Genomic DNA, 232,371 nt, shown 5'->3' with positions numbered 1-232,371 from the left:
CATGCTGTTTAACTCACTGAGCTAACGCCATGCAAGGAGCGGCCTTGTGTTGCTCAAAGGCTGTCAGATGTTCAGCCTTCAGTGACCTTCAGGAGGGTCATTCCTTCACACCAAAACCCATCCCTACGAAGTGCACCTACACCTGCTGCAAGAACAGTGTGGAGTCTGTGTCTTGTCACATGAAGGAGCACCTTCCTGAGGGAGCATCAGGCAGAGGTCATTCAGAGCTGAAGCCTGACCAGGGTGTGGGAGAGGGCTCTAACAGGAGCCATCAGGTGAAGAGGTGGACATGCATATGCATCTCTTTGATCACTCCACCCTCTTCCAAAATAACTTATCCAGTACATGACATTTCTGTAGATTTTTGAAAGAGATTTTTTTTTGTTTCTAAGCTCTTCTTTGACCTGTAGACTTTCTGCAGTGTTTTAAATGCAGAAATGTGGGAGTAGGGAATGAGCTGGATTTTCCCTTTCTAAGTACTCAGGAGCCATCAAAAGGCCTTGCTGCACCAGTCAAATTAAATAGGTATGCAATGCTCACTAATATCTTATTAACAGCCATTGTATTTTTGAAATGTAAAAGAATCAGACTAGTGAAACATACTTTCTATCCCTTTCAAAAATTTACTTAATCCTGCTTAAATTTAATTAATCTTGTTTAAATGCTGACGTAAAAGCCACAAAAGGAGCCCCCAATTGCATTTTTATATCATAGCAATTATTTGGAGCAAAATTATAATAATCCTTATTCCTTTTATCATCATGATAGCAATTCATTATTGCTTTGCTCAAAAGGATTTTAATACAACATATAGAAAGGGCCCTTCACTTCTACTGAAATCATATTTACTAAATCCACCAGTTACTTTCTCAATTTTATTTAATAGGTTGCATTTTTTTCTCCCTGTTTCAGAGTCCTATTTGCACATGTACTGCACATTGACATAAAACAGGAAAATAACAACTGACAGGCACTGTAGGATTGCAGTAATTATTTTAAAATAAGGCTGATTTGTTCTACTGCTTCTTTCCCTGAGGCCAATAACTGGAGGCTAGTTATACTGAAATTCAACAAGCCAGAGGAAAAACACCTGTTGCATATGATTATTTGCTATTAAGATACAATGAATAATTCAACATGGATATTTTAAAAGTAGCATCCTTATCTGTTCTTCAGAAGGTGTCTGTGGCAGAAGAGAGAGGGGTCAGGTTAACCCAAAATACTGGCTGTGTACCATCAGATATATTAGTCCACCCACCTTCTTATGCTTACCAAACACACAATTGGGCTTTTCCTGATCACTGAGACAGCAGTGATACAGCTTCATTAGAATCATAGAATGGTTTGGGTTGAAGACACCTTTAAAGGTCATCAAGTCCCACCCCTCTGTAAAGAGCAGACAAATCTTCAGTTAGCTCAGGCTGCTCAGAACCCCATCCAAGCTTGAATGCTCTCCAGGATAGCATTCTGCTGATTTTCTACATTGTATTATTACATGCATAGATGTAAGCGAGCTGAAAATACCCAGCTGAGCATGGTGATGGGTTTGTGCAGTGATCATTCCAAATAAGCAATTCCAGAGCCAAGGCAGAGTAATTAAGGTGAATTTAATAGTTATATGATTAGTGTTTCATCTGAAATAATTTCCCATTTTGCAAACGTCAACAGGTGAGTTCCTGTTGGGTGCAGTGGAATCTGGATAGATATTATTTAGCAGGTCAGTGATTCAGCATGTCTTACAATAATTCCTGTATTGTTAAAATTTCATTAAAGACAATATAGGTCTTGTGCATTGACACCCCTTTGGGATTGACAAAGCTCAAAAGATTTCAAAGAACTCAAATATGCCATCTGACTAATAAAAAATTATGAGCATACACCTTAAAAGTATGTCAAGACTGCTTAGCAGGTTGCACACTGGGCTTGTATGAAATAAGAGAAAATTTCTTACCAGTAAATATACATATTTATTTCTTCTCAAACAGCATATGAGGCAAGTTGCATGTTTTCAGTCTCAAGGATCTACAAAAAGAGAGAAACAGAAGCTCTATTCATTATTAGCAGCAACCATAATAATAATTGTTTTACATCCTGTGATTCCTGGAGCACAAGCTAAGCCATCCAGACTCTGTGCTCATTCAATTTTACCAAGCATCCTCCTGAAATTCAAACTCAGCTGCTGTAAATATAAATCACCAGAACTTCCATTTCTAAAAGCTCATTCACTCAGAATATGACTTACAGGGACAAGTTATAATATTCTTTCTATGGCTCTACATATTTACTGGAAAGGCAATCAATAGTGCTCATGGTTCTCAAGGGGAAATAATGCTTTTGTTTAGATCCTGCCTACTGGCAGATCAGGCAATGAACTCAAATACTTTCAATGATTTTTAATATCCTTTCACAAACCAATCATTAAAGTCATAGCCTCAGAGGATGGTCTAATCCTGATTAGACCTGTACAAAAATGCTCATATTCCAGGGAAACAGACACATTGCAGCACTAGGAGTAGTATTTCCAATGGTTTCTATGTTTCACAGTATTTATAAAAAATACTGTAAGGAACTAATTTATTTCTGTGAATCAACATTTCTTCTCAATACTGTACAAAAAACTTTCCTCCTTTACAACTGGGTAGAAAAGATGCTATCAAAATTCTCACTGTGGAACGGTAAGGAAGCTCCTCTCCCCACACCTTCTTTATTCTTTTTCTACAAAATGCTCACAGCTACTTAGTTTGCAGGCTGTGTCACAGCACTCTTAAAGTATTGTAGCAGGCTTTACAATCATAAGTAACTTTAAACCAGCTACAGATAGCATCTCTGAAAACTGAGAGTTTTGCTTTTTTTTAGATTTAGGACTTAAAAAGTTTTCACACATTTCAATTGGGCTGGTGAGAAAGATTGTGGATGGTCTCTATTTTAATTTTCACAGCTTTCTCTAAGACATTTAAAGCAATACTTTATGTTCATAAACATTGTTAGCATGGTTCTTCTAGCAACTACAGTTTTCATGTTACCAGCCCTCTCTCCACCTGAGAAATCCATATCAGGTCAGAGTAAAGTCAAGTTGAATGAATTTTTCCTTGGTCAGGAGTAAAAGGCATTACTAAGATAAATGTTGGATTTACATAATCAAGTTAAGATTCCTTATTTTTCATACATTATTCCAATCTTTTTCTGGATTAGACACCACCTTCAGTTCTACAGCTGAACTTGCATAATTGCATAAACTCCTCTGGTTTGTTTTAAAATCTTATTTCATCAGGATCCCCTTTATGCTAACACACTAAGTGTTTCCCATTTTCTTTTCCCATATCATTTATGAAATTGTAGGCAGCTATCATCTCCCAGAAGTTGTTCTACTCTAGCCTCACCTAGAATTTATGCAAAATATATGATTTTATGGTCCAGTTCAGGTCTTCTTTTCTAATTCTTCTGTATTCATTTAGAGATGAAATCACCAAACTGAAAGCAATAATCAAGATGTGGGAATATTACATGTCCAAAGCTGCTGTAATAATACTTATGTTTTGTTCTCAACCTCTTTCCTAAGTTTAATTAAATTCTCTTTGCAGTGTTGTGTTGTTTTCCCAGAGAACCCAACAAATGTTTCAAAGTATTCTCCTGTGGCACTGCAATTCTCTCCCTTAGACGTCTCTTAGCAGTCTCCTTTGTCATGCAGCATCCAAGTCCTCATCATCACCACAGCATCTGCACTTCTGGTGAAGAAAAGCCACACAACGTAATTTTGCTTCCCAATTGTGGTATCTTCCCCTGTAGTGACCTCCTCCATGTCTGATGAGTTGTTTCCCTGCATGAGTTGATAGGAATATCACCATTAATTGCACATGGCACTGTTACCAACCCAGGTAACACGGCTGTCTCAGAGTGCCCACCCAGAGCTTCTAGTGACACAGCCGGGCTGCCAGCGACATCTGTTAGGATGACTCCACTTACAGGAAATTATTACTCACCAAGAATCCTAAATATTGATGTTTTAAACAATAAGAAATCCTACTCTAAGTTTATACCTAAAAAATGATATCCCTAGAAGTTCAATGTGTTTAACTGCTAATTCATAATAAGGATAGTGGGTTTCAGCTATCACCTGAATCACAAATTATTTCCATGTCATACAGATGAGATCATCATATTTCTAGCACCATTACTTTTCCTAAAGAGCTTGACTGGCAAAATACTGCTGCAAGCTGCGAGCTACAAACATGTGAGAAATAAGAAATACACCACACCATACTGTACTCATTTTACCCCTCCTATATTGGTTTGTATTTTTATTGCACCCTTTGCCATTAACTTATTTAAAAAGCAAGCAAAAGAACAACATTCTATTAGAAGACAGCATCATTGTACGATAATACAAATTTAAAAACCATTTTGCCTTTAATCAGTTTATTTGGAAAAAAACACGGGATAATATAAAATAGTGCTTTACATTGAATATTGAAAAATATATGTGGAAGCAGGATTTACCTCCCTAGCACCTGTGAGGTTTACCTTAACTTCCTAGTCCACAAAATTCTACCATCTTCAGTGTTCTTCCTCCTTAGCTCAGTGAAATATTTAATCTCTTTTCTGCTCCTCTTTGGTTCTCCCCATTCAGAATAGGCCATACTTTGAGAACACGATCCGATTTCATCACACAGTCAAAAGGAAGGGACAAATCCAGGTTCTCTTAGGGCATCTCAGTGCCCCACGCTAGAAGAAATGGCATATGCTACTTTTTATGCCTTACAAGAAGACAATGGCTACCACACATTTATTTTTAGAGGGGTCAGTAATATTAAATGCATTCCAGAAATACCTGCAGCCTCAAGCCCTTGAGAAGGAAAGTGTCTGCTGTCCAGTTTGTGATTTTGATTACATCTGATCCCAGAACAGAGACACTTTGGAGCTTGTCCAAAAAAAAAAAAAAAAAAAAAAAAAACAAAAACACAAAAACCCCACCAAAACCTGGAAAGCTTTAGCTTAAAAGATAAGAATTCTGGTATCTTCAGGATCAGCTGGCAAATCAAGCAAAGGTTTTAAGCACTAAAATGTTGGATATAGGCATCTGAATTCCACCTAAAGTGCCTAGAAGTCCTTTCTTGGGTCTGGCTCCAAATTTTTTTTTAATTATATGAACAGGAAGGAAGAAAATCAAAACTTCAGGTGCAAATGTGTCTGGAAATAGAGTTAATCCATCACATTCACATTTTGTCATGCTGAAACAATATAAGAAGCCTTCTCTTACTTTGAAGAAATCCCAGCTGCAATATTTTAGCTCTACTTTGCAGGCTTTTATCACAGTTTTAATGAAGTATAGTTGGTTCTGAAGTAAAAGTCTGTCGGTTTTAATTAAAAGAATTAGATTCTTGATTCCTGATCAGGCACTGCCTGATCAGCTTTAAAATAGGACTTAGTTCTCATTATCCTCTGAACAATATATTTTACGGAAATTAATTGTAGTGATACATTTTAACCTGATGTCACGACAGGCTCATTATCAAGAGCAGTATGCTAGCAGGCAAAGATGGATTATCTAAAAAACAGGCTCATGGGAAGGAAGTTTAAAAGATTAGGCTGTCTCCTGGGTAAAGGGTCTTTTCACCAAAGTCAAGAGCCTTTGGAAATGCTCTGCATTCACTTTTTAATAGAAAAGACATCTTTAAGCTCTACAGAAGAGGCCGTAAATACCACAAGTGTAACTCCTTAGACCATTATTCATTGTTAGGAGGTAAGCAAACATCCAAATAGAAGGCAACCCAGAAGGTAACTGCCTGCCTTCTGTGGCCCCTGCACACTAGCAAGCACCATGCTCTCAGAGTGAGAAGAGGTCAATATTTCCCTTGAAAATTTCCTATTTTGAGGAGATACGTGGAACACATTAGGAGAAGATAAAGAAATTATAGTTTGCTGCCCCTGGTTAGAGCTCTACCACCTCCAGATGTCAGCCTACTGAATTCCTAACCATTCAATTTGCACCAAATCCCACCCTGCTGCATTTGGCAATTGTGTTGTTGGCTATTGCATCCTGCTTCTTGCCTTTGGCACTTTGTGGCAGAGTTCTTACATGGGACTTCTCCTGCAATGGAGATGATCCTTGGCAATTCTGACCCCATCCCTCAAGCAGGAGAATGCCTGCCCACCCTGTGCCCGTCTGCCAAAGTGGTAGAGAGCGCCCACGAAAGACTTGAGAAGGTCGTTCCTTAGAGAGAAAAACTACACTCCCCACTGCCATCGGTGTCTGTGCACGGAGACACAGGTTTTGCACAGGTCCACCACCCTCAGCCAACCTTCATCGGACAACTCATAATCAGATTGAAGGCTGTGAATGGGGTTACTCATGGCTGTGAGGGAAAAATTGATACCTCACAATGCTGTGCAACCAGCCCTGCAGTCTCCGGTAGCAGTGCTTCTCTAGAGGGAAATAGGGAGATACTTTAATAGGAAAATATGGTATTTGCTTTAAACAATCTTAACTGAGGAAGAATTACTGATGCAGCCTAGTGGCTTCACTAAATTGGAAATGAAACAGGCTTGAGAAAAATCTGTCTCAGGCAGTGCTTCAGAGAGAGAAAAGAGCATGTCAATATTTTTGCAAACTCTCCAGCACTGTGAACCACTAGGAACCACTAGGAACAGGAGACTGTTCTTATAAAGATGAAACTGCATGAAAATCTAAGAATTAAACCTTAATAACACAGAGATTGTAAAAATAAAATAAAATAAAATAAAAAGACTTGAAGGAGACAAAAAACCCTAAGAAAGAATGTTTAAAACTTTTTAAAGTATTGTTGAATATGTATAGTTTCCATAGGGAAAAAACAAAACAAAACAAAACAAAACAAAACAAAAATTTAAAAAGCAGGCCACAGGAGAAGAAAGAGACTTTTCAGGAAGAATCTGGAGAATCCAAAATGTCTTATGACAGAGAGACATGAAATGTCTTCTCTACAGAAGATTTATATAACAGGGGAAACTCCCAGCAGGAGACCACCTCTATGATTAAAACCAGAAAAAACAGTATCAACGAATTCCACTAGTTGCCAAATGTTTTTCATTACTTCCGCAGTGGAGGCTTCTGCCTTGAACTACAAAAAATGCTTTGACAAATAGCTTCCAAAAACTCAGCTTGAGGAAGCTACAAAGTTATTTCCTTTATAAGCAGAGACTACAAATTACTGGCGAAAAATGTGGCTTCCCAGCTGCAAGACAAAACGCCCCAAAATAGCGCACTCAATTAGGTGGGATTTTTGAAGGAGTGGTTGCTGCCTAGCAAAAATGAGGGAGTTGATTAACATAATATATCAGGCACAGCGCTCTGAAGAGCCAGCTGCAGATTTTGTAACAGAAAGAAGCAACAAATTTGAAAGGATCTCACTCTTTGAGATTATAAACCATTGAAATATTTTATTGATGGTGGTGGTTAAACCTCTCTACAAGCTCAATGAACACTAGTGACTTCTGTAGAAAATATTTTATCAGCAATCAAAGCAGAGATTTCTCAACTTTCTGTCTCCCATTTCTCTTTCTCTTTTCTTTTGCCTTTCCCTGTATACACATGAAGTGGAAAAAGGAATAAAAAATTTGGATATGTAGGTAAATGCCCAAGCATGCATGTAAATAGCTTGTATTAAACTTTGAAGAACACTGCCCAAAAATAAACAGTTTTATGGAGATTTAGATTTTCTGAATGGATAATTTTCCATTGGAATTGGTAATCAAACCTTGATTAAAAATGAAAATGCATTAGGGTAAATGTTGAATTGTAACTTTTAGCTTCTTTCAGAAAGAGTAATAAAAAGAACTAAAATTCTCACGGATGTTGAAATAAAATTACAATGAACATAAATCCTTGTGTTGTACAGTTAATATACTCAGTTACCTTTTAATATGATGAAGTTCATTTAAGCAGAACGACTGGCAATCCACTGTCTTTTCTAAAACTTAACCACAAACTGTGTGTGAATTTAGGCCAAAAGATATCTTGAATAGAGTGACAAAATGTGAAATACTTATTCTATATGAATATGCAAGGAGAATTTCTGTGTTTGTGCTTTGAATTTTCTCAAATTTTGCTTCCAGGCATCAATTTTGCACCCTTTCAGCAGAAATTTTGAGAATACAAAATAAATAAAGAAATAGCAAACCAAATTCCATAAATAAAGCATGACTTGCTCAATATAATAATTTTTAAATCAGATTTTCATTGAAGGGATGTCTGTAGAGAGTGCATAGATACAAGAATGTGGTTTATTCTGTGACCTTGAGAGAATTCTCCCTGGCTTTCTTTGTTATACTTCAACTCTGAAACATCAAGAGCACGTCCCTGAAATGCCTCTTTACTACAACTCAATAACAATTACTCCTCACTTGCCTGCAGATGCTGCTACAGCCAGTATCTCTGCCAAATACACAGAAAAGGGCTGCAAAGACTTGTTGCCAGTTAGGAGGAAACAAAAGGAAATTTGCTCATTAGGGTCAGGGTTGATGCTACACAAAGATAATGGTAGGATTCCAAACTGCAGCAGAAAGTCCATCAAAGAAATTGCCATCTATTGTTTTCTTCGGATCTGGAACAAGTGATGCAACTTCTACCACAGGAGAAATGAAGATATTTAAGAGCAAACATATCCAATTATTCACGGTAGAAAAAAACAGCAGCCAAAACAGGGACTACTGCTAAGGAACAAGTGACGAAATCAGATCTAGTCAAAACCACGTTTCCTCTGACCAAGAATTATTTAGAGGAAATACTGAGTACATAAAGAGAAATTTGTGGCTTTGGAAGGAGACAAATTGTAAGTGACATTAGCTTTCCAAGCAAAAAGGTTGAGGGGAATGCCACTAATAATTCAGAGGCTTGCTATTCCCCAGTACAATAAACAATTGATATTTTTACCAAATAACTGTTAAAGCAACTGGACAGAATTCTATTTTAAGCTTGGTTTTGTTATTAGTGAAGACATTCATAAAAGAATTTGGTCACAGGAACCCATGAATTTAATGGTGTGAAGCTGATGCCATTTAAATGGAAAAGAACAAACAACAAGCATTGGCTGTAACTCGGTAAACTGGGGCATAAGCAGAGGTTTAAGTAATAAACTGGAGAGTTAGCAGAGGTTGAATTAAAGCACCCTGGAGCTCAGGGTGGGGTGCAAAACCTACCTAAGAAATTGAGTAAGTTAGTCTAAGCAAAACTAACTGCTGCAGTTAGAGCAATGCCAGAGCAACCTAAATCAAAGCTGCCACAGATGTTTACACAACACTATTGTTGCTGCAAGAGTTGCAATCCTCATAATATTGAAAGCTCCAGGCTCAGAAGAACAAACTTTAAGGAAGTGAGGGGACTAGTGAAGTCAGCCAGGCAAAACAACTCACCTCTATCTTCAGGAAGGTGGGAGTGTCATTAAGTCAAAGGTGCCAATCTTATCCGGAATTTATACACTAAGGCAGAGGCTTGTAGGAAAAGTCTCAAAAACATTACTGAAGATAAGCAAATTACCAAACCCCCCCCCCAAAAAAAAAAACAACAAAAAACAGCAAGAAACAAATATTTTGCTGGTCAGGAGGTGTAAGAATAAAGTAAAGATATTCAATATTCAAAGGAAATTAAAACAATGCCCTTTAGTCATAAAATTGAAAAACAAGGAAAGAGAAAATTAAGCTGATTATACATGAAGAGAGAGTTATTAAAGGACACATGCATACTAGGACATGCATGTGACATAAAGAACACTAAAATTAAGCAAGGACAGGTCAGAAAAAGGATATGAAATTTGTCTTGGAAGTCAATGTCCCCATATGAAGAGCTCAGTCATGTGTTTAACTGAATTTCAAAAGGAGGGACACAAAAAATTCCAGATCTGATACCAAACATTAGGAATAAATGTATTCAGTTGAATGCTACTGATTAACCAGAAAATCTTGTATGTGATAGGTGTATGTGAAGTAGCATGGAAGGAGAAAAAGGAGTGGTTGGGACCATGGCAGCCCATTAGACTGATCCAAACAAAATGCAAATCTGTAGAAAGAGTTTTGAAGGAGAAAACAGTAAGACCTGAAGGTGCAATGAAAATGGAATGGAATATAACATGAGCTTGATCAATAGTTAAATACTAATAAAACCTTATCTTCCTTTTCCAAGGCAGCCAACTCTAGCCAAAGGTAATGCAGTACACCTATGCTGATTAGAGGTCAGTAAAGCATTTGATTCAAAAAATCAAATGAGAAATGGCTAGTGGTGCTAGAGAAAATGTTTTTTTTAATGAAACTTCTTCTCTTGATAATAATGTGTAGAAATGTCATGTATGCCATAGCTATTACCCTGGTAAGAACTAAGGAAAGACTGAGAGTTTATTTTCTCTACCCAATAATAACAAAAATTTCATTGATATTGTTTAATGTTTTCAATATGCTTACCAATCCTGGAGCAATGTTTTGTCCATTAAATGAGAAAGATACAGAGAAAATGGAAGATAAGCTCATAATTCATGGCAAAGTAGAAAATTATTTTGAAAGCAATGCTCAGCCTGAATTTTCACCATCTTGCTACCTGAATTCCCAGACAGAGAACAGTTGCCTTTAGTGTGGCAGTATTTGTTGCTGTTTGCATACTTGTATATGACCACATAAGACACAAGAGGAGAAATCAGACTATTGTGCCAATTATAACAGAGGTATTGTTTATTTGGCTTCTCCTTCCTCTTCCCATTGTTAGAAGAATGCTATTGAGGAAGCTAGAATTTACTGCAGGTTGCTCCAGCTGTTTATTTTCTGTCAAACACTTCAGGGGAAATACTTAGCCTTTGTCAACACACTTTTTTGATGCTCTACCCAGATGTACATGATGGCACAGCCTGGCAAAGGTGGCTAACACTGCCCAGGATTTCTCGAGCTGAGGAAGCTGGCTCTTTGCCCTGCCTTTTAGCTCACCTGGGGCTACCAGTCAATGAGAGGAGCTAAGGGTAACTCGAGCTGTCATCCACACTTAGCAGAACACAGGCCTGTCTCTCATTGAGCTCCCGTTCTAAATGCCATTTATTTTTTACCGTTTTGGAGGACTAATGAAGTGAACTGTGAGAAAACCCTTCTAGGGACTGGCAAAATATCTCGCTCACCCTTGTATATGTCTCTGTTTGACTTAACTTCTGTGTGAGAGCCACACGTAGCGACCAACCCCCCAGACTGGGCACCTTAACAGATTACCAGGCAGAGGACTTGATGTGCATCCAGCTGCACATCAAGCTGTCCCTTCCACAGAGCTTTCTGACATCACATGACTCACTGGCATTTTTAATACGGAAAATCAGCTAGGACTTTTTCCTAAGAGAGAAGAAAATAGCCATTCTGCAAAGAAAATAATGTATAAATGCTTTGCTAGGTTTTACTTACAGAGTTTAGCCTTTGTTGTACTATGGGTCTTACCAAGTACATACTTTTACAGTTACACATAAGTTACAATAGCATTCACAAGGGGGCCGTGTATACTGATGTTGAGGTAATGCAGCCATTGCTGGCATGAATAAACCAAGTAAAAGAAATTGCAGATACTAACAAAAATGTCTTTTTTTCCCCCCCAAAGAAAATGAGAACATAAAATAATACTGGGATAATCTGGAAGCACAACATCTCTAATATAGGAAAATCCTCCTGAAAACCAGCTTCCCATGCAAGGTAACCCTAAATTCAGAAATAAACCCCCAAAAGCAGGGGAGTTTAAAATAAAACCAGTATAAGATAGAAAGCCTCTGGGATATGTTGTCAAAGTGACTCATGAGGTTTAAAGTCAATAGAAGTTGACGAGTGAGACCGAAATTCTGTGTAGTACTTTAAAAATATACCCTAAGGTACTAAGCAAAGAAATCAAGAGCTAATCCCTGCACACAAATACCATGCTGCAAACATTATTTCTGCTTTTTTTAAGAAAAGGTCACAAGGATTAGATTTTTCTGCCTGTCCTGGAGGGCAGAAAATATTTGGAAAGAAGCCTGCCCTGCAGAGAGAGGCAGCCCAAGTCTAATGGTTTAAGTGAAGTTTTGGTGGTGTCCAGCTCTCCTTTTATTCCTCTTCACTTCAGATTATGACAACCATTACCACTGATATGGTTATCTGTAAAGCACATGCACACCTGCTGTGAGTGCACTTTCAACCTCTGAATCCATGTACAAATCTAAGATGGCTTTTCTTCTCACTTCCCTTTCTATCTTAAAGCAGGGGCATGTAATAAAATGATCCGCAGCTGAAATCTTTCTGAAATCAGGACACTTGATTGTTAAACATATGCAAAAATAATTTTGTTTACAAATGATTTTTTTAAGTATTTAGGTTTTAGATTGTGGTAAAATCAGGGAAGCAAATGAAATTTCAAGTAGTAAAAACCCCAGAATGCATGTAAGCATCTAACAAAACCTATTGAATTGTTTGTTCTTCTGAGTCATGCTGCAATTGGGAATGAGGCAGAGACAGAAAGATGACCTTTCTATTTACTGAACTCAGTGCTGCTGGTGCTTAGTGGAATTTGTATCCTTTTAGTAACCATTTTACTTCAGTATCATTTTCTATGCCTAATTTCTCACACTTTTTATTTAACGTGGACACCAGTATGAAAATGGGACACTTCCTTGTGGAGAACTTCACCTATCTCAGTTGAAGTTTCTCATGTGGCCTGGGAGGACGCTGACTTTTGGCACAGGGATGGCTTTCTGGGCTGTGCTCAGCTCAGGCTAAGATCCCCCGTGCGATAGCTGAGCCCAGCCCCGAACAATGGCTGGCTGCCTCTGCTGGGTGGGACACACAAGTGGGCTCCCTCTTCCCTGCTGAGAGATCCTGACTTGTTTCTCTCCAAGAATGTAGTGTGTGTTTATAGAGCAATTGTTGCAGTGGATAAATAAATAACCACATGCTCTAGAGACTTTTGGGCAGCAACGGCATAAATGGTCACTTCCTCAGTTACTTCCTATGAGCATGGCCATGTTATCCTCATCATAAGGACTACAGGCAATAATAAACTATACTGCTATTCCAAAAAGCAAGAAAACTTTGTTCATCTTCCTAAAATTCATGTCTTTAAATTTTGCCTGGTTATTTTAGCTGCAAATTATTGCTTAAGAAATTATTCCAGCATGAGGAATCTCTAGGAGGCTGCTGCAGTGATAGTCTGGTTTTGAAAAGCAAGATTTGAAGGACAAAGCCAACCAAATTACAGCAGGATAGCGCTCCTCTAATGGCAACATTTCCATCTCTCTACCTGCAAAGGCACTTCTTGAACAGGCCAGGCACTGAGATTTTCTAAAGGAGGATTTCTAGACAATATTTCTAGCAGTGCTTTAGGATAATATTTTCTCATAAGGAAAAGTTTCAGTTATTGTCCTTATCCAAATTGCACTCAGATGAGCTGCAGATGAAGCTATTAAGACAATGTCCTTGATTAAGGCTTATAAGACAGTGGCATTAGAGTCACAAAGGAGCTTCTCTTACATCTACACTGGCATAAAAGCCATTAGAAGTGGCAAATCAGTGAAGAGTAACAGAGTATGCAGTTCTGCCCCAGCTCCTGTTGGATGTACTGGTGTATGCACACCCAGCCTCTCTGCTCTGTCATAGCCCAGGGGTCCCTGGCACAGGTGCTGCCTCCACGGAGGGAATAGCTCCTGCCATTTGGCTCCTAACACTTTGAACACAGTCCATCCATTTGGTCCCTCTGGAGAGCCACTAAGAGCTGGAGTGGGCAGCCTGTGCAGCATCGAGCACTTTCATCGAGTCATGAGGAGCAGCCATGGGAATAAGCACGTGCCAGCCAGGGCAGAATTGTGCAGCTCAGTACCCAGGGGATGGGCTAATTGAGGACTAGCAGATGGCAAGTGACACCAAGCAGGAGTTGCTGCAGTTAATGGAGTCCAAGCAGGCTTTAACAAACAAGTACTCTTAAAACCATTTTTATGCATGGCTCTCTTACAGGCATGAGTTGGTTTTATCCATGCCTAATGCTAAGTGTTGCACAAGAAATTCTCCATAATGCCTCCAAAAATAGGTAAGTTAAAACATTTTTCTACTACTAATCCAATTCACAAAATACCCATCATCCCAGAAATAAAAGGTGTCTGTAAATTGATTTCACCATATACATTGCTCCTACTTCAACCTCGCTGAAGCTGATCTGCTCTTCCTAACAAGCCCTGTGTCGAGTCTCACTGGAAAAGGGGAATCAGAGGTTGTTACCTGGACACTAAAAGCTCTGCCCAGGCTGACAGACCAATGCCATGGAGTTCAGGCCTGGATGTGAGCCCTGCAAGGCTCTGAGGCAGCGGGTTCACAGAGCCAAGGTCCCAGACACACTGTTAGACTGGAGTGCAGAGGCTGTTCCCTGCATAAAGCAAAGCCTAGCCTTTAACATCTAGAAAGTATTTTTGTTGCATCACTGATTAAATGGTGATTGCTGCAGACATGAACTTACAGGAAACCTGGAACTGACACAGTGAATATTGTTGCCTGGAATTAATGCTGAGGCTCCTGATAGGAAAAAAATCTTTTTTAATCCATTTTCTAATCCATTATTTCATTTCAAGTACTTTATCTTTCTACTTCATTGCTGATTATTAGTGACTCTTTTTCTTTCTGCTCCATTCAAAATGAAAAAATGTTTACACTGATTAAATTCTGCCAATAAAAAGTTTGCATACAGGGAGTACTTGAGGCCAGCTTTCACTTATCACTTCAGCAGAGCTGTTTCTCCTACATTTAGGTGGATGTTTAGCCTGTCCATACTACCATTATGAACACTGCAATCATAAATATATATGTCTACATACACATACATAACTTGTTTTACATGTAAAGTGACTGAATGGAATTTTATATTTAAACAGCAATGTCAGCTTTCATTTGCAGTGAGGCCTTCTACCACACCTGATAACATCTGAAAGGGAAAGAAAAGGAGATATAGAACAATCTGCAATACCTGAAAAGCTACAATAGATGACTCTATGTTAATGGATGTGCTGTGTATATAGAGCTATATATATTTATATGCTCATATAATGTATATGTATTAGAATATATAAATAGAATAAATAAGTTTATGAATGCTAAATAGTCTCCAAGTTTTTACTTAGATATGCATGATTATGATTAGAATCTTTAAATAACATTTATGACAATTAACTTCCTAATTATATAATGTCTCTCTTTTCTCATCTATAAGTGAATAGCAGCTATCTTACGCTTAAATTGCACATTTCAAAAGTAGTTTTGTAAGCCTTTGTACTTATTTACTTAATGCATTTAAGAGTAGACTATAGCTCCCCCCCTGCATTTGAAACGCAAATACTTTAGTGGCAGTCAAATATTATTGTGATTTTGTGATTAAAAATTGACATCAATTTCCCCACAGACCATTCACCTCTAGGAAAAAAGTTCCTACAGTCGTTTTTTTTTTCTTCCCTGCACAGTAATGCTCTTATTTTATCTGACATTCGCTAAAAATAAACGTGACTGAATGAAGGATTTAGGTCACCTAGTGACATTACCGGCGCAAAAGAATATTCAAGAAAAAAAGTTTGCGCTGGTGCACAGCGAGTGGTGCAGTTTGGCGCGGTGGAATGGCAGGATGAGCGCAGTAACTGCTGCGGGGCCGGAGCAGAGCAGGGTGCCCGGGTCCCTGCGCGGTGGAACGGCAGGATGAGCGCAGTAACTGGCTGCGGGGCCGGAGCAGAGCAGGGTGCCCGGGTCCCTGCGCGGTGGAATGGCAGGATGAGCGCAGTAACTGGCTGCGGGGCCGGAGCAGAGCAGGGTGCCCGGGTCCCTGCGCGGTCCCCGCTCCGCCCGGCTGCAGCCCGGGGGTTTTGCTGCCCCGGGGCTGCCGCGGCCCGGCCCGCTCAGCGAGCGCCCCTCGGCCCCCGCCGCTCTCTGCCGCCAGCGGCCCAGCTCCCCGCTGGGGACACGCAGCCTTCCCTTACGGCTTTGGGACCTGAGTTCGGAAACCCCTTCGTACTGCCCCAGGTGCTTTACGTGGTGAGAGGAACGAGCCAAACTGCGAGCCGGCATTGAGACAGCAATAGCGGTGCACTCGCTGCTGTCACGTCACTTCACCCCCCAGGTTTGCAGCCAGCTCCATTCTCAGTTTTAGAGCTTCCTGCAGAGTCAGGAGCTGTGCAAACCTGCACATCTCTTTTTTACATACAAGCCTGATATGGACAGTTTTATATATTTGGGGAAGCAAAGACTTCATCATAAAGAACAGCAAACTGTTAGCTACGACACTGAGTCCAGATGGGGGAATACTGAGCCTTGACCTTTGTTTCTATGATGACTGAGCAGCGTGGAAAGAAGAGGAGGCCTGCTCCCTGAGTGCAATGTATTCTTTTTAATAACCCTTGCCTCCTTACTCAACTGGTCTTTTATCACGACACCATACCCTGTGTTTGAGAAGAATCGTCGTTTGGTGTTCCTTGTTTTGCACCTCTGACTCCAAAAGCACAGTGTTCTTGCTAAAAGACCAATACAGTCTGTGTAAAACTAATGCAAGCTCTTCTGAGTTAAAGTTCAGGATCCAAATCTAGTTTCCTGTACATACACCCTTGCCAGTGCTTTGGGGAAAACCCTTCCCCAATTGTAATGCTTGCAACGCTTTTATAGACATCTCAGGATTTACACCACCACATTCATCAAATCTGCTGCACACTGAGTTTGTAGGTGGGGTGGTAAAACAGCATTCACTAATATCTCACATTGCTAGAGCTGTCACGCCAGCCACGATTGGCCCAGCTCATATGAAGCATTATACTGCCACAAAACAATCAGAGTGACCCAGAAAAGCTGCACGTACAGAAATCTTTATATAGCCATTACACCGGATCTGAATTAAGCCCCGTGCCTGTTTGATAAATGATGAGCTTTATATTACAGTGCTTGATTCACTGGGATGAGAGTCATGTGCTGAAAAACTCTGTGAGTCAAGAATCTTCCAGTACAGTGAGGAAACGCATCAATAATGAGAGAGCAAGGACAGGTCACTTGTGACAGCAATGTGGGACTTCACAAATGCAGTCAGGATGCAGTGCTCTTGCCATGGTATAGAAGGGGCAGGGAATATGTGTGTGCTGTTCCCTACAGCTTCAGCAGTGTGAGACCATATTTTCTTTAGGTATGGAACAAAAATGACTTGTGAAAAACTAGGAAGGGCAGACATTCCGCAAGGAGTTTTCTGTTTTCTACCTTCACACTGTAGAAATCCAAGAAGGAATTAAATCCACTCACCAAGGTGAAGAAGCCTCCTCATATCAGGGCTTTCCAGGACCCTTCCTCTTGAAAGCAACAAATTTCACTGAATGTACACCAACAGGGTTGGTCTTCCAACACCCTTCTCAGGAATTTTATCAATGGAATGCAAAAGCAACTCCAGAGAGTGCCTCAAGGACAACTTAAATCCACCTAAGTCTTTCCCTCTTGTTCCTTTGTGTGTGTTCCTAGCCTTGATCAGCTTGACCAGAAAATTGATCTAACCGTGAACTAATGACTTTTCCTGTAGGATAGGTTTTCATCACTTCTCTGTTACAATTTGATCTGCAAGCACACAAGCACCAGGGCAAACACAGGGTTGGAAGTGAGGACAGGGTCTCAGCAAGTTCAGTCTATGGCCCGAGATGTTCTGGATGGGCTTATTCAGTATCTTCAGTTTCCTAACACTTTGTAAGGCAAAGTCATAACCCATCTCAAAGACATTTTTCTCAGTTGTTTCAATACACAGTTCACCAGATAACTGATCAGTGCTCATACACATTAATTGTTCTGAGACTGTTCTCAAAAAGTGAGTGTATTTATGAGCTGGTTGTCTAATGAAGCTCACATGAAATTAATAAAAACGCAAAACATATACTCATCACATAGTTGACTTACTTTTGCAGAAGAATCTAATCCCTTTGGCCATAGCAAACTTCACATGTCTCCTGGCCAGCTTTATTTGTGTCTGAGCTCTATGCACAGTGATCTTTTCACAGCACAGCAGCTGCCATGCTGACACGTGCAATACCCTGACCACCAAAATGACTGTCTGTCCTGCTGAAGCGCTCTCACTGCCCGAGAACGCTTCATTGAATTTTGATGACACACGATTTTATTGTGATCCTGATGGACTGTGTTGATTGTTTTGTTCTTCACAGAGGTGAAATCTAAAACAGAAGTTCTATTCTGAACCTCAGATGATAATAGCACAAGATCTGCATTAAGATGTTATATTTCACAAAACTGAAGGCTGTAAAAATGAGGCTTTAGAATCCTCCTCTCAGGCATACAAATTCCTGCTTGCAGTTTTCTTTTCATTTTAGTAATCCAAACAGTTTCCAAAATAAGGACAAAGCTGAAAACAGAGTGCTTCTGTTTAATATTGCAGAACTTTTTTTAGGCAGCTGCTAAAACAATGGCAAATATGTACATGAACATAAAGTTTCTGGATGTAACACTGCTTTATCTATCAATACTTTAACCATGAAAGTATGTGGTATGAGTGGGGAAAAGAGGAGAGACAGAGGGCATGAGGCCTTTCAGAGAAGAGGCATTATGCATTTTAATGCAACCAGGCTAAGGAGAGGGAAAGCTTCCCTGAGTGACAAAAATTTTTACGAAGTTCAACCTTTTGGAAATGCATTGCTACTGAGCTTCACTTTAAATGACTGTATAAAGTTTACAAGGATGTTTTAAGGTACCTTGTTCTTTATTTCCCGTGGCTGTAAATGCCACTTCAAGAACCAGAAAGTTAAAAAAAATTCTTGGTAATTTTGCCTAAGGAAACACTGTTTTTTATCCAGCACACCACTAGAGAAGAATTTGGTCTTTTCTACTGTGTTTTAATAGTGCATAGGCGGGAATAAATCTGTGAGGGTTTTTCAAACCAGTTTATACAATTAGAACTGGATTTGCTAAAAGTCTTCAAATGCAGATATGTAAGTGAAAACACCCAATGTCACATGGACATGCAGATCCTTGACAGGCCCAGCTAAAAGGACATAGCCTTCTCACTGTGCAGCAGTGCTCTGCAAAACAAAGCCAAAACCCCAGGGCCTAACAAAGCACCTACCTTGTGGCTCAGAAACCACAGCACTGATCCCCACAGCCCCTCAGCGGGTGTGTAGCACAAGCTGCTGCTCACTTCCATATTCAGTGCATTTCTGAAACTCCCCTATTAAAACAGCACCCATTTCTCTGTCCAGGGTAAGAATTTGTGTTGTATGTAACCCATTTAACTCTCTTCTTCTGTGTATGTGTCTGAAGCAAGGTCAGGCAAGTGGAAAGAAATTCATGCTTTTCCTTACAGAATCCATTCACAGCACTGGACGAAGCAGAAAGCAGTTTAGCATCTAAGCTGTTTTCCACACCCTGAAAAAGGATTTCTGTGGTGGAGGCCCTGTTTGCTTTCTTTCTGTTCTTAGACTGCCAAAGCTACAACAGCAGCATTACTACAGCAGAGCAGATACATTGTGTACAACATAAACATAGCACACACATAGAACAACTAACTGCAGCGAAAGGAGGCAGTCTGAGAGGTATCCATTAGGTCTAGATACCTCCCAATAATATTAAATATATTCAATAACAATATTCATACAGTTCTTCAAGGCCTGTGCAGAAAAGCATTTCTAGAAACTCAGAAACCTGAATGTCTAAAATCAGGTGTGTGTGGTCACATTTATTTACAGGTTTCTTTGATTTCTTGCAAGTTTGGAGGGCCTGCAAGGACAAAGTGCAGCCTTGCCCCAGTGTGTGAGCAGCCTGCAGAGCAGAGGAGGGAAGAGGCCTTCCCATGCAGACCACAAAGCCACAAGACAGCTCCTACACCCTGCCCTGACCTGCCTTTCCTCCCTCTTCAGCAGGGGAGGAGCTCTGCTGCTGTGCACAGGGAAGGAGCTGCTTCCCAGAAGCAGAGGGTCTTGGCAGCATGGCAGCCCCTGCCATGAGGGGCCAGAGGGCACAAGGGGAGTTTGTGACACTGCTCAGGCGCAGAGTGCCGTGTCTGAGTTGCTCCAGTTCTCAGATACACATGCATGGCTTTCACATCTTTCATCTGATTTGTCTTTTATGAGATGGGCTGAATACAGCTGAAAAATGTGTGGTTTGGGGTTTGCATTAAGGCTAATATAGATTTCAGCTTCTGAGAAGTCAAGATGGGGAGATTTAATCTGTACCTGCACAATTCATACACAAGCACACACAGATATGATATAGCATGCTGACACCAAATGTCAACATTTAGCTATTCCACTCATAAAGAAAACCTCTTTCAAACACACAAAAGATCTTCTTTACAAGCTTTTATTTTTTCTTTTTTTATGATTCAGTTAAAGAAATGATCAAATATATTTTCTTTCCTTACTCTCTTCCTTCTCAAGTACTGTTCTTATTACCAGTGTTCCTCATTATCAGAGCAGCTATGAAGGAAGCACTGTGAATAAACAGAAGGGAATTTGGACTTCAGGACACACTTTACTGCAGGCTTTTATCATCCAATATAGTTTGCTAGAACGCATCTTTTATGCGACTGTTCCTTCCCCAAAGACATTCCTCATTACTGAATGCTACATGTTGCCCTGTTGGTCTGGAAGAAACATTTCATTAGCTACAATATCACTATAGATTGCATCTAGTTGCCATAGAAACTTTAGAGAAGAAGCTTGGGTTTAACCCTTGGAATAGACTGGATTTTTCATCCTTACAGAATTATAACTTTAAAAGATACCATGTCTTTTATTGACCTATATTTTCCGTATAAAAGCTGACAGCTGCTGATAATTCATATAGGGTTGATGAGTGTGAAATATTTTTATTACAATATCCACTATTTAACTGGGACAATATGTTGAGGGACGAAATTGCTGTTGACTTCTCTGCAACTATGATTTCAACCTCAACCACTCAAGGTCGAAGGCAGCTGTAAAAGTCACATAGAAAACTCCTTTTACTGCTATGTTTTGGGGTCAGAGAGAGCCATGCCAGCACATGTGGGTGCCAGGCATGGCTTTACCACAACTTCTGTTGGTTGCAATTTGTTTTTCAAATGGGTGAAAGAATACTGCCTATTTCTGAGGTGCTTAGAGATCCTCAGGTGACTGTTTATGGACACTAGTTTGTTTTCTTCATAAGGATAGAGGGTGCTTAAAGAGATTTTTTTTCCTCTGCAAGTAAAAACAGCCCTTTAGCCCAAAGCTACAGATTAATCCATACATCAGGCTTTGCAGCTTGCTAAGCAGCAGCACTGCTACTAAAATGGGGCTTTTTTTAACCAAGACTCCTTCCCAGTGTGCATAGAGACACTAAACTTCATAGTATTTTCACACTGGAGCAATGCACTGCTGTGCTCCAGATCACACCACTTGATCTGATAGCTAAATAGCTTGCTCAGTGGAGAAACATCAGCTCTCTCTAAAGCTGGAGCCACAATCCCATATCTGTCTGCACTTCAGACCTGAGCAACAAAGCATTTTTTCTTTACTGGTTTCACTCCCGTAAAACCAAAAGCCTGAAGATTATGGCACTATCCCACTCACATAAGCGTACGGGTAAATTGTGCAGTGGATGCTATTATCACTCAATAAAGAGTTTCTTCTGCCCTACATAAAAATATGAAAAGCCTAGTCTCCAAAAGGTCTCAAGTTCTCCATCTCCCTTTCTCTTGTGTTCTCGTTTCCTCTCTTATTAGAAATACACCAACATCAACAAATGATAGTTTAAGGTTACAGCAGTGGAAGGGCCAGGCTTCCTCTCCTGCCAACATTCTTTGCAGGGTGGCTTCTGCACACTAGCACTTTTGTTCTTTTTGCTACAAGCTCCTTTCAATTTGCAAAACTCAGACTCTAGTTACAGCTGGTTTTGTTCCGAAAGAAAAACTGGAGGGGGATGTGTGTGTATGTGTGGGAATGGGGGAGCTTGTGCCCAGGCAGTTCTGTGACTTTTCTATGGCAGGGCTGTGGTGGGGGTTATATTTAGCTTGATAACAGAGGTTTTGTTATTAAGATCCTTTTAACTACATCGCACAGCCCTTACTCATGTTGGTGGACCAAGTAGTATCACTGAAGTCAATGGGCCTGTGGGGCTTTATTATTTCAAATCACATAAAGATCACTGAAATAGGAATGATCATAATGAAACACTTTCATCATGAAGTCAATGGGTCTATTTGTACAAATGTTCACAAGCATGAATGAGAATTGCACAATTTAGGCCAATACATACTATTTTCTGACAAGTTCAGTATCTTTTCTTGATAAAGACTCCATGAATAGCACTGTCTCACATGTGCAAACTACACAATGAACCTGGTTCTGCTTGGAATATCTAATTTGTCTCAGTAGCATTTCTCCAGAGGAATGCATTTAACTCTTTGGAGACTCTATTGGATTAGGACAAATCTGATGCTTTTAGCTGATTGACTAGGGATGGTTCAAGATAAAGGATCTTCTGTCCTTGAGAAACACTGGCTTTAAATAGTACTATGTCATTTGCAATGACTTGCAGCTGAAGTAGTGCCTTAAAATGGTGCACCTATGGAAATTCACATGAAGGAAACAAGATCCACTATGAGAATTCCTATTAGAGGACAATTATATAGCTTGAAATAATGAGGTACCACAGTGAAAGCCAGCCAATAAATACAGAACCCATTTGCAAGTAGCTTTGTGTGTAATTAGCATTCAGTGCTTTGAGGTAGGAAGACAGCTTTCTACCCAGTTGTACATTCAAATTCAGTATTACAAACACCAGCAAACCCAGCAAGCACAGGAATTCTGTAGGAGCCATCCCATTGAAGGTAGTCCCAGCATCATGAATAGGTAATTTGGCTGTGACAGCAGAACTGTAAACAGAGAGCTGCTTATCGAACATCCTACATCCTAAGATGAGGCAGATTCTTAGGTGGTGACAGACATGCACCTTATTTTTCCAACAGCATTTCCCATTACACACTGGATAATTCAATATACTTCCTTTCTCCTTTTCTACTGGCAGCTAGATTTATTCCATCTCATCTACTTTTTCCTAAAATGAAAAAGCTATACAGCTTGAATAGAAACTCGTAGTTGCAAAAAGGAAGGGCAAATGATTGCAAAAGGCTTCATGTTTTAAGCAAATAACCATCTGAAAGGGACTGAGGCAGCCTCACACCTGGAATGGGAGTGCATGACCCAAAGGACTGAGACAACAGAGGAGCAAGGCCTTCCACAATAGTTAAGGAGATTCCTTCTGCTGGAATGTGGGATACAGCAGCCTCGTTTGCTTTGGAAGGGTAGCAACATCAGTCCATGCAGAAAAACCTGGCATTATTTCTCATCTCTGACTGCAGGAAGTCCATCTAAAGAGGTCCAAAAAGCATGAGGAAACCACATTGTTTCTTTCACGAGTGAGCCACGGTCTAATTCTTTGCCTGGCTGCAGTATGTCTGAGGTACTCTGGACATGTTTGGATGTAAGAGGACGACTTCGGCTATTTTTCTGGATATCTGGTATCCTGGTTGAAGCAGATAAGAACTAAACATGATCAGGTTGACTCTAAATGACTCTAACATCTAAATGTATGCACAGTAAATCTGATATATCCAGAAGCTGGATTTATGGCACATGAATGACATAGTGTACACACACAAATGTTTTCCTTGTTGAAATCGTGGACAGAAATAAAAAAGCCCCACATTTTGGAGAGAGACATATTCTGCAGGGTGAAACTTGTAATATCTGCAAAAGTGAAAATACTCCAATGGTCTGCAGATTCCAAAGATAACCAGATCAGTATTTGTGATACTCTCTAATTCAAACACAAAATCATTCTCTGAACCAATAGGAGTTCATCCCATTATCTCACTGTGTCATCCTAGTATGACAGAGCAGTGAGGACAAGCATTTTTATGACCTTTCCCATGCTCATCCATCCCTACAAAATCACCAACAACCCTGGAGTGAGTAGTCTCATAGCCAGGCAATTGTAAGTACCTCTAATACTTCTCCCTCTGGCTCAGCAGTTCTCTGTTTTGTCTTTGACTTGAGTCCCCTAGAAAACTGTTCAGATCCTCAAGAAGTAAATGTTATATTAATGGTTAGGCTAATCTGTCCTTGTACTTTCAAGATGGAGCAGAAACATCTAAGAGAAAAATCTGACCTGAAAAGTCCCTAAATTCTCACACTCAGCAGGATGTACATTTAATACCAGGCAGGATTTGTGAGTTTCTAAATCTGTTGTCTGCCACAAGTCTAAAATGTAGTGTACCTAAATTATCTAGCAGATGCATTTCTACAGCAATTCTACCTGCAGACACCCTGCCACAGAGAGACCAGATGTCAGTTCAACATCAGAAGGAACATCTCTGAGCCCCAGAAGTGCAAATAGCTCTTACACAAAAAAGGAAGAACATCTGTCTAAACAATCTTATAAAAACACTACAGCATTCTTGAAAAAATAGCCCAAAAGCATGTAGCAATTACAGAATTCTACTACAGAATACTATAGGCTATTACTTTCAAGTTACTACTGGTTGTTTTTTCTAAAACCTGCCCCTTTTAAAATATACTGAAGCATCTTTTCACAGTTCATGCTCATATCCATTAAAGCCTGGTACCCCAAACTGGTATCAACCAAAATCAAGCCATTTGTGAAAATCAATTGCTTCTGGAATTTATTTTTCTTCAGGATAAAATTATTTTTACATACATTTGGGTTTAAACCAATTTTAATGACAAATTGGTAGTTACCTCTAAGATACGACCAGAAGAGCTTGTATATGGATGATGTTTGCATTGAATTTCAGTTAAGAACAAGATATACACCAGTAACACTAAGCAGTGTAGTCCAGTATCAATTAGATGGTCAGGTCCTGACTTTGCATAGATTTGCAGGTGTGCCTGCTGTACAGCAGAAGGCACTCAGATCTGTGCTCACATTTCCCATGCAAAATAAGGTGAGGTTTAACTAGGCAAGCTCACTAAAGTGCATGAATGAGAGTGTACAGCTGAAAACCTTCCATAGAAATGAAGTGCTTTAGAACTAGAATTGTATTACTGGTGCTAAATTGAATTAATGAAGTTTTTTCACTCAAGATATCCCCAGGTATGGAACAGGTATTTTTGTCTCACCCCACCTTTAGACTTGGACTTTGACAGCTACACAGAGCAAGTATCACAAAAAGGAGAATTAAGAACTTGGTAATAAATTCTAAGGTATGTAAATTCCACAAAAATTGGTATCTATGTGTATTTTCTTAGAAACTGAAAAACAAGTAGTTAAAATTGAATCCTCTTTCATTTGCCTTTTAAAAAATTCTCCTCCTATTGACTAATTTGCACAGCATAGATACCCAACTGTTGTTTGTAAATAAATGGTTAAGGGATTAGAAACATACAGCAGTCACCCTGCCAGATTTATTGATGAGTCCTCAAACACGCAAGCCCTTGTAGAAGGATTTCAGTAAACAGAAAGCATTATGTATCTATAGAGACTGAGACAAGAGCTAATTGCACTCGCCAGATTGCAAACAGTACCGTGCAGAGGAAATAGATACGTGTTTAATTTCCAAAGGTGAATTGGGTTCAACATCTTAACCATCCTGTTGCCTAGTGACTCCTGGTCCTAAGCCCACTGCTGCATGTTTCATAGAGAGAAATAGGAGCTAAAGAAAAGGGTTCACAGACATCAGCTGACAGTCCAAGCAACAACCTCAGCTTTCCAGCAAGAAACACTGCAAAGGCTGGAGCTTGAGTGCTCATGAGCTTTCTAAGCTGCCATAAAGGCTCACATTTAGATCCTCATCTAGACATCCGCATCCATGTCACATTACTCTGTCTTGCACATCATTAAAACACATCATAAAACTGGTCAGGCCTTCTGATATTTCACAACCTGGCTGAGCTCAGGTGAACAGTCAGCAATCCAGAAGGAGCAACCATGGAAAGGGCAAGGGCCCTTGCTTTTCACTCTTCCCTCCAGCACACACTATTCATATCGAGCTCTACCCAAACAGTAGTCTGAGAAGGGAATAAAGGGGACATGGAAAAAAAAATAATAAAGCAGGAGTAGCTTCCACTTACTTTTTGCTATCTACCACCTACACTAACTACCTTCTTCCTTCTCAAAGCTTTCTCTGGCTGTTTAGCAAAACTATTTCCTGCTGCTAGAGGAGATTGAATGAAATAGTCTGAATAAAGCACTTAAATGTTCAGTGGGACAAAGAGCTTAAAAAACCAGTCTAATAGCCTTAGTAAAGACACATCCTGGGAAAAAATACGCTTCAGTTTCTCTTCCACTAGGGATATTTGTGTGTAGAAAAGCAATGTTCAAAGCAAAGTTCAACAGGTCTGTCTTGGACTGCAGATGTACAGACAAGTTACATTCACTCTGTGCCTCTTCACAAGCCAAAAGAAACCACAAAAATTAATGAATAGATTAAGCAACATCTTCAAGTTTTCTACATGGTGAAAGATTGCACTGAAACACTGTCAGAGATGTACAACAGCCATTAGCAATCCCCTTGGAGCTTTTCCCTGCAGTGAGAACAGCTCATCCTGACTGCACCCGCAGGCTGTCATGTCGTGACAGAGGCTCTCTTCCAAGGACATCCTTGTTGTCCCACAGCCCTTGCTCTAAGCAGCACAGAGCCTTGCTTGAACAGCTAGCAGGGGACTGTCATGCCCTGAGTGCTGGCGAGCAGCATCCTGCAGGAGAGTCAGTGAGAGCCCACAGTGCTCATCAGATAAGCAGACATTTCTTGGATGGGGGTGGAGGGGGGAGAGGACAAAAAAGGCTTCTTTGTTCCTCTTTTTTTATGACTGGGTTGAAATTATCCATTCAAATACTTACAAAGGTGAATCTTGATTCACCAGAGGGGCGAAGATTTATTCACAGTGGTAGATTTTGTTCCATGCTTCTCCCTTTGTTGTAGGGCAAAGAACCACTACCACTCTTGCTAAGTGATGGAATTTCCTGTTCTGGTTAGTACTACAGTTAAGGTTTTAAATTAACCCTCAACTGAATGTTTTCCTGGTTTAATTGCCAGGCTTTGGAAAGAGGCCTAGCACCCAGGCCCTGACAGGAGTGCAGCTATGCAACATCCAGCTGGCTGCAGTCCCAAAGCAGTTAGAGCAGCCTCTGAGGAGAGAGATTTACACTCCTGTGGGATGAAACACTTGCAACTTCTCTCGCAGAGCTCTGCCATCCCCTGCTACTGTAATCCGCACTTTCCAAGTGACCGGGTTTTTTTGGAAGTCTTGCCAAGCCTTGGGAGAGCTGGCTGCTGTGGCAGTCTGCAAATGCTGCTTGAGGGCTGGATAATGCAGGGATCTGCCCTACATGCAGCCTTGCCTCATGCTGGCTGAAAAATCTTCACAGATGAGTTTCTTCATTAGGAAAGAAGAAACTACCCCTTCCTCAACAGAAACAACAGTTTCTGATTTTCTATGGTTTAGACAAAGTATTTCCACTACTACTAATGCATAGAGTTCACTTGTTAATCTACATCCAGAAAAAAAGAATTCACTTTTTGTTAACATCAATGTGATGGCTAATGTGCATTCATTCAACTTGATTATGATGATGGTATAAAGCCCCTGTTACTCTTTTCAGACTGTTGCTTTTTAGGCACAGTGCTTAATTCTGTCCCCAGCTCATTTGATTACTGTTATTTTACTCCTAAGCTGAGACTGAGGTAATTATTGGCCACCATCTTTTCTTTTTGAAAATGCTCAGTAATATTAGTCTCCTTTGGCTTTTTTTGCTTCTCCTGGGTCAGAAGGGGTGAGAGAGAGAATCAATTATTCCCACGGAAAGGCTGTAGCAGACTCAGTTATTCCTCTGTGGTGCATCCAGGGCTGTTGTGCCAATGTCACCCATGTCCTCCTGGCCACCATTGTACCACCCTATTTCCTGAGCACTCTCCTGAGGAGTTTTCAGGGAGCTACTGGCAAAAATCTCCTGTGCAAACTGTGCTGAGTACAGACCCCCGGTATAAAACTCAGCTCCTAGTGATGTACACCCACTCCCAACCACCCCATTGGTTTATGAGCCGACCCCTAGAAGGTTATGGCTGCAAACCATTGGGTACAGTGACAGCCACAGTTGTTCTGGGGGCCAGTTCCATCATTTTCCTGGTGCTTGCACAGAGTGTGACTATTTCCCAGAGCTGGTTTTTACCAAAGAAGCTGCTTGGATTTTATCATAGTGATAGGGCAAGAAGAGTCAACACCAAGTGGCTTAAGCCAGAAGCAACTCTGGTCTGCACATCAGTACTTAGGACCTGGGACTGAGACCAGATCCTCAAAATACTACACCTGTTGTTCAGCCACGCAGCTAAGCCAGGATGCCTTTTCTCCAATAGGCAAAAAGGAAGTCTCTCAGCCCTCAGAGGGCTAGAGGCCCTTATTAAGAGAATCTGACCTTCTCATCAAAGGCAATATGAATGGAAAAGTACAGGGGTGTCAGTGCCAAGCTCCTCAGTTTGCTTGGGAAACAGCTGTAGCTATTCAAGAAGAAAATATGTCACAGCTGCTCCAGACAGTAAATTCCTAGAGTTTCAAAGTGATGAGAAGCAGAAGATGAATGCAGGAAAACACTTTAATGCATTTCACTACCAAGTTTAACCATTACCAAAATGACTTAGCCTAATCTCTCTGACTTGGCATTGGAGGAGGCCAGGAGGACTAATCCAGTCAATCCCAAATGCTCCTCAGTTGAAGGCCAGGAGCCAGTAGCTGAGAGTTCAAGGACCCAGCTACAAGGCAACTGCAGTCCATACAATATGCCCTGAAGATTTTGAAACAGAAGCACGGCCGTGCCTTGGATTGTTCTTTTAACCGTATGTTGCTCAGATTGTGTTTCAAAGGATGATGGGAATGGATGCAGGGCATTCAAAAGCTCACTTTGCCACAGCCCTAATCCCAGACCTATGGACATACTAATGTCTTTAGGTGTTGCAGATTTATGTATTTTAAAGGCTCTTATCCAAGTGATTAATTAGCCTACAAGGTCAAAATATATTACAACTGAAGGTTCGGCTTTTAAAAGAAACATTGTGGGTTTAGGCATTTAAATTGCATCAAAGTTAACATCTTGGGCTTTATTAAACCGATTATCTGACATCCAGGCAAAATATGGATGTGACTGAAGTAGGCTTATGGCTATCTGCTGTTTGCTGCATTTGTCTTTTCTTATGAAAAGAGACAACCAGAGATTTCTTCAAAGAACATGGGGTGTGAACAAAATAGAGGAAGTCTTGTTCACCTCAAGTTGCCTTAATTGCTGAAGACACTTCTAGTGAATGTTGCCAAAGAAAATGGCACAGAAGATTACACTGAGACACAAGATGTCCCAGAGAAAATACTGACAGATGGGAACTCAAAGTTTTAGACACGGAGCAGAAGCAAGACAGAGGAGCGTGACTTGCTATTTGTGCATTACTGATTTTGAAAAGCAACTTACTGACTTTTTTTTTTGCAGGCCACATTGTTGCAGGCTGTAACCCTGACCCTCGGAAAGCCGGGTAACTCAATGAAATGCCACTGCAAATTATATTTTTGTCAGCTCTCAAGAACATTGCATTCTTAAAAGAGGAACTGGCAGAGTTCAAGATGCAGTTAGTGTGGGGGAGGGCAGAAGCAGTGACCAGAAGGGAAGCATCTTGAGGCACTGGTTCCAGGGAAGAGTCTGAAAGCAAAACAAAGTGCACCAGAAGAGTAAAGCTCTAGGCAGTGCCTGCCAGGAGACAGACCTCTATTGCTGAAATACAGACTTTTTGCACCACTGAAGGAAGATGCTCTTCATTTTACCCCCTGGCTGCTTCCTCAGAGAAATAGCAATATATAGAACAACATACATGCATAGGAAGGAAAAACTTGGATTCCACCTTGAAATATTTCTTTCAGCTTTGATGCAAAGTCTTATGTTTGGCAGCAACATAACTGTGGTGCAGTATTTAAATCCCTTGAGATGAGGAAAGCCTCTGGACAAAGTAACAATTTCAGAGAAATTTTACCCCTGTTGACTGAGTTTACTGTTCCTCATCAGCACATTAGAGGAACAAACAATCTTCTACATTTTGCTTAGGTGGATTTAAAATGTGCATAGAGTGAATATACCCTATATGTTCATTCCTGCTTCAGTTTTACCACAGTGTGCAACGTGTGGGTCAAATAATTATTAGCTGAATTACTTAGGCTGCATCAGGAAAACAAGGGAAGGACAGAAGGTGAAGCTTAGAAAGAGAGAAGTCTGTACCTGATGAAGCAGTGACCAAAACCCAACTGCATAAAGAAAACACACTGAGAAAAATTTAAAGATCTACAGCTTTGGGAAAGGATGGGACAGGAGAAATGGGATAGTATGGGGAGTGGGGATCCTTTTCTGATAGTGTTTGGCTTTCATGGGGAACAGTTATCAAAGATGTATAGTCAGGGAACCCTGCATTTCTCCCAGCTAAACAAGGTGATTAAGTATAATTATTACACCCATTAAGAACAAATACAGCTGAGAAGTTATGAAAAGTAGGAGTGAATCAGGCAGCAACTAGAAGGCCGTTAATCTCATCCTTGCACAAGCCAAAATACATGACAAATGAGCCTCCATGAAAGGGAAGCAGCTGAGCAATATGTAGTGCAATATAGACTCTAATGTTCAGTGATAAGAAAGCACAAGCATGCAGGATATACACAACTCGTGGGGAATGTCTGTGATATGATAATGAGCTTGGCAGCTCTGCACATTGCTGAAAAAAGAAGTTTCTCTTGTTTCTGTTAGAGCTTGTGCAGTTAACACATTCCAGGACTGACAGTGGGCAATTCATTAGGGAAATGGATATTATTTGCATGCCGCCTTTGCGCCTCATCACTTTTGTTATTTATTTGACTCTGATCACTTCTGAAGTAGATGGCCAAAATTCCCCAGAAAGGCAGTTCCCAGCGACCCTACTGATGTGTGTGCTCACATACTCCTTCCCTTATACTGACAAACGTTTCTTACTGTGACTTTTTGCTCTCCCTGTTAGATCTAATCCAAATGAGGTCCAGAAGCTTGTACTATTAATGCAGCTCATCAAATCAGATCAATCAAGTTAACATAACCTTGCTGTCACGTGTAGAGTCAATGCTTTGGCACCAAGACCATTGCATCCCTCTTATTATTGAAATATGACCAGACACGGACCATGTGCACACATTTACCAGGCACAGGCTGTCATGTTTCACATTGTTCTTTCCCTTGCCTGCTATAAGCAGTACAAGCATGCAAAAAGAAAAAGGGGCATGTAAAACATTGTTCCAGAGGCAATCTGGATTAGAGGTTGGGCTTTGACTACTGCCCTTAACTTGAAGACAAGGTTTCATTCAGGAAATGGTTCTCAAGAAGATTAAGGAAAGTTTCTGTTAGCTCTGTGACTACTTCATTATTGTATACCATTCTCCCATTGCATATTATTATAAAACATAAATTTTAAACCAGAACGTAAATATTTGTATGTCTGCAAAGAAAAACCATTTGAGTCTTTTCTATTCCATGGTGCCTACAATCACTGTCTGTAGGAAAACAATCTTGTGCTTATTTCACAAATCATTTCACATTTATACAGGTTACACCTGCTTCAAGTTAGAAAAACAATTATGAGAATACATATTGGGCAAATGTATTGACCTTTAAAAAAGTATTCATACTATGTATTTCTAATCTTCCATCAAAATTTATCTGTGCGAGTTTCTCCTGAATTAAAAGGTTTTAATATTTTTTATCCAAAGTCTATGAAAAAAATTTTTTATTACTTTTTATTATGTATAACAATAGAGAAAATTCTCTGCTCAGCTTTCTCAGATATCAAATGGTTGACAATTATGTTCTTGCAATGAACATAAAGTCTGCCAGTTTTGATGCTGCCATCACTGTGGGCAGGATAACATGTCTGAGCCTGCTTCCATGAGAGACAGTAAAGAAAACTTCCATGAATTTTCATGGTAAAGAATGAAGACTTCCGAGGATGATCCACATTGTGTCGGTGTTAGATCTTTATTCAGAAGTCTCCAAGAGTTTGAAATGGACTGATTTGGTTGGCTTGAATCAATTCATTAGCACGTTTTCCAGTCAGAAGTACATACCCATAAGGTATTTTAGGATAGGATATCCACTAGGATAATGTGACATCTTGAAGGATGCCACCTTTTCCCAGTGACCAACTAATGGTTAACACTGCAAAAACAACTATTTAAAAATCGCATGATCAGACATCTCATTAAGAGCACAGTGTGTGTAGCAGCTTTCTCATTTAGATCTTCTAATAGCAGCACATTACGGGGTTGTTTCCTTTGGGTTTTGTGTTTGTTTTCTGATTGCTGATGCAGGTACTAGGTCCTGCTATTGGGCCAGTGTTTGAAGAATTGGTATATCCAAGGGGAGAGAAATTGCAGATGAGAGAATAACAGATAAGGGCACATGGATTCATGCTGCATTATTTTAGAGAATTCCAGTCTTAAAACACAGGTGACATTGCCTAATGATTGAAGGTGGAAAGAAGATAGGGAGTTTAAGTGCAATTACTACAGGCAACACTTGTAAAAGTACAAACATTAACATCACTAGTGGAATTTAACCCATGCTCTATTTATCTGTTATAGCACTCATTCCTGTTGATATGAGAAAGGAAAATCTCTTATTAAAATAATGGAAGCAAAAGTGAAAGCTTGGCATTGCCCGCATCCAGTAATACCATCTGTGGCTCAGAAAGGGATTTTTCTGGTTATCTGGCAAAGAAACAATCAAAAGGATTTTTATTGATAAAAGCAAAGATGGTGGTAAAATGGAAGTAGTGTAACTGCTAGAGAAACAACCCCTGTTGCATACTAGTTCCTGCATTATGCAAAAACCAAGAATAAGTGAAATTTACTTACAGGCACCTTAAAACATCTGCTCATAGACAGCTACTTAAAAGCAGATAGTTTAGGTAATCACAGCAACCAGCCTAAAGAAATACAAGATACAAAGGAAGCTGTAAGAACATACAAGAGTTGTGAGCCTTGGCAAACTTGGTAAAATCAGCTATTGACACTAATTCATGATAAGGTAAAGAAAGCATTGATTCCAATGAGGAAGAAAATCTCTGTATTCCCTGCTGGCTCTCAGCGTGCTGGTTATGGGCTGGCAGATCCTTACAGAGAGGCCAAGAGAAGCAAGTACAGATGACAACTTTCAATTGGTTATTGTATGTCTCTCTAAATGCAGTCCAGTGGGGTTTTTTTCATCAAGTTAACTTCTCACTATCATCTCAACAGATTTATAACTTGTCTAGTATATAAAAAGTGCTGTCATAAATAATCACAGTAAAGCAATTTTTATCCATATTCATTCCTAGAATCTCAGCTTGTGCAAATTTTCACCGAATTTAATAGGACTTTTTTCTAGGTAAAGGTGAAGGCACAAAGAGATCATATATCTGCTTAATACCAAGCCATTTTTCTTCTGACTTTAATTGAATGCCCCGACACCTGCAGGAGCTGGATAAAGAGATGTGCTTGACACCCCACAGACACCACAGACACAAAACTCCTGAACTGTTCCTTGGGGTTCAGGTGCCTGCAGCTGAGAGCCTGCCAACACACACTTCACAACACCTCGGGGTGCAGCTGGGCCCAGGGGCAGAGGCTGCAGGGCTACTGTGGAACTGGGCCATTGTCTTCTGCTGTATTGTGGTACCTTCTGAGCTTCTCTGGCTGCAGCTGCACAAACAGATCCCCAGCAGTGACAGGGAGGACCATGCCCTGACTCTAGTGAAAAAACTTCTTCTCCTTGCAAACATTTTTGTCCGCCCTCTCTACAGAGGGGAAACCAAGGTGACTTCCTGCACAGAACTGCCATCTTCTTCAGGTGACAAGACTTTGAGTGGGAACATGGTATTTCAATGTAACTTCTAGCCAGGGTGGTAGCACTCCTATTCTACCTGGAGGAAAAAAGAAGAAAGCTTTCTTTCTGGCTCCTGCCAGAAGTCATGTTTGAAGCAGTAATTATATCAGCATTGTACTTTTCTCTATTGCTCCTCATTGACTTCCAAGGTGGTTCTTTTTTCCCCCATTCCTGGCATTACTGAAAGTTTGTAGTATTCAAATAGGGTTCACAAGGGTCTTTTTTCCCTCTGTGCACTCAATAATTTTCTGTTTGGGAACCCTGCTTAACTTTTCAGAAGTCCTAGAGGTTCTCCTGAGTTTCCACATCTCTGATGTCAACTCTCAGCCCTGTGTCCTGGCCTCTTGTGGCAGAACAAAATATGTTGATGGTTCCTTAGGAGACTGAGAACTGAGCATCAGTCACTGAGAACAGCCACTCCTGAGCAGAGAAGGGCTCCACAGAAGAGCAACATTGGGTTTTCAAGGTTGTTGCAAACCTCCCAGGCTGGTGATACTGCATAACATCATGCACTACATTTCCATTTACTGATGGCCAGGGGCAGCTTTGGGTGAACCAAGGGGGGCTGCACTATTCCTTCTGTACTGGGAATGGCTGGAAATCATCTCCTGCTCTCGTCCTGGATCCTTTATGTTTTCACCTTACAAGGACATCAGAATGAAGTCTCCAGACACGATAGAGGCAACAGAAACTGGGAAAAACAATAGTAGTTAAGAGAAAACTATCCAAACAGGGGGTTTGCACATATTAGCTTTAATGCAGAAGCCTAGAGCCATGAGAACACATTGCATTGCCTCCTTCCTCTCTCAGTTTGTTCTTGGTTTGTTATTTTTTCCTGACTGTTGCTGCATCAAAGCACTCACAGTGAAAAGGGCCTGGCATGACATGTCAGGAGCAAGATTATGCTTAGGCATGAGGCTTTGATCTTGAAGATTCTTCAGCTGTGTACAGTGCACAAAGGTGCAGCCTTGGTGCACACTAGCAATAAAAAAAATTCCAGTGGAGAGTTTTGTGTGGTGAGTGAAGAGTTAGTGCAGGTCAGTAGTAAAGGCTGTGTGTGCAGTTTTTTTGTTGCTGATGCAATTTTAAAACACTGAGCATATGCAGAGGAAGTCCTCACATGGTGGTAAGTTGCTGCATGCTGACTTTTTTCTTATCTTTATATGTATTTTTAGATATGTACAAGAAATTAAATCTTCAACCAGTAGGATGTGTGAAAAGAACTTTCATTGTAATATGTGTTTGTAAACCAAATATGCAGAGAAAAATAAATAGATAAGAGGTAAAGAAAAATGTTCATATTTTTTGCAGACTCTTCCACATGTATTAATATCCAACTCACACTGAGGAAATTTTCTCTACTCACTGTTTCAGTATGCTGAGCTTTCAATACTTCTTTGATCTCCTGATTTACAGCCATGGGGATGAAAACCAAACAAATACTTTTCCTTTGTTTTCTAGAACTCCTTGTTTTGTTCCATTATAAAAACTAACCTGACAGACTTTTATATCACAGAGATAAAAAAGGAGATACAGAACGTACTGTGTGAACTGTGAACTTCTCTAAGGATAGGTGATACCTTTGTGAAGTAAACAAGCACATATCCCCCAGGGAGGTGCTGTATACTTAGGAAAGGCTGGAACCTCACAGAGAATTTTTCAATAGCATGAGTGTGATGCTATCTGTGAGCAAAATCTGGCATATATAATCCTTTTTTATTTCTGCTTTTTATCTTGTGGTCAAGAATGGACAAAACCTCAACAGGTGTTTTTAGACCATCACCAAGAAACCAAACTAAAACAATAGCTACAAATGCCACTGTGCGCATCACTTCAGTGTTTTTGTCAAAAGCAGATGTGTACAAAGAACAATAGAAGTTAAGCTTACAGGATGAGAAATTTGGTCCTGTACACTTAACTTCATAAAGGCCACTACATGTATCTTAAGACTCAGAATAAGATTTTAAAAGGTAAGGCATCACTCTACTTTTGCATTGGACAACTTCCACCTTTACAGTTACAGCTATACGGTGACATTTTTTCTAGATTAGAAAACATTTTACAAGTTTAAAAAAAAAGAGAGCATAGCTGCTAGAAATGACAGTGTGTTAATGTCGACATCTGATGAATACAAAACGCAGGGGGAATAGTTTGTTGCTGAAATACATTAGATCACAGCAGCAGCAAAATGTAGCAGTGAGACACCACCATCGTCATTTCAATGTCTGTTCCATATAATTGCAGAGTGACTGCGAGCTAGCAGGGAAAGCTATCTGTCTTTGGGAGTCTTGTAAATGGCATGCTATTTAAAACAAAACATCAAGACTCTGAAAAAAACATTCAGAGGCTCTTCAACATCTATTGAATTGTGTACAGCCTTCATGGAACATCACAAATGCAGTTCTCAGAGGAAGTAAATGATTGTCTGAAGACACATTGCTACCAATGCCATTAGCACAACTCATCAGCTAACAAGAGCATACACGTCTGTCTAGACACAAATGATATTAGAAGAGTAATCACTATAGATCATATTCATGTCCCAGTCCTGAAGGAGCTTTGTGTGGCTTCCTTCTGTCCCTGCCCTGGCCCACAGTCTGAACATCCTCGCTCACAGGTAGTGTCAGCTACACAAGCTCTGCATGAGCAGCAGAGCTCCTGCTGTCCAGACCTGATGAAGTATCTGTCTGGTGCAGATAGAGAGCTCATTGCCAAACCAAAGCTTTAAAATGTTAAGGAAATAGCTCCTTGTCTCTTCTTCTCCCATGACACTACACACAATGTTTAAAAGATTAGCTTAGATTAAACACACAGCTTCTTGAGAGGTAAATAAAAAGGACACAATTTTCATTCAAGCTGTTAAAACTCTGGTCAAATACAGGAGCACAAATACTTGGTTTTATATATAATGTTTTGTTACCATAATGCTCCATCAGTCAACATCATCAAGCAATGTATTCTGCTTGAAATTCATGTATATGTTTAATCCCCTTCCTAATTTTTTTTGGCCTAATTCTGCACTTTTCATTAAGAGTCCCAAAATCATATGGCACCTTGGTGAAAATGTGTTTATTTCATCTGTTATTTTGCCACATTTTTGCCTTTCATCTGTGCTCTATTGTGAATGTGATCTCTATTTAGTGATCATGAATATAATTTTGGCCAGTTTTCTTAATTTTGTTATGCAAGGGATATCATCCATACAGAGTACATTTGTCCTGCCTTGCCACATAATGTAGCAGATTCAGAAATGGAAGTAGTCCAAGTCTCCTCTTGAAACTGAACCTATGGGTTCAAATATGGGCACTACCTCTTTTTCTATCAAATGCACATTATAGAAGCAGCAAAGATTCAGAAAAATTCAAATTTATTGAGGACCAGATTCATTGCCAATTTTTTATGACTGCGAGCTTAGCCTGTGGACAGGACCCTTGGAAGATTTGAAAGCAAAAACCTAGAGACAGAAATTATGGTACTTAAGCAACTTTACATAACCAGCAAGTTGAATGAAGATTTAAATTTCTTTTGCTCAAAAAAGAGAAACAGTCATTTGTCTCAGTATCTGAGACACTGTAATGGTTTTGGGATACTCAGTCTGTGAAATGTCTGTGACAAAGGCTGGTAAGACACATGTTCATCCCACTACAGCTTAGAAAAATACATTATATCCATTATATCATGTCTATACACCTTCAAACATTGTGCCAAATATGTTAAAATGTAATAATGGTTCTAGTGATTATTTCTTTGAGCATATGACAGCAGACTGAGGTAATGCCATGTGAATATGAAATGAGAACTGTGCACAAGTAGTGCCTTTTCCATTGCCAAGTCTTACGCTGTCCATGAACAGCTAGGGTCAGAGTGCATTTCAAAATAGTCTCCTGTCAGTTTTGGTTTGAAAAGCACAAACACCATCTTATATATATATATGGAATTCATTTAGCCTTTCTCTTTTTTTTGTATTCACCTTTTTTTTTCCCCCCAGAAGTCTTTTCAGTAGTATTTTGAGAAGTAAAATATTTACAGTTGAAAGACTTATTTTCACTTAAATCATATACCTTTGTAAATAAGTATGACACAATTTAGTAACATTTCCATAACAGGGATGGAGCACAAGCAGATGATTTTGATATCTACCTTTTTAACATCCACAGGGTGAATATTTCAAGTGAGTTACAATAGAGAACAATAGAGGGTAATAGAAATTTCTAAACAAATTATGCTTGTTTATTCCAGCTGTGGAAAGATAACCCTACAGTTCAAACACACCACAGTGCTTGGGGTGATTTTGTGTCTACTGAATCACTGCAACAGAAAAAAAATAAGAACGTGTTTGGAAAACAGACTGGTTCCTCAGAAAACTTCTTCATGCACAGCTGCTGATGGGTAACTGTATTTTGCTCTCAACTGAGACTCACAAAGACGGATGGAAAAAATGTGCTCTTAAAATCTACATTTTATAAAAGAGAGGAGTAAAAGGTTACTATAGGTGACTAAACAAATCCAAATTAAATTGAAATGTGTTAAATAACTTTTTCTTTGGGATAATTCAAGAACAGTTTTCAAAACGCACCATCACTGTGTTGTCCATATCGCAGCACCCCGTTCAGAAGGAGACAAGCCAAGGTCTCCAGTCCCATATAGAAGTCTGAGATCTGGGAGCAGAACTCATAAAAGCTGGGAGTACAGAGTCTACCCTCAGTGTATCTGCCATCACAGAAACCAGTCTGTGATGTCACATGGCCAAATGACTCTGCCTTTAGGTAGGAAAGGAGAACCAAGAGCCAGGACAGCCCTTCAGCTCAGCACCAGTGCAGGGTCAACAGGACATTGCAGAGCTCTAGTTCAGAACTCAGTGAAGTACCAGTGCTATGACTCAGACAGGATGTTCTCTCCAGCTCCATTCAGAACAGGTAAAAGCAACAGAGTTCTTGTGAGGGCAGGAAGTTTAAAGAAGTCAAACTTTGACTGCCACCAATACACTTCATACACTTCCAAAATGTGAACTCCAGCTGTTCAAACTGTCAGCTGCTAAACTTCTGTCATTTTAGGATATTATTCTTTTAATATCCTCAGAAAAAGACTGCACCTGTTCCCAGACCTGAACTTAACATATCCCACAGATTTCTCCCTCTCCCGCATTTAAGAGTCTAGACAACTATGTATATACTCACCACCCAGAACAGTATCCTCTTAAACCACCAGGATTTTTCCATAACAGGAGAGAAATTAACAATTAAAAAAATAAAAAAGGTTCCAGGCAGCCAGACTTTGAGTACTGCAGTAATCTTTTATTGGCAGACAGCACAAAACATCATGCACTAAACTTGAGAGTGAGCGTTGAGTCTGCCCCCAATGGCATTGATCTCATTATCAAACACACAAAGCTGCTTCTGGTTCAGAGCCAGCACAAGCTGCACAACATGTTCCCAAAGTTATTTAGTACATCACAGACCAGAGAGTAGACAAAGATGGACAATGCTGTACTCGCCTTCACATCAAATACAGATTTCAGACACCCCAGGTGAAAACAGCTTCATTACAGATCATTTATTTCAAAGTAGCATATCTACAGGTAAAGAAACTGATTCTTTTTCCAGTGTTGGTAAAGAGCTCACAGGTTTGTCACCTTCAGAGACTTCATGTAAACAAGCAACTGAGCTGCCAAAGCTCCTCTCCTCATTTGTGTCCCTAAAATTAGTACAGGCATACAAGATTCTGGTGCTACATAATAGTCCTGCTGTTCTCCTGATATCACACAAAATGCCAAGGAGGACTTCACAGCAGACCTCATCACTAGTGCAGCTTCCAGCCTTCTGGTAATTAGAATCCCAGCTCCACAAACAACTCCAGTGCCACCACAATAACCTCAAAGGCAGTGGCTCACTCTCAGCCTACTAACAGACACCACAGCTGAGGGCACCTGCTGACATCCTGACACTTTCTAACTTTGACTGAATATGCTGGGCTTTCCCTGTTTCCACGTGGATTTTCACAGGTTTCTGACATCTCAAGATAGACAAGAAAAGTGAAATGTGAGAATAATGACAGAAAAATGAAGACTGATACAAACAATCTGGAAGATAAAAGATGCCTCCAAGTTTATCCTGCAGCTTTTCTGCACAGTGAGAGAGTCTTCTGTTCTGTAGTGTTGCTGCCTGATCTCAGTTCCTAGAAATCTCCTTTAAATGATAAATCACATCATCAGTCCCAAGTCACAACATGCAGCAAAGCTGGACCTTACCCACTGCACACAGAAGACCACTCCACTGCAGAGATCACACATAGCTCAGCAACTCTGAATTCTGGTTCAGAGCTGTAACTCTGGTTCTGCCAAACCTGTGTCCACTTGTGCATTTCAATTCCTGTGTAGTCTTATATTTACACATCTCACACACCTGTGATCTCATGTATTTATTCAGAATATTTCAATTAAAAGTGGTGCTTATCTCCTCATCTCTCTGTATCATAAGCTCTTCACTGTTCTCAAGACAAGAAGGAAACATACTCGAAAGTGTAAAGTTAGGGCACAGAAGAATGGATCTAAAATAAAGGTGGAGCAAAATCAGAGAAGGGCTGGATGAGATACAATTAGGAAGAAACATCCCAGGCAAGAAGAGTGTATTTCTATAAATAGGTTATTAGCAAAAAGAAGACCAAGGTAAGAGTTGGTTTGCTGGTCACAGGGGAGAAAGCTGCCAGTAGATGCATAAGAGAACAAAGTATTGAATTCATATAATCAGTTTGCTAACACTAGTAGTACCAACCACGGATGGGTTAATAGAGCTGCCTGGAAGAGCAAAAAAGACAGCAGAGAGTAGCTGGATGTTTTCAATTCAGCTGGTCAGGCTAATTTCATCATGAGATACTCTAAGGGATAGGTGAAACAGTGTCACGAGCATTAGCTGTTCTCTCCCAGAGCTCATGATATCAAATGATGAGGTCTAGGAAAAGGGAAAAACAGTGATATCATGCTCTTCTTTAAAAGAGGTGAAGGGAGGGGCTAGGGAATTTCAGACCAATCCGTGTAAGTACTGTAGCAGCAGCAGAGTTTTGTATCTTAGACACTGTAGAGATACACACCAGAAAGGGTTGATAGGGAGGCACAATGAATTTTATAAAGATAAAGGATGTAATATATAAAAAAATCTCAGAGATGGTTTCAGGAGGAAAACCTTTTTAAAGCAGTCAGGAAAAGCAGCAAATAAACAAACTACTTCAAAGATCTTAGAAGAAGAGGGAGCAGGAGAGAGAGAGAGAGAGAGATGAGTAAAAGCCAATAATGGATTTGTGAAGAACAAGTCATGCCAAGGTATTGTAATTTCCTTCTTTGTCAAAGAAGCAGGCATGGCAATAGAAAAGAATAAGAGCACATCATCTTGACTTGTTAAGGCTTTTGACACTCTCTCATGGTATTCCCTAGCACAAATAGGCTAGGGAAATACAGTCTAGATGATGCTATTGAAAGATGGGTACAGAACTAGTTGGGAAAAAACCTATACATTCAAACCCAGCAGAATGTCACTGCCAGAGTGAAGGACACAAAGACTGGCTAGTGAGATCTGCAACTATCTGGTTTCACCTCGGGTCTCCGCCTGCTGAATAATTTTCTGGGCAGCCTGAACATGGGAATGTGAATTTATTGCACCCACAGGTGACAGAACTCTAACAGGACACAAACTGTTTGGGCAACAGAATTAATCAGGCCCAAAACACAACCAGCCCACCTGGGCAGCATGTCTTAGCCATCACTGCAAACACCAGCACCTTCCAGGTGCTCCTTGAAGGGCTCAGCAAGGCCCTCTGAGCAAAAAGTGGGGAGGAATGGGGGGGACACAGAGCTGATTTATGTGTTTGAGGTTCCTCTAGGTTCAAGGAAAACTGTAAAACATATGGAATGCTTTCAGAAAGGTAGATATTGAGAAAAGAGATAGGAAAAGAAAATTAAAATGGAAAAGTCAAACAAACTACTGAAATGGCCACTATTAATAGCAGTCATTTTTCCTGTCCTATCTCAGCCAAGAAGTATGATGGAGCTCTTCATTAGAAACTGAATAGCAAAGAATAGACTGCAGATTAACACAGTTTATTTGTTCTTATCTATGCAAAATCATAGAGACTTTATTTAAAAGTATCTTTATTTATCTGGTAAAAGATAAAACCTAGCCTCTGTTTATTAAGAAGCGAGCTTTGTTCACCAGTAGTTCAGCTAAATTTTAAAAGTGAAACAACACAGAATGAATTTACTTCCAATTAAACTTGGGCAGGGATGCTTCTCTTTAAAGTCCACATTATTTTATTATGATTATTGAACTGGTGCTTTACCTGCAGCATTCACTACCCAGAAGCCACTGCCTCCCACAAACGAACAGTAAACATCAGTAACACAGACACGTGCATTTTGCACTGGATTTGGTGAAGCAAATGAAGGAAGCTAATCAAGTCTCCTGCCTCAAGATTGCTTTTACTGTTCACATCCAGCTGAGTTTACAGCACAGCAGCAAGCAAAGGGTATAACAAAAGACTTTCACATAGGCAATTTGAAAATGTAATTGGTTGAAGTCATTGTCAGTGCCAACAGGGGCACAAGTTATGGGACAATTGGTAACAGAACACAAATACTACTTGTGTGAAAACTACTGTGCCTTTAACTACATGGAAATTAGTGTGTAGTGGCAGGCTGACAACACAGTGAGCACCATATCATTACAAGATTATAGCCTTCTGAACCACAAGGCAAGAATACAGGTTATATGCTAATTAGTTTTGGATCCTCTAAAGGTAATTACATGGTAATCTCCACGTAGTTACATGGTATTTAATAGGAAACCCTATTAACTAATCATATAATTAAAGAGTAATTGCAAGATACTCCTTCCTTGTGACATCCATGGTAGCCAGATAAATTAAAAGTGATAGAAGTTCTCAGCATAACTTGTTCCTGTTACCAGACTTGAGAGCAATATCATGCCTCTCAGGACACTGAAATAGATGGGGAAATGTACCAAAAGTCAGGGTGCTTATCAATACAGAGAAAATAGCACCCAGAACCACTGTGTGTTTCCACAAAATTACTAGGAAGGGAACCTCAGCATGTTCTTGGTTTTTTCCTCACGTGATTTTCTTCTTTCCTTTTTCTCCCCATTTTTATCAATAATTTCAGCTTCTGTAGCTTCTCACAGTCACACCCTGTCTTTTCTCTCAGCATCTTTGACACATGGAGTCAACTCTTTGCTCCATTACCTTCACTTTTTTTTCCCCTTTTCTTCCTCTAACAAAGTTTTCAGCACTTCTGCAATTTTTTTTTCTAATGTGAAAACTCCATCAACTTTTTACTTCTTTTTTCTTTCCCCTCTTCTGCTTTCTTTTCCTAGGACTCTCATTGTTTCCACTCTTTTTTTGCAGAGGACATTGCCATGCAAATGATAAATAAAGTTATTGAAACTCTCCCCTCAGACTGCAGCCAGCGAGGCTCCTCCATCTCTGTTCCATTATCCAGGCATCTTTTCTGCCTGGCTTCAGCAGAAGGTGCTCACTTCTGCCACAGTCTTTTCCCCAGACTGATATTTAGACAACCTTTCTGGTGCTTCCTGACAGGTCACACCACTGGCCACAGCAAAAGCTGCACAGCACAGCCAGCTGGAAAGAGGTGGACAAGCAGTGCAGACCAGCACACAGGGCTGGCCAATTTCAAAACGCCTCTCACGTGAACTATTTCAAAGCAAAATGAAGCAAAAAATGGCTTCATTCCAAAGTGGACTGAAAAATTGGAATTTCCCACAAGAGAGCATTAAAAATCCAGTAAATCAAAATATTTCATTCTTGTTTTCACCCTTTTTTTTTTTATTTTGCCTTTTATCTTGTACCAACTAAAATTAGACTTATATAATAGCATAATCGACAGCAGTGGATGCTGTTCCATCCTCACAGCAGGGAACAAAATAAAGATGGGTATGAATTCCAAAGGGAAGAGAAGGAAAGCTCCTGTAAGCTTCACAATGGTAGAACCCCACACTAAGGTAAGAAAACTATGGGTGAGTACAATGTTACAGGAACAGAGACACAGGATGAAAATTCTGTCCACAAAATCAGAGTAGGCAAAAGAGAGCAAAATTGATCATCAGTAGTGTGAGTCACTGCAACAAATGCTCTACGCTCACGTTTCATTTTTTTATGTCACAGTTGTTCACTGCTTTTTATACAGGTTTAGAGCTGGATTTATGCAACAATAACCAAGGAGCCTGGGGGGTTCGCTGTTATCCTAGAACTGCCCACTGCAGCCGTAAGAGTGAGCTGTGCTGAGAGGGAAGAGAGACCAGGCAAGTGCATAGAAAATACATCAATTTGGTCTTTTAACTATGCTGAGCTTCTCTGACACCTTGGTGGGAAGGCACATCTGCTTCTGTCCTCCCACCTGAGGGGGTTTGAAGAAACATGACAGACTGGATCAAGTCCATTGTGCCAGTCAACCAGTGATGCTAGGAAGTGCCATTCCTTTCAGTAAACTTGGCCCACAACCTCTAACTGTGTAGCTCCTTGCAAGGAAAACGCAGTGCCTGAAAAGTTTGAAGGTAGAGGTAACATCTCTAGTTAGACCAACTGGTAGAGCTCGAAAGGCTGGACAAGCTTTCAGGTTTCCTCAGCTCTTCAGCAACATCAGAATGGTGACTTTATACTTATGCTTCTGTTTCTTGAATGGCTGTTCCTTGATCAGTTTTTCCCAGCTCTCCCAGCTGACACCCTGAGACACTCCCTCCACCTGCAAACTTCACATTGCTTATATTGCTGGTCTACCACAAGTGCAACAGTCTCAAGCAGAGGCAGCCTCACGTTGCACTGCCAGCACATGCAGTCTGAGACAGCTCTGTGTGCGGGCTGGTACCCAGGGACGTGCAGTCAGGCCCAGTGAAACCCCCTGGGTACACCCTGCTGTGAATTACAGGCACAGGGCAAGGGGCTGGATTTTGTGTGAGGGTATCTCACTCAGGGCATTGCACTGTTAGCATGACTAATCATACCATCTGCCCTAACTAAAGAACCTGGGGGGCTTGCGTTTCTTTTTCAGCTAAGTTTATCTATATTTCAGTCCTATAGCTCCTAGTAAAATCCTTCAAAATACAGGTTTAGAGGGCACTATGAAGCTAAGGAGAAGGGGAGGAAAGTGGAAAACTAACTGCTTTCATGGCCACTGCTACCTTGGCATGGGAGGGGAAGGGAGACAGTGGCAAACCACACAGAGCCCTCCCAAGTCTCGGCAGGTTTTACTTCCCAAGCTCTGAGCACCTCGTGGTTGTTCAGAAGGAAGAAAACAAAAGCCTGTGTCAGGAGAGTTCCCTGAAAGGGAACGTGACACTGAAAAATTATGTCTGATTGTGAGGCCTTTTGGCAGTGAAACAAATCTGCTGGGCCAGCACATCCCCAGCACAGCCGTTCCCTCGAGCTCAGCATTGCACGGGCAGCTTGCTAACTATCGGTCCCCCAGAGCAGGGAGCCTATTAGCACCTGGACTTGGCTTCCAGGATAGTCACTGCTGACTCAAATGTCTGCACAATTAGGTAAAGCTAAGCAGGAAGCACGAGTAGCTCACAGTATTACTTCAATTTGGAGATAACAAAAACTTATTAATTAAGAACAGCAATTACTCGAGCAAAAGAGGTTATGAACTCCTTTTTTCACTATAAAAGTCTGTGCACAAGTCTGCGTGCTGTGCTGACATTGACACTTTCCAGAAAGGCAATTCCATTTTATTAGCATACAGAAATAAGCTTCCAAAGGAGATTATGGCTCAGTAAAAGACATTGGAGTGCAGAGATTATTCTCTCCATCACTGCTTCTCTTTCCATGAGCATTGGGAGCATTATGACCCAGTCTCACAACACTCACTTCAGCCCCACAGTAGTGACATTGGTGCCTTCTTTCTCCTCACCCTGTGTAGCTCTGGGTCACTGCTTTAGCAGCTGTGGAGCTGTTGGAAAGCACCTCAGGCTATTATTCCAGATGCAACTTGGGAGGGAGCAGAAGAGAGGAGCAGCACTGCTCCTCGCAGGCACAGAGCATGTCATTCTCTGAGCTCCCAAAACAACTTTTACTCACTGATCTGATTCATTTAAAATACCCGTTATCTCATAATTTATTAGATAAATAAAATCTCCAGAAACCCTGGGGATACTGTGACTAAGGAGCAGCCAGCAGCTGGTGAAATGTAACAAGTAAGGTCAGAACCAGGTGCACGAATGTCAAATGAAACGTGCTGGAGATTTGGAAAACTGATGCTTTTTGAGTCTGTGTGAACACTCAGTCACCCTGGGATCTCAGGCTGGAAGGGACATACATATGAAGGGTACAAGAACCTGAGGATGAACTTTAAGAACTGTACTGAACTTAAGATCACTTTGAGTCAATATTAGCTCTTGATTTTTTGCTTTGGCCTTCATTTTCATTTGCCAAGAGAGGTAGCCACATTAAGAAATACGTGGTTAAAAATATTCACCTTTTTGAGACATGTATCTGCTGCATTTTAGCCACTGTGACCTTTTTCCCCCCTAGCAAAAAAAAGCCAGAAAAGGCCAGTGATGACTGAATTCTCTCTTTATAGCATCAGCTGGTGCCAGCTGAAGTCTGTGAGAGCTGTTTGAAAGGTGTCACAGGAGAGCAACCTTATGGTGTCTGAAGTCATCTGTTTTGAAGCTGTATAAAAGTGTTTTTCTCTTCACAGTCGTTTCTCAATTCTTGCTTAGCTTTAACGATCCCAAATTGTGCAAATACACCAAGAACTAACATGGTCAGTTCCTTTGTCACCCACTCAGATCCCGGTTTTGATAATGCTCCCTCTGCAATGCTGTGTAAATCAGCAGGTTAGAGAAGATACTTCAGGATTTAAAACTTTCCATTAATTCACACTGTGCAGAAGAATCAACACTCAGCAAATGTCCAGGTGCCCTGACAGGCCATACGCAGACTGTGCCAACTTGGTAACTCTAATTTCTTTAGTAGATATGCCATGCATATAAGGAGGTATATCATGCAAGAAAGCATATTGGAAACAAAGAGGCTGTAACTTCCCCATCAAAGTTCCAAGTCACAAGGAAGTAACCTTGAAACACAAATCCAGGAAGTGAAAATGTAAACTCTATGAAATGTAACAAACCACATCTCAGCATGCCAAAGAAAAAAGTATTGCTAACAGACATCAGAAAAATCTGGATGACAGGACTGCAGGCTAAGGCCATCATTCTAATGCAAAATCATAAAACAAATCTAGGTACTGGTTTTGACTCTTTAAATTATTCACAGGATTGGGTTCCCTGTTCAGCATTTCACTGTCTCATTGTATTGAAGAGATATTTTCCCTGACCTTTGCAAAGTTTTGTCCACTACCTGGTTTCTTGACAGAAAATATAGGTATCTACAGCAGATACAAAGGGGGGAAAAAATCAAACTCAAAGGTATGATCTCACTTCTCTGAAAAAAGTATGTGCTTATTAATAAGTTACAAGGCAAACAGATGCAGAAGTCACTTTCAATGTGTTGTTGAAGGTGTTTATGTCAATGAGACAAGCAGAAGAATTTTTAGATTACTGTTTGCATGAGATAAATACTAAAATAAGGGCATACCAAGCAAATTCAGAATAGAAGTGATGAATTGTTCCCTATTGCTCTGAAAGAACATCTGGCAGTATTTGTTCATACACACTTAAGGTGACCTTTCCTCACTAGAAGTGATTTCCACTCCCAGTTTCCAAACCAACTGCCTGACAGCCCATTATTCTGTAAAAATTACATGAGTCACACCTAGACAGCTGAATTGATATAAACAACATTTTAACAGAAGGAGTATCCTAATTGTTCTATGAAAACAACATGAAATCACAAACTTATTTCTTCTTTTACTATCTCTTGCATATGAGGAAGAGTTACTGAGCTTTCAACCCACAGTGTGGTAATGGTCGTGAGAAGAAAAGAATCCGAAGGAATAGAAAAACACAACTCTTCAAATGTGGTGAGTTTTGGCCTTGATTTACTTATTTCAGGTGAAGAAGGTATCTCTGATCTTACAGCTCTTTTGGAAGTACATTTTGTTCCCCAAGACAAACTCAGGGCTGCCAAGGGGGAGCATGAGGGACAGCAGAAACTTGTGCCACACACGGGGCAGGCAGTGACACCAGCGATGCCCAAGTGCTGGCAGGTAGCAGGGACGCACAGTCAGGCCTGTATGCAAAATAGGTATGACAGCACAGAGGCTTCAGGTGGAGCATTCCTAGGCACATACATAAATAGATGTACCAAGTACTGTGTCCTTATACAAAAGCAGCTCCACAAACGCCTTGCTGCTGCGTGTATGCTGGAATTACAGGCACAGAGCGATCAGGGCTGAAAAATCTTCCCATTTTGGTAGCATGGTTTGCATTCCTTCTTACAGACAGCTTTCCATCCCTTCACAGGCATTCAGTTAGTTCAGACCTGTTCATTCCCTGGAGCAGAGATCCTTTTGTATGCCAAATTTGAGTACGTGGGTATTTTCGGTAGAAACATTATACTTCACGATATGCAGGCACCAAGCATTCAGGATGCAAATGAAGATTACATCTTTGTACAAACTGTATTCAAGGCAATCATACTGGAGAGCAAGATAATTCCAGCCCTTTTGTGTATTTTTTTTAACATTATAAAGTTGGGCTTTAGCCAATTTTCCTCCTCTGAATGCCAATTACCTGAGCCAAGCCGTGATCTGTGCCATCTCCTTGTATTTCATTTTAGCACTATAACAGAGAGGATTTCTCAGCCAGAAGTTTCCTTGCCTCTGCTGCTAACTTTTGTGACAAACCTATTTGTTTTGTAGATCTCAGAGGAAGACCCCAAGGGCATCTGATCAAGCCACCTCCCAACTGGACAAAAAGAACAGAGGTTGCAAGGCAGATCTCTTATTCAGTGCCTTACCATGCCACACCAGGTGTGCTTTACAAAGGGGGTAAAGGATTACTCTCTTCTCTTTTCCTTTTCAAAATCACACTATTAATATAAACTGGGTCAAAATAATGTTACAAATGTACATTGTAGTGTTTCATGAAATGTAAATTGCAAGCTTGTAGAAGAGAATGTTACATAAATATAGTCATAACCAATTAGTTGGATTTAGAAGCAGCTATACATGGTATTTATCCTATTTCTATACACTTAGAAAAAGATCTGAGGTAACTGCACATCTATTTATTTTTGTCATAGGATTTTAAATTAATGCACATAATTTTAACAATGGCCTGGTAGACAATGTACCAAAATTTAGAATAAAAATCATTAAGAAATAAGATGCAATTCATTCCAGTTTGAAAATCAAAGCCTTCATATTACCAAACCTGTTTTGATAATGTAAAGAAAATGTATATATATTTTAAAGAACACAAATGTCTTGAAAAAAGCTTATTTTAACATATTGTATGCTAGGCATATAAATATGAAATTACCAAGGAACATAAGTTTCTTGGCATCTGTCATGCAGATAAAGCCAAGACAAATAAGGGTATTTTCTGGTAAAGAACTAAATTAATGGAATTGACCTCAAATGACTATACTGCTTGGGTTGGTACATTTTGAAAGTCTTCACCCAAATGCTGCCAGCTCCAAAACCTCCTGCTATTTAGAACTTAAGATCAATGCCCTCTGTTGAATAACTGAGGCATTTAAAGAAAACAGAAAAAGTAAGAACCAGGGAGGTTTGGTTGGTTGTTTTTGTTTTGTTTGGGTTTTTCTTTTTTTAATGAAAGGTAGAAGTCAATGAAAAGGAAGTAATTGGCCTTTCATGGGAAAATTTTTTTCTGAACAAAAGTGTTCATGTCTCATATACCTGCCTCTCTGTGAATGTGGTTTGTATGTTTTGTGTGGTTAGCTACAAAAAAGCACTCCAGCAAACTTCTAAGAAATATAATCTGATTTTTTAAAATCCTATTCCTATCGAAGATTATCAAGAGATAAACTGCTATGTGTTACTTCATTCTGTTACAGCACTTAAAGAAACAATCTCCTTAATGGAGCAGAAGGACCAGGCAATGGTAGTCACCCCTCCACAAAACTGCTGAAGAGTTCAGCACTGTGACTCTACTCTGATGTTAAAAAGGTGACTCTATATGACACAACAGCTCAACAGCATAACTCTGATTTCTAAGGTGCTTGCAACACAGAATGAACCTTACAGGTAAAATCCCTGCCCCCAAGTCACTTACTTCCGTTTTTATTAATAAAGGCTGTTCTTTCATCCCCTAATGGAGTAGTGAGATTAAAGTTATGAAAGGGAACATCTCATTTTGGGAAGTTATGTCAACAAGGGCAATTCTCACAGTCGTTGTGAGGAAAAAAAGTCACATTTCTCTTTGAAAGGGAATAACTGGGTCAGATCCCTAACTCGGAGAATTACTGCATTAGTTACATGTGTGAGAGCTTCCCTGTACAACCACGACTTTGCACTTTTGCTCTTCCCCTCTTCCTTGCCTCCTAATGAAAAACATGCAGCTATTGGGACATTTTTCTTTAAAAAAACCCTGCAGTTAATATGCAAAGACATGCACAGACTTCTGTGTATCTCCATATTTCTGCATACTCCCAGTACTCAGCTTTGCATGCAGAACTTCACTCCCAGTTGAAACTGTCACCACGTTCCGCTTGGATCCAGTGTGGCACCCGAACAGACCATACCTGATACACACACCTTGCACCGGTTCCAGGGAAGGGGCAGGAATTGCCAGGCAGGACACAAAAGGGATCTGCAACACATGGATTTATTTATAATCTCCAGAGCATTAAACAGTGAAACCCATATGGAGGCAGCAGGGCTGGGCCCTGCCCTCACCGCGGGCTCTGGGAGATGAGCCTTGCACAGCCTGGCACTGAGCCCCAGCGCTGTGGCCCATGCCCACAATCTCATGTCTCTCAGGGGGTCACTTGGTTAGGAAAATTTCTCATACCAAGAAACCCCAGGAAAAGCATCTCCATTTTATAGCTCTTTCTCAGTGAATTAAGGAGGCTGATTTTTCCCTTTCAAGGGGAGGTTTTTTGTTTTGAGCCCTTGTGATGCAAGGAAAGGGGTTGGTCAAGGTGTACACAAAAACCACCAAGATGCACACAATGTCTTGCAGCCCATTTGAGCAACCCTTTAGCAGGACCACCCCAATCCCTGCCCCCAGGTGTGAGGAGCCAGCAGGGCCCACGGCAGAGCAATGCTGCCCACAGACACTTTGTGTGGAGCTAGAAATACATTTCAACTGCATCTGACCCTCTGAAGGCAGTGTGATCTTCTGTTGTCAGATCACTTGACATTGCTTACACCAAAACAACAGCAGAAGAAAACAAAATGACAAACACTGGTAAATGAGCAGTTAATACAAGCTCCTGGATGAAGGCTTTGACAGGATTTCTGCTCTTGTGGAACACCTGCTTCACAAAACTATTTTCCAATGTAGCTCATTAAAAGAGCAAAAATGCTCAAAACGCCCTTCAAGGAAGCAAGGCTTCAAGTAGCCAGGCAGAGGTTTCCTGGGTGAGAGGATGAATCAGTACAACTTCTGCAATGTGTGCCTCCCCCATGCACACACAGAGCTGTGCACCTCAGGCTGGAGGTCAGTCAATGACTTTTGGACCATGTGCCAAAATAAACTCCCAGGTGTCTTGTGGGAAAAAATCTCTGGAGGTTAAAATTCAGGAGTTTCAAGGGCTGAACCAGATAGTTTGTGTACAGTCATAACAAAAAAATTGATCTTAATCAAAATGAAACAATTCCCTTGAAGAGTTTGGCATTTATTGCTAGGAAACTTCACTGCTGCTGTCTTGTCAAGCTGTTAACTGGCCCTCTACAGAAATAGAGGGATCCAGTTCTCCCCAACATATCACAGGAGTGAAATGAATTCTTTTTTACAACTAGGGATTAGTAACAATTGTATTTCTAATTTGCAGAGACATCACTACTAAGAGCTTGGCTCTGAGATACAGGCAACTTACCTTCTCTATGCTATTATGCAAACAACGAATCTACCTCTCTGAAATTCATTTGACCCCTTCTGCTCCATGGATGCCAGGCTCTATTATTTTATATTTTACTGGCACTAAGAGAGCAGAGGTTATAGAAAACATGCATTTCATATGGCCCATAAGAAACTATGAAACTCTATCACAAACAATTTTCTGAGTTTTCCTTCTTAGTTGAACATATTAAACACTGCTACTTTTTAAAAGAAAACAGTTCTTTTAAAGATTATGAATTCACTTTCAAAATAATTTCAAGACCAATAGGAGCATTAGAAACATCTTCACATTTTGCTCAAACCATGCTTGACAAGTGCACATTAGAATAGTAAAGGTTTATTCAAAACCTAAGAGTTACCTAAACAGAAACCAATCAAATGTGTACTCCTTCTATTTTTGCAGTTGAACCCCAGAGAAAATCAGAAGTGTCACAGCACATGGCGCAGCTGAGACAGCCACAATACACAGAGTATCACCACTCAATTTCAGAAGGCTTTAAGCATTCATCCATACAGAGTAACACCAAACCTCATCAGAAGGCTTCAGGTACCTACCTATACAGAGTAACACCATCTCACTTCAGAAGACTGCAAGCATCTGCCCTTCTTGCTCTTTAGCCCAGCCTTTTATACCCCTCGTGTTCATGTGCTGCACCTGTGTGCCCTCTGTTCCCTTTGGTGGTTGGTCAGTGCACTGGGCACTCCATGGCTCATTGCTGTCACTGCTGCTCACCTGCTTCTCACAGCTGTGCCTACTGGGGATGAGGCCTGGCCCCAGCCCCACTCCCAGTTACCATAAACTGTGTGCCTACAGAGAGGTACTGATTCCAAGATGAACCTGCTTCTGGCCATTGCCAAGCTGTCAGCAACAGTGGTAGCACCTCTGGGATGACATATTTAAGAAGGGAAAAAAAAAGAGTTATTGGGCAGAAACAAATTGAAGCCAGAGGAGTATATGTGAGAGAAACAACTCTGCAGACACCAAGGCCAGTGAAGAAGGAGGGTCAGGAGATGCTCCAGATACCAACACACAGATTGCCCTGCAGCCCGTGAGGAAGACCATGGTGACGCATCTGTGACCCTGCAGCCCATGGACACTCAGGGTGGAGCAGAGATCCACCTGCATGTGGAGGACCCCATGCAGGAGCAGATCACCCTGTCAGAAGCCCATGCTGTAGGAGGCTCCTGGCAGGACCTGTGGTGCCATGGAGGACCCACACTGGAACAGTCTGCTGCTGATAGAACACACCACATGGAAGGGACTCCTACTGGAACGGTTCATGAAAAGTTGCAGTCTGTGGGAAGGAATCACTTTGGAGAAGTTTGTGGATTACTGACTGTCTCCTGCTGCAGCAGGAGAAGAGTGTGTGGAGTCCTCTCCCTTATGAGGAAAGAGCAACAGAGACAACGTGAGGAACTGACTGGATCTCCCATTCCAAGTCATCCTATGCGGCTGCTGGGGAGAAGGTAGAGAATTTAGGAGTGAAGTTGAAGAGCGGAAGGATGAATGAAAAATGCTTTAAGATTTGGGTGTATTTCTCACCATCTTATGCTGATTTGACTGGTAATAAATTGAAATAATTTTGACAGTTGAGTCTGTTTTGCCCATGACTGTAACCACTGAGTGATCTCTCCCTTTTCTTGAGTCACAAGCCTTCCATTTTATTTTCTCTCCTGTTTCATGTTCAAATATAGCATGGCAGGCAATTTCCTCATACCATTTTGTTGACCCTTAGCTGTCTCTGTGTCCCAAGAGGCCCAAATAAATCCTTAATGAGAGTGGACAGCTCTGCTACACTCTCCCAGTGCCCATGCAGAGCTCCTTCCAAAGCAGTAGAGTCACAAGGGTAAGGTGTCATTTCCAGAGGTCATTCTCAGTGCAGGATTTGATCTTGGGAACAGTAACACTTGAGAATTAGAGGTTCAGGCATTGCCAACAAATAATGCAGCATTACTCAAATGCAAAGCAAATCAAAGCAGAGATCAGAGCCTGTAACAACTGCAAGGTCTGCTCCAGGTGCAGAACATGAACAGAGTTCCTGAGTATTACACACAGCAACTGTCCTACCAACAGAGCAGCAGCAACAAACACCGACCAGCACCAGCCCTGGCAGGCACAGCGTACAGCCTGATAAGGAGCACCAACACGCTACGCAGTAAATAGATCCCTGTTTTCCCAGGGAGAGTAGATAACAACTGAAGAGCAAACATTTCAGTGAGTCACTTCCTGTGTTAGCAAACCTACAGTCTAAAGGTTCAATGCTGACACAGTTCAGGGTGTGACTTCTCTGAACTGCAAATCACAGAATGAGCTTGGAGTTCACTCAAGAGGCAAAACCTGCTGTTTGAATGCTGCTGGCTTCTCCAGAGCCAAGAACAGCAAGAACATGCTGCATCTAGAACCTGAGTTCAGCAGGTATATTTTCATGATCCTTAAGCATGACCGTTAACCCATGTGGTTTTCAATTCTAAGGACTGCATTTCATCTGCCACAGTTCTTTATTTTTTCCATGCCAATGACAGTAAGGTTACATAAAGAAATTCATATCCTCAAAGAAAAAGAGCTTAATGTTGCTTGTGGGTTTGTATTCTTAAGGTATGATTAGCAACTGGTTAAAAGAGCTCCAATCTGACTATCCAAAATAATGTCCAATTGGTATATTTCCTTTTGGTGATTGTAGTTCTTAAAAACTAAACAGAAAATAAAGAACAACTCTATTGCTGACCATTTTGTTTTAAACAAGATGATATAATCTCATGCCAAAGCATGAAATTCCCTCTAGGAGCCCCTGTACATAAATCTTTTTTATCTTTATCTGAGAAACCAACAATAGTGAAGAGCTGGCAATGGAAACGTGAAACCTTTCTTAAAGAAAAAAAATCACTGGAATAGAACAAAACCTCAAGTTACTGCCTATTAAGCTCAGGTAGAATAATTCAGCAAGGTACTCAAAATTTTCCTGACACTTAGTATCACCTAAGTGTAAAGCAAAGTGTTTTGCAGAGATTATAGATCTTGTTATTGCATTCAACTTCAGCTCCTGCAGTAAAGACAGCTAAAACAGCTAATTTAAATAAACCATCACCCTGGGGTGGCACATTATCTGATGTGAAACAGACTGACCAAGAACTGAGACATCCCATTCCTCAAGGAACATTCTGTATCAACTGTTTTCAACTATTCACTTTTGAATGCATTTTTCAGTTGCTTTTACAATTTGCAATTATAGAAATAGTGTCCTGATGCTCTGTTGAGTCCTGTCACCTCTCTGAAGCACCAGGACCAACATAACCCCAGGGTATGTTGGCATCCATAGGTGATATGGCTGTACTTTTCTGGCAGAAGCGGGAAAGATACATTTCCTATTTTATTTCTGACCATATCATACTTTATTTCCTTTTATATGCCAGTCACATTTACCAGCTGATAAGACATCCCCTGCTTTGCCCTGACCCATCTGCCTTTCCTAAAAATGCAACCCTGCTTATAATTTTTGCTGTGTCAAACAAATTCCTATTGTTTCCTGGCATGAGGTCATTCCAGGCAAAAACTGGTACGTCACCTCTCTTCCCTCCTGTCACCAGCTACTGCAGACTCATACTTAGGATTTTGTAGACAGACACTGAGGGGGAATAACACATAACTTCTCTGAGTCATATTCCTTGTGAAAATGGCAGACCTTTTCAGGCAGTGGAAAGCAATCCATTTCAACAGGAAAGACCTTGTCCAAACTTCTTAAATACCATTACTTTCTTAGAAAAACATATTTTAAAAAATCTATAAATGGAAGTATTTTAAATAAATTTTCCTCTAGAGTGTGATGTTTTCAGTGTTCTTGAGCAGCAAGCTCCAAATTATTAGCAGGCATTTTATCAGCAATTTCATTTTGTTTTAATGAAGATGTATATCCCATCAGGGTAACAAAATCAACAATTCACTGAGACAGTGACTATAATTTTCTATATTAACCCTACAGGGAAGAAAGTACTCAGCATCAAACAGCTCTGTTATTTCTTTCTCTAGAGGAGTAACTTTTCAGATGCATTACCAATAGGAAAGGACAACTCCTTTACAAAAAGTGGTTTATTTACACTGTCAAGAAATAAGACAGAAGTGAAGCAGCACTGTGTTAATAAGAAATGCATTTTCAGAAAAATGCTAACAAGCTACAACTCACAGGTTTTCTAAAAGCTTAGGATATTAATGCATTACAAAAGAGATGCCAGTAGTGTTGGCACTCATGAACAAATGTGGGGCTGGTTTTCAAAGCCGAGGTGTATTTTCCCAGCCTTTTAACACTTGTTTTAGAAACTAACTCCAAAATAGCCATTGGGCCCCATTACCCTGCAGAAGGAAGTGTGGAGTGCAAACCCAAAACCTCCTGACTCCATCTGAAATGTAATTAATTAGAGGCCTCAAGGTACCACAGACAAAAACCCATTTATATGGAAATTCCTCCTCTAAAAACAGGCATGTAGAAACTTCCCAATTCAGCAAATCAGTCAATGTGGAAACTCATCCTTGCCTGTCTGACCAGCTACAGACTCATCTCACATCACCCTCAAATGCCTACTGTTGAGCAGAAGAGTGTTCGGCTCCTGAACTTCACTTAGCACTTTAATGAGATAAAAAATATTTGCAACACTTACACAGTTGACGAACATCCCAAAATTACACCTACTGAATGTGGGTTTGGCTTAAAAAGATAGTTTCTCACCCTGTTCCTAAATATGCAGCAAAACTGGGCCTTAAAAATATATTATAGCATTTCTTCCATAATTATTCGGGGTGAAAAAAGTTGTCCCTAAAAGTAAAAAGTTATAAGAATCATTAGAAAGTTGTAAGCTAACTTTTCAGAAGTAACCAGAAGTCTGTATTTTGAAAACAGACTTTGCTTAGTAACAGGATGCATACATGGGGTAGGCAAGTGTGCAGAGTCTCCTGCCTTCCTCCCAAAGAAAAGAGAAAACCTCTGGATCACAGGAATTAACACAAATTTTAGAAAATCCCAGTGGTATGAGGGAAAAAACTTCAAATAAATCTGTGAGTCCTCAAAACAATGTTAAAGGACAGCAGATGTTCTTCCCCCCCACTAGCTTGTTCAGAGACTCACACACTCCCTAGGAGAAGTCCTTTATTTGCATTGATTAAAGTGGGTATTCAGATCCAGACTCATACCAATGGAGAAACTGAGACAAACAGATGCATAAGGAAGGACAGGCTGTGCCCACCCTCTCTGAATACACAAAGATAATGGAAAAATACAGACCTTTGAATATACTTCTTCAGACTTTAATATCTTTATAATGAAAAACAGAGCACAAAAAAAAAAAAAAAAGCACATCTTAAATTTAGGCTGAAAACTACTTTGAGAATTCATTTTTTCTTTTGCTGCTTTGTAATATGTGGCTGATAAATCAATGCCTTGGCTAAAATGCTGCCAAAATAAAATGTAATCATCACTGTAACTCCTGCCATTATAAGTCAATTCAGAGATTAAATCAGCAATTCAGATTCATCTTATGGTAAACTGTTCTTAAGTAGCAGGTTTTCCCCCAGCCATCTCCACCAGGAAGCACTTCTGTTCAATAAAAATGACAACAACAATATAGGCCCAGATGTGACCATGAGAAAAAAAAATTACAGGAGGTGTTTTGTTAATACACTGAAATGACCTGCTTCTGCCACTTCTCCTCTGCATTAATATTAGTTCATAACCACGATCAGAGCAACTAAACAGGCAGTAGTTTGAACTCTAATTTAATTAGCAGACAAAAAGTAACTGCAAATACTTTTTTCTCATAACTTCAAATAACAGGGTTTGTTTGTTGTGAGGATCTAGCACCTAAGTATTGCAGAAACCATAGTCTCAAAGGCTGAACAATTCATTAGCTGAACATAGCACAAAAAAATTTATAGCAAAATACTTCACTAGCACAAAGAATTCTGTACCTTCTTTCAGTTTCATTTTCATCAAAACCAAAAACTTCTGAAAGGCAAGAAAAGCACTGTGTCAAGACACAGCCCGTAGACTCCTCACCCAAGAAACTGCAGGGATTACCTGCAAACACAAGAACTGTGGTCACTATACAACGGGTCATGTTGTGAACACAAAACTACATCTGACAGCAATGCAGAAGGATCTTGGGAGTCTCAGGAATCTTGCTGCAAACCTAGATAGGAGATAAACTGGGACTGACAATTGTCTCTGTCCCCATTTCTGCCTGTTTGGTCCCATGCTCCCTGAGCCTTCCTCTTTCTTTCTCTTTCCTCCTCTGTGGGATTTTCCAGTGTGCAACTGAACTCACAGTGCTACAGACTTCAGTAATTCTGTGCTGGTAACCCAGGAGCACAGTAACTCTCCCTTGCTGGTGAGCAAAAAGCATCTACCCATACAGCTTGGAAAAGCCAGGGCCTCCTGCTAGGATTAGCATTTTTAGAACAAAAAACATATTAGCACACTAGGGAATATCAATTAGAATAAAGCAAAATATTGGAGCTGAAAAGAGCAAACAGCACTGTGTGTCAAGTCTATAATTTATGTTTATAAACTACAGTTAAATACCACCTTCCCCTGCTAAATCTCCAACTGATCCAACCAACAACTCACATCAATGATTTTATGAATACAACTTCAAATGCAGCATGTTGACTGGAATTCCTTACTATGTATTTAATAGTGTACTATATAATAAAAAAGCACAAATATGTATTTCCATAACATTAAGAAGCAGTAACACTTTACCAGTGCCCTTCATTTAATTTGCAGGAGAAGGTCTAGAAAACAGTTTTTCACTCATGACAATGAGGAAAATCAAGCAAATATGTTCTCTATTTAAATTTAGATTGACTGTTGGAATCCTTAAACACAGAAATGTCCTACCAATTCTGTACAATTACATACATACATATATATATATATATATATATATCAATAAATCAACTACATTGTGTAATCCTTCCACAGAACTGTTAACTAAATATGAATTTTCAGCCTGGCATAGAAACTACCCCTTAATCATTATAACATAATTTCTTGACAAAGGCATTCAAAGTAATTCCGCAGCTGAAAGATTCAACAGAGCAAAACATCAGTACTTAATTAAAAGGGGGGGAAAAAAAGGTAAAAAGAAGTAAAATAAAAGAAATCTTGAAAGCAAATTTCATCCTTCAACTAACCCAAGAAATAATGAGAAAGAAACAAAAGGGGAGCTGAACCACCTATCTGTATACTGATTGTTCACCCACATTTAACATGAACTGGGTGTCAGACACTGAAAAACTTTTTAACAGAGTAAGAATTACAAATACTAACATTCTAATTATATCACTGTCTTTTGCTAAAAAACAGTCAGAAATCCCAGTTGTTCCACTGAAATATAAGATTATACTAGCCAAACCCACCACAGGATTATTTAAAGACATGTATATCAACAATTGTGCTATGTAAAGCAAAGCTAATAAATATGTAGAGACAAAACTTAAATTAAAAAAAAGTTACCAATAAAGTAGGAAAAGGCAGAACACTACGCCAGCTTTAATTTTTGTAAAATATATCAGACAACTGAAAGGAACTGAGTATTTTGTCAATTCTACAGACCACAATAATATGCTACTGAAAAAGTTGACCACTGATATGAGATTTCATGGGGGAGGGTGCAGGGAAGGAGGTTCAGAGATTGACTTGATGCAAAAAATCAACGGGTTTTGACTATACAATTTACATATTTAGAAAATCACCTTGAAAACCAAGCTTGAAATTCAACTCATGTCTAGATTTTTCATCTAAACTCTGGGTAAGAATATTACTTAAATATTCTTAATGTAAGTGTACACCATTTTTTTATGTTGTATCACTTCAATAAGAAAAAACTACATCCAAAATCCTGACTAAGTGCTTGGAATACAGGGAAAAACTTGGTCCCTCAGAGGTCAATAGCAGAACTCCCTAGTATGGTTAGCTTCACTCTCTGGTAGGGTTACGATGTACGTTTAAGATACCGATACTTGACTGTGTAGACAGAAAAGCCTAAATGTCAACTCCAAGATCTAACTGTAAATGAAAACTCATTCCCTGAAGGCATAATCTTTCACTTCCACACACCAACACAAAGATCACAGGCAATGAAAAAATAAACCAGAAGGCCACGCAGTTTGAAGACCAAATATTTCTTTACTTCAAAAATACATCTTTATATTCAAATTCCAAGTTGCTGCATTGTAGTAGGAATATGCAATCATAAATTTAATTTATCTTGATCATTTGCATTCTGTGGCAAACAGAGCTCAGGAAAAACATCTGGTTTTCAGTGAAGACCTCTGTTACCTTGTCTTCTGTCTGGGTTCATTATAATGTAAAACAGTCAAGAAATAAGCCTCAGGGTCACGTAATCCATTCTCAACTAAATTGTGAATTGCCTCACGATCGAACTTTATCCGATAATGAATGAATTTGTTCATCATGCATCACAAGAACTCTTCAGAGTATATGTGGAATTTTTAAATCTTTTAAGATGAACACAGAAAAGTACAGCAGTTACAGAACTGATTTTGCTTCTTAAAATCTTGCAGAACTTAAGGTCAGTTTGATAGCTAACCATGTAAAAATCTGAACAAAAACGGAAGGAAATTAGAATATTGAAAATCCTGCATAAAAAAATTAAATTTATGTCTTGGCATACCATCGTTCTCCTTGCATGGAGAGTCTGTTTTTCATTCTTGACTTTAAAGTAGGGCACACAGAAAAAATGTTCTTCATCCTTTCTTGCTTGATGATGTTACAATTCAGCAGTTAAATATTGTCTATCATCTATCTTGCATACTTGAATCCTTTTGGACAAGGCCAAACAGTGATGTTAAAAACAGTAATTATCACAATCATAATTGAACCTCTGGTAAATTAATTCCTAAAGAAGTTCTTAGAACTAACACATGGCCCCCATGTATTCAGGTAATAGGGCTCTTCTGCACTGGCTGCATCAAAGATCACTCTTTTGCTAAATTTCAGTGGTAAATGCTTCAAGCAGGAGGTACTGGTAGTCTTCTTAATATTTCCATTGCTATCTTTAGATAGGCTTTAGCCTGCAAAAACAGAAACATACATTGAGCACTCAATTTTCTACAAAAAGGAATATTTCACAATTAATTAGGTATTTGTTCTTTTACACACAAAGAGAAAATCAAAGATGTTTAAATAAATGGGTTAAATTTAGTGTTCAGGACAAACAATGCATTAATACACAGAATAAGCATAAGCATTATAGAAAACTACTGGTGGGGGAATTTAAATTTAACTGAACAATTTGAGCATGAGATGAAAGGGGAAAGGGGAAGAGGGAAGAAAAGGGAAAGGGAAATGGGAAAAGGGAAATGGGAAAAGGGAAATGGGAAAAGGGAAATGGGAAATGGGAAAAGGGAAATGGGAAATGGGAAAAGGGAAATGGGAAAAGGGAAATGGGAAAAGGGAAATGGGAAAAGGAATGAAAGGAAAGAAAAGTCCATAGTCTTCTGGAAGAGAAGTGATGAGGAAGACACAGACTATTTAGTGCCACAGGTACTATTAATTATAAACTTCCCTCATCCTGACAACCAGGATGCACGGGATAGAGAGTAAGAGAAAACAACAGCATTCAAAAAATTTTGAAACAATTAATGTATTACAGATTAGATGATAACTATGGAATTTCCTACTCAGACATTTAAAGTATTTTTAAAAAAAGACACCTTTCCAAAAGACTGAGGTAGGTATTGGAAAGAACTAGTTCTGCAACACTGGAATCCACACAGTTAAAGCTCTCTTCCACACTAGCCAGTGGCATCTGGTCAGACACCTTGAGCTGGAGGGCACAACAGCACAGAACTGCAGGACTATGGAGAGCAACCCAAGTAAGCATACTTAGTTAACATCTCTAAAAACCATGACACAGCTAGGGCCATGACCAGTCCACCATCAATTATTAACAAATCTAATGTCAAGGGACTTACATAAAAAAACTGTATAAAGTCCAACACAGAACTAACCCCAAAATTAAACCAAATTATTCCTGTATGATGCTCAACAACTTGTAGTCGAAAGGGAACATCTTTTAAAAATCTCGAAGTTTTATATAAGAATGTTTCATTAAAATAGCATTTTTCTGTGTATGTATATACACACTGCACACTGTTCCAGAGGTTGATTACTTCCATTGTTAAAATGTACACCTTTTCTATAATTTGAACTTGTCATACTTCAGATTCCAGCTGGTGCATCACATTCTCTGTCAAGTACATGGCAAACTCCCCTAAGTGAGCTTGCTCTTCTGCAAGATAGTGACCAACCTACCCCATCTTCTCCAGTAAGTCTGCATATACAGACCACATTGACAACCTTTCCTGCTTTCCTCGAACAAATCTCCACAATAATCCCTACCACACTGATTTCTCCTGTCTCCTGCAGGATGGTTCTAACCATGAATTAGTCCTTGTATCCCTGATGAGCCTTTAAAGCAGCAAACAAACTGACACATGCCAGAGGCCAGAGCTTGGGGGACAGGAAGAACAGGTCTGTCTGTCACACTAGGGCCACCAGCACTCACTGTCACTGCTCTGAACAAGGTGTCAGCCTTTTGCAGGGCCATGCACTGCTCATGTCTGTCTCCTCTTTTTTAGGGATTGCTCCTGGCTTGTAGGATTTTCTTTTCTGGCACTCTCACCCTCTACACCTCATAGTCTCAGTGCTCACCTCCCCTTAAAACCAAAGCCATAAAATTTTCTGAGTTTGTAAGGAATGCAGACAGCAAGACAGAATTGTTTTCTCTCACGTCCATGACTTTGTGGCAAAAATGGCAGAATTATTTAGAACTTAATTCACAATCAGGAATTTCAAACTTCTATGGCTACAGTCGCAATGCAGTTGGGTAACAGCCTGGGTGCAACACTCACCTCACTCAGCTATTAAAGTCCTGGGTGGTCCAGCTCCCCCCCAGCTAACCACTTGCCTAGACAAGATAATGGACCCACTTCAAGTGAAGTGACTGACTGAAGTCAAGCTGCCTTTGCAGTTCAATATTTGACTAATTGGTGTAGCAGCACACAAGGTGGGAATTTCAAACTACCTGGAACAGTCCCACAGGCAGTTCCCCCTTTGCACAGATGAATTCATGCGTTTTAATGATCCAATTAACAACCTGCATACAGTACCTTCTAAAGACTGCCCAGGCTGTTTGCCTGCTCCAGAGTTGACCAAATTGTACACGTAACTATAAATTCACCGTAAGCAGACTCAAGTGCTTGTATAAATGTAACCTTATATCAAGAGCCCAATAAATTTTAGATACTTTTCCCACAAAATGCTGTTAATGACTGTCTGAGCAACACTTCCCCAATGTACACTGACCCTCATTTGCCAAGCAGCTGATCACCACTTTGCAACAGGAGGCTCCTGATGCAGCTCTTTGTAGCCAGCATTCCAGCATTACTAGACACTGTCTAGTGTCTTGCCTGCTGACCTTTGGGTTTTTTGTTTCCTGGATCACTACTTTGTCTGTTGAACAGACCAGTATCTCATATGCGTCCTTAGAGAACTCTACCAGTCACCTGGCTTTGGCAAAAATCAACCGTTTTGAGCCTTGGCTTCCTGTCTTTGAACAAATCACTTAGCCATGAGTGAGGACCTGACCATCAATCAACATACCTGAAAGGTCTAAATGGAATCTTGGCGACTGTGAATATGCACTACATAAAAACAACCCTATTGAATAGCTTTTCCGACTCGTGATCTTTTCAATGTGCCATCTGCAGACAGAGAGCACAGCTCAGTTCAGCTGTTTAATCCATCATCACTAAGCAAAAGAAGTTGGGTTGCAAATGAAAACAAACAGGTTTTACTATTTCCTTTCAAGGTGGAAAACCAGCAGAGAAAGAATAAAGAATGAGTTCTTATTTATCACCCATAACCTTTTTCATTTTAATAGGATAAAAGCAAACTTCTCAGGTCAGTCACTCCCTTCATGTTTGAAAGCTCTAAATGAATGGTTTATAGATTTTCTGAAAACCATTTTTTTGCTGACAGACAACTTTATATTTAACAACAACATACCAGTTATCATTCCTCCCACTTCACGAGGATGAAGCGCACAGGAAGACAGAATGCCCTAAACCCAGGCCAGACTTGTTTATTATGAGCACTGCCTAGACAGGGTCTGAGAGCAGCACTAGGACAGGCAGAGGTAGAGGTGGAAGGTGATGCTCACAGAGTCAAAAAAAAAGCTGGGTAACAGCCACGTGAGAGACTGCTCACCTCTCAAACAGTGGCACAGTGCCAGAAGGGCACAGTTCTTAAGACCTCAAGGGCACAGCTGATAATGAATTGACTGCTGACAGCATAGATGGTGGAGTAGGAAACAGAACCTGTAAAGCAGTTCACTAGGAAATGGAGTGAAAAGTCCTACTTAGCATAAATAATCAGAACATCCTGATTCATCACTCTGTAATGGATCTGTATTACCATGGCCTAATACATGTTGGGTAGATTTAAAATGGAAGACTCCTTACTAGCTCATCTAATTAAGCCCTACAGTAATCCTAGGGAAATATTAGCCTTTCAGTTATGGCATTTCATTCTCCCTAAAAATCTTACCCATGAGAGAAGTATGCATCATTGCTAAGATTACTGCAGACTGTACAGGTCATGGCTGACTCTGCCCTGTTGTCATGGATTGGGCTGGTGTGGCCTGACCTGCTGGTTTGCTTTCACTGGAGAGCAGATCTTAGCCTGCCAACAGCTCACTACAGTGCCTGCCAGTATCTGGTGCAATTGCCACACAAACACAGAACTCAATTTATAATCAACAAAGTAAAAGCAGGTAGGAGCTGATACCACGTTTTCCTTCACCCAAACCACTGCATACAAACAACTCCAGACCAGCAACTCAGAAACACAGAGATCCCATCACTCGCTTACAGGCCTTATACACCACAGGATACAAATCCCAGTACTGACATGGTTTCTAATGTCTATTTCTGATTACAAGACTCCAAGACTATTAAGCTGCTTTATCCAGCCCAGCAATCCAAAAGAGAATCTGTGCAATTTTGACTGGAATATCAAATGCTCCGGATGCTAGCTTACCTGTAAAGAAGGAAAAGGAATTTAAATCTGCTCAACTGATCTGTTAGGGCTTACAATTTATTATGTACTGGAGGAAACTGGCCACAATGAGCAATTAATCAATAGTGACTATCACAAAGACAAACAGTAGTCTTAGCTACCATCTACATGAAAATAAGCATAGCCAGCCTGCCATTGATAACTTTGGTTCTTAGCAATCTCTGCACAACCACGTTCCAGTTCAATCAGATTTTTAAATAGCTTTAATTTCCATGGAAATTGCTTGTTACTTTGACACAACTCCAGCCTTCAGTGCATGACCATTGCTGCCTTCCAATGTCTTATTTTACACTGGTCAGCTCAGAAGGCACTAAAAAAATGGATGACAAATGCAGCTTTAAACGAGTCTACTTCAGATATAAGCTTCATGCGACCCAGAGAAATTCTTGGTTGCTACAAGAGGTCCAGAGACTATCCCACTCCATCCCTCCTCTGGGCAGCTCCACCATAAGATTCTCTTTGCATGTACTCACAACTCTTGCCAAATTACCATGAAGTCTCAAGTCAGAAAGGCAGACTTACTGAGACAGTAGAAGTCAATCCATACATTGTAACATGGAATTGAAGAAATGGATAAGTAAGCTGGATTTATGAAACTAAAATATCAAAGAAAAATCCTCAGTGCTCACGGGAAACTTCCTATTAATCCTATGTATCAGCAGTTCTAACAGCCAAACCATTCTTAGGGGCAGCCCCAGCTGGGTAATACTGCTAACCCAATGTGCCCTTACACACATCTAAAAACACATCCTGCCCAAAAACACATGGCTAAGTAGAACAGTGCAAATCAAATGCAGTATAGTAACATCCTTCACAGAGACTATCCCACACTCAGCATTTTCTCTAGCAGACAGAACCGTAAATGAGGGTCTGATGATGCATTGTACTGTCTACACCCTGAATGAAGGATTTGAATCTACACGTACCAAATGCTACTGTGATGATTCAAAGGAAGCCTTGATGATAAAGGCATGTTATAAATCATACCATGCAGCCTTCCTTAGGGTTTGCTTTTCTTTTAAAAATATCACACCCTGGACTGACCACTCATTAAATGGAATTATTGACGACAACCAAACGACAAAACAGGATTCTGTGACTTTCTTGGGATCAGTACTTAAATTTTTCTCCAACTACTTCTTGCAATCTTTAAAAGGCTGTATGTTTCTACCCTACTTATGTATCACCCTTTCATAAGCATTCTACAGAAAAAGTGTTTCTGAATACAAACTTGATTTGTCTGTTTGGATGACACCACAGCAAGGTTTGTAACGTTCTGATTTAATTGAAAAGGGATTATTAACCAGACTTATTTTGCTCTGTTCCATCAGACTGCTGATGCCTTGTGCCCCTGCTTTCCACCTGAAAGGGTTTTTTGTCTTCCCTTATAAATCAGTGTGCAATTTACTGGACTCAAAATCCTTCACCTGTATATAAATAGAATGTGAATGGACATACTGGTACACCAAGTGTATTTTGTACTTGTTTGAGGTGGGAGGTGACAGGTGGGAGTTTGGTGCTCAGCAATCACAGATGGCCTGTCTGTTCTGCCAAGGTATTGATAAATCCACTGTGCCATCCAGGCTGTGATATACCCAAAGTTTCTAGCAGGAATTCCTCACAAGATAACCACCATAAGTCTCTGGGCTTTATGCTCACAGAAGGAAGAGCTCTCAGGAACTTCTATTTATCTTTCTCCCAGTGTGATGGAGAGTTCACTGGGCATTTAGGCAGCTCCTTTGATGGAAGAATAATTCCACTGCAATTAATCATGTTCTATATCTCTTGCTGTGCCTCTAGTCTTCTTACCTGCAAGCTTCAGGATGCCCATTCCAAACACCTGTTTTGCTGCTGGCTCCTTTCCCATGGTCCATAGGAAGATCCAGTACACCTAAGCATGATCAATTTCACCTGGTTTCAGTGATTACTCCTTAGTTTTCCCTATTCTACCTTTTCCCCTGCCTTTTTACCCCAATTCTACCTTTTTAGCAACATTCCTGATTTTCGTTTACCAGCTTTTGCTCTTGCATCTGTTTGAGTGAGTGAAAAAATGGAGCCTGGGCCAGCTAATCCACTTCCACAGCGTGATGGAGGAGAAAAATACTCAATAATCCCCAGAAGTGTCTCACTCCAGAAAGTAAGCCCTCACTGTTGATTAAAGAAATTATAAGCTTCTTGTAGAGGATCTTGGGTCACTCCCAGCTGCTGCATTAGGCTGACCATACAAGTACAGCAATCTTCCATTCCTACATCACAAAGTTTTATGAATGAAGAATATTAAGGAAAAAACACAAAAAAGCACCACAATTTAAATAACTAAGCTGACAGAAACACTAACACAGACAATGTTATACCAAGAGCAAAATCATTTTAGCAGCACTGTTATTTCTCCCAGGGGACTGCCTCAAGCTTCACCAAAAGAGAACTCCAGTCATCAAATCTTCCTATCCTTTAGCTATATTGTCAATACTTTGCATAAGCAGATTAGTCTTGTGTATTCTGTGCCTTCCCTCAGGAAGAACTTTTTAAGTTCACACATGTACCATTCTACAAGTAATTTCCTTTTTTAGTTCTTAGTAATTTCCTTGTCATTTGTGAAAAGGAAACCCTTTTTCCACCAACTACATCTAAGTTTTAAAATAATAAATTTAGACAAGTTTGCTTAGACATTTTGAAATTCTTTTGTAAAGTCAGAGGTATATTTTTATATGTCCACAAGGCAAGATGAACCCCATGGCAGATGTGTAAGCAAAATGGTATTAACTGACATATTTTAGAAACCATTTTATTCTAGGCTTGAAAGAGCTCAAAAGGTGTGACAACATGCTGGGTTTCTAAGAAGTCAATCACCATCCCTATTCCCTACTGTTTGAACCTGCTAGGTATTATTTCAGGTCTATGATTCTGTATTTGATTTGTAAGTGTGTTCTAACAAAATCAGCATAGAATTTTGTATGAAAATCGCACATTTAAGCAACAAGAGCAGAGAAATTCAGCAGACATTGCTCTCTATGAAGAAAAGTTGTTAATGCATGAATAGCCATAATTTCAGTTTATTTGAGAAATACGATGATGACTGTCATGTATTAAAGATTACAATCTGACCTTATATGCCCTCTCCCACCATCAGTTATGTGCTAAGAATTTATTTTTTCTTTAAAAATGTAAGAGAATGATATTTTTTCTATCTTCAAAATTAGAAGAAAACCAGGGATGAAGGAAAATTCTCTCATTCTATAGAGATTAGTGACATTTGTAAAAAGCACATTCTCTGAGAACTATTATCTCACAGACACAAAGGCAGAGAAGGATATTAAGAGTTTTCCCCAGAGTCATACATATTTGTCAATCTTTATTCCTCTGCATATTTAACTTAATTGCCAAAAATGGTGATTATAACCCACCCTTTTGTTATAAAAAACATAGTTCAAGGAGGAACAGATGGCAACACAACAGAATTTCTTGCCTTTTTATTTTCAGAATGCTGTCCCATACATACATGTCTGAATTCTTTGCTCAATAGTCCAGCAGGCTACAGACTCTTGGTTATTTCAGATTTCAGATACTGTGAGCCTTCCACCTTAGTTTCCCAGCTGTTTTCCTTCAGCTTTGACCAAAGCCATATATCCATTCAAACCTTCACATTGCTGATCAAACTTCTCAGAGAGAAGCTGCTATATGGATAACAGGGATTCCTTTTCAGATAGACCTGGACTCAAGATCACTACATTATTCCATAGCATGGGCCTTGCCCAAACCTAGCAAAAACATGGTATTCAATTAGAAGTCAACACGCCACTTTTCTTTCAGAACAAAATTACAATTTTCAGACTGCCACTGTTCTTCCAGAATCCCGTTCAATATGTTAATAACACTGGATTAACAATGTTAATGTTCTCCTCCCCCTTTTTTTTTTTCCTTCTAAATACTGGGAAGGAAAAAACCCCATTTCAGCACGTGCCTAGCAATCATGATATTGAAAAAGCTACTAATATTCAAATGTTCCATAGGTACAGCCTACCTTATTGTGAATTGATTCTACCATCTGTTATCAGTATTAATAATTTTTTCACTATCTATCTTTAAGCAGCATTCAAGAGTGAGGCTGCATTATGCCATATACTGTGTACAGCACCCTGCCCTACAGAGCCTGGCAAACAAACTCTAGCAGAGAAAGAAAACAGCAGACAGGGAAAACTTACTCTATCAGCAATAATGAAATTCTACATGTTCAACTACTGTTCTTTACAGATTTGCTTATTTGAATCCCACCACCTCACCAACTTGCATTTTCCACTGACAATAGAATATTATGGTAAATACACTGAACAAATCAGTTTCCTCTTGTGGGCAAATTGCTCCACTTCCTGATGAAAACAACCCAGGTACTGACAATATGAAGTTTTGTTCCAAACATCTTTGAGTAAGACCATTTGACAGTTTCCAGGCTCAGCTACCAAAGGCTTAGCTGACAGTTTCAGAGGACCTACATTAGCTGCAAGGTCTCATGAGGCTTGACACTGACCTTCCTCCTCTTCGCATGCCAGGACCTGGATCAAATCTTCTCTATTCTGAAGGATTCAGCCTAATTAAACAAAACCAAACCCACAGAAGCAGAACAGATGACCAGCATTCCAAAATCAAGGGCCTGAGTTACTTACTGGTACTACCTTCTTTTACTTTGTTTCCTTACTTCATTCAAAAACCCATTTCTTTCCAAACAGCAATAAGAAGCAGCACTCTACATCCACTTTGAGAGGAGAGCTCTCTGTTGTTCTAAGTGCAGTGCACCAAACTTACAGCATCACTTTGGGGCTGAGAGACCACAACAGGCTGTCCTGAATCACACGTCTCCCGTATATTGACGTGCAGTGGAACGTCTCCTGCATCAAAAATACCAAGACATACATATGTGAAGACCTAGTATTTCTTAAATGTTTCCTCAAAATAACCTTAAGCAACTTAGGTTACTCAACTGCTATTCAGTATACTCTTGGAATTGCTTTAGCTCCAAAAATTAGTACTTAAAATGAAAATTGGCTGCAATATAGTTTCCTTACATCCACAATGAATAATGCCACACATATTTTGGATTTTTCATTGAATAGAAAGGACCATGCTTTAGTCATTTATTAGAGAAGGAAGGGCTTTTTGCCTCAGACACAGAAAAATACAGGCTGAGATACAAATTATTTTGTTTATGTGAAATAAATTGCCTGAGTGTTAGGCAACTGTTCATCATGCAACTTACCCTTCAGCCTATCTCCTCACTGTAAGTTCTTTTCAGTGCTGTTTTAAGATTTTAATTACTGTTCAAAGACTACTTTGAATACTTAATTTCCAAATAATAGCATTTGTTATTGTCCTTATTAGGCCTTGGATCCAATTAAAAGGTGGACAACTATTCAGTTCATTCTTCTTTCCAACAGAAATCTTCTTTATATTCTGCTTTTATAATGAGCAGGGAACTGCCAGAGAGGAAAGGAACATTCTAAAGGAGAATCAATTAGCAGCCCTGTTCTATTCTGAGACATACTTTCTGCAACACAGATTTCACCACTACAAAAAACTTGGAGATTCCTATGTTTACTGCTACATAAATAATTTTGAAGTGAACTGAAGACCAACTTTCTTTTACTGGAAGACACAGCTACATTTTACATCATGGATAGATAAAGACAGAACAGCCTACCTCAGTTCAATCCTGACATATGAGAAACTGTGCAAGTTTAATTCATACATTTTAGCAATTGATTTAACTCAAATCAAGGCCATTGTAAATTACTGAGATGCAATTTATTCAGAAAAATAAACAGTTAAAAAACTGTATGAAAATTGACAAAGTTTAAGAAATAAAAAAAAACCAAACCCAAAGCAAGTAGGAAAAACAAAACAAAAACAAACAAATAGTAAACACAAAAGCAGTGGCTCCATGATTAGTGTGCTGGATCTCTGAACAACTTTATTATTATTTAGGATAATTACAGTCCATTTCCTTCAATTTTTTTTTTCCTTATTTCAGTCATGAATAAATTGAGGTATAACAGTCTGTTCATGTATTCATTTTTTTAAAAATTCAGGGTGTCCTCTGAAAGTTTTCTAACCATAAACATTCTTCATTGAATAACAGTAATTTGTACATCTCCCTGACATTCTTATTTTACGTAGAGACTAATCTTCTCTTTTTTTCCTGTGGATGTTTTGTTATTGAAAAAATACATCTTCAATATCTTCTTAATAACAATTTCCAATAATTACAAAATAGCAGCCTCTCTCTTTTCCTCCTCAGACTTATAAATATGTGCAGGTACTACAGGAGCATACAGGACTTGTAAGAACAGAAGTGCAGTCAGGAGATAAAGAAAAATGCATTATAATTTTTAAAAATCAAAAATTTGTAATTTAAGCAGAAGATATCAAAACCATCTGCATAGCTGTTTGGGTGGTAAGGGTTTGAGGAAGATAAAACTTTTGCACTATTCTTCATTACCCAGTGTGATGGGAACTTGACATCGTAAGTTCTTCTGATATTAACAACTACTGCTGACTGCAAAGAAAGAATAATTTAAATTTACTGTAGGAAGAAAAATAAAAGAATTTTAAAAATCTGGCAGTCATTGCTGATGGTCAGGAACCATGCAGTGTTTAAAAAGTCAGGAATTGCAAAGGTCAGGATGGAACACACAGAAATTATGATCTCAGTATAATGTATACCAGCGGCACAGCTTTCCAGTCATGGTTACAGCCCTCAAACTTCAGAAAAAAAATTTCAGAGACAGGGAGAGAAAAATCAGCAGCACAAAGTCTCACAAACCTCGTCACATATTCCATATGAGAACAGTAAAAATACAAGACAATCAGAAGTATATGAAATAACAAGACTTCACTTGAAAGTCTGCTGGGAACTGCTAATTGTCTTCTGTCATAAACAAAAATAAGGTATTCAGTAATATTAATGACAGCCAGCTCTGAGCAAGTGGAAGGACGACACTTTTCAATCCTGCACACTGTTAGTTTGCAGAATTTGTCAGCTGCTGGGTGACAAACACCTTGTTGGGCTTCCAAGAAGGACTAGGCGCTTATCTAAACAAACAGAACAGCCACAGGTGTCGGAAAAAATACACAAAATAAACTTAGAATTACTAATTTTTAAATATATGCACAGATATATATGTAAAAATATGTTCTTAAGGTTTTTGGGCAGAATTCAAGTAATACTGAGATAAAACTTCTATTTGGGATGGATTACCATAACATCCGTAAGCAGTAATTCTTACAATGCCATATGGTATTATTATGTAATGGTCATCCCTGGAAGGAGGAGCATACTAATCAGATCAAGTACTGTAATTCAAAATTTAGCCCTTGGGGTATTATTCTTAATCTTAGTCTGGTTTTGCATTGACAGTTTAAAGTTAAACTTCACTCTGCTTTGTTTTGTACATCTCATCTATCCCCTGCTAAATCTGTACATCTCTCACATCACTCCTAATTAAATCCAATCACAATCAGTTCTGCACTCTTAGGAAATAACAAAAACCACCTATGGGACCAATGCCATGGTATATCATTTGTGCCTGCGTATCTAAATGCATGTTTGATTCAACTGCTTGCAGAGCATTTGCATCCATCCACATAACCCAGGGCTGCAGAAGTCCCCTTGGGCTCTGATCACAACTCATTACATATTCAGAAAACTAAAAGATAGCCCAAAAGCATGTCTCTAATTATGTGTTGCCTTGCTATCTCAAGTCTATGTCAGACCTTGATGTTTCTGTGTTGATCTTTCTAAGTGAGCTTCCTGGTTCTTTTTAATGAATTAGCTATGGAAAATCATTGAGATAATTAGAGTAATACATGGAAACACATCATTAGCAGATGCAATTACCCCATTTACCAACTTAATTACACTGTGTTATATTCTTTACTTACAGCGCAGGTAGAACCATGCCTTTTTAAATCAGTAATGTATATTTTAAAGATCCGTGTACATTTTAGCCCACAGGCATGACAGATAGCTTAATCATAGCTAATCACAGAATGATTTAAGTTGGAAGGGACCTTAAAAATCATTTAGTTCCAAGCCCCCTTCTGTGGACAGGGACACCTTCAAGTAGAGCAGGTATCTCAGAGCCCTATCCGATCTGCCATTGAACATTCTCAAGAATGGAGCACCCTTAACACTAGACAACCTGTGCCAGTCCCTCACAGTAAAGAATTTCTTCCTAATATCTAATCTAAATCTACCCTCCTTCAGTTTAAAGTAATTCTCCATTGCCCTATCATTGCCTGCCTTTGTAAAAAGTCTCCAGCTTTCACACCCGTTTACACACCAGAAGGCTGCTATAAAGCCTCCACTGAGTCCATATTTAAACAAAAATAATTTAAACTAAACAAATAACATTTATTGGTATTACTAGACAGAGTTTAGGTCTGACCTAAGACTAAATTGAATTCTTGGTTATTTGTAAAAATTGCTGTATAGTCAAGCACATAATAAATTTCAGGTAATACAGGACATTGATATCAAAAAAATTCATGTTCTGAATTGTTTGTAAATACAAAGATTTAAGATGCAATTCAAGAATTTTCATATGCAGTCAACATCACCATTACAAGACTGACAAGGAACAGAGCATACTGCTTATTAGTTCCATTACATCTGAAAACAGTCTGAATCCAAAGTAATCTAGGATTATGCAGTTTCATCAGTTAATGCTTCATGCACACCATGAGATTTTTCTTCAAAAATAAAACCATTCCCATATTCTTACCCAAAATATCCAATCCAAGGGTTTTTGCCAGATCTTTTACGCCATCAGTTCCAAAAATGTGTGTCTCATGCTTACATTTGGGACATTGGAAAACACTCATATTTTGAACCAGTCCTAAAACCTGTCAAAGGAAAGGAAAGATTGCTCAAACAAAGCACTGGTATTTCCATATTAATCTCTGATAATATAGAATAAATTATCCACTAAGAACCAACAGAGAGTAGTTATTTAAAATAGGAATCAGACTCATTAATATCATTATCAGCTCTTGTTAGTCATCTCAGTGGCACCATCATCTGGCATTATTTCAATTTCTTCACTTTTATACTTCTTGAAGACTACCAGCCTTATTTGTAAGAAAAAAGTACTTCTTGCACAAACCTAACTTGCCAAGAACTCTCCCTGCCAGTATTTCATTTTCAAACTCTGAATACTGGAAGAATTTTCATGCTGTGTTTTACAGTTTTGTCCTTTGCAGTTTCAGGAAAGAGAAAATAAAAACATAGCATTACAAGAAATTACACAATCAGACGTGCTTTTAAGGTATTTTTATAAGTTATCCTGTAGGGAAATGTTTTCAAAAAGAATCAGATTTGTTTTTCTTCTGCAGAGCAGAAACACATTTTAAAGATCAAACAATAGAAATAATTATGTGAGACTAATTGGCAAAACCCATAGCATAAAAATCTAATACACACATCCTGGGTACCCCTCCATTGATGCCAGGTTTTCAATATCACCCTTATAAAATACGTCAAATAAAAATTTGCCAAGTCATTCACACACAAAAAAAAAATCTTCCTTCACAGTGCAAACTAATGCTAATAATCTCATTTTATTCACATAGTAAACAAAACTCTACATTGAGGGAGATCAAAATTTCCAGAAGAGACAGAAAAAGTGTTCAAATGCTACAGGGTACAAGTTTCTATTCACCTGCTAAGGAACAGAATATCAGCTTTAAGAGATGAAATGTTACAACATTTCACTTTCAGATTTATATATTAGATAGATACATTACAAATACTATAGCTAGTTTTAGAATACACCACTCATGTTGCTATTTACTTTGTAGCATTTGTATTTCTACATTTTCCTGAACCTTCTAGTTTTGTGTTGAACAAGGTGGTCCCTAGTTATTAGAGAAGAAACATGTCCACTATGCTAATGAAGCATACCTAGGAGGAGACAGCACTGTTCAGTGCAACCAACAAATATATTTAATAAAAAGTAAATGTACAACTTCTTGCACTGTACTTACATTTAAAAAGTATGTTATTTACAATATCATCATAAAAGTTTCCTTAGTTATAAGCTGAAATTAATCACAAGATGGTCACCTGTTTTTTCTACACCACCATACAGTATATTTGCTACATTTTCCTTTACTTATGTAAAATTCTCAGATGGTTTAAAGCAAGGAACATTTTAAGAAATAATATGTTTTTAAAAAATTTACCTACTTCCAATTTAACACCTCAAACTGACTTCACCCTTTTCTACTCTGTCCCAGGGACTGTCAGAGAAGTGGAACAAGATTCTATCTACTGACACATTATTACAGGTAATTTTATCATCTAGTTCTTACATTGGTAGAGCCATGAAATACTACATATCGAAGGGTAAAAGGTGCAGGAAAACTAAAAAGGGACCTGTACAGCCACAGCCTTCTATGGATGACCTCTAAGCAGGCATTCATCCTACTCTCCCCTACAGTCAAGTCATGGAGTTTTTACTCTGTTGGTAAACTGAAGAACATTGAAAGGTGTATTTTCGACTAAAGAAAAATATTATTTTCAGCAGGATATATGGAGGCCATTTTTGAAAGTACATGGGGAGAAAAAAGAAGTCATTTGAAATTTACACTTTAATTACTTCATTTTCAGGTATCTTGGGGTTTGAACTTCCTGTTCTCTTTGAAGTACTCATACAACACTTATGATTCAGCAAATTTATCATCAAAGAAAAGTAGTCTACTATTGTTTTGTGAATAGTTAAGCATAATTACAGCTGGTTTTTTTCATATTTCAATAGCCTAATAACTAAGAAGTCCTTCAGCCAATACAAAAGCAAATGCTGACATACAGCTGTATCTCCAATGCTAGACCAGTTTTAGAGGCCTTATACACTCTCCTTTTTTGTTTCCATTAAAACAAACCTTACTAAAAGGAAATGACAATTCAGTATTACACAATAATTTAAATTTTTCTGTGTTGGTCCTGTTTGTCAGCCAATAAATAGCACATATTTAATAATATATAACTGATTCTTCTGGAACATGAAGATGGCACTTAAAAATACTAAGTATAATACAGAATATTTCCAAATACACAACTTTATTGCTAAGTGTATTTTTACCATTCATATTTCTGCACATATATTTACAGAAGGGAGCTCCTTACGACCTTCAGAGCTTTTAAATCTACGAAGTAATAGGTCTGGCTAATGAAGTCAGTAAAAACCCTCATTTTCCTGCTCAAATAATAGACTTGTAATAGCTTCAAAGCAGCTGTTACTGTCTACACAAACTATTTCGTAAATGTGGGTGAATTCTATTCTAGTTCTTGTTGAGCTTGGCAAACTCGGCTCAGGAATGACACGAAAACTTGTATGCAGCACAATACAGGAGCTAACCTATGGCAGAAGCACCAAGCTGCACTCCATTTAGTCTCATCGTTATTTTAAACGGCAAAGAGGCATCTGGCAAGAAATAACAGGAAATGAAGAACTCTTTCATTAGGAGTTATCTGCACACAGTTTCTGAATGTTTACTTCTTGTGCTCAGCTAACCTTTTGGTTACACAGTAAATCATGCCTAAATCCAAATATACAACCTCCTAAGTTAAAGAAAATACAGTGATGAAATGAAAGTTCTCTGTATTTACACTGGGAGACAATTCCTGAGAAACCCACTGCAGTCATCCACTGTACTTAAGGATGGATGGTGCTGAGGTCTGACTGCAGGCTGATAGGGACTGAAGTGACAGGGTTACAGTTCCTCTGCCACCAACTTCCTGTGTCAGTCACTTTGTATTGAAGTGCTTCAAGTCAACATGCACAATATTTCTATCTTCCTACCTTTCATACTATAATGAACAATTTCTGTCTCTAATATCTGCTCCCAACATGAAGCCATAATCATTGATGCTTCAGAAATACCAGTAAGAACATAGCCAAATAAGCCATTTTAGTACAAGTCAGAAGGAAATACATAGCTGAGTTTATCTAAGCAGTTTTCTGAAACCTGCAAAATTCATGGCATAACCTTCCAATTCAAGGAAACTTCCAGAAAAACTGCAGATTTAACTAAAACCCTGTCTTTTCTTTCAGGGATATGATTGATGAGATAAACAATAATGAACTGAACTCAGCATCAGCAGGAGGAAATAGATAGTTTTTCTCCTAAATACTCAAAATTAATCACTTTGAGTCACCCTTAGGACCACACGAAAACGCTGGCCAAACTCTCATAAGAGACAAGAATCTTGAAACTTGTGATAGGAGTTAGCAATACTGCAAATTCCTTCTTCACTGTAAGTGTAGGTGTGCTCCATTGCACAAGAGATGTCACTCCTCTTTTAGTGACTATGTCCTAAGACTGAAAATATTAATTTTGCCCTGTAAACCTGGTTTTAATGCTGACTCTCCTTGCCAGATTTTCATTAGTTCCTTCAGTCATTCTACTTCAATTTCAATAAAGGACAAACAACATTAATAACTGTGACTTTACTGTGGTAATACTACATGTGTCATCTCAGTCTTCAATAACCAATAACAATGGGTGTGAGGGGAAGGTGGAATATATAGGCCTGTATGAACATGGGAGAGACCACAGTTCATTAAATTCAAGAAAGCATACTCAGAGTTCAGTAACCTATAGCCTCTCTGCTTCTTTGAAAAGTCAGCTCTTTGCAAGCACTTTCTGAAAAATGAAAGATTTTAGAGATTAGAAATGTGAAAATCAGTTTATTATGTAATCAGGATATGTAATTTTAGCACAGACCTGCAAATTCCACCTCTTTGACATAAACATCAGGTCTGAAGTTGTCCATGAAAAATTGTATCACTTCACTTTCTTTAGATCCTCATATTTAGTTGACATTTAGAAATGTAGTACATAGGCAGAAGCTGCCTAAAATTCAAGCAACTGACATATTTGTACACATGTACATACAGGGCAGAATAAATTGAAGCAGGGTAGAATAAAATAAAGCAGGGTAATGAAAAAGGTAAGGCTGATAACTGATTCAAGAGCATTCAAACTCAACATGTGGTGCAACAGCTTTATTGTGACTTCTCACTTGATTTGACAACATCTGATAATTCCAACGAACCAAAACAGATCATACTTAATAACTTATCTTCCACTAGTCAAATCAGTATGACCCAAGCCCATCATAGAATGTATGATCTTCTTGGAGGCCATTCTCTTCAAAGGACATTGAACCAAACAGTTTTAGAAAGAAATCTTGGTAATTTCTCATTAAAACAAAAGGGAAATCCAGTGAAGCACTAACTTGAACACAATTTAAATTGAAGAAAACCATTTTACATCATTTCAGCAAACCCAAACAAAATCAAAACAAAATGTTCTGTATGTTATTCCTCTTGTTTTCCTTCTGACAGCAAATTATAAATGTTACAATGCTTTCATTTTGATGCAAATATGCTTAAAGAATAGTTAGTAATAAGGAATTCATCAAAGTATTTCTTTTGTTAAGCCATCCTGTAAATTAAAAAAGGGAAAGCAATCACTTCAACTTTCTGTTGCATTTTTTTAAATTAGGAAAACACTAGTTAGGAAAAAAACTTCCTTTCTTAAGAAAGAGTAGAAGTGACCTTCACACAGGTAAGCAAGAAAACATCTTTTTTCCCTTACAGCTTATGATAAGGAAGCATTTCAAATCATATTCTTTCATCAACTGCCCATTTAAAAATTAATCTCTACATAAACATATTCTAGAGTACTACATTCAGTTACTTAGCAACTTGTAGCACCCAGAAAAAATATCAAGTCAAGGATGCTAGCTTGTTTCATATTTTCTCCTAATTGTGGATATTCTTAAATTTCTCATTTCTCAAACAAGTAAGCTAAGATATAAGCTATAATCTCATGAAAAACAATGACTGGACAGCCTTCTACTTGTCACAACAAAGACCTTCAAATTGCAAAGTAACTAGATATAAGCATATTTCCACAAAAATTTGAGTTTGCTTCTTAAAAAATAGCAATAAATGATTTTTTCTACATTTCACGAAATTTGAAGCCCCAACAGAGACAGTGCTGAAGAGGACATGTAATGAGGACACACAGGATAACTGAAAGGCACGTATTACTTCCTACGATACTCTGTTCAGCAATCTGATCCATTCCACATGATTAAACAAACAGATTTAAAACAAATAATTTATTATTACGGCTTCAGCCTGAGAAAATTCTCCCCTTTCTGTCTAACCAAGTTCCTGATACAGATATAGGATGGAGTCTAAGCTTTTTAACAAGAATTTATTAAATTCAAGTGATTCCTGAATGTTCACCTCTTGCTGCATATGGAATTTTTTTTTACATTTTGGAAAAAGAAAAATCTACTGGTATTTTTCATGCAGAGACTTACAGGTACATGGACTTTTCTAAACATTTCAGCTCCTTTGTGTGCATCCAATAAAGCCACGTCTTGTGGAGTGGAGACAATCACAGCTCCTGGGAAAACAAAACATGAAATTCCATTAAAATGTATATTGTTATTCTGCTAAATATTTTAAATATTTAGTACATGCTACTAAATTCAGAGTAGTCACACAGTTATACGCTTTTAAGGAAGGAAATTATGCCAGGTTCCTTTATTATACAACGATCAAAAAAACTGATATGATATGAAGTGATAAAAATATTTTAGATACTTTCATCACAACTTTTTCTATGTAGAAACCATTTATACTTTCTAAATGAGAAAAATTATCTAGTATAATACAACCATCCACATGCTGACAGATTGCAGAGGTGGTACTCTGGGAATACCTATAAAGTGACAATACCATGCCATAATTATATTTGAAAGTTTTTCATTTAACAATAGGCCTTGTTCTAAAACCAGGAAGCAGCTGCTTGTAATCAGACTGCTGTTTTCCAGACCTGCTGCACTTTCTTGAACCATGTCACACTTAGACACCAGTGCATTTGTATAAATGATACTACAAAGGAAGAGGCCAACTGATGCACACTCGCACTAGGTTGGAATAAAGTGTTGCTCACTGTTCAGACACGGCTCCAGGTTACCTGATAATTAGTACTCCTGAGAGTTATTAAGCATACAAAATAGTCAGAGCTCCTGTCTAAGTTAGATTCTAAAGTAAAGTAAGCCTACAAGTTACTATCCCATACTGTGATTATTTCTTGATTAATACAGCATGAAAAACCAACACATGCATCAGAATATTCTACATCACTTCACAAAGAGCATCTTTTTCCAAATGCTCAGGGGTTTAAAATGTTATTTCCTCAAAACTTGCAACAAAAAACTGTTCACATTTGTCCCTATTTTATAAAAATGTAATGTACAAGGGAGCATTACTGGTCAACAGATTAGCTTTGGTTTCACATTGACCATCTAGCGTCAGAAGTCTCTAATACTAGAAGATTTCTGTAGAATCACATTATGCCAACCACGCACAAGAAATTTATGTCAAACTTCACACTAACAGCAATTACAACAGAGAATTCTAGATGCTTGGGACAGCTTCCTACTGGGCCTGCAGCTCCCAGTCCTCTGTGTACATGGCAAAGGAAGAGGTGGGTAGATTTCCAGAGGCATGCAACCCTGGCACGGCTGGCAGGAACCAGAGCACCAGAAGCCCTGGCATTCTGAGAGCACTCCTGGCTCTGGCAGCACTGGGACAGGGAGCCCTGCCCTTAACACCATCCTCCTGCTGCCGGGTGGGATCCTGCCTGCTGACAGCCAGCCGTTTCCAAACACCGCCTGACAGCGTGTTAGAATGTTTTCAGCCAGCGTCCTTAACCTCTAATTTGTGAAAGAAAAATACAATCTGGCACCTCACTCCTGAAAAGCTGCCAGTCTCTGCCTTACACAGTATTATACACAAGTCCAAAAACTGAATGGCACATGTAATGTACCAAGCAAATGCAATTTCCCTGTTTGCTCAAACTCTGGCATCCAAATAATTTGCTGATATTCCCAAACCAACCTGTCTCCAATGGCATCACAAAGAATCATGGGTAAGCTTTTCAGTTACACAGAAATCACCTTAGCTCCTCATTTCATCAAACGCAGGGCTGCTTTACAAGCAGCACTGAAATGTAGGGTCAATTCCACAAAATTAATGCACCTTTCCCTAAAAGCACAGGCCAGGCCACAAGTAAATAATTTAGACTCAGTGTCCTTGAGATTTTTGCATATTTATAAAACAAAACTTTCAATACTTGAAAAAAACACTCATTCCTGCTTTCTTTCCAAGCAAAAGTAAGAAATATGTGCCTTGTGTGCATACACACTTGTATTCACACTCTTCTCTGAAGGCTCAGCATTCCCTGGATCTCCACACAGAACCTAATATGCAGTCAACAAGAATGTAGTCTACATTTTCTGGTTCATTATTAATTGTTCTAAGAATTTAATAATTGGCATGGCATGAAGGACAGACTATGCACAACAAAAGTGGAACCACAAGCAGCTTAACAGAGAGTATTTTTTACTAACAAATTCTCAACCAAATGGAAAAATCCAAAAATTCCAAAAGGACCCAAAGGCACAGTTTGGGCAGCCACAAGCACAAACTGTCTGTACAAAAACCCTCTGGCTCCTGAACATGAGTTAAACTTACGCTTGTGGACAATTTCTATGGCTTCTTCCATAAAATGAAAGCCAACATGCTCAAAAAGCTGTTGAGGGAGTAATAGTTGTTTCCCTCCTGTTTTCCTTTTTACTCTGAGCTAATCACAGGCAAAATTTATTCACAGCCAGCTTGTACTGACTTACACCAACACCCTATAAAACAAGTATCTTCTCTCTTTCTTTGGTATATCTGCTAGTCCAACAAACCCAACCTGAAGTTCAAGAATTCAAATTATTTGCAGCGTTATTTCCTTTACTAGCAACCAAATATGGCAAATGAGACTTTTCACAGTGCTCCCCTCCCTGAATAAGTTTGCATATGTTTAATTCAGAAAATGATTCAAATGATAAGCAAGAAAGGACGCAACCTACACTTTCCTTGCTATCTTGACTCTACACAGTTAACAGCATTATCAAGCAGTCAAGAGTTATTTTGATCAATAAAGTAACAAAATATGATGGAATTCATGCACACAGTATGTCTCTTGAAGCAATACGTGCAATGTTTACAAAAGTGTCTGAATGAGACAAACTGAGGCTGACAAATTGAACGGAGAAGCTGCAGAAACTATAATACTAAACACATCCCACATTGAGACATGCGAAAAATTCTGTGTTTGCAGTTGTGTGCAGAAAAATAATTTCTGTGCCTTGAGCATACTAAGGATATCTAAGTAGAGCACATTTATGTTTAACTGACTTATCTACTTACTCATGCATTCTATTTTATTTTAAATTTCTATGTATTTCCTTTGACAAAAAGCTGATGTATGTTGACCAAATCACACAGAATCTGTGAATGGGTCAGGCTGAAAGGCACCACTGCAGATCACCCGGTCCAGTCTCTCTGCTCAAGCAGGTCTTAGAGTATGTTAGTAATGATTCTGTCCAGATGACTTTTGAGTACTTTCCGTGATGGAGGCTCCACAACCTCTCTGGGCAGCCTGTTCCAGGGTTTAATCACCTGCACATTAAAGAAGTCCCTACTTATGTTCAGGTGGAATTTCCTGTACATCAGTTTCTGCCCACTGCCTCTTTTCCTACTGCTCAGTACCAGCAAGAAGAGCCCAGATCCTTCTTGACACTCTCCCTTCAGATACCTATATACATTGACAAGATCCCCTTCAGTTTTCTCCAGGCTAAACAGCCCCGTGTCCTTTATAAGTGACATGCTGCCATCTCCTACTCTTTGACCTTTGCTGGTCTACCCACAGGAGCTTCCTGACTCTTTTGTCCTGAGGCATCCAGAACTGGACTCAGCACTCCAGAGGAAATTGTATTAGTAAAAACTATGTTAACTGTATTTTTAATCCTTAGGACACATTAGAGACAGAACTAACAATACCCTGTACCACTGATGTTTGCCTTTCTGTTTCAACCCCAGGTCCTTAATCCTCAGTAAAAGAAAGATGGGCCAACACAGCACATTGGTACACTTCTGGTGGACTGGTGCTCAGCAAATTACAAGCACTCAAACAGCTTATAATTTCTGAGTGTAGAAAATATCACCCATATTCACTGCATCATTAAGGCTCACAATAGATGCTTAGAGTTACAAAGCATAAGGTGAAACCTCATTAAACCTTAGCTATAGTCAATTTGTACCCAAGCAAAAAACACGGAGCTCTAAAAAGCAGCTCATCAGCAGCAGCGTAGAAGGTCTACCTTAGGATGAAAAGGATGCTCCTACTATATTCTTTTTCCCCTCCAGCATCTGCACAGAGAGATTTCAGAATCAGGCTACAGGTCTCTCATCCAAGATTAAGAATCCCACCACACACAGCTATCAGACCATGTCTTATACTGGCCTCTTAGCAAACGGTGCCACCTCATAAGCTGTGAAGTATAACTAACCAGGGGGCTGACAGAGTTCTGGAGGATATAGACACAGAATAATCATATCTGCTGACTGGCAGCCACTGAACACACTTGGCAAGGAACCATTCAGGCCTCAGTAAAGCTGTAGATGGCCTGATCTGACCACACCACTCAAGCACTTCTTGTAGTTTTTGCTACCTTTTCCACTGCATTAAATTCAAACTTTTAGATTACGTCTTCCAGTCATAAACAGCCTGGTTAACCTGACTCTTCTCTATCGTGGATCTCTCCAGAGCCCCTCTGACCTTCTGTTAAATTTGTCTCTTCATAGACAAAATTTGCCTGCAATTACAGATCCATCTTTGCACTTGAAGATGCAGAAAAAAATCTTGCAAGAACAAAGACTTCTGTCTTTGCTGTAATTTCAACTGGCAACAATTAGAGATAAATTAACATTAGAAAACAGTTCATCTTCTAGGATAAACCTTATAAAGAAGTTCCTTGAGCTTTTGTGTGTGGCATCTTATTACAAACAGCAACTTAAAAGAGCCACAGGTGTGATTTTGCATTACAGGATCCTCACTTCAACCTCATAATATAGCTCAGAACTGTCCCAAAGGCTAGATCCTAGCTGCATCACACCTCCAGCCTGCTTGCCACCTTCTTCTTGGAGGAGTCATTGAACAACTGTTCAGGGGATGTTTCCAACAACCACACATCCTCTTCTGCCCAAGAACCAGCTGGTCATAAAAGATCAGGACATTATCAACTTGCCCACATGAAAAGAGAACAGAATCTTACATCAATATTTTTCCTCCTGCTCAGTGGAATTGTCAGCTGGATAAAGCTGTCACCCTAAAGCTAAACTGCCCTCATCCATACTGATCAGTAAGTATTATATCATCCATTTCACACCAGATCACATGGAGAAAGGTGTGGAAGGACAACTCTCACCGTGGTAAAATGTTTGGTTTTGGTCATGGCAAACTGACATGTGTCACAGTAATGCCATTTACCATGAAGTATTTATTTAGTGAAGTGAAAACACTGAAAATATTCATAGTAACATCTGTGAACAAGCACTATCAGCAAAGTACAGGCCTAAAACAAAAAGCTAATTCTGCACAGACACTGCCACTTTGCACTCTTTCTTGGCTATCTGAATTAGCATTTTTCTGCTCAACTCCATTCCACCTCCTCCTTTCAAGGGCATTTGCCAATCATGTCTAGATTATTATGAGAACTGTACTAAGCAAGAGCAAAGTCCAAATAGTCTCTCTGACAAATTAATATGATTTTTTTTTAAATGAGAGGTCCCAATCCAAAGAGGAGAACTGGGTAAAAAGAGTCATTCTACTGCAGAAAAAAGACAACAGTGAGATTACTTCAAAATCAGCTCCCCAAACCATTCTGTTGTTTACTTTTTTCCCCTTGGAGGTGGGGATGGTAAAGAGTAGATTTGAACATTTACTTTTTCAGAAGAAATAGCTGGAGGAGAAAATACAATACCATTATTCATATGGATTTCTATTACCTTTAGCAATTGTCAGCTGAACACTAGGCTAGTTTACTCTTCCTAGAGTAGAAAGAATATTCCCATTCAGAATAATTGGTCTAAAAACTAACAAGGCAATTGCAGTTGATCTAGTACTTAGCATACACCTAGCCACTGTTGCCAGACCTCAGAAAGCTCAGTTTGCAAAGCCTCTATTCTTCACAATTTTTTCCTGAATACCTGGAAACTATTTTTCAGAAACAATAGAATTTAAAGAATACACTATCAATTCAACTTCAATAGGCAGTGTGTGTTAAATCAAACTCCATGAGCCAAGAATGAAATTTAAACTTATATTGAAAGAGTGTGAGGGGTGTAAACTCATACTATATTTTGGTGTCTAAATTAGATTTACAGTCTACTGAGTCTGACAGTTCATATTGAAGCACCAGGACTGTCCAAAGCTAAAATAACCCTGACAATAATTTGCATTTGTCAATTACATTTATTTTGACAACAGAAGCAGACAATTTCAACATGCAAATTATATTTGGATAAATACAAAGAACTGTTTTAAAATCCCCACTAGTGCAACTCAGGGTTTTTTTCTGTTTTTCAATCTATCCTAAACCCACTTGCCTTTCCTTTCCTGCAGCTATCTAAAACATCAAAATACAGCATGAAATGAAGAGTAAATCTACATCAAAATCTGATATTTTTAATATTTGCCACTCCGAATTAGAGCAAATAAAATTTACGATTACCCAAGTGGCTCCCATAAAACAGCTCCCAAAATTTACTGCAGAAACTAATTATTTACCTTCACCATAGAAGAAGAAAACAAGCTCAGAAACAGAGAAAAACATTGTATATTACTGTTAAAGCAAAAGGAAAGATCAGATGCCTTGCATCTGTGGTGTGCACCAAAGGAAGAGATGTGCAACAAGGGGTAAACAAACACACAAAGAGCAATGACAGAATACAGATACACTTCTTAAACTCTATGCTACACACAATTTGTACTGCAGCACTGGGCTTTTTTTGATCATTTCTCTTCAGAAAAGACAAGAGAACAGCACCATACCTCCTCAGCTTTCAATTTCACATAACTTCAAAAGTCACCCTTATACAAGTCACAATTTTTTTCCATGCTAAATGATGCACAGTTTTATAAAACATTAACAGCATTTTTTTTTAAAAAACTGATTTTAAATTCTCCATTTACTTTTTTTTTACTGTTCATTTCTGAAGAGATTCATCACCTGCAACTCCCTGTTCTTGTATGTTATTATATATTGAGCCAAGATCGGGTTCTGTTCAGTCCCCCACACTGCTACAAAATAGTTGTGCACAATCCTACACCCTGGTCTGTGCAACACTACCACAAATATGAGTAAATAATTTGGTGTGCAAGTTTGGTGTGTCACATGACAAAGAATTTAAAAATGCCAAATGTCTTCAAATGGGTGGCATCCCTTTACTTTCTTCTATCCAATGTACATTGAATAGAAATAGGATTTTTAATGTTGAACCAGTAAGAGACAAAAATATGCTTTTTAGTTTTGTTTAAAATAATCTATCAAATCACTGCTGACAAAAGAAATCCTATTAATTACAATTCTTTGAAAATTCTTATTTGAACTAATAAAAATTCCTTTAATAAATATTTCAGCCCTACCTAAAAAATGCATTCAGGAGATAATTAAGACATATATATTGCTGAAAGATGCAAACATTCAGAAAAATTACACCATTTCTAGGATAAGGCAATTTAAAAATGGTACGAATTCTGTGTTATGTTGATTTTAAATATGAGAGGTGACAAAAGTAATTTCCTGTATGACTAGCAATAACAATGCTTCTGCTTTTATAGAACTTGAGAAACAAAACAGTATTCACATTGCTTTCACTTTGCTTATCTTGACTAATAAGCTTTCTGATTCCTATTAACAACCTTTTCAGAGGTTATTATTACACAGATTAAAATATATGCTTTGTACAGGGGAAAAAAGTTATTTTCAGAATGTGGGAAAACTGAGAGCACTGAAATAAAACCTAAAGCCTTTTACCTTTCTGCCTCCTTTACAAACAGTCAGTTGAATACTCATTACTGTAATTATTAAAAGATTGCTCAGTAAGATGTGAAATTCTTTGTTAGTCTCAGTTAGCTTCCCACTGGGCAGATGTATACTTCTAATGGTTTCACTGCTATGGCACCTCAATATCCAAAGAAAAGGGTGATATGACAAACCTTTAGCAAATGGAACAATTCCAATATTGACCTGGAGCTGGTTCTGCCAGCTGAGACAGGATCAGTCTCCAGAGCTGTCAAGCTGTCACACTTCACTAACACTGACTTCACTTAAACGTTAATAAGGAGAGGGCAGCAGACAGCCTAATTTAATGGTCAGCCCCCACAATGCAGCTTCTCCACGAGGCAGAAGTGCTTCTGCAGGGCTCTGAGACTGCCTCTTGAACAGAGATGCTCTTGCTGCTTCCCACACAGCCCTCCCACTCTGAAGGGAGAGAATAACAAACTGCTCTCCCAGTCTTTACGGAGGCTAATTATCCATCTCCAATAATATTTATTGAATTTATGCCTCCTTTAGCTAAATGATCAAACAAATCCACCAAGTTAGATTTCTCAATTTAGCAACTAGGTAATGCAAAGGAATCATAAGCCTTATTTTTCATGATATCATTAGTTCTCACTATATCTTGATAGCAAACATCATAAAATCAGCTAAACCTCTGTTCTTAAAGATGTTTAAAAAGCTGGAAAACGTGTAAAGATGTTTCTAATTTTGCCAAGCATGCATGCTCAATACTAAATGCTTAAGAACCCATTTCTAGAAGTTTTCTTCATGTAAAAGATGGAACAAAAGAATAAAGAAGAAGTAAGGAAGCAGAACTCAATACAGATTAAATAACAATGGACATGAACAAAGCCTTTTTCTCCAGACTGACCCTGGATTTCAACTTGGAAAGCTAACTTGCATCTGAAGAAAGCAATGGTGTTTATGCAGAAATAGGTACCACATTTTCAAGCTATCATAGCATTCCTCATCTACGAGTTTGTTGAAGAATGACTGCAACTTGAGCAAAGCTACAGATGATGAAAGAATAATACACTAAATAAGATGTGTTTCCTTGTAAGGTGACTAAGACTAATAAAACCAAAAGTCACAGTAGTTTCCTTTTCCACCTTCTTTCAAAGGAAAAGTACCCACACAAAACTGCTGCTCCAGCCAAGTTGTCTGAGGCTGACAGTCTCTTTAATGACTACTGGAATTATAAGACATATCCTGTTGTGTTGTTCTTACACCTGTTAAGCATTCCTCTAGTCTCCTTTTGACTCAAGAAAGCTATGGGACCTGTGATGGAGGAAAAGAAACCAGTCTTGTGAAATTAAAACCCCATATCATTTCACATATCCTAGCAGCATCTCCCTTATGCTCAGATGTTGCAAAGCTACAGTTTGTCATGCCCATCTGGGCAAACCTGCCACAAACAAAACATCTTCACCAGTGCTCTTTCTCCCACTCACAGAAAATTCTGTAAGTGGCTGGCAATAATATGTGTGCAGGTTTTGTAAATTTATTTAGAGGCAAAGTTAAAATATTCTATGCTGTCTATCCCGAGGAAGCCACAGATTAATAATGAAAGAATCGTAATGCAAATACTGTATCTCACATATGCATGAACGCAAATCAAAGAACAACTTTCATGCAAATTAGATAATGCACTTTAAATTTACTAAACTAAGATACATATGGTGTCTCTGAGGAAAAACAGAGAAATTATTCCACTAATACCATGACTACTCAAGGCATCTTCAAAGGACAAAGAAAGAATACGAAAACCAGAGAGGGAAGAGAGTAGCACACCACCAAATACTTTTTGTACCAAAGTAAAATACAGAGTGCTTAGAAAACACGAATTGCAAAAACCAACACAATTCTGTACACTGCTCCAAAGACATGATCATCAAGATATGTAACATTCTCTTCCATACCCTTGAAAGGAACTAAGCTCAAGAAAATAAAAACATGCTAAACAATGCAATGGATTCTCTGAGAGAAGAGACAGAAAGCAAGTAACGAGCAAAACACGAAAGAAGAAGAAAGAAGAAGTTCAAGCTGTAATACACAAAAATTCATCCTTCCAGTGAGGGTGAAAAACAGCCACAATAAACAAGAGAGAAAACTCTTCCTAAATCACAAATTCACCAAGCCACGAAGAACACAGGGAATTACATATCTTATCACTCCTTGTCTGCTGTGTTTGTCTTCATCAAAAGCAGAATGCATTGCTTTTTTTTTTAAACTGCAAGAGTCAACTTCAGCACGGTCAACAAAACCAACTAATGGAAAATACAAATGTAAAGTGATGCTATCACTTCTAATTTTATGAAGCTAGGATTGATGAAAAAATAAGCTTAACTGAACAACTGCATGAACAAAGAGAAGCCATTTCAGAATTCAAATAAAAATCAGACATCAGCAAAATTTAGAAGACATACAGGACTAAAGTAATTTCCATCACCTCTCTGTCCCAGAGGACCCAGTGCACCACTATAACCACTCACATTCCTGAAAGCAGTGCAGAGTTCTGTGGGGAAAGGGCACAACAATCGCTTGAAAATCAAGAGTCTAATGACCGTTTCTATGTTAAATCAGGACATCTAGGTGCACTGTAGTAAACAGAAATTATCAACAGCCACTGTACTTTAAAAAGCCCCTAATAAAGCCACAACTCTTTAACTGCATAATTTTACTGCCCTTGTGTACATTATTCAAATAATTTCTACCTTAGCAAAAACTTCGATGACACAGTCATATTTCATCTCATTGCTTAAAACCTTGGGAGTTAAAGCCCTTCCTGCTTTGCTACTGACACATGCAACCTACTAGGTACCATATCTAAGAAAATGGGTATGAATCACTCTTTTATTTTATTCTCTTCACTATGTAGTAGGTACAGAGAAGGAAATTTTCTACTACAAAGCTCAGCAGGTTTAGGCAAGACTGTCTTTCCTCCAAGAGTTACAACTGACTTCTCCATCTTTTCAAAACTTAGCTTAAAATAAAGCAACACAACTGTAATGCTAACATGTTAAAAATCGCTGATAATGTTTCCAACACCACACAACTGATAAAACAATTTCCCAGCATACTGGAAAGAAAAATAGAAGTAATTTTTAACTGGTGTTTTAAAATAAGATTTTTCTAAAGCTATTCAACCTAATGAACTACAAATCTTTGAAGCAGTCAAGCAATATACATACCTGCAATTGGAATATTCTGTGATACTGACAGCTGTACATCTCCAGTCCCAGGTGGCATGTCAATCACTAAATAGTCCAGCTGACCCCAGTCAACCTAGAAAACAACAATATAAACATGTGGAGATTTACACGTTTTTATTTAGAGCACTTTGTGGTTTAGTGCAGTCCTTGTTTCTTGTATTGTAAACAAGTGAACCAAGGACCTCTAAAAAGAATAATAGTGAGATGCCCTCTTAGTCACTTTCAGCAAAGGATCAAGACCTTATTTTCCTGAGACAATCTGTGCTGATCACTCAAAACTATGAGGGCAACGTTATCATTACCTTCATTGGCATAATTATTATTTAATTATTTCCCCCCCAGAAAATTAGCAATAACTTAAGATGTTTACTTTAAGCTCTTTAATCATGGATTAGAAGCAAATGTTAGGTAAAACTCAGGCTAAAAACAAGGGGTTTGTGCAACAAATATCACTTAGGAGTTATTTCCATTAATTTAAGACTACTTTCCTTCCTTCTTATCACTTGTTGAACCTACATGGTTTGTTTACTAGATACATATTTAACCTTTTTTTTTTCCTGTTTTGTTGTTATGAAGTTAGAGCTATCAGTACCGGACTTTTTTCCTAGGAAAAAGAGGCGTTAGGAGAAAAGAAAAACAAAGAAACAGAACACCCCAGATTTGTTAAATTAAAATCAACAGCTATAATTATACAGAGTGACAATATTCTTAACATTCCAAAATTAAAAAAGTTTAATGGTTGTGAGACATCAAATGAGAGCATCCATTAAAGATATTAGACTCCATGAGAATGCTGTGATTACTTACATTTTTTACTAGGACAAATTTTCCAGAAGAGCCAAAAAAATCTCCCTAGAGCATAGTGCACGGAGATAAATGTTCTCTTAATGAGAACAGAAATGATCCTAGGCCTAATCTATGTAATTGAGCATATAGTATATATATAGTATATATACAGAAGTATATATAATGGAGCTCTCTATACTTTATCCAAACATTTCCCAACAGATACAATGGAATTATATGGTATGTTTCTGATTCATAAAACATTTGCAAGATACAACTGTATGAGGTGCTTTAAAACAGGAAAATGCCAAACTAGAGCATTGTATTTTACACATTTCCTGAAGTGCCATTTTAACAGCAAAAAATAATCAACACTTTGCCAGTCCCCTAGTTATTGCATGGAATACTAGACCCTGTCAGGGCAATACTCATTCATTTTCATTCAGTTCTTGTATGGATGATGATCTTCTAGGGAAGCACATCCTACATGAAATCCAGATCATTAACCCACTAAGCACTCAAGTGAGAAAGAGAATTTTTCGAGGCAGACTAAGGGAGAAGGAAGATTTCAGAGCATTTATGAGAGAACAGGAACGGAAAAGGTTAGCTGAAAATTCTAACTTTAGGTGTCTAAATTAGGGACTCTCAGGCACACCTCCCTTTTCTCATTTTCTATACAAAGGCTGCAGGAACACTAAACCATGCCTAAGACAGTCTAACTAAACAGGAAATGCACGTCTGTTAACCACAGCAAATGCTGCATTTCTTCATATTTGATATTGATCTATGTCATTTATAAATAATATCCACATTTTGTCCAAAAAATTACATCTAGCAGACTAAAATCAATTACCATTCATAGTCATATTGACACTACATATCTCCAAAGAAAAACTACATATATGTGCAAAAATATACATACTGAAACAACCAAGGGTACAAAAGCCATTTTATCTGAAAAAAAAATGTTATCTGGTTTTTTCTGGTTTTCTTAATTAATCTTGCTTAGTTATTCACCAGATAAATGCCACTGCCAATTAATGCCTCCTTGTCCAGTAAAAACTATTTTGCTCACATGAAGGCATGAACTTCAAATTTCTATGTTTCTTAATTACAAATCAACCATTTTAAAGGTGACAATTTGAAATTATATAGATGTAGTAGTTTACAACATGAATAAAGCCACATTCATTGAAGATTTGCAACTAAACACACAGACCTTCTGTAAGTAACATGCATACATCTCAAAATACAAAATCTGGATCTTTCATAATAATCAGAACCATTTTGAAATGGTAGGTATAGGCAGTTTTAGCTTTTAAAAAGGATTAATGGATAAATTCAAAATACCTTCTACCTCCCCCCCCATCTTCATGAAGCTTGATTCTGGGATCTTCTGTTAAATCCATATATATATATATATATATATGTATATACACAATATATAATACAATTCCAGTAATCATATTCTCCTTCCTTAAATCCTACAAAATGGAATCAATAAATTTTTTTTTCCTTTTGTCTTACAGCAAGATGCAATCTGGAAACACATCTATGAGTGGCACAGCACTGCTATCATTCTAACACAGTTTCTAATCACTTTGTCTGCTAAAAACACTTGTTTCTTGGGTATAATCTTGGAAAAAAAGCTTGGCTATTTATTAGTTTTCAGCCATTTTCTCCAGTAGCTCACATTCAAGTCCTTTTAGGTACAGCACTGCCTTACGGAGTTGTACAAAACAATCCAAATCCCACCCCTATCAGAGTTAACTGAAAAGGAAAATGTTTTCTTGTCAAGCTAAATAAAAGCTGTCTGGTTTTGCTTATACTTGCAGGCCTAACTTAAAGCTAGCTCCTCCTGTGAAAAAAAGTGACTCTCTTGGCTTGACCTAGAGCTTTTCTTTTCAGCCTTACCAAATGTTTTGCTCCTCCTCCAAACTCTTCAAGCACTAGTCTCCTTGATCAAGTTCCATGTGATCACCCAATGTACCAAGCATTACAGTTGTGCAACACTACTGGAGGTGACAGCAAACGCCAGCAGCTCAAAGCCTTTCCTAGACATTCAGATTTGTGAGGATACACAAAGTCTTGCTCGAGAAGTTACTTTCAAAATTTACCCCATATTGTAGTAGGGGAGAAAAGGTACAGAAATCAGAGGGCACCAGAGCTTTCTGCCTCAAACTTCCTCAGTAAGCGACCCATTACATCCAACATGCACTTCCTGGATTGTCCTACAAATGTTTTTTCAATAGTTACAAACCTTTGAAAACTGAAGTTAATAAAGGAGTCTTAAGCACATGATGAATCTCATGGTACATCTCATTGCTAGGCAACAGGAGAAATACTCTGTTAACACATAGTATAATTAAATTATAACGCTTTATTTAATTTATGGCAGTGTAAACATCTTATTTCATATATTTTCTTCAAATTCATGGATTGAAAAGAAAAATAAATGAGCTGTTTATCAAATTAATTGTAGTCTGTTCTAATACTTACAAATTTGAGCACAGAAAAATGGAGTAGCTACACCATTCCAGCAGAAGTGGAGAGGACATCTTGCCACTGTGTAGAGTAGGCAGAAAACAGGATTTTGTCTCCCAAGTCCAGAAAAAGCCATAGTAAAGATGCCAAAGTCCCTAAGTACTGAATATATAAGAGCACCACCGTCCACAAACCTCTCTGAGCCATGCCACTGCTAGTGGTGCTGAACTGGTAAAAGTCAGGTGGCAAACTAGATTGGAAAATCATTCCTAGTCAAAACTAACCATGTTTTTATTTTGAATGCAGTCAAGTAATTATCCTCAAAATTTAATTTTCCTCTTTTTCATTCGTAATTCAGGGCAAGAAGGGAGAGCTGCACCAAAATGATACAGCCAAAATTTCTGCAAAGAACTGAGCTAGTCTATTTGCCTAGTAGTGAGCAGTAGTGTCTAGACATACAGATTTGCTCAGACTTGGGCTGGGGAATGCTGCATGTAACCCCATTTCTCACTGTGGACTTCCTCTTATTTGCTTCTATTCTGCAAGGACTGGATGTCATTCAGTTGCTCCTCCATTACCCTCCCACAGGAATACAGCAGTACGAAAATCTTTTATTAAACACATTACTGAATATAATTTGGACAATTTGTTATAGAAGTGTACACTTTATTTAACGAAAGAAGAAATTCCAGGTCTGTTACTAAACTGCAGCATAGTAGAAAGGAAGAGGGGAATGACATTTTTAATTAAATTTAGAACTGGAACATAAAATCAGGAGTGGCTTTTTGAAATCTACTTTTGCCATTAATTCAACATTGTTAAAATGGAACAAATAATCCGGCTGTGATATACAACACTAATTTGAATTAAAAGCCTGTTTATATGCAACAATTTACCAAATCGGGACCACTGTCCTCATGTTCTCAATGAGTTCCAAGAAGTGTGTGTGTATGCAAATGTGGTTTCACGCAGGAAAATGAGCTCAGATTAACAGCACATTACAGTAAAGGAGTTCCCTTTGCAAGCAATAGGCAGACAGGACTACAAAAGCCTGCCTTGTAGCATCTGAAATCTGTCAGCACCTTTGCATGTACAGAGGTGTTAATGTCTTTGCCCCTCTAATGTATACAGTGTGTAAAACATTTCAAAGCATAGAAATGTAATTGCGTTTTCTTTAAGCACAGCATTCATCTTTTTTTAAAAAGGTTTAACTTGACATTTATTGTTAAGCAAAGTAATTAAGTGCCATGTGCTTCTGTGTATTTTCCCTTGCTCAGAAACCCCAGGAATGCTTCTATGTAAATTACTTTAATCAATCATTCTGTTTATGTGACAATCCATAATCAAAACACCAGATATGCATTTTGAGTAGGGGTTCTAAATAGCAAGTTAAACCCGAGGTAGAACACAGAGATATAGATGACATTTCTGTTGAGGAATGAAGCCTGAGCATCCTCTGTGCATGAGGCAGAAATGATAAAGCATTAGAACAGAAGAGGGATTGCTACTTATGACTTTGAAGTAATCCTCATGTTTGGTTGTTTGGTAAATAACAGAAGATATTATTTATTTGTTCTTATTAAGAGGAATTCATGCAGAGTTACAATCAAGCATTATGCAGGTGCAGACTTGGCAGCAGCCAGCCAAATTGAACACCAGTATCAGGAAAACAGCAAGAGCTACACTGCAAGCAGCTTAAGTGCTATTCCTGCCAGATCCATCCTCCTCTCCTAACTACTTTGTGTGTATGTTAATGATTTAATACAGGCAAACATCTGAACAAAGTAAAGGTAAGAAATTGTGTTCCTAAGTGAAAATTTATATACCTATTCACACGTACTTATGTGTTAAAATAAAACATGCATTTAAAATAAAAACCATGTATTTTAAGATAAAACAATTCCTTGAAATTAATATGGTAAAATGATAATATGATAAAGTAATTCCTTGAAAAATTACTTACAAAATGCCACTTAGACACACACAAACATTAGAAACAAGTAAATAGTTTCACAGTGTAAGCAAGCAGATAATCTATGAACAGCATAATGAAACATGGCATTTTAATCTAATTTTTTAATGTACTTTCAGAAGTATTTAATAAAGAAAGGAGACATGCCCCAGACATAATCCAGAAGATTTTTAGCCCCTGTGGAAACTTTCTCTTTGGTAGTATCACAACAGGATATGCCACAGTGCTTAACACAACTCGACACTTTGTGAACAAACACAACTGCCCCTCTGACTTGTCCTCTGATGCTCAACCAATCTCAAAGCTTTGCAATGTGACACCATGAAAAACAGATGCACAGTTCAAATTCCCTCTAAGGTATTTATGAGCAGTCTGCTGTGCCAAGTTCAGAGAGAAACTGAGGTGAACCATAAGAACAGTCTGCTACAAAGACGTGCACAAGGAGAAGGAAATTCTCCTCGTCTTTCCTTATATAGGTTAAGAGTAACTTTTAGACGTAATTATCTAGGAAGAATGCCTGAGTGCTGTTCAATTCAACAACCAGAACAGAAACTGGCCTCCTCCTCTTCCTCTCTGTTGGCCTTTAATAATGTTAAGAGCTGAAGGCAAACACAGTAACCTGAAGTTTTCTGTCACCTTCATTTGTATAACCAACAAAAGGCAACACCTGCCAGAAAGCAACAATAAAGAGGTTATTCTCTGTGTGGTGTTCCAGGAGACAGGAAGGCATTCAACACCAAGCTTCTTCAGGAAGCCCAGCCAACATCATATCAGCTTGAAGGGAAGATGGAACCCAGCTGTGGGGCAGTCTGGAAAGCCCACAAGAGCCTGGGGATAATCTCTGAGGGTGACTGACAAGGAATAATTCTGACGCAGACTATCTCAGCACTACTACATACAAAAGGCTCTTCCCCTAGGTTCAAGCTGTTACTACAAAGAGCTTTTGTGAGCTGTGATTCCCATTTCCCAGAGTCTGCTCTCTAAAAGATGACAGTTTGGAAAACAAATTTCTATTACGCAGTCTTGAGATTGATCATTGGTCTGCTGCTGTCTCTACCCTTGAACCACAGACTGCAATACATAATTTGCAGAAACTTTTCTTCAGAAACACACCATGGGGTTTTTTTCCCAGGTTCTACAATACAGAATTGCCTGTAGTTCAGCTGCTGAATAATGACAACAGGAAAAGAAATACTGAATAAGCAAGTGTCTATTCCTACATCTTTTTGCAATAAAACTAAATACAAAAGTTAGGTAAAGGTCAACAAATCAGAAGAACCTGGGCTAGCATCACATCTTCTAATTAAACTAATCATCAGGTTGTACAGCTACGTTAAAAACATCATCTAAACCACAAATTCTCTTTGAGTTCTCCTTACTAATACACAAAGGCAAAATCATTGTTTGCTAGCTAAACCCAAAGTCAAATAACACATTTTTAAGGCAGTATTATCAGGACCCAACTTAAGCTCATAAAATTTATATAAGCTGTCTGAATCAGATTTTCCCAAAAACAACAACAGAAGGAAAAATTGTAAGTATTGGCAACAAATATCGAAAGGCTTAATAAGCCCACTCCCCATATGTATTTCAGCCTATACTTCTGTAATGATGTTAAAAGCTGATATATAATTTAAGACTAAATACTTAAACTATGCAATGGAAAGTCATGTTCCTAAATTGCTTCGTACGTTATTTAACTTCCTTAAGTTCCTTGAGAAGTAAACACAATTTTCTTCTTCAGTTTCAGTTCATTTTCTGGCATAAGGAAAAAAATATATAAATTCCTTACTGGGTACCAACACTGTAGGTACCATTTAATGACCATCACTGAAACAATGATTTAAAATCAGCACTTAAACTACAAATCATTAGATTAAAAATGTCAGAAAATTCTGTTTCTCAACTACAACGTACAATTCTTTTCTTGTACAGAAAAGGGAACTTCTACAAAGGCCAGTCTAAGGCCGTCTGAAAAAGGATTACTAAAGAAAGTAACATGATAGGTATTATTCAAGTAACTTAAAAGGCTGCTGAAGAAAACCCTCCAGTATTACCATAAACAGTACAACATAAAAACTAAAATAGAATCAATTAGACCTAGACCACTGAACAGAGACCAAAACATAGTAAATCTCAATATAGAACTTAATTTTCTGCCTGGTGAGAAGTTATCAGGTTTTAAAGTAACTAGCCTTGAGTTGAAACATGAATTTTAAATTTTAAAAATGCCCATTTTCTTTTTTTTTAAACAACATGTTTTTCACCAATATGGATTTAAATTTGTCCTCCAAAATTTCTGTACTTAAATTCACAAGTATATCTTCAGCAGTCACTGAATTCAAAAAAGTCATCCCATGCAAATGAAGCCAGTGTTGGAAAGTCTGCTTGAATTATGCCAAAGCACAAAAATCAATACTTCTAACAAGAAGTAACAACAAGGCTGCACAAAATATAGACCCTTTCAACTCAACAGGAAGATTGAAGAAGATGAAAGACTGTGAGAAAAGAATGTAAGCAGGAGTATGCATGAGAGTGAACAGAGCAGATTCATGACCATGAGACTGTATATGTTCTCTATCAAAAAGCTGCCTTTAGGTCAGAAAGGTGCAAGAAAAATTGCATATACATTGTCCTTACAAATAGCAGAACATAGAAAGGGCCTTAATGACACAGACAAGATGTAAAAACAAAAACAAATAAATTTTAAAACTATACACATTTTGCAGTCACACATATAACACAGTCACAATTTAAAGATGTGCTGAATATCATACTTCTGGCGTAGTATTTACTATGAATTAGACAACAGATAATTTATTAAAGTGTGAAATTATGGATTGGCAAAACAATTGCTGTGCACACAGAACAATGCTTTTGCATTCACTAGTGTCTTCAGTTATGAATCTGTAACAATAAAAGTGTTACTTGTGTTCTAAACCACATTAAAATAATTTGCTGAAGGTGCTGATACCATGAGTCTCAGGGACATCCAGAGATTACTGCCAAGCAATGGAGAATCTTCACATTTTTATTGACTTCCTAGCTTTTTCTTTAGCCCCAGTTCTTATTTAATACATTTTTATACAGAATAAAAAATCTAGCAAAAAAAGAATTTTAAATGGGTGTCCACTTAAGAGCTGGATTCCAAAGGCAGCGTTCTGCTAGGAGAACATAATCTTTCTTTTAAAAGATACTATTGATGGAGCAAAACACAGTGAGAAGTGAAACATCTTCTACAGCTTCATGAATAGTACAGAAAGGCAGTTTTTCCTTTGTTAGGGAGGGGGAGGGGGAAAAAAGCCCCATGACACTAATCTCTGGTACCTTAAGCACAATTACTTTACGTTTGTGTCAATCACTTGGGATGTGAAAAATAATCACTTTCTACAAAGAATACTGGTACAAAACCTGCTGCTATTCTTGGATATCTGCAGTTATTTTCTGGGAGCAAAAGAGATATGGAAAGACGGTTTGAGTGAAGGATCAATCTGTCAGCTTCCAACAGACAAAATGCAAGCTGGATTATTAAAAAGAAAAGAAACAACTCTGTGCAATTGGTTTAACATATATTAATTCAATGTTAATTTTTAAAATCTGTTTATACAGTTACACTCATAGTTATTTAATAAGTATAATTAACGTGTAATGCTAAACAATGTGTCAAAGTTCAATCAATATTCCAAGGTAGTGAGGTTCCACTTCTATTTGATCAAAAAGATGAAAAAGAACGGCTGAAAAATGGGAAGAAAACATGCTCAAAAAGCAGCTTTGGTGAGCTCCACCTACACATTCTCCCAAACATCTTGACTGCTCAGGAAAGGAAACAGAAAATCTCCATTGAGCATAAAATTTCAACCTGCAGCCAATTTGGGATCCATTAATTATACACACATTTGTGGGAAAGGAGAAAGTCTTACAAGCCCAATGTAGCAGACAGTCTCTAAATGCACCTGCCACTGGCAACACTGAACCCAACACAAAGCTGAGCACATGTGGCCATTAAAAAACAGAAGAATCAAACAAAAAAAAAAAAAACCTGCTTAATATCACAATTAGACATATGAGAGAACCTACCTATGAATGGGAAGATGTCACTTTTCATTTCCCAGGCAGGTGGTATTTAGCTGGATAAAACTGTGTAAGTAAAAATGCAAAAGCCACAGAAGCCATGATGATCCTATATATGGCTGGCAGCTAAGGTATTCACCTAGAAAGCTAAACCCTCACATGAAATGAATCTCCTGCACAAATCTGGTCATGCTCCCCCTTCACACATCTAGTCTAGGAATCTTGCATCTCTAGCTGTAGTGCAGAGGGTTACGACTGCTGCATGGGACTGCAGGGCACTCTCCAGGGTAGCAGGTAATATAGCCTTAAATGCTAAACTGCTAACGTAACCAAATTTGCACTTCTCACCTCCAGGCTTCCAAGGCTGTTATTATGAACAGAGCATAAGCCTGTGAAGTTCAGCTAAAAGAAGGATCTTGGCACATAACAGAAGATGCTCGGTTTTGGCTTTAAATCTTCACTCCACGCAGCTGTCCAATAAGGTTACATTTAGGTGTTGAAATCCAGTACAGAGACAGAAACTGAGCCTACCCGCCTTTCCTTATAGCCCTCTCATTCAACACCTTCAGTACCACTTCATTCCACCTGGCAAACTTACTCCCACTGACTTACATCACCGATTTCCACTTATTCCACACCAAGCTCTAAACTTCAGCACTCCAAGATACAGCACCTATTCTGCTATGGCACTGCCAAAGAGTCTGAAGGTACCTCCAGGGGGGCGAAGTAATCCCTCAGTACCACTGAGAATGATAAGTGATGTATTCTCATCACTCCAGGTATGCAGTGACTCCAGGCTGAGCTTTGGTTTAACTTTTCACTCCTGCAAGCAGGGCACCAGCCTCTTAAGCGCAGCACAGCCATGCCCACATCCCTTTTTACATCTAACCTACAGCAGCTAGAAACAAAGAACAAACCCTCTTATTAGTGGAGAAGAACAGAGAAAGTAGAAGAGTAGCATTAGGTGTCTCCCATTTTTTTGAAAAAGTTTACATAAATAACAGAAGTTTCATTTAGAAAAGAGAACAAGCAGTGCCTTCTCTTTCCTTTGCTCCTCTACCACCACTATTCCTGTTCAGCAAACACTTCACATCATGCTTAAATCATTACCTCTTTCCAAGAATGGTGCTGGATGCCATTTAGGCACAAAGTTCTAAACTTTGTTACAGAGAAACCTTAAGGCACTTTCCTTTAAAACCTTGAGGGAAAAAAATAAAAAAAAAATCTAACCCAAACACAGCCATTTTAAGACATTATGAGCTCTCAGCCATTTCTTCCTGTCTAGTCAAGAAACCCAGCAAAACAGTTGCATGTTTTGCATTTGTTTTGTTTTATGCAAAGGAAAGCAGACACATGCACACCTGTGTAATATGTGTGAGAGCTGAGACTACTGGAAGCAGAGCAAAGAAAACACTCTCCCAGCCTGTTCCCACAGCAGCAGTAACTGCACAGTCATAACTATGACAGCTGAGGAACCAGGCCAAGAAATGTTTGCTGTAAATACATTCTCACTATGCTGTTAGGCTTTTTTTTTTCTGCCTTTTTTTTTTTTTTTTTAATCCTCAAAGACATTTAAAGTACATTTACTGCAAATGATTCCAGTTCAGCAGTAAGATGCTGGCTAATGTTTTCGGGTTTTTCTGGTTTCCTTAACACTTCTCTCTATGATTGTCAATTCCTTTCAGCAACCTTTTCATATCAGCTACTAATGCAAGCCAATAAAGCAACAGGGAGCTGTATGGATCCTGCTTCATTAAGGGAAGAAAGGCAAGAGAACAGGTTCTGTAGCTTCAGCTGGAAACAAAAAGAATCAAGCCCATATTCGTTCAGTCACACCCACCCCAGAACACACAGGAACACACAAGCCAAAGGGTGCCAACAGAAGTGCTCTAACTGGGGGACAGAGGAGTGGAAAGAAAGAGCTTTCTGCCATCTCTCACATTTCTGGCTACAGTACATCTCTGCATCAATGTTCAGCTTCTGATCTCCAGGAAGTACCATCATTTTCTTTAATATGTACATACTGACTGGGACTGGTTAAGGCAGTTCTCTCTGGACAGACAGGACCTTTCAAGGTGATTAACATATGAGCAAATTAATTATCATCAGTCAAATTCCTGTAGCAAGCTTTTCTAAACATCAACATCACAGCTGAACCATGGTGGAGAAATTAGTGTAGAGATTTCCATTGATTTAAGTCGGTTCGGAAGGAGAAGAAACTAGTTTATTTGTCCTTAGTCTCAGCAAAATAAACATAACCAAAAGTGAGTATAGGAATTTTTAAAACATTTTTTGTAAGGTATGAATGGGTCATCTTATCTTGCCCTTGAAACAGTTTCCTTATTTCAGAGATAAAACAAGAGAACGGAATTTGACCTTCCTTGACTTAAAGGAAAGCTTATTAAAGACGTAAGAAAAATCTCAGAAGCATTTGGAGTTATTGTTGACCATCTTTCAGCTGTGGATGCAGTCTTAGTGGCGTATCCTAGTGCAGTTTTAGTACTGGCAGTTCAGTCACTATTTATTACTGAGTGTTGCTCCTCTTTTCAAAATAACTCCAAGAGCAAAGGACCTTTCTAAATAGAACAAATACATAATACCAATGAATCTCCCGCACCACATACCAATGACTGTGTTTAGGGATGAAATGTCCGGATCTTTTAATTCTCATACTCTACATCACAAAAACAAAAATAGAAGTTTTCCAACTCCCTAAAGATGCAACCGCTCCTATTGCTTTGATTAACTTTTTCCTTTTGCCAAAACTATAACGTGGCAGACTTTAGCCTGATCTAATTATCTCCATTCCACCTCAGGCTGAGGCATCTCGAAGCAGAAGAAATAAACAGAATAAATATTTTTGTAATTGTGGAAAAGCTTGCAAATTTTCCAGCCTAGTGACACTGTAAGTAAGAGTACTGTATTTTAGAATTATGCACTGCAAATATGCAAAAAACTACAATCTTTGTTTTTTATAATATAAGCATATACGTATAGCAGCTTTGTTTAGTTCTATGAAATATAAACTGTAAATATCTGCTACAGACTATCTGCCTCGATTACTTGGAGATAAATCGGATAAACACATTAATATTGTGAAACACATGTCAGTTTTGAAATTAGCAAGTATCCTAAGATGGATGGATATTTGCCAAAAGACAAAATATAGAAAGAGGAATACAGTATTAATCTGCACTAAGCATATATATTTCTTCTACATATCTTCTGTTGATACACAAACAAGGGTGCATACACTCTTACATTTGTACTAGAACACAAAAAGTCTACAAAAGTTTGAAAAACAAAGAGTATTTATGTTTCTTACCCCTTTTGCTAAAATTTCCCATTGCACCATCTCACTCTTTTCCTGTGTTGAAAATTTAGTGCCATAATACAAGTTAAATGCCTTCAATGCTCATCTCTTGATAGAGCTCCCTTCCCAAACCAAGAAGTGTTAAAAATAAAATCCACACCAAAAAAATCATCTGGCTTCACAGCAGTGCTCCTTTTTCACTTGCTCTTTACATTTACAATAAGAATAATTTTCAGCATTGATTCACTATTACTATTCTGGGCATCCTTTCAATTCGCTGAAAATATAGCTACAAAAAACTCAGAGCCATCAAATTGTTATTGTCTTCCTCCTGACCCAATATGTACCATTCTAATTCCCATTTCATTACTCCCTCCCATCCACCAATACCGTCTCACTAATTTTGTACTGATAAGATAGTTTTTTGCCCACACTATAATAATTTCAACTCTGACATTTGCCACGTAAATGACAAAACACAGCAAAAGGGGTACTTCCTGCCAATTTGTTTAAGAAATGTATCTAAAGGATGACAAGTTCTTGCTATCCTTAAAATCCAAATTTGCACCTATTATCTTAAGACACTGCCAAAGAGTGTGGAGATAAATCCAGGAGTGGAAAATAATCCCTCAAACAGTACTTGGAATGATAAGTGATATATTCCCACGACCCCAGGTATGCAGTAGCTCCAGGCCAGGCTTTGGTTTAAATTCCCATTCCTGCAGGCAGGGCACCAACCACCGAGGCACTTCAATATTCAATACAGCAATACCAACATCCCAACATCCCTTTTTGCATCTAACCTACAGCTACTAGAAAGAAAGAACAGACCCCTTTGTCAGTGAAAAAAAAAAAAAAAGAATAGTGGCATTAGGTTTCTCCTGTAGTCCACATTTTGAAACCTTCCATATAAATAAATACCACCAATATTCCTATTTAGAAAACACTTACAGACATGGCAGCCTTTCATCTAAAATATCGGACATAAAAGATTTATTCCACTTGCTTTTTAAAGATGAATTTTGCTACCATTTTTGAATTTTTCTTTGTCAATTTAGAATTTAAATTACTCAGGGCTGACACTGATGGCAAGATTCAACAAAGAAACAAAATCAATGTATGGTTCTCCATGCACTACAGAGAATGGCCAGATCTCTTAGTCTGAGTTTCATACAAGCCGGCATCCTAGACAGTAAACTACTGAAGCTAATGCAAAAAAAATTGCCAGAAGTCTTCAGCAAAACTTATGACATCCCTACTCAATTTTTAGTGCCTGAGAGCACATCAATGCATGCTTCAAACCTCTCCTAGATCAAGGTACTTCTACAAAAACAAGAGGTATGATAGGAAAACAAAAGATGTATTTCTTTTATTTTTTTCATAGTTCATAGTAAGGATGCTCATTCAAGAAATAACGTCTATTTGGGTTTGACTTTTACGTCACCACCTCAGCACCTTGACAGTCTAAAGAGACAAATGCTACTGAGGAAAGGATGGTCTCAGTAATGACATTGAAACATGTTCATTTGACTGCAACACTTAATGGTATGACTCCCTTGCTCAGTGATTAAGGCAGTCATATTAGAGAGACACCTAGATTCAGTTTAGGTTTTGACTGACTGCTCTAACCAATGATTTCTGTGATAGGCAGAACCATTTTCTTCTCTCTGAGCTTTAATGGAGTTACAGATCAACAGTCAAATAGGCAGTGGAATGCCAATTTCAGAACTAATCCCAGATTCACAGAACAGCTTAAGTTTGAAGGATCTTGGGGACCTCTGTCTGCACAAAGCAGAAACAACTTAGAGCAGGTTACTCAAATTCTTGCCCATCTGAGTTCTTAATATCTTCCAAAAAAGAGCTTCAACAATCTCTCCTGGCAACCTGTTCTGACATGCAATTGCTTCAACTCTAAAAACCAAACTAGCAACACCCCCTCACATTTCTTACTATATATTGCAACATACATCCATTACATCTTGTGCTATTAATGTGCATGTCCACAAAGAATCTACTTTCATCTTCTCTGTATGTATCCATTAGGTAGTTTAAGACAGCAGTTCATATCTCCCTTTAACTGTCTCAAGACAAACCCAGTTCCTCAGTGTCTCTTTGCACATTACATGCTTCACGCCCCAGTATCACCTCAATGACTCTCTGCTGGAGAATATACAGGCAAGGTAGCAAGTACAATCAAAAGCTAAGCAATGTACCTGCATATGTATCTGCAAAAGAGATTTAGGTCCTGAAGAACACCAGTCATGGTGAATGCAAGTGATACACTTACACTGATCTCAGGCATTCTTAGCAGATATATGTTATATGTCATTCATACAAACAGACACTGAAAACCAGGAACACAAAATGTATTGTGCTCAAAAAGAGAAAAGATTTTATACATTTATTGTATAAATATAAAAAAGTATAAAGAAAAATGTTTATATTTATTTGGAAGTTGTAAATACTAGTCTTTGTATGTCCCTGCATCTCTCACAAAAGAATGATAACTCACTACAGTGCTGAACAGCACATAAGCACAGAACAAAATTTCCATGGTCCCAAAAACGCAAGGCAAAAGACAATACGTGGTCACAAAGAGAAGCCAAAGAAACCAAAGCCAACTCTTAGGAAACCATACTAACCAATCAGACAGACGGCTCAGCATGTAGTACTTAACTACTTTAGTGACTATGTTCTCGTTGTTTACTGCTTCAAATCAAACCAACATTGCTCCTCCTAATGCGGAAAGCTTTCCCCTAGTTTTTCCATTGTTCTGTTTATAAGAAATGCATTTATATACACAGACACATAAGGCAGTGCAAAGCTGAAAATTTACAGGCTGAAGAATTTCTGAGCTGTAAGACAAGAGTATTATGCACACACGTGCCAAACAAGATTGGACTGATGTCTACAGACACCATATTTAGAACATTCTGCAGCCTAGAATGCACACAGTAAAACAGCCAATGGAAACTTGATAGCTATTTTACCAGGTATAAATACATTTGCTCTCAATACCTTACCTATTTTTGTCTTCTCAAGTGCAGCATTAACATATAGCTAAATAAACCACACCTAAAGAAATTCTGGCCCCAGTCTATACCTGCAACCTCTCCAATGTAAATGGTGGAAAGGAGGATACCAAAAACTACATACACACTTCTCAGATAGTAGCAATTGCATGTAGGAATTTACTAAATAAAGTCACTCAAACAAAAATAGTATTGAATATTTATAATCTCCTCTATAGAGATGAGTCACTTCAGACTGATCAGTAACTCAAAATAATATAGTCTCCATAGTATTTGCTTTCCAAAAATTAAATACTACTTTTATTTCCAAGTTACCTTAATCTCAAATCTTTAAACATGAGTTTTTACTGTTCTATTCACACAATGATTGTTTTTATGGCAGCTTTCTCATATGGGCTCTTAAAATAACCCAAACTTCACAACCCATAGTCTGCTCAATATTTTAAAGACTATTTATCCATTTGTCTGTATCTTCCCTATTCCCTACAATGTATGTGTGCAAGTTGTGGCTGCAGTAGAGTTAATATTCTTCACAGTGACAATATTATATCCTCTGCAACTACCTATGTATGATAGCTTAGCATCAGAGAATTATGCTACAAAAAAGGTCCAAGTACATATACATACATTCACACACTCCACTATACAATTGCTACCATCACTATCTCTGGCAGGTGCTGGCTTTGAAAGAAAGAAGCACACACTGTCCTCATTCCTAGCCAAATTTTCAAAATTATGTACAGCTTAAATAATCACACACTGATTTCAAATTTTTCAAAGAATAAGGCTGAATCTTTAGACTACAGTCCTTATAACTCCTGTGTTAGCTAACAAAATCACATTGATCCTTCTTCTGTTTAATTCATGGTTTTGAACATGAATTTACAGGGGATAAAGCTTGTCCAAGCATCAAAGTACAAGACTACACCTCCTTTTGCTGATAATGGCTCTGCATTGGAAGTTTTATTTAATTTGCTTTCTGCTAACTTCTCTGTATTCTTCTTCCTTTCTAATTATATCCATCCCAGTGAAACTTTGTTTTATTTTAATTTTCTTTCAACACCTGCCTTGACTAAAACAGAGGCTAAAGTGGTGCTAAATTAAGCAGGAAGAAACAGTTTGAGGAATTACAATTTGATGATAATAAGAGCATTTTAGGGACTCATTAGAATTAAGCCATTGCAGGAAAAACTTCATCTTTCTGGGAATATGGCTTCATCCTTATCAAGTACATCAAAGGAACCTTTAGGATTCACAAATACTTAGCAGCACTGAGGCTCTGCTTTATAGCCATAATATACCAAAGATGCAAAAAATATTCTGGATTCTCCTGAAAACTATGATAAGGAAGAAATACAAGAGCCCTGCCTCTTAAGATCTGACTAGCCTGCAAAAACATAGATTAAAATGTCATGTCAGGGTAACAAATCCTATTAAGGGTGTTCATCAACCTGAGATCCATGCCTTGAAAAAAGAGCAGGCTTGTAGGCTAGTTTCAAGGGGACTGTTTACACAAAACAGAATTGCTGGTATCTGTAATCTATGTTGTGTAGGCAACGCTTGCTTCCAGTAGTGATATAACTTTATCTATTGATAGGACAAAGATACAAGGAGACTATTACATATTAAAATATGCACTTGCATTTTATCTGCAGTCTCATTTTTATTTGATTTTTTTAAAAGAGAAGCAGACTTGTGTGCAGAATATTGATTTTTATTTTCCTTCTCTGCTCATAGTTCAACTAGGTAACACACCTAGAATAAGATAGTGAGTCCAAGATCAGAGAAACCAACATTTGCTATCTTTTAATATTAAAAGTTTCAAAGATTACTCCCTAAACAGGAGACACCTTCCATTTGTATTGCTTCTCTGACTATAGCAGACGGTAAATTGGCAGTCAGCACGGTGCCACTTCCCTTCTCAGAGCCTTCTGGCAGAATAATTGCCATAACACATTCCAAGACATACAGCAGGTTTGTATCTGCACCCTTCTAATTGCTCCTTTGCCATCAACGGTTAATATGTCCTAAGACAGAAAAGAGAATGGAACTTTGCTAGACTTGCCATACAGAGTGTATGGGACAGTGGCAATGGTATTTGAAATCCCTGCAGAAAAAGGAGTTCAGAGAGCAAGTTCTGCTTGCCTTGTCCTTTTTAAAAATAATCTTTTTATTTCTAAGGTTCTTAGCTACCTAATTGATACTTATTTCAACAGCTTTTGAGACATACTACTGTTCGAGTGCAGACTTTAGGCAACTCTCAAAAAATATCCTATCTTTACTGTGCTTAGCCTAAAGGTTTCTCATAAGTCAGTCCCACAACAAATACAGTAAGATGATGAGTTTTGACATAGGTTGTTTAATCTGAACCAAATAACATCACACTGAGTCAAGATACACAGAGTAAAGGAACAAAGTAAATGGGACCAGACAAAAGAGTAAGCAGCTTCTCAAGTGAAGTGAAAACCATAGAGAAAAAGCCCAGTGCCATGGATGGCACTGGAGAGCTATGAAAGCTTCCTTACCTGGACTGTAATTATACCTCCAGAGAAAAGAGGCATCTTTTAAACTTAAACAAAAAAAAAATACTCTCTTCTATCTCACCTACAGGCACGCAAGATTCAAAAGAAGTGTTAACTGTGACAGGGAAATAAGAGTCAAAACCCAGATAAGTGATAGACCATCCTGAAGTGTAAAAGGACCTACAGTACATCTTATTATGTTAACAAAGAAGTCACTTCTCAGCCACAACAAAATTTTGGGCAATTTCAAGACATTTAAACTAGAGATATATTTAACAGAAAGAGGTATGCATATGTTTATAAAGATCAAATATTTCATTATTGTTTGCAGTTTACTTTTGCTTCAGGTGAAATACCATTTCCTTCTGCATTTCTTCTTATTCTTTCAATAGCTTAAGATCATCACTTTCCTTCTTTTCTATTGATTCTGTTATAGAATCAATACGCTCTATATTTTCATTTATATACTAATTTGATACACATACACCAATATATAATGTAAGTAATACAGCATCCTAAACTGTTTACTTTGTTTGGTATTATACGGCACATTTCCTCCAAATTCTGCTAAAGGAGAATAACGTGTGTTGCAGAAAATCACCTTGCTCATGAGATATGTATTACCAGAGAAACACCAAGCACACACCACTCACTACTTCACTATTATTGCCTGTTATCTACCTATATCTGACCTATTCAATCAACCTGTATTACAAAGAGTGAGATCACATGCAGTAAGCATATACAAAAAGCATTATGTGTATGTTTAACAAATATATTTAAGAAAGTAAGAATTCCATAATTTTTTTTTAAGTTCCAAGTGTAAGACAAGCATTGAAACACTCATTACGAGCACTCATATTTATGAGTTAACAAGTCCCCATTACTGAATTTGGAAACTAAGCAATTCAAATGCTTTACTGCAGTATCAGACGCATGATAAACTCTGGAAAACAGACTTGTTCATATGGTAAAAAAGAAAATGCATCCAAAATTATTCACAGAGCGAATGCACAGTCTTGATGCTATCAAACAATTAAAAAACCTCTCCATCATCTAACAGCAAATGCAAATACAAAATACCACTAGTGCCTTTAGGGGAAAAGTCTGGGAACATCTATGTTTTCTATCAGGCTGAATTAACTATTTTAAGAACTTTGTATTTTACCAGCTTGTCTGAATGCACAGGAGCTTCGTATACTTACATTATACTACAAATCTAGATTAGGGAGCTAATTTAAATGGTTTCTATGCAGCTAATGAGATAAGCTATTTCTTAAGAATATGGTTTTAGAAAGTTAAATACCAGCAGAAGTATTTTATTCTTGGAAGCAACTTTATCCTGTTAAACAGGAGGTAGAAAATAGCTAAGACCAACCAGAACAGATAAAGAGAAAACAAAAATTTTTGAAGTCCCCAACAGATCACAAAACTATTTCTAATCTAAAATAGAACAATAGTATCTTTAAAAGGATTATCACATGCTGTGGTTCTCTCTTGTTTAGGTGTTTAAAGTTATTAAACTGTTGATCCTACAGTTAATCATTCTTGAGAATGGTTGGTTACTGCAGAAGGGAGATCACAGTTTTTACAAACAAAATAGCATATCTCAGTCTGGAACATTCTTTTCCTTTCTGGACATCAGACAGACCTGCTCATTTTCCCTGTGATCTGTGAGCTTCTCTTCAAAGGAAGAGGAGAACTTTTCCAGCTCAGATTTAAGACTAACCTGGTAATCATGCAGAAGCAAAATGCATGTGGGCAGGAGAAATTTAGCCATAAAGCCTTCCTCCTTTACAGCTTAGTTTTCACTGCCAGGGAAATCAGCGATGCCCTGAGCATTAATGGACTTGTCTCATTCCCACAGCATGGCTGGCCAGCATGTAACTGCACTGGTTGCTAGGGAGCAGCGAGCTCATTACACAGCATCAGCAGCACCCTGCACAAGGATGCTGGCACACGCTCCCCATCTGGGACACGACGGACTGAGGAACAGCACTGCAGTGCCTGCCAGCCTCCAGTCTCCCAGGGCAGAGCATGCCAATACAGCAGGTGCTAACTTCAGTTCTACCTTCAAGGTTTTACATTCTAGTTTCCTGAGCCAGCCAGGGCAACACAGCACACAAAGAGGTCAGAATGGTCTCCACAGCTATTGGCATGGATACCCCTTACTTTTAAAGGTCAATGCTAGACAAAGATATTCTTCCTGAAATTTTGGCAGACATACGGTGTCTGTCACCAGAGCAGTAAGTGCCACTATTCCAAAATCCATGTTAAAGAAGAATTCAGTAAAAATGGAAAAAGGCTGGGAAAAAATATTCTTTTCAGTAATTAAAGAAGCACAATATTTGGAAGCATTTAAAGAAGACAAACAGAAATCTTGTGATCTCCAGGCTGTACACAGTAGATCCCTAGAGTGGATGTCAGCTGTGAACAATCTGGGTCACTTCAAAGTCTAAACATGCAACCTTAATGCATTTTTTCAGCTATTTGTCTCATTAGCACTCCACAGATCTCTTCAAAATAAAAGAAAAAAAATCTGCCACAGAATAAAGAAGTCATCCCACTTCTACATGCCAGAAGATTTATTAACTAACAATCTATCTGCATTACACAGAGATCGTAGCTAATGATTTTCCTGTACCTGTCACTTCAAATGCCATCCAAGAATTCTTAGTGCTGGCGAATTAACAAGCACATAAGGGAATACAGCTGTAGATATGCATAGCTACCTATACATTCAAATCCTTAGGCAACTTCAAAATGCCTTTTTTTTTACCAACTACATAAAGAAACATAAAAAAGAATGAGATGGAAGGCAAATTGGGGTAATTCACTCATCAAAGGCACAGAACAGCAGCTGTTTGAGGGGGATAGGTAAACACAGAAGTATCAATTTTCCCCCATACCTGAATTTAAGAAGACCAAGACACAAAAATGCTCACCACTAACATATGAAATAATGTCGTGTACACTTCACGTATCAGTGAAATGCATTTCAAAATAAGTGATTACTCTGAAGCAGAAATACATAACTAAGCCTTACCTGTCGCAACAATTTTTCAACAGCTGACATTACCATGAGCCCTCTCCACACAACTGGGGCAGTCTCTTCTATCAAGAAACCCATAGACATGCTGAAACAACAAACCAAAAACTTGAGCTTTACACCACAATACCAAGTACATCTGAAAAGAAGCTTGATTTAAATAAAAACATATGCTCACCATGAGATTCCATAGTTCTTAAGGGGCCTCATTAGATTTTCTAAAACAAAAGCAAACAAGGGTTTTTTTGGAGGGGAGATGGTTTTAGGGTATTTTGGGGTTTTTTTAAAGAAATAAGCTTACACATTTTTTTATCTTTTAAGAGCAATTTTCCCTCTCTATTTAAACAGTTGTTTATTTTTCCCCCTCACCCCTTCATTAAATGTATGGATTTATCTATTCTGCCCAAGAATCTGACTCCACGTTTCATTAGGTTGTTACATTTTAATAATACCATTTATCTTTTGCCAGAATAACAATGTATTTGCCCACAAAATAATGTCACTTTGTGCTGCCAAAATCAATCTATTTTTATGAAATCCCTATGCTGGAAGGCATAGATTCCCTATCAGGAATCACTAAAAGCTGAGTCATTTATATTGGAACAAAACCAAAGTCATACAACATGCTGAGATCTCAATTCTTATTTTTTAATCTATCCTATTCACTAATCTCATGAATCAGAAGAGTATTCCCATTAACAAATCAGAGATTTGGGGAATTTGTCTCCTTCTGTTAAATCTGCTAGAGAAACCCCAGAGTAGAGATACCAAATAAAGCTATCCCTAAACTACACATTGTCAATAGCTCCAGGTAATTAGTCCCAGATTTCTTCAGGTTGATAGAAATCTACAGGACTCCTAAAATTTCTGTATGAACAAAAGATCCTTATTTGAATGTTGCAGATGTATTGTCCTTGCCACACGTCTTATTCCTAAGCCCTCCAGTGTCAAGAATAAAAAAGCAGGGAGGGAATATTGTAATTGTTCTGCTGGCAAAGGGGTATGCAAGCAGAAAGCAAACAAAACAATAAAAAAGAAGGCACTCAAAACAAATCTCACAAAAGCCAAAACTCTTCCTTGTGGTTTCTACCATCCAAATCCACACCTTATCTCACACACACACACACACACACACACACACTCACAAAAAAGAACAAATGGCATTTTATTTGGTCTAGCTGATATCTTGGAAGAGCATGCACAGGCAGGGACTAGGAATAGGAAGAATAATTTAAACAGAAAATATACTATAATGCAGATTTTGACAGAAATCCTTGATGCACTGGAAGTAAAATACATAAAGAGTAAAATAAAAACAATGTGAGTAAAATAAAAACAATGCAAAGCTGCACTTCAGATTCAGACAAAATAACAACCAAGAGCATACAAATTAAACAGCTAAACTCCACAGATGAAAGCTTTCAAGCAATCAAGTAAGTGAGCATTCAAGCCATGTAATTTTGCAGAAATATGGTGGAGAATAAATTGGATGTTTTGGTTTACAAATCAAAAAGAACAAAACAGGGAGATAAACAAATCACTTTTATGACTATTGCATTCAGGAATGAGTTGGGAGCCATTACTGAAAAAGAAATTGGCTTGGACTGATACACTGCACCAGTGCATACACAGCTCTTCTTGACTTGTGCAGCTCTTCAGTGTTGAGTCAGGACTTACTTTGGTGGCATTATACTGTCTAACAACATTTCTAGCAAGCACAGTCTTACTTCTCCCCCTGCAGTAAGACAGTTTAGTTATGAAGAGGCTAATGCCATTGGAACATCAGCCTAGAGCCATGTCTAGGCACTGTTTTGGCGTCCTGGTAAACAAGATATACACCATCACAAATTAAAATACTGTTAGAAGTACTGAGAGAAATTACTACATATTTACCTGAGAGAGTGGTTAAAAAAAGAAGAAATAGGAAAAATGTGTTTGCAACAGTGTATGCCACTGCAGACTCAAGGTTTCCTTCATTTTTTATCATGAAAAAGGGACAATTTTAAGACAAAACAAAACAAAAAGGGGAGGCCAAGCTTTGACTGCCAATCATGAGGCTCAGCGACTGGAAAGTAAGATGAACGGAAAAGATACATTATTCTGGGAAGTTCACCAAAATACTAAGCCACTTCTCAGTTCAGTCCAACTGCTCTACACTATGTGAGTCAAACACACAGAGACACCTCAGCATCCACTACCTGAATGGAGAATTTCTTCTGCACAGAGACGAGGTACACAGGCTGAGCTCACACATCTTCCCACATCTCCCTCTCCGTCACAAAACAGGAGAGTTGCTGTGAGTAGATAAACACTGACCTACAGAGCAGCAAAAGGGGCCTCTCTTTTTAAAAATATATGCATGGTTTATCTCTCAACAGCAGAGTTTCCTTTTATTAAAACTGCATCTTATTTTCTTTGGTTAACAACAAGGACCATAAAATGCTCTGAGCAGCAAGATTTAATCAAATTTATACAATGCAGAGGAACAATTCACAACTTGCTGTATATTCTGGCTATAATGTTCTGCATATTTTCAAAGTAATACAAAATACTGCAGAGCTCCCCACTGTTTGCCTACTGCTAAAAATCATTCTTAAGACTAATCTCAAATCTAAAGTGCTTCAGTGGGCACTGGTAATCACCCTTGTCTCATCAAAAGCAACAGGCCTTCCTTCTCTTTCGCTGTGGGTCTCACGAAGATTTCCTAAAACATAACATGTAAAGAAGATTTAGCTTAATGAGATCTCGGTAACATCTCTAATTCCCATTGCTTTTAGAGTACACTTTTCTGTTATCAGAAGCCTACCATACAGCTCCAAAATTCAACACACAACAAAACAGATTTCTTAAAAATCACAACACACAGCAATACCATACCACCTATGCCAAGAGAGAAATAAAATCACGTAGTTTGCAATTTTCCAGTAGGCTTGATGGCCCCAAGTAAAAGACTGCTGTGTTTTCTCTGAACATACAAAATCAGATCAGTAAGATCAACGTAACACCAATGACATGTCAGTAAATGCATATTCTGATAGAATACAAGTAGGGCACTAGAAAAGGCAGATAAGCAAATTCATGAAAGCATTATAGCAGATTGCTGATTAAACGAGTTCTGGGACTGGTCTGAAGATTGAATTGTTACTCACATGGGGAAGAGTAACATTGATGTAATGAAGATGGATGTTCATTACATCAATGAAGATGCATTTCGTAATTATGTTTTACTAAGCTTTTTCTCCCCAAACAAATCCAGCCTTGCAAACAGACTATCCTAACAAGATAACTGAGTTACTCCACGTTTTCTCTAAAAAGACTGACATAGCTGTTCAACAATGGCCTGGGTCACAGGGTCAGTAGAGCACAGAAGGTATGTGCAGAACTACATTACATATATATCTATATATCTATGTGCATGGTGATATGTTTTGGATTTGTGCTGAAAACAGTGTCAAAAACTGTTCATGCCACCCCACCAGCAAGTAGGCTGGGAGTACTCAAGAAACTGGGAGGGGACACAGCCTGAACATACAACCACGACTGACCTAAGGGATATCCCACACCATATGGTCTCAGGCTCAGCATATAAGCTGGGGAGACAAAAAAGAAATGGGAGTACATTCAACATTATGGTTTCTATCTTCTCAAGAAACAGTTACACATGATGGAGACCAGGGTTAAGCCACAAGGAGCTATTCCAACTCTTGGCTTAGTTTCTGGAAGCGGTCTGTTGAGTGATATATTAGTGCAAGCAAAAGCTTACATTCAGTCTTACCCCATCAGGTAAGTAAAGAATGTTATTCCACAAGATTGTGGTGTTCTGCTACACCTCCTTAGAAGGCATTATACTGCTTACGAAAAGCAAAGGCAGCTTATAATTATTAAACATCAATGCAGTGGATCATGCAATACCCTAGCAAATGTATTTTGAGTTCCCTGGCTCAGCAAGCACAAATGCAGAAAAGTTGCTCTGAGTTTTCAAGTATCTGAACTAAGGAGAAAATTGGGGTTTCTGGGAGACAGACGGATGGAAGGAAGACATTGGACAGGAAGCGCAAAAAAAACAGCTGGGCTTTGCTTGTGTAAACATAGATGCCTCCTGTGTACTCTGGATGCCTTAGGGAGCTGGGATTTGCACATGGCTAGGAGATTTGACAGAGGGCATAGGGAGAGATGTATCTTCTGAAGGGGCAGCTAGAAGCCTGACACCATTCTCCAGGCATGTTTAAAGTAGTACTGGTTTCCTAAGCAAAGGCAAGTGAATATCACCCACCCAGCATAGTAAAGAGGAAAGAAATGCCACAGAGGGGAGAGGAATGAATAGCAACAGGGCCCCAAGGTACCTTGAAATAAAACAGTGACACCAACCTATGAAAGAGGGTAAAGGATGCTGTCACCAAAAGGTTAGTCAAAGTCATGAATTTTAAATCCTTGCTTTAACTGTAATCATTGTTTTAACTGCTTATGCCAGAAGCCTAGAATATTCTAAGGCAAGTGACACACTAATTGAGACTTCAGGCTTCATTTCACACTGCGTTGTAAGTTTATTTGCAGGATTGCCCCAGAAATACTACAATTTGTATTTTAAGCTTGAAGAGCTCCACACAAGGAAGGCTGTGATTGCCCATTACATCCTGCGCTAATAGTGTTATCTAACCACAGAGACCATCCCAAATACTTAACCAAAGCAAACTAGTAATGAGACTTAAAGAGCATAATTCCACGCTCACCATTCAATTTCATGAAATATGTGAATAATGAAATGCAGCCTTTCCCAAGAGATTTGATTCCCGTATTTAGAGGGTCTACCAGTCCCATTACCTGAGAAGGTATTACACTTTTTTTTCTCCTGACAGACTGCAGAGGAAACAAAGCTCTGTAAAAGCTTTTTCATTAACAGAACAGTTTTGCAGATATGACTTCAGCAGTCCTACCTAAAAGCAAAAGAACTAATTGCTTGCCTGGAAGACTGTACTTCAAAAGAAAATCTGGCACAAGTAAAGAGCACTGTGATTTAGAAACATCTTTGTTACATTTTAAAGCAGCACTGACTTGTTAGGTTTAAAACACAGGACTAGTTTTAAGCATCATGCCATTACCTTCCATCACAAATGCCTTCCTTATGATTGCTAAAATAACCCACATTTTGAAATACCCTCAGATCCCCAAGGAGACAAAAATTTTATTTATAGTGGATCAAAAGTTAGACTAATTTAGGCAGGTTCTTTTAGTTCATTATATCCACAAGGAATGAAATAGACTAACCCAACACTGAGTTTAACAGGACAGACATCTGTCCTCACACACAAAAACCTCTGGGAAAGCTCAGGTCATCTGAAGCAATGATTTGCTGCTGTGATGGGGGACTGCCCTGGGCAGTCATGTAACAGGGTGCCAGACAGCAGAGCAGAACTGGGAGCAGCAGGAACCCCAGGGGCAGAGATGCATCAGCTTTAATTTCAGACCCAACTTCAAAAAACAAAAAAAACCATTCCAGTTAACTAGGGATTTCATTGCTTTCAAAGCAAAATTAGAGAAATCAATGTAATTGTGTCAATTCAGCCTTTTTAGGTTCAAAACTGTAAAATACTGTAATAATAACCCCTCCCCCCCCCCCTCCCCCGCCAAAAAAGGAAATTTAGATGAAAAAACATGGGAGGAAAAAAAACTGTTCAAAGGATTATGTGTAATTGTGCTGACTTTGGCCAAGATAGAGTTATTCTTCTTCTTAGTAGCTGGTATGGGGCTGTGTTTTGGATTTCTGATAAAAACTGTGTTACTAACAGAGGGATGTTTTTGTTATTCCTAAGCAGTGCTTACACAGTCCATGTCTTTCCTGCTTGTCACCCCACCCCACCAGCAAAGCAGGCTGGGAGTACTCGAGAAACTGGGAGGGGACACAATCAGAACAGCTGATCTCAAGTTACAAAAGGAATATCCCACACCATATGGCATCACACTCAGTATATAAATGATTATGACCATCAACTAAAGCAAAGGGAAAAGAGATGCTAGCTTTTCAACTCTTATTGTCACTTTTGGCCTCTGGGCTCTACAGGGAAATGATTAAACCATTTTTTTCCCCTGTTTTTTCTCTATTCTGCTTCGTTTCTCTATTACAAAAAGCCAGTACATTGTACTGCAGAGAAGGAAAGAGAGAGACTACAGCAAGAAGCCCACGGAGGAAAAGAAAGCACAAAAGTGAAACTGCAAGGTAAAAATATTGAGAAAATTCAGATTTAGTTGCACTCTTTCAATTTTTCTTCTAGCAGAGAAATGGAAACATTTATTCCTCTGAAATAAGCAAAAAGGTAAATATGTTCAGTCTACAAAAGCATGATTTATTTCTTTTGTTTATGCATGTATAATGAAAAGTGTATCTATCATGTTCTTATAACAAAGCCATTTTGAAATTTAATTCCAGTTTTTATACCAGTTGAACCAAAGAAACATTTGTATCTCTAAGAGTAAACTTTATAATGTAGAAAGTATCTGCTAGCCACACTTCAAATCAAATAATTTGGAATTACTACACCACAAGATTAACAACATAAAGAGTAATACAAATCTGCCTTCAAGTACTTCAAATGTATTATTTCATGTTACAGTGTTTCAGTAATTTATACTGGAATGGCGTTTGGTAAAATTTGATTTGCCATTTATCCAAAAAGACTGGTCTCGGTAAGAGGCTTTAATTATTACACTACATTTCTCATCTTATACTTTTTCTAATTGTATGAATTTATGTATAATGAAGAATAAAATTTCAATAAATCAATTCCCTAGAGGCTTCTTCCTTTTAAACAGCAGCTAACAACTGTATGCCTATAAATAATTACTTGCAGAATTGCATATCCTCTATCTCCTTTCCCTTCCAAGGTCTTTGATTTTCTCCACAAGTGAACTCAACAATAGCTGGACTAATCCACCTTGAGGTTTATTGTTACAGGTTTGAGAGCAATAGTCAAAGTCCAGAAGAGAATATTAAACATTCAAGTAGTCTTCCCATTTTCAACTACTTGATCACATTTGAAAAAGCCACCAAAATACAAACAACAATGAATTATGACACTCTCAATTATTATTTCTCAATTACTATTTTGTCCCATGTAAGACACATGGGACTACTGTACTTCCACCATCCAGATAAACTGGGGTAAGACATCACCAAAAGTAAAACACAGGGTTTCTGTTCAGGCTACTTTCAAAACAGAATCAATAAAACATATCATTAGACTACAGACAATCTAAAAATCCCTTGCTCACCCATCAAGAGCTGGTATCAGCAGCAAATACTTTTTTTTTTTTTTAAGAATCAAATGCAGGGCTTTTTTTAAATTTATCATGATGCAGTTTCACTGATAAAGCATGATAAATACAACTTCAAGACTTCAAGCCCTACCTTCAAAGTTAAATCCTTAGCAAACATCAAGAAATGTCTTAAAAATAATTATGCAACGTAATATTTTGTCTATTTCACTAGTCCACTCCGAATTTTCTGTTTATGACCTTCAAATAATTATGCCACAATCCCTTAACATCATTCCAGCAGACATCTTTAAACAGTCACAACTATTTTAAATTTTCACATTCTGTTATGAGAGTCTGTTATCACAGTCTTAAGATATGTAAATGTATCCCAGTGAAAAAATTCACATGCCCATTTCTATAGCTCCTGCAATTTTACTAGATTCAATGGGGCAGCCACAAACACTGTTAGCTTTCTCTAAGAAATTACATTTTATTCTAAATTTTGAAAACAGATGTCTACTACTGATCTTCTGAATATACTATTTTATTAAGAAATGAAAGACAATAAAGCTATCATAAAATGGCAATAAGGTTTTGAAATACTAAGAGTAGAGTCACCTGTCAAAGATTTACACACCAAAGCCTTCATAATCAAACTAAATAAAGAAACTTTATCCATCTGGCAAAATGACAAATGTTTTTGGCAATATAATAGTTTTTACTCTCTACCAACTAGTTTAAGTGGCAGATTTAAAAGGAAAAAAAATGAAATCATGCGATTCACTAAGCCAGAAAACTGCTTTTAACTAAATTACTTAGGGAAAGAATAAAAGTAATACTTCTGTAACTTATGCTATTAGCATTGCCCTGCATATATATTGTAGCTGATGGTAATATTAATTCCATAGTTAGATAATCCTCCATTAGCTAATTAAATTCAGTGGTGAACTTATTAACCAACATTTCCCTGACCATTTAAAGTATTTTGAATGACAGCTTATTAAATGTTAGCAGACTTTTCAATGTACTACAGTTTGCAAAATTAAATTAATGTAGTATCTTTCATTTATACAGACTCCTCACTAAGAACTCCCAATTCATTTTGAATGCTTAAATTATAGCATAACCATAATAATCTCTATTCAGTAGTAATAACTCCTGCATGGACTTATTTTGTATGGTACTGGGCATCCTTAATCCCCTTTCATGTGAGAAAGGAAACAGAAATCAAAGATTGCAGAAGCAGTCAGAATCTCCCAGGATTACCCTACAGATTCATTTTCAAACCCATGCCTCACACTGAAGAAAGCAAGAAAGCATTAAGACTTTAAACTTTTTTTTTTATTGCTCTGTAATGAAAAATGTCTTTAACTGACTTACTGCTATGTAGACATAGTTTATGCACTTCTGTAACACAGAACTGCCTGGCCTCTCTCAGTTGCTATGTAGTATTTCTTCAGAGTTTGTTTTATTCTTGAAAATATAGAAGAAACCAGATGATAACACTAAACCTCATTATAGCAAAATACAAGAGTCATGCATGTTTTTATATCAATATATTTATATACACCTCTATGTACCATATATACACACACCTATGATTGATCACTTCTTTGCAAACTTATCCATCTGTCACTCATTAAAGGAATCCTTGATTAAACTTTAAAGTTTCCTATGTCATTCCTACTTCACAATTAAACCATCTTTGACAGGACTTCTCTTGCTGTTACTCGTCAGTTTCATCAACTCAATAGTTAAAAATAAAGAGTAGTGAACAGAATCCCTGAAATACAAATTCTGTCTTGTTATTCATACCAAATTACTGTCTTTCTCAGCAGACTTGTATCATCTGTCAAGCTTTTGAAATATACAAATTCATTTTTCTGTCTGTTAAAAAAAAGGGTATGTTCTTTAAATCCTGGTATTTACTTGTGTATTCCACACAGAACTAGAAAGAATATATTTCAGTGATCAAAATGTTAGTGCTTACAAGACGACAGCAGAAGTTTCAGTTCAGGGAAATCTTCCAAATTTTTTCTATTACATTGAATTCCACCTTCTAACAATGCTTGAAGCATGTTAAGACAAAGCTTACAGTGAATTCTATTCAGCTGTTTACCAGAAATATCTAGTCACTGAAACAGAACTGAGCTGCTCAATATCTGAATGAATACAGTCTTAAGTTCTAGCATTCCTAGCAAGTTGATTTTGTACAACCATAAGAAATAGACTGGGCAATTTGCTTTTTAATTTGTAGCTCAAGACATGGATTTAAATTAGGTATGGATTGATAATTTAGAATTCCATGGTCATTTTGCTATGTATTTTATCTCATCAATTTTTCAGACACTGAGGAAAAACTGGAGAGACCAAAGTCAACATCACATAAAAATGAAGAGAGATTTGAACACCACAACATAGTCCCTTTTGTGTTCATATTGCACAATGCACTTCATATACAAAATTCATAGCAAAAAAATCTGTTCCAGGAAAACACAGCCTGTATGACATACATCCTCAATCGAGTTCAAAGTACCAGTGAATGCAAGAATACTTCCATTTGTATCAGGAATTCCAGTCCTACTGATGATACACGAAAAGGCTCAGTTATTTATTTATTTATCACTCAGCACCTTTTGACTTCAAAAGATATAACAAAAATCCAACAAATAAAACTAAGTACTCTCCTTCTCTCGTAGGAATTTATCTAAATAAAACCTGCATTTGTAAGCTAGGTTCTTAAATGTAGGAAATACTCAATTTGATAGCTGTCTGTAAAAGCACATGCAGTGCATCAGTACATGGAAATACATTCCTTTTTCTTTATCCAGGATACATGGCATTATCATAAGGAGACAGAATTTTAATTATATAAGAAATCCTAAGTTTGCCACATTAAGTTTTCAGAGGCTGATACTGCAAGCTTAATAATAAACTTTTAAAGACACTTCTGCATGATTTATACCAGGTGAGAGCATATAGCTCAACAACCATAATACCCATATACACACACAAAATAGGAAGAGTTACAAATGAACATTCTACACCAACACTAGAGTAGATATAGAGGGATGGAACACATCTCCTGTGATGAAACACTGAGAGCATCATGGCTGTTCAGCCTAGACAAAGGAAGACTCCAGGGAGAGCTCACTGAATCCTTTTAGTACTTAGAGGGGACTTGTAAGAAAGATGGGGACAAACATTTTAGCAGGACCTGTCGCAATTGGACAACTAGTGGTTTTAAATTAGACGAGAGTAGGTTCAGACTAGATATAAGAAAAAAAAAATTTTACAATGAAGCTAGTGAAATGCTGAAACAGGTTGCCAAGAGTGGTGGTAGACATGAAACACTCAAGATCAGGATTTCTGAGCAACCTGATCCAGTTGAAGATGTCCCTGCTCATTGCAGAAGAGTTGGACTAGGTGACCCTCAAAGGCTCCTTTCAACCAAAACCTTTCTATGATAAAAAAAGAGAGATCATGGCATGAAAAAAGCAGAAGGAATATTTAACTTACTTTTACCTAGCAACTGCTGCCCACAAACATTGCAGATGATTACTTCACTGAAGCACTTCTACGTCCTGTTTGAACTGGTAGATGTCCTTGATCCCTCCCTGACAACATGTATGGCCAGTCTGTACTTTCTTCAGAAGGGTCCAAGTATGTTTTAATGCATCAACCAGATGCTACAGTGTGTTATTAGTTTTGTAAATGGCTATATGTTTTTATTTTTTTTACTTACATGCCCTCTCTCACAGGATAATCAAAACAAGGCATTGCAAAAACCGTATCACCCCACTGCCTTACACTCAAACATCATATGAACAGGGTATCAAGATAAAGCCATTCTTCACTTTCATTTTGGTTGGCCTGGGTGAAAGTTAAACTTCTGAAAGCTAAAGAGATTTGATGAGATCTTTCTACTTTGGGTCACCTTATTTTTATGAAGACTGCTCTACCTGAATTTATGTTCCCCCAGAATTCTTCCCAGAAGAAGGAAAATTAGGAGTTTTATCTACTGTCTTCCCCTTCTGGTAGGGAAGTGACCACCACCACTGCATTCCTAAATGCACACATTCAAACACAAAGGGATGAAGTGGCGTGGCACATTTGGCTTAAGAGAAATCAAACAGAATCATTTTAATGACATTTCAAACAAACTACTGTAATGATCCTTCTCTTACTAGTTCTTTTTTAGCATCTCTCCTTAGATTAGTGGGTTTTGTTCTTTAACTGAAAGTTGTCTATGTAGGATACTATATAAAAATTTTAGAACTACTGATAAATAACCTTTGCTTCCAGAGTCTTTACTAAAAATCCATAAGGCTGCATGGACCAAGATTAACAAAAAATAAAACTCTGAATATGCTTCTAGTTGTACAAGGCAGCTTTGAAAGTAACCTCAATATTAGAAGCAAATAAATAAATAAATAAATAAAATTAAATAAATACATACACTCAGTCTTTATCTTCTGTTTACATCCCTGCTGTGCCACACCAAGGAAGCACCCATGAGTGGACCATGCTCATCCCTGTACAGAAAAGACAGCAAGAAAAATCCCTTCCACTTACTTGGTGTTAATTCTGGGTTTCCTTTTAAGTTCATCATCTTTGGAATTGAAGGTCCATATATGTCTGCATCAAGCAAACCAACTTCTTTTGCCTATGAAAGTAAAAGTGAAAAAGAAAAGAAGTGAAAAGAAGTACTTGTCAAAATGTCCTCCTTTTTTGTTTTATTAGCTGAACAAAATTCAATACTGTTTAAAGAAATAAAAATAAGACCTTGATTTGAGACATCAGTTATCACTGTTTCCTTTCTCTCTAAATAGCAAGTGAAGAATGAAATATAACAACGTCTGCGAGTCAGCTCAGTTGCCTTGACAAGAGCTAGATTCTCCACACAGAGAATCCTTACTTGTACAATTTCTTACTTAAATTGTAGACACAGGTTTTATATTAGAAGCAGTATAACCAACATTCTCCCTATTCCATGTACTTTTATACAAAACTAACACCTTAACATTTTAAACAAGGTATCAAATTTTATTTTTAAAAAAACAACCAAAAACAAAACAAAAAAAAAACCACCACACACAAACAAAAAATAAACCAAAAATGCAAAAAAGAAGAGGTTTGTACATATATGCAAATGAACGCAATTTAAATCATACTAGTGATTAGAAAGAATGTGAAAAACATAAAAAACATATTTTTATCTTCCATTTAAGTGGCCAGAGTACACTGTTGCAGACATCTTGAAGTTACTGAAATGCAAGTCTCTGAAGCTAGTTAAGCAGGCATAACATTTTAATCAAATACATCTACACAAAAGTATGCTAAAAATGGGTTTATTCAACTACATATGGTACATTAGGCAATAAACTTTAAATAAAAATTATTTTAGTTATGTAGTCTAGACTTACAAAACTCATTTCTATATTCCTTTTTTAATAGATACACATACATATTTTGTGGAAAATAAACTATTTTTCTACAGATGGCAAGACATAGTACCAATTACTAAGTTCTGCAAATTAAGTAGTAAAGAGCATGCCCTTTAAAGTGCTGAATGTCAAGTTTCTCTAATATAGAAAGCTAACTGTATTCAACATTTTCCAAAATTGCAAACAAGTATGTTTAAGAGCTTGTTTGAAAGGTTAAAGCAGCAAAAGGAGCTTTTCCAACAAAGCCAAATCAGACTTCCACTGTCAGTGTTTCAAAGTGCGCACTTCATTTTTCAGGTGATGCTTTCCTAGTTTGGTATCTTATGTTAAGTGATTTTGTTACCACAATTTTGATGGGAAAGATAGAAAGGTAAGTTAAAAAAAGCATTATCATATTTGACCTACTATGTACTTTAAAAAATAAGTTTTTACTGCAAAAAAATCAACCAAATTTGGATTTGGTTATTCGATATACTTTTTATTAGCAAAACAGAGCAAAGTATATATAATTATATGGATCATTTAATGTAGATTTTTTTAACATTTTTTCTTTATGATGTCTTGTGAAAAGTATTAGACAAAAGTTCAGGAGTAACTGCAAAAAATTCTTCTTGCCTTGTTGAAAGCTGCAATTTCAAAGACATTTAAAAGACCCATATTTATGTTAGACTCTAAAGACACGGGAAAACAAACTACTAAAGCTTCTTTGTTCTTGTACAAAATGCATATTTTAACAGATTAGAAACATTCATGACTCAGTCCCTTTATGGCAGCTAATCAAACCCATCAAAACATCATCTACAGGCTGTTCCACCTAATTCCTTCCCAAATGAAAGCAAGTAATTACTAAAAAACCCACACAGTGTTTTAAACCTGATGACATACTTCCCCTGAATTTCTTGAGGATTTTCCCCCTCATGCAAGGACTCTGACTATTGATTGACTACAATGATCTCACAACTCACCAGAGTTTCACTTTCAAACCAAAGAGACTAAAGATTTAAGATGACCTAAATTAATTAGAATGACTTTAGGACCTCCTGGACACATAATCAGGTATTCACCATTACCGGCCACTCATTCTTAGGAGTCAGCAGCATTGCATCTACTGTATCTATATTATCCAACATAAGTGTACAAAATTTCCTCAACTAGAGAATAAACAGATCCACACTGGAGAAGAACATCCTACAGGACTTTACAAATTCAGCTACTACTTTAAATTACCAAGCTAATACAATAAACTTGACAATTTCTCTAAAAAACTTACCCACTTCTTCAAAAGTAAGAAAAGTGCCTATTTCTGACATGCACTGCTTTTCATGGATATGGATATGGTTCAATAAAATTGTTGTCTTCAAACAAAGAATAATTAACATATTCTCAAGTTTCTACGATTCATGTTAACAAAAGTACAAGTGTTCCTGTAAGCCTGGTGCTTTCTACAGGATTATAGGAAAAAAGTCTTTCAGAAATCTTTAAATCACTGACAAAACCTCACTTAAAATTGCCTAAGGCAGGGTTTTTTACTTTACCAAGGAATTCAACATGTTAGATAAGTAGAGTTCACAATGCCTAGAAGCACAGAAAGCATCAGCCCAACAAGCTATGGTTTTATTTCTCCCAAATATCCCTGCTTTTGCAGTATGTAAACATCCCTAGAATGCCAAGAACCCTTTACTCAAGGTTTAATTATCTCAGAAAAGTATTATGGCAGTCACCAAGGGATTTTTTAAGACATGCACAGTACAGTCCAGACAATTTCTTCCAGCATTTGCAATGTTTTAAATCCCCAAGAGAAGAAATAATATGCACACACCTGGATGCTACCACATGAAACTGTTAATCAGAATTACCAGATACTTCTCATGCTGAGTGAAATATAATCCAGATGCAAGAGTTACAATAATTAAAAAATTAAATTAGATTTAGATTTTAATAAATTGTTTTTTCTCCCCATACAACCCAATCTCATATAAAACAGCAGATCTTTCAAAGCATTGTATTAAAACAAATCCCAAGAAAATATACATAACATCACACATGGTAAGGAAAACCATCTGGGCAGAAGGAATGGATTATGGAGAATCAAAAGCACAACCAAAAAGGCAACTTAGGAAAAAAGGAGGAGGGGAAAAAAACCTCTAAGATTCCTCTTATGTCCTCTGACATTATTTTGATATACATATACTTCTCATACCAATGGTGCATCCTTTTATTCTTAAATAATACTCATTACACAGACAGAAATGCAATACTTAAAGCACACCCAAGCATGTAGAAGTCCCCCTGCTACTAAGTGTTTTTCAGAGCGCAGCACACACCACTGCTACAGCCTCCCTTGCAACTCCACCATCTCCTTATGGCTGTATTTTCTCCTTATAAACATATTTCTCTCCTGTGCTAATAAACAAACAGCATTCCATCTCTCCAGATGGCATAGCAATAACTAAGTTCAAAACAGCTGTTCTCAAGTTAACATTTGTCCTTTTCCTTTCACCTGCCCAGCTGTGAAAGAAAGTTTGAATCAATCTTCAAGTTTACTACACTCGGAAAATATTTTCTAGAGACCTTATTTTTTGTTGCCTTACTGCAAATTCTGCAGCTTAAGCACTAAAGATACAAGTGACAATGTAACTATTCCCATATGATTTAATCATGGTCACTGGAAGCTACTTTGAAAAAATATACAAACACATGCAGTATCATTGACCTCTTCATGCAGCATAAGATCCTTATCAAAATCCCATCAGGCAGAGACCATGAAATAAGAAATAAATATATTGTCAGCACATGAAAATACAAAAGTACTCCTATGTCAGCAAAAGCTTTACTTAAAAACTCACAAACGTTCACATTTACCTTCTTATCAAGGCTTTTAAGGCTCCCCCACTGTAGGTAAACAGTCTCTAGCACAGGCTAAATACTGCTAGGATTTGCTATTTCTGCAGTACTGGTACTATCATGGTCTCATCTGATCACTGGTGACCTCAAGAACATAAAAAAAATTTACAGAATAAAGAACTATAACTCCATCTTCTATTTTTACATCATTGACTAAGTAATTCTTTCTACTTCACTATCACTAATCTTCTCAGCAAAATATTAATTTGTCCATTAGACCTCTCTAAAGATTTCTGACAAACATCCTTTGTAAGGTACTATAAGTAACATAATCACTGCAGCTCTTAACCTATTAAAAATACAGTGAAGTTTTCATTCTAGTTTAGAAACTTCTCTCACCTACATGAAGAATCAAAAACTAGTTTTCACAGTCACCAGGTACAGATTCTATACTTACAAGAAAACCAAATGCTACATCAACAGATAAAGAAGATATTCTTGCAGATATCCCTGAGAGATGAGAATTCTACAGCCTCATTTTGTGCAGAGTACAAATTACAGGCACAGATAACCTCACTAAAAAGATCCTTTCCTTTACCTTCTCTGGCAAGATTCTCTACATAATTAAATTTCAGCTAAGTCCTTGAACTTGGCCACTGCCTTGAGAGTAACAGAGACTTGGAAGAAAGCAGTATTTTAAATTAATGATTTTCAATCTCTGAACTTAGTCGTAATTCTTTTGGGGGGAAAAACTGAAAAGAAGTTGTTGAAGGCCAAAGTCCTGGCAGACAGAGGTCATGTAAAAAACTAATAAATTTTGCCTCCTTTTCTTTTCCTTAGGCAGATTAGAAAGTATTGAATTGCTATTATGTTTGTTCTCTTAGGCAGGCAAAAGTTACTGTACATAATCCTCGTTCAGGTGGCACAAATTACTGCTAATGACAAAATGATCCATGTCTTTCCTCCTCGTAGCTCTTGGAACAGATCCTTAAGAACTGCGTCCCTCCCTACACTTCCTTTATGTAGGTTCCCTTTTCTGTTTTTCAGGGAATGTTGACTACGAAATCAATTAGATTTTCCAGTAACAAATTTTCAACCAAATGCAACCCGTTTCATTCATTTATCACAAAGGACCCCTCCACACAATTGTGCGTGCAGCGGAAAATCTGGTGATATCGCTTTTTTCCATGTTGCTAAATGTTTTATTGAGGAGCAGACCTGATTAAAGACTAATAAAATTAACCGTTCACAAAAAGCTTCTACAAATAGCTGTTAATCAACACAGCTGGTGTTTCTGCTAAACATCCAAAGACTCTTTGACAGCAATAATTTCATTTGTGCTCATATTTTCTGAGACTTTTTCCCATACTTGGTAGGGTATATATATCCCTACTGGATGCTAGTAGATAGTACTTTACTTTGAAGTCAGCTCTGCCAAACACCAGAGTTCCCTGGTGTTTAGCCTGGGAGGGATAAAGGCACAGGTTAATGAGCTTTTATTGTTTTATACAGTGAAGAATTTCCTACACTAGAAGTGCTGCAGTCCATTCCAGAGACAGAAATTCCAGCTTTGCTAAGTGAAGGTGCCAGTTACTCTAAAGCTGGTTTCTTAATCCACCACCAGGACTCTCAATTTACCCTTTTAATGTCATTATAGACTTAGAGCTAATCCCAAAGTGCAAGCAGAAACACATAGGACAAAAGGGAACTTTAAAATCAGGATAGGCTATGGATTCCTCATTTGACATACTGACACAATGAATAGCCATCTTCTAATCCTTAATTCTCTAACTCTTTCAGCCGCACACTATTTAAGTGCCTAGCTGTAAATTGGATTAAAGCCAAAAATGTACCACTGCAGTTTCTTCACTCTATCCTAGAAATGCAAACTTGCTTTAAACACTCAGTCTGCTACTGGTTTAAAAGCCCTTTTCATTTATATGAAGTGTTTTCAATTTTCTGCCAGCCACAGGACTTCCCCAGCACTTCTTTTCCACAACAGGCTGCGCTAGCTCCTACTCAAAGTTCTTAAAAACTGCGGACCAGTAATTCAACCTTGGTTGGCCTTTCTGCACATTATCCATCCTGCTGAAGAAAAAGAATGCAATACAGAACCATTTGGAAAATAAAATTACAAAAACAGAATCCCCAGCATTACCACATCTCTACAAGATGCCTCTCCATTTTCACAGCATGTCAAATTATTATAAAAAAGGGTCCACCTTTCACATCAGTCTCTCTAGTATCTTTCAATGACTTGAAGACTAAGGATATTTAACTTCAGACCAAAAAAAAAAGAAATTTTCTTCAAATTAAGCATATAGTTATCTGATTTAAGTAATATATTTTAGGAGGTCTATTTTAAAATATATTTTTAATTTTATTCTTTTTCATTTGACAAACATCAAAATTTTAAAGCTTTATTATCTCATTTTTTTCAATTGATCTAGAAGCTAAGTTATCATTGCAAATAAAGCAAATCAATTCTAACTGGCATCTCCTCTCCAGCTTTATTGAAACTTTTCAGCATTAAGAAACATGCATGAAGACCTTAGCTACAGTGATTAAATTCTTCTGATTCTCTATGCAACAGAGTTAAAGATACCCAGAAATCAAACCCAAACAATTAGAAAAGCTGCATAGGCAGAGGACAAAGCAAGTCAAAACTTGTCTTCATGTTATGATTACTCAGTGAAGGATCCCATTATTATCTAAATTCTTCTAAATTTCTTTTCCCACATGGAATTTCTTCCTTACCATTAAGAAATGTATATGCATTGTAAAGCCATCTATGAATGCAGCAGATATTAGCCTGGGGAGAAATAGTTTGATTACACAAGCCAAATAGTAAAAGAAAAAACACAAAACAAAACACCAAAAAAAAAGCCAGCTGGAATGTAAAAAGAGTAACCTGGGTGGGTTTTGAGTAGTTTCAAAATGTGTGAGTTTTGATTAAATACACGGCTTGAAGAAATGAAAATTAATCTTACTACCACAGTAGTGAGCTGACAGGAAGAGTCGGGTCCTACCTGCACCATCACTATGGTGTAACTTACTATATAGGCAGGCGGAATAAACCTCTTCCCCGCCTGCGGGGGGGATACCCAGGCGAGATTCCTGGCTCAAGAGAAGAACAGGCGCGGTGCGCGGGAACAGCGCGGCATCCCCTGGGGACAGCGCGGCATCCCCGGGGGACACGGCGCGACCCCGCGGAGCGCCCGCCCCGCCCCGCGCCACAGCGCCCGCGGCCCGCGCGCCCCCTGCCGGCCCGCAGCCGCCATCCCCGCGCTGCGCAGCACCCGGGGCCTTGGCCGGGGAAAACAGGGAAAGCCGCTCCCTCGCATAAAAATCACCCCTCGTGCCTTCCCCACTTTGGTCCTGGTCTGCATCTCCACCCAGTAACTCCCTGGAGCGACGCCAGAATACGGAAAACTGCTGCCTTTCACCACGTGCCCCCAGTACTGCAGGCAGAAGCCACTTGCTTATGCGTACGTGCTAACTTGGGCCATATGGTTTTGTTTCCTCCTCTGTCCTTCACAACACAAAAAACATTTCATCCTATAGTGAAAATGTAAATCTTCCCGAATGAAAAGGCGAGCCAAAGGAAATCTGACTGGGGAGCTTGCCTCATAGTGACAGCACAAGCATGCAGCCTCCCAACTGGATTTGTGCCATCCTTAGTCATGCACAGCTGGTGTTTGCTCACTAAAATACTCTGTTCATAAACAAGCAATCCCTACCCTATTATTGCTGCCATCTATTAATTCAACTTGTTTCTACTACAATAAATTGTCTCTGGCCAGGCAGCTTTCATAAATAGTCATTCTAGTCTGAATATGAATTGTCCTGGCACAAACCCCAAAAATTCTTCCCAAGTGCTCCCAGGGGAGCACAACTGACTGCTGGTACATCAAAAGAATGAAAAGAATCAGCTGTCAAGCTAAGCAAGCACTTAAGAAAAGAACACAAGGGTAAAACTTTAAGTTATTTCTTAACACAAAAAGAACACTATAGATTTATAGGCCTTGGTACAGGACCAAGAGTTTATATATCTCTTAACTAATCCAGCTACAACAGGTAACCCAGGGTACCAAACAAAGTAATATTGCTAGGAAGGCATAAGGCTGCCCGGCTGGTCTTCCCTGGCTCTGAATCAAAAATCAAAACCAACCAACCAAAAAAACAAAACAAAACTAAATAAAAACCACCAAACTACTCCATCTTGGACATGGTATCTAGGCATCTAAATGAACTTCTGTCTTGAATTATTTACTCTGTAACCATGAGGTAAAAATATGCAAAGCAGACTGAGTACCAGCATGCAAGACTTTGAACTCTCAAATTCTAATCCCAGCTCTGCCAACAACACTGTGTGACCGTGACAATGTCCAAGGCTCTGCTGATGCCTTAGTATTTCAGACCATCACTACAATAACCGAAAAAGCTTCCATTTTAAAATTAAAATACACATATCAGTAGAAACTGTGGGGGATTTGTTTAGTTTTTTAACTACAGAAAGTAAATTTTTAAAAGATGGAAGGATGTTTTATTTTATCAAGAGGACGAAAAATCCTTTACGCTTTGGTAATCTTCTAACTAACGATAACACCAAACAACAATAAGATGTCACAGCTGTTACTGAAAGCAGCAAGAATCTACTCTAATCCAGTCTACTCTTAGAGGAGAGGATCTTTCATAGATCTCACTCACCAGAAAACAGTTGATTTCAATAGTCTACAACCTGTTTCATCTTAGAAAAAGAACACCAGTGACAAGCATAGAACTTGTAACACAGATTAATGAAGGAAACACAGACATTTATAGTCATGGTGACCCATTTTCCTCCACAAGTCCTTTCTTTCCTCCTTTAAGCAGTACGTCCAGTTCAAGATCAGTTTCTATCAATTTGTGTTTTGTTTTTAAGAGACATAAGGGCAGTTAATGAAGTTGCAGGGGCCTCCCAAAGCTCTGATCTATTAACAATCATTACTGCCTCTTCTGAAAGAGATGAACTTACAATAGCAATGAAGAAACAAAAACCATGGCAAGGTGAGGCACAATCAATAGTCACTAGATGTAAAATAAAGGCATCCATTGCTGCATACCTGAGGACAAAGAAATTCACTATAAAATACAGCAGAAGGCACCAATGCACTCTGAAAAACAACCTCCTTATTTACTTCATTCACCATTACAAAACTGAAAATTGCAATGATTTCTAGAATTCAGAGCACTAGACAGTTCCAGCCTGGAAAAAAGGTCAGAGAGATTTTAATTTTAAAACCTTATCTCACAAAATTAATGAACTGAAATCAATGCGAGTACACAAATGAACAAACCAGCAACTTCAAGCCCAAAGGTTAAACATAAACATGACACATATCATAATTATCTTAAGGAAAATAAACCACAGAAGAAAAAATATATTAATGCATGAACCAACAAGACAGTTGTTTATTTAATCCACCTTAATTTCATACTTTCTAACTTATAACTACATCAATGCACCATTTCACCACAGTAACAGCTTGCTAACCCGTGACCACCAGTTCACATAATTCACAGCTATTTCATCAATTTCAGCTGCTCTTCATTGATTAACATCCACCAGATGCTGGCCTCCAACTTCACACACCACCACAAAATTGTAACATCAAAACTCCTAAAAAAGGGCATAATCCCAAAACTTGTGTATGTCAGAATTACTAAGAGATACTTTATCTAAATATGTATTTTTAAATGCACACAACTGCATGTTTGAGAAGTATCAGACACCATCTTAAAAACACATAAACTGGTACAGAAAGTTATGTGCAACTGGTTGACATGGTTTCCATGGAGCTACTCAACAGCCATCCCACAACACAGATCACACTGCAGACTGATTTTTTTTTTTTTTGCAAAAGTATTAGAGCAAATGCCATGTTTTAAAGTTGATTAGAAGGAACCACTTAAGCAGTTTTGCTTTTCAAGATGACAGATTTTTCTCTGAGATCCAATTATTCCAACAGTCTATTTAAAACACAGAATTAAAGACTGTGAAATAACAAGATCAGATGCCATCACAAAGAGTACACATTTCATAAAAGCTTTAAACACTCTTTTTATTAAGTGTGACTGAGCTTATGGAAATATTTTTAAATCTTTTAATAAATTCCTCCAGGAAGCTTGCAGATTGCATGTAGTCCTCACTCCTACCTGGTTTTTGTTTTACTTGTCTTTTGCAACAAGAAGATGCTACATTTGCCTGATTAAAGTACTTGAGTATGCTTTGTATTTAATGTTTTATGAGCAAAAAGCCTGCATTACACACCCTCCCATTGCAAAGGAGGCTTGCTTCTGAGTTTATCTGTGTGGCAATAACGTGCACGATGGAACTACTCCCAGTCCACAGCAGCAGGTGGACATAACAAACACCTGTGGTTTTTACTCTTGAATGGCTCCTACCATCTATTTATAGTCCAGGCAACAGTTTTAGTAATATCGAGGTGGAAAATCACTCAAAAAATTGTATTTCTAAGCTTTAGGGAAGATACATAGTTTTTGGGGTCTTTTGCCTTAGCTGTTTATCAAGTATTTTTATACATAATTTCTCCAGAAACAGTAAATCTGTGGAGCTGTTAAAAAAATGTTTTGGACACTATTCAGCACAAACTCCTATTTTTTTTCAAGTCAGTGTTCTGAACTGATAGAATTATTTATTTTCTCCAACCTGCAGAAGTGTTCTCTGCAACATCTGCACATCCTTCCAGAACTGCAGTTCAACTCAGTGACACACCAGGGAAAGGACAGAGCCAAACCCAGAAGCAGGATGAGATCTACCAAATTATTCGTGGTACTGATCAAACAGAAACAAACTGACAGAAACTCAAAGGCCCACCAAAAACAAATTAGAAATTACCTAAATAAAAACATTAATTATATTAAATGTATGTGACTGCCCTCAGCAGTAACCATTTTATTTATGACACACATTTCACATTAAGACTGATAATTAAATGTTCACCTACCGAATCATTTGCTGCTAGGGCGAGGGCTATATTTACTGTAAGAAAGAAGAGGAGGAAAAACAAAAAGATTAAGTGTAAGAAAACTTAATTTCTCAATATTGAGAATGTTATCACTGCTAACAAGAGAAAATATAAATGCAACACACTTATTTAATAATGACATCATCTCTTGGTTCCCAGCTTCCTGCATGTCTACAACATTAGCAGTTTAAGTGACAGCTGCACCTACATTTCAGACCATGTTTGTTGACCAGCAAACAAACTCAAACTAATCCGCAAAAAACTGCAGACTTGCATCTAGAGGACACTGCAAAATAATAATACAGTCTCAGTATTTTGCCAAATAATGACATTACAAAAAACTTTTCAAAGTACCCACTTTTGAAAGTGGACACCATACTATAAAAATAAACTACTACCATCAGTAACCTTCACCACACTCTCTAGCGAACTTTCATAAAGCTAGAAATTAGGTTAAGCATTGAAATAAACTATTAAAACAAGTGACCAAAGAGATGATCATGTCCCTTTTTTTGATTTGTTGTTTATTGAACAGAGATGTTTTCTGGAATAAGGTGTAATGCATGATTTCCACTTGATTTTTATGTCAGCAAACAAAGACACATCTACCTGAAAGCATCTGTAACTAAAAGAAAAAACAAAAACCAGACAGAGTGATGAAGCAACTAAAAAGACCATTTGTTTAAAGCTTTTACATTTCCATCAGTACTTAACTCTCATAACTAAATAGCATGTGCAAGTGGTATCTTTAATAGCTCACCAGCTTCAGTTATGTTGGGAGACCTCCTAGAAGTTTTGGTATAGAAAACAGAAACAACAAAAAAACAATGAAAGTATTTAAACATGCATTGAAAAATATTGTTCCAATAACATAATTTCTTCTAATCATTGACTACAATGATTCCCAAAGACAAAAAAGCACTGAAAGCAACAGAGACTACAACATGAAAGCCATATGCAAGAATGAGTTATTCAACAGGTTAGGGAATGACCCTGACAAACTTGACCAGAATGCAGACACTCTTTTCCTGAAATGGAGATCCAGAGCAACTAAAACACAACTATACTAGAGAAAACAAAAAAATGCCCTGACAGGCCTTCTGACATATACACAAGACTGATGATATTTCCTGTGGTGCTTTAGGAATTAAAGGTGCTTACTAGTCTCCCTTCTTTTCAACTCCTGCTCTCAAAATGCATCAGCAGAATTGTCACCAAACATGCTCCTCACAAACCTCAAGTAAGAACATAATTTTAAGTACATAATTCAGTAATGACGCCATGCAATACTTTTGTTTATACAACTTATCTGACATCCAATTGCTCATATGAAGGATGAAATTTATCCTCATGGTAGTAAACAAGAATATATATTTCCTTCTCAATATTACAAACTAAAACACTCATTTAAAAAAGCTGTCAGTTACAGATACATGTAAATGCTTTATTTACATTTCCAATATCTTATTTAATGCTTGTTGAACCCTGATTTTTTATTTTTAAATGCACAAGAATGAACTCACAGCTCTAAGTATTATTTATACATGTGTTAAATTTTATGTAGAAATTGCACACAGATGCCAGTTACAAGAATTCAGATATTTGTTTGCAGACATGAGGAGAATAATCTGAATTTGCTCTTCAAATTATGTTCATTTTGTAAACTGTCAATTGATGAACAGGTATTTGGTATTTTTAGTAACCTGCAACAACCAGTCTATGTATAGTAATGATATACCTTTTGATGGTTAAGAAACACAAGTTTTAACTGTTTTGCATGTCTTTGTACAGGTAGGTGTATCCTATGTATAGAATAGACAATAGCTAAAGAGAAAAAAGAAACCTTTTTTTTAAGAACAGTTACTTTTAGTACAGATATCATATTAGTCTGTTCTAGAAATTATGAGACAATTAGTCTGTTTCAAGCATGGCTGAAATACAAAGTCCAAAATTATACATTAAGAGCTACATCCATGTGTTATTCACAACACATGGAGAGGACCAGCAGACATCCTTCAACTAAAGGATGACTCTTCCCCAGTCTAGATGCTAAGAAAGAGATCTTTAAACACATTTCTAACACTTTACACAAATCTTTTCCAAGAAGTTTACTTTCAGCGTTGTAGTATCATAGGATAGGGTAGTATCATAGGTTTGGGTTGGAAGCGACCCTAAGGATGACCCAGCTCCAAACCCCTGCCATGGACAGGGACACCATCTACTAGACAGGGTTGTCCAAAATCCCATCCAACCTGGCCTTCAATACTTCCAGGGACGGGGCAACCACCCCTTGTCTGGGCAATCTGTTCCAGTGCCTCACACTGTCACAGTATGGAATTTCTTCCTAGCAGCTAATCTACATCTCTCCACTTCTGATTTAGAACTATTCACCCTAGTCCTATCTGTCCACATAAAAAAAAGTCATACTCTTCCCTTTTTGTAAGCCCCTTTTAATTACTGAAAGGTTCTCTAAGAGTCTCCCTGAAGCCTTCTCTTCTCCAGGCTAAACAACCCCAACTCTCCCAGCCTGTCTTCACCGCAGGGGTGCTCCAGCCCTCTGATCATCTTTATGGTACTTGTTGGACACACTCTCACAGGTCCTTCTTATGCTGAGGGACCCAGACCAGGACACAGTGCAGCCATCCAGCCAATTCCTCATCTACTAAGTGGTCCATCCATCAACTCCCAGTCTCTCCAGTTCAGAGACAAGGATGTCATGAAGGACAGTGCCAAGTGTTTTGCAGAAGTCCAGGATGATGATACCAGTCATTCTTCCCTCAACCACTGTAAGAAGGCACAGCAAATGTTTTTTTGCACATGACAGCACAACAAATATTCTTCCCTTTTGTCATCTGTTTAAGTTCAAATCAATTTCTGAGTACTGGCAACCCACGTACTATCTCATTCTACCACCTAAAAACAGGTGGTAGAGAAAAAATTAGAGAAAAATTAATTCAAAACCTAATGGTAGAGTTGAGAGAAGAGTTCAAGGTACTTCACAAAGCACTGATCAATTTGTGTGGTTTATAAGTACTGTTTCACTTTTTCTTTATAAAACACCTACATAAGTAGTTGAGAAAATTGAACAATGTCCTGATCCGGAAACTTTCTAAATATTCGTATCCTCCACAGAGAAAGGCACTGTACAGGCACACCTAAGCGGCCAGGGAAGGAGGAACAGTGTCACTGCACTAGCATATGATCCCTTTCACCTCAGCCTACATCACCTCTTAAGATGCCCTGATGTCTCAGAACAGCACTGTACTATTACAAATATATGATTTCAAAGCTAAATTCACACCTAAGTTAAAGCCAAGATTTCTGTATCCAAGTAAATTCTCAATGGCTGCAACAGGACTTGTCAGAGATGAAGGGCAGTGTTATGGAACCCAATCACAAGGTAATGACACAAGCACTTAAATATTCCATACAAAATACTAGAAAATGTGCAAAGGATATTACTTTTAAAAAAAAGAAATCTTACCTGCTGTTGTTGATTTTCCAACTCCCCCTTTTCCAGAAGCCACAACCACCACCTGCTTAACTCCTTCTATGGGCTTCTGCTTTGGCAGCCCTCGTGACAGGATCCGAGCACGTCTGTCCCTCAGAGCCTCATCCCCAGAGCTTGAGGACTAACAAAACCAAAAAGCAAGTGAATGCACGTGCACCAACCCACAGCTCTCACAGAGAAAGCTGACAGGAGGGAACCTACATGCACCCTGAGATATTTTCACCACTTGTCTAGAAAAACATTCTGCACAGGGGCTCTCCCAAAGGGAGTCTGATTCACAGGCAGGCAAGGACTGGGCCAACTTAAAATAACACCAGTCACATGTTTTTTGCACAAACACCTAAATATGCTTGATCTTAACAGTCAAAGAAAAAAAATGCGTTGAAATAAACCAAAACACTGCTTAAAAGTCGGAAGCTTTGTGAAACAGACTAGACTCGGCGGTCCTTTCGGTACAGTTGTTTAAAGCACAACAAACACAGCACCAGCGGAGGAGCAGGAACCTGAGGGGCAGGAGCTGCCCAAGGGCTGTCCCTGCCCTGAGCCGAGCCACAGGCATCGCACATGTGCGGGCGCTGGAGCGCGCCCCGCTCCGCTCCTCCGGCAGCAGGAGAGCCACACGGCTGGACGGACGGAGAGGCCGAGCCGAGCATCCCCGCAGGCAGCGTCCCACCTGCTCCCGGCTGGCACAGTGGTACCGCCACGGGCGCTTAGCGCCCCGCACTGCTCCCACGGAGTTCACGCGAGTCCGGCTAAAAAGCGGGCAGAGCCCGTCCATCTTCCTCTCCCGGCCCGGCGCTGCCCCAGACCGGCCCCCGTCGCCAACGCCTGCAGCGACCGCATCCCCTCCCGCAGGGACGCTGCTGCTGAACCGGCTGCCGCAGGACACGGCCCGTCAGGGCACCCGCGCACGGCCAGAACATCCCGCCTGCCGCCGCTAGCACGGGGACAGCCCAGCTCAGCCCGGCCCTCGCCCGCCCCGTTCCGCTCCCGCCTCACTCACCGCGGAGCCGGCGGACGGAGCGGCGCAAGCGGCGGGCGCGCAGCCCGGGCCGCCCCGCCGTGCCGCCGGAGCCCTCCCGCCGCCGGCGCCGGGCAGGAGGCGGGCGGCGCGCAGCGCCCAGTGCCAGCCAGCGCCTCCCATGCCCGCGGCCGCCCCGGGCGCGCTGAGATGGCGCCGTGCGGCCGCGCCTCGGCCCGCCCCCCGCGCCGCTCCGCCCGCCCTCCCGCTGCACGCCGGCGGGGCTGGCGCTGGCGCTGGGTGGGCCCGGCAGCCCCGGGGGCAGCGCGCAGCTTGCCGGAGCTGAGGGTGTGGCGCCGAGAGGTGCCGCGGCTCCGGAGCTGCGGGAAGTGATCCGCGTTCTCCCGCCGAGGGCACCGAGCAGCGGCACTGAGAAGCAGCAGCACGGAAAGCAGATCCCTGCCGCTGTCTGTAAGGAAACCGGGCCACGGGATCAGCACGCAATGCAAACTACCTCGGGCTTATTCCTCATTATGCTGCGCTTGTCCCCGCAGAGGCTCGTTCTGGCGCTATCTGCAGTGGTCCTTCGGCTCGTCGGTGCCTTCTGAATTCCCATCTTGGCCCGCAAAATTATTGGGCAAGAGCTCGGTCCCGTCTTGGTTTGTGTCCTCTGCAAATATAATAAATATATCCCATTTCCTCCTTTGGATTATTACGTAAAAGAACAAAGAGACCTGTAGCCGAGACAGATGTCACCTGTTTGGTGGGGTTTTTGCTTATTTTGATTTGTATTTTTTGGTTGGTTAGTTTTTTTTAATAATACTAAAGCACAGAATCACAGAATTAGTCAAGTTGGAAGGCCACCACTGTGGATCATCTGGTCCAACATGCGTGCTCAAACAGGGTCATTCTAGAGCACACGGCACAAGATTGTGTCCAGATGGTTCTTAAAAACCAGACTACACAGCCTCTCTTAGCAATCTGTTCCAGTGCTAGGTCAGCTGCACCACAAAGTTGTTCTTCCTCAAATTCAGGTGGAACTTCCTGTGCATCAGTTTCTGCCCATTGCCTCTTGTCCAATTTTTTGGCACTGATCATTGTTCTGGTGATAGTTTTGATCTTCCATCCAGTTTACCCTCACTCAGTAAAAGTTCATCAAAACCCATTTCTGTTCTTTATGTCACATGAGATTTGCTTAAAGCTTTAAGATACACATCGTCTCCCACTTTTCTCCCTTCTGCAATCCTTGTAACCACCTTGTGGAAGGAAATTAGATTGGTTTGACATTATTTGCTCTTAAAATTCCCTTAATAGTCCTTATTCAGCTAAATGATATTATAGAAATAATTCAGATCTTAGCAATTTCAGGTCATTAGTTTGCAAATACAAAATACAGTGTAGACAGAGTCTTTTGTTGGTGTCAGTCGTAATATGTAATGGATCAGAGGATTTTACATCAGTTTAAAGTGTTATAATAAACATTTCCTCTCTTTCACAGTGAGCAGAATTTTCCATTCTAACCATTTTAAATGTTTCTTTTTCAATTATATTATTAAAAGTTCTAATCAAGCATTTTGCTAAACCCCACCATTTCCAAAGGCATGTTCCAGTGCTCAGGTACAACACATAAATTACAATGCTGAAAATAGGGGGGTTTTTTCTATCCTTGAAGTGATTCTCATTCAGTCTACATTTTTGATGTACCCACATGAGCATATTTTGCCTATCTACAAACACCTGTATTTTGCAGATGTCCACAGACACCTGAAGAGATCAAATCCTTTCCCAGTAATTTATCCTACTGTCAAACCAAACTGAAAAAGAATCCTGAAAACTAATAAGCCACTTTGTTTTGAAACTGTGATATAGAATCCAGGGCTTTTTTTCACTGCCTCTGGAAATCATGTTACCTTTTGCACTGCAGGAAATTTGCACAATTATTTCTCCTACCTGGAACAGTTGGAGACAGTGTTAAAGTGCAAGATACTGCATCGTCGCATCAATGGAGTCGGTACTGCGGGATCACAGCTAGGCACACACTTGAGATATGGGTCACTTCAAGGCCTTCACAGAGAAAATAACATGGTGAAAATGTACAATACACTTCTTCATTTTGAGAATAGTCCAACACCAACAACAATAATACGCAAATATTTTTGTGGGGTTTTGTAAAACTGATCTAGCACAAGGTACAGTTGAGCTAACAATCCTCAATATTTTTAGTTTAATAAATTATTCTAGCATTAGTTTGCTAACTACCCTGTTAGCAGGGTAGCTAACATGGCACTACGTTGTATAGAATGTAAGTATGAAATGTTGTATTTGGCCATTAGAAAGGGGATCAATTTGCTCAGCAGTACAGCAGGCATTTTCAAAATACCTTGACTTTAGTGGAATGCACTGCATTTTGATTGGGTAGTGTTTCTATCTCTACTAATTGTGAAGACAATTTTATGTATTGTACACTTCTCACAATTGCTCTTGCCTTCCCATTTAAATTTTAACATTTGAAAATATTGTTCTATGTTGTTTAACTGGTATGTTATTGCACAACACCCAACACTACTTACAGTGGTAAAATATGAGTCTAGGAAAATGCAACCAAAATTTAACAAAATTTTTACTGTCAGACATGAGTCTTGATGGAAACTAAAGGTAATCTCAGTATATTTCAGAAAATTCCACTTCAGACTTTTCAAAAGTGTAACAAAATGAAAGATGCAATATTTAATTTTAATGCAAATTGATAATGTTTTCTCTGAGTAAATGTAGGAAAATGTTTCATAGACTTTAAATTGCTATTCAACCTGAACAATAACACGATAAAAATAGAACTGATTTTTGTGTCAAATTAGATTGTCTTGTGCTTAAATATATTCTTTCTCTACCCAAAATCAATTAAGAGTATACAGGTATAGCTAGGAAAGATTTCTTGCCAAAATAACTCAAAAATTAAAAAATTAAATAACATTTGAAAAATTACTTCGTAGATAATTCGGTTGGTTTGTGTGCAGCAGGATGTAAGTGACTTTAAAAAAATATCCAATCTCATTTCTGGTTGTCTGCATAGTACCACATTAATAACATAGTAACTGCAAACTCTTTCTCATATAAGCCATTTATTTCAGACACAATGTGAAATAGAAAGTATATTAAAGAATGGCAAAAGAAAGATTCTTCAGAACCAAGGGGTCATTTTAGCTTCATGACCAGGCCTGCAACCTTTGGCCACAGAGGGACACCACTGCATATTAGGATGAGTGTGTTTGCCATGGGAATCTCAGATTCTGGTTTTTTTTCCCTCTGGCTGGTTGGCCAGCTCTGGTTACCTCTAAGATAAATTAGGTAAAAATGATGTATTTTATCCTTTTTTTGTCCTGTGGTGATAATTACTTGGTTCAGGGCTCTGCCCTGGTTAATTAAGGTTAAGAGCCTCAGGCTCTTAGCATTACCTCTTGGCTCAGCCACTGTTGCTTCACTGTGTCTCAGGATAGCTGCCACCTCCTCCTTTTGGCAGCTCTGAGACCATGTTAGAGCATGCTCTTGCCAAAACAGCATTCTCCTGTGGGGCTGACAAACTGTATCAGGCTGCAGAATATTCCAAGCCAAAATGCCTACCGATCTGAGCTCTTTGTTTTATCTTTGCTGTGCTCCTCATGGAAGTTAAAACAACTTCCACATTGCTTTACTTAATGCTGAAATACTGGGGCATGGTGGCATACCTGGGGATAACAGGCTCCAGATATATCAATAAGGCATATCTCAAAAATGTGTAAATAGGGAATTTCAGACATTAGAGGAGAAAACAATTGCAAGCATGTATGGGGAGAGTCCTTCTGTGTCGTGATATTACCCCTCCGTCATTCACTGGAATTTTTCTTCTAAAGTCTTTTTCCTGCTAGGCTTAGACCAAGGTCAACATCACTGACATCGCTGCATGAAGGCAGTTATGCCCACTTGTTGCAAAGTAAATTTGGCTCAAGGGATTTTAACAGATGCTGATTTCAAATAACCATTCAAAACAAGGCAGGTTTACCTGAATTTTCATACAGAATATTACCTAGTTTAAGAATAAATTTCTGTTTATTATTTATGGCAGTACTTGAAAATACAACACCTTTAACAAGCACAAAGAAAACACGCAAGAAACAGTAAAAAATGAATAGTTTTTCTTTATCATGTGTAATAGTATTGCCAATAAATATAAGACCACATAAGTAGCTTCATCCTATGTGAAAGCTTTGCCAAATCTAAAACTGAAAAGAATTTTTTTGCTTTCATTCAGTTTCACTAAAGGAGGAAGAAGGTCTCGAAGAACTGATACCGATTTAGTTTATATATTGCTTTCCTGTGGAATTTTTAACAATGCAGTCCTTCCCATTCAAGAAGAGATGAAAACCTTATTTAAATTGTTACTAGACTCTTCTGAAGTCGGTCATCAAGTTTTTCAGGTTAATATTGCTTTCTATATTAGCAGTCACATCACAGTGAAGATGCAGCTTATATTACAGCAATTTTCCAACCTTTAGGAAGTGGTGCAGAAAATTAAAGGATTTATTTTTTGAATATGCCCTTCTGTAACAAAGCCACATAATTTTTCTTAGGTACCTTACTTATATAGATATTCCCTGCATGAATGGAATTAACACAAATTTACAGTATTTCCACACCTGAAGATAAAAACAAAGATTTTGAAACTATTCCTGTTGTTCACCATACATTTTACCAACATTGAAGGAAGACTGGAATTTTCCCTTTTCTTCTTTCCTATATTCTTTTTTAGTAATGGAGATTAATTGCTATTATAAGAGTCTCAGGGGCAGAAAGAGTCCTGTTGCTTTAGACACTGTACAAATACAGAATAAAAAAAGATGGTGACTTTCCTAAATTCTTCAGTAAACCATTTGACACTACAGATCTGAGTACAGTGACATTCACAGTTTCAGTTTCTGAAATTATTTTCATTCTACTCGTCATTCCTTTTCCTCAGTAACAAGCTTGTTTTACAGGAAGCATTTCTGTTAACATCAGAACCCTGAGCCTAAACAAGTTTTATGTAGCAAATCAATGTTATTTGATCAATGATGCTGATTGAAACAGTATAGCAATTTTTACTGGATTTTGTGTAATTATTTTTAAAGCCTGGTTAGTGTTCTTAACCAGTTCAGTTTTGCTCCACAGCCATTCAGTACTTATCTCATAAATCCCTGCAGTAGCAGTTCAGTTTCAGAAGGCACTAATAAACTTGGGGTGTGTATGGACCACTTACATAATTCTGACAACCTTACACAATTAAGGAGCAACCTACTCCAGAGATTCGTGTGCCAGGACCAATCCCAGCTGAAAATAAGTGTGACTCAAGAACACTTCTCGTTGTCAGTGCCCCCTGTATGAAGCATCGTCAGGTAGAGCTGCAGGGCGCTCTATCCTGCGAAGCCGGAGCACTGATTCATGGAACACAATCCTCTGGTTCATCCTCAGCTGTGAATGTCAGTAACTCTTCAAGGTTTTATTTACACTGAGCCAGAGGTTCTTAACTGGTTCTTAACTGCTGAACTAGGAACGGTATATTTTTCTTAGTGAGCAAGCCCTGGCCAAAACTATGTCAGAGAGTAAAGATGAGTTGCAGTGGCCAAGGGTATTTCCTGCTGTTGATTCTTAGAACACATGTAGCCTAGAGGTTCACCTGAAACTGAGCTGAATCACTCTTCAAGCTCCAGAGTGCATTATTTAGATCTGTGTTTTCTGTAACAGGACCTAAAATTTGTCATATTTGTGCAGGAATTTATCTGTGGGCACCAAAATGAAGGATTTTTTAATCTGGATGTGGTCCTCACTGGGACTGTTACTATGAAGACATTACTATTTTTTGTCCTATGGGCAACAGAGTTTCCAAGGAAAGATTAAACATCTGTTTTGATATTAAAATATCCTAAGTTACAGAGTAATTGTTTTATTCTGTTAATCATAAAAATGTAAGCCTCCAGCAGTTCCACAAATTATCTGTGAAATAAAAAGCTCTGTAAGAAAAAGTTATACCAAATACTATTTCTATTCTTTTATAACTTCAAATATTGAAGATAAAGTATTTCACTTCCATTCTGTAGCAGCAATTTAGCGTCTTTTGTAAAAGAAAGAAACCATGACTCTTTGGCAGCTTAAAAAAAAAACATAAATCAATCAAAGAATATGTGAAAAATCCTATAATTGTAATGCTTCTGAGCTATCTAGTAATACATCAGTAGTATCATCCTAAATGAACTCAGAAACATGCATTAAAAAAGTGGTGCTTTGAGAAAGTGTGAAAATTAAAAATTAAAAAACAATTTTTGATGCTACTCTTCTACTCTTGGAAACATGTTAATCTACACTGGAAGTCATAGCAGGAAGCCACATCATTTCTTGACATGTTTATTATCTTATTTGACTCCATGAATATTCATTAGAATTTGCAATCTTTTATTATTTAGCTCACTGTATTAAACATTTGCTTTTTCCTCCCAAGATCAATTTTATGTATGTGGGTTAAAATAATGAAAGGTGTATATGTGGTGTATATGTATGTATATATATACATATATATATATACACACATATATATACATAATGAAAGGATTTTATTTAACTATTGTATTCCTGAAACAAACCATCGAAAACCAAAGGCTGATGGTAAATGAAAGTCTTACAGTGGCCATTTGTTCTAAGGGAAATGAGATCCCAAAATATAATTTTAAGAAAAGCCCATAGATCAACATCATTCTATCAGTATATGATGTTGCACTATGGCAAAGTGAGGTATCAGTTTGTGTTGCAATGCAATATTTTTTTGTTTAAGGGAATAAAATGCCAAAATCTGTCAATCCCTGCTCGGCTCACTGTGCTGTTGCAATCTTGCTGAACTATGCTGCGAAAGAGGTTGGTGTGTTCTGGAAACAACAGCTCCAACAACTCATAAATGGCAGACCAAGCATATAATTAGTGCCTCCTCAAACTCACAAATTTTATCATGATGTATGGCAAATAGCACTTGGGCTGACTTCAGAGGTTTGCCATTCAGAGAATTTCCTAATGACCTATCATTTGTGTGCATGTTTCCCTGACTAGCTATGGATTAGTATGCCTGAGGGGAAAAAATGATAGGAGCTGTGACTCAAGAAGAAAGCTTTTGGCCTGAAGCTGTGGTGAGTTTTACTTTGAAAGTCATCCATATAAATGAAAAAAAATGACATGCAGCCTTATTATGCCTGCATACTCAACAGTAACTGGAGGCAAGGAGTCCTCCAGGTACAGAAAGAATAATAAATTACTCTCATAGTGTTTGTGAAAGGAACAGAAAAAGCCACATCTCATTTCATGTCCATTTTTAATAACGTGAGGCTTTATGTCAATACTCTGATGTTACTCATGGCATCTACTGAAAACATGGAAGCTCAAGTTTCAGACCCTAGAAGATATTGACGCATCTTTGTCTATAGCAACATCCTCATGTTATCATCTAAATTTCTCACTGAAGATGAAAAAAAATGGGATTAAATAACACAGCCCCATTCTGTACTACTAATTGCTATTGTGAAAGTGTTTATAAGGTGAAGAGAGCAGTGATGCAGCTATACTTGGGTAGAACAGACTTTAATTCCTTTACCTGGCAGGGGTAGAGGAGTATGATGCAGCAGACCAACCCTGATGGTAGGAAAATAAAGAATGTAGGAGCTGTGCTCTATTGTGCCTATTCTAAATGTCTCCTCCATCAGGAGGAACCCAGTTTGCAACCCCGTCTACATCAGCCAGGCATGGGTTAGCTCAGGGTCTTGAAGCAAACCAGACCCCCACCTGCCAGAGCAGTGCCAGGCTCTGAACTCAGCAGCTCCATGCAGAGCACAGGAAGCTGAACCTGGCTTTGACTGGTCAAGGGTCACCTGGGTGACCTTATCGAGCTTGCTCAGGGATGGCAAACAGCTTGTACAGCTGTTGACTGTCACTGAGCTCTATTACTCCCTCCCTGTTTGCTCCAGACCCTCTGACCATAAGGTTACCCTTTTCTAGCTCAGTGCTGGGTGCTGCTTCCCTCACCATTGAGTCAGTACTGTGCTACACCCAAGCTGTTTTCATGTGCTCCGTGTAGAACCCAGATCCCAAACTCAAGAGTCCAGGGAAGCAAGTACATTTGGATACACCTGGAGGGATCAGCCTGGGTCTGGCAATACCATTCCTAATGGTAGGGCACAAAACTGCTGACCTTTGAGGGACTCCTCATGGAGTCAGCTTCATGACTTTGTTCAGCCTCCCTCTGAATTCCAGAATTAAGAGTGAGGTGTTGAAACTCAAGATTGGCTAGATTGGCTCTGCACAAGAAAGAGCATATGGGCATATGGGATCAGCTCAATTCCATGAAAATAAAGAATAAACATATTGCTTCTAAGCAGTCCACTGTGTTACAGTGAGACCCCATGGCACGTACTGCAGGTAAGCCACCCCCACTGCTCTGTTGATTCAACAGGAGCACCATACAGAAGTCCTTTTAACATTAATGCCTGCCAATCATACAGACAAAGATTTGGTTCAGGAGATACCCAAGCAGGAAAAAATAGAGTAGCTAAATGTCACAGGCCCAGTGAGAAAGAAACTGACTAACACTGTTCTTACTTCCTTTAGGCACAGTAAGCAAGCAGATGGTGTGTCTTTTATCTGGCTACGTTTTTCCCCTAATAGATGCAAATTTCTGCTTGTCACAATAAAAACAGTAATTGGATTTGACACTGCTTTCACATTGAATATTATTTTTTTCAGAAGTTTAATTAACTTCTGATTGTTATAACACATTTCAGTGTCTGTTTTGTAATTGTATGAAGGACTAAACAAAACACTAATCTATTTTTAATCATGTATTAAATTTTTGTTGCTTTCTTTAAACACAACTAGCAGATAAAATCAACTGCTCAAATCACAGAACTGTACTTCCACAACAGGAATACCAGCCTTCACTGCAAACAATTCTGACATTTGTGGGGACTCTAAATTGGCTCTGCTGGGAGGGCTAAAGAGGTGGACCAACTCCGATGCTATAGAACTGGAGCTGAAGAAGCCATGACCTTCCTCAGAGGTATGGTACAAAGCACAAAGATAAAAACTACAGTACCATCTTCCTTTATCAACTTCTCCCAGAAGTCTGCAATGGTTCTTTCAAATGCTGAACAGACCTGGGGGCAGTTTGGAAGGTGAAGTGGATGATAGTCTTCACTCTATCTCTTCTCTTGGAGAGCTGTTTCTGGTAGCTCTGCATGGGCATTGTGCCATACTTGTGGTCTTTGACAGGACTGCTCATTTCTGCTGTCTGACTTGTACTAGGGAAATTCTTCATGCCCTCTTTGCTTTTCTTATTTAAATATCTCTGGAGGAAGGAGGATGATGGTTGGGAGGCAGACATACTCCTGACCTCTGGACAGTACTTTGAATAAGTCAGTTCTAAATACAGCCATCATAACAAGTCTTAGAAGTAAAATTATTCTGACACCACCAGCTAATCCTCTCTGCACCCACACTGCTGTTGAGCAGTACCTTGTCTCTTCCAGCTAATCAGCATTTCAGCTAACATTTTCAAGGCCACAGTAGGTTTAACTGGGTCTTGAACTAGACTGAGAAATAGGCTACAAAAAAATAATCACCAAAAGTAGAAGCCAGATAACCTATTTGTGCTATTTTTCATAAGGCAAGTAGCTCAAAAAGAGAAACAAAGTAAGTAAATTTGGAGTAAAAGAGAAGAAAAAGAGGTCACCCTCCAACAGAATGTGAAGGACTTGTCTCAGTTCAAGATGTATCATCATAAACATCACTTGGGAAACAATACACACTAACATTCTGAGCTGTTTTGTGGCAGTTTAAACATCTTGGACTAAAGATATGGAATATCTTTTTTTATTCCTTTGATGATTGACCTATTGTTTCAACATAGCCAAATTAAAATTGTACTTTATTTCAACATGAATCTCGGTTTACAAATTATTTTCTGGAAATATCGTTACCTTGTGGTAGAAATTTGCAATTCATTGTTGCAAATTCTACTTTCCAGGCCATTCTCTGATGATGAGCCTTTTAACAGCAATCTTTAACAGCTGGCACATTCTGTCTCGCTCTTCACACCAGTAGTGGCTCCCACCCAAGATTCTTTACTAAATGATTCTAAGTGATTGAAATTTTTTGGTTTGTTGTGCAAGGGAAGAGTTCCAAATTTGGCAATGGAGAAAATGAAATGTTATCTAATTCTTCCCTTGACACTCTGGAGCCTTTCAGCTCCATCTGTCCCAAAGGAGGTAGTTCTACCAAGATACAACCCTTGCCAGCAACCTACTTTGTATCTTTGCTATCTAAGCACTGCTGCAGCTTTGTATAGTCTCTCTTCAAAACAGATAGGGGCAACTCTGTCAATGTGATAGCTCCATGAAAGACCACTGATCATGTTTCAGACACCACAGACAAAGGAAAAACATCCCAGATACATCCTGTCTCTTCAAAAGTGCAGTCAACTCCTGCTGCTGCCAAATGGTATGCAAAACCAACTTAATAGTAACAACAAAAAAACCCCAAAAATCCCCAGGGAAGAATTCAACTACTTGAGATCATTTTGGTACTGAAAGACAAGGAGAAAGCCGAGTCCCCGCACAGGCAGAGTTTCCTTCCAGCATCCATCCACCTCTTGAAAAAAGGATTTGTTCCAAATATGCATAGAATCACAGTATATGCTGAGCTGGAAGGGACCCATCAGGATCTTCAAGTCTTAACTCCTGGCCCTGCGCAGGACACCTCAAGAATCACACCATGTGCCTGAGAGTGTTGTCCAAACACTTCCAGAACTTACGACACTTAACCATTCCCACAAAGGGTAAGGAAAAACACACCTCCACTGCAATTTGTGAGACTGCCATCTGCCCCTCTGAAAGAGAAATGATCTGAAAATAGCCAGAAATGTCTTCTGGGTGCCATTCTCAAAATACCTACTTTCATATCCAGTGACAACAAGCAGAGAGGATACAGGAAGTATTCTGGGATAACTGTCAAACCCAAAATATGCAGAAAAATGTCTTTATATAGTACCTGATAAAAATAGGAATATATTTTATGCATGGATATATGCTTTAGATATCATGAGGCGCATTTTTTTAAATATAAAACTCACAGTCAAATCCAAATCCATGCCTGAAATTTATCCAACAAATTTACTATCATTCCTTGGCCTAAAAAGAGGCCCTTAATCTAACAATAAGCCAGTAAGATTCAAGAAATTCAAGGTGCAACAGAATTACTTGGCTTCCCAAGGAAAATACAACATAATTCTACCAAGAATCCATACATAAACAATGATATCATACTCTTTTTTTCTATGCAATGTTTCACAGGCATTTGTATTGAAACTTGCACATGAATAAATGTTCTCCATCATACCTTGGTGTAAATAATGGCACACCACCAAATAACAATCAATATCCTTATATATTAATAGCCCTCTATAATCTGCTTATAATTTGCTCAGACTGTAGCAAAATCCATTTTCCTTAACAATCAATTTATACCGTAAATATATATGGAAAACCCTCTCATTTTAAATGGATTTCTACCTCATTAAACTCTTCTTAATGAGTCTGGGGATACAGCTTTCAAGTAAATGAACAGAAGGTACTTTAAATAAAATTAGCCGAGTTTGAATAAAAACATATCGTACAGCTAACAAAAAATGAGCTACTTCATACACTAACTACCTAGTGCAATTTCCTGTTCTTCCAGGAAGGTTTGCTTTGGGAAGAACAACCTCGTTGAACACACATCAAGAATCTTCTGTTAAAATGACAGGCAGATATCGAATATATCCCTATGTGTAACATTGATTATTCAGAAGTGCATATTGGCCCTTGCTGTTCAATACGGATCTTTGGTAATCTTACTCTATGATAGATTCCAGGTACTAAAATTCAGCTTCTTACTCACACTGCTATGTATGAACCTTTTTATTTAAAAAAATACAATATTTTTAAACACAGTTGTAAAAATGAAATCTGCAGTCATAAAATTAATTTGGAAAGAGATACTGAATTCCACATCATTCTATCCTGACTTGAAGGCAGTATTGTTCAAAACTTGTCTCTGTCAGAATTCACGTATGGGAGAAAGACACAACTCTTCCAGTTTTGGAGCTGTTCAAGGAGTATCAGGGTACATAGCCAAAAACCTGGAAGATAATAAAAGAACCACTTGCAATATTTTAACCTTTCCCATTAGCAGTGGGAGCTCATTTCAAAACTATGAACTTCTTTTTCCCAGATGATTAGGATCACTAGATATCCAGGTCCCTTTAAACTGCTTTCTGTTCCCTCTGCTCCAATGCAGTATCATTGAAGAGAAATACTCCAGTTTGATAGACTGATCTCAGCCACCTGAAACACAAACAAGTAACGAACAGAAGAAATAACAAACAATATTCAGATTTTCTTTTCCATTTATAAACTATACAGCATGCTGCTCTTATCACAAGCATGTAACATTTCCCCAGCAGAAGACAAGGCGATGTCTCATTTCTCCTCAAAATACGAAACCGAAGCCCGCTTCCTACTAGCTATTGGGGCATCGCTAAGTAGAGCTGTAGAAATGCTTCAGTTCTGTTCCAAAGCTTGTATTCAGCCTCCTCCATAGAGAGGGCGGATCATAAGCCCCCGTTTAATCATCCGCACAAGGTCCCGCTCACGCTCCCCGCCGCCGGTGACCCGCGGCCTCCAGCCGGTGCCGGTGCCGGTGCCGGAAAGGCGTGACGCGGCCCCGCCCTCGGCGCTGCAGGCTCGCCATGGCGGCGGCGCGGCCGGCGCGGGCCCGGGCCCTGCTGCAGCAGAGCATCTCCGCCCGCCTGCAGGTGCGGCCGCCCGAGAGCGGCTCCGAGGCGCAGTGGGTGGAGGTAACGTGGGCCGCGGGCCGCCCTTGGCATCGCCCCTTCTCCCCGCGGGACGGAGCGGGGCCGACCGGGGCGGCCAGCGGGAAAGCGCTCCGTGCCCTGCGCGCGTGCGCCGGCGGGAGAGGGTGGCGTTCGGACATTCGAGGGGAGCAGCCTCTGCTCCTTTTGCGGGCCGGGCTGCCCTTAGGGCCGATTCCAGCCTCGTCTCGATTCTGCTGCAGAGCACTCTCCTCGCCTCCTGGTTATCAGCAAAGGTTGCGGTCAGCCCCTTCGCCCAAGGGACGAGCAGCAGGAGGCGCACAGCGCTTTCTCTCTGCTGCTCCCTCTCTCTCCCTGTGCTCCGGAGTCCTCCGCAGGCAGAAGTCTCTTCAGGATCATGACTACTCCACGACCACACGCTTCCCTTCCAACTGTGTTGTTCGTTCTTTTCTTAAACACACTCACAGAAACACTACAGCCTTGGCTGGTGGGCTCTGCCGTCGGCTTTGTTTGTCGTGAGATAGTGTTAACTTGGAGAAGAAAGGCCAGGTAGGGCAGTGGCACTATGGCAGCGCTAGTTCTCATGTTGTTTGGTTTGTTTGTTTTTTTCCAGAACACTAACTAAAAATTAAATGTAGCATGTAGACCACCACTCACGTTAAGGGAAACATTTTTCCCCTTTTCCTCCCACACTCTTCTGCTGGGGGAGGTAGGTAGGTCTAAAGACTCTGATGTGCTGTGCGTGCAGCCCAGGGCTCTTTACCAAAGCATGGAGGCTGCTGCCCTTTGGAATGCACTGGCCTGCTGTAGTTGTCATTGCTTGTGAGTTACCTACTAGAATAACTCACTTCTGCCATTGTCAGCTATTTATCCCATGGGTTTTTTGGTTTTGTCTTTTGTCCTTCTTAAAGACTATTACAACAGAAGGGGGTTAATACAGTCACTTGCATACATTTTATAAAGTAAAAGCTCTAGCATGGTTAAAGGGTTTGTGCATTCATTCAGCACATCTGAAAAGAGTACTGAGTACACTCTTTGCCTTTCACATTGGCCTTAAAACGTTTCTCTCTTTATTCAGAAGGGGCAGGTGGATCCAGCAGAACTAGTTTCTGCAGTGTGGTCTGGGAAGCCAGAATGTTTTACTGGGAGGAAATAGGTGTGATCTCATGGATGCCGTGTTTCACAGATGTAGTGTGTCTGTGTACACTGCATTGTTAGCTTCTCAGTATAAGGTTAATTACAATAAAATTCACTTAGCCCAGCATAAATTAACTATAGGAGAAATAATCTATTTCTGGCTTGCTGATCACAGAAGTAATTGTAGGTTTACTAAAGAAAAGCAAAAATGTAATTTTGTTGTCTTTCTTTTAAACTATTTTAAAAGGTACATGTTGTGGTTGAGAGATATGAATAACTTTGCTGCAAGGAGATTATTTAGTTTATCTCTCTAATTTGCAAAATCACTAGGAAAGTAATAGATTTCACTAAAGGAGTCTGAAAGAGATTTGGGTGGTCTCCAGCAAGTATTTTTCAGACATGAACCTTACTAATATTTGAGATGGGTGCTTGGAAATCTTTCCCAGCTACCTGGGGCTTTTTAAGAGAAGTCTGTTTTAACAAGAACTAGTCACCATGCAGAAAAAAAGGCAATTGGAAGTTCTTTTTTTTCTCTAGTATGACTACTTTAGAGGTTATTGGAAGGAAATTTTGCTGCTGACATTTTCTGGTAGGATAATTTTACTCCCTATTTTTGCATGTCAATGCAAAACCAAAAAAATTAAAAATTAAAAAGACATCCTCATTATTTACATCAACCAATGTGTTCCTGATGTTTTATGACCAGTTAAAAGTAGGACCTCACCTTGAGACATTTCTAGCCTACTACAAGTGGCATATATTGTAGGTGGCTTTGAATAGCTTCTGAGCTGTAAGAGACCCCTGTAGGTGCTTTAGGAACTTCAGAGCAGATGTTGCTTTATCTTCAAAAAGGTTAGGAGTGTACTTTATACGTGAATCTCTGCCTTCACTGTGTTTTCATGATTGAGTTTTTTGGCCTGTTGAGGGTTACTGTACATAGGATGTCTTGTTTATGGGGAATTTTGGTTATATACCCTCCATAAAAGGTTTAGGTACACAGCAAAATAGGAAGAAGAAAGGAATTCTTGTAAATTCTTGTAGTGGTGAAATAAGGTAAGGTTTGGCATATTTCATAACTGTGGGAGAAAAGAAACATAAAATGAATATTCAGCTAAAAAGTGTACGTGCCTACATTTCATGCAAGGAAAACTGTCTTTTCCTTATCTTATTTCTCTTGACTTGTTTTCTGGTTACTATGGCAAAAAGAGGTGCAAAATACCAGGCACAGACTTGTTCTGTGACCTGTGGCAGATGATGTAATCTCTCTGCTGCACTGAATATAAGAAATATGAAGAAATCTTCCCAGAGGGTAGTAAATCTGAACTTGAAATGGGAATGTCACAGAATAATTTATGTAAGGTAGTTTCACAAACTGACTTTCTAAGAATTAAAAAGTATTTCTGATTTTATTATCCATTGCATTTTCTTGGAGGAAAAATTAGTAAAAAGTAGAGATAATATTTTGCAGAATATATTTCAGTTTTGGTAATGAAATCCTGAAAAATACAGATGCATGTATTTAGTAAGGAGGGTGAGAAAGGAGTCAGTTGTTTGTCTTTTCCTGCAAAAGACCTAAAAAGCAGCACTTGGAGGCAGTGTTGCTAAGGATGTCTATATGGCTTTGGGGCTGGGTACTTCAGCCCTTCATGATGTGCTTCAGCAGGCTGCCTGATCTGATGATTACTTAAGACACTGTATAAGAAATGCCAGTGTTGCAGAGTATCTTGCTTTGCTGGTTTATTTATGTAGGCATTTTACTGCTCACAGTAGATCCACATAGAGCACAGCTTTCCTGTCCGGTCAGAGTAGGTTCCTTGCAGAGGCTGTTTGCACACCAGCTTGTTGAATTTATGATCTTCTTATTTGTGTTATTTTGCTTGAATTTTTGTGCATTAAATAGAGGTCTGAGGAGCAGTCAGCTAGGCTTTGATAGGATACAAAGGACCTGCAGCAATGGCAATGGTTTGCTTTGGTTTAAGAAGTTTACGCATTACATTGACAATGAGCCCAAGTCTTAGGACACTTGGAAGACTGGTATAAGGTCAGACTAACACATGGTATTATTAGGTTTGGTCTTGTAATTGCATTTAATTTTACATCTTCTATTCAATTAAGAAAAATAAAGAATAAAGTAAGACTTAACAAGGGGTTGAAACATGGCTGTACGTGTTGAACCACAGTTTTCAGTCATAGTTGAAACCATAAATTTCAGCTTACAAATAGTTGCGTAGCTTTCAACTTTATCATGGTTGTAAAGTGTTCTAGAAGACCATAAACATGCAGTATAAATAGAGGCATCCTTTATCAGCATTAACTTGTCTCTGAATTAATTGTTTTCTCATTTAACCTCCTGTCCCTCTAATTTTCTTCAATATGTGTGTCTCATCTTGTGATAAATAGTTTATTCAAAAACACACATCAAATAAGGGCGGAGGCTGGAAAGAATCATGATTTGTTTTACTTTATCTGTCTGGCCTCAGGACTTGCAGGGGTCACTATACTTACTTTTTTGTGTCTTTAAAATGAGCTGCTTGCAGAATATTGTTACTGCTGTGAGACTGTACCAAAAAAAAAGTGTTTTGAAAGAAGCCATTTAAAGCTTTTGAAAGTTCTCAGCATGTGACATTTTGGCTACAAAGAGCATTCTCTTTTTTCAGAAGTTAGTCACTAGAAAAATCGTTGAGAAGGCATTGCTTTTCTCAATCATTGCCTTGAGCATTTTGTTTAATCTCTGCAATAACAAAGGGACAAAATCTCATGTGTACAGCTAAGATTTCTTCACTAAAAACCTTTATCATTTGGGGAAAAAATAAATAGAGGAAAATTTTTTAAAGTATTTTTTAACAACTACTCACATTTTCTATCCTTTTGCTTTGATAGCATTGGTATTAATAACTCCTTCCTGTGCCAATCTGTTTAACATCTCTTCAGTGGTATTTCACAAGTTGACGTTTCTGTTTCCTCAAACAAAATTTAAAAGGTACTTATTCTTGAAAAAGGAGTGGGGAAGTTTTTTTATATACTGTCTGTGGATCCTGTCTGCCTGTGGATATTTTTGGTTTTTTCCCAGAGAAGTTCAGCCGTGCAGGTGTACTCGTGTGTGAGACATAGGTGCTGCTGGCTGCATGGCCTATCAGTTTGGCTTAATAAAGCATGGGTTGTTGCATGTGCATTCCTTATGGACTAAACAAGTGAGCAGAAAAGCTACACAGGAGTTTTCTTGTGCTTTCTCCTCGGTAGAGGCCTAATTCTTCCCTCAAATACATAGTTCTTACAAGTAGTTGCTCTGAATGCTGAAGATGTGGCTAAAGATATCCTTTACTTTATACTAGTCAGCTGAAAAGTTCCATTTTGCCAGTTAGATTTTACCCAGGCTTATAAATAGTATTTTGAACAGTTTTATAATACTCTGAACAATTTCACAGTTGTTTGCCATCATATTTCAATATTTAATTAACAGACTCTGTGGTTTTTTCAGAATTGTATTGTACTAGATTACTTTCAACATCAAAATAAAATTCAGTTCTTTGACAAGTTCTGTGGTGTTTTTCATGTTTCATAATTGGAAATAATATCATAGTTCATACTGAAAATTGATTTTAGCTTTGTGTTTGACAGGAAAAAAGTGTAAATTATTTCTTATGCTGGATTTAAGTATACCAATTCATCTTGTCACCTCATCTATGTTAGTTCTGTACACTCTACATTCCAACTAAATTTGGCTTCAGATGGAGCTAATTAATTGTCTTAATTGTATGTAGAAGCGTTTTGCAGATAATGAGTATATATCTTATATTCCACAGTGTGGTGTGTAAACTCTATGTCTGAAGCTGTACTAAATAACTAAAACTACTCTTTGTTATGTGGTTTTGTCATTTTTGATACTGTTTTAATGATAAACATGCATCGTAAATAATGAGAAACATTGACACAGTTTTCTGTAATCTTTTGTAGATCCAGAGAGGGCTCGTTATCTACATATGCTTCTTCAAAGGTGCTGATGAGGATCTTGTCCCAAAAATTGGTATGATATAATCCATATACATTATTGTATTGTTTGAAAAGGAAGAAAAGCAGTTGAGGCAGAGAGGGTAGCAGCCATTTGGGTAAAGCATGAAATGGCATTATTCTAACTCAATTACCTGGCTGAAAGAACAGTTTGGTCTGTCTTGTTTCTTTTGACAGTTGTCCATGCCTCTTTGTCTGTCTGTTTGTGACGAACCTAAAAAACAAATTCCCCTGATAACAGTCTGGGAAATAAAGAAAATGCTGCACCTGCTGTTTAAGATATTACATGTGTCGGGCAATAAGTTCAGTCCAGGATAGAACTGAATTTCAAATAGTTCATGGCTTGATTTGATAAGTGTTTTACCACTGATCTCACTGCATGTGCAGGATGTTTAAAATCATAGCCGATAGAGGGAGTTGTGTGGATAATAAAACCATGTTTTTCCCATCTCACTTCAGTGGTGCTTACATACACTGTGAGCATGTGCAGTTTTCTGGTTCAAAAGCAGTAACAGCAATGTCTGCAATTCTTGTCGTCTTCTCCACATGCACTTTAACATTTACATTGAAGCAGAGAAGATGCTGTGGATAAGGTCAAATAGTAGCAATTTCTGTCTTTACCCAGTGCTGTTTTGGCTTGATTTTTTTGTTTTGTTTTGTTCTGTTTTGTTTTTGTTTTTTTTTTTACTTTTATGTCATTTATTCTCCCTCCTTTCCTCCATCAGTAGCACTGATTTCCCTGGGAAATTCTGTGATGCTGCATATTCCAGATAAAAGTGTCCCTTTTTTGTAGGTGGCTGATACTAGTGATTTGGCTAAAGATTGTGTAACAATATTTCACTATTTCAGTCTGTTTCAGGCTACTGGCTGAGACCAGCAGTGCACAAGTACAGGTGTTATTAAAAATGCTGAAAGCAACTCCTGTGGGGGCTCTCTCTTGGTCTTGGAGGGCACAGTCCTTTTTTGATGCTAAATATTTATGATATAAAAATTTATTTTGTGCTAGTGAGAGTTCCATGAGAATGTTGCTTGAGAATAATTACTTTTTCAGCTATGGGGCAGATAAAACAGGCCAGAAAAAGAAAGTTCTGTTTCCTATCAGGAAATTCATCTAGGACCATCCTTCTTGAGTGGCTCTCTTAGAGAATATTGTTTCCTAAATATATTTTGAATCTGTTTAAGTGTGTGGGTTTGGTTCCTGAATCACAACTCAGCTGTTTTTGCTTCTAACAACATTAAACATTTATGTGTAAGGTTTGGAGGCATGACTAGTATTCTCCCACCTTTTAAGAGTTGGGTAATGATTAGATTTGTTACAGAAACATCAGAAAATCTAAAGTTAGTAAATGCATTGATTTTATTTGCACGTTTCTATGCTCTGGCTTATAAGCCAAATTGCATCTGACCTTCCTGCCCACCTCCTCTCTCAAGTGACAAACTGGTAGCTGCCTGTCTCAAAGTGGAGCACTGAAGGACTCTTGCTGTACTTGAGACCAAACCGTGGAGCTGTGCCTTCAGCTCAGATCAGTGCTGGGTCCTGCTGCAAACTCCTGCAACCAGAATGAAAAGAGAGTCAGGGCAGAACGGTCTCCAGAGTGCACTGAGGATGGTGTGTTCAGCAGTGTGGAGTGTTGTGCAAATGCTGCCTATTTGAGTATCAAGCAGTTAAGGAAGGCTCACTAATTGCATTCTGGGTTATTTTGGGGGTGTCCAACTAGAATCAACTTTAGGATTTTGGTTAGCCAATCACTTCCCCCAAAAATAGAACTTTTGACATGTAATATTAATATCATTCACATTCCTCACAATACTCAGACATATTAGTTGGTTAAGTATTTATTGATTCTCTGTATTTCAGTTCCTTAATTAACAGTTTCTTTTACTCAGTGGTTTGTCATAGTATTTGTTGGATCTTGTTTATGGTGTCCTATTTAATTCACTTCAGTAATACTAACTCTTATTTTATTTTTATTTGCAGTTGATACACTGTTGAATGTTAAATTAAGTGAAAATGAAAAGGGCGAGTTTGTCTCTGTTCTTGATTTACCAGGCGACGTACTCATCATACCACAAGCTACCCTAGGTGGTAAACCAAAGGGAAGAAAGATGCAGTACCATTCAAACATTGAAAAAGAAAAAGGGTTGGAACTTTATTCTCAGTTTGTGACTTTGTGCGAAAAAGAACTGGCTGCCAATGCCAAATGCATGGAAGCCGGTGTTCTTGTCAAGCATGGCACATATGGAAACAGGCAGGTGTTAAAACTGGATACAAATGGACCTTACACTCACCTGATCGATTTTTGAAAAAATAAATTCTATCCTGAATACAGTCCTGGTGTCTTTTATTTGTTTTGATTTGATTTTTTTTTCTCCTAGGCATTAAAGTGCTTGATTGTCTTGGGAGATAGTTTAAAAAAGGCTTTCACTCATCTGTACTGGTTTTGCCAATCCCATTGAATAGGAGGATGCCTGAGACTGCCTTGTTAGAATGAGTATGTGGTTTTTGCTCATATGCATGTGAAATGTGGTCCAAATATATGTTAACATTTCAATAATATAAACACAATAATTCAAAATGTTTATCAACAATAATGGGATAATGCAATAATTTTTTACTAAGAAATAATAAAAAAGTATTACATGTATAGCTTGAAGTGGTTTATAGATAAAAAAGAATATTTTAGATGTACTTAGATCAATTTTTACTTTTATGTTTTCTAGCTACAAAATGACAATGCTTTCTAACTAACTGATGTATTGAAAACAAATTCACTGAATTTTAGCTTCTTAGAGAGTAAGTACTAAATAAGAAAATCCATCCACCTCAACCGATGTGTGTAAGGGTGAGAGACTTAAGGCAGTACAGGACTGATCCTGGGCTTTGCAGGGAAGAATAAGTGAGGCACATCTAGAAACCAGCAGTACCACTGAATTGCTTGCTTGAAGTTTGCATTCTGAAATCTCTGATGTGTTTTGATAGGCTGCCTGCTATAGCTTGGTCTATGTCCTTGTTACTGTGGTCTTGCTGTCTACTCAATTCTTTCATAACAGAGCCTCAGGAAAAGAACAGAAACATTCAAATGAAAACAAAAATAAAGATGGTACAATGTACGCTGCCATCTCATTGTTCCCTCTGCCCCTATTGCTTCCTGCCAGCTTTTTGTCCGTTGAAGCTGCTAGGCAGAGACTAGCTTTCCCTTTATAGGCAGTGTTGGTACATTTGGGGCGCCTTTCCCAGCTGACTTCCTATGCAGTGCTGTTATAAACATTATTAACAGATGGTGCTAAGAAGATACATGGGAAATTCTGTCTGGAACAGAACAGCTATATTAAAATGTGGCAAATTCAAAACTGATACAAATGTGTTCATCCTGTGAATCAAGTTTCCCTTTTGATGCAGCATTGTGGTTCAGAAGGGTGCAAAGTGAAATCAGACATTTAGATGGTTTGCAGCAATTATCCAGAATTGCAATTTGAATAAGAAATTATTCTGGAATAAATGTAAAACCTTATGGTTAGTGAGGATGGCAGCGTGCACGATCCTAAATTGTAGGCCAGTAATTAAAAATGCTCTGTCCTTATCTTCTCTTTGTACAAAACATTGAATCTATAATCTGTAGGCTCAAGCTATGCCATGAGAATCACATTTTTTAACAGATAAAGAACTTACAATTTTGATAAGAGAGTAATGATTTTTTTTCAGGTTAGCATAATATATGCTTAATAATTATGAAATATATAAGGATACTGAATTCCTGGCAACTGACATTCTCACAGTTGAAAACAACCATTTACACAAATGGCCTGGAACTATTAGCTATTAGGATGAAAATGACATATTTATTCATTAATAATTAACAGTTATGACAGACACAGTATGAATCATGTTCAAAGTTCCTACTAGCAACATTTAAATAATATTGTCCTGATGCAAATGACTACAATACAAATTCATCATGATCTGTGTGCTTGAAAAAATATTGTAATTCCTCTTTCTGTTGGAGGTCAAATCCTAAAAAGTGCTGAATAATACCACTTTTCACAGACCTTACAGGAATTGTGGGTATTTAGTGCATCTCAAGAATTGATTATTTGAGGCATAATACAAAGTCTGCTGCTTTTAATTTACTTCCTGTCTCCAGAAAGATCTTTGGCAGCCTGGCAATTAATTATATTTAAAGAACTCTAAGGTTTCTAAGAGGGATAAACTTGAAAATGTTTAGTGAAAAACAGACTTCAAACTCCATCTCATAGCATTTGTCATATAAAGCACATAAAAACTAATGTACATTTCAGTGGTTCTTAGGACCAGACAGAACTCTGAAATTTTTGTAAAAAGGTGGATATTTATGTATTATCTGCCCATTTCTGATTTATTGTGTATCCATCTTGGAATACTGATTTCTGCCATCTTCTGCTCCAGGGATTGGCAGCTTGTTGAATGCTGTGCCCTTTGTACTGCTTTATTTATATCTACTATTGATTCACAATCCATTTACTGAAGGAAGCCATTTCTGAATAACATGCTGGACCCTACTGATAAAAAAAATTGATTAAAATGACTTTTTCTAAGCCAAGTGCTTATTCCCTTCAACCATGAATATATGCTTTAAACAGATGACCTGACTCTGCTTTAAATAGTTTTTGTATTATGACTAGACAAAAAACTCATATAATTATACTGTTCTATACTTAGAGAATATCTATTAGAAGATGCTTAAAATTCCCCACTTCCTTGAAATAACCTATAAAGTGAGGAGTTGTCCTTATGCTGTTATGTCTCCAATTCAGCTGCCACGCAGGAATTTGCAATATCAGGTTTTAGTGACCTTGTTTGCAGTGCACACACCCGGTGTGTCGAAGCTGAGCATGTGTGGACTATGAACTGGGCTCATAAACACTCACTAATGAGTTCAGGGGCAATACGCTGTTTTCTAGTCAGCAGTATTCCTGCTTCCTTCCCATGCCCCTTCTGGAAATTTTTACTTCTGCTGCTACATAGAGTATGCAACATATGAATTTACGACATACAAATATTAATCCAGAATTTGGAATTAATAAATAGCATGTAGCTCAGTAATGCTTGCAACTGTATTGCTGCTGCTAGTGACAGTCCACAAGCCTTGTCCCAAAGTGTTCCAAGAGCTCAGGATGGAGGCTTATCACAGGAACTTTCCTCAGGCTTCTCTTTGGTTTTATTTGATTTGGCTGTAACAATTTTTTTTTTAAGGACAGAAGGCTATGGCTAATTAGTTTTACTTTTATGTGTAACCACAGTTGTTATACAGATACTGATAACTAGTATTTATTCTGTGTAGAATTATATGTGTAAGACTCTTACACGGCGATACAGGGTACATAAATAAAGGCCTATTAAAACAGCAGGAACTTTGAGAAGTGAAGACACCAACTGCAGTGTAAAGTAGAGGCATGGGATAGTAAGAGATGGGGCACAGGCTGGCACTGAACACTCCAAGGCTATAAACAACTTGCCAGTGGTCAGTTGAAGAAATACAAACCTGGAGCTGGGCAAAACTGTTCTTAGGGATAAAAAAGATAAGAACGAATTAGTATATGAGATAAAAAAAAGCAAAACCCTTAAGATTAACAAAAAGAAAAATACATAGTTGCAGGCCAGTAAAGAAAAGCTAGGAGTAAAACCTTATTAGAAAATCTATAAAAAGAACCCCAAGTGAGAGATACTTCCAAAAAAAAGGAGAGAAAGAAGAAATCATAAACATCAACATTATACTCCTGCAGGCACAGAACTCCAGATGCTGATGATCCACTGTGCTCCCTCTACAAGATGGAAGCCACAAGGAGGTGAAAGGTCAAGCATGACACCAGGAAGAGGGGTGAGGGTAGGTACTAAATTGTGCATAACAATTTTTATTGTACTATTATTATTGAGACCTTCTATACAGTTTCTTTATTTTTATTTCCTTTGTTTTTCTGCAATAATTATATTTGGACTGATAATTATTATTTTATTACATTGCTACAGTTGCAGTTACATTTGGTGTGACTCTAAGCATAGGGTGGATTTCTCTTTGCCTGTAACAAGACTTTGCATGACAGTTTCTGCAGACAGTTGCTTCCCCATGTTGAAATGGCAGCCACTTGATGAGCTGCTGGATATCAGCCAGCCTTTGTGGTGCTTTTCACCAGGTCTTTTAATGCATCTATGATGTCTGATCTCATTTACCACAAAAGCTCCACAAAAATTCTTCATTGTGACTCAATGCAATAACTGCTCTTTAGCTCCTCTTCGAGAACAAAGTTTCACATCTACTTGGATTTAAAAGTCTGATCTGCTGAACCTCAGTCTCACCTCTGGTATAAAAACAGCTTCTTTGGAGAAGGAGGGATGAGTCTTTTAGGTTTCTGTTATTTTTTGCTTTTCTTTTCTGTTCCTGTCTTCTAGATGGACTCCTTCAAACACAATGTTTCTCTTTGGAAGCTGGAGTAGCAATATGCCACAGAGGGCTAGAGTGGTATCCACAAATGCACGATATCCGCAAATGCACAGACCTGAGGTCTGCCACCAAACTCTGTTGTGACTGACTTCATTCCTTAAATTCTTTGCGTCTCAATTGTCAGCTAATAAATGGCTATCTATTTTTATTTTCAGTGTCTTGATCCTTAAGACCATACATGGAACAAAACAATGACCATCCCTGTCTAATGTATTGCACAGCACAGTGGGACAGGACTGGGTTGTCTGGGAGATCCACCAGCTGCTTTATTCTAGACACAGAGTCACAACTGCTGGACAAGAACAGAAAGCAGAGCTTCCTCCTTTTTTCATGGGGAAACAGCACCCAAAACTTGATGAATTTGGTATTTCTTATTTATTCCTTCTTTGCTTCTTGAAGCTTCTTGAAAGCAGCTCAGAACTTGGGAATCCCCCTGAGATTCCCAAAAGATTCTGGTACCACAAGTGCCATGCAATTACAGCTGAAAAGTAAATGGTGTACATGGACAAGAGAAAGAAACAGCAGTTAGAGTAGTCCAAATACTATGAGTGTATTGCACATTTTCTATTTAAACCAATGTTGTCTTCTAGTTCAATTACTGCCAGTGTGTGGCTTTGGGCTAAGCAATTTTCTGCTCTACTTTTTCCATCTGTGATCTGAAAGAAAGAGTGAAAATGAGGGGAAAGAGGTTTAAAACCACTGGGTTTTCCCCCTTTCACTAAAAGTAAAACATCGTCTCTTATCCTCTTTTTCCATTAGAAGGCAGTATGCTTTTACCTCTCTTCACCTTTGTTGGAGCTACAGGAAGTTGCCTTTCACTACTTCCTACTTTAGCCTCTGCCTCACAAATGTGGCCTAAGCTAATGTTCACAGAGCACTTTGAGTACCTCAATGCACAGTGTGGTATCAGTACAAATAACACCTCATAGTATTTCTAAAATAGGAGTGATCCAGGCAGCATGGGAGAGAAAATAAATGGCATTCCTGTCTTACTGTTCTAGTTCATATGGATCTCATTACTCTGAATTTAACATTGCTTTCCATTCACCTTAATTGTGTTTGCTGGTGTAAGTGCCATAATAAATGCCCTATTACATCAGTGTGTGTTAAAAATGTGCAAGAAAGGAACTTAATGCTATGTAGATGTGTTCTATTAGAAAAGAGACTGGCAATGAAAGTTTTGGATTAACGTCGAATGTAAAAGGTTTTTGGGATGCCTTAGTATTTAGCTGGCAATCCATCCCTAGATCTAACTTTCTTATTTCCCTCTTCCATTTTGGTAGCTGTATCTAACATTATCTAGGCCTGCATAATACTTTTATTTGCATTTTAGGATTTAAAATAACTGCAGGACTGTGTAATTGCTTGGCAGGAATTCAGGCCTTGCATTTTGTGATGGTACAAAAAGGAACTGTGTTGGGAATAAAAAGAAGCCTACCAGTATTGTGGCATAAAAATATACATTATTTTTCATATTCAATGTGTAAAAAAAAGCAATATGTGTACCTAAAGCATTGCAAAAGCTAGGATAGGTCAAAATTTATTGGGTTCTGCATGCCTCCAGGAAGTAAAACTAAATGATTAATCTTATAATTCATCTAAAGATATCCCTTCTTAATGATTTTAAAATATAATGTAATTTGATTTTGTTTGCTATATAATTATTTGGTGATGTAACATTTGATTCAAATCAGGCCCCTAGTCCTGTGATTCTTACTCATGGGTGGACAGTCCCACTGAATTCAAAGGCATACCTTCTTTTTTCTTCCTCTAGAGTCACTGAGGATTATAAAGCTGAAAGAATGAAAATATTTAGCTCAGAGGCATATGTGACTGTATAGATATTCTACTGTGTCTGGAATTTGTATGGCAGAACTGACTCATGCTCTAAATCAGTCAACCCACTTTACCAAAATAGACTAATGAGAAGACTGATCAGTAGGTTTGAGCATGTCAATTATTTGCCAGTTGCTTATTTTCTTAAGTAACTTGTTATTGAAGCACAGTCAGGACTAATGGGGAAGGGGAAATTTGAATTAATACACGGTGAACACATCAAATTGTCCTGTTTTTTCTGTTTTAGAATAAATTACTGTAAATTTGCACAACATTTTTTTTTTAAATTTCAGATTGAAAATGGGTAAAATAAAAATAGCATGCGTAACTGCTAAAGTAGATGCTGATTTGAATCAGTGCATGGTTAACAGTCTGTTGACCAATTTAGGGAAAAATAATAGTAAAAATCAAGGTTAGCTATAAATCCAATGAAGGCAGACTCTTACCCTTATGTAAGCACAGCTGGCACAAAGCAACCCTAAAGCTGATGTACCCAGAGACCGAGGGAGCATCCTGCATCAATATGCCTTGTTATTTCAATTGATTCACATCAGTTTAGCCTTAACAAAGCATTACTTAGATCTGATATCATGTGTCCTGGGGGGCTGGGTAAGATCATTCTTGGGGAAAACTGAGCAAGTTTTTCCTTCTTAATGAATGATGTTTTGTCTTGCCCTGTGTTCATGTAACACTCAGCATTATGAGATACTAATTTGGATCCTGCTACCATAACAGAGTGAATAATAGGTGTAATAATGATAACAACAGCAATAATCTTCCAAAAATTATTCTAGATTTGGGGTTGTTTATTTGTTTCTGAGTTAAACATGATCAATCCTCCACAAATATTGCCAGGAGTTTCTGGTACCTCAGGACTGTCAGAGAGCCCTTGTTTTTCTGGAATTCCTCATGGAAAAGTCATCATGTAACAGTCTTTGAATATAAATTTTTCAGCTGACCTTTCTCACAATTGAATTGCAAATCACTGCATTAGTAACAGCAATTCAGCTCCTGATCAAAATGAAGTTAACTTAGTAGATAATTCTTTGCTGGGAATGTATGTGATTTTTGAAAACAGGTTAACACCTTTACATTAGTAGGAGTTTGTGGAGTTGATTCCTGCGAAACATAATATGTAAATAATTTCCTGCTTCAGGTGTGAGGCATATTCTTCATTACCACATCCATTGCCAGAATTTTTTAAAAGGTCATTGCATCAGTGCTCATGTTTTTTATCACAGTCAGTTTAGTAAAAATGAAACCAGTGTCCATATAAGGTAATGCAGCCTGGTGTCATGGCATCTACAGCACAATGTAATCAGGCAGCCCTGCATGTGCTCTTTGAAATATTTCTCAGCAGTATCATCTGCATAACTGAGTACAGATGTTCACAGAGGATCCCGTTTACATATTGAACCTATGTGAAGTCGACTCTACAAGCCTATGCAAGGTTTGGACACAATTTCTGCTGCTATAGTTTTGTGTCCCAGGCATTATTCCCTCACCACAACAGTTCCCTCTCTACAACTGCCTGGAGCCAGGTGAGGGTCAGCCTCTTCTCCCCGGCAGCCAGTGACAGCTCAACAGGACAGAGCCTCAAGCTGTGCCAGGGGAGGTTCAGGTTGGACACCAGGAAGAATTTCTTCATGGAAAGGGTTATTAAACATTTTATTATTAAGCATTGGAATGGACTGCTCAGGGAGAAGGTTGAGTCACCATCACTGGAGGTGTTCAAGAAATGTCTGGACATGGTACTTAGTGCTATGGTTTAGTTGACATTGTGGTGATCAATCAAAGGTTGGACTCAATCTTAGATTTTGGACTCGAACAGATTCTGAGATTCTGTTTGCACAAGTTAAAAGAAGATAGTCCCAGAAAATACAGGCTTGCAGAGAGAATTCTGGGTCCTGGATTCCAAACACGGCTGGGCATCAGCTGGAAATGACAATAAGATTATCGTTTGTTTATTTTAAAACTAAAAAATTATTGAGAGACATACTTTCCTCTTGTTAAGACAGAACTTAAATTGATCACAGAATACATTAAAGAAAATCCCTCCAATGCATATTTTCTCATGACCAGTGAGTTCGCTAATGAAAATTTGTAAGGGTGGAAGTAATTCCCAGTGACAAAGCACCGTCCTCCAGCTAGACCACCTATGCAGTACGAGAGACTGCATTCTCTCCTACTAATTCCCGGAGGAGTTTTAGCTGACCTTGTCTGAAAGACACAGAATTACTTCTTGACATGGGATTCCATATCGATTTGGGATCACAGCTTACACTGATGAAACCCAGGAGTAACAACTTTTGCAAACGTTGGGTTCGACGAACGCTTAATATAAAGGGCGCGTTCCTGTAACTGTCCTGTGCAGCGCCCGGGGGCCCTCCCAGGGAAGCACGGACGTGGATGCCTGAGGGGCGGGGTGGAAATCAGAAGCCATGGCAGACACTGATCACAGCCAGGTACAAACCCCGGCAGTGGCAGCTGAGCTACCTTCACAAAGCATCACCAAGAGAGCTCTTTTGTTGCTCTTTTTTGTGGGCCAGCACGGACCGCGAGCCCCCGGCTGCGCTCCCCTAGCGCAGAGCCGCTCATCGCCGCGGAGGCTGCGGAGCCTCGGAGCGCCCCGAGCCGGTGACTCTGTCCCCTCCGGCACCGCCACACCTCGCCTTGGGCCGGTGACTCTGTCCCCTCCGGCACCGCCACACCTCGCCCCGGGCCGGTGACTCTGTCCCCTCCGGCACCGCCACACCTCGCCCCGGGCCGGTGACTCTGTCCCCTCCGGCACCGCCACACCTCGCCCCGGGCCGGTGACTCTGTCCCCTCCGGCACCGCCACACCTCGCCCCGGGCCGCGCGCTCCTCGGGCCGCTCCCGCCCTCCTCCCGGCCGCCGCGGGCGCTCGATGGCTCCGGGCCCGATTGCACAGTCCTGAGCACCGGAGTCGCCCTCATACTCCTCCTCCTCCCTTTCCTCCCCCCTCGCCGCCGGCGGGCGGCGGCAGCGGCGGCAGCTCGGGCGCAGGACCCGCCGCCCCCCTGCGCTGGAGGAGGGCGGGCGGGCGGACGGGGCCGAGCCCGCAGAGCGGCGCGGGAGCGCTGCGGCCGGCAGGTACCGCGGGCTGAGGGAGGCCAGGGACAGCAGGGGCTGTGTGGAGGGGCAGCAGGCCGAGCGCAGCTGGGAGTCCTGCAGGGCTGCGCTTGCCCGAGGCCTGCGCCCGAAAAGCGCTGGATCAGCCCCGGAGCCACCGGGTGGGTCGGTGGGTGTCACAGGCGCAGCCAGCTCTAAAGCCGGCGGCCGGGCGGCTCCTGCAGCCCAGCCTAGCCCGTGCTGTTCCCCGGGGCTGCGGGGCAGCTCTCAGCCCCGGGAGAGAAGGGAGGGGAAGGGAACGGAGCGGGGCGGCCAGCCGGGCGCCGCCCGGGTGTCACGGGGAGCGGCGGCGGAGCGGCCGTGCCGCCCGGCTCGCGGTGGGCGAGCGGGGATGTTTGCCCTGTGCGGGGCCGTACGGATCCTGGGGCTCGGGCAGGGGTTTGGCATTCGCTTGCACCGAGGTTCCATTATTTTGGGGTCTGGTTTTGTATTTTCTTGTAAACCTTGGTAATTAAGAATATTTGGGGAGGGGTAGCAGTATTGGATATTCTGATATCTGGAAACGTTATCGTAAGCTTTTGCAGTTTGAATTCCTGGCTGTCTGGATAGAACAACGACTAAGTTTACGCCATATAACTGGTAAAAAAACTCGCGCAGGGATGTAAAATGTGTAAAGTTGCATTCCTGATGACATTTTTGAACGTGGGAAAGAGTAATAGGTGTTGTACGTTTAGTTAAGTGTAAAGTTTATTGAGATATGGGTGGAGGGATGATAGAAGATGAGGAAGGCAAATAAAAGTTGAGTCCAGCTCTGTGTTTCTATAAGTGAAATTTGATATATTTTGGATTCGTCAATTTTAGCGATTCTTTGAGTTTGGGGTTTGATTTAATAGGGTTATGTGTTTGCAGTTGTGACCATGAACTGTACATTTATTTTAGTCTCACATGCCATAAGTATTTTCCCTGTCTTCAGAAATAGTCAAGCTATATTGTAGGCTTTAGTGTTTTGCTACAGGATATGTAATAGTCTCAATCCATGTATGAAATAACAGTTGAGACATAGAAGATCAATTACTTCTGGTTGTGTGATGAATAGAGCTTGGGTTTCTTTTCCTGATGCTTTGACACAGTGAAAAGGAGGTGGGGGGAGGAAGGCAGTTTACTGTTGCACTAAGTTAGGCATACACTGAAAACTTGTGCTTGATTATTGAACACAGGATTGTTTTTGTAGGCAGTAAAATATCTGACTTACTGACTAGTTCATGGTGTTGTATGTGAACACGTCAAAAACTTTATTAATCAATAAAGTTGATGATCTTCTGTTTTAAAATTCAGAACAGCCTAATGAGGAGGAGATTAGAAACACCTTCTCACAAAAACATTTGCAGATTGCAGGATGTTTGTTTTATTCAACTTTTATCTGTATTTACTGGGTTCAGGTAGCAGAACCTTTAAAAAGACACACAATATATCTATATCAACATTGCAGACCAAAAAGGCTTTAAACCTCTAGGCAGTTACATTTTTGAGCTGTTTTGGAGTTTTCTTTGGGGCACAGCCACATAAAACACCTAGAGAATGAACCATTGCAGTGAGGTATGTCAGGGATTTGTGCCCGGATAGTGATCTCTGGTCTGCCAAACAAGTCTCCTGCAGAGTTTGCATCTGTGAGGGCTTCTGCTGCTGATGCTGAATTTCTGTGTCAGAGTGTCAGTGCAGTTGAAGTCAAATCATAGTAAAAGCTATAGTGATTTTCAGGAAAAATAAGTATCCTTTTCTGGGTTTTCAGTATATATTCAACAAAAATTCCCTGTGGCTTAATTTAATGCTAGCTAGACTGGATTCAGCATTTATCTTAACAGAAGATTGGTGGCTAAAATCAACCTGTTTTTTGGATAATGCATATGCATATACATCACCTACTGTAAGTCAATTTAACATTTTAACAAATACTTTAATTTCCTGAAACTGCTGTCATTGTGACCAAAAAAACCCGAGCAAACAACAAACCCCACCCTGTCAGCATACTTAGTTTGGTATATTTTGTCTATATTAAATAAACAATGTTGTCTACAACATTCTCAGGACTAAAGCTATGTTCAGACATATATTGAAATTGTTATATATTATTGGTAGCAGGTGGATGTTTATACTTCTGTGGTTTTCATGCACTTGCCTTGCTATCACACCAGATTTCAAATCTGCAAAGAAAAAACATGAAACATTCTATGCATTTTTATTCAGATTGAAGCTAGTTATTGCTTTTTGACATTTACTTAGTCCGATTTTGGGGAAAAAGAAAATGTTTTAAACTCACTTTGTCAATATGAGATATGATTTTTTTTTCTGACTATTAGAAGCATTGGTTCATTATTTGTATGCAATTTGCCTGGTTGACTGCAAACAAAATAGTGTTCTGAGGTCCTTATAATGGAACCAAGTTTATCTCTTGACTGTAACTTTCAGAAATGAACCTAAATAATATTCAAGAGTTGTGAGGGCCAGGGAGGTCTGAGTGTGCCAGTAGCGCCTGCTGTGGAGCTCAGGAAATGGTTGTTTCTATTTCTCAGTAACTGAATATTGCTGTTTCTTGGTTTGCTGGAACAATTCTTCTCACGTGGAGATAAAAATTAAAGTCATAATAAGAAACAGGAAAGCAAAGTGTATGTACTTCTTAACACTATGAATGAATGTCTTCCAATAGTTTTTTTTAAATATCTTTAGTATTTTGCATTGCTAAAACAGCTATTCCATTTTCAGGCACTTTGTTCAGGGTATTTTTCTCTAATTGTGTCAAGCTTTGTCCTCAAAACTTCACAGAAATCATTCAGCATTCCTAGAGGACATTGTCTTGTCGTTTCTTTCACACTTCAGCAAATGTATATTGTGTTGTAGTTCTTATCAATGTCACTGTTATGTGTGAGGATTGTGGGTGGTCACATTCTTTGAGTGAATATTTTTAAAACTGGGAAGCCCAGAGCAAGAATTCTGGTAGATTTCACATATGTCTTTGTTGCCTTTAAGCTTTATTGCTCTTTCAGATACAGGGTAATTCCTCCAAAACTTGGAAATCAATCATATTTGATAAGCATTTTGGTAGGAAAACCAGTCATTTGGAACCGTTCCTGTGGGAGTAGACATGTACTTTGTGTGGGCATCATGATTCACAAAACATCAAAATACAACCCCTTTGTTTTGCAACACAAATGGAAGTAGCTAAGTTAACAATAATTCTGTTTGAGCTGCATGATAGTTGTTCTTTAGTACAGCCTGAAACGCTGTGGGAACACTGCAAGACCTACATATATGGAGCATGCAATACATGGAGATGCACTTGGATTGTATCTTTAACAAGCCCCTGCAAAAATGCTACCAAATTTTCAGTGAGAGAACAGACACGTGGCATTACTGAGGCAAATTTCTTCATCCAGAGCAGTATTATTAAGAGGAAAGACTGAAAAAAAAGTATCTTGTTTCAACATCTATGGTTTCAGAGTCATGTTTCAGAACAGAATAATTGCATACAAAAATATAATGTAAGGGGAAGTTGCCCTAGTCTGAAATCTTCAGCAATAACTAGAGGAAGTGGTTCTGCTATCGTCTGTTATTTTTTGTTGCTCATAGTCAGACAGATTCTTAGTTGCCTTTTGCTATTGGGGATAAGCCTGTGATGCAAATGTGTGTATGTTTTTATTTAAAAAGGAAGATGTGTGAGGGAACCTGAGTCCCACTATAGCATAGAATATACAATAAAACACTGGAGTATTCAACTGTGAGATTTATTTGCTGTGTTTTTCACATGCTAATGCACTCATAATTTGATATTAAGAGTTACAGTTCTGCTTGTTTTAAAAGCCTTAAAATTTTGAACCTTCTCCTCTGTGGCCTGGTATTCTTTTCCTTGTGTTCTGAGTTGCAGTCTTGTGATGACTTTCTCTTGTGGCTTGTTCTCGCAAGCTGCTGTGAGATGTCACTGTTGGTCCCATCTTCTCTGTGCTTGGCTTCAGATTTCTCTACTACTGCCCAGTGTAACATAACACTGCAAAATACCTGGCATTTTTATGGTTCTGTATTAATTTTGGATGAAAAGCATTCGTCAGTTTGATGCCAAGGGTAATTTGGCTCAAATTGATGAGACCAATGAGTGACAAATTTGGGTATGTGTGTGTATGCATTGAAAGACTGGGCTCTGTTTTCCTAAGCTGTTCTTAAAGCTCTTCATGAAGTATTTAATCAGTCAGTGTTTCTGCTAAAGAAGCAGTCTTAAGGGGAGTTCAATTTTTCTTTGTCTCCTCCTCCCCTCTCTTCTTCTTGTCTTGGTGCTGAAATTTCCTACATTTGCTTGTATGTTTCTTTGAAAATACATACAAGAAAGCAGTAAAAGGGCACATGAAATTCCCAGGGGTTTTGTTTGTTTGTTTTTGTGGGGTGTTTTGAGTTTTTTGGAGGTTTTTTTGGGTGTTGGTTTTTTTGTTGTTGAATGAAAGGCTGTGATAAGCACTACTGAACATAAAATATGTACAGCGGCGTTACTGTTATGTTGGGAGCAGCTGTTACTTGCTCTTGCTTCATGTAGCTCTGTGAAGCAAAAATTTAAAGCTTGTGTATATAGAAAAAAAGGTACAAGTCGGCTGAATGATGGGAATCCTGCCACACAAAGGATGTGGCAGTACTGATTCACTTACACTGATGCTTTTATTTAGCTTTTCTTTCTCTAACTGAAGATTTTGAGGCAGACTTTGCTTCTGTGAGTTAGTTGGTAATAGTTTGTAGAAGTCAGTAAGGAAACAAAGGCTGCTCTGTCTTCCCAGTAATTATAAACATATTTATGTGTTGAATATTCCCACTCCGATATATTTCCAGTGTCTAAACTCCCAACTCATTTAAGCTGAAATTTTAGTTATTTTTAATTCCTTTTGAAATTAGTGAGATTCTGTAATTGTTGTTTATTTAAATCAGATTATTTCTCTGTGTGCTATAAATTTCCTGGGCCATCATATCTCCCATTTGAAGTTGCTGGAGTTTGAACCTGCACTTTTTGCCTTCTCCAGACCTGGGTGCCTCTTTTTTTTTGCCTACTAGCATAAACAGTACACTGTAACTATTGGATTTTGGTCTGTGTTTCATTCATTAGTAGCTGCATTTGGCTGGTGCTTTAAGGTTTTTCCACCCAGCTGGCAAAGACCATCATACTCAGTTTCTCTTGTCAGAAGTAAGTCCAAGGGAGCTGGGCAGGAGTTTTGTTTATGTTTGGAAGACACTGAACAGGTACGTGCAAGGGTGCAACAAAGGTTTGAGCATCGATGTCTCTCTGTGCAGTCAGCTCAGATGCACTGCTAACGATCATCCCATTAAACTTTTAAACAGTGCTGCAGGAGTAACATTGATCTCAGCTGTTAATGGCTGGAATTAAACGTGTCAGGCTGGAAGGCTTTCTCTTAAACGTGTTGGTTCACTTGTTAGGCAGAGGATAATAAATCTTGTGTTCTGAAGAAAAGAACGTGGATTTGAAGTCAGTTGAAATACCACTGCGGTGCAGTGAGGGTCATCTTGAAGGTGACAAATGTGCTTCAGCTCTGTTTTTCAGCAGTGGGGTGGTTATGGCATTGATTGTGTAGTCAGCCCAATGGCAGCTGTTATGAAAACACTGGTGGTTGTTATTATTACTGGTCATTTTTCGTCTTAGTCATTACTATCAGTCATTATTGGTTTTTTACTGTTACTCATTACTATCAATACGTAACAGCAGAAGTTTCTCAGAGGAATACTATGCACTTGTGTCTGTGCTAGATTAGTCATGGGTACAAAATTGAATCCACTTAGATTAAGTGCAGAATTATGTTAATACTTTTGAAATTAGAAAGATATAAATAACTATTACTAAGGTAAGTGGCACTTTATTTTCTTCACTACAACATAGCTATAAAGGACTTAGACCCTCATCTAGATTGTGCATTAAATCCTCACCTGAGCCTCATGCTCAGAGAACTGAGGTTGATCAGATTTCTGTTTGAGCAGCACTTGTTGAGAAACAAAGAGAAACAAACTGGTGGTCAGAAATCAAATGTGAAAAATTCTAAAAGAAAAGAAATTTTTAAGTACAAACTTGGTCTGTGGAATAGTTTCCGTTTCTTGTGTCACTCTTGTTGAAATAATGAGTCATAATTTAGAGGCTGATTTTAATGAGAGATCAGTTAGGAGTTTGCTTTATTGCAGATTACTTTTTTTTGGTACTTCTTATTTTTTTGGGCATAAGCAAAATATGACAAGAGTTGGAAGGAAGAGGAAGAATGAAACTCATTAAGTTGCCGTTATTGCTCATAGCTTTTTCATTGGCAATGTTATAATTTTTGACTTAGACTTCCATGTGAAAGATAGCAAACTATGGTCTGCTTCCCTCATCTTTTAAAGCCTGAGGAGATTTCCTAGCTTGGAATGAGCTTGATCCACATAATGGATCTATTTAGGTTTTGTACTCTGTTGTAACTTTATCATGGGTGGTCTATTGGTTCTCATATTTGAAAGACTGTAGCTAAAGGCAGCTACTCGGATCAGTCTTACCCTGGATGATATTTTTTTATTTAAAAACTACAGGTCCCTTTTTTCTCATTGTGGTTTGTCATAAACTTCAACAATACTGTTGCTGTTGCCTTTTAATGCTTGATGCACCCTGCATTCCTTTCAATTTACAGCATGGCATTGGAGCAATCTAGGGTTTGCTCCAAGAACTTTCCTGAGCTCTTTTCTGACCAGTCTTGAACAATCCTGTTTGTCAAGTTGGCAGTTGATAAATGAAAAAATACTTTTTTAGTAGTAAGTAGGAACAACTTCTTTCTTGGCCTATAAATCTCTGTGCCAGTTTTGTAGCATAGTATAAATGTAAAATAAATTTAGCTCACAAGAAAAAAAAGGAGGAGTTTTTGATTGATCTGTTCTTGTAGTACTGATTGGAAAGTAGTTATTGTGACTGCTTCAGTTACCTAAAGACAAAACCAAAGGGATAGTGCATCATGTTGGTTGGCAGATGAAGATTTCATCAGGCATGTATGCCTTTTAATTTTGGTTGGTGGCATAGCATACATCTCATTTAATTAAATTTCACATTTTTTCCCCAGATTTCTTTTTCATATTGAGAAGCATAAAAATTATAACACCAGGGGAAAAGCACAAATAATTCAGCATTTCTAAACGTGGGTTTCTTGTAAATAGAGGTGCATCTTTACATGCTTAGGTTGTGCTTGCATTGATTGGTGCTGAGGATGGCCAAGCAGCTCCAGTTGCTGACAGAACATTCACTCTTTCCTGGTGCTTGACCAGCCCAGAGCGTGGCTGTGCCACGCCTCCAATTAGAGCAGAGTTCCACCTATGTCTGGACAGTGTGGCTTTGGATTTGATGTTTTCTTCTGCTCAGAAATTGCCTGGAAACATCTTGTATACATAGCAAGGACACAGTTATTATTAACCGAATGCAGCTCGTTCCCAAGTTCCGTGCTTGTGTTCGGCTTTGCACTGTGAGCACTGCGCCTTTTGCTCTGTTCTCTGCAAAACCAGTATGCTGCAGAACTTAATGCCCTACATTCTTGCCCTGCTTCTCCCAAGTTTGTATGCATGTGCCCTTCTTTTATCATTACTTTTGAAACTTCATAAGTGTCCCTGGTGTGGAGGCTTACAGCTTATTGAAGGGAATAAGTGTTTGAAAGAAGTTTTTTGCAAAGGGTAGGGAGTATGCTGCTTTCTATAGAGGTTCATGGAATTGAGGTTTGCTTGTTGATCAGCAGTGAAAAGATCAGGTCTGGGATTTTTAAATTTTTTTTTCCCTGCATGGACAGTTCTGTTTCTACAAAACTAATCCATGCATAGTAAGCAGTCAGCCTTTGTAATTCAGTCCTAATAGTATTTTTTTTGAGAAATGGTAATGTTTCTGGTCATGTTAGCAGGTGTTCATTATAAAGATCAACAACTGCACCAGAACATTTTTTCTTTCTTCAATTTAGGCTAAAAATAAATAAATTTATATTGGTTTTGCAAATACATGCTCAAGCATTTGGACTGTTTCATTTAGAAGCAAGTTACAATAATAACTTGAGATGGTGTTGCTTATGGCTTTGTCCAGTCAAGTATTAGAAACCCCTGAGGGTGCAGGTTCTACAGTTTCTCAACACCAGTCCCTGTGGCCGATAATCCTTACTGTGAAAATCTTTTTTTCTATTGAGAGGGAAGCTTTTTTGTATTAATTATGAAGTAAAGAATCTGTCTTCATCCTCTTGGTCACCTACCCTTTTGAAGGCTGTGAGGTCATCTTGAACCTTTTCTTCAGCAGGCTGAACACTGGTTCACCAGGCAAAAACAAGTTTGGATTACTCTGGTATCTACTTGTGCTTTTTATTTGTTTTTAGCATTAGTCTGTTGAAGAGTGATTAAAAAGTGAATGCTTTTAAAATAACATGCAACCTGTATTTTATGTCCTACCAGAATAAGTTCAAGTTGAATGAGTTTTGAAAGGAAATATTTTTGCCCATGAATTCTAATATTAAAATTATATCTGGAGGCTAGGAGAATGGCTTGATAATCCTCATGTCATGTATTGATAGTATTGTACATTAATTTTTTGGAACATTTGAATCACCTTTGCCAGTTCTGCTGGTTGCTGGATAATCTTTGTAGAAAATTACTGTGGTTGTGATGCTGTTCAAACTTTTTACTGGTTTAGAATTAAACTCAGTTAACAAAACAGAATTGAGAAAGGTGATTTCAGTAGTTAAATTACCCCAGTTGTGTGGTGTATATGGTGGGTGTGTTGAATTTAAATGTAGCATATAAAGAGCTAGTAGTATTCACGGAGGTCCAGTTTTTTGGTGAGCTATTGCTTAATGAACATTGGTATTGGTTGGTATTGCAAGACTTTGGAATTTTTGTTTTCTGTAGAAACCCATGTATCTTATGTGCTTTCATTCCTAACATTGATCTTTGTATTAATTATTTTCCTAGAAAACTGAGTTCTCAACATCCTTTATACAAAAGCCTGGAGCAGCAGCGAGACAGTTTTTACAATGAGGAGAAATTATCTGCTAGGTGAGTTAAGTGCCAATGTCTCACAACAAACTCTGATCTTTTCAGTTAAGGAAAACAACTGTGAGTTGTAATCCTGAGATGGGTGTGTAAATTGGGTAAGTTGCTGTGGTTGTAGGTGGTTTTGATATGGTAGACATTTGAACATTCCCCCCTTGAGTGAGGGGAAAAAATGAGCATTTGTGACTTATACATGTAGTTTTCATGCTAAGCAGTGATGAAACTCTACACTTAAGCCTACTTCTTTTTTGTATATTTCAAAAATGTGAGGATAGAGCTAAATTCTGTGAGTGTTGTAGGAGTGAGATAACTGATAAATTGTGAACTTCTATGTACCTAGGCAGAAAAAATATGTAGAGGTATAATGTGCTATGTGTATTTAGATCTGCTTGCCATTTTATAGTGTGGTGCCTTGTCAAGCTGCTTGGTATTTCAGACTTGAAGTGACAGTTCATGATGATTAATTGTGACTATTTTTTTTGTGAGTAAATTTTGTATAAAAATGTGTAGAAAGTGGTAAAGGTAACCTTCTGCTCTGTGTTTGATGACAACCTGAGTACTGAATTATTTACCAATGCTTTGTATTGCCCATCTACTACTTGAGGTGTCACTTTACAGTATAATATTGTTACTGCATGGGAGAAACTGTTTTCAGCAATCTTAGTGACTTCTGAAAAGAATAACTTGCTTGGGAGTTTAAAATATGGTTGACATTTTACCAGAATCTCCCTGACTGTTTTTATTTGTGAAGCCTACAGAATATTCTGTTTTATATTTTGAGACTCTATGGCATGTAGATATTGGGGGGAAGATATCATTAGAAGTATTTTTCATCTTGGTTTGCTTATCAACAATGTGGAAGTTCTCAAAATAGTCTGAGAGACAAAAGTAAAACATAGCTTCTTTAGAACTTTGAGTTTTGAAACAGTCTTTTCAGGTTTGGGTTTGTTTTTTTTGTTTTGTTTTTTTTTTTTTTCCAAAAGAGGTTATTCGAGGTTTGCTCAGCAATGAAATTCTGGGGGCTTTTTATGCCTTGCTTGGCATAAAATGAGAATTTTGAGAATAACAAAAGTGTTTGAATAATATGTCAGCATTTATATTTGTGAATATAATTAACAGGAGTTTGTCAGTTGTTGGTTGTGGCTTTTGCTGCACTTTGTTCTTGATAACAAAATCATTATGTTTGAGGTCGGTTGGTCATTACTTTCAGGTTTATGATTAAGGACTAGAAAACGTCACTTCATGCAGAACAAGGTGAAGGAAAATCAGTCCTGATATATTCAGATGTATATTTAACTTCAGCTCGCATTTTACATCAATACTATATATATGATGTATTTGTTACTTTTTATTAACATTTTTTTTGTTTTTTTCTGTTTAGGTGTTCAGACTTCTGATTTGCCAGATACTAATGAGGAAGAAAACTGATTAATATAGTTTTGGTAGTTCATTGGATTTTTTTTCATTCTGCACTGTTGGGAGATTTGAGGAAAATTTCAAGGAATGGAGTTAGCTCACAGTTTACTACTTAATGAAGAAGCATATAACCAGCTTGGTGAATTTCAAAAAGCAGAGTTCATTTTTGAATGGTTACAGTTTTTGGAGAAACTTTTACCAGTGACTAGCAGAGTAAGTGTAATAAGACTTGGGAAGAAAAGCCCGTCTTTTTATTATTTTGTTTCAAATCAAAGAGCAGCCTGCAATGTTATTTGCCTCATGTCTTATATGCACCAGGAGTAAAACTATGTTCAGTGTTTATAAATGTTATAAGTTCTTGGTCACAGCCCTTCTAGTGACAGAGGCATTTGTCCAATGAAAGGAATTTTAATTATTTTAAACTCCTATTACTACTGCGAGATTTTGCTGACCCAGTATGAAGAATGTCAGTAATACGTCCACCTAGTGTGCACAATTATTTGATGCTTCTCTCCCAAGCAGGAATGTAACATCTTTCTCTTCTTTGTTTTTTTTTTTTATTTTCCTAGTTAAATGATAAAAGATCTGTTTCCAGCCAACTCTCCAGTTGTTTGATTCACTGTTTGGTATATATTGAGTAGGTTATGTAGAGACATATAAGAATAAACTAGTCAACATAATGCTATTTAAGGGTTGTTATTTGTGATGAAAATACATAAATGAAAAACAGTGCCAGGTTCTTTTAAGAGTATTAAAAAATGTATATAAGACTGGATAATTGTTTTAAGGGAAGTTCTTTCTTTTGTAATGCTCAAGTTCTTGAAACTCAGCTTCTTCTTTAAAGTTCTTCTTTGCTACTAAACTTACTATATATATATATATGAATTATTTTTTTTAAAGCGGGCATAAAAAAAAAAAAAAAAAGAAAAGGCAGCTTTGTTGGACAAAGTATTAAGCATGGACATGCCACGGGGAAAATACGCTAGAAACGCTGCTAGCAATAATTGTGCTCTGAAAAAAGTGTTGGGTTTTTTAAGAAGAGTAAAATAGTCGCATACTTGAAATGTCTTTTTTTAAGTATAAAAATGCAATAAAATGTTCATTTGTAGTTCAGAATGTCATTATCAGAATGGTAATAATGAAAAGTAAAGTTAATTTGAATTAATCACATGTAACTGACTTTTAAATTTAACTGAACTTTAACTGGTCATGGATTTTATTTCCAGGCTGACATAAGAGAAAACCAGAAGAAACTGGTTGAACAATTGACTTCTTTATTAAACAATTCACCAGGACCTCCTACCAGACGGCTTCTTGCCAAGAATTTAGCTGTACTTTATAGCACTGGAGACACTTTTTCTGTTTACCAAACAATTGACAAATGCAATGAACTCATTCGGAGTAAAGATGACTCGCCAAGTTATCTGCCTACAAAACTGTAAGTGTATTTTTACCCTCAAGCTTCAGATCCAGTAATAATGAGACAGGTTTAAGTGGTGAGATGCGTCTGAGTTCACTGCCACAAAATATGTAATAAAACAGATTGTGCTGGTTGTGTATGAGCATCAGAAGCCAAAAGAATAGAAGACACCTGCTGGTCTCCAGCCAGACAACTGACAGTCAGGCCAGGGAGAATACCAACAATGGATAACAGAGTTATGAGAGGGCGGGTGCTTCAAAAACAAGGAGAAGGTAATAGTAGTGCTGAGAAGAGCAGTAAAACAGACAAGCACAACTGCAGGTATAAAAGACAGTTGCTGAGTAGATTTCTTAGTTCAGGTGAGAAACTGGATATAGTTAAAAACATCTGAGATGTTTGTAACTAAATACTGAAAGCCTAACCAACAGAGCAGAGAAACATGAACTGCAGCTTCAGAATGTGAAGCCACATTTTTATGTGCCGAAATATTATGAATAACCTTCATTCCCAAAATTATGCACATCTCTCAGTGTAGTGAAGCAAATTAAAGCTGAAGGTAGTAAATATGAGATAGAAGGTAATAAAGATAATGAATCCTTTTGCATTAATGATATGGTATTGAAAGCAGAGCAGGATCTCTCTTCCTCCTTTACTTCACATGCTAAACCTTTTCTGACAACACAAGTAAAGTTTCCTGAAAATAGATTTTGCAAGGAGCAAGTTGTATTTTCTTATACCACTTTTTTTTTGTTTTGTTCTTGTTCCAGCTGACCTCTTATACAGTCTTTTTGAGTTAGGAATGTTTGCTGTAAAGGATCTTAGTCTTGCAAAGTAAATTACTGCTATACTACGTTCTTAACAATGATATGCATTAGCATTAGAGTTGAGTTGTAGTGTGGGACAGAGCTCTGCAGGTCTTCCCACTTTAGCTGTGATGTGCCACACTGGAGGAAGTGGGTGATGTCAGTAGAGCAAGGAGGGATGGGGGAGGCCATTGGCAGTAAAGCAGAAATGGGAGATAACCAAAGCCAGAATGCAGAGTAGTAGCTGGGGGAGAGGGAGAGAGGTGGCAGTGTACGCCACCTGTTCCTGGGTATGTAAGCAGTGGTAAGAAGAGGAAGAAAGAGATGGAGAAAAAGGTAATTGTAAAATATTATTCTTTTCAATAAAGTTTTGGTAAAGGGAATTCTGGTAGAACTGACATGGAGACAACAGGCTATGGAAAATAATTGGAACTACAGAACTGTGTGTTAAGTCTTTCATCCTAGGTTGCAAATATATGGAATAGTTGGTGTTCAGTGTAGAAAAACTGCTTTTTTTGTTTTGTTTTGACCTTGATTAAAGTGTTGTCTTTGCCATCTGTCCATATTTTGCATGCATGCATGCCCATGTTGTCTCGTAGCAGCACTTCACTGTCAGTGTTCACAATATGTTGATACACCTGGGCACTCCTTGAAATACAGAGTCCTGTGAATTGGTATCTTATCTCATAGATTTTCACTTTTCTTCTTTTTTCCTATATGTGGAAGATGAAAATGTTTAGGCAAGCATTTAAAAAAAAAACCTTAGTTAGGTGCTCATCTGCTACTAAAACACAGCATGATGTGAATGCTCTACCAAATCAGATAAACAGGTCATGCAGCATGAATGCAGCTTATTACTTTATTAAGAAGAGTACCTGTGACCATCAGATGCTCAACTTAGAAGGGAAATTGGAAAATTGTAATTTCATGCCCAGGCACACCATGAGCAAAATTTAAATCCAAATTGTTGGTGTGTACTGAGTAGGATAAAAGCAATAACAAAAACCTGGTTTTTAATGAAAGTAATATTGCAGTATGATAAGAGACAAAGGATACTAGGTTTATTTTTCTTACTGTGCATTTAGGGAATTGCTGTAAATATTAAATGTATTTTTTAAAATAAGAATGTATTCAGTATGAGAATTTAAAATTATATATGTGGAACTTGAATTCAGTTGGGGAATAAGCAAAATGTTGTTTTGTTGAAGGGGTTGCTGAGCAATGTCTTCATATTTAAGTAGGTCTGGAAAAGAGCTGAAATTATTTTTCTCTTTGTATTCAAGAAATTAATTGGTTTATAGATCTGTTATAGATATGTCAATACAAAACCAAAGAGTTTTCATTAACTAATTATTCAAAGGAAAATGCTCTTTCATTAGGCACCTCTTTCTTCTATTTTTTTTTTTCTTTTTGCTCAATATTAGCATTTTTTGCCTTTGCTAAAGGAAAGGCCAGTGAGCACACTAAGTCCATTTGTCAGGTATTTCACCTGAATGTTAAATTCAGAATCTGTCTACAATGAAAGGGATGTGGATTTATAGTTTTATTTCCTTCAAGGTATTTCCTTATTATCTACTGTGATACGTAAATGACAGAATTGTAATTACTACACCACTTCCAGTCTACTGTCAACCATCAAGTTGTAAATAAACCTGTCCCTGACTACTTCAGGCAGCATCCGCTGCAGCATGACAAAGAGCATGCTTAGTAAGAAGTTAAGGTTTAAAGGTGGATGGGAGAACTATTCCTCTTGTAAAATGCAATGGAAGGTTGTATCACCTGAATTCTTGTATTATCCAAGTTACTTCAGCAACCCTTGTATCTGTATTTCTTCCAGAGGGTATGTGCCACATACAGACCATTTTTTTCCCTTTTGATGATCCACTTACATTTTTGGGACATCCTGTTTAATTATTTTGCTGTTTGCACATTGATTACTTCAGTCGTCTTAATCCCTTTCATCTCTTAGTGCATCCATTTTCACGCGTCTTTGGATTTGCTTTTGTTTTAGTGCTGCGGTGGTATGCTTGGGCTATTTATACAAAAAATTGGGAAGAATTTTGGGAAACAGTTTTACTGACACCGTTGGGAATGTGCTTAAAGCAATGAAGAATGCAGAGGTATTGGAACAGCATGTTTAAAAATGATTGGAAAAATAAAAGAATTTTTACTGCTGGTAGCTGGACCAATGAATAAGAGAAAATGCATGATACCAAAATACAAAAAAAAAATTGTGAAAAGTCAGATAAAAATCAGTGTCTAAATTCTAAAGAAGTACTAGAGTTAATGGATTATGACTATAAAAGGATGGATCTCAGCTTTTCTTTATCTGATTTCCTGAAAGTACTTGATAAATTAGAAAATTTAATTGCATTATTAATGAGAACATTTTTTCTATAGCTCGTACTTTATATTTTGGGCTTTATACTTGTAATTATTGCTTTTCAATAGAACATACAATTACTATTTTCATTTGGTTATAGAGTTTTGGGGTGAGTTATCTGCTTTAATGTATTTCACTATAAATAAATCTCTAAAGGACCCCGCCATTTTTTACCTATTTCAGTAGTTGGCGTTTTGTATTTTTAAGGAACTTAGGGTTACAAAACTTTAAAATTTCTCTTTTCATTTTTCAGTCTCAAGGTCGTTATGAAATCATGCTTAGTTTGCAAAATATATTAAATGGTTTAGGACCTGCTGCTATCCCCTGTCATAGAGATATTTACAAAGCTGCCCGATCATGTTTGACAGATCGATCCATGGCTGTCCGCTGTGCTGCTGCTAAGGTAAACTGCTCCAATAGCTGTTGTAAGTAGCTCCCTAAAACATGAACTTCTGTTTTAATGATAAATGAACATGGAAGCAAAACCATTCTTTGCTTATGTGTGTTCCTTTGATATTAACGTGGCAGAAAAAATAGAAGTAATTTTAGTATGAAGCAAGGTGCTTATTTTGTTAGGGAGAACTCAGTGTATTATGTAGCAAACTAAAAGTTTACCGAGTGCTTTTCCATGTCAAAACACTTTTATTTCCCTTTTTTTGTCTAGTGTCTTCTCGAACTTCAGAATGAAGCGATATTTATGTGGACTACGGACCTGGATAGTGTTGTTACCTTATGTTTTAAATCCTTTGAAGGTTCCAATTATGATGTACGATTAGCGGTTTCAAAACTTTTAGGTACAATATTGGCTAGAGCTCTAACATCTAAGCAGATAACAGGTAAAATATGCGCTTTCTTTGCTGATTCCTCATCTGTAAAAATCTGTCAGATTGTAAGAAACTCTCAAGTTCTGTTGAAGCCTGAAGTAAAATCACATTGTAAGCTTCTTTTGACTGTTCATATCTCTGGTTTGGTCTTTTTTCTAACTTTTTTCTTGTGAAGTGCTATTTTTTTGGTTGTGTCTGTCTATCTATCTATCTATCTATCTATCTTTATAAAATAATGAACAATGGAAAGTAGTAAAACTTTTTCTCTGCTGTGAGATTGTTGTTGTATGGAGAGAAATTAGTAACTTCAGGAATTGAAAAGCAAGAATCATTTAAGCAGTTTAGAAAGAACTAAGATTTGAGGCAATCTCTCTGTCAGACTAAAAAGGATACCTTCAAGCTGTTTTTCTGCAGTAATCAATACAACATCTGGATTGTCAGTGGATAGCAGTATAAATATGATCAGAAGCAGAAATTAGCAGGCAGTTTTGTTCACACAACAGCTATGTAACAGTTTTTTCTGACAGACAGTACTTGAGTTGACTGAAGCACCCTGGCACAAAGTTATCATCTCCAGTACTTTGTGTGATTCAGAGTGAGTGGTTTTAGTCTTAGAAGCCCCAAGCTAAATGTCTAACTGTAATCTAAGCAAAATATAACAGGATGAAGAATAAGTGTGATTCAGACTGATTGTTCTGCTTCTAATGACAGCAGAGAAGACCTTCAATGCAACAACCAGCAAATGACAAAATGACATGCCTTTCAGCCCAACTTACTGTCTTTCAAAATACTTGAGGCTGTGTATTTCCATTGTAGACTCTGAAGTCTTGGTTTACAAAGTATTTCCCCCAGAAATTTTTGGAGAGAATTACTGTGTTACAGAAAAAAAATCAGCACTTATCTTTTCTCAATAAAATAAAAAAATAATATTCTGACCTCTTTATAGACTCATTAGTTTCCTTTAATCTATGTAAGCAATGTACTTGTTATTTCTAAGGCTCTGAGATAAGGTTATGTAAGAAGCTTATAAATTATTTGGTTGGCTATTTCAAGGAGCTTTGTCCTTATTTTAGTTATTTTTAGTTAAAAAGAAGTTAGAGCTAAGTGGGGCAGAAGCTAGATGGGAACTAGAAGGGGCTGGAGAAGACGTGGAAGAAGCAGTACATGAAGAAATTTGTATTCCTAAAATTTGTGCATTGTGTCTGATAACCTGCTGATATTGAGAGGATTTTATTTAATTTTTTTTTCTGGACATCTTTATCTCAAATCCTCTCATTCCTTTTCTCATTTGAATCCTTGAAAGAGAATGAAAAATGCAGTGAAAATTTTAAGTCGGTTTGCACAGTGTGCTGTCATCGTGCTAAGTTTACATGTACATGTCCCAGCATGGATTTTAAATGAGCTTTCTATCAAGAAATAAAGCATTGGAACAGGAATTGGGGATAATTTTCCTAAACAATTGCAAGCATGTTTTATTTTTCTCACTCTGTTAGAGGACTGTCTTAATGCTAAGGTGACTTGATATTTTTTCTAAGAGGACCTGTAGCTGTGTCTTTACCTGGCTAAATGTGGTAGAGGGGGATCTGCCCCATCTGAGGTTTAGAATAGAGGTTGTGTTTGCTGGTAACCTGGAATGTGCAAGAACCAGGACTTCCATGAAGCTGTAGCTGCTGGGAGTAGACCTTTCAGACCTTTTTGCAGAGGGAGCATGGATGGCAAAAACTGAGGGTCGGTAAATGTAAATATGCATATTATGTAATGGCTTAACTACTTAAAGGTAGTTAAAGCAGAAAAACTTGAGAAATACTGCGTTTTGCTGGAGCACTGAGAGCTAAAATGTCCTAGTTTCTGTTGTGAAGTTATGCTCAAACAGTATTTGGATTTGATTGTGCTACTGAGTTTGTACAAATTATTTTTACTAAAATTAAGAGAGTTGAAACTCTACTTCTAAAATGTAGCAAGATTTTTGAACTATTCCTCTAAAGATGTACATCTGTTCTTAGCGTCCACCAAGCATAACTTCCGCAGAATCTCTTTGGAAGATGTGATGGAGCTGTTGGGAACTGGATTTCTGCGTGGAAGTTGTGGATTTCTACGAGCCAGTGGTGATATGTTGAAAGGGACCAGTTCAGTCAGCAGAGATGTTAGAGTTGGAGTCACCCAGGTTTGGATTACATCAGTTATGATTTTCTGAGATTGCCAAACATTTGCGTAATTGCTTTGCTCTGTATATATCTCTTCTTTCATCCTTTTTTTGTATTTGTAATGAAATGTATATATTTCAAAATAAGGATTTACATCTTGAGTCATGCTAGAAAGAAAAGAAAAAAAGATTTTTGATGTTGCTTGTTGTTTACCCGAGAGCTTGACGTTTTAAAAAATTAAATATGTACTACTTGTGAAAGCTTCACATGATATGAATTTCAAATGAGTGATATAAATAAATTCCTCAGTTTTTAAATTTAAAACTTATTTCCTTACATTTGAAAATTAAAGGGAGAAGTTAGAAGAAATGTTTGAATTTGAAATAGTTTCCTTCTCTATAGGGAATTCCAGGTCTAGATCTAAAAAGATGGTTCTGCTTTGAGTAAGTGCATGAAAAGTAAGGAAAATAGAATTTAGAGGAAAAAACTCAGCATTTGTTTTGCTGTGTTCCAGGATATTCAAAGCATAGGATCTTGTAAACTGAACAGGACTGAAGCCAGGCCATGTAGTGCCTGCTAGTAAAAACAGTACAAATTTTTCAGATATCAGATTTGCTTCATCCTGCAAATATTATCTTAAATGCAAACATGCTGAATTGTAGATATTCAAATGTGGAACTTGTGACTCAAGACTAAAGGTTATGATGAACATTTATGTATCAAATAGCTGTGATGATTTTAGTATGTTACAGTCCCACAGCTATATGAAAACCACCTTTGCCAGTAAGGCAGTTTGTCAGTACACTTCAACTTCTGTGCAAAAGATCTTTAAATTAGCTTGAATTACTGATACAAGCTGCCAGATTTTGCAGTGAAACAGCTAGAAGGTGCTACAAATTGTCTTCTGTGCTCAGGTCGTGCTGAGTGGAAGCATTAGCTTTTGGCAGAGAGAGGAGAAAAGCCAGGGAACAATAGTACCTTGACAGCTATTTGCCTAGAAAATGCATGCCAGAGATTTCCAGGGTGTTCTGTATACATGGTGGTTTTATTAGTTTTCCAGGAATATAAGATGTCTCAGTTGAATGTTTTGACTATTTGTACTGGTTTTTGGAAGTTGTCTCCTTTTTCATGTGTATCTGTGTTAACACAGTAGTACCTGTGCTAGATAGTACACTTAAACTGACCCAGAACAGTTTAAATAGTGAAATGTTTCTACAAAAAAAGCTTGAAAAATTGTGAATTTATCAGTGCTTGTGAATAGAAAACACTTGCAGTTAAAAAATGTATTAATTAGTGAGTTGAAGCTTATTATGAATTCAAAAATAAGAAAGGCTCTGAAGATAACTTCTTACATATGGAAGGTTTTATATTTGTTCAAGCCAGGTTCAAGACAGAGTTTAAAATTAAGCCATGGTAGTATCACTCTTCACAAGTCTTTATCCTGTTAAATTTTTCAGGTTTCAAATCTGTAAAACCAGGGTAATGTACTGATGCATTATGAAGCCTAAGTAGTATTTGTCAAGAAGAATAAACTGCCAACAGGATATAATAGTATAATTATTTTGTCTACAATAGTTCCCTTTCTTTTACATGAATAATTTTGTTGTGAATGTTAAACACAAGACAAAGTATGTGTGAGGTAAATACAGAAATTGATTGATATAAGCAGTAGTTGAAAGTAGACTGATATAAGCAGTAGCACAAAGTTCCTTTCTTATGAGGAATTTTGTGCGTTCATTTGCATATTCTCATTTTTTGTATTCTGTTTTCTTGATCTATTCATTAAAAACATCCAACATATGCACGTAGAAGGCAATTGTAGGGGAGCTTATTATGTGGTGAAATAAATGGTCTTGTGGTGATTAGGTTTGTAAAGTGATTCTGCATTCTTTCTCTTTGTGGTGACAGTCTTTTTATGGTACCTCCATTGCAAGGCAAACAATTAAAATTCATTGGGTTGAAAACAGTGCTTGGGGGCTGCAAATATTCCCTAATTCAGACCCTTTAATAAGCAAATTTTCTCTGGGTTATGGGTTATAGTTTTGTAACATAATAGTTCTCAAAATGCATTCATACATTAAATTTGGGGTTCATGTGCAGAATGTTAAATAGCTGGAAGCTGTTGTTCAGTGAGACCAAACACAATGTTTTACATAACAAGTGCCTGTGCAGGGTAAACTGCCATTTCTCACACTCTGGAATGAGATGACATGGGCAAGCTTAAAATAACTTACAGTCAAAGCAGGCAGCAATATTACTAAATAATAAAATAACTATTAATAGTAATAAACTATTATTATTTAAACTATTAAAAATAACTATTAATAAAATAACTATTAATAAATATAACTATTAATAAAATAACTTACAGTCAAAGCAGTGCAGAATCACAGAATATGCTGACTTGGAAGGGACCCATAACTGTTTTGAGAGTAATTTAAATTATTTTTAAAAATGAAAATAATACATAAATATAAAAAATTGCAGATACTTAAAAGTGAGAACGTATGTGATTTATGGATGCATAAATTTATAAATAATTTCGGTTTAGTGTTCTAGTTGTGGCAATGTGAAGATTTAAAAAATAAGCATGTAAGATAGTTAGCAGTGAATTTCCTTGTATTTTGCTCTAAAGTATGTTTCTTATGAAATCTCTTTCAGGCATATGTGGTATTTGTCTCTACATTAGGAGCACAATGGCTTGAAAGGAACTTCTCTGCCTTCCTATCCCATATTCTAGATCTTGTGTCTCAGTCTCACCCTAAGGCTGTTCAGAGTCCGATGGATGCTATCGGCTGTCGCCGCTGTGTTTCATTCATCCTTCGAGCTACAGTAGGAGGCCTGCTTGGGGAAAAGGCTCAGATTGCAGCTGCCAAGGAGATTTGTCAGGCCATCTGGAAACTGAAGAAAGTTGTAGGTATGGGTCTAACAAGATTATCCATTCGGGCCTCTGTTTTTCCTTTTTTAAGTGATTGTCCAACTACCTAATCCAGAATCCGTAGAAATAGAATATATAGTGCTGATTTATTACCATGATAATGTAGAGGGCTTTTGATGGACTGCTTTGTTTTTAGCTTGGGCTGGTTATTTGCTTGTGTGTGTCTGTGTGTACCCACATAAATATATACAGATTTTTTAACACTCCATTCCTGACAAATATAATTTTAACCATTAACAAATGGAATAATTGCAATAGTAGCATACAGACAGTATTTTAAAGTAGGTTGGGTTGGCTGATAAAACGCATGTCTAGTCAGATCCTGTCTTCCTGTTCAGAGCAGTTGACACTACTGAAGGTTCAAAAAAGAAGCATTTGTTCCTAAATGACACATGAGCATTTCTCATGGAGAAAAAAGATCTCTTGCATGATAAGGTCTTGTACACTGCTTCCAGAAGAAGCCTCTGATCTTCCACCCTTGTCCTTCTGGAGGAAAAGAAAGAGAATCCTGGACATAACCTGTTTTCCTCTGGTGTACATGTTGTGTCTGATTTATATATCTAAATGTTTTGTGTCTAAACAGACATAATGATTTGTGTCTCAAAATATAAACCTTCAAAAAACATAATATTTTTCCCTCCCTCTTCATTCCATGTCTCTGTCTTCTCACTTGCTTGTTCTTGCAAGATTTCATTCTTTTCTCCCCTCTCTTTTTTCCTATGATGCAGTAAAATCTGGCCAGTTATATCAAAGTATGTCTTCTTCCAGTTACTTTTGGTAGGGCAGACAATAGCACTCTTCTTGCTAGCTGCTGTTCCCTATCATGTAAAGATAAGCAATTTGGTGTTTTCCATTTATCCACACTCTTGCCCTCACAGATGTTACTACACCATCCTTTTAGTAAAAGAACTGTACTTGTCTTAGTGAAAGTAACCCTGTATGAAAACAATAATAAAAAGGCTAAAAGCTCATTTAGTAATATAAACAACTTCTCTTGGCAAAAACCTTTCTCCCGTCTATTTTTTTGATTTTGGTAATGATTTCATGGTGATTTTCTTGTCTTGTGTTACCAGATGCTGCAATAAGTGATGGTAATTGGGAAACAAAAATTAATACAACAGATATAACAGCGAGTCAGCATGTGCTTGTGTGTGCACTTCAGGAACTCGGAAGCCTCATTCATGGCTTAGGAACTACTGCAGCACCATTACTGCAAGACTCCAGTACAGGTACAGGCCCTGAATTATTTTGTGAACCAGAGTACAAATTAAATTTATATTTGTTTGTTCACTGTGATCTTCTTTGATTTCTTATGGCTATTCTTCTCGTGCTCAGTCTCCTAACCAGGATCCTCCATAGTTCTTGTATTATTTTCTGTTTTCTTCCAAGAAATTAAAAAAAAAAAGTCTTTATTAAATTTTACTCCATTAAGGGTTGTATTTGAATTGCAGCACTTCATAATGTTTATAATAAAACAGATAGAGCTGGGTACCTTTATTGTTCTTATTTAGCTGCATCCATGGCATGGATTTCTGCTTCCTTACAGATATTTTCTATGTATGTTGGGGGATAACTGCAATATGTTAGGTTTATGAAAAGCATAATGTTGATTTTCACCCAGGATAAATTTTTCTATAAAGAGCTAATTATTTAAATTTGTTACAATTATTTTAAAATAAAAAAATAGTACTTTTTCAAGAGTAGTATAGAAATTTGATCATGTTATGTTTGCCAGTCTTGTGTATACATTTTTGCTTGTTTGACAATCTGCTTGCCTCTTTCTTAAGTGTGTTTGTGCATATTATTTTTCAGGTGTTCTGGAGGCAGTAATTTCTGTCATTCTTCATCCCAGCATTTCAGTTAGACTGACAGCAGCGTGGTGTTTGCGCTGTGTTGCAGTAGCAGTGCCCTCTTACGTGTCCCTGCTGTTGGATCGTTGCGTTGAACGTCTCAGTGCATTGAAATCCTGCCCAGAAGCAGTAACTGGCTATAGTTTTGCTGTTGCTGCTTTGCTGGGTGCAGTAAAACATTGTCCTTTAGGAATTCCACATGGAAAAGGGAAGGTATGATCTGAATACTTTTCATATAGTCTGTTCTTACATTTTTTTGCAGTTGTATTTGCATGTTTTCTTTGTGACATGATCACGATACCCAGTGATACTGATGAGATATTTTGGTTCCTCAAGAAGAGGACTTTGAAGCATACCATGACTCAAATAAGCACATGTTTTTCTCACATGTATCAGAAGCAAAAATTCCTGTTTCTTGGGAATGACTCTCAAGTGCACAGGTTCGTCAGTGCTTACAGCAATAACTGAAATTATCTTGAAAATCTCCAAGTCCAACAGATAGACACTTTTGTTTTGTTTTACAGAATATAGCAAAAATCACCTTCTTGCTATCTTGACTCAGTCAAGATAGCAATCTCCTCAGTAGTGCAGATAGAAGATGCTGTGCTCTGAAGTTTTAAGGATATGCAGCTGTAGAAATAAAGGCTGGGGGAAGGACCTGTTTCCATTTAATGGGAACTTTATCCACTGAGTTACTCATGTTTGGAAGACTATGGTGGATCACAATTGTCAGCAGTACATGCTGAGTTTTTGCATAATGTAGAAACTTACATTCTTTCTTCTGGAAATAACTGTTTCAGTGTCAGTGGACATTAAGAACATTCTGGACATTCAAAGTCCTGACGGATGAACTTTTCCTTGTGACTGCTGAAAGATCATGCAGAGAGAACAAAGTGAATGTAGTTTGCCCACTTTTACAGATAAGAAGTGCCATTCAAATACTGTGCACCTAAGCAGAGCTGAAGTTTCTGTTTAACAGAGAAACATAATTCTTAACAAAGATTTCTTTTAGAGGAATATAATAGGATGAAATAGGGCTGGGGAGGAGGTATGGGAGGACACAAAAAAATATGGGAGGAACGCTGTATTCTGTACTAAGCTGGCAGGGGGAAGAATAGAACAGTTGACAAAAGCCCTTTTCTGCTCTCTCCTAGGAGCACTGCCAGATTCCAGACTAGTTCCTCTTCTGAGGAGCAGAAAGAGACCAGTGTTGAATAGAGCAGTTTTGAGAAGGAAATATCAAACATAGACAAAAGTGATCTGTAGAGGAGCTGTTCTGTATTAATGGATTGTCCTTTGAGAGGACAGTTAGAGTTGCAGGTGGTACCTAAAGAAAATGAAATAATTAGTGAGTTTATATATATTTAATATTCAGTTCTATTGCCTACAATTCAGTTTTTAAAAATTCTTCTAATATAAGGCATTCCTGCTAGTACACAGAGAAAAATTGTCAGAAATCATTACATACATACATCCTTTCTGGAATGTATGTTTTATAGTTTTTAGTTTTGTAGTAAGTTTTTAGTGATTTTTAGTAGTATAATTTTAGAAAGGTACTGGTTTTTTTTAGAATCAAATGTATTAACTCTAGCAGGAATCTATACAAATACATTTTTTCTTTTACAACCACCTGGTAGCATTATGGAACTGGGGAAACTACTTTCAGATTGGAAAAAAGACATCAAATGAAGTTTTGGAAGTGTAAAAATCTCAAACATTCATGAAGCAAACTTCCATGTGCAACACTTCATGACATTTTAAGTGTGAAAAGAATTTATATAAAGATATTTTCTATAATTAAGCTTTTTATTGATACTTTTGATAATGACACTTCTTACTTGGAATACTGACTTATGAGCAGTTTATTTTGGAGACTGGACATAATGCAAGATTTAAGATATTTTTTAGCATATGTGAAACGTAATTGAAGCAGACTACATGCAGAATACTTACAGCATCTGTAGCCATGCTGTGGTAATTGTGGATGGACACAAGGGTGTTCTTCAATGGCAACAAGAATAAAAAAGATAATTACCACTCTCAACCCTTCTTCTGAGCTGTAATTCATAGATGTCATGCATACATTGTGACATAAACAGAATATCAGAAAACTTGTATCCTTCCAATGCGCATTCCTGTGGAAATTATCGGTTGTCATTTTACTGCTGATAAAGGAGAGGGTACAAAGCAGCAAAGGAACTTACATAGTACTCCAGAGAGTACTCCGTAAGCCATCCCAGACTTGTACTGAAGTCAAGAATTGCAACTTCAGGAGCCTGAGTTTATTGCCATAGTGTAAGAGGAAGATGGCGTTCTTCCTCTGGGAGCAAGAGAATAGGATTAAGTATTACACCAAATAGTGTTGAAAAAAAGTTGGCAGTTGCCAAAATGTGATTCTCTGTTTTTCTCTTTTACTTTGAAGGTAATCATGACAGTAGCAGAGGATTTGTTGTGTTCTGCGTCTCAGAACAGTCGCATTTCACTGCAGCGAATGCAGGCTGGATGGCTCTTGATAGCTGCTCTCATGACATTAGGTAGTAGCTTTCTACAATTTTTCTTAATCTACATTAAGATGTTCAGTGTTCTATCTCTGATTTTTTGTTTGAGGTTTTGTCTAATGTACTGCTGCAAAATAAAATTTTTAAATTGCATTTAAAAAACCCCAAATGTTGAAATATTTAGAAAAATTTTCTGAGATAAAAATGTTATCTCTTTCAAATTTACTATTAGTTCACTGGGAGCAGTGTCTGAAAAATAGTGATTGGAGTGGGACTGCTATTAATTAAATGTAAATAATAAATTTCGAAGTGAATCTAAGCAAATGTCCTGGTGGTCATGAGGAATTTTACAATATTTGTCACAGCAAAAAATGAGCTAATAATTTGTATTTCCCTCTTGACAGGCATTTGAAATCTTACAGAACTTTTTTAAGATGCATTACTGGTCAGATTATTGACTGTGATCAATAAAGTACTAATAAAGAATGTATTTTACTGGCTTTGGTCATATTTTTAATGTTTTCAATTACTTCTGCCCAACAATTCCTTTTTTTTTAAACATTGTTATACTTAATTAACCTAAATCAAATGTTTGCTTTTCTGAACATTACTATTGATCTTTACATCTCTTTTATGCTGGTGATCTGTTTGTAACAAACAGACATTGTAGTTGGTTTGGTAACGTACTAGTAAATGTGTAAATGGGTATGTAGTTATATATGAAAATGAAGTACCAAAAGAGTAAAGATTTGAGAAATTACACATGAGAAGGCTGGGAAAGTAGCATATGGTTTTGTTCACTCCTGCAAAGATTTTGTAAACACAAGAAATGAGAAGGAAAGAAAATTTAGTTTTATTAATCCTTGCATTGGCCTAACAGCTACCAATCTTTACAGGTCCTGCAGTTGTCCAGCATCATCTGCCACGAATCTTGTTACTGTGGAAGTGCATCTTTCCATCATCTCCTAAAGACCTGGAAACAGAGAAGACACGAGGAGATGCTTTTACCTGGCAAGTAACCCTGGAAGGTCGTGCTGGTGCCCTCTGTGGTAAGCAGGATTTACTGTCTTTCTCTGCATATTTGTAATTGGGTTCTTAGTTAATTTTCTTTCTGAAAGAACAAGAGCACTCTATGTTGATTTTTTTCACTAGATGGTAAAGGCTATATTCACTCCCTGTGTAGCATACATGAGATATAACATACATGCTTGTATATGAATATTTACATATAAGTATATGTTTCATTTTGTGGGGGAAAACAAGCAAACAAAAACCAACCAACAAACAAACAAAACAAAACCAAAGAAAAACCAACCAAACAAAAAAACCCAAAAGAGTTTTTCCTCTCCTTGTTCTAATCAGTTGATTTTCAACCAATAAATGATAATCAGGAAGGTTGTTTCTCTTGTTTAGCCAAACAAATCCCTATAATGACTGAAGGTCCAAAGTAGGGTATGTTCTATTGTTTATACAGTCTATTATATTTGGAAAATAGGTTCTGTTTTCTACCAGGTAACTTACATCCAAGGACAATTGGTGAGTCATTCAAGCATGTTTGTGCAAGTGGGAGGACTTGGGTAAAAATTACAGTTAGGTAGTTGCAATTGTCAGCCAGGAAAGAGCTCTTTGAATGTGGCTGCTCTCTGGTAGGTTGTATTTTTTTATCATGAAATACTGTGAATTTGGGGTTCCAAGAAATTGCTCCAGTGATCTTCAAATACTTAACAAGTTTCAGTCTTGTATTCTAGAGTACTATGGGGTGCTTTGCTTTCCAGAAATGTGAGCCTTGGTATAGTAAGCACCCTGCTCTCTCACTATTAAGATACATCACAAAGTGTGGAATTCAATAGCAATTTCATTTTAGAAGTACCTAAACAGTTATCCTTTAAATACTTTTTCTTTAGAAAATAGGTATTTAATGTGGTATATTCTCTAGGTGCTTTTGGAAATTAAACTCAGGTTTAGTTTTCTGTAAATTATATACATACTAATTGGTTCTTATAGTACAGTAATTGAACTAAATTTTAATGGAAAACTAGTTAAGTAAGCAGTAGGTCACTTGATCATCCTCCTATTTTCTTTTTTATTATTATTATGGAATTACCATGAATTTGAGTTACATACCATCACTTGGTTCATAACAAAATGCAAAAAATAATTGCATTTATGTATGCAATTAAAAGTCGGGATATAAATGTCCAAGCTGAGACACTGAAACAGTGCATCTGACTTTTTTCATTTCTACTTTTATTCATTATTAGTGATGTAGTAATGTAATTGCTTTGCTAATGTGATTTTTTTTCAACATATCTCACACTAAGTAAATTGATATCCAATTCCTTTTCTAGCTATTAAAAGCTTTGTTTCACACTGTGCTGGTCTTCTTACGGATGAAGTTGTTCAGAGACTTCTTCCTCCTCTTCCAAGTGCTGTTGATTTATTGACACAGTAAGTGTGTGTAAAACACTGTTATTTGAAAAGCTAGAGTAGTCTGTATTTGATTAGTGTGCTTTCTAAAGAACTTTCTTTTCAAGGAACAAAAATCAGTGTTTCTGTGTTTGCAGATTCCAGTGAAAAGTCTAAGGAGGTCTTTCTTGCAAGGGTTTTTATAAGTTCCTTTTTATATACTGCTTTTTAAATTAGACATACACATTTGCATTCATATACCATTATTTTTTGTTAAATAAGAAACTAAGTTCAAGAATATGCTTGGAGAAACATCTTTTAGACATGGATATTTTTTGTGTTTAATTTCAGATCTAAGCTGGAAAGGGGTTTATTAAACTTTTGCCTTTTGAATATAGAACAGTTTAATGCATTTGGATTCTAAGCTCTAACTTAGAGAAGTATATCCACAAAAGTTTGCTGTGATAAATATAGGTACAATCAAAGGAAACAGAAAGCTTGTTTATTTCTCTAGTATTAAATTAAAATAATGCTTGGAAATGGACCACAGTCATTCTGTCAGAATGTGTGAAATAAATTGGTTTCCTTTTACTGTCCTTTGTGCAAATCAAAATGTATGTACTTCTAATATGTGTAGATTTTAAAAGCATTCAGTAGTGTGGTACAAATGAAACTGGGGTGTAACATAAAACTTAAAGTCCCTCCTATCTATAACGTGCTTTTTATATTTTAAGGCTTTCTTCAATATGCAAATCATATGGAAATTCATTAAAAACACCATCAATGGTTTACAGACAGAAACTTTATGAATTACTAGCAGTATTGCCCCCAAAGGCCTATGAAGGTATGTATTTCCATACAAGGAGAAATCCATTAAAAATACTATGGGCTCATTTTTACATTTTTGTCCAACACATATTCAGCCAGCAAAAATTAGTTTCGCCTTTTCTAAAAAGCAAACTTTATTCCCTCTATTTAAGTTTGATGAATTGTAGCAAAGTTAGTGTGGTTTTGAAAAGCGGGTGTTCAGGATCTTTTGTCTCTTTTAATATCAAAACAGACCTCTGTTACAAATAGACACTTTTGCTCTCATTTTGGTTGATACTTCAAGTTAGACAATGTTTCAATGATGCCTGGTTTACTTTTAGGTTAAATCCTAATTCCCAAAGGTATAACTCTAGCTCAAACTAATTGCATGTAGCCTATCGAAAGAATTCGAATTAATTGATTTAACGAACTGTGTATTAGAGATATGTTAATCTGATCCTGTGCAGATTGTGGATAAAGGGTTTGTATTTAAAGAACAATTTCAACAAAATCTGGGGATGTGCTTACTTTTTATAGGAGAACATGACTAAAAGAATCTAGGTCTCTGATCAATTAACTATGCACTGTAGGTGGATGGATCTAACTTTCAGCTAAAATATTTAATATCTTTGTTGTCTTTAAATCGTTCATTGTACACTGGTTTATGGATTGCAGTTAGGAGCCATAGTGATTTTGTCAGCTGTAAGGAGAAGCAGAGAGTATTCTTCAGGACAGAGACAATATGGAGCAACCATGCTCTGAATTAGCTGTGTCCTCTGTATTTTGGAGGGAAGCCTTACTCAAATAATCTGCTCCATCTAGTGGTAACTGCTAAGGGAATTGGGGCAAATCCCATACCTGTGCCTTAAAGCTGTTGTCACATTAGATGTCTATAATGAAGGATAGTGTATAATACTCATTATATACCATTCTTTCCATTTTATTCCAGTATGATAGATTCATGCAGAAACTTGTATGTGTTTGCAAATACTGGGATTTTTTAAAATAAATTGTGTGGAGAAACAAAGTCACTATGGAACTCATGAGGTTTTTTTCGATGTCTACATTTAGTCATTATAAATAGGAACAATATTAGGAGTACTCTTGTGTTGCACAGCAGGGCTCATTTTACATGGCTCAGAGTGACGCTGATTGAGAAGCTTTCACCAGTTCATGGTTTTATTTCTTTTGTATTTGTTTTCTTCAGTCCAGGCAGTTAGCCAGATGATAGAAATCTGTAAGTTGTTTCTTTTTGAGAAAATTGATGATGGAAACATTTACCAGGAGTTGTAACTCAAGCTTTTAGTAATTGTAAATAATGTTCAAAACTTGTTTTCTTTAGTACAAGAGGAACAAAACAAAATAGCCAGGAAATTAAACAGTTGAAAACAGACTATTCACATACCCAAATTTCTTTGTCAATGCATGCCTTTAGATTTCTGAGGCCTGAGAAACTATGATTTGTTTAGGCTCTGCTTCGTCCTTTCCTGCTCACTTTCTGCCTCTTTGATGTTTCTTTTACTGTTTTCTGTCATCATTAAAAATCATATCTGCTCAAATAGCAGAATTTTTAAAAAGTTTTACCATGAGTGTGCATGAATCATAATTGATTCTTTGCATTATTTCAGCAGTGACAGGTATGAGAAGAACATATTAGATAAACTTGAACATTGGTGAAATACATTTAACATGGTTTAGTTGCTGTCTTCCACTGTGTATGAATGGATAAGACCTGTAATTTATCTGATCCAAAGTATGAACTTGTTAAGCTGAGGAGAGCTGGTTCTAAGATGAAGAATCATATTTGTGATCATTTTCATGTGTCATTAGTTTTGGATTATAATGTGCTTGTGTTTTCAAGGCTAAACATTTTTTTCTTGTGAGTTAATATAAAAAGTTTTATATTGTCCAAATTGAAAAGTTCACCAAAAAAAAAAAAAAAAATCAGTGGCCTGAATTCTATATGATTTCTTGATGTTTTCTGTTGTCTGAAATTAAAATGTTTGTCAGACAACTCATTAGGGTTCTTTTCATTCTTCAGCTTTTTGTGCTTATTATGTTGCATGGTTTAAACCATAAAATTGAATACTGGCATTCACTTCTCTTTCTTAATAGGATGAGGTGAATTGCTAGAATGCTGAAACAGCATTCTGGCTTAAAATTTTGAACTGCTTTACATTGGGGTAATATTGTTTAAAGTGTTGAGGATTGCCAACTGTTCAGGACTAAAATAAACCTTTATTTGCTTTAAAAATGCTGGGTATCTCCATGAAATTGTATTTCAAAAGCTGGTATTATTCATAGGAAGGGGATTTAAAAAAATTTTTGTCATGATCATGAGTAATAATGAAAGAACAGTTTCTAGTTGTTAACTATTGTAGTTTTTTAAAGGCTCAATTTCTGTTCCTTTCACACATTATCTGTGCACCTTGCAGTATATTTGATAGTGCAAACATTTTGCATTTAGATTAGAGTAACATTTTTTTGAAAAATTACGTACTTGCTTAATTAGCCAGGGAGGCAGGCAAAACAACAGATGCCTGCAGGGGAGACAGGCTGATAGGGCCAGGAGTTTGATGGGTGGGGGAAAGAAAGTCAGCCTCTCAGAATAGGTTCTGTTTCCAGGGAGGAGTAAGCAGCTGGTTGCAGCTACTAGCTCTAAGTATGCTGATAACTCTGCTTGTGCTCATAAGGTGCTGGAAACTGTATTGTCCCACTTTTTGAAACTTCCATGTCTTGAAAATTTATAAGCAACTTTGGTACAAACATGTAATTGTGTGATCAGCTAACATCCAAATTGAATGCAAGGAATTGGATATGTGGTATTAAGTGTCCATCTCTCCCCCCTCCCCACTTCTTAGTGGTGATAATTCCTGGGGACTTGACTTTTCAGTCTTAATGCTCTGGAGGCAAATTCTTAGGTAATATTTATATAAAGACCGAGTACATTCTTTAAGATCAGTTCTGCAGTGTTTTCAACACAATTACAAACCACTCCTTTCTCATCATCACATGTAATTCAGCATTGGTAATGTTCTCTCACTACAAAGACCATTTTAATGACCTAAATAGTCTGACTCAAAATGCCCAGTGTTGTTGTTTTTGTATTATATGCAACCTTGTCAGAAATATTATGTGCAGCAATATGTGGAAGTTTTAACTACAGTGAAATGTATCATAACCTACAATAACTCCTACAATAAACCTACAATAAACTCCTGCTTTGGTTTTTGCATGCAAACTCCTAAAATGGGGGACTGCGTTCATCAGGTTTTGTTTATTTACCAAACCTATGGACGTTTTAAATTACTTCTGCTTGCCAAGTTCAAGTATTCCTTTGTGATTACATAATGCATTCCACAGCATTAATTTTCAGGAAATAGAAGAAAATACGTCTGTATACATAACTGCTATTTCCCCTCTGCTTTATTTGTAAATGTAACAAATTTACTGACTTAGCAGTTGTATGGCATTATACCTTCTGTAAAGAAAAAGGTCTCTGTTTTTCTGCTTCTAGGTTGCTGTGGGTGCTTAGCTTGTTTATGTCAGGTACTGCTCTGTGGTTTCCCCTCTAGCAGAGAGTCTTCTCTAATTAACTGTTTGAAGACTAAAGAGAAATGGTACATTGATTTTACTATATCAGTATAAATGTATTGCTCTCAAAATTGCTTGTGGCAAGTAACTAACCAATGGTTTTGAATATTTTTTGTTTAATTTAAAGGAGACTTCAGTGCTGTTCTAAAAGAGTTAGTGACTGACTTGACTGTTGCAGATGGCCAGATTGATGCCTCTGCATTGTTGCTTCCATCCCTTTGTCATGAGAACGATCTCCTTTTACTCGGTCCCTTACTGCAGGAGACTGACCACCGATTTATTGAAGAGCAGGTATTTTTTGTTCTATTATAAAGGTATTACTGCATTTTTGTACAATTGTCATTATTTAGGTCAGTGCTTATTTAAACTTAGTCCAAAATATGGCTATCACTCTTTTCCTTCTTACAGCTCCTTTTAGGTAACAGCATAGCTGGTGGTAGCCTGGAATATGACCCTTACTCAATTTATGAAAAAATTGCAAAAGGGGATTCTGTACCTAAACCACTACCTCCTGCATTATCTGTTATCAGTGCAGCCAGTCGACTTTTTGGAGTTCTGTTTTCCCACATAACAGAATCTCTCAGGTAAAGTAGTAACTGCTGGGGAATTTAGGAGATGTTGTAAGATGGTCACAGTATTTGACATTGATTTCGGTAGAAAACGGTTCTGGAAAAATAATGAATTGCATAAGTGAAGCCTGTAAACTATCTGAATAGCATCAGACCACCAAATTATTGGACTTTTTTTTTTAAGGTTACTGACAGCAAGAAAGCGCATCCAGCAAGATGTTATTGTCATAGCAAATATGTGGACCCAGAAAAATAATGGGTTTTTTTGATAGCCAGATCAAAATGGAATCTATTTTGAGAGATGTTACACAATTTTTGTGGTGCTTAATACATAATACATTCTTTATAAAAAGTGGATGGGGAGAAACGAGTGCGTGTCTCAACACAGTTCTGTCAAGGTACAAGAATGCTTTAAAGAGATCAAGAACTTCTCTTGGGTTTTTGTCTATGTATTTTCTCACTGCATACACAGCATTTTGGTTTGTTTCACATTTATAAGCACACTGATTGCTAAAGCATAAAATTCCTGAAGATTTTTGCATGCAGTTACTTCTTCTGTGTGCTTCTGTGTGGTAGCATTTTTGAATTCAGCTTTACGGCAGATTAATTATTTTAAAATTAAATAGCTTTATATTTTTAAAACCTGCTATAGTTAGACCTTGATACTTTGAATGTTGGGGTTTAGTGTAGGTTCCAGGTAGGTGTTTGTATATGAGAATACTTGCCAATAAAATTGAGAAATTATTTATTTGTTCTTCTGACCTGTCTTTACTTCTTTATTCTGTCTCCATTGACTGCTTTCATTGTGGATTTTTTTTTGTCTTTGTTTTTTTTTCCCTGTCTGTCACCAGCTTGGTGGCTGGTTTTCTTCACTTGTTTCTCAAGACCTAAATTAAGTGCTGCAGATAAATACATTTTTCATTTCTTTTTCCTTTGCCTCCTCCTTTCTCAATTGTAAGTCAAAATGCATTATTCCCATATGTAGTTCCTTTTAATAATGTCTGTTCAATGTTACTTAGATATAAATGATTATCTGTGAATATATTTAAGGAGACATATGTAAAAAGTTTATGTTCAGATACGGAAGTTCATATTTTAATATGGAATACACAATTTGTTTTTGGTAGTACACAGGGATGCCAGTTGAAGGAAAATGCTCAAGAGTTGATTTATTCTATCTCTGGTTTTGTAGATAGATTTTGTTAAGGGTTTTAAAATAAAATAAAAAAGCTTGATTTGTTTCCTTAATTTTCAATTTTGTGGTTTCTTTTCTGTTTTTGTTTAAGGCTCCAGGTGTTAGAACAATTGTTTAATTCCATAAAGCAAACAAAAGGATCTCGACAACAAATAGTGCAACTGCATGTTGTGTCAGCCTTTTCTACTTCCTTAAAGGTAAATCCACTCTCTCTCTCTCTTCCCCCTTTGTTTCTCTTTCTCTCTCTGTTACTAAACCACAGCATCTCTTGGTTCAAATAGATCAATTGCTGTGGTTTAAACCCAGCCATGCAGCCACTCACTCACTCCCCCCACAGTGGGTTGGCGGAAAGAATTGCGAGAGTAAAAGTGAGAACTCCTGGGTTGAGATAAAGATAGTTTAATAGGGAAAGTAAAAGCCATGCACACAAGCAAATCTAAAAAAGGAATTAATTTCCAACTTTCCATCAGCAGGCTCATGTTCAGCTGTTTCCAGGAAAGCAGGGCTCTAGCATGCCTAAGAGTCACTTGGGAAGTCAAAAAAACCATCACTCCAAACATTTTGTTGCCTGCTCCTAGCTTTGTATGCTGATCATGATTCCATGTTAAAGGAAGAGCTGCTGCCAGAGCATTGTCACAGTGTTCGAGGAGTCCTGCACAGACCACTGAGACCTGACCTGCTGAGACAGGAGCCCCTTTGCAGCGGGCAGCCCTGAGAGCAGACAGGTGTCCCCTTTGTCTCTTCATTGTCACACACACTCACTCTGGTGTTCTTCCTCCTTCTTCCAGCTTGACTCTGGATTTCCTGTAGCAGAGTGTCAGGCATCAAATCTATAAAACTAAGTTATTTAATAGAGTTACACAGCAGCAGGTCAGCTCAAGCTGGGTGCCTCTGGAGAGGTACTCACAACAAAAAATCCCTAGGCATTTATACCCTTATGATTTGTGCATCTACCCTTCATATGCTCTCTAGATGCCTTGCACGTGTCTCTGGGCCCAGTGGTGATTTTTGATAAGGAGTCTTCTAATATGTTATTGGGTTCTTTCCCTCTATCTGTGCAGGTAGGTAGTTCTTGAGGAATTGCAGCTTCTGCTGTTGTGATCCTCTGATTTCCGTTTCTCATGCATCTGCTCTCTGACAGAGCACGGAAAACTAAAAAAGCCCTAGCTTTAGGATAACAATTACCTAGCAACAATCAAAACATCAGTGTTTTATCAATGCTCTTGAGCTAAAGACAAAACACAGTGTTGTACCAGCTGCGAGGAGAATTACTCAGAAAATTAACTCCATTCCAGACAAAAACATCTCTAGACCTAAGTTCAGAGCTATCAGCCTAAGGCTTTATCTAAACCAGCTGCTCATGCTGAGCCAGTAAAGCTGGGCAAACAGTATCCTAAATCACTGAGTATTTTACCTCCATGTAACTCATTCTACTTGAAACTTATTTATGCTAAACAACTGTATCTTGACTATCATATGATATGGAATCTCTCTCTGGTCCATTGTGGCCAGCTATCCCAGCTATGTTTCCTTCCAGTTCTTGGTGCACCCCCACTCTGCTCCCTGGTGGGATAGCACAGGAAGCAGAAAAGGCCTTGGCTCTGTGTAAGCACTGCTCAGCAATAACAAAACATCTAAGTTTTGTCAACCCTGTGTTCAACACACATCCAAAACACGGCACCATGCTTAATACTGTGAAGAAAATTAACTCTGCGCTAGTCCAAACCAGCACAGTACACGGAAGTTCTTGTTTTGATTAACAATCAAGGTGATCAGTCCTATTTTCTATGGTAATACATTGTTTTGTGATGTCATAGCTTTCTTGAGTGCAAATGAATCACTGTTTAATTTTTCCCCTTTTTTAGTATTAGTTTTAGGGAAACCTGTGCTAGTACACTCTAGTGTACCAACATCCATACTAGTGTCATTCAAATAAGAGAAATATGGAAAAATTCTATTTATATAATTTCTGTCTTTTTCACTGTCTTTTGTATTTCTTACTGGGTAAATAAAAATGTAACAATTGTTAAAATTAAGTGATCTCATAATTATCTGCTATTTGTTCATTTTCCCTAATGCTTTATTTGTATTTTCCTCTGTTCATGTGCAGTTTTCTTCCTTGTCTTCTTAAGCAAATGTTTGGGACTGAGATTTTTTTGGGGGTTTTCTTCTTGATATTATTTCCTAAATTTTATGCTAATAAGTTGGTTTATCTGGCTGCACTGCAATCTATCCAATATTTCCTAAAATCATAATGTTGATTGTAAAATGTTGTGATGTGATGTACAGTTATGTAGTGTTAGACAGCTAACTCTCATAACAGCAAATTGAAAGAGATTAATTCCTCAGACAAAGGGGAAGAAAATCAAAATCCTTCTGCAGATCTTGTATTTTTTTCATGACTGACAGAAAAGCACACTCTGATTACTATCTAACTGTTTAATATATTTAATGTCTATTTTTAGCACTTGGCCAACTGCAAGGGAAGTTTAGGTTCAGAAGAAGTTAGAAGATCTGCCCTGATGTTGGTAATGGGTGCCTTGGAAAGCAATAATTCACTTCTAAGATGTGCTGCTGCAGAGTGTTTGGCCAGGTTGGCACAGGTGGTTTCTGACAGTGCCTTCACTGCTGGATTAGCGCTAGTCAGTTTTGACAAGTAAGTTCACAATAAGCATGAAAAGATACTGCTTGAGTTTATAAAAACGTTTGAGAAATCTACCTGACACCTATTTTAATAATTTTCAAAAGCTGGTTTCCTTCATGAATTTGATGTCATTTCAGAAATTAACAGGAAAAAGCACTGCCTGAGTTCTGCATGTATTTTTTAGTGTGAGAACTTAACTAAGCAAGAATGTAGACTTTCAAATGAATTAAATTGGCTGCTGTTCTAGCCACATCATTTAAGTGTATCTAAAATATTTTTGGTGCTTTCTTCAGATAAGAGACCATGTATGAACTTAGAATTTTGGGAATATAATAGTGTCTAATAATATTTTTTTGCTGATTATATACCAGAAATTTCATTTGTAGATATGCTTATTACATAGTAAGAGTCTTGGTGATTAAACTAACAGCTTTCTTTTAATTAATAGGCTGAAATCTGCTAGGGATGTGGTATCAAGAACAGGTCATTCTTTGGCTCTGGGATGCCTGTATAGGTACCTAGGAGGAATAAGTTCTACTCAGCACCTGAATGCATGTGTTGGAATCCTTTATACTTTGTCTCAGGACAGTACTTCTCCTGATGTACAGGTACTTGTCACTTACATTAAAATATTGTGTTACAAATTAATTGAGTTATATTCTGGAGTTTTTTTGGTAAGAATAAGACACCACAATCTCACAGGCATACCTCACAGGGAATGGCTGGAGCAGCAAAGGCAATGTAGAAGACTGCCCCTGCTCAAAATCCACCTTCAACAACTTCCATAGCAAGACCTATGATAAGATGTGGGAGATTCTTATTCAATGATCTGTGAGACTGATAAGGCTCACTTCAAAAACAGTATCTGATGTTTTAGGGATTGCTTCTTTTCACGTTCACCTCCATCTTGACTTTGTCTACACAGTCCCTAGGATTTTCTGTTTATGAGGGGACTTCTTTTGTTTCTGTCAGTTTTTGTCTCTTTCACAGTGTTAACCTCACAGCACTTTTAGTTGAAGGGTCGTATAGTAAATAAAAGGGATTTGTAGCCTGAATACTTTAGAACTTGGTGGATATACATCATTGAGAAAGACAAGAAATTTCAAAGACTAATTCATGTTATTTCTCTGTGGCTAAAACTGTTATCTATCAGAATAGCTTTAAGAGACATTGAGTGTATTTAATGTATTTGTCTAAATACTAGTTTTTAAATATCAGACCAAAATAATCTGTCTAAATATCAGACTTTTTAAAGCTTTCCCACAGTGTCTTTGCACAAAGAGGAACTGTTTGTTGGCATGAAACAGATGTGGCTATTGGTGCAAAGTAACTGTAACTACAACAACAGGTTATTTCAGAAACTCTAGTATTTTTTCACAATTTTGTTCTTGCACAAGGAGCTGTAAGAAATTTTTAAAATAATAGAATATAATAAAGGAATATTAATCACTGTTAAACTAATTTACTATTACGTCCAATTTTTTGTTTATTAACAATGAAAAATTTAAAATGGTTGTTTCATTGCACAACATACAGTTCCTTGTAAAATATTCAAAATGGCTTACTCAACATCAGATTGATAAAATTTCTTTGTATAACCTCTCTATTTGTTCCTTTGGAACCTGAAAGTGCAACTTCTGTTGTGTTTCATCACTGAATTTCACTTCTAATTAGAAAAATTTTAAAAGGTCTTACGTATATCATATAGAGATTGCATTACTGCTTCTCTTATTTTGCAGGCATGGGCACTGCACTCTCTGTCACTAATAGTAGATCTGGCTGGGCCCTTGTATCATGTGCATGTGGAACCTACCTTATCTCTTGTTCTCATGTTGTTGCTGAGTGTGCCTCCGGCTTACACTGAAGTCCACCAAAGCCTTGGTCGCTGTTTGAATACACTTATTACCACTCTGGGCCCTGAGCTGCAAGGTATATATTGTATACATACAAATGTGCCAGCTTCGTTTGCTGTAGAACCAAATTGCTAAACATTGAACGTGATTGTAATGTAACAAATGTGATTGTAAATGTAACAAATAAGCAGATCTAAGTTTCTTTGCATAGTTGTAAGACAGTATTTCATAGGCCATGACTTTATGTAATCAAGATGACACGGGTGCTAGTTTTCCAAAAATAGTGTCTCTTGACATAATTTCCTTTGTTTGAACTGCTTCTCTGAGCCTTGCCTTGGGCTGAAATTTCTTACATGAATTTTACATTTTATATTTCTTACATTCTTACATCTTTTAATTCTAGCATTACAAGAACAGAAGGTGTTTGTATTTCAAGAGTTAGGAGCCCTTCTATGTTTTAGTTATGACGGGGACATTTAAAATTTGCATCTAAATCACCAGAGAGCAATGTGATCCCTACTCATGGATATCGAAGTATAGCACAGATACAAGGATCATCGTTTAGGAGGATGAACGTTATGGCTGGCTTGAGAAAAAGACAGGTTATCATGTTTATTAAATAGAAATATACATTTTTAAACAAACAAAAATAACCTTCTTTATTCTCAATATAGGCAGCAGTACAGCAGTGTCAGCCTTAAGAACTTCTTGCCTTTTGGGCTGTGCAGTGATGCAGGATAATCCTGACTGCCTTGTTCAAGCTCAAGCCATCTCTTGCCTTCAGCAGCTTCACATGTTTGCTCCTCGACATGTCAACTTGTCTAACCTTGTAAGCTGCCTCTGTGTGAGTATATATTTACTAGTTTATATCCATGTATTTTAAAATTTGTTCATATTTTTCACCAACACTTAAAAAATGCAGATGTTTCTTACAGCAGAGAAACTGATCATTGTGTAGGCATCAGGTGTTTCATGTTCTCCTACAGGCAAGTATTCTATATATCTTCATTTTTTTTCCTCAGTTTCTTCTTCCCCTTTACAAGATGAGCACATTCTGTTGAAATCTTGGCCTTCTGAACTGGTTGCAAGTACATTCTGCTGTTCTTATTAAGGCCAGTTGTCTGGCAGGATATACTATACATGACAACTTTTTGCTGGATTTGCACCAGCTGGTTTATGTTGGCCAGTTTTTTCTCTCTGCTGCTTTTTATGCTCTGTTTGAAGGATTGATTTAAAAATTGTGTGTACTAATTACTGTAAGTTGTTTAGTTTCATTTTGTTTTTTCATTATGCTGAAAAATTGTTGATTTCTATGTTTTGTAATTTCTGTAGAATTAATGGTTCAGTGTACTGACATCTTGGCAGTCAGTGTAAAAATTTCTAACACACAAGGTATAGTCAAATCAGGTCTTTGGAAGAAAAACCAAAACTTTTTCAGCCCTATTTGATAAGAGGTGGAGTTTATTTTTTTGGTTTGTTTTGTTTTCACCCAGTAACTCTCTGTCTTTGAATAGATGCTCTTCTTAAGTACTTACTTCTGTTAAAAGAAAAAAAAAAGCCAAATCACTTTCTGGTAGCTATTAGGATTTGGGGGGCTAGCTGGGGGACAGGGGGGTTGGTTGGAGGTTTTTGAGGGGTTTGTTTTGTTTTAATACCATTTTGTCTCACTGTCAATCAGAGAGAAACAAAAGTCCACAGACAGTAAAGTGTGGTTTTTGTTTTAATGTGGATTTTGTTTTAATCTCATCTATTTCAACGCAGTTCTTATTCACATCTTCCATCGGGTACCACTTGTGTATCAATACTAAACATATAGATTTATATGTTAGTTAATCTATATTTATAGATTTAGATTTTTGTTAATTCTAAACATATAGGTTTAGATTCCTTACATTTTCTTTCTTTCTTTGACTAGAAACATGATTGTGGGAGTAGGAAAAACTGAAGAAGGTTTTTCTGCCCCACACTGTGATACACATGAATATGCTAGTTGCAGAAGAGCTGGAACTAATCTGAAATGTTGTTTGAACATACACTAACAATTATTTTCTGTTTGTTGGTTTTTCTTACATTGATAAAATCACAACAAACCATGTCAGTCAGTTTCTTGCTTGGAGGGTGTGGTAGCTTTTGGGAGCATTTGTAAGTCCATGTGCAGTCTGCTTCAATCTCTCTATTAATATCAAATACCTACTAATATAGAGGATATCATGACAAAGTTATCTTGTCTACATAATATGTGTTACTGTTTTTACAAATTGTCTCAAAGTACTTCATACAGTAGTTTATGAATGTCATTATCCTAAATCAATCCATTAAGAAGCAGGGGTCATGGCTTGAGTTTGTGTGTTCTCCATCTGAGTGTGTTCCCCTCTATCCCAGAAATGACTGTAGGCTTCCTGGAGGGGAGTCCACCAAGGTCAGCAGCCTCACCTGGGTGATCTTTTCTCCATGAACTTGTGCAACTGAGGCCAATGCTGCTGGCACTGACAATTCAGTAATGTCAGTGTGTCTCTGAAGAGTGTCATAAACAAGACTTTTTGAGTGTGTGCTTTGCAGGTCTGTGAGAAGATAATTGCACAAGAAGAATTGTGCATTTGTAAAACTCAACATCCATTTGTGTGGTTTCCACCCACTAAATCACCATCTCATTAGGGAAGCAGAATAAGTTATTTGATCTGAAATCTGCACTTCACTGTGCTGTTTACTTGCAAGGTGACAGTCAGCTAGTTATTCTTCATGAGTTTAAATGTCTGCAATTTGGAGAACAAGGTGTGATGGTCCCCCTTTGTGTTGCATTTTGGATTCTTACAGGGAAGTATCGTGCAAAAGCTAGGCTCTAGATCATGTGGATATTCACCACTGCATTCTTTATTTCGGGAAGAATAACAGGAGAGGCAGTCAGATGAGTGATCTTTTCCCCCTGCATCCATAGAAACACGAATTTTCACTTACAAAATCTTGAAAACTAATATGCAAATTTTAATTTTTTTTTTAACTAGCATTTGAGCCAACACCCCTCTCCACCCTCTTTGCCCAAGGATTCTGTAAAATGTCTGTGCTTTTGGACTTGCCTTTTTGTAGTCCTCATTCTCCTGCAATCCCCCGCCACTTCCTCTTCACCTTTCTTGTGCAGGCAGCTGCAAGCTGCCTCCTTCACCTGTCAAGCCCCTACAGCATGATGTGGCTCAAGTCTCCAGAGTATTTAAACAGTTCAGCTTGTAACTGCTAGCAGTAGTAAAACATGACTTAGGCAATGGACACACTGCTTCACTGGTTCATGTTTTGTGGGGTTTTTATTTTGTTTTGTTTTATATTGTGTACATGTGCTTGTAATTATCTTGCTTCCCTTCTTCAGCTTCTGAGAGTGTTCCCTGTTTGTCAATTGGATCTTTCACGGGGCTTCTAACAATGATGCATACTTGTCCTGCTATTTGAATTCTTCGCTCCAGCAGACTAGAGATTTACAGATATATTCTGTACAGAACACAGAATACAACAGAATATGCTTTTAATCATGTCTAAAATTAGCTCTAAAACTAACTTAGGTGAGCACAGACTTCTAAAGAGCTTGTCTGTGTAAACTTACGGTGTAGTATTCCTCAACACAGTGAATGCCAGTTTTCAGCTCTAAGATATTAACAATAAGACCACTATTGAAGCACAATAAGTATGTGTTAATAACTGTGCTGTGCTGTTGTCTCAGTATTAAGTATTAATTTTAGTGGCAGTTGGGTTGGAATTTAAGTGTGTTCAACATGAAAAATAAGAGAAATGAACTAAGCAAATCAGGGTTTTGTTATGTTTGAGATAAGATTCTGAATTTTATTATATGCTGAGCTTACATGTTACAGTCTCCATGTGTGGTTGATATCACTGTGATATCTATTTTTGGTTTTGTCATGACTGGTTGTCATTTGTTTTTGTGCAGGAAATCTTGTTGGATAATTCTGTGTTGGTAGGTCCCTGTGCCTTGTTAATCCTAAACCTTTCCAGTTTGCAGTGGTGTTTTTATTTCATCTTTTATCTTTCTTTTTAACCATTTTAATGTAATTTCTTTTAGCATGTCAAGTTATATTTTATTGTCATCCTAACCAGAGCCTTCCTAACTTTGTGCAGATGGCAGGAATTCATTTCATTTATGTGCTTAGTGAGGGATACTTTTGTTTTTAATGTATTAAGTACAGAAATTGAGCTGTTTTTACATTTAAGTTTTAATGTGATGCTTGCATTTTGTGTATGTCATTTAGTCCACTCTCCTGCTTTTAGAATGTGGGAGAATGAGAGAGATGAAAAATGTGCATCTTGCATTATTTCGGTCGCCTCAGTTGGGCCCTCTGTTTTTTCCCTGTTAAAAATGAGCACGGAATTTATGCATGTCCAACTCAAAGTAGAATGTGTAGCTTGCTTGCATAAATGTTGCATTAAAAGTCTCACTTGTTTCTGAAGTTAAAATTAAAGTACCTTGCAGACATACCTATTGAGTCAGGTTCCTTTCCTTGTAGAAGAATTATGCAGAGAGTGTATCTTCTTGTGTATAATGTAATTCTGAATATTGTAGATTCATATGCATGCATATAAATTCTGAAGATGAAGCTTAGTTTTGTTAATCTAACAAAGCTAAAATTCTGTATTGCTTATTCTTTTTGTCCTTAAGTTGCTTTCTTTAAGCATATGTTAACTAATATATATTAGTCATTTTGACTAACATATATTGGCTTGTTGCTGACAAATGAGCAGCACAGCCTAATGCAAGGTTTTCCTGCAGCAGACACTCAGCTTTATCTATTTTAAGGATGGTAACAGCTAAGGGTGCACAACTGCTTAGTTGTAGGGAACAATTTTTTTTTATGATAACCTAAGCTTAATTTAGAAAAAGATGCATAAATATTGGTGTAGCCGTCTTGCCTGACCACACAGCTAGTTTATCATGTCTTTAGGATTCCCTTCAGGATTGTCTTAAAATTGAAAGAAGCAAATAAAAATCAGAAAACTCCACTCTAACAAAAAAACCTGGACACTATGTCTTGGGGTTTTTTTAAGTGTTTCTCCTTGTTCCAGTAGTAGTGAATCTATTATCATGTATTTTCCAGTAAAATAACCCACACACTGGCCTGTTGGTGTTAAAACATGATGGTGCTATGAACTTTTTCGCTAGAGACTGCTCAGGAGAGCTGACCCGTCTCAATGTCCTACATTCACCAGTAATTCTCACCTTTTCTCTCAACTTCTCTAAAACATAATTTAATGTAAACTGAGTATATAATATTTTTTCCAGTGAAAATGTAGCAGTGTTCTCTTTGCCCTTATAAACTTCCTTTCATGCATGGAGTTCTGTTTTACTAAGGCCTGATTGACTCTCTCACCCTTGGTTTCACTGACATTTCTCATGTTACATCTGATGATGACTTGTTCTGAATTTTCAAGCCCACTGTATGCATATACCCAGTAGTCAAAGAGTTAGTTACCATGATTCACCTGGCATTGAAGTTAATGGCAGTTTTTGTACAATATTGGTTGAGAGTTGGATTCAGCATCAAACCAATATTGTAGGTTGCCTTTGGAGAGAAAATGTTAAAAGTACTGATATGTTTTGTAAAATTGATTACAGGACTTGCAAAACTTTTCATCTGGGGGTTTGAAAAAAAAGGCTGAGCAAAAAGAGCGTCAGTTACATGTTTACTGACTTAACAGATATGCTATAGCTGCAAGTGTTCAGAAAATACCAGCCTTACTGAAGTAATGCCACAGAGGTTTGTTAGCCATCTTACTGTATCTTTTTGCATGTTTCAGATGAATCTCTGCAGCTCATACTTATTACTGAGACGTGCAGTGGTAGCTTGCTTACGTCAGCTTGTGCAAAGAGAAGCTGCTGAAGTATCAGAATATGCTGTTGCACTAGTGAAAGAGAGCAAAGAAGATTTTACTTCAGGTAATGTATTGAAATTTTGAGATCAAAGGGCTTGGCATATTGTCAGTAAATTTTAAATACACTTTGCTAAGAGTGTGAAAACTTTGTAATACTCTTGAAATCTTAAACTCAAAACGTTTTCTACCTCAGTTGCCTGTACAGTACAAAATTATGATAAAATGAGGAAATGCAAGGGGAGTTGCAGGGAAATCCATGCCCATCTAGCCAGTAGCTGTTGTATTAACTTTTTGCTAAAAGGCCTGAGAGTGATCACTAGTTCATCCTCATGTGCCTTTCTGTGAGTGAGTGGTGTTAAAAATTTATTTCACTTGAGCTTTCAATTCAAGCTCATTTGGAAATTTTCAGAATAAACAGAATATAGCCATTGAAAAAATCTGCCCATATTTAAAATTTGTTATATTGGTCAAATAAAAATTGGTCATATTAATTTAACAAATTATTTCCATGTGTTTGGTTTTGTGCTTTTTTGGACAATAGTTTTAACTTCTATTTCAAGTTAAAACATTGTTTTAGAATTACCTTATGAAGTAAGGTAAGTGAATTTCTTTTTCGGGAGGTAGATGCTGTGGGGATGGTAATGCTGTGAAATTCAGAGTAGGATTTTTATTTTTTGATGGGGTAACTTTCTTCCTGTTTTTACTATGTTTCTGTAAAAGCTCAACATTTGTATTCATATGTTAGCTGCTTAAGTGAAAAAGTGTTAAAGTGAAAAATAAAATGGTTTCAAAGATATTTCAAGGCTAGTAATTACTTTTTCACAAGATACTCTCTGTGCTACCTATAGTGGGGTTTCTGTTGTCATTAAGGCAGTTTTGTGATGTACAGTACTCAGCTCACAGACTTTGTTCTTAGCAGATGTGAACATCAGAGAAATAGGCCTGGAGGGGGCATTGCTGGGCTTGCTGGACAAAGAATTGGACCCAAGATTGTGCCAAGATATCAAAGAGACCCTGACTCATATGCTTACTTCAATGGCAGTTGAGAAGCTCTCCTTTTGGCTGAAGCTTTGTAAAGATGTTCTTGCTGCCTCTGCTGGTAAGTCTTAATACACTGTAATTGAGGACACAATCAAAATAAGGCCTACAGCAGTACACTGTGTCACTGAGGGAAAGCATTAAAGTTTCTTGAATGTTTGCCATTTATGAAATGTATAATTGTCGTTCATATTGCAAGATTGGATCCTTTAACTTAGTTCCTTCAGAGGAATATGCCTTTCTCTCTTCTGATTGCCCTCTCCCTTGAAGGGAGTTCTTCCCCGAAGAACTTGTTTACTAGTTCTGGTAAACATCTTAGGATGTGTTGGATGTTGGTTAAATTCTTGATCTTAATTAATTTCCATAGCAGAAATGAAAATACAGAATAGGTTTGAGCTTGTGAGTCCTGTGCAATTACCTGCAAGAAAAGTATTCTGACCAGTTCTTCTATTAGTGATAGAACTGATGCTGGCCTATTATATCATCTTGAGCACAAAAAATCAATTACTGTGCTGAATATTGGTGGGGGTGAAGGAAATTCTTTAAACCTGCAGTGCAGGAGGAAAACTTCTTGCATTTAGATTTTTTGATTTGGAACAATACTAGCTTCTAATGCATCACACTAATTTTAAAAGGTTTTTTTTTCCTTTTGCTTCTTTGCAAAGACTGCTTCACTGCAGTTCTTAATTTATTTTCATGGTACTAATCTTATCTTCCAGCAAGTAATCTCAACTAAATGTTGACAGTTTAATTATATTTGAGTTCTAGCATTTACTTTAGGATACCATGATTGAAGGGAGTCACCATGAATTTGAGGTTAGAGATAAACTTCGAAGAGATTTCTTTCAGTAGGTTTCAGTTATAGTAAGAAAGAATATTATGTTTGGTTTTTTCCCTTCTGTGTCCTGAATACAGATTTCAATACAGTAGCACCAATAGATACCACTCAAGAAGAGGAAACTGCCAAAGGGGATGATATATCTGTATTAACGTCTGACAGTGATGACAGGTTCCATCCTTTCCGAAATCCACGATGGTCCACCAGAGTTTTTGCTGCAGAGTGTGTTTGTAAAATTATAAGCCAGTGTGAAAATGCAGGCAGTGCACATTTTGATGTAACTTTGGCTCAGGAAAGGAAGCAACGTGATTCAAGAGGTATGTGTTAAGCACTGGAAGAGTTTCATAGAATGCAAAGTATGCTTCAAATAAGTATTAGCTCTTTGCATCTTAATGAAATTTGTCATAAATTTGTTATTTGTAATTTATAAAGCCTTTAATTACTCTGATTGTAAGCCTGTATTCTTTAAGGTGTAGAGAAATTTTTATTTCCTAAAAGAATGGCATCTTACTGCAGCGTTTGCACTCAGTTTCCTGGTTGTAGTACCATGGCGTATGCGTAGGAAGGCTTTGTTTCTGTATAAGCACTGGCAGTCACAAGTGATAGCTGGCACCAGCCTACAACATCACAGTTTGATGTCTGGGAGTATGACTTAAAAAAATGCCACTTTTTTTCTTTGCATAATTTGCATAATCACCATACAGTGCCATTTTTCAGTACCTCTCTGTGTTTATCTGGAGGTGTTTTCCTCAACATTTTTTAGAAGGTCTCATACATGAAGATATTTATACTTTCTTCTAAGTAGTTTTTTTCTACATTTAAATGGAAACCAGACTTGATCAGCTAATGTAAGGTAGCCAAGTAAAACTGATCTATGTGTAAGCTGCCTGAAGTGAATCCTTGATACATATTAAAGTAAAATGTAAAATATGCATTTTGACAACATTGGGAACAGTCTTATAAAACACATTGTCTGAATTTAAATTTAACAAAACTTTCTTTTTTAAATTTCTGCTTTCAGATGACTTTTTGGTACTGCATTTATCTGACTTGGTCCGTATGGCTTTTATGGCTGCCACAGATCACAGCGATCAACTTCGACTTTCTGGGCTTCAAATGTTGCAAATTATTGTTCGGAAGTTTGCAGCTGTCCCAGAACCAGAGTTTCCAGGTCATGTAATCCTGGAGCAATATCAAGCCAATGTAAGCACCATTGATAATAACTTAGAAAAGTTTAGAGTCAATTACTAAAAGAAATTTGCATTTGCAGTGTGTAGGTACAGAGCTGGTTTTCAGTTACTTTGTTACTGAAGTATTGTTATTTTGTTTGGACTTAACTTCGTTAGAAATCATCTTTTAAGATAGTATATAATTTTTTAGCTCCCAAGTTTTTCAAGTTTCAGCAGTTTTCCCTTTTGTATACAGCAAAACCAAAATAGATCATTGGTGGGGTTTTTTTGGAAGGCATTGGCTTCAGAGTTTGAAAGTATTGCAAGAAATATTATGAATAACTATAATTTTAAACTCTGCTTAGAAATAAGTAACCTTTGCACAGCAGCCATCACATTTGGATATCTTGGCCAATAAACAAGCTAGAGAAGTGTGGATTGTACTCATAAGGTCGATTTCATTTAAGTCTTGGTTTAGATTTAGAGAAAATATGTCCTAGACATTTAGCATTCCATACCACACTTGTGTTAAATATGACAGACAGCCATGTTAAGCCTCATATAGCTTCAATTTCTAGCAGGCACTGAATAGGTCAGATTACTTTCTCTCATAGAATTGGAGAGACACTGAAGACATCCTGACCTACTTTGATCTTGCTTTTGCCTTTACAATTCTATTTTTTTGACAGTCATTTGTGAGAAGGAAGTTCCTTGGTCTAGTCTAAAGCTATCAAGGGAAAAAAAAAAAAAAACATCTGTCATTGCTGTCCAAAACCATCAAGCACATCACAAGTAAAGCTAATAATTTTCCTTTTAAGCTTCTGTACCTTTTAAGTGTTTCTGCTAATACTGTGCACAGACCTTATCAGCTGTTTAAGAGATAAGTTAGGGAGATGTGAAACTGTTAATCAAGTCTACATTTTCTGGGGATTTTTTCCTTAAAAACATCATAATAATCCAGAAAAAGATGGATATAAATCTTCTGGACTTAAGTAATGACTTCCTAACATATTGTTCAGAAGTTCATAAATGAAGTCTCAGCTTTAGAGGGTCTTAAGAAATTGTCATTAATTGCCATTAAAAACAAATCCTTTCACTTATTTTGCGAACGTTTATTGTAGTACTTGCTCTTTGTGACAAAGGTGTTGTACATCAAACTTAAAACTGAGTTTTCAAATATGTGCTAAAGCAGCTAGGGAATCTTTTATTAGCCTTTAGTGAAATGGTTTTCAACAGTGAGAGTAGGTAAAACCTCTGCAGTCTGGTAACTTTGTGTTTGTGTATTCTTTATTAGGTAAATGAGGTTTGTGGTCTCCCCTTTTTTCACTTTCCAAAGTTGACTAGCTTCAGTTGGTTGTTTTCTTAAATCTGTATTTTTTCTGAGTAAGGAAATGTCACTAGCTAGGTGACTTGCATGGTTCGGAATATTGCTTTTTTTTGATGGGCGCCTCATCAAGTCAAGCATTCAGGAAGGAAGACATTACTGTTTCTGTTTTAGACTGTGCAAAAAAATAAGAGTCAACCCTGGCTCCCTCAGAGGGCTGTGGCTGTGGCTCCCTCAAAGAGAGCAGTGTCTTCAGTGTAAGCAAAACAATAAAAATATGACAGAAACTGTTTCTCTGCTCTTTAACCTCACTGAAATAGTCTGTAAAAAAAGGACAAAGGAACTATACTTTATAAAGGAAAACTGTAACAAAGTCTGATTATGAAAAGTAAGTCTTAAGTCAATTGTTCACTATGTATTAAATGTTGTATAACTTCTGTTTAGGTTGGAGCAGCACTTAGGCCTGCCTTTGCTCCCGAAACTCCTCCTGATGTCACAGCAAAAGCATGTCAGGCAAGTGTTGAAAGTCAGAAGTCTCTTAGGTAATAGACCCTCTGAAATTTTTTTTTTGTTGATAAGCAACACAAGAAAAAGGAAGTAAATTCTATAACTTTAAATCCTCCATTCACAAAAAATAATGTCACTTATGTTACCTCTATATTGTGACTACAATTATTGTCACTTTAAAGTCTTTTGAGAAATTTTGTTGTACTTGATACTTTTGCCATTTTTTGTGACGCCCCACTAATGTTTTGAATTTCACTACTACAGTATACTAAACTGGGATGTCATTCAACATTTGTTATTGTCTGAGAGTAACTGTATCTTGGTAGAAATTACATCTGGCTTTCATAATTTTACAGATGGAAAAAGGAGTATCCAGTGGTGGTTTTTTCTTGTTCCTCATTGTTTCTGTTTCACAACACTAGGTATGCAGTGCCTGGATAGCAAGTGGTGTAGTAAGTGATCTTAATGACCTCCGAAGGGTTCACCAGTTGCTTGTGTCCTCTTTGCTCAAAGTGCAGGCTGGAAAAGAAGCACAAAATGAGCAATATAATGAAAGCACCTCAACTATGGAAGTACTGGCTGTCCTTAAGGCTTGGGCAGAGGTTAGTATAAGAGCTCTGCAATGTTAGTCTTGTATCGGGTAGGTGAGTTAGAGCCTTTCAGACAGAATTTTCAGGAATTTCTAACATGCTTCTTTAAATAGAAGGTGCTGACCTTTGCTTTGCTGTGCTACCTCTGAAAGTACATGAACTTTGTAAACTTGACAAAAACACTGCTAATTAGAAAGGTTTTATCATAATATAATAAGAATAATATTACAAGAATAATGTATCATACTTAATAATACGAAATCCTTAATATATTTGAATAGTTCAATATTGATTTGAAATTGTATGTTACAAATGGTTGATGGTATGTATGGTGATGGTCCACTCCATGTACTATTTTAAATAGGTATAACTTCTCTCATTGCCTATTGACATTTCATATCTTGGAAATATATCTTTTAAATTAATATTGTCAGTTCAGTACTGCTTTAGTTAAAATAAAGCCACCTCATGTGAATGCTTGTTTTAATATGTGTAAATGCAAGGTTACATATTTAAAAGTCAAAAATGTGAACTATGTACACCACCTCCAAAAGATGTATATTAGAATGTAGTGATAATGGCCTTGGATGCTGATGGTTGATAACCAGCTAAAGATGAACATGTTATGAAGGTGGATGATATTTCAGTGTACAACCAGGAAGATACTTTGGAGGAGAAAGTAGGCAATAGGTAGTTTTTATGTAAACATCTGTAAAAAATATACCAATGTCTCATGTGCATATTTGAGAACAGATACTGACAAAATAGCAAAGCCCTTGGAGACAAGCTAGCAGGTGGAAATAAAAATCTTGAAAACATGCTTTCATTGAGAGATTTAAATAGATTAGTCTGTTTAATCTATTCAGAAAAAGATAAAGTACTGGAATCAATTTAAAATCATTACATAGAGAAAAGGTTTTTAATAGCATGTAACAACCTTTGACTGGTCAGAAACCAGGACAAAATTCAGACTAGATGTGAGACTCAACTGTCAGAAGTGAAGATCTGTAGATTGTTCTAGCCTATTATTAAGATCACTAGAAATCTTCAAAGGAAAGTCTAGAGCTTCCTGTAAGCTTTTGTGAGCTGTAATTTGCAAATATTTCACTTAAGCCCTAGGCAGTTCCTTCTCCCTTAGAATCTTACCTATTTCTTTTTTACAGAAATTGAAGGAATTCCCCCACCCTGTTGCTGCAGGGAGGTGTGAGACAAGGGCTTGGTGTGTGTTTAGTTGCTTGTCTTGGACAACCCACTGCAGCTAGCAAACATGAAAAAGGTGCAGAAATCATAATTGCAGGGAACTAGTATTCAACAAAGCTGACTTGAGATTCATTGAATCATGTGTCCATTATAGTTGAGAAGAGCTTCCCTCCAGGGGCATTTTGGAGAGACTACAGAGAGCTGTTTTTCTGAAACTTTCTCAGTTCTATCTTTTTGATAAGCAGAGAGGTATCTAGGAAAATTACACTGAAATTAATCTATAGATGGTAACAACCAGTTTGCCAAGTATGCACGATTGTACTCTTAATTCTTTACTGCTAACATGAAGTAACACATAATTTTGAGAAGTGCCATGTCACATTTCAGTTAAAAATATATTTAGGAATGGGTTAACTGTTGTTTCCAAATCATTATTATAGGTATATTACTTGATAGTTCTTCAGTTGTGTAGCTGTAACAGGGTTTGATGGTTGGAAGCAGAAACTGGACAAATAATATAATTTTTAAGAGCAGGATACTTAATTGCAGGTAGGAATTTTAGTAGTTTTCCCCTTTCTGGAGATTCTTGCATCATGATTAGCTGGGGAAAGGATTCAGAACGTTTGCTTACTGGAATTGAAGCAGAAATATTCTAGGAAATCTCATGCCTGTTCAACAGGCAGTCATGCTAGTGATCGCAGTAGCTTTCTAAGTGTTAATATTTGTAACTGTCTATCCAAATATATCAACAGGTTTACATAGTTGCAGTTGAAAAGCAGAAAAATCAAAGTGATACACACAAGCACAGTTTAAAAATTGTAAACTCCTCTGAAGAAAGCTACAGAGATGTAACATTTTCGGCCAGTGGTCTTCTGGACTTGGTACAGGCAGATCTTGGAACACTGAGCAAGCTCTGGCTTGCTGCACTTCAGGATTTTGCTCTCTTAACTTTGCCTCCAGAATACGCATCACAACTCCCTGCTGAAGGTAAAAAGGCAAATTAGTTACATTTTTCTAACTCCCTTGTAAGCAAACTGACTTGTGTTAAGAAAAATAGTAAGATTAAATGGTATAGAGAAATAAGCCTACTTATGGACCTATTTAAAGATCAGGACTGCTTTTGAAAACAGAGGTTTCATGGATGTGAAGAGTGGTTTGGTTTTCTTATTTGTTTGCTATTTTTATGTTGGAAAGAAGAAATAGGTAATCTATTGCATTCTGTCCAAATAAATCTAAATTAAGTGCCCTCATTGGCCTGAATTTTAATATCGAACATTAAAAAAAAAAGGCATACATAGAACACAATCCCATTTTAACAATGAGAAAATACAGTAGTTGAAAATAAGTCACACCCTTAAAACTCATTTCTTTTCTTGTAGGTGGTACATTTTATACAGCAGAGACAATTGAAAATGCCAGACCTCATTACTACAACTCCTGGGCACTGATACTTTATGCTACAGCTTTATGGCTCACTAGCACAGGTTTCATTGTTGTTGATCCAGATGAAGGAGTTACAAATCTCTCCAGACCTGTTACCCCAACTACCATGTGTCAAGATTCTTCTACCAGACCCTTGGTGAAATCTCCTGAGGATGTGAATACCGACAGATTTCATCTTATCTTGGGTTAGTGCATAGTCTGCCTAGATGCTGTAACTCAAAATGTAGATAGAACTGTTAGCAAATCTATTTTTAATTACTCAAATTTAACTGCATCATTCAGTATTGCATCTTTTGGAAAAACATGCAGTCAGAAAAATTTTAAGTCCTAGTGAGAAAATTGTAAGGCATTTCCCCAAATGTGGTACAAAAACCACTGTGAGCTAAACAAGCCCTAAACAAATGCTTATTGCTCTGCTCATAAACATGCAAGTTCAAGGATGGATTTTACAGTGTTTGTACCAGTACAGTTACAGAATGTATGGATTAGTTTCACTGAAGTACAGTTTTACATCACACAATAGTTTATAGGTTGGAAGGGACTTGTGGAGATCATTTTGTCCACCTCCTGCTCAAGCAGGGTGACATAAAGCCAACTGCCCAGGACTATGTCCAGACAGCTTTTGAATATCTGTGTGCATGGAGAATCAACCTCTCCAGGCAACCTATGCCAGTGCTCAGTCACCCACACAGTAAAGAAGTCTTTCCTTATATTCATGTAAAGCTCTGTTAAGCCTCCACTACTGCAGGAGCTAATCAGGTAGTTGAATTCAGTTTCAGTTCTCTAAGTTTACACAATTAGGCATTTCTGGTTATATTTTTTTCTTGGCCTCTCTTTTGTATCTTTCTTTTGTAATCCCTTTTTGAAATGAGTTTGTATGACTTTGTTGCATGTCTTCATTTGAATCCCAGTATTTCTGCAGAGAACCAGCTCTCCTTTGAACTCAATTGCTCTCTCAGTTAGAAGTGGGACCTCTGATACAAAAGCTGCTTCCTCTACTGTTTAGTACATCAATTTTCCCGTATTTGACCCTGGGCATATGGCTTGTTTATTCTGCTTTTGAATAAAATAGAAATTTCTCATTCCCTACTGAGAAACTGAAAGAATTTAAAACTGCTTTTCTGTTGCACAGCTGTTGTTTAGTGGACATTGATTGTTTTCCCCAAGTCATCACACATTTTGGAATTACAGCTGTACACCTGGGATGAGAATATAGATTGCAGTTTATATGAAGGTTATCTCCAATATTTTGAGGAGTCCTGAAAGCTGAGAAAAAAGATAGCTCTTATTTGCTCTAGGATTTACAAGCTTAGGCTTCATGTATTTACTTACTACTGGTTATCTAGCTGTGGTACTTAGCATTTTTTGCTTTTTTTTTTTAATGGGAAGGTAAAACCTCAGAGTTTGTGAACTACTATTACTTTGAGCCTTTCTTTCTATTACATAAATCAGAGTGATTAGTGAAATATTCTGCTCTCTACTCATTATGAATTGTTCTGTCTGTTCATTGGACCGCGTGTTTTACTCACAAATTGCTGGAGTTTTATTTATGTTAGTAGCCAATTATAATTTGGTTTCATACTGTCTAGAAGGTGAAGTTTCTTTCATTGTTTTGATGGAAATAGAGGTCTTGCCCCAAGATATTAGCAATAGGAGATGAATTCATTTAAAATGCTACTTCTATAGTTGCTCAGTCTTCTGTGATGTTACTTAGTAGTGGAAAAAAATTATTTCTTAAAATTTCAAGTAGACATGGGGGTTTTTTTCTCATGCTTACAGGAATTAGTGTGGAGTTCCTGTGCTCTCCTCGATCAGATGCAGCGATGGAGAGCATCATTGCCTGCTTACATGCCCTGCAGGCACTCTTCGATGTTCCATGGCCAAGGTCTAAAATAGGTGGTGATCAGGTAATGCATAATGACCAAGAATTAAGGCATAGTTTTAGTCTGAACAGTACAGTCTCTCGTGTTTCCAGGAATCTTCAATGTATAAGTAGTAGGTAAAGTATATGCTTTACCCAAATCCAAAGCTATAGAGGGAGGAGATAAAAAAGAGCACAATGTGGAATCTGTAAGGTGAAGGACAGAGAATTTGAGGACATTTTGTCAGGAGGGAGTAATTATATTATTACAATGGGAGCCAGGTAAAAACCAAATTCTGGAAAAGAGAGTTCTCTTTCTCTCTGTCAAGGCATAGTTGAGTTGATTCTGTTGTAAAAATAAAAGTTGGTAAAAGAAGACTGGACAAAGGCAGTGATACTAAAAGAAGAAAAAAGGCAAAACCAAAAAAAACCCCACACCACAACAGTGATCCTAAAAAGAAGTAGTATACTGAATTTTTTACTTTTTTCTTTAAATTAAGGTTTATACCATCCCGTATGCCCTGCAAGTGTCTGACCCAGTGAAAGTAAAGCCTGTGGACATGGCTGAGTTCTGCTGATTGCTGATGCTCTGTACAAGGAAACGCATATAGTGTGGGAGGGATACTATGTAGTGTCCCCACCTTCAAGAGTTAAGAAGCCAGAAGATAAAGATTACTTTGACTTTTTCAGTTGTTTTAAGTGCCCTATATCTTAAATAACTGTGGTAACTATTTTGTTGGGAGAATTGATAGGGACTGCTGTTACTGGGAGCTAGGAGCTGGATGGTGTAGAAAATGCCAACTCCTGTGATTGTATCAATTACATTGTGTTCCTTAGTGAGATCAATCAGAGTAATACTCTTGGCTTTAACAAGTATTAACAAGTTCCTAAAAACTCCTGCATTAAAATTGAAATATGTTTGATGTTTTCCTTACTATAGGAGTTGGGTGTAGAGCTGCTGAATGTTTTGCATCGACTGATACTGACCAGAGAGTCACCTGATATTCAGCTTGCTGCCCTTGAAGTGGTTCGCTTGATTCTTTTTGCAGCTCAGGAACATGTGAAGGAAAAGCGGAGAAGTGCAGAAGGTACAGTACTATGTGAGATGTTTGAATACCTGTGGTCAGGGTTAAAGCAATTCCTTTTTTGGAAAACTGGTTTCTGAGATGTGTCTTAATTGAAGTCTTTCACAGTTGGAGTCTAATTCTAGTTTACTTAAGACAGTCCAGGTTCCTAAAATAAGAAATTCAGGTGGTATGGTGGATAGCAGGTGGTTTAGGTGTTGAACAGAGGGCAGAAAGTGAGGAGAAAAATTGCAGAAACTGCAGCTGGTCAGGGAGGGAGAAGTCCTAGTGAAAAGCTGGGGTCAGCTGCAACTGAGTGATGGACAGACTTGGCACACACAGCTGTTACAAGCCAGGTTCCAATAGTTACTCTGATTGTAACTTCCTAACAATCATTTTCTAAAAGGAAAAAACTTGGAGTAGAATCAAAATGCTTATATCAGGTGACATCATATTGGCTTGGTGCCTCAGGATCTTGTATGTCAAAGTCTATTGCACGCCCTTTTGCCTTTTGGCAATCACTGCATAGTTTGCTTATTCAGAAAGATGGGTGTTTGCTAGTAGAATTTTCAATTTCATGCACATGTGTCAAGATTATAATTCAGTACTGAAACAGTCTTAAGAAGTAAAATTTTTGGAAACAAGTCACAGTCTGCAGACTTCTGCCATATTTCTTGTTTTTCTTTCAGTTGATGATGGTGCTGCAGAAAAGGAAACATTACCAGAATTTGGAGAGGGCAAAGACACAGGGGGACTGGTGCCTGGGAAATCATTAGTCTTCGCAACACTGGAGCTGTGTGTTTGTATTCTTGTCAGACAGCTTCCCCAGCTCAACCCTAAATTGACTTGTAGCCCTGCAGTTCCACCTGGAAAACATCTGTTGCTGTCAGAAGATGGAAGTAGACTGGTAGCAGCAGCATTAGTAATTCTCTCTGATGTTCCTGCAATCTGCTCTCCTGAAGGTATGCTATTTCATCACAAGGAAAGATAAATGAAAGAATATTAGGCCCTTCTGTCCCTTTGTTATTATCTGATTTTCTTAGCTGGCTAAGACTGGCAGCGAGTTTTGTTGATTTGCCTGTGACAACTTCCTTTTCTAATTATTTTTTGACTGTCAAATTGCAAAACAAGTTACAAAACTGAAGCAATTAAATGAGTAGTTTCTCTTTTTCTCCCACCCTATAGCAGTGCAATTAATAGATTCATTTTCTACAGGGAAGGATACAACAGCTACATGATTATATGCTACTTGAATTGTCTTTTCTGGAATTTCTAGTGCCGGCATAAATTAAATTTAAAAGGGAAATGTGTGATGTTACCTTTCCATCATTTGAACATTAACAAATGGCTGCAAGGAGTTATGGTTGAATTCTCAGATTAGTTGACTTTTACCCATTATTAATTTTGGATTCACTCCAAACTTGAGGATGGTTCCCCACCACCAAGCCTCAATATCATATTCATTCATCTATATATAAAATCTTTCAGTACCGTTACAGCCACACATACAAACCATTTCTGCCCTATTCCTCTGTTCCCACTTTAAGTATTGTTATTACACCTTATGCAAATCTCTGGCATTTACCACCCCTGAAAATTTCTTCTTTTTTAAAAAAAAAGTTCTCTCTTAAATGATTCTTCTATGGGGAATATGATGCTCCAAATGGAATAGCTGGCAGTCTTGTAATGTGATGATTGGCTTTCTCATTTCCATCTGCAGCCCATTATTTATCAGTTTAAAGTGAAAGGAAATAAACATAGCATCACCTAGATCTGAGGACAACCATCTTGTATGAAAAATAATCTGTGATTTTTTTCTCACTGTGGTTATTTTTGTCTTTAGCTGTCCATGTTATTCCACAAACAAACAGCTTGCAGGATCAGACCACAGGGAATGTTTACAGTAGAGATGTTAAGCATTTTGTTCAGGTGACTAAAAAGAGGAGCTTAAGCTTGCTTATACAGTCAGTTGAATAAAAAAGCAGCTCCAAAAGTTGGCTCACATAATCAAAGAGATGAGAATTCCTCTGTGGAATTGCATAATTTTTTCCCCTCTAGTAGGTAACTGAAGTTACAGTCCTGTGACTGCCATGTCTCTTACTTCAGGCACCTGTCATGATATATTTGCATAAAAAATTTGCAAGTAAATGATGTTCATGACCTACATTTCCTACTGGATTCCAACAGTAAATTTTCAAAGACTGGCTATTCAAAAAGAGATGTCCTCAGCTTCAGAAAATACTTATGCATAAGTCAGAGGCCCTCATTATTCAGCAGGTCTCTCGTGAGCATCAGCCTATTAAAATCTTAGAAACATAAGCATTTTGCTGTTTAGGGAATGAGATAAGCAAATTAAGCCATATGCTTAACTCTCTGCTTTTCTGAGTTATAACTTAGGACAGTAGCAACACTTAAGTATGCAGGTTTCTAGGTTACTTCCAATATATGCAGAATTCTGTATTACTGTTAGATTCAAAGACATAAAAATAAGTGAAACTGCTATGCCACATTATTCCTGTGAATTTTAAAACATTTTTAGTGGTCTCTTATTATGACTGGTCAACTATCAGATTCTTAGATATGAAAATCTCTTTATTAGCCTATGGAACAATCTGCCTCTCTCCTTAGGTCTTCTCTTTTCCAAGATATTTTTGGAGGCTTCTATTCAAACTCTAGGGGGTTTTATACATATATTTAGTCCGAAGTCCTTATTACTCTAAGTTCTTGACTTCAGTGATTTCCTGGAGCAATGGCATCCTTAGCTAACCACACATCATGTGATAGAAGTATTCCCTCTTGCCAGTTTTGAAATTACCCTCTGGTAATTTCCTTCACTGTATTGTCTTCATGTGCGAAATATACTTAGATGCTTATACTTTGTTTTCTACTCTCCTTTCTGTATGGTAGTAGATACAAATAATTTACTATGTACCAGTATATGTACTAGTATCTACTGTATTCACTACTATACTTCATAGTATAGTAGTGTATACAGTCACTACATGACTTCTCTTCCATGAGAACCACCTCCTGTGTGGTTCTGATCTTTCTGTTCTTACTTTTTTCTGAATAGGACATAATTCCACACTTCATGTAGTAAAACCGTCAAGGAAAAGATATACAATGCTTGTTTTAAAGGGGAAGAGGTTTAAGTTCACTTAAACAGTCTGACTCCCCGTTTGCTATAGCAGGCCACATGATATTTCAAATATTTTCTTCAAATTACCAGTGCCTCTATTTACAGATATGCTTAAAAATTATACATTAAAAAGAGAATCTAAGAAAACTGCCTCAGTTTTTTAATGTGAAAGATACCTGCACTTAAAAAAATTTCTGTGAAATTAATTTGCATTGTTTCACAGGAAGTGTTTCAGTTCTTCCTACTATTTTGTACCTAATTATTGGAGTACTTAAAGAAACTGCTGTGAAATTCCGAGATGGCCAGTTACCTCTGACAGTTGCTGCATCTCTACAAGCTCTAAAAGGACTCTTGTCTTCTCCAATGGCTCGAGCAGAGAAGAGTCAGAATGCTTGGACTGATCTTCTACGTAGTGCTTTGGTCACAGTGCTTGACTGTTGGGATCAAGGTAGGCACAGATACTGGGTTTATGAGTTAAAAATGAGAAATGTTTGAGTGAAACATCGTTTGGTTCTATTTGAATTGAATTCATGCACATCTAAAAAAAGACTTCTCTCTTAGTCATAAGAGAATTAGCTGGTTACCAAGCACTGTTGAAACTATAGTGCAGTCTTGTCCCTACAGTCCATATGAGAAGTCATCATCTATAAAAGTGTAAACGTGGGTGTTGTGTTTAAGCCCAGCTGGAAATTAGGCACCATGCAGGCACTCGCTCAACCCTAGTGGAGTGGGGAGAAGAATCAAAATAAAACTTGTATGTTGAGATAAGAACAGTTTAATAATTGAAACTAAGGTAAAATAAAGTAATAATAATGGTAAATTATAATAATGATAACAAAAAGAGAAAAATAAGTGATGCACTGTTTAGTTGCTTACCACCTTCTGACCAATGCCAAACCCCCCTTCCTGAACCCAGATCATCTGCCCTTCCAAGTAACTCCCCCCAGTTTATTTACTGGGCATGATGTTTTATGGTGTGGAATATCCCTTTGGTCAGTTTGGGATACCCATCCCAGCTATGCTTCCTCCCAGTTTCATTTGCTTATCTTCTCACTTTTCCCCTAGCATGAGACTAGGGAAAAGTCCTTGACTTAGGATAAACACAGCTTAGCAAAAACCGAAACATCAGTGTGTTATTATGACCGTTGTCATTCTGAATCCAAAACACAGCACTGCAACAGCTACTGGGAAGAAATTAGCTGTACCCCAGCTGAAACCAGGACAGTGGGTTTGCAGGCTTACTCCTGTGTTATTTAGTGCCACAGTGTAGTTCCATGGGATGAAGGCATAAACAGGAGCAATGGCTTCAGTGTACAGCTGAGCATAAAAGACAGCTGTCCACTGAGTGCAGATTCTCCACTAAGAGTTAGTGTCTCTAGTGAAGCAAAGGATATTAAAACAGTAGTGCAAAAAAAAGAATTTTTTGTCTTGTATCAGTTTACTATGTGCTGCTGCTTCAACTTCATGAGTTTTTTCATGAGTAGTATTTTCATTGTTCCTTATGTTTAATCTCTTACATTGTAGTTTGTTGTTGGAACTTCCCTTTACAAAATTGTTTAAAACTTACAGCAAAAGAAAATATATTCAAAATGCAAATTTTATGTTATTCTCAAATAGATTGCACTCTAATATGTCAGACCAGCTCTTCAAAAATATTTATTGTACTTTATACAAAGAAACAATGGAATAGGAGTATGCTGTAATTTCTAAATATGCATATGATCACCCCTGAATCCCCATTTTGTCCTCGGCTTTTATTGCAGTAAAAGTCCATCTCACTGTATCAGAGGATGTCATGTATTTGAAAACTGAAGTTTCTAAAGAAATGTAGACATTGATATTTCTATTCCACCTTTTTGTAACACTCAACCTCATAGAAATTTTAATGCAAATCTAACAGTTTTCTTACTTTGTTGATAGTAGATGGCCCCCTCCAAGAACTCGATGAAGTCAGCCTTCTCACTGCTATTACAGTATTTGTTATGTCTACCAGCCCAGAAGTTACTACTGTAGAGTGCCTTCAGAAGCGTTGTATTGAGAAGTTTAAAACAACACTTGACTCAAAAGATCCTCTTGTAAGTAGTGATGAAATTAATAGAATGTCACTGCCATACTAAATTAATATTAGCTCATTTTAGTGGTGTTGCTAGTCCTGTGTCTTGGTGGAAGTTAACTCTCTCCTGACTATATCTGTTGTATTTTAAAATAAAGTTTGAACAAGTGAGCAAGAATATGTCCAGCAGTGCATTTAATCATTGTTCTGTATGCAATTCTGTATTCCTTTTTTTTTTTTTTTACTGCATCAGACTCAGTAGTTTATACATTGCTAAGTACACAATACAGTTGTGTGTTGTTGCAGGCACCTGTCAAATTTTATTTGTTCATTTTATCTTCAACACACAGATAGTGTCTTTTGCACAGGAAATCCCTCAGCTGTGAGTCTTTGGGAGCTGGAGCAAGTACCACTACAAAACTATTACTGTCCCATAAACATCATCTCCTGGCCACTGCTGGATGCAGCTTACTGAACTAGGTTCATGTTTTGTTCTGACCTAGCATAAATAATTTCATATAGTGGCATTGTAGTGCCACAGTTCATATATTACTATCCTTCACCAAAAAATGTATTGGGAAAAAAAGCATTTATAGAAATGGCTTTTTTTCACTTTTGAAGTTTGGCTCTGAAAATAACATGCATTAGATTTCATATTCGTTAGAATTCACTGTAAGCTGCTTTTCTTGTATCTCCGTTATATCTATTTGTGTAGAAATAGAAAACTGAAGTTTCATTTACTTGAGAAATAACTGTAAGACAATACTTTTTTATGTATCAGTACATTCCCAATATTGTAAACTTTGGTTTTCACTGTTAGGAAACTGAAAATGCCAAATATGACTTCAAGGAAATATTAGCATGCATTTGCCAATTTCATCCAAGTATTTAGGCATCAGAGCTGTTGGGAAATTATGTAGGAACTCAGCAGTTTCAGTCCTACTGACTTCCAAAGAGATGCAAGCCACTGCACCATTTAAAATTGTTCCTACAGTTTGACAGGGATATTGCTTATATTTTAAGCACAAAAGCACTTCTTTGGTATTGCACTTTTGCTAAGAAGAGACTATTTTCAAAATAATACTAATCTTCCAACAAAAATAGTATTTTTTCCTTAACTCAAAAATGTCAGAAGATATAAGACTTGATGGAAAGAAACAGAATGCATGATCTGGTTTCTATTAATAATTGATTACAAGTTGTAATGGTCCTATAAAATATTATACATGAGCAGCCTACAACCTGATGAATTTTAAAGTTGTGAGGCACGTTTTTCTCCCTCCCAAAATTTTTATCTGACAAGCTGTTAGATTTAGAACACCAAGAGATGTATTTTGAACTATAATGCTTTTTAACTGCAAATTTCATTTTCCCTTTAGGTACAGTGTAAATGCTACCAGCTGCTGCATTCCATCTTTCAGCATCCAAACAAAACTGTGTCATACCCTTATATCCATTCTTTAGCACCATCCATTGTGGGGAAACTGCAGGAAACAGAAAAAGCAAAACCTGAAAATGCTGCTGAACTTCAAGTCATTCAGGAGGGAATAAAGGTGGTTACAGCTCTGACAGCTGCTGCTGAGGAACAGCACCGTAAGTTTCTTCCATTTCTTGGACCCAAAGCATTAAAAAGGCTCAAAGTTGCCATAAATAACAAACTAAAACCAAAATGACCACTAGGAATTCAGTCTTGAACACTAATTGCCAAGAAAATCGCTCGCAGGAATGTTGGGTTTTTTACCCTACAGTTCAGCTAACATTTGCAGCTTTTCAGTTTGAATTGCATGTTAACTTAGAGAAATACTTCCAGTTAGGATTTGACACTATTTTTAAAAATTGTGTATTCAAGTTCTGTTTTCCATGTTTATAGGTGCTCACTTGGTGGCCTGCTTTCTTCCCATCCTCATTTCCTTTCTTTTGGATGAAAATGCGCTGGTTTCTGCTACAATCTCAGCAAAAAATCTACATGAGTTTGCTTTGCAAACTCTGATGCAGATTGGTCCACAGTACTCATCAGTTTTTAAAAAACTAATGGCCTCCTCTCCAACTATGAAAGCCAGGCTTGAGTCAGCTATTAAAGGCAATCAAGAAAGCATCAAAGTGAAGACTACTAAACATGCAAAAAATCCTGGGAAAAGTTCAAGCATTCAGCTGAAGACCAATTTTCTTTAAAGCCCCATATTGTCATTTTACGCACTTTGATATCAACAGCAAAAAAGTCCCTTTTAGTTTCTAATCACAGTGGATTGTCATGAGTTGATATCATGTATTTCAGTTTGTGCTGAAGTACTACAGAAAGTTTTTAAGAGAAAGCAAGTTTCTAGATAAAGTTCTCTTAATGTAAAACTTCTTAAATATCTCTAAATACTATGAGTAAATCAGAGGTCATCAAATCTGTATTTTTTTATTATTTTGGACTAAAATATCAGAAATGCACATGCCTATGTTTTAAAAAAATATAGTATACTTGACCATAGATATATTTAGGAGCATCCCACACTTAGCCATTAAGTAAAGTTAATTTTTTAAAAAACTAATATTTGTCAAAAATAAGTTACTGTAATTGGTTTTTGGATTTAACAGGGATATAAATTTACTTACAGGTTGTAATCTATGCTAATTACTAATTTAACACACTGCATCATTCATTAAACAGATTAAATATCCTTGTAAGCCTTATAACAGTTTATTGTTGATCTCAGAAAATTCAACTCAGTAAAGGTAATATGGATAGCTTTAATCCTAATAACATCTTGAGCTGGCCAAGATGTAACAAATGCTGTGAAATACAGCTCTACGAGGCCCCTCCGGGGACTGTGGCTCTTTCCAGAGTGGGACTGTCATGCATATGTAAGGATTGACAGGCTCGGTGCCTTGCTGCCTGACACAGTCTCACTTTTCAGGATGTGTACTTTGATAAGTTTGCATTAGGGGAGCCAGGCAATAGCTTACATATCCTGTCCAGGACTGGACAGCAATCTGAACATACTGTGCCTCAATTCAGACCTCTGCTCTAAGTGGATGGATGTTCCCTGATCTTTGAATGATCGCTGATATGTACATGTGACTTGATTTCTGTATCTCTGCAGCGAGAGATGGAAGTATTTGAAGTCCCCTTGTCTTGTGTCTATAAATAGAGTGCAACAAGTTCATAATAAGAAGTATGTAATTAACATTTTTAGCAAGGAACATATTTTAATATAGAAAAATAACTATCAAAACCACAATGGCCACAAAGTATTTTCTAAGTACAATGTATCGACTTCTTTCTTAATACAGTATTACCTAAACCAAACACTGTCAAACTGAGGATACTATTTCCTTCTTGAATCTAATTGCTTTAAAAGGAAGAAGAAAAAAATATTTACAGAACTGAGAAACACACTGTGACTCAGGAAGAGTGTGATGTACTGTATTTTATTAGAAGTTTTGTATGTAAATATAATTGTAAATTGTACAGAATTAACAATTTGACCAAAGTTCTAACAATTCTTTTTTCTAATTTACATAAATAAAGCTAATTTTCTTCACTTAATATTTGTCTTGGTTATTTTATCCAATAGCAGAGGAACTCAAAGGACTTGTGTATCAGAAAAAAATAGGTAGACTACATTGTTGTATTCTACCTCAAGGAAAATAATGAATGTTTGGGTTGGTTGCATCAAGGTCTGGGACTTGACATTGCAGGTCTTCCTCTGTTGTGAGTAGCCCAATGACTAAGTAAGTAGGACCAGGGAGATTTTTTGTGTGTAAGTCCCTGGTTTGTGCCAAATGCTGAAATGTGTGAGCTGTGAGAAGATGGTTGAGATGCCTTCCATCTTTCC

At 37.9% G+C, this 232,371-nt stretch overlaps 4 protein-coding genes across 14 annotated transcripts; 2 read left to right on the top strand and 2 right to left on the bottom strand.

Moving 5' to 3' along the window:
- Positions 1-60,065: 60,065 nt before the first annotated feature.
- On the bottom strand, positions 60,066-138,834 carry NUBPL (nucleotide binding protein like). The gene is made up of 11 exons (XM_038137812.1): positions 138,624-138,834; positions 137,594-137,741; positions 134,089-134,123; positions 123,363-123,453; positions 111,715-111,754; positions 111,534-111,624; positions 90,287-90,380; positions 79,452-79,537; positions 73,837-73,957; positions 69,863-69,945; positions 60,066-60,993 (listed from the first exon to the last, which is right to left on the bottom strand). Exons 1-11 carry the CDS (start codon positions 138,762-138,764, stop codon positions 60,931-60,933), a joined length of 993 nt encoding a protein of 330 aa, XP_037993740.1. The 5' UTR covers positions 138,765-138,834; the 3' UTR covers positions 60,066-60,930.
- A 10,873-nt stretch (positions 138,835-149,707) lies between these two features.
- On the top strand, positions 149,708-158,965 carry DTD2 (D-aminoacyl-tRNA deacylase 2). Of its 3 annotated transcripts, none has more exons than XR_005257032.1 (3): positions 149,708-152,040; positions 156,583-156,652; positions 158,615-158,686. XR_005257032.1 is itself a non-coding variant. In XM_038137389.1 (3 exons), exons 1-3 carry the CDS (start codon positions 151,408-151,410, stop codon positions 158,938-158,940), a joined length of 462 nt encoding a protein of 153 aa, XP_037993317.1. In that variant the 5' UTR covers positions 149,743-151,407; the 3' UTR covers positions 158,941-158,965. The 3 variants fall into 3 exon arrangements, 2 of the variants coding, with proteins under 2 accessions (XP_037993317.1, XP_037993316.1); XM_038137389.1 differs by having other exon boundaries at positions 149,743-151,473; positions 158,615-158,965; XM_038137388.1 differs by having other exon boundaries at positions 149,746-151,515; positions 158,615-158,965.
- A 4,308-nt stretch (positions 158,966-163,273) lies between these two features.
- LOC119701173 (translation initiation factor IF-2-like) lies at positions 163,274-167,924 on the bottom strand. The gene is made up of 2 exons (XM_038137387.1): positions 167,445-167,924; positions 163,274-166,883 (listed from the first exon to the last, which is right to left on the bottom strand). The coding sequence occupies exons 1-2, from the start codon at positions 167,902-167,904 to the stop codon at positions 166,804-166,806; spliced, it is 540 nt and encodes a 179-aa protein (XP_037993315.1). The 5' UTR covers positions 167,905-167,924; the 3' UTR covers positions 163,274-166,803.
- On the top strand, positions 167,917-232,082 carry HEATR5A (HEAT repeat containing 5A). 9 transcript variants are annotated; one of them, XM_038137382.1, is made up of 38 exons: positions 167,917-168,061; positions 177,029-177,112; positions 178,491-178,738; positions 179,752-179,963; positions 182,760-182,868; positions 183,385-183,534; positions 183,796-183,967; positions 185,959-186,119; positions 188,761-189,016; positions 190,111-190,266; positions 190,850-191,100; positions 193,310-193,421; positions 194,282-194,434; positions 195,734-195,833; positions 196,526-196,635; positions 200,320-200,483; positions 200,601-200,776; positions 202,048-202,153; positions 204,422-204,612; positions 205,049-205,208; positions 206,340-206,529; positions 207,128-207,282; positions 210,385-210,411; positions 212,247-212,385; positions 213,241-213,420; positions 214,275-214,514; positions 215,219-215,400; positions 217,135-217,203; positions 217,620-217,799; positions 219,740-219,974; positions 220,367-220,615; positions 222,210-222,337; positions 223,232-223,379; positions 224,045-224,317; positions 226,718-226,942; positions 228,415-228,569; positions 229,927-230,140; positions 230,418-232,082. In XM_038137382.1, the coding sequence occupies exons 3-38, from the start codon at positions 178,613-178,615 to the stop codon at positions 230,717-230,719; spliced, it is 6,156 nt and encodes a 2,051-aa protein (XP_037993310.1). In that variant the 5' UTR covers positions 167,917-168,061; positions 177,029-177,112; positions 178,491-178,612; the 3' UTR covers positions 230,720-232,082. The 9 variants fall into 9 exon arrangements, with proteins under 9 accessions (XP_037993310.1, XP_037993309.1, XP_037993303.1 ...); XM_038137381.1 differs by having other exon boundaries at positions 207,128-207,297; positions 228,418-228,569; XM_038137375.1 differs by having other exon boundaries at positions 207,128-207,297.
- The last annotated feature ends 289 nt before the right edge of the window (positions 232,083-232,371 follow it).

This window comes from Motacilla alba, chromosome 5, assembly GCF_015832195.1.
Source record: "Motacilla alba alba isolate MOTALB_02 chromosome 5, Motacilla_alba_V1.0_pri, whole genome shotgun sequence".
Classification (NCBI taxonomy): Eukaryota; Metazoa; Chordata; class Aves; order Passeriformes; family Motacillidae; genus Motacilla; species Motacilla alba.
The sequence above is the reverse complement of the archived record's forward strand: the minus strand, read 5'-3'. Positions and strand labels throughout refer to the sequence as shown.

Coding starts and splice junctions, on each gene's coding strand:
- NUBPL (XM_038137812.1), bottom strand. CDS start 138,764: ATGGGAGGCGCTGGCTGGCACTGGGCGCTGCGCGCCGCCCGCCTCCTG. Junction 134,124..137,593: donor TGGAAAATCAACAACAGCAG/GTAAGATTTCTT, acceptor TCTTTCTTACAG/TAAATATAGCCCTCGCCCTA. Junction 111,755..123,362: donor AAACCCAGAATTAACACCAA/GTAAGTGGAAGG, acceptor CTTTTGTTTTAG/AAAATCTAATGAGGCCCCTT.
- DTD2 (XM_038137388.1), top strand. CDS start 151,408: ATGGCGGCGGCGCGGCCGGCGCGGGCCCGGGCCCTGCTGCAGCAGAGC. Junction 151,516..156,582: donor CCGAGGCGCAGTGGGTGGAG/GTAACGTGGGCC, acceptor AATCTTTTGTAG/ATCCAGAGAGGGCTCGTTAT. Junction 156,653..158,614: donor GGATCTTGTCCCAAAAATTG/GTATGATATAAT, acceptor TTTTATTTGCAG/TTGATACACTGTTGAATGTT.
- LOC119701173 (XM_038137387.1), bottom strand. CDS start 167,904: ATGAGGGCGACTCCGGTGCTCAGGACTGTGCAATCGGGCCCGGAGCCA. Junction 166,884..167,444: donor CTTGGTGATGCTTTGTGAAG/GTAGCTCAGCTG, acceptor TGTCATTTCCAG/CTGATGCCCAGCCGTGTTTG.
- HEATR5A (XM_038137375.1), top strand. CDS start 178,613: ATGGAGTTAGCTCACAGTTTACTACTTAATGAAGAAGCATATAACCAG. Junction 179,964..182,759: donor AGTTATCTGCCTACAAAACT/GTAAGTGTATTT, acceptor CTTTTGTTTTAG/TGCTGCGGTGGTATGCTTGG. Junction 205,209..206,339: donor GTACTTCTCCTGATGTACAG/GTACTTGTCACT, acceptor CTTATTTTGCAG/GCATGGGCACTGCACTCTCT.